The sequence below is a fragment of the Tursiops truncatus genome, chromosome 21 (genome assembly GCF_011762595.2).
Source record: "Tursiops truncatus isolate mTurTru1 chromosome 21, mTurTru1.mat.Y, whole genome shotgun sequence".
Lineage (NCBI taxonomy): Eukaryota > Metazoa > Chordata > Mammalia > Artiodactyla > Delphinidae > Tursiops > Tursiops truncatus.
Window position 1 is genome coordinate 5,333,843 of NC_047054.1, and position 234,366 is coordinate 5,568,208.

The 234,366-nt window shown below is 39.1% G+C and overlaps 1 protein-coding gene and 3 long non-coding RNA genes across 5 annotated transcripts; 2 read left to right on the forward strand and 2 right to left on the reverse strand.

Annotated features, from left to right (window-relative positions):
- Positions 1-35,452: 35,452 nt before the first annotated feature.
- On the forward strand, positions 35,453-44,316 carry LOC141277475 (uncharacterized). The gene is made up of 3 exons (XR_012328916.1): positions 35,453-35,566; positions 40,118-40,328; positions 41,210-44,316. It is a non-coding gene; the product is annotated as an uncharacterized lncRNA (long non-coding RNA).
- Positions 44,317-46,422: 2,106 nt separating this feature from the next.
- LOC141277496 (uncharacterized) lies at positions 46,423-188,091 on the forward strand. Of its 2 annotated transcripts, XR_012328972.1 has the most exons (6): positions 46,423-52,884; positions 54,493-54,602; positions 68,679-68,733; positions 98,272-98,330; positions 144,187-144,302; positions 187,620-188,091. It is a non-coding gene; the product is annotated as an uncharacterized lncRNA (long non-coding RNA). The 2 variants fall into 2 exon arrangements; XR_012328973.1 differs by lacking the exons at positions 46,423-52,884; positions 54,493-54,602; positions 68,679-68,733 and adding an exon at positions 87,186-87,423.
- Positions 121,316-144,286, reverse strand: LOC141277495 (uncharacterized). The gene is made up of 5 exons (XR_012328971.1): positions 144,194-144,286; positions 125,633-125,760; positions 124,220-124,334; positions 123,393-123,526; positions 121,316-122,360 (listed from the first exon to the last, which is right to left on the reverse strand). It is a non-coding gene; the product is annotated as an uncharacterized lncRNA (long non-coding RNA).
- Positions 188,092-193,836: 5,745 nt separating the features above from the next.
- On the reverse strand, positions 193,837-202,656 carry SPCS3 (signal peptidase complex subunit 3). The gene is made up of 5 exons (XM_073798628.1): positions 202,372-202,656; positions 200,876-200,951; positions 198,840-198,914; positions 195,607-195,722; positions 193,837-194,657 (listed from the first exon to the last, which is right to left on the reverse strand). The coding sequence occupies exons 1-5, from the start codon at positions 202,512-202,514 to the stop codon at positions 194,525-194,527; spliced, it is 543 nt and encodes a 180-aa protein (XP_073654729.1). The 5' UTR covers positions 202,515-202,656; the 3' UTR covers positions 193,837-194,524.
- Between the last annotated feature and the right edge of the window lie 31,710 nt (positions 202,657-234,366).

The following is a 234,366-nucleotide window of genomic DNA, read 5'->3' on the forward strand; positions in this document are numbered from 1 at the left end:
GGCAAAACTAGCTAATAAAAAAACAGAAAATTTTGGTAGACAATAACTTCTACAGAATCAAAAATGGTAATTAATATTTCCTTTAAAACAGTCACAAAGGCAGATGACTTAATATATATCTTCTAACAAACTTCAAAGAAACAAATAATCCTTATTTTAAACAACTTTTTTTTTCTCCAGAAAAAAAAAATTAAAGATAGAAAACCTGTAGAGTACTTATTTATTTGTCTTTTAATTCAATACCCGGTAAGAGTAGTACAAAATAAGAAATTACATGCCTCCAAATTAAAATGTTATTATTTTTTATGATTAAAAATTATATATTATTTAACATTATATGAATCTCTTAATTAAAAAGCTAAATTAATTCAACTGTGTATTAGAAATATAATCCATCATGATCAAATAGGATTTATTTTAGAGTTAAAAACGATTCAATATAAGAAAATAAATCGTCATAGGGCTTAAAGAAAAATCATTGATCATTTCAATAGATGCAGAAAATGCCTTTGAAGTAAAATCTTTTGTAAAGCTAGAAAAAACAAGCATGTCTTTACACAGACTATGTAATAAAACACTCACCACCGTTATACTCAGTGACAAACATGAGATATATTCCTTTTTAGTTCTGGGCCAGAGTAACTGGCCTAGAATGTTTTGATCCATAGTCAGGTGCATTATTCATTGCACCACTGTCCTCTCAAGAGAAATATGCCCAATAGCGAGTGTATAAAATATAAAATGTGCCTAGGGAGCAAATCTATTACGAGCAGAGTACTGGAGATTCTGGCTAATGTAATAAGACAAGAGAAAGAAGTAAGAAGCACGTGTATCAACAAAAAGAAAAAAACAGTCATTATCTGTTAAGTAATCATTCTGTGAGAATAAGCAGAGAAGCTATAGAACTGATGAGTGTTTAGAAATTTGAAAAACACATGATCAAAATAGAAGTCCCTCCTTCTGAGTCTTTTGATTATTCCTCCTTTCCTCCCAGATTTGGTAATGTTGGAGCGTGTCCAAATTAATTCTTGTTTCTTTCTTCTTTAAACATTCTGGAAATCTCATACAGCCTCTTGGTTCAAGATACTATCTTTGTGTTGATGGTTTCCAAATTGAATCTCCATCCCCATACTTATCTCCCAAAGAGCAGATTTGTATTTCCAACTACCAACTCTACATTTCCACTTGATGTTTGGGAGTTATCCCAAACTCAGGATGTCCAAAACTTAACTCTGAGATTTCTGCCCTAAACCTGCTGTGCAAGCAACTCTTCCCATCTTGGTTAACGGTGATTGCATCTTCGAAGTTGCTCAGGTAAAAATCTTTGGAACTCTCATAGTCTCCTTTTCCTCTCACAGTCCATATCCAATCCATCTATATAACCTATTATCTCATCTTTCAAGGTCTCTTTAAAATATATTCAGAATCTGATCACTTTGAGCCACCTCCACTGCTCTGGCCCTGACCCAGGTAACACCACATGTCCCTGGAATTAATAACATAGCCTCCAAACAGGTTTTCCTTTTATCCATTCACAGTGCCTTCTTCTCATTGCAGCAGTGATCACTTATCCTTACAAATTAACTCCCCCTTTACCAGCATGGCTCCCAAGGCCTTGATGAAGGGAAAATCCATGCCCTCTTAAAGGGACATATTTCAAGATCAGATAGTTGTTCATACATACTAAACTCACTTTAACATTCATATAACCCAAAGTTTAGAAAAGCGTTTAGAAATTTGTTTAGAGTCCCAAAGTATTAGGACTCTTTCCTTACACTGACTAGGTAACTCCGGTATCTCTACTTTACTTACAGTGGGCTGACATTGAATTGAGACTTCCGTCAGCCAGCTGAGTAAACAATTGGAAAGAGATACAGCTGCCCAGCACACAGAATCCAGAATCTCCAAAGACTTCACCCATATTAATAAATTTCCTGATTCTCCTTCCTTGGATAAATATCCTACGAATCCATAAGCACATAAAGGCTCCAGATTTTTGTTGATATAAATGAACAAAGTCCTGCAATTATTATTTTCATACAGCTTAACTTCCTAGGGTGTGTTGAGATCTGGCTTCAGTCATAAGTCTGGAAACAATGAAGGCCTTGTAGAGGTGGGGCACACGAGGAGAACTGGCTTGATATCACAAGGTACTTGAAAAGGGTATGATGTCTGCAGGAGAGGGAGGGAATAGACTCATCAAAAGAGAAATAAGAGGTCCTCCAGGTGACAATGGAAATTCAGGTGGGACTGAGGGGTTGGGATGCTCTGATTATTCCAAATCTTACCTTAAGTTCCAAAACAATCCTTTGGCTCCTACTGTTTCCCCCCAGAATGCCCTGGCATTCACTGTAAGAGATCTGCCATGGCTGTGAGTCCAACTGACACTGTAATTTGATGACCAGCAAGATGAAAATGTGCATTGTTATTTGGAATTTTATCAGCCTTTCAGTAGCGTTTGTAAGGAAATTTATTGGCTTGGTCTTAGACATTCCCTGGGGATTGGTCTGCTTCTTGAGTTGAGAATTTGGGGATTTGCGCTGTCTACTCTTGCTCTTTGATCTGGCCTGTGCTATCGGAAGCAGTTACTCTACCTCAAGTTGAAATGCTTTACGTCTTTCATATTCTTCTATGATGGTAGCAGTAGCTTCCTTGGAACGCTTACTTGAAACAAGCACCTCACTCCGGGTGATAATGTAATTGGTGGTTTTATCTCAGCATGCCATGTGCTACAACATTCCCTTCCGTGACTAACAACGAGATTTTTGTGGTCCTTCAACCTCAACTGAGCTTCTCCATCTCCCCAAAACACCCTAATCCCCCCATCTCCTCCACTCTTCCTCTGTGGGATGTTTCTTTAGCCCCGCTTCTGGTACTAGTTTATATATTAGGCAGAGTTCTTGTTACAAGCAAGAGAAAAAGAATCTGGCTCATTTACATGAAATATTCATTACTGGTGTCATATCAGATACCTGTGGAAACTGAAAAATCAACCTTAGAAAATTGACATGAACTAAGGAAGGACTCAAAGCCAAGATCACACCACATGAATAGTTTGGCGAGAATGGTAATCTTGGGCACTAGATGGAATATCTCTAGATTTGCTCTTATTGTTCATTTAATGTCATTATCCCCTCGTTTTGGTCACCAAAAAAGAAGGGAAAAGTTGCTCTCTCTGCTCAGTTTCTGAAGAGTATTGATGGACCCTGCTTCCAGCATGATTCATACATCCTCCAAATACCTACTGGGGGAGTGAGTGACAGTTATGACCATTATGTGGTCATTCAGTACTATACTGTGCCCATGTGTCTCTGGAATAAAACTTATTCACAGGTAAGTACTCTCAGTTTATCTACCTCCTCTTTGAGACAGTTTTGCTTTTACCTCCTAGTTTCCTGGAGATTTGCTGTGATAGGCTAACAGCTGAAGCAGAGAATTGAAGGGAGCCAAGAGAGTAAATTGGTTTATTAAAGATTTAAAGAACTGATACGGGACAGGGAGAGAGGAAGAAGCGAGGAGAGTCAGAACGGGCTGCTGACATTGTTTTCTTTGGGAAGAGAGAGACAGAGACAGAGACAGAGAAAGAGTTTGGATAATTGGATATTGGATATTGGGGGAAAGAAAAAGAGGGAGACAGAGTTACCATAACAAGAAAACTTTTGATGAAAGGAATCTTAGGTTGTTTAGGATGTAATTCCTCCTGTTCAAGAGACTGAGTAAAGGCAAAGTTATTTTTTCTGTTTTTCTATTTTTAGAGTTGTAGCTATGTACCTTTTTGATGAGATACCAATAGGCACAGTTTTATTAAGATAAATATTTAAATAATCCTCTTTGTCCTATTTTATGCATTTTGAGTTGATTCCTACTTGATCTGAAATTCGATTCTTTTTATAGAAGGCATGTGTTCTTGTAGTCTATTGACAGTTCCGTGTACTTTTCTCATGGATGTCTCTTTTTCAGAGGGCTGCCATTACCCTGGACTTTCAGGGCGCTGTTCAATTTCTACTGCAATATACTACTTCTTAATGCCGTGCTGTTTTGTTTCACTTTGCTCAATCTCAAATGGACAGAAGTCTATCCACCCTCTAGACAAAGACGAAACATACTACAACTGCTGTCTGATTTGATGACATTATAAACTAAGAGAGGTCTTGAAAAATTACAATCTTGCTCTGCAATGTTTCCACCAACCCCATCCAGAGAGTGTTCCTTACATGGACTATAGACCTTGCATGCAGTAAACTACAGTCAATTACTATTTTATTCCTCTGTGTTTTGACCATTGCTTTTGCCAAATGTTTCTGGGAAGAGAAGCATGGAGGCAGAAGAGGTATCATCTGAATAATGGAAAGTATTTGAAGTTTTTTAGTTGGTATAGACCTCAAAGTGCAGGCAGTGGTAGATCCATGAACGGTCTTTCTATGGTTTTTTTCCCAATCCAAAGAGTTCACTGTATTTCAAGTGAAAAGCACTGTGGGCTTCCAATCTTACTGATCAATCCAGTTCTTGTGAGTTTATGGTTAATTGAAAAATGGTCATGATTCTAACAGTAGTTCGATTGTGTTTCTTCATTTTTGATGTTCTGAATTCTCTGTGTCATCATATGCAATTTAGTGGTTCTTTACAAGAGACAGCACTGGATCCTCTGGGACAGATATGCTTTAAAATGGACTCCTTGATGATTTATTTACACATCTCCCTTTCCCCAGAAGAGAAAATGCCCCTGGCAGGGACCTTGTCCAATTTTCCCCTGTGTTTCCAGCACCTGTAATGGTACATGGCACACAGAACATGGCTGATAAATGTTTTAGTGTACGCCTAAAGTATCCACCAGCAAATTTCTGAACAGACTTTTTCTTCTCCTTTTCCTCCTTTCCCAGTGACTCGCCCCACTGCTGCCTCACTTTGGTTCTTATCTCTCAAAGGGCACAGCTCTGATAGGGTACCAAACGCCTTCCTCATTGCCAGATCCAGGACTCTCTTCTCAGTCCTCACACACACGAGGTTGTTGTGATGACCGAATTTGATGATGACCATTTTCTCCTCCTTCCAATGACCTTCCTTTGGTTTCCGACACCGCTTTCCCCTGGTTGACGCTTTACCTTCTCCTTCTTCCCCAAAGCTATCCCCTCTGCTCAATCGCTTAAACTTAGGGTTTCTCAGGATTTCATGCTTGGTCCTCTGACCCTTCTGCTTGCCTTCTTTCTGTCCAATACTCTTTCCCCAAGTGTTTTCATCACTTCAGCTCTTCTCTAAGAGGGATCCCAGTGGACCCTAATGATCCTTCAAATCCTGATGGGGAGCTCTGCATCTGTCCCTCACCCCATACCTGTATTTCTCACTTTTTTAAAACCCTGGATGCTTCATTGGAACTGCACCCTCAATATGTCCCAAACAAAATGTATAACTCTTCCTGCCATCCCCTCAATTTTCCAGAGCTCCCTTTCCTTAGATGTTTAATGACCAGTTAGTTAATGGCATTTCTAAATCCCCATAGGTTTCTGAACTAAAAATTGAGATTATCCTTAGTCCTCCTTTCCCCTTCTACTCCCATTCCCACATTCACTTTCTTACTGAACCTGGTCAAATATACCAAAATTTTCTCAGATGTGCTCCCTGCTTTCCATCCCAACAACTGCAGTTTGCATTCAAACGCACATCTTTTCTATTTCTGTATAATCCATCGCTCTCTCAATCATGTCCACTTTCTATGCCTTCCAAACCATCATTCTGATCACAATGTACGTTTTCCTACAGCAAATAGTCCCAAACCTCTAGCACGGCATCTAGAGCTCCTTATAATGCCTTCTAGTGTATCTTTCCAACCAACTGGCTCCTTCTACCCTGTTGGTTTCCAGCCTCATCCTTGTCTGATCATTCTGTGGTCTTCACATCCCTGGGGCTTGGGCAATCCTGTTTTCTCCACCTAAAATGCCTTGTCCTTCCTCCTCTCTCCCCTCTACCCACTGGCATACCCAATCTGAAATTATTCTATAACCTCGGCCCTGGACTATACTCATAATTCATGACTCACCACATCTCACTATCTTTTTTTAAAAGTTGTTGACTAAGATTTCAACATGAGTCTGCATTTCCAGCACTGTATTGCAACATGTGTCATCCTGTGGCTCTCCCTGAAATTCTGTGGGTACATGAGAAAGTGAAGGAAACATTCTCAAGATTCCAACACAGTTGAATTTTTAGAACAATATTTGCCACAGCTCTCTACACCTTAATTTGCTGGCTGGACGTCCTTTCAAGAAATGGGTAGAGAAGAAAACACTGTTTTTTTTTTTTAAAGAGCATCTTCTTAGCAGGGGCTTTACATCCGCACAGGTTGTCAGAGACATCTTTGGTCCAGGACAAGCCACAAACCACAGATCCAAAGGATAAAATCATTTCCTGGCCCAAGCCTCACCCTGAGAAGAAACAAAAAAATTTCTTTTTAACTTCCCTCTCTTCCCAGTGGGTGGAGTGTGCTGGGAGGGTTCCTGGAGTAAAGCACCCCCTACCAGATCCTAAACCTTCTCCTTCACTCTCTTCTGACCCCTCTCCCGCTTCACAGCGTCCACAGCAGTTTGACAAGGTCACATATTCGTCCGTTTTAAAGAGCACAGATTATTCTGCCACAGATTGAGGGAACTACAGGATATCAATCAAGTCCAAAATCAGTAAATAACTATAACCCCCTTTGTGTCAGTGAACGGTTATTTTGTTGTTTGTTTTCTGGGGTTTTTTTGAATTTTATTTTATTTTTTTATACAGCAGGTTATTATTAGTTGTCCATTTTATACATATTAGTGTCTACCTGTCAAAGCAAATCTCCCAATTCATCACACCACCACCCCCGCCGCTTTCCCCCCTTGGTGTCCATACGTTTGTTCTCTACATCTGTGTCTCTATTTCTGCCCTGCAAACCGGTTCATCTTTCCAATTTCTTTCCTTTTATTTATTTTTCTTCTCTGATTGCCATGGCTAGGACTTCCAAAACTACGTTGAATAACAGTGGCAAGAGTGGACAACCTTGTCTTGTTCCTGATCTTAGAGGAAATGGTTTCAGTTTTTCACCATTGAGAACAATGTTGTCTGTGGGTTTGTCATATATGGCCTTTATTATGTTGAGATAAGTTCCCTTTATGCCTACTTTCTGGAGAGTTTTTATCATAAATGGGTGTTGAATTTTGTCAAAAGCTTTTTCTGCATCTATTGAGATGGTCATATGGTTTTCCTCCTTCAATTTTTTAATATGGTGTATCACATTGATTGATTTGCATATATTGAAGAATCCTTGCATTCCTGGGATAAACCCCACTTGATCATGGTGTATGATCCTTTTAATGTGTTGTTGGATTCTGTTTGCTAGTATTTTGTCGAGGATTTTTGCATCTATATTCACCAGTGATATTGGTCTGTAATTTTCTTTTTTTGTAGTATCTGTGTCTGGTTTTGGTATCAGGGTGATGGTGGCCTCATAGAATGAGTTTGTGAGTGTTCCTTTCTCTGCAATTTTTTTTTTTTTTTTTTTTTTTTTTTTTGCGGTACACAGGCCTCTCACTGTTGTGGCCTCTCCCGCTGCGGAACACAGGCTCCGGACGCACAGGCTCAGCGGCCATGGCCCACGGGCCCAGCTGCTCCACAGCATGTGGGATCCTCCCAGACTGGGGCACGAACCCATGTCCCCTGCATAGGCAGGCAGACTCTCAACCACTGCGCCACCAGGGAAGCCCTCTCTGCAATTTTTTGGAAGAGTTTGAGAAGGATGGGTGTTAGCTCTTCTCTAAATGTGTGATAGAATTCACCTGTGAAGCCATCTGGTCCTGGACTTTTGTTTGTTGGAAGATTTTTAACCACAGTTTCAATTTCATTACTTGTGATTGGTCTGTTCATATTCTCTATTTCTTCCTGGTTCAGTCTTGGAAGATTATACCTTTCAAAGAATTTGTCCATTTCTTCCAGGTTGTCCATTTTATTGGCATAGAGTTGCTTGTAGTAGCCTCTTAGGATGCTTTATATTTCTGCAGTGTCTGTTGTAATCTCTCCTTTTTCATTTCTAATTTTATTGATTTGAGTCCTATCCCTCTTTTTCTTGATGAGTCTGGTTAATCAATTTTGTTTATCTTCTCAAAAAAAAAACAGCTTTTAGTTTTATTGATCTTTGCTATTGTTTTCTTTGTTTATATTTCATTTATTTCTGCTCTGATCTTTATGATTTCTTTCCTTCTACTAACTTTGGGTTTTGTTTGTTCTTCTTTCTCTAGCTCCTTTAGGTGTAAGGTTAGATTCTTTATTTGAGATTTTTCTTGTTTCTTGAGGTAGGCTTGTATAGCTATAAACTTCCCTCTTAGAACTGCTTCTGCTGCATCCCATAGGTTTTGGATCGTTGTGTTTTCATTGTCATTTGTCTCTAGGTATTTTTTGATTTCCTCTTTGATTTCTTCAGTGATCTCTTGGTTATTTAGTACCGTATTGTTTAGCCTCCATGTGTTTGTGTTTTTTACATTTTTTTTCCCTGTAATTGATTTCTAATCTCATAGCGTTGTGGTCAGAAAAGATGTTTCATATGATTTCAGTTTTCTTGAATTTACTGAGGCTTGATTTGTGACCCAAGATGTGATCTATCCTGGAGAATGTTCCATGCACTTGAGAAGAAAGTGTAATCTGCTGTTTTGGGATGGAATGTCCTATAAATATCGTTTAAATCTATCTGGTCTATTGTGTCATTTAAAGCTTGTGTTTCCTTATTAATTTTCTGTGTGGATGATCTGTTCATTGGTGTAAGTGAGGTGTTAACGTCCCCCACTATTACTGTGTTACTGTCGATTTCCTCTTTTATAGCTGTTAGCAGTTGCCTTATGTATTGAGGTGCTCCTATGTTGGGTGCATATGTATTTATAATTGTTATATTTTCTTCTTGGATTGATCTCTTGATCATTATGTCATGTCCTTCCTTGTCTCTTGTAAAATTGTTTATTTTAAAGTCTATTTTATCTGATATGAGCATTGTTACTCCAGATTTCTTTTGATTTCCATTTGCGTGGAATATCTCTATCCATCCCCTCACTTTCAGTCTGTATGTGTGCCTAGGTCTGAAGTGGGTCTCTTGTAGACAGCACATATATATATCTTGTTTTTGTATCCATTCAGTGAGCCTGTGTCTTTTGGTTGGAGCGTTTAATCTCACATTTAAGGTAATTATCGATATATATGTTCCTATTACCATTTTCTTAATTGTTATGGGTTTGTTTTTGTAGGTCCTTGTCTTCTCTTGTGTTTCCCACTTAGAGAAGTTCCTTTAGCATTTACTGTAGAGCTGGTTTGGTGGTGCTGAATTCTCTTAGCTTTTCCTTGTCTGTAAAGCTTTTGATTTCTCCATCGAATCTGAATGAGATCCTTGCCAGGTAGAGTAATCTTGGTTGTAGGTTCTTCCTTTTCATCACTTTAAATATATCGTGTCACTCACTTCTGGCTTTCAGAGTTTCTGCTGAAAAATCAGCTGTTAACCTTATGGGAGTTCCCTTGTATGTTATTTGTTGTTTTTCCCTTGTTGCTTTCAACAATTTTTCTTTGTCTTTAATTTTTGTCAATTTGATTACTATGTGTCTCAGCGTGTTTTACCTTGGGTTTATCCTGCCTGGGACTCTCTGCACTTCCTGGATTTGGGTGGCTATTTCCTTTCCCATGTTAGGGAAGTTTTCGACTATAATCTCTTCAAATATTTTCTCGGGTCCTTTCTCTCTCTCTTCTCCTTCTGGGACCCCTATAATGTGAATGTTGTTGCATTTAATGTTGTCCCAGAGGTCTCTTAGGCTGTCTTCATTTCTTTTTATTCTTTTTTCTTTATTCTGTTCCACGGCAGTGAATTCCACCATTGTGTCTTCCTGGTCACTTATCCATTCTTCTGCCTCAGTTATTCTGCTATCCATTCCTTCTAGTGTATTTTTCATTTCAGTTATTGTATTGTTCATCTCTGTTTGTTTGTTCTTTAATTCTTCTAGGTGTTTGTTCTTTAATTCGTCTAGGTGTTTGTTAAACATTTTTTGCATCTTCTCAATCTTTGCTTCCATTCTTTTTCCGAGGTCCTGGATCATCTTCACTATCATTATTCTGAATTCTTTTTCTGGAAGTTTGCCTATCTCCACTTCATTTAGTTGTTTTTCTGGGGTTTTATCTTGTTCCTTCAACTGGTACATAGCCCTCTGCGTTTTCATCTTGTCCATCTTTCTGTGAATGTGGTTTTGTTCCACAGGTTTCAGGTTTGTAGTTTTTCTTGCTTCTGCTGTCTGCCCTCTGGTGGATCGAAAAACCTTTTTAATGGAGATCACACACTGTCCTTTCCTTAGAATTTTTAGCCTAATAACTCTTACGCAAAGTGAGGGATAAACTGCATTACGAACACTGGAATCTAGGTCTAGATTTGTCTTGATGTGGGATTCAAGGTTTTCATCTGAAGAAAGTGTGTTAATAATATTCCCTGCTTGCCTCTGCATAAAATTGCTTTGAGGAAATATTTAGCTTATATATGAAATATTTTTAAATGTATGTATGGTACTATAATGCACTAATTCAAATATAAGATGAATTATATTTAATATGAAATTAATATATATATATTTGGTATATATATCCGATACACCAAAATCAGATACACACTCATGAGATTTTCAAAAAACTATTCAAAATTCTGCTAATCAATCATAATCCTAAAATCAATCATTGATCCTAAAATTAATCCATAAGGATACATGTGTCATATGAGTATTGAAGATTTTTGAGAAGTAATATATACTTTCAATTTGTAATTTCAAAAAACATTTAAATGTGACTAACCCAGACACAATAGTTTATTAACTTCATGTTGACGTATTTGGCTGGTCTTGGATTCTTCCAGAGGACATGTATTAATACAGAAAGACAGAGGTGGGAGAGGTTGGGCTCTTTGATATGGGTAGAGAATATTACATGGAAGGGAAACTAGGAGAGTATATTTTTATCCAAAGAACATCTACTGTAGACCTAGCCAGTGGTTTTATCCACAGCGGCATAACTTCTAGGTGATCTGAAAGAAAAGGTTCTGGTGCATCCAGACTTTGGCCACATCACTACTATATGATAAGCTGAGACCTTGTCAGAAGTATTGCCTTCCTCCATCAGAGACTGATTGTGTTCACAACTTTTCATATATGCCTAATATCACTCTGGAACTCTGCAATTAGCAGCATCCACACAGCACCAGCATCACTAAACTGAATTCCAAGTGGGTAAGAGCTAATTTAAACAAGTATCTTCCAAGAAATGAAAAGAATCCAACCTTTCAAGTGCTTCATCATATTACATAATATTCACCATAAGTTACATCCTGATTCACTTAATGACTCAGCTACTCTCAGCTTAAGCAATACATTGGGGGTTTTTTGTTTGTTTTTTTGTTTTTGCTCAAAGTTCCAATTGTGGAACTCTTAACCAGTAGGTTTCCCAAAGTGTCTTCTTTGCCCAAAAAAGGGTGCATCTAACATCAAAATGTAGTGTGTATATGATAACTGAGAGTCCACTAGAAAACTCTAACTTCTATCGCTTTAGTATTTAATTTGAGCCCTAAGGCTCCTACAGAGAGTTAAATTAAGGGTCTCATGGTTGAAAATGGGTCACTCCTCTCCTGCAGTTAGTTGATCAACACTTATTTTGGAAGCACTAAGGCAATTTGCAAATCAGAGGGCATCAAATTATTAAGTTGGCTAAAGTTTCAAACCAGCCAATGTTTTCCATACATCTGTTGTTGGAGTCAATGTTCAAAAATCTTTTTTGTGTGTTTCTGCATTGTAGTTATTTACCCACATTACCTTATGTTGAATAAGGAGAGCAAAGAAGACCTGAACTTGATAAAATGTCCCCTGAATGATCAAACCACACTTAATTTAAATATTAATAGTAAGAATTCCTATCCTATAAGGGTAAAGTCTATGCAGGTAATCCTTCTACTACTACCAGATGTATCTGTACATTCATTGGCTGGGAATGAAACCCTAAACAACATCTTTGTTTAGGATTTAATGGAGTTTAAACCACTCCTTCATCTCTCTCTTTGATTTATCAACACAGTTGACTTGTAACTGGAGTTTCATATATTCAAGGACATCTATGGTGCTTTGTTAATCAAAAGCAAACATTTAAATGATCAAGTAACTGCTCTGTCTTTTGGGGATGGTTCTAAAAATTGTGTGGCTCACTTATTTTCCTAAACTTTAAAAATAATTCCAAAGAACTACTGTCCAATATCTTTCTACTTAATATTAACATATTCTAAATTGAGAAGTTCAAAGTGATCTTATAACTTTGAAGTAAGAACTACAAGAGCTCAACAAATCAACAGAACGTTCTTTTTTCTTTCTTTATACTAGCACAAAAGAAAAAGCTTTTCAAGAACTGAAACCAATGCATAATTTTTGTAGAGAAACACTTTTACACAAACCATTGAAAATTAGTGGTTCATGGGTTCATAGTTAATGTTAAGCATCTATCTATCCTTCTTTGGGTACATCTCCAAATTCCAATTCCAGGGCCACACAATCTCAGCCCAATATTTCTACCATAACCCAAAGGATTCACAATCCTTTGCCTTCAGTTGTAACATAATATGAAGAATAAGGCACTTTCATGACTACTGAGTAGTCATTTTCTCCAAACACTTTCTCTTCCCATCAGTCATCTGTTGAACTCCCTCATCTGGCTACCTGAGTGACGAATGACTAACCACGCAAGAAGACTGACTCATCACAGACCTAGTCAACGGCTGATAATAGAATTAGTCGATAAGAAGCTAGAAGGGCAATAGTGTAATCCAAACTCAACAGAGAAACAAGACTCTGGGGTTCCAGTGGGCTTCCTGGATGACCACTGATAAACCACTTAAATTCAAGGGGCCTCATCATAAAATGAGGAGTTAAGCCTAATAAGTAACTCTGTTATCACATGTATTACTCGTGGACATCTTAAATATATCCATATCCAAAAATAAACAAACACATCAATGGAATAAATAGAGGTACATGAACAAACCCAAATAACTGCATGCATTTGTTTTTATAGAACAAGTAGCATCACATAACAATGCTAAAAATGTTGCATTTAATAAATTATGTTTGGGTGATTGATACCCTCTTAAAAACAACTTAATTGCATCCCTAGCTTACTTATTAGGCTAAAATAAATTTCTAGGTGGCCCACAAATGTAAATGTAAAAAACCAAAACTATAAAATTTTAGAAGAAAACATAGAGAATAGATTCATCATATCTGTATGGGGAAACCTTTTCTAAATATGTCACAAAACTTCTATGGAAGGACATACTGATTACTTGACACACTCTAATTTAGAAATTCCAGAATAAAACCAAAGATAAAGTCAGAAGACAAACAGAAAACTGAGATAAATATTTATACTACTTACCACATGGGTTTGATTTCTTTAATATATAAAGATATCTGACAAATCAATACGTAAAAGGTAAGCATATCATTACTAAGTAGTTATATATGAAAATGTAGTACACAAAATGGAGTATTAAAAGGGCTTTTAACATATGAACTATACACAGTCTCGTGCAAATGTTCAGATATCACTTCTGGAGTTAAGAGTTGAAGCAATGTCATTTGATTTTTTTTTTAACAATTTTTCATTGATTGACTCTAGCGTGGAAACCACTGAATTAGACATTGCCTAAGATCCACTAACCTCTGAAGTTATGTCTTTGTCTGTCTGTGATCCAACCTACTTTACTATGCCATCTTCCCGACCTGACCCACAAACATCCAACGCCATAGCAATCCTACAAGAGGCCCTCTTCATTTCTTTAACGGAGGAGCTAGATGTGTTTGGGGGAAAATCAGTCACGTACTGAAACTGGGACTCGTTCAAATTCATGGTTGAGGCCTCAATTACAAGTCCTCAATACTTTAAAAATTTGGGGCATTTCATTGTCACATTCACTTCAGCTTCATCATCCTGAGTAATTTCCACTTCCTCACGCCTCCTACTCAGCTTGTTGCTTGTTCATTTTTACCGGATGACCTCATCTCCTTAACTCACAGAAGAAACAGAAGTCAGCCCTTGATTTCCTGACCACCCACCATCCCATCCCCAAATGCAAACTTCCTAGCATCCCTATCCTTTTTTTCTTCCTCATTTTGGTGTCAAAGGAAGATATGTCTCTTCTGTACAAAGGAAGCACCTTTATCTAAGTTCTGAATCCCAGAGGCTCCTTCTACCTCAGTGCATTCTGCATTATTTTTTCTCTTCTCTCTCTTACATGAGCAACCTTTTCCACTGCCTTCTCTTCTAGCCCCTTGGTTCTCATCCGGGAATAATTTGCCTCCCTCCCCAGGGTATTTGGCAATGTGTGGAGACATTTTTTTTTTTTTTTTTTGCGTTCACGGGACTCCCACTGTTGTGGCCTCTCCCGCTGCGGAGCACAGGCTCCGGACGCGCAGGCTCAGCGGCCATGGCTCACGGGCCCAGCCGCTCCACGGCATGTGGGATCTTCCCGGACCGGGGCACGAACCCGTGTCCCCTGCATTGGCAGGCGGACTCTCAACCACTGCGCCACCAGGAAAGCCCTGGAGACATTTTTGATTGTCACGGGGGGTGCTACTGTACTGGCATCCGGTCGGGATGCTACTGATATCCAGCACACAGGGGCCGTGGATGCTGCTAAACATCCTACAAAGCACAAGACACTCCACCACCGGCAACATGCCCATACAGACTGTATTACCTGGCCCCAAATGTGCCAAGGCTTACAGATCCTGTAGCCTATCAACATGTTTGGTCCTTCCTTCCTTCCTCCCTCCCTCCCTCCCTCTCTTCCTTCCTTCTTCTTTCTCTTTCTCTGACACACACAAACACACACACAACTACATTTTAAACACATTTTTTTCCTAGACCCTTCGTCCCTCTCTAGCTATTCTTATATTTCTCTTCCTTTTTTCTTAGCCAAACTTTTTGGGGAAAAAAGGACTAAAACCCATTGTTCTTGCTTGTATCTAACCATTTAAGGCAATCTGGCTTCACTGAAATCATTCGAGCAAAGCTCACTAATGACTTGATATTGCCAAATCCTAAAACAAGTCTCAGTCTTAGCATAGAAAACTTCTCTGAGGCATTTGGTCTTTGCCTTTTTTCTTTTTTGACAAGTCCCTCTTTAAAATTCTCTTATTCTATGTCTTTGCACCTTACGTTCCTACATCTTGGAATAAAACCTTTTTCATTCTCCTTTCCATGATTCTACACCTTTGTTTGTGGCACAATGATATTCCTTATTCTTTCGTCTCTTCTAGTCTTCTAAGGCTATATTTTCAATTTCAAGCTTATTATATCTACCACCTAAAGGCTGATGGAATGTAAATATATAATTTTAAACAAAACAGTTCTGTGGAACTCAAGGCAAATATAACCAACCATCTGTGAGGGTCTCATCCTGTATATCCCCAAAGCACTTCAAATTTTGTATGTGAAAAATGAACTTACATTTTTACACTTGACAATAATGTACATTTTTCTGTATTTTCTATCTCATTACACACATCATTATCCAATCTCCCAAGCAAAAATCCATGCATGAACCTGGAAGCCTTTCCATTCCCTATCATTCCATACAACCTAATCATTAACAAGGATTAGGAAATCTACACCATCAGTACCTCAAATATGTCCCGTCCAAATGTGTTGCTGCTAGTGCCTTGGTTTAGGTACCCATCACCCCTCATTTGGTTAACTGTAACACCTACTAGTTGATTCCCCCACCTCTAGCCTCTTTACACTGCTTCAAAGGTCAGGTTTTAAAGCTTTGCTCCAACATGATCTCCCCTCCCTAAAAACCTCTCTTAGTTCTTCATCGCATGGATCAGACTCTGAGAAGTTTTACCAAGCACACAAAGCTTTAGTACTCTGACCTTTGCCAAGTTCTTAAGCCTTATATCTTCCACTTTGGTCCTTCCCCTTTGTGTTGCAGTCATACCAACTGCCTTATACCTTCCCAATCTCATCAAATTGTTTCCCATCTCCTTGTCTTTGATTTTTTAAAAAAATATTTTATTTATTTATTTATTTTTGGCTGCACTGGGTCTTCGTTGCTGCGCGCAGGCTTCCTCTAGTTGCAGCAAGCGGGGGCTACTCTTTGTTGCGGTGCGCGGGCTTCTCATTGCAGTGGCTTCTCTTGTTGTGGAGCACGGGCTCATGGCACGTGGGCTCAGTAGTTGTGGCTCGGGGGCTCTAGAGCGCAGGCTTAGTAGTTGTGGCGCACAGGCTTAGTTGCTCCGCGGCATGTGGGATCTTCCTGAACCAGGGCTCAAACCTGTATCCCCTGCATTGGCAGGCAGATTCTTTACCCCTGCGCCACCAGGGAAGCCCACCTTTGACATTTTTATCTTGGTACTATACTTGTATTCTGCTTTCAAGACTTCGGCAGGCATCTCTCTAGAAAACATTCCGCATTCTTTGAGAATTGCTCTCTCTCCTCATTACCTTTCTACTTTGGACTCGCTTTAAATGTTACATCTGTCACCCCTTATTCCAATTTAAAAATACATTCTCGGGGGCTTCCCTGGTGGCGCAGTGGTTGAGAGTCTGCCTGCCGATGCAGGGGACACGGGTTCATGCCCCGATCTGGGACGATCCCACATGCCGCGGAGCGGCTGGGCCCGTGAGCCATGGCCGCTGAGCCTGCGCGTCCGGAGCCTGTGCTCCGCAACGGGAGAGGCCACAACAGTGAGAGGCCCGCGTACCGCAAAAAAAAAAAAAAAAAAATACATTCTTGCTTCTCCTGCTGAAGTATGGCTTGTTGAGGAAGGGTCTGTGCCTTGGGTGGCGGGGGCGGGGGGGCAATGACATAGTACTAGAGCCTGGACAAACACTCAGGACGAGGTGCTCAATGAATGTTTGCTAAAGGAAGAAAAGAGGTAGAGAACAAGGCAAACATAAAGTTTTTACTAATAAGCCAAGAAATACAGTCTAGCAATTTTTAAACTTCAGTATCCATAGCATTTACGAAATGTCTACATACCCTGGCGGTATACTGAGCTCTGTGCAAGGCAAACTAGTTTAACTGGTGAGGTGCGTTTTAGGTAAATATAAAACTAATAACTAATCCTTAATATTACTCAATTTGATGAAATCCTATCATCTCAGTAGCCACATTAGTGAATTACCATAGCCACAAAGTATCCCTTTCTTTAGCATCTCACTGGATATTGACTTGCCCCAGTTAATTTCGGTTCCTTAGAAACAAGAGCCAAGTTTCTTCAAGTGTGTTCTGAGGAACCTAGTTCTATGAAACTTCCTCAAATAAAAGGGTCTCCTGCTCAATCATGTTTGCGCAACGTACATGTCATATCTCTCTTTTGGAGGCGGAGAATGTCCATTAGCAGCTAAAAAGCTCCGAGAAAGTTATAAAGTAAGGAAATCTTGTTTACACTTGTTGAGTGTAATGTTTCCATGAACTCATTTGATCATGGAACTTCTTTCACGCCTTATCTGTAAAATCTCATGAAACTAGTGTTCTGTGAAACAAGTTTTGGAACACTGGTCAGAAGGCTGGTTTGAAAACATCACAACTTCACCTCCTTCCTGCCATCAATTCTGTCCTGCTCCACTGACCCAAGTGAGGCACGGGGCTGGGAGTACTGTCTGGAGGGATGTATATTCATTCCACAATCCTTCTGCTTAAATTTGTTTAATTGAAGTGGAAACAATCTTGCACTTTAAACAAATCTGACTTTTCATAATATATCGTAGAACCAATATGATATGATTATTTTGCTATAAGAATCAGCAGGCAAGGGGACATGCCTTAAAGTTACTTTAAAAGGTCTTCCATCAAGACAATTATCTGAAAGTAAAGTGAATAAAAAGCTGAAGGATCCTATTTCATAAATAGGTAGCATGACATCAAGCTTTTCCATTTCAACAGGCGTCTGTACTGTAGCTACAAAGAATTATGGAGCTGAAAGGAATTTAGAGACCACTTAACTCAGCCAATTCATTTACCAGTGAGGATTTAAGGCCCAGAGAAGATAAGAGACTTAACAAATATTATTCATATACTTAGAGGAGTTGACAACACAGAGCCTGTGATTTTCACTTTAGTGCTTTTCCTACATTCCACTTCCTGCTAATGAATTTAATCAAGGAGTACAGTTCAGGGTTGGAATCAAATAAAACATACATTGATATTAACCTGATACATATTCAGTTTCCTGTCACTTATAAAATGCTGTCATGGGCATCATTCATTATTCCCATCTGCCCTGCAAGGTGACTCAGGCCATCCTTGCTTCCTTCTTACCAAGATGTACAACCTAGCCCTAAGTGAGAAGTTCCCCAAGCCTGTGAGATGATGCCTCATTAAAATGTACCGAAATTTAGTTGTGCTTTCCAGGGACGCACCCAGGAATAATTTATATAAACCAAAGATGGGGTGCATACACTTCAGTGGAAACTGTGGTTCTGAGAAATTCGTGGAAAACCAGAGGTCCTATTAGGCTGTTTTCTGCTGCTGCACGGCGCAGGCAAAATGCCCAACTCTTAATGGCTAAAAATACACATTTTCAGAAATCCAAAGTGTTTAATTTAAATCAAATCTAACAGAAAAGACAAGCAGTCTGGTACATGGGGAGCTCTTCTAAAACCACTCTCTTGAAGACAAAAGAAAATAAGACTGGTATTGAAGTGGGGCCATTCTCCAAACAGCTCCCATCTGCTGGAACGGAGGCCTCACTAAACACAGATGATTAGAGCTTCATGGAAGATTAGAAAACATTCTATTACCAACAGCTCTCCCAGATGCACAGAAACAGGTCAGGGCTATGTAAACACCTTACACCGCTTCATAAACAGATAAAAATATCCAATCAGTTTGGTGTAAACAGATCAACAGCAGGAGAAGCCAGCATCCTTCTCAGATGGGGCTCTGTGGACAAGCAAAGGCTCAACGTTTGCTGATTTGGAAGTGCATTTGACTGTTCTCATTTAAGTGGTTACTTTTCTGAAATCAGGCCATTTGTTGAGAAGCCAGTGGCAGGATCACAAGGAATTCAGGGTGGTGCATAGCAAGTTCCAGATACTACTTGGTAAATTCTAGCTCTGCCCCATCCTACTTCTGAGACAAACAACTATTTTCAGGCTATAATTTAAAATAGGAGCTGAAGAAGGTGGACGTGAAATAACAAATGGCTGAGAGCTCTTGGGCAGACTGTGGGGATCATGAGACAGGAAATCTGGGGTGAAGACAAAGCCTGAGCACGAGTTCATACCACCCATGATTTATGAAGTATCCAGCATATTCGGCAGAGTATTTAATTCTCTCTCACTCTACCACAATATCCTACTCAGCCAACCTCTCCTGTCTGCCTTCACACTTATCAGAAGGAAAAGGGAAGTAGATCATGAACAGAGGGGTTCACCCCCTCAAACCTGTATGGTATTGCAAGGAACAATTGGATTGGACCCCCCTTACTTTTTTGTTTGTTTGACTTAATTTTTTTAATTAAGTTATTTATTTATTTATTTTTGGCTGCGTTGGGTCTTCGTTGCCATGCACGGGCTTTCTCTAGTTGCTGCGAGCAGGGGCTACTCTCCGTTGTGGTGCGCGGGCTTCTCATTACGGTGGCTTCTTGTTGCAGAGCACAGGCTCTAGGTGCATGGGCTTCAGTAGTTGTGGCACGCAGGCTCAGTAGTTGTGGCTCGGGGGCTCTAGAGCACAGGCTCAGTAGTTGTGGCACACGGGCTTAGTTGTTCCGTGGCATGTGGGATCTTCCCTGACCAGGGCTCAAACCCGTGTCCCCTGCATCGGCAGGTGGACTCTTAATCCCTGAGCCGCCAGGGAAGCCCCGACTTAATTTTTTAAATTGAAGTAGAGTTGATGTATAATATTATATAAATTACAGGTGTGCAATATAGTGTTTCCTAATTTTTAAAGGTTATACTCCATTTATAATATTATAAAATATTTACGATACTCTCTGTGTTGTACAATATATCCCTATAGCTTATTTTAAACCTTATAGCGTGTACCTCTTAATCCCCTACCCCTTTATTGCCCCTCCCCCCTTCCCTCTCCCAACTGGTAACCACTAGTTTGTTCTCTACGCTAATTTAAAAAGATACATGCACCCCATTGTTCATAGAAGCATTATTTACAATAGCTAAGATATGGAAGCAACCTACGTGTCCATCAACAGATAAGTGGATAAAGAAGATGTTGTATATATGCAATGGAATATTACTCAGCCATAAAAGAATGAAATTTTGCCATTTGCAGGAACATGGATGGGCTTGGAGGGCATTATGCTAAGTAAATTAAGTCAGACAGAGAAAGACAAATACTGTATGATATCACTTATATGTGGAATCTAAAACATACAACAAACTAGTGAATATAATGAAATAGAAGTGGATTCACCTTACTTTGAAGTGTCTTTGAAGCTCTTTCCATTGACACCCAGTCTTTACTGAGTTCCTTTGAGTGCCTGTCCTTTTACTAAGCAGGTGAATCATAAAATAGAGAAAATATGGTTCCTGCTGTCAAGTAGTGCACTTTATATATTTAAATATATTTTAAAACTGTGTAATATTTTAAAATATCTGCCCATTTAGAATCCCTGCATCCTCTAATGGCAGGTGGTAGCATAAAGGCAGATCACATATATATTAAATATAATACAACACTCACTTTCACCCACAAATATGTGACTCCAGTGGTCACTTTTGACAGTTTTCAAGAACCATGGATCTGATACCTCCAAGCGCTCTCGCCTCACATTCGGCTACAGCTGCGGTGACGAGGTGCATGTGAGCCACCGTCATCTTTGCACAGGTGTGGCCGGGACACGCTGCACCTCAGGCGCGGGCCCCTCCTCTCCAGCCTCCTTCCCAGTATCTTCTCCTACCAGGAGGCATGGGAAGCCTGCATAGACTATTGGCTCAAAAGCCAAAACGCAGAAGAACTGACAACCTGTGAGACAATCCTTGAAAACAGAGAAGAGAAACTCACAGAAAAGTGCTTTTTTTCCCTTTCCTCCATCAGACTGGCAGTTCTGAGATGCATTCCATAAAGGTTCTCAGATCGCCATGGTGAAATCGCGCATCTGTCACATGCAGCGATCACCAACTGGACGACACATCTTGTATTAATATTCCCTGCTTCCTGGCTGCGCTCTACCGGGCTCTCACGTCTGCTTCCTGGGAGCATATTCCACATAGACCCCTGCCAGCAAACTTTATCTCAGGTCAGCTTTGGGGGAGACCCAGGTTAAAACAATTCAAATGGTCCCTTGTTGCTTGAGTTGTTTACTGAAGTTCAGCGAAACTGAAATTTTTTACATTTTCTTCATTGGTCCTTCCCTTAGTCACAGAATTGTAGGAATCTGGCAAAGACCTCACCCAGAGATTAATCACTATCTTTTACAAAAGTTTCTCCTTTACTTGACTCCTCCATGGAGCTAGATCTAAGAAGGAAGGAAGGAAGGAAGGGAGGGAGGGAGGAGAGAGGGAGGAATCAAAACATATTTGTGAACTCCTTGACTGAATCTGAGAATCCATGGCATTTTCGAGAGACCATTTCCCTTGATTAAGTTTTCATGACAATGAAGAATTCCATGCTTTGTTTTCATTTATTCTTTGTTTTCTCTTTTTTAAGCCTCTAACTCTTCTTTCTGGTCAGTTGTGTGGTGGGACGTACAGCAGAGAATTGGGGATGGTACAGAGGGAAGAGTCTGGACACAGAGTCCATTCGAGCGATGACCCAGGCTACCCTGGGAGACGTGGGGACAGAGCCTCTATTAGAGGCACCACTAGAGCTTAAGTAGAGCGTCGTTTTGTGCGTCTTTAGAAAACTCACAAGCGGAACATACTGCATACCCTGCAAATTCAATTTTTCACTTGCTATTCATGAAAACTTTACATACCTACTTGTCCTCTTAAAAAGCAGCATAAATATTACATAGTGTAATGATGCTACATTTTGCTTAGTCACTTTTCCTGCTGAAGGATATTTCAGCCTCTTCAGATACACATCAAACTGACAGTTATTACCGGGAAAGGAACTAGGATTGGCTTGGTAATCAAAGGAGGATTACCCTGCATCTATGAATGTTAATGTCCTCACGTGAAAAGACGCTCGTTATCATAAGGGAAATGCAAATCAAAGCCACGATGAGATAGCACCTCACACCTACCAGAATAGCTATCACCCCAAATAAAACAAATAACAAGTGCTGGTGAAGATGTGGAGAAGAGGGAGTCCTCATGCACTGTTGGTGGGAATGTAAATTGGTGCAGCTACTATGGAAAACACTACAGAGGTTCCTGACAAGGTTAAAAATAGAACTATCACAAGACCCAGCAATTCCACTCTGGGTATTTACTGAAGAAAATAAAAACACTAATTCAAAAATATATATACACCCCTATGTTCACTGCAACATTAGTTACAAAAGCCAAGATATGGAAACAAACTAAATGCCCATCAATGGATGAATGGGTAAAGAAGATGTGTGTGTGTGTGTGTGTGTGTGTGTATTACTAGGAGAGACTGTTCATAACAGAACAGATGTCTCCTGACAAGTAAGTTATTGGTACAAGCGAACTACATTACTGCAATAATGCTAAGATTCAGACTTAAGCTAAAGATAGTAAGAGAGAGTGGGGGAGGGCGGCAGGGAGAGAGAGAGCAAATTGAGTAAGAGAGTGAGATACAGTTTGGTCTGAGTTCACATCCGACCCTACCACACTGACTTACTCTGGGATATATCAAGGCAGCACAGCCCTCAGAAAGCTAAGATACGCCAGCTTGAAAAGGCCAATTTCTGGCATATTCATTTGTCAACATCTTAACAGCAAGCACCTCTATTTTTCCAAAGTCTTGTGCATATCAAAATGTTTTCTATGCAAATTAAAGGTGGTATTTCCTTCATTCCATCACGGCAGATTCATAGAATCATGTAATGTACAAGATTTTGAACCACTTAGAATTTTATCCTGGCATTAACTATGATGCTCTTTTTCATTATTATCGAATTGTGCAGAAAGTAAGTCTAGTAGAATTAAGAGGTCAGGTTTTAGAATTAACAGGCTTTCTAGAGAAAGGGAAAGAAGGAGTTTACAGCTAAATATTCCCATAGGAAATGGAAGCCTTACACATGAAAAAAAAACAAGAGCTTAGAGTTTAGGATGTAAGCGAAAGTAACAGATGCAAATGAAATTTACTGCAAAAATTTGATAAACAGTTTCATAAAAATACGCTTTTCTTAAACTCGCCAAATACAATTATTAAGATCCTTAATATATAGCAATAAATCCTATTTAATTATGTCACTATATATGTGTACGGTTGCAGTAGAAAAGATACGCGGTGTTTTCCATTATATACAAAGTAATACATTCCTTGGGCTGTAAACTGCTCTCAGAATATTTTTCAACTATCTAACGTTGTTTGCATCGTTATCTTAGATTCAGGTTGATGGTTACACACTGCTGTTCTTTCTTAGGAATTCACCCCCATTCAATATTGTTGAGGTTGTATTTTAGGGAAACTCGGAGGCATTTCTTCTGCATACCCTCCTTGCAATCATCCCATTTCTTAACACACGGCAGTGTTTCAGAATAACCTACTGTTCATCGTCTTCTGTAGGTGTCCTGCCACCAAGGATGGCTTCAGTGGTGCTTGCATTGTTCTGTCTTGCAATGCAATACTAGGTGATAATCATTTATGCCAAACCAAATAAAACCACTCCAATAATGTTTTAATTAGGATTTTTGTCAATCAAAACTATGCAGCCACTTAATAGTTTAAACACGTTCACTATTAATAGACCTCCAGTTGTCTGGTAAATGGTTGCCAATAACTCAAGCACTCAGTAAGGCATTTGAAATCCATGATGTGTCTTTCTACTTCCTAATTTATTAAAACTAGATTTTAACAGACTTTGATGATGAATTTGGATCTGGTTCTCTTGTGACAAACCAGTCTTGTGACTGCTTTCTCTAGCTAATAAGTTAGTTTTTAAATTTTTGTCATCTTTTTGGACATAGAATATAAAAGAGTTTATGAAAACCTCTCAAGGAATTTTGATGAAAGTCATAGTGTATAGAATCTTAAGCATTTTTTTTTCAGAAGAAGGTAAACATGCTGTATACTGAATTATGGATAGACTGAAGAATAGACAGTGCTGTTTCTTGTAGCTGTCCTCCTGTATATAAGAGGTTGGAAGTTACTTGTGAAAGTGAAAAAAAAAAAAAAACTAAAAAAACAACAAAGACCCGGTACATTTGAAACTTGGAAGCATCAACAGAGTGTGCTGAACTAATCAGGTCCCAAAGCCAAACACTGTTCTTGTCATTATTCATATGATAACAAGGTTTAGCTTAGGCTATAAAGGTAACCCTCACCGTAATGAGCAAAAATTTCAGAAAAAAAAAGTGTAAAAGTACAAACACGTATTTCCCTGAACCACTGCTACCAGGAGGGATGTTAAACTGTGTGAAATGGAAAGCAGCTAAATATGGTTGGATTCATTATTTACAAATTGCGCTTCAAGCAAAGAGGGAACTCTTCTCATGAGAAAATGTGGGCTATAACCTCCCTCTTTGCTGCAGTGAAGCACACAGTTCAGAGGGAGCTGAGAACGAAACTCACAGAGGCAGAGGCCTTGGAACCCGGCCATTCCCATGATAACAGACCAACTTGGCAACCAGCACTCTCCAGGGCACTTTAAGTGTGGATAAACAGTGAGTAATAAATGTTTAATATTTGAGGCAAACTTTGAGCAATTGCATCATCAGAGACATGGATGGACCTAGAGTCTATTATACAGAGTGAAGAAAGTCAGAAAGAGAAAAACAAGTATCGTATATTAATGCATATATGTGGAATCTAGAAAAATGGTACAGATGAACCTATTTGCAGGGCAGGAATAGAGACACAGATGTAGAGAACGGATGTGTGGACAGAGCAGGGGAAAGGGAGGGTGGGATGAATTGGGAGATTGGGATTGACATATACACACTACCATGTGTAAAATAGATGGCTAGTGGGAACCTGCTGTAGAGCGCAGGGAGCTCAGCTCAGAGCTCTGTGATGGGAGGGGGTGGGAGGGAGGTCCAAGAGGGAGGGGATATATGTATACACACAGCTGATTCACTTCGTTGTACAGCAGAAGCTGACAAAACATCTTAAAGCAATTATACTCCAATAAAAAACAAAGATGGAGAATCTGAAAGTAGTTTTAAGGGCGCTGGATGCTTGGAGTTTGCTACATCGCTTGTGGAGTAGACAAGAATCCGAATGGAAGCAGCAACAGGCCTGGAAGGGGTCATTCTCTCAATGACAACGACAAAGGGTTAGCAGGATTCCCCGTGAAGAGGAAATGGAAATGGAATCTCCTAACAGACATATTTAATGTAGCCATTTGGTTCTCTTTCTAGGGTGCAGAGACACTCTCAGTAAATCTCTTTAAAATATTTTTCTACAGTTCTTTGTGTCAGGAAACCTAGAAATACCTGCCCAGATGGGTCCTAATTCCCAGAAGCCTCACATTAAAAAAAAAAGATTAGGGCTTCCCTGGTGGCGCAGTGGTTGAGAGTCCGCCTGCCGATGCAGGGGACACGGGTTCGTGCCCCGGCCCGGGAGGATCCCACGTGCCGCGGAACGGCTGGGCCCGTGAGCCATGGCTGCTGAGCCTGCGCGTCCCGAGCCTGTGCTCCGCAACGGGAGAGGCCACAACAGTGAGAGGCCCACGTACTGCAAAAAAAAAAAAAAAAAAAAAGAGTAATATAAAAATTCATCATCAGAACAGGAGCTCTCACAGAGAGGAAACTATGAGCTGGTTACAGAAAACAGGGTAAAAAGTGGACTTCGGACTTCTCCTGGGGAGAACACAGACTGCTGTTACTAAAATGAAGACACAAGGTCTTACCAGGCTGATGCGGGACTGAATCAGAAGTCGAGACCTTTGTGAATCTATGAAGCCTATGAAAATGGAGGGGGGCCTGCAATTCCGGCTCTGGTACTTGGAAGACACATCAGGGAGGTCAAGGGGCAGCTTACTGACAGCTAAGAATCTGAATGTCCTTACTGATTAGGCCAGAAACACAAATACAGTCAAAGGGGTCATTTAATTCACAGTCTCAAAAGAGACAGCAAATTATGAGTGGAAGATCAGACACTCTAATCACACAGGCTCTGGCTTTCTTATTTCACAGTTTAGAAACATTGGAAAGAAAACGAACAAATGTCTAAAAGGCTGACTGCATATGCTTACAGATAACAAAATAATTGTAGAAATTCTAATATTGAGTAGAATTCATGTTGTAGCCTGTATTTTCCTGATATGTTATATTCTTCACATCTGCAAAAAGAACATTATAGCTGAAAACAAATTAATGTATGTAAAGGCAAATTAGGGCAGCGTGAGCAAGGTGGAACCAGCCCTGAACTTGAAGTCAGGAGGCCTGAACTTTGGTGTGATTATCTAAAAACTGACTGTCTGACTCTGAGGAAAAGAAGAAAACTAGTATAAATGCCACACTTTGCCAGCCCTGAGCATGTTGCTGTGTATATGCTGTGCCCCGTAGTCATCTTGAAACCTCTGTGAGCGACGTAAGTGATGGCCGTTTCATAGCTGAAAAAAGTTCACACACTATTGTCTACGTTGGAAGAGAATCAATGAAGGGATTTCTCAACGAGTATAAGTCTTTTTTTTTTTTTTTTGGTGAGCAGAAAAGATCTTCATCTGGATCCTATTACATGACGTGATCAGTATTGTCATTTTCAGATAATTTCTGATAACTTGATTCCTATCTTGATCAGATATTCACTAAAAGATTCAAAGTCAAATGCATTTTGTTCTTTAGGTTGAAGCAAAAATTTAAGTTGGGAATCCTAGGCCCCACAGAGAGTGGATTGAAATCCACTGTTTTGGTTGTTTGAATCAGTGATTCTGTGTGTCAGCAGGAAAAAACCTGATAGAATGTTTTAAAATGAGAAAATACATAAATATTGCTTAGGCTATACACAAGGAAAGCTGTTATTAATATTGCAGATCATTTCTTTTCCAGGCATTTAGTAAATGTTCTCAAATAGTTAAGATGCGTATTTTGGACACCTTTGCAAGTGAGAGTAAGTGTTTGCGTTAAGTCAGAGTAGGCTGTCTTCTGACCTGAGAATGAAGGTAAAATCAAATCTCAGTTATCTAAACTGTCCTCAAGATGTGAGGCCTGGGTCACTCTCAGAAAGAGTAATTTCTCAGATGAGATAATTCATTTCTAAGGGCCTTTTATGGGTCATAATTTGTACATGGGTCATGGGTGGCACACTCAAAACAGGGGATTGCAGAGAGTTTAATAAAGAAACAGGGAAGCATCCAAAGCTCTCACCCCGTGGGCTTGAAGGGGCAAAGGAAGGGAGCTGTCAACAGATGCTTGTCAAGGGCTGTGGCTTTAAGGGAAGACATGCAGCTTGGCCAACCGATGGCTTGACTCAGAGGGAGAATCAATGCCGCTACTTTTCTTTTCTTTTATCTTCATATCTCTTGCTGTGCTTCCATTGGCCATGCCAGCTGGAAGACAGAGGGAAAGAATGGTCGATGAGTCCAGAGCAGAGTGGTGAAGGGTGGAAAGCAAACAGGAAACAGGTATCCAAAACAGATGCTTTTCTCATAGAAATTCATGTCATCGTTCTTTTAATCCTTCATTGCATGCACATTTGTGAGCACCAGTTACGTTCAAGATGTAGTACTTCATGGAAAGGTTGATATAGGAAGAGGAAGGAGAAAAACTCATTAAAAATTGTCCATGTTCTCAAGGAGTTTACAGGATATAGTAAGTATACAAATTACACAAGGCAGAGTATGATATGCATAAGAGAAGTACAAGGAGGGGTCATGGAAATTCAAAGTAAAGAAAGAATGATTGAAGCAATCAGGAATGGCTTCGTGGAGGCACTGCATTTGAACTTGGTCTTGTAGAATACGCAAGACATTGTCAGAAACAGGTGATGGAGCTATCCCACAAGGAGGGAAAAACGTGCGGGACAAGGGGATGGGAAGATGTAAGCCATGTCCAGGGAAATCTGACTGGAACACTGTGTGCCTTTGACACGTGGGAGATAAAATTTGATAAAACCAGTACAGCTGCCCCATCCCAAACGTACACGTATGTTCATGTACATGCACACACATCTGTTTATTAAAACAAGGCTGTGCTAGTGCAAAACTTCAGCAAGTCATTTCTGAGTAAAATACAAATGCTGTGAAAGTGAATTATATAATCTGATATTAGTGTATCCTCTGGTGGAAGGCAAAAATCCAATATGCACCCTGGACATTATTTCTTTTATTCTAGCTTTATTCTAACTAGCACTGTTTCCTGTGCATGACTGCTGTTAGGATAAGAGCACCATCTAGTGTGTTCTGGTCTTATGTTAAGTCCAGGACTTCTTATCTGCTTCTAATGTTATTCAAATAATCTCAAAGATACCAAAACAAACAAACAAGCAAACAAATAAAACCTCCCACCCATTTTGGGGAGGCTTTACAACTTCCAACTTAGTAGATGGAAATTTGTTGGCATTTGTAGCATTTCTAAAGAATCCCCCTGAAAGAAAATTGCCCTGTCTCATTGGTAACTGAGATGAGAAAAGTTTAAATAGTATTTCTCATCATTTTCCAGTTCGCCCAATTTGGCAACTAAAATATATATATTTGTAACTATATATAAATATATAAATATATAAATATATAAATATATATATATATATATATATATATATACCAAAGTCAACTCATTTTCAGTGGAGAACAAAGGACAATTTTTTCTAAGTACAATCTTAACATGTAAATTAAACAACTCATTACACATTAAACCAATGATCACCATTAAATTATATTTAATTATATAATTAAATTATATAATGTAAAACAACATTAAAGCTATAAGGACTATTTTAGCCACTGAATATGAAGATAAACTTTGAGCCACACATCTTAAATTAACTCTGAAAAATAATCAGATCATGAAACAGGCAAGCTGACACTCAGGAGACTCTCAATCCTGTTTGCCCTGCTTGTCGCCTGTATTAACAGAAGACAGGAGAATGAGGAGAGGCGCAAACAAGCCACAGACAGCGGAGAAAGCAAAGAAGCGAAAGCAGAGAAAGATGGAAGGCACTTGGGGAGGCAGGAGCGCAAGTCACACATTCTATCTCCCCAGTTCCCATCCTTCAGATGTTTAAGTTTCAACATCAGAGTTAAAATCCCTCAATGATTTTTAACTAAGCCAATAATTTCACTATTAATCAACATTAAAAATATAACAACATAACCAAAAAGAATATGCCTAAGCAGATAGTATTCAGCAGAGACAATGCCCACCCCCAGCTAGGTATTCCGCAATGTACCCAGAACATCGAAAGAGAGAACGCAGCTTGTTCTTTGGTGCCACAGCGATTAAGTCACTCTTCTAACTGTTTAAATTTTTGTCTGTTGATACATCTGGAAAGAGCTGATAAAAGCTCAAATGAAGGCCAAACCAGCCTTTCCTGATGGAATATTTCACATGGAGAATACGCAGATTGAATGTCAACAAAGAGCAAGTACGTTGAGGTTGCATCTCCCATTGCTTTCTAGGTCTATGCTTCCAGGACCACTGCTTTGGATGGGAACTTGGCCTTCAACTAGAGTAGGACGCTACCCACGTGGGCAATGGCTTGGCTTGGTTATGGCCTCACATGGCCATATCCTGTTATCAGCTGAATTAAGTGGGAGAAAATTCCCACTTTCTCAATCAAATATATTTGAAGAATACCAATATGCCCCAAAGTTCACAAAACTAGTATTGAACATATTTTCACTATGGGAGTCCAGCTATCACCCTTCTGTGGACACACCGTCACCTGGGGAGTTATTCAGACCCACCGAATCAGGATCTCCTCAGCAGAGTCAGGGATTTGGTATTTTCAGCAAGTACGCCGGTGATTTTGAGGCGGACTATTGAAAGTATGCTTTTATGAAAGCAATGTGAATCCCATGGGTTCTTTTTTTTCTTCTTGACCAGTAGAAGATTTTTCTCTTTACTTCACAAAATCACTGTGGTTTGCTCTTTGAACAAAAGACCACTTATATTGATAGATTAATATTGCATAATTTTTAGCAACTGTGATTCTTATAGTTTCTGATACATTTACTCTAAGAGTTCAAAGTTTCAAGATCTAGAATCTTCCATTTAAAACTCTAAAAGTATATTCTTTTAACTAAAAATGAAATAAGATTTTAATAAAGATACAAAATATTTTATCCAGGGTCCACTACGGACTCCTCCAAGACAATGCTCTTTCATTTTCCTCCTTACTAGAAACCTTGCTATACTCCAGTCACCAAGAACAACAGGCAGTCACCTGTTCTCAACATCTTATTTTATTCCTTTGTATCTCTGTTTCTGTTTCTACCTCTGACAGAAGTTTCCTTTCTCCTCAAACCCATCTGCCTAGCAAACGTCAACACATCTTTTGAGACACAGATCAAACGTCACCTCTCCTGTGAATCCTTTAATGAGCTCCCACCCCCATCCCTCCACTGCACTCTGTACACATCACAGAACTGCATCTATCTGTTTACATGTCTCCCTCTACCAACCAAGCAGTAAGCCCTTTGAGAGAGGATGATTTCTTATTCATTTTATAGTCCAATGTCCAGCCCAGAGTAGAGAGTGAAAAAGTGTTTCTAGATTAAACCTGTAAGTGATTCTAATCACCTGGTCATTTTGAAGTCCGGAGCAAAGCAAATGTGGTTTTAAGGTAATAGTTTGAAGTGCTATGGTAAAATACTAAATATTTCAGTTGTGAAAACATCAAGGTCCTCTTTTGGCCTCAACATCTTTTTTGTAAACTGATCCTTGTTTCCTCAACGACTCCTAATCAAAAAGATATGTATTTGAGGGAAGTAAAAATATGTGTGTGCAATGGTAGAGGTGTAGAAGCAGCATCTATAAATCTCCTTCCTAATTTTACTAATCTGAGATTCTTTGAGATGCTTTATTTCGTTTTCTTTCACGTATAAATAACAACGTTGTACGGACCTGTTGCTATTTGGGGATGAGAAAATCTGTCACATAAAATTCATCATCTCCCAGTCAGTTATAGGAGCCTTCAGAATTCTTCAGGGTTTCTTAGAACCAGAAATGTGTCAGAAATGAGAAGAGAGGTCTCTCAGGGCAGGTGTAGACCCCTAAGTGACCAGTCCAGCAGAGCACATTCTATATCATATATTCTCAAGATATTTGCCGAAATAAACCTACAAGACTTAACAAAGTGAAGAGGTATTTGTTATAGATTAGTATAAAGGAAAAATATTCTGCAGAATTTTACATTGCAAAGAACCATATCAGTAGAAAATGTAAGAGCTGTTTGTTGTAAGCCATTATTTTTGGTTTGTTTTATTTTAAATATGGAGGAGGAGGGAAAGTGGCAGGAGAGTTAGAGACAGTAATTCAGGATGGAAAAATCAGTGATGTATCTTACTGAGCTCCGAGTTCTCATGTGATGAGTGAAGGACCTTAATCAGGTCATGATTTACTGCTTCACTACTGTTATTTTATTCTGTAGCTAAGATCTTATGGAAAAGCCCTCATGAACTTTTTGGCCAACCCAATATATATGAATTCTTAATCTGTTAGCAATATAGTATAGGTTTCACTACCTGGTAAGTAATTTGACCTCTATGGAGAATTATTTACCTAGGGTAATGTTACAATGATTAATAAAATACTTAGAAGTATTTTTTCCAAGCTTGTTAAATAATCTGTACTGTGAAATAGATACCCTCATCACTAAATGTCTTCCCCAGGTTAGTTCCATTATTCCTTAATTTTTAAAGTAAAAATATAAATATCTGTCAGCAAGTACGAAAAGCAGCAAATCAATCAAATTAGATTAAAGCAAAATAGCCCCAAAGAACTTTATAATCAAAACTGAAAGGGATCCCATTTTTTATCCCAGATAAATTATATGCAGGGACATGAGCTCCAAGAATGCGTTCCTAAGAAAAGACAGAAGAGCTAAACTTTGAAACAGAGCATATAGTACAAAATAACACAAAATTATCAGTGATCTTGTGATATCCAGAGTTGAAAAGAATGCATATCTTTTAATGAACCTGGCCTTCCTATTTATCTGACAGCAAATAGCTCAGATTCAAAATCAGCCTGCAGCTCCTCATTCCAAGGAGTGTCTGACAACTCAAAAGGCTGACGGTTTCCAAGTGCACTGCATTATAATGGTTCTTTTCAGCCTGATTTAGGGCAAATTTTCCCATGTAAATTTAAATTTCTGCTCTTCATCCTGATCTCATTTTCAGAGAGCAATTGTCTTTGAGCAGGAATTAATATATCCATTTTTTAAAAGACATTCACTGTATTATATGCTTGAAAGTTGCTGAGAGTATATCTTAAACGTTCTTACCACAAAAAAAAAAAAACTGTAATTATCTGAGCTGATGGATGTTTTAACTAATCTTATTGTGGTAACCATGCAGCAATAGATAAGTGTATCAAATCATCACACTGTACACCTGAAACTTAGACAATATTATACGTCAATTATCTCTCACTAAAGCTGAGGGGGGAAAGACATTCACACATGGTATAATGTAACCTTCCATAGAAATTAATCATTAGGTTTGCCATATCTCTCTGACAGCGATCTCATGTGGTACAATTTTGAACCAATTTCCAAGAGAACTTGGATTAAAGGAGAATGTGGATCAGAGCCAATGTGCTGAGGTGCTGGAAACACCAGACCATGTAAGTTACTGCAAAGCCCTTGATAAAAACAAAGATTCATCACTTACTAAAATAAAGACCTTTCATTTAGGAAGCTATGCCTTTAATTTAGAGATGAATAGGACATGTTCAGATATGAAGGACATTTCAAGGTAACTGATTTTCTGAAAATAAGCATGAATTTTTAAAAAAATGTATTGAGCAATAACTTTCAATGGGCAATGTACTAGGATTAGGGGTACACCAAAATTAGTAAAACAAAGGTTCTCTCAAATTTTCTTCATCTCAAGCATTTCAAAATACAGCACATTTTATAAATTCAACACATATCTATGACATGTCACTTTAGTGTTTAAAAATGTTTAAATACACTTTACTGAGGTATAAATTCTATACAACAAAATTCACATATTATAACTGTGCAGGCTGATGACTTTTAACAAGTAACCATATAATTACTACTCCGTTCAAGATACAGAAGATTTCCGTCATCAGCAGGGGTTCCCTCATGCCCCTTTGCAATCAGTTTACTCAACCTCCCGTCCCAGGCAACCACTACCCTGATTTGTCTGTATAGATTAGTTTTGCCTATTCTAGAATATTATATAAATGGAATCATAGATTATGTATCCTTTTTTTCTGTCCCTTTTGTTCATCATAATATTTTTGAGAGGCAAGAATGAATATATTTCAGAAGTTTTAAAACATCCAGTATCTACAATGTATTAACCAAAAAGTCCAGTACTTTCTCTAAAAAATCAGAAGATATTCAAAGAAACAAGAAATTTTGATCCATAGTAACTGATAACTGATAGAACCAGGTAACTGATAGAACCAAATTTGAGATGGCTCAGTTGTTGCATTTAAGCAGAAAAAGAGCTTAAGGCAACTTTATATAATTCTCTTAAAAAGGTAAATTTAGTCTTAAGGAGTGAAAGGGTAGGGAATCTCAGCAGAAAAAAATGGAAACTATAAAAAAAGAATCGTTTGGAAATGCTGGGATGGAAAAGGACAAAAACGGAAATTTAAAAATTTACTCATGGGCTTAAAAAACAGTCAGTAAATTTGATAACTTAGAAAATATTTGATTTCAGCAACAGAAAAATAAAACAGTGAAGAAAAATAAACAAAATCCTCAGGTATGTATGGAAAAATATATACTAGTCTAATTTATGTTTAATTGGCGCCCTAGAAGTTGAAGAGAATGAAATTGGGAAGGAAAACTATATTTGAAAAAATAATATACAAGAACTTTTCAAATTTGAGAAAAAAACACCAACTTAAAAATACAAGAGACTCAGTAAATTACAAATAGTATAAATATCAGAGAACCCTACCTAGGCACTTCATAGTCATGTTGCCGAAAGTAAGGAAAAAGAGAAATCTTGAGGGCAGTCACAGAAAAGAGAAACTGTGTACAAGAGAACAGGGATAATAAAGATTGCTGATTTTGCATCAGAAACAATGTGAGCTAGAAGATAATGAAATAGCACACTTAAAGTAGCAAAGACAAAATAAGACTGTCAGTCAAAATTTCATATCTAATGAAAATATTCTTCAAAGTAAGGATGAGATCAAACCACTTTCAGGTAGACAAAAAAAAAAAAAAAGAAGAGATAAAAATAAAATTAAAACAACAAAAACAGAAAACTTTAAGGTTTCCCGTAGAGTTCTTATAACACCTTTTCGATCACTAATATTAATAGAGTACCTAAATAAGAATATGATACTTTAACAGTTTTTAAAAGCCCTTTTCCCTTACATTGTGTTCTTATTAGAGATATTAATTTCTTCCAAGGTTTTGAATACCCAACATAAAAAGTGCTGCAAGGGTTATGAAGAGGAACAGATAAAAACTGTTCTTTTATGGAATTTATAGGCAGATAAAAATTTCCTTAAAGTACCATGATACAATGTAGGAAGCAACAGGGACACTGAGACACCAGATAAAATACTAGAAGTAGATGGAAAGAAGAGGGAATACTTCAGAGTGGGGGTATGCAAGAGAATCTTTAAGAAGCTGACATTTGAGACAGGTTCTGAGCTGGCGGTATTTGTTTATGGATAAATGGGTAGATAATGGCTATGTACACACTAAAGAGAGAAGAATTAACAAAAACAACAAGATTGGAAAACTATGAGTGTCTACAAAAAACAATGAGCACCTCCATTTGTTTGGAGCTTAACAAATGGAAAATTTTAAAGTAGGCAAAAGGTAAGTCTTGGATCATGAATACTAAGAAGGGACTTGTATTTTAGTCTTTGGATAGTAGGACTCATTGAAGATTATTTAGGTGAAAACGTTTTGATATGAATGTATGTAAATGTGTTATGAATGAATACATGCCTTCTAATGATCAGGAATATCACCTAATGTATCATGAAAGTTCAGTACATTTTATGGCTGCTTAATCTTAGAAGAGTCTAAACATAATGTATTTGCGCAGCAAAATGTAATTATCAATTCTGACTTAAAATTTTAGTCAAAGGAAATTTCAGCTCACTGAAACCAAAATTAAAATTCAAAGGGAAAAGCTATAAACAAAATAGGTTTACTCATTTGTAAACTTAACCACTGTTCTGACAGGTGAAAAAAATTAGATAAATTATTATTTCTTTTCCAGGGATCAAACTCAAGAGTTGATGACCATATGTGTGCACAGTGGTTTTCCGTCAAAGGAAAGGCACAGTGGTTAAAAGAGGAAAGCTGGCCTCCAAGCTGGTCTCTGCCTTTAACAAATGTCTCTCAGTATGTATAAAAAAAAGGAGTTGGACTAGATATTTCCTGAGGTTCCTTGCAGCTCTAAAATTCTGTACTCTAGAAAAGTATTTGCTAATGTCTTGGTAAAAGTTTCTAAGTCCTTTTCCTTACTACTCAAAAGTGATAGGGTTTAGGAAGAATCTCTTGCCATCCTAACACGGTTGATATTCTCTTTTTAAAATCCATTTGTATTTAACAAATTTTTATTGAGCACCAATTCTGTGTAAAGCACTACACTGGACACTTGAAATGTACTGTTGAGTAAGACAGACAAGAAGTTTGATAGCCCCTATCAAAATACAAGGGAGTCATTGAAGTAGCTATGGCAAACGTCAGATCATAAACCTCTCCTCTGAAGGACAGGCTGACTGGGAATACAGACAACAGAATCTCCGGGCTTATGGACCCGTTTAGTACTTTCCAGCCTTCTTGGAATGATGCATCTGTGATGGGTCAGCTCTATACAATGCTGCTCTTCCTGGAAATTTAAGAGAATCAACCATAGACTTCAAATACATGCTGTTTCCAAGAATGCTTATCTACTCTACTAGTAGAAAGGAGAAGAAATTAGAAAGGAAGCATTCTAATGACTGAGCTTCTGAATTTTTTAACTTACATTCAGGTTTAAAACAATAGGAGTTTTCATAATTAACTGCCTCTTTACCAGCCACATTCTTCCACTTTTACCCACACCCTCCACTGACAAACAGAACAATAGTGAGCTATTTATATGCCAGAGAAGCAACGTCTAAAAATGTTAAACACAACCAATTCTATATGAAGAAAGGCATTAGTAAACTTACAGGCCATAGAAGAAATAGAAATAAACAAGTAAATCATTTCTTCACAATAAAATATAACCAATACTTAAAAATGAGAATACCCAGTTTCGACAAGGACGCAATAAAAGGGACTCCATTATATATGCTATGGAAATATAATTTGATACAAGACTTTGGAAGGCAATTTCATGATCCTTATCAAGAAACAAAAATATTCATACCTTTGACTCAGTAATTCTGCTGAGATCTGATTTTTTATTGTGTAAAAAATATATATATATAAAACATGAGATCTACCCTCTTAACAAATTATTAGGTGTAGAGTGCAGTATTGCGTAGTACAGCACATCTCTAGAGATTTCTCACCTTGCGTGACTGAAGCTTTACACCCACTGAGCAGCAACACTTTATTTTCCCCTCCCCCAGCCTCTGGCCACCACCATTCTACTTTCTGCTTTGATGAGTATGAAGAAACATCACACAGGTGGAATCACAGAGCATTTGTTCTATGACTGGCTTATTTCACTGAGCACAATGTCTTTGAGGTCCATCCATGTTGTAGCATGTGACAGGATTTGTTTTTTTTTTATGATGGAATAATATTCTATTGTACTTATATAATACATGTTATTTATTCATTTGTCAATGGACATTTAAGTTATATCTATCTCTTGGCTATTGTGAATAATGCTGTAAGGAACATGGAAATGCAAATATCTCTTCAATACCTGGATTGTAATCCTCTGGATAAATACCTAGAAGTGAGATTGCTGGATCATAGGGTAGTTCTATTTTTAATTTTTTGAGGAATTTTCATAATGTTTTCTACAGCAGCTGCACCATTTTACATTCCAACCAAGAGTGTATAGAGGTTCCAATTTCTCCACATCTTTGCCAAAACTTATTTTCTGTTTTTTTAAATTATTCACTTATTTATAATGACCATCCTAATAGGTGTGAGGTGATACCTCATTGTGGTTTTGATTTGCACTTACTTGATGCTTATTGAGGTTGAGATTTTCATTCACCATTTGTATGTCTTCTTTGGAGAAAAGTCTATTCAAGTTATTTATCCATTTTTATTTTTGTTTCTGTTTTTTGTTATTTAGTTGAAGAAGTTCCTTATATATTTTAGATATTAACCCTTTATGAGATATATGGTTCACAAACATTTTCTCCCATTCTATAGGTTGCCTATTCACTCTGCTGCTTGCTTCCCTTACTGGACAGAAGTTTTTTAGTTTGATGCTATCCCACCTGTCTATTTTTGCTTTTGCCACCTGTGCTTTTGGTGTCATATCCAAGATCATTGTCAAGATTAATGTTAAGAAGTTTTTCCCCTATATTTTTTCTAGGAGTTTTACAGTTTCTGTCTTAAACTTAAGTCTTTACTCCATTTTTCTTTATTTTTTTTATATCTCTGGTATAAGGATCGAATTTCATTCTTTTGCATGTGACTATCCAGTTTTCCCAACACCATTTGTTGAAGAGACTATCCTTGCTGTATTGTGTATTCCTGGCAACCCTGTCAATGATCAGTTGACTGTATATATAGGTTTATTGGACTTTCCATTCTATTCCATTGGTCTATACGCCTATCTTTATGCCAGGACCATAATGTTTTGATTACTTTAGCTTTGTAATATGCTTTGAAATCAGAAGCATGAGAATTCCTGCTTTGTTCTTCTTTCTCAAGATTGTTTTGGCTATTCAGGGTCTTCTGTGGTTCCAGATGAATTTTAGGATTATATTTTCTATTTCTGTAAAAAACACCATTGGAGTTTTGATAGGGACTACATTGAATCTATAGATAGCTTTGGGTAGTAGGGACATTTTAACAATATTAAGTCTTCCAATCCATGAACATGGGATGCCTTTCTATTTATTTGTAACTTCTTTCATTGCTTTCTTTAATATCTTATACTTTTCAGTGTATAAATCATTTGCCTCCTTGGTTAAGTTTATTCCTAAGTATTTTATTCTTTTTGATGCTACTGTAAATGGGATTATTTTATTAATTCCCTTTTCAGATTGTTGTTAGTGTATAGAAATGCAACTGATTTTTGTATGATTTTATATCTTGCAACTTAATGAATTTCTAACAATTTTTTGTGGAATCTTTAGGGTTTTCTACATGTAAGATTATGTCATATGCAAACTGACAATTGTACTTCTTCCTTTCCAATTTGGATGTCTTTTATTTCTTTGTCTTGCATGATGCTCTGGCTAGGATTTCTAGTACTATGATGAACAGAAGTGGTGAGAATGAGCATCTTTAGTTCATTCCTGACCTTACCGGAAAAGCTTTCAGTTTTTCACCATTAAGCATGTTAACTGTGGACTTCCCATATATGGTCTTTATTATAAGGAAATGTCATGTTATTTCTAGTTTGTTCAGTGTTTTTAATCACATAGGGTGTTGAATTTTGTAAATGCTTCTTCTACATCTATTGAGATGATCATGTGATTTTTACCCTCTGTGGTAAATATCACATGGATTGATTTTCATATGTTAAACCATCCTTGCATCCCAGGGACAAATCCCACTTGGTCATGGTATCTGACCCTTTTAATGTCCTGTGAATTTGATTAGATTCACTAGTGTGCTGGTGAAGATTTTTGCATCTATATTTATCAGGGATACTGGCCTGTAGTTTTCTTTTCTCGTAATGGCTTTTTCTGGCTTTGGTATCATGATAATTCTTGCCTCATAAAATACATTTGGAAGTGTTCCTCACTCCTCAATTTTTTTGGAAGAGTTTAAGAAGGACTGTCATAAATTCTTTAAAAGCTTGGTGGAATTCACGGTGAAGCCGCTGGTCCTGAGCTTTTCTTTTTTGGGAGGTTTTTGATTACTGATTCAGTCTCCTTACTAGTTATATTTCTGTTCAGATATCCTATTTCTTCATCATTCAGTCTCAGAAAATTATATATTTCCAGGAATTTATTCATTTCTCCTAGATTATTTAATTGGTTGGCATATAATTGTTCATAGTAGTCTCATAATTCTTCGTATTTGTGTGGTAACAGTTGTTATGTCTCCTCTTTCATTTCAAAAAAGTCCTTTTTTTCTTTTCTTGGTTAGTCAATTTTGTTTACCTTTTAAAAGTTTTGACAACCTTAAAAGGTTTGTCAGTTTTATCTTTTTTAAAAAATCAACTTTTAGTTCTATTTATTTTTTTCCCATTTTTTTCTACTCTATATTTCATTTATTTCTGCTCTAATCTTTATCATTTCCTTCCCTTGGCTAAGTTTGGGTTTAGTTTGCTCTTCTTTTTTTAGTTCCTTAATGTGTAGAGTTAGGTTGTTGTTTGAGACACTTCTTCTTTTTTACAATGTAGGTGTATAGTGCTATAAACTTTCGTTTCAGTACTGCTTCTGTTGCATCCCATTTTTGGTATGTTGTGTTTTCGTTTGTTTGTCTCAAGATATATTCTAATTTCCCTTTTCAATTCTTCTTTGAGCCACTGGTTGTTCAAGAGTGTGGTATAATTTCCACATATTTGTGACTTTTCAAGTTTTCCTTTTCTGTTAATTTTTAGATTCATTCCACTGTGGTTAGAGAAGATACTTGATATGATTGCAACCTTAAATTTGTTAGTACTTGTTTTGTGATCTAACATGTGCCCCATCCTGAAGAAAGTTGTAAGTGCACTTGAGAAAAAAATGTGTTATTCTGCTGCTGTTGGGTGGAAATGTTTTATATATGGCTTAAATGATATAGTTCAAAGCTCTATCTTTTTTCTCTATCATTCAGGCAGATTCCCTCGTAACAATGAGCAACGCTGCCTACAAGGTTAGCAGCCTGAGTGAAAGCCCAACCAAGAAGTCCTGGAAAAATCTCTGATTATGCCGGCCCACGTCATATGCCTTTCTCTGAACCAATCACACTTTCCAGGAGAATGAGGTAGTGTTCTGAAGACCATGCCCATGCATCTCACTGCATGGCTGACACTGATTTCAATAAGGTAATGAAATGAATTTCCCATAGGAACTGGGTTTCTGTTCCTATGAAATGGGAAGACCTGTAGGCTGAAAATACAGTCAATTTTCTGTCTATCTTAACCATGAAGAAAAATTTTATGACACAAAACTGTTTAGAGCATCGTTATTTATAATGACTAAAACCTTAAGACACACTAAAATACACATTAATAAGAGAATGGTTAATAAATGATGATATATTCATATGACCATTAAATTTTATATACAGTTTTATTAATGTGGGAAATGTGTTAAATGTCAAATGACAAAATAAGGACATAACTCTACAAGACTCTGTCTAGCAGATCATAGCTATACAAAACATTGTAAAATACATAGGAAGACATCTAAAATGTTACAGTACAAAGAGTAGCTAGCTGTATCTGGATGGTAAAAAAAATTTTTTTCTCTCTTTTTTTGTATTTTCTTGTTTTACTATAATGAATATGGATTTTATATTTAGAAAATAATATTTTACTTAAAAGAGAGACAAAGAAGAATTTCTTATGTTTACTAGCATTTATGTTTGAAGGCAGGTTTTACAATTAGGACACTGGAATCACAGGAGGAATTATAGGGTGTAATAAATGTTTAAAAGCAGGGGCTTAAACAGACAAATTGTGCTTCAGCCTAGTGAATGGAGTTTTCATTTATTTTGAAAATAAAAAGACCGTATTAGCAGGCATTCGGGGACTTGGAGTGGTTCTGCTACATGACACTGAGGTGCCTTTCTTAATTTCTCTATAAGTGGTGCAGGGCATATTGGCACCTCGTTGAAGAAGCTGAGCTGTATTCACTGTGAAACAGCCGATAGTCAAGTTTTAATAGAGGCAGAAAAGGATGCTTTTGTTCATTAACTCCACAGGGCTCACATTTGGCCTGGAACTTCAATAAAACCAAGAAATAAATGAGACTGCGAAATAAAACTGCATGAACACTGGAAAGGTATCTGTTGATTATGTGGTACTAAATAAAGCAGCATTTCTTTTAACTGTACCTGATTCTAAGCAAAGTTAGAATTGATGGTTCTCAGGGTGTGAGAGACTGACAGTAATTCCATGAAACACCTTCCATCTGGAATCTTGCTGCTACTGTTCTTGCCATTTTAATTAAAAAATCTTATATTGATTTGTTTACTTACTATAACTAGCAATTATATCTCAGATTTAATTTTTAACACCTTAATTATGCTACTGTGAACATACTGCCTCCCACTTTCCCTTTGTTCTTCACAGGCAAGCTAGCACGGCATGCTGCCAGGAACAGGCCATGGGTGTCCTCCCTCAGAACCATCGAAGGAGCAAAGAGGCAAATAGTGATCAAAACATAAACTAACCTGGCGAAGGAGCAGAATTCACAATGATAAAATCCTAACGTAGGATGTTCATTAGAGTTACAACTTCATTTACGTTAGTGTTTTCTAATCATCTTCCGTGTTCATGCTCGCTGGTACAGCTCTGTCCAAAGAACTGGATATGGTCCCTGCTCTGGAGGAGCTTACAGCGTTCTTGCAGAAACGAACATACAAGCCACTGTGATGAGGTTAAAAATGGGGAGGACCATAAGAGGGAAATCTGCTAATAGAGCAGAAAGGAAAGGAATGTTAGCTCATATCTGGAGGGTGAACAGCACAGAGAATTTCAGGCTAGGGCTGCAGGATTTTTTTTTTTTTTTTGCAAAGAAGTCATAGGCTTATGAAAGTGCACTCAGGAACAGTGGAGTTCAGTGTGACTGCAGCCTAAAGTGTGTGCTGAGAAAAGTAAGTTGTAAGCACATTACTGAGAGCCTGGATGCTGTGCTAGGGACTGGACATTATCCTGTGGACCACGGGGAGCCACTGCAGCATTAAAGCAGCAGAGGGTGGCATGAATAGGTCTGGGCTTCAGCAAAAGAAAGCTTGTGAGTGTATGAATGATGGATTTAAAGGGTGAAAAACTATAAACAAGGAGGCCAGTCAGATGCAATAATCCACATGAGAAAAGAAAAGGAAATAAACAAAGGCAGTGGCAGTGGAAATATGAAAAGGGCACACAATCGAAAGACAGTCCAGAGTTAGAACCCACGCATTAAGAGTAGTGAAATATATATGGCCTGATTTCTCTGTGTCCATCACTGTATTAAGGGTTCCACACACTTTTGTCTCATTAAATCTTCCTAACAGTCCCATGAGGCATGTTCTGTTTCTTATGCCTGTTTTACAGATTCAGGAACTGAAGACTAGAGAAGTTAAGGAGCTTGCTCAAGATCACATAGCTAGGAAACGGGAGAGGTGGGACTGAACCCAGGTCTAACTGATTCTGGAGCATGACAAATCCCTACGATAAATACCCTCCCACCTGCCTAGGTAAGCATGGGAAATGAGGAAGATGCGGAAATGAGAGATGACCATGTCTGTTTATGGCCTACGTGACTTGAAAAATGTGAATTCCATTGACTGGGGTAAAGAACATATGAGGGAAAGCAGGTTTCTGGAAAAAAATTATGTAAATAAATAAACATACATATGTACACACACACACACACACACACACACACATATAGTGTTGAACACATTTACCTTGAATATTGAAAATACATGGAAGTTTAACTTAAGGCTAATGTGCTCTGAGTCACTCTCACGGAGATTGTTGGAGAAACCACGGCAAAGAGTGTGTTGCCACGGCAGAGCACACGGTTAGAAGACACCAGAGCTCGGGGCAGATGTCTGTGGCATTACTTCCTTTAAGGAAGGCACAAAGCGCGAGGACTCTGAGAAGGAGGAAGGGAAGGAGCTTTCGGAGATGTGGCCAAAGACGCTGGAGAATTCAGGGTTAAGAAAGCCAAGGCAGAAGAAGGTTCTGAACAAGAGATACTGAAAAATAAAACACACCATTTCCAGAAGCATAGTCTCAACTATCAAAGAGAGATCACGCTGCAAGAGAACTGAGGAAGGTCTGTTGGGTCCAGCATTCGGGGGATCACTGTTGACACTGAAGGAGGATGGTTCAGGGGGAAAAGGCATCTGACACCAGATCACTATGATGCGCAGCGGGAAGGGTCTGCGAGGAAGAGGGTGGCCTCTTCTGGCAGAATGGATTCCTTCCTGGTGAATGTGGCCACCTCTTCCTCAAATCCCATAGCGGAGGGATTAGAGCGTCACAAAGCAACAGGTACGCTTTTACAAGAACACCCAACATGTTCCAAGGGTAAGACGCGGGCTTTTTTCTCCTTTAGCCTCTGCTCTAAGCCTAAGAGAGACCCTCAATCTTTTTGTTCCAAGAGAAAGCGTCCTCCTCAGTCCTGACGTTTTCTGCCTCTGGAGGACGCTCAATCACTGTAACCCGCTCCTAGCTGGTTTCTGCCCCTTTACTAACTCTGACCACCTCAGTGAGGTACTTACGCAGTCAGTAATTTGGGAAGGTAAACCGGACACGCTCAGCTCTCTTCCATTTATCTCTTTGGGAACCAGCCTCAGGGCAGAAAGAACACAATCACAGCTGCTTTTTTTCCAGGCAGGTCTCCTATCTTTCTGGGGGCCCTGCAGTTTCGAGGGATAGCCTGAAAGACACCAACATTTGGTGTATTGGCCGCAAACATTGCGAAATGAGGTGAAAGCGCAAAGCTGAGTAGAAAAAGAAAATAAATGCATAGAAAGACTTTTAATTGGGGCTAAAACATGTGGTTTGGAGCCTTCACCATAAGTTTTACAGCAAATACTTTGCTTGTAGCGACTTATATCGGACCAAGTTTCAGCTGCTGTGTGGCGTGGGCCGGCACCTGTAAGACTTAGGGCACATGGTATTTCAATCTGGATCTATGGACGCAGATTACGGCCTGCTTCTCTCCAGGATGGCATCTTTCCATGGAGGTAAGTCTAGAAGGGCCCTGACAAAGATGCTTGAGGTAGTGAAAGCCCTCGGCAGGCACAGGCAGCTCAGGGCTAGAGCTGTTGCTTCTTGACCTAGAAGTACACTCTCATGTGATATGCCGACAGCGAAAACCCTAACAGAGGCCTGTGGCTGCAGAGGTCTTAGGGCTCAAGGGCAGCTGAGGCAAGAGTTAAGTTTAGAGAGAACTGGAGTTTTTCTATACATCTGTAGACCTGATACAGCTGCTTTCGAGCTACAGGGCAGCTGAGTCTCGTGTGCTGGGGAGTCTTTCTGAGGTTCTATCTTTAAATTGTTGTCACCAGGCTCTGATAAGCAGCAAGGGACCAAGGATCAACTGCCCCCAATCATGTTCTCTATTCACAGCCGAGGAAAGGACTGTGGATTTATGAGGCTTGTCCACAGGTTCAAATGGAAACGACTCAAAGAAATACAGGACAGCTTTCAAAGCGATATAGTTATTGTAGCGGGGGCTTTCACTGGCTTCACAGTGTTACGAGGGAATCTGCCTGAGAAGCTTAAGGAATTCACAAGCAGAGGAAGGACAGTGTCTTGAGGAGCACAAGACAGAGGTCTTGAGTCTCATCGGAGCCGAAGGGGCACAGGCTTCAGAAGCATCCACAGTAGTTTCATTTTAGAAAAATGTTGCAAATGCTTTTCTGGTTGAAATAAATATGGGCACAAGAAGAAAAACATCACTAAAAAGCAAACTTCTTAGGCTTAGGCCATTCCAGAACAAAAGGCAGAGGCATTAGCCACATGGCACAGGATTAAAAATGTCTTTCTGCAAGATATATGGCAGCTATATGAGCAGACAGAGCTCACTGTCTATACAGACCAAAGTGCCAAGAACACGGAGCTCAACGAGGAAATGGAGGTTAAGAAGCTACGCACGGGCAGATTTCTCCTCCAGAAATGGTAGGTACGGTGTATAAACCGCTTTGCTGGAGACTGACCCCTGTTAAATTTAAATTAACAAGTCAGAGTTTCTAGTGAACACCTATCAACCAACCACTGGCGTCTTGGTGAGGATAAAAATTGAGAGTTTTTTTCCATCACCTTTTTTGCGGGGAGCCAGTCTTCCAGCCTCCTCGTAATTTAACCCTGTGTAACACTCTCTGCTGAGGGTATTACTGGACTTAGTGACTCATTTCTGAGAAACACAATAAGACAGAAGACACAGCGTATGACTCAGAAGTTAGACCATAAACAAAAGTGCTATGTCACTGTCTCGCTTTCTCTCTCGCTCAGATCACTGGCTCCAAGGGAAGCCGACTGCCATGTTCTGAGGGCACTCAAGCAGCCTACGGAGAGGCTCAAGTTGTAAGAAATTGGGGTGTCTGGCCAGCGGCTGGTGAGAAGTGGTAGGTTGCCTATTACCATGTGAGTGAGTCTGGAAATGAGTCTTCAGTGTTTGGAAGTGATGACTACAGCCCTGGCGACAGCTGGACTCACCCTCATGGGAGACTCTGGGCCAAAACCAACCAGAAAACTTCCCCCTGGATTCCCAAACCACGGAAACTGTGAGATAATACATGCTTGTTGTTTTAAGTTGCTAAGTTTGGGGGTGATTTGTCACACAGCAATAGATAAATTAATACTCCGCCTTACGTTTAGAAATAACTGAGTTTTAACCACAGTTTTGGCTAACGTGTAATGAGTTCAAAGGAATTTTACCTGAGAAAACTGTTCTAAGGCCTGAGGATTGTCTGTCTTTCTTAAAGTTGGTTTATACAGAGGCAGTGTGGTTATAATCTCATGTCCTGTTACTCTTCGGACACTAGAAAGACAGATGTATCTGCTACCTTGTGTTAAATTAGTAAAATGTATGAAGTCCTGAAGAAATAACCCCACTCTCACATATTCAGATACATTGAGAAAAACCTCTAATACAGATTGGGCAGAAGAAAAAATTGGGAATTACTTTAATTTCTAACTTTTAACTCGTATTGTCAAGAAAATTAAACTTTAAACATTAACTTCTGAATCAATAGGTGTGGCCTTGAGCTCCCCCTGAGAATTTGAGTGCAGACGAGGACTTCTACTGAAGTTTTCTGCCATTTTATTATTGCAGCACTTATATATTTTATTATGTCTCTTAATATTGTTATTAAATCTCATTGCAGAACCAGGGCTAGGTTACCTCAGAAAGCATGGTTGGACATAATTTGGGATGGGAAACAGAATAGCGAGTACATGTTCCACTTTTTTTTTTTTTTTTTTTTTTTTTTTTGCGTTACGCAGGCCTCTCACTGCTGTGGCCTCTCCCGTTGCGGAGCACAGGCTCCGGACGCGCAGGCTCAGCGGCCATGGCTCACGGGCCCAGCCGCTCCACGGCATGTGGGATCTTCCCGGACCGGGGCACGAACCCGTGTCCCCCGCATCGGCAGACGGACTCTCAACCACTGAGCCACCAGGGAAGCCCCATCAGTTTTTTTTTAAGCAACAGTTTGATGTTCCATATATTTTACTCTTCATCTTATTCCTCAATTTGTTTTGAATCTGACAAGGAAGAAGAGGGTTATATCCCCACCAGGGAAACCAACACTTCTGTCAAAATTCTAGTAAGGGAAATGATTTGGTCTTAAATGTTCAAAGGTAATGATACAAAATGTCCTTTTGATTGTATGTTTTTATCACAGTCAACCTAAATATGATTCAGGTGTCCACAGGATGCCCCTTTGGAATATATATTTTCTTTGTTTATGTAACAACCAATAACATAGGAAATGGTATAATTAATAGTCATATTTATCCTGTGCTCAAAACTGGAGTTTTGGAGCCAGGCACACATGACTTCTAATCCCAGGTCTGGCAAATCACATAACCTCATTGAGGCCATTTTTAAAATTTGTGTCTTCACTTTCATCTGTACAATAAAGAGTAGCACTTACTCTGGAGGGTTAATGCAATGATTAAATGAGATAATATATGCAAAGTCAAGCACAAACACAACACTGATATACAGTGGGCACCCCACATATGGGAGCTGTGGTTATTAGATCATAAATTCTATTTTGTTTTATTCTATAATAATTCACGAAGTACAAAATCTCAAACCAGAGGATTTTTCCATCATAAGGAAATTTTCTGAAACTGTAATCTCCTTAAGATAGTCTTATCATCACAAACAATTTTTCTGTTAAGCTTGCAATTAGTAAATATGTTACTTTAAGCAAATGTTAGGTTATCATCTCTCCTTCTGAACTAAATTCATAATGTGCCATTTTAAGGTAATTCAAGCGTTCTGTCAGCTTTCACCACTTAATTTGTATGACTCTAGGGGCAAACTGAGGTCAAGGAATAAAGGTCCCTATGGATATGGCTGTAAAAAATCTTTTAATACTTTTAGTATTAGATTTGCTTGTAGAATGTCCATGGTACAATTTAATAAATTCTGGTTTTGCTGCCTTAGTAAAAAGTTTCTAATATCATTCCATAAGGAATTTTTTGGATAAATTCCTTTCTTGGTTAAATGATCCCATTAGCTGCACAGTCCACCGTTGCGAGACTCTGTTGTGAAAATGAGACTTTAATAACTTTAAGTGTCTAAAATTGATCTCTTTCCCAGCATATGGATTTACTGCTGCCAAGCTATAAAAGAAGACTTACCTCATATCTTGTGCACAGGGGGAATCTTTTAGGCTCAACTTTGCAAATTGGCTCAGAAATGCTCTGAAGATACTTTCCCTGAGCGCCTGTGTGTGCACTGGCTGATTTTATAGACTTAAATTTTCCCACATTTCCTAGCTTCCAGCTTACTCTCTCTCCCCTCAGATCCCCATCTCCCTTTGTTCTGTGCCCCCAATCCTCCAGCAACTCAAGCCACCCCCCAACTTTTACCTAGTTCCCCAGGACCACACTCAACGTAGGGGAAGAACGGCTTGTAGAAACCATACAAGCAGTTACTTAATGAAACAAGATTGTATTTCTAGCAATATAAGTTCAATATAATGCCACAAAAATGATAATAGTATTTAAACACAGACTCCATTTTATTGGAGTGGCTTACCTGTGCTTATATATATATATATATATATATTTTTTTAATTTCAAAAACCATTGTTACCTGGAATAAAACAATAGTTAAATGTATAGTTTTAGGAGATGAACATTCCCCTCTTAAAGAAGGAAAATCAGACAAAAGATTTCCTCATTAAACATTAAAGAGACTATAGAAAAGGAAACACACCTGAATACTATAGTCTTAACACGTCTTAAACTCTTTTGGTTACTATAACACAGAACAGATTTTATACTTCCCTAGCAAAATAAACAAAATCTTTTCAAACATTGAGAACAACTCATTGCCAGAGATAAGCTTATTCATTGATGGGAACTGGCTATATAATTATATCTACTTCTAAGTTCTTTTCAAAATTTTTTAAAAATATACCTGGTGATTCCAAGTACATCAGAAGGTGGTTTAGAGTGAGTCCTGGGTCCATCCTTGCCTTTCTGCTTAATAACTGTATGATCACAGACAACTTTTCAGTTTCCTCATTACTGAAAGAGAATTAAAAATAGTTTCTACCTCTAGCCTCATCAGGTTGCTGTGAAAATTAAATGAGAAAATGGGTAATGTAATTAGTACAGTACCTGGAATATAGTAAATGCTCAAGAAACGTTAGCTCTTATCATCAGAGAAAGAGAATGTATACTTATTTGTAAGAGTTTATCTAATTTACTCATGTATTGGCTATATTGAAACAGAATTTTTTTCTCATTTTAATTTCCTTTGAACACAGTTGTTCTACAAGCTCAAACACGTACACGGAATTCTTCCTGACATTTCATTACTTTTACATTCCTTAGGCTAACAGCAGGCTTTTAATCTCAGACAGATTTTCACGCCTTGATCATCTTAAAATATTTGCTGAAACTAGTATTCAAAGAAAGTAATGTAGTGACACTAACATGCTTTAGATAGAGGTTTTCATTCCACACAGTATGGAGAAAAAAATTTGATTGGACCATTTTCAACCTAAGGCAAATTTGGAACTATATCCATTTATTTTGGACCTCCCTTAATAGCTTCCTTGATAACAAATTTGTGCTTAACTTTTAAAGTTAATCAGAGCAATAGCATTTTCCTAGTAGTACTTAATTTTTTTTCTACTTTCTTTTTTTTTTTCTGTTCAAGATCTTGGGTCTCACGGGAAAACAAAAACCAAACCAAACCAAAACAAACAAACAAAAATCCAAACAAACAAAAACTTCTTCCATTTCAACCAAGTACTCTTTATTCCCTGTGGACTAGACATCTCATTTTAACTTCCATATTTTTGTTCTCTGTTATCTTCATACTAGAACCATTTAATGTCATAAAAGATGTCCTTTATATGTACTTTCCTTTCAATTGTTAAACAAACCCACCATTCTTGTCACTGTTCTCAGAAGATTCATGCACAAGTCTGTTCTTTCACTTCCGGGGAAACATGAATCATACCATGAAGTACTGTCACTGATATTTTAATCTTGACTATTGGAGAAGTTGATCTTTTCCTCTTAGATTCTCTCCTCCATGGGTTCTTCTTCAATCTTCTAGTTAAATCCCCAATTAATCTGCAGTGGAAAATCATTGCTATTGCTTTATATCTCTAGAGTACGTTATTTAAATCTCTAGTTATGCTCCTAACGCATATGACTTGGTATTATAGTTGGCTTGATTCAAGTTCACCTGCCCATCAGATTATAGTCCCCGTCAGTGTAGGGGCATTGCTAGAATCATTACATTTCTTACAGCCCTTGCACATAATTTGAATATAATAGGCACTTATCAAATGTTAATTGAATTGAATATCATCTCTGAAATGAATATTACTGATTCAGCCACTTATATTTCTTGGTCACATACTACATGCCAACCACTCTGCAGTCTAATTGTGGCCCTATATAGCTAGTGCTCTAACAGTAGTACATTATGTTGCTCTTTCTTGAATCTCATCCTCATTTCACCGAAAAGTATTGTTATCCTTTCTTCTCAAAAAAGGAAAAAGGTGACTGAGAGAGGCTGTGCAAGGCATAGTGGCAAAGTTGAATAATGAACGAACTTGATTTTTATACACACCTCTATTCAAGTGTTCTAGATGACAAATTTGGCAACCTGAACACTTTGTATACATTTGTACTAGTTGTAACATTTTGAAGCCAAAGGGTATCAGGTTATTGGTCACCCAATTTTACCTTTGAGTTTTTCAGGTGTAATATTATTAGAATTTATTTCTTAACGATTTTTGAATAATGTGACTAAGCAAGGAGAGTTTGAGATAAATTTCTTTCACCTTGTATATTGTTTATCCTACTTAAAATAAAAGCATATTAGAAACTTGACCAACTATTGCAAAATCTGGATGCAGGTGAGGAAACTTCCCTTCAAAATGGCAGAAACCAATGTCATAACACAATGGGTGGACATAGCTCCCATAGATAAGCCCCTACTATACAAAATGCTGTGTACTAATTTATCTACAGCTGAAATGTTGGTTTTCCCTCATGAAAATACTGCTTCCAAATTCCACTCTTTCTGAAAAACAATTAACCTGTCAAGTTTAAAGTTTTTCGTTCATAATTTGGACTGTATCCTGCCATTGATATTTATTTTAATCTCCTATTGATTTCTGTGGGAATTCTTCTTGTAGAATTAAGGCAGGATATAGCCTCAAAGGAATTTCTGCAAAGAAGGTTCCCACTTTCATCTCTTTGTGTTGGATTTTTATTAAGTTTAGGTCATGACGTTGCATATTTAAAAATAGGCCTACAGGCTAAAGCTATGATAAAGTCTTCTATTTTTGTATTCAGGCTGAAAGGTCAATGAGAAGTCTCACAGGGAAGAACAGTGTTATAAATTATTTTTAACATGTTTTGGTCCAGTTTCTAAAAAAATCAAAAGGCATTTATATTATTTTAAAATGTCTTTTTCACTTTATATATCCCCAAATGTCTATCTCCCATGAGATTTCTTTTTAAAATACCCATTCAAACCATGTTTAAAACATTTTAAAACACTAGATATAATATTAGACAGTCATTTAACATTATAGTAATGATGATATAGAATTATGGATCTTGGAAATTCTTTGGAATGAGGTTAAGTTTGAAAAAAGGCAAAGTAGAAAATTATATATATAAATATTTATAGGAATGTAAAAATGCACATAAATAAAGATGGGTAGATCACGGAAATTTTAAATTTGTGTTATAATTAGTGGATGTTATAAAATTTCCTAATGTTTTGTATTTCAGGTAGTAACGTTAAAATTCAAATGCAAACAAATAACATAACTTACCTTTTAAATTCATCAGATTCATATGAACTTAAAGTCATGACAAAAACTGAAGTGAATAAGAGCAAGGTTATTAAGAATATGCTGGTATTTCAGTTTTTAAACTAGTGGTCCTTGGATCACTTCTAGAGCACCTAGGGGCACATACTGTCATCTGGTAATCTTTTTTTTTTAATTTTCTGGTGTCATGAAAATCTCTTAGAAGTTATGGAATAACAATAAAATTTGACCAAGGCAATTTCTGATGCTGCTCTGCCCACCTGATAGATAGGGTTATTGTCTGGACCAAATGAGAGAATGTTTATGTAAGTACTTTTAAAAGTACCTGTGAAAGGCAGCATAATAATTTTCATTGTTACTCTGAATACCTTCCAGATTAGATCTCTAATTTGATCTTAGTTACTTAATAAAGAAATGTCATTAAATGAAAAAAATTTTGAAGTTTTATTGTAATGTGGACTCACATTGTTCTCTGTCCCTCAGGAAGACACTGATGCTAAAATGAACTATTATTTTAAAGACACTCGTCTTGGGAAACTCTCCTGCTGAGGAGGAAATGTCCTGGTTCCATTATGAAAACTGCAAATTAACCTCATCACTGTATTTAACTACAGTAGTTCCCCTTTATCCGTGGGGGACACCGTCCAAGACCCCTCAGCAGATGCCTAAAACGGCAGGAGTACCAAACACTATATATGACTCTTCCTATACACACGTAGCTATGATAAAGTTTACTTTATAAGTTAGGCATAGTAAGAGGTTAACAACAATAATAGTAAAATTGAACAATTATAATAATATACTATAATAAAATGTTGTGCATATGGTCTCTCTCTAAAAATATCTTATTGTGTGAACTGAACGCCTCTTCCATCTGAAGTATGCACTTACCACACACACACATTTGAAGTCTGAGGCTTGACAGCAAAACTAGCACGAGTTTCTCTTACCTTCTTCACACTTTCACGGATGGAAGGTTCGTTCTTATCGTAGGTCTCAGCAACCTCAGCATAGGATTTCTTTCCTTCCTTATTAAGTGGAGAACTTTCACCTTTTACTTAAAGGAAGGACTGTCAGGCTTCTCTCAGGCATCTCCGAATTGCCAGCATCACCCCTCTTATTCTGGAAGTCACTGCTCAGGAAGGTAAGGGTCCCTGGAACGCAGGTACCGCGATATTGAGATCGTGGCTCTGATAACCCAAGGGCCAATGAGTGACTAGGGGCGGGGTTCGCTGGGCAAAGGAGTGGTTCCCGCGTGGCCCCGGCAGCTGACCTCGCGAGACTTCATCCCGGTACTCAGAATGGCGCGCGACTTAAAACTTCCCGGCGCGGAAACACCGGGAAGCGAACACTGCGGATACGGAAGGACTGCTGTACCTGAATTGGTGGTAAGAGTGTGAATGAAGTAGAGCTGAGTCGCTCACATCCTTTCTCCATACAGAATTCAGTTTGGGGGGTGTGGTCAGCCGACTGCCTTTGAGCCAAGGTAACACTCTTTCCGGAAGGCTTGTGGACGGTGGGTGCCCAGCAAGGCCGGGGCACAAAGGCCTGTCCCCTTCCGCCCAGCTCGGAGCCTCTACCGCGCAGACCTCGCGCTGGAGCGCCCCGCGGCCTGGCAGACATTGTGTGCGATCTGCCTCTTTTGCATCGAGGCCTGAGCGCTCCAATTGCGCAATCCCGCTTCCTCCTTTTCTCCTTCACAAAAATCCTCTGCAGTCCTGTCTCCACGCCAATGTCTGCTTCCCAGAGAACGCAGCTGACTCCCAGAGTAGCTCAAGAAAGCCAGCAGCAAAGACATGGTCCCAGGACTGGCTCACGGGGCACCATTTGGGACTGAGGACACCAGCCCGAGCGCTCCGTGACCCAGGAGGAGCCCCAGCTGCTGGAAAGTTGCTGGTGGCGACTTGGGAGCCTCTTCTTGCAAAGGAAATGTCATGACTGATGGAAGCAGTGCACAGGACAGTGGATTTAGTGGTTGTCATTAAGTCATGGCACTGTCCTTCCTGATGAAAAGCTAATAGTATTGAACAAATAATTGAAAATCAAATGTGAAGGCCAGAGGGCCTCCTTGGTAGCCTAAAAGAGGCCAGTTTCCTCTCTCGGGAGAAGAGAGAAAAGCTTAAGACAAAACTAAGGATTTAGACCGTAGTCACTGATCTTCAAAGACAGCTGAAGGTTCAGCTGAAGCAGGTCTGTTACACCAAGCTCAGGGCCCTGAGATCAGGGTATCTCGGTAGATGCCTCTTGAGATTTTGATTCCCCGGATTTTTTTTGTTATTATTATTCCTACACCTTATTTGTCAGAGCACTTTTAGGTTCACAGCAAAATTGAGTAGAAAGTACAGAGAGTTTCCACATATGCTCAGCTCCCTGCTCGGGCACCCAGACTCTTTTGAATGCTCTGAGCCTGCACAGGTGAACCCCTCCTGTGAAGAACGGGCCCTGCTCCCATGGAGGGGGACAGTGCAGCGCTCTCCACCACAAGCCCACAGGGGTTCTCTCAGGATATGCCCCTACCCCTCCTGTGGCTGCCAGGCCTATACGCGTGGTTAAGTCACAGCATCACCCAGACGGGGACTTATCAGACCTGCTAGAGGAATAAAGGGCCAAGGCCACAGAGGAACCGCAGGAATTAGTCAGCATGACCAGCAGACATGTAGGATGGCAGGAGACAGGGAGTCCTTGTGGGATTGCAGTGGGAGGTTTCCTGATCAAGGGGACTGGGAAATAAGATATGACCAGGGAGAGTTTATTGACCTGGAGCGTTCTCTTGTAATATGGGACTTAACACCCTGCCAAGAACCGCAGGGGAGGATGCAGAGATGGCCCCTAGCAGCCTGGAGAAAGCAGTGATCCATGTTGAACAGAACTGAAATTCCTGAATTGCTACGGCAGATTGTAGAGAACTGATTAAAAGGCTCAGAGAAGTGGGCCTGCTAGAGTGGTAATATTTTTGTGAGGCCAGAAAATCATTCAGGTTTTTTTTCCTTCCACAGGAAGGCTCAGGGGATACTGGGCACTCAGAGGCTCACAAATTAACCGGTTAAGAGGACATCAGCTTCACTAAGAGTCAGTGGTGACTGTCGTGTGCAGAGCAGGACTGAGGGTAAGAGAAGCTTTCATAGAACCTTCCTCTCTGATAGCAAGAGAGGTGCTGGGCCTGAAGCAAAGAAGCTAGTTACTGGCTTTTAAACACCAGAATCTGGGGGGGTGGGCAGGGTTCACAGTGATCATAATGACCGTCAAGGTCAGAGAACAGCCAATGCGATGTCACCCATGGAGAGGTATAGAAACAGCACATTCCAGACCTAAGATTACTGCTCTGGCCCACACCTGGGGGAATGAGCATTCTGCAATTAACATCTGAAGCCACAACGAAGCACCAGCTCAGGAGCAATACTCTGAGGATGGGATCCCATCTCCCAGCATACATGCTACATACCGAATTAGAAACCCCTATATGATGCTTTGGTCCCCAGTAGGAAGAGTACGTTGGTTTGTGTGCAGGAGTAACGAGCAGCAAGTGACCCAACCTTACACCTCTGGGATCTATCGGGTTCCAGGTCCGTGTCCTCAAAGGAGGAAAATAACTATAACGGTTAACACTTAAGAAGCCCTGTTACTATGTGCCAGACACTTACAAGTGGTCTGCATGTGTTAATGCATTTAATCCCATCAAAATATTGCCAGGTATTTACTATCATTAACCTCTGGTTAATGTGAAACCAAAGAACAAAAAGGAAACTTGCCCAAGTTCACATATTTACGAAGTGTAAAACTCAGCCACCACGAATACCAAAATTTGTGATACAGTAAGTCAGACCTGATGTTGAGCCTCCAAGGTCTAACAGTCACACGAGAGCGTACAGTCACGGCTTCACGGCCTGCCAGGGCTCAGAGGCAAGTCAAGGTCTATTTACTTATAGAGAAGCCGTGGTTTTTCTCCCAAGTCATCAGAGCCCCTGCTCTTTCTCTCACCACAGGGTCTATTCAGCATCCACAGGATCCACTGGGCCGTAAAGACCAAATATTGCACCAGTGGGAGAGCATTCCTGTTCTCTGGGTCAAACGGGCTATTGTTCAGGGCCCCTGCATATGGGTCAGTACAACTCACAGATATTTAATGTATAACATATATTTTTTTAAACCAAAGGATTGCACATTGTTTTTTTTTTCCATTTTGGAAGAGCAGATACTTTAGACCATAGGACACTCCTAAATCTTAGGGAAGTGGAAGCTCTCTGTACTTCTGTGGCATTTATTTTCCAGGCTGTGGCACTCGTGTGCATCATCTTACCAAAGTAATAGGGACCCTGCTCTGTTTTCTAGCTGCATTTATGTCAGTAGGGTGATGTCCAGAGCATTGATGAGGTAACTACTCGTCCCTGCAGAATGACTTGGGACACAGAACTAGAAAGTTGATATAAACCTGTGGCAAGACAGCGAAGATGATGCCTGTCTCTGTCACATGAAAACGAATTTCTGCTATTTACTGCTTTTGGAGATAGAGAAGAAAGCATTTGTCAAATCAGTGGGTGGTTAGGAAGGGCTGTATTGATCTGTTCCAATGAAGAGACCACATCCTGTACAAATTTGCAAGATCAAGTCCCCACTTGATTAAACGTTGGATAATCTATTGTCATTCTCTGTTATCAATCCGTCTTTTTCACTAGCCAAACTGGACAGCTAACTACGGAAGTGATGTAATCTTCACTCCTACATCTCTCAAGCCTTTAATGACATTGCAAATTTTTGTAATTCCAACAGGGCTGTGGTATTGCCTTTGACATATTTCTGTTGTGGGCAGGAAAAACTCCAGAAGCTTCCACTTAGCGATTCCTACCAATGATATTAATAATAACAAAATCTTGTATCGCTTTTACTTCTGTCCAGACACTATTTTGAGAACTTTATTTACATCTGTTAATTCATCTAACTTCCTAACAATCTAAGAAATACATGGTATTATCATCCAACTTTATAGCAGGAATTATCACAGTTCAAGGAACCAGTGTGGTTTCCATCTGTTGCTGGAAATATCTACAGCTGATTCTGTTTTTTGTTATTCATGGCAGTTATGTACTATAAAGTTGCCCCAACACTGGATTCGTGAATACTGAGCCATTGCTCCTAGGGGAAATATATATATTTAAAGTTGTGTGTGTGTATTTTAAATCCTAAAAACAGTTTATCCTGGTCAGTGCTCTGTTCTTGATTTTACAGAAGTGAAAACAGTCTTCAAAAGTGTTATGTGACTTGCCTGAGGCTGCTCACCAGCAGGCTGCAGAGTTGGGTTTCAAACCCCATTCAGCCAGCCCCAGAACCGGAGCTTCTTGCAGAGCTCTGCCCGCTGCTGTTTCCGTCCTCTGGGCATCTCTATATGAGAATTGAAATAAGAAAATAGAGCATCTCCTTGATGGACCTCAGCAGGGAATATGTATAATTGTGTAACTAATGATGCCTGCTGTTCTTAATGTCCATGAATGATGGCACAAGCTCTGCCAGTATTGGTGCTGAGGTTACAAATAAATTTTATTGAGTAGCAATTCTCAAATAAGCATCTGTGGGTAATGAGGATCCACTGTATCTTAATTTTGCATTTGGTAGTTGGGAAAATCACCATGGTCGTGTCCTCTGGTCAAAATTCTCTTATCTCCTGACCCTAACGGGCTCTGCTCTCGCTAGACTGTACTCATATTCACTGGCCTCAGGAATCAGGTAAGAGCAGTTGTTGGATGGTACCACTGTCAAATGAGTAGGTGTGAAGGATCCAATGCTCTACCTACTAGGTCTTCTGAGACAGCATTCACTGGAGAAACTTACACAGATAAAAGCAGTAGTGAGCGTGTGATCTTCTGTGGCCCTTAGAATTCTGGAACAGCACAGGTGGATGTTATGGGTCCCAACATCTGACTGATGCTGGGAGAGGTACCCCAAATTTGGGGCTTTGGGACTTTTAAGCTCTAGGATTAGAGAGGTATCAGCCTTTCCCCTGGCATGATCAGAGGCTGGTGTTCAAGCCTTATAGTTATGATAATAAAACAAGGCAGATCCATGGTGTCCAGGTTTCTCCCCTTGGATCCTGGTGTGATCAGGGGTCTGGGGTCTAGAACCTGTAGCCTGAGTCCACTCCGCCATCACTCTACCAGCCTGGGTTGCTGTAAACATGTTGCTAGAGCAGTTTTCAGGGAGATCTGCAGGAGGCTTTGCCTGAAGGGAATCAGGTAGATGGGCTAATACCTACATTTGATCGTGAAGATCTGGGTATCTCCCTTTCCCTTCTTATGGTTATTCTCTTTAAAAAAAAAATTTTTTTTTGAAACATAGTTGATTTACAATATTAGTTTCAGGTATACACAGTAAAATTTGATGTTTTTATAGATTATACTCCATTTAAAGTTATTATAAAATGTTGGATATATTTCTTGCGCTGCACATTACATTCTTGTAACTTATTTTGTACCTAGTGGTTTGTACCTCTTCACATCCTTTCCCTGTCTTGCTCCTTCCCCAAGCCATCTCCCCATTAGTTTGTTTTCTCTATGAGTCTGTTTCTGTTTTGTTATATTCATTTGTTCATTTGTTTGTTTGTTTGTTTTTGCGGTACGCGGACCTCTCACTGTTGTGGCCTCTCCCGTTGCCGAGCACAGGCTCCGGACACGCAGGCTCAGCGGCCATGGCTCACGGGCCCAGCCGCTCCGCGGCATGTGGGATCTTCCCAGATCGGGGCATGAACCCGTGTCCCCTGCATTAGCAGGCAGACTCTCAACCACTGCGCCACCAGGGAAGCCCCATTTGTTTGTTTTTATGGTTATTCTTATTTTATGGTAGAGTCCTTCAAGGAATGCTAACAGGGAGACTCAAAGAATATTACTGGTTTGCTATTGCACAGATTTCCTTATGTATTCCTGACGTCTCCTTCAGTCAAAGGGCTCTGAGATTGTGAATCAGGCGAAGGATTGCCATTATCCCTGTGTCCAAGACAGACCTTTGTTTACCTGAACTGTCCTTGCTCAGATGTACAAATCAAGTAGGACTCGAATGGGCTCGCCATCAGTTTTTATCCTAGGGATCCCAAGTTATCTAGCCACCATCACTGATCTTGCAGACCAGATCGAGCCACTCTGATCACCATGCAGTGCCTGATGCCTATGATAGTAACCACATGTCTCTTGCTCTTGGTGATTAAGCATGACCCTGTGACTCTGTCACCCCAGGAACTTCCCCTATCCATTGAAATCAGGGAGTCATTTCCATTTCAGCATCTTTCTCCAGCAGCTCTATAGCCTACAGACAGCCAGGAAAGATGTCTGACCTGCTGGCATTGCTTTCAGAAGGCTCTGATGAACGCTCTGTCTTCAGGGCCCTCCCTGGCTCAAAGTGAGCAGGAGAGAAGCCAGCCACACCTGTTCAATTTACCCCAACATCCCAATATCTTTGGATTTCTTTACTCACTTATCCCAAAAGTTTTCTGCCCTCTCAGTTTGAGTTAGCAAGAGCCACCCAAGACCTTATTTTAGTCACTCAGTGAAACAGTTAGCATTATTTCCAGCTGTTGAAGTTCCACTGAATCCAGAATTCTGGCACTCATATAAAGAAATTCAGCCCAATCGAAAATTAGGTTTCCTCTCCTTGCTCAAGCAAGCACAGACATATCCCCCAGAATATGAGATTCTCAAGTAATGAGATTCTGAGTCTTTACACAAGGCAGGAAGTTAGATTCTGGTTCCTTTACCCCTCTAAGTCATACTAGATTATCCAGTTCCAATGCCGGGAGTTCCATTATTACCAGCCATGGCCCTAACTGTCTCACAAGATTCTGCTAAGGTTGTAAAGTCAACTGGTGTGGAAATCCACAACCTGAAGAAATATACAACACATTTGCTCTTCAGCTATTTCAGTTCTGCTCATGAAAAGATGAGAGATTCATTTAGCAATCCTAGGAAGCCCCTGAGATTTCATCTATCCTTGGAGTCAAGAATTTTAAAAACTGGCTAATCATTTTCTTTCTTTAATCTTCAGTCTTTTCATTGTCCATAGAATCAGCTATCCAACCCGTAGATCCAGCCCATAGCATCCAACCGTAGCATCAGTGCTACTTCTCAGCAGCAGCAAGCCAGCCCCTCACATCCTTGCCTTTGATGGACACGCAGACGGTATCTGGCTTAGCTGTCTACCACTGCGTGCCGTGAACAAACACATTTCCATACCTTAATACCTTCTAGGTGCCACACTGCCTCCAACCTCAGATGACCAAATAAGCCATTGCAGATGCCTTCCAGTTCCCTGGGGTTTCTGACTGCCACTCTTCCTAATAGCAATTTCTAAGTCCATGAAAATATTTGTATTTGGAAAAAAAAAGAAACCCCTCCAACACTAATGCAGCTACTCTAGAATCTCACATAAAAGGAAATCCATAAAGAATACAGGCTTCAGAATCATTTGATCTCCCAAAGCAGAAATGTGTGCCAGGGCTCGGATTGTTTGTTCCTTCTCTCTGCTTTGCAGAGTGCTGGGTTCCTCCTAAAGCTATTTCACATCAAGGATCTGGGAAGTATCAGTGCAGGTTCTATGGGGAAAAGAGTGACTTTCCTTGTCTCTGTGTGATGAATAAGAAGAACTTAAGCAGAAGCCTCTAGCAGACTTTCCTCATGTCGTTTTGCCACGTGAATGAGTTAAATCCTTTAATGTACATTCATAATTGTGGATTCCGCTTATAAATAATCTTTTCTATTTGAAACAGCACACTGGAGTAGGAATTTCTCTCTGGATTCTTTATTTTGCTACAACTGTGTGGTAAGTTCTGTTAAAGCAGGGACTTCGTAATTTTTTCACTGTGACATTCCTAGTGTTCAGTAGGTGCTCAATAAATACCTGTGGAATGCATGACAAGGCCTGCTCTCTGAGAAATCTTCCCTGTACCACCCAGAAATGCCTGGGGAGGGACCATCCTAGCCGATACCTGCTACGCTCTGGATTTTAGAGTATAAAATATCTCTTTCCCTTGGTGTAATTTTTGTGAGGTTTATTTTCCTTTGCCTCTTGTGATCTGAGCGGTCCCTTAGTGGCCAAGGTTTGGATGTGGATAAAAAGGAAGGAGAAAGTGAAGCCTATTTGTAGCCTAGACTCCCTTACTGTGTAGTCTATACAAATGAAGTCATCGTGGCTCTTGTGTTTCCGGCAAACGAGAGGGTGATCTTATACAAGAGTCACATTAAGACAGGGCTCCAGGGGCTTCCCTGGTGGCGCAGTGGTTGAGAATCCACCTGCCGATGCAGGGGACACGGGTTCGAGCCCTGGTCCAGGAAGATAGCACATGCCGCAGGGCAACTAAGTCTGTGTGCCACAACTACTGAGCCTGCGCTCTAGAGCCCGCGAGCCACGACTACTGAAACCCGTGCACCTAGAGCCCGTGCTCCACAACAAGAGAAGCCACTGCAATGAGAAGCCGCGACTAGAGAAAGCCTGTGTGCAGCAACGAAGACCTAACGCAGCCAAAAATAAATAAATAAAATAAATAATTTCTTTTTTTAATCTTAAAAAAAAAGACAGTGCTCCAAGAATCCTCAGATCTCCCGTTCTCTGCCGTGGTTAGCCAAGCTTCCTCCTCAAAAGGCCCTGTATGCACAATTGTGGCAACGTAGGAAATATAGTACTTTGTATAAGCTAGGATTTTGTGCCAAAGCAGAACCCCACTGAGTCAGGATGAATCCCCAGCAAAAGTGGCTGCCATGAGAACCCTGGAATCTGAACGATTCAAAACCTTGCCTTGCCCCCTTGAGAAAAAGATGAGAGTAGAAAGAAGGACAGGGTTTCCTTCTTCCAGAAGTCAGTACAGCACACTCACAAGAGCCCAGTGTTCAAACACTCAGGATCTGAGGCCAAAGACTTAAAACAATTTAAAGTATAATTTTTTGGAATGTCTCTTCTCCATATCTTCTTTGTGCCCCCGAACAACAGGGGGAAGCTCATAGAGAATTCAGGGCTCAGGATTCCAGCCATACATCCTTTTCCTTTCTCCTGGGGGTCACATCTCATAGGAGAGAGAAATTCTCATTAGAATGTTTGTAAAAACATATTGTCATATATTTGGAAAGAGAATGACATAGCTTAAGATAGCTTTTGAATGACATATAATCTCTCTTCCTGGCCCTGAGAGGACATTCTTCAAATCACTTAAAAAAACTTGTTATGTATGATCTTAGAGCTCTTTAGTAGAGGGGAGTTAGAGGTTCTGCTAGAAACAGATGCTGAGTTAAGGATTAAAGGGCAACTTTTGGGAGGCGATCTCAGGAAGGAAACGGGATGACGTGAACAAAGGGTGTGTCAAGGAGCAGATTACTGTTTTAGGACTTCCGGCAGGTGCTGTAGAAATCACTTTCCTGCTTCTCCCTCAGAGGGAAGGAAGCTGGGTTATTTATCCCCCGATTGCCAAGCATCATCTCTGGAGGCTGCTCCAGGGGCATCAACTCCTGCGGCATGCCAGCAAAAGCCCCTGGGCAGAGGGTTCCAGGAGACTCTAGGCTCAGTCCACAGGGGAAGGTGGGTGCCCAGGATGTATGTGGAAAGAGCACCAAGAACTCCTACACATAAAGCACCTCTGGGTAACGTTATCTTAGATGAACACTCCTAACCAGAGCACCCTCCTAAAATCTAAGTCCTTTTCGATAGCTTTGTGAGGCCATGAACTAGCAATGGTAATTTTCAGTCTTCATCAGTAGAATGATTTCTTTACGTACAGTCTGGCAGGGTACGATCTCTCCTCATCCTTTATGAAACGGTAACAAGGGTCCTCTTTGACATGAACCTGTATTATTTTGTATAATTTATGGTGCTATGCAACATTTCTGTCCCCTCTCCTGAAAGAGGAGTATTAGGTACTATCGTTTTGAAGGTTTACTATGTCCTAGGTATTGTTTTAAGTTGCACCCATGGTTTAAATCACTAAACCCTCACATAAACCTGGGAAGGAGGTGCTAATGTTGTGCCCAATTTACAGATGAGGAAAACAAGGAACTGACGGGCTAGTTCAGGTCCCCCAGGTCAGAGAGCAGGAAAGGACAAGACGCACCAGCAGGCTGGCTTCCGAGCCTGCATGTGATGACAGTGACTGTCGTCTGTGGCCGATATGCCCAGGAAGCATAGCACAACCGATCTTGCATTCTGTTCTTCATATCGAATGTTCCAGTTTGATTTTTAGACTTTTGTGAGCTCCGTGTTGCAATTCAGTCTCTGCCGGAGAGAGGGGATCTTCCTCTAGGACTGATAAGTCAGCCCTCTCACCTAGCGTGCTTGTGCAGCTCGGTGCACCGTTAGAGACCTCCCACTTGGTCCTTATTGTCTTTAGCTGGTTTTGGTCGTTTTTTGTTTTAAACCTGTTACATATTAGATCTTACTGTTTCGTGATAATACAAAATTAACAAAAGGATTAGAGAGTCCTCTGTCACTGGATTAGGTGCTCTTAGAACGCCTATGGCTGCTATCTTTGTCCATTTCATTTAGCTGATAAGAAGGGCAGAATATTTACCAAATTGCTATTTAGTCCTTATGGATAAATCTCTGGGATTAGAAATGGATTAAGAGATTTATGGGAAATGATAAACATTCCAAATCCCCACACTCAAAGGAAGATAATTGATACTAGAGGTAATAACATGATATAAAAAGTTTTTGAGCTATTGCACATAAAAAACAGTATCACTGATAAAATTCATCAGGAATCAGACGCTCATTATATTTCATAAAATGTATTAATTTTTGCCTTGATTACATTTTTACACTGTGTTGAAAAACAGAGTTGGGTGTTGGGTGTTTGAGAAATCAAGTTTAATTTGTAAAATTAAAAGTGAGCCTGTCTACTACTCTGTTTCTGTATTCTGATAACAGAATGTGTAAACACTTTGGAAGGCTCCAGGGATTTTCAAATTTCAAACCTTTTTGCTGGGATGCCTTGAAGCATTTTAAAATAACAAATACTATCAGGATCCTTTTGGTTCCAAACGTTTTTGATTTATTCCCACGTTTAGACCAGAGAAACTTATTAAAACCTGGCACTTTACTTTTGACTTTTTAAACAAAGAGTTTAAACTTTCCATGGTTATGGAAAAGAGCGGCAGTATGGATGGCATTTTACCTTTTGTGACCATTTTCTAAGTATAACTAGAATCAAAGTTCTTTCATTATTAAAGAGGATAATGTGTCAAAAAACAGTTGCTGTTTATCTTGGGGAAAAATCAAGTAAAAAAAATTCTTAAAATATGGCAGCAGCTGTGTTTTCATAATGAACAGTCCAATTTCTAGTCAATTTCATTCAGAAAATTTCCAAGAAAGTTTCTGGCACTTCATTTCACTTCGATGAAATAAGTAAAAGAAAACTAGGTTTGCGCACTGAGGTGATTGATTCTCCAAGTTGCAGCCTTCTGGCAGCTCAATGTATATACCATGTTTGTTTCTGACACAACTGTCTTCAGAGTAATTCACCTCTTTTAAATTACCAGGAACTCTCCTGGCAGCTCTTCCAGCTTTTCACAGCTATGTAATCTGTACAGTTTACCATATCATAATTGTCCATTGTTCTGCTTCTAGTCAATATTTTTGCTGTTCCGTTTTTTATTTTGCCACTCACTTGAACAATCTGTAACATGTAAAATGACAAACCCATTTAAAATAGTCATGCTGTTAGTTGTTTCTATAAGGCAGGCAAAGTCTAGAAGAAGAGTTTGGGCAATCAGGAATCACCCTCCAAACCCTGAGAAGTTCAGCAAGCCGAGGAGTAGTTATCAATCCATCTGGAAACAGATCACAAGGATCCCCACCTACTAGTACATGACAGCCGCGAACCAATGCTCAGGCAACGGGGAAACCCTCAGGGGTCATCCTCCTTACAAACCCGTGAAATCTGATGACACAATAGATTCTATAACCCTGACAGGTCAGAAACTTGAGAAGTCAGTAAAAGGAAGGCAAACAGGAACAGGGATCCCTTCCCGCTCTGCTTTGATCATCCCACAACCATTTGGTCTAATTTCCATGTGTTGTTTAGCTTCTTCCTATACCCAGAGGACAAGAACACATTTTGCAGTATTAGATCTTGTTCATGGCAAATATCAAAACCTCAGTAATGGATTTAGAATTTAATGACATATGGAGAGAAGGCTAACTTTCTCCTCAGATAATTCTTCTCAATGAAAATAAATTGGCTCATCTATCTACCTGTCTGCACTGTTTAGCACTTTATTGTTCTATGATTATTAAGATTTGTTTCCAACCAGCCAACCAACATTTTTCTTAGTTAGTTTTAGATTTTCTTGGGGTGGGAGATAGATTGTTTGTTTCTTTTTGGTTTTATTATTTTGTAAGACGGAGTATCTTTCCAAAGTCAAAGTAAAAAATAAAGATGTTCAGACAACATTAGCTCCCAAGCCTGCCTCCTTCTGTGCCCTTCCTTCCCAGGTAGGTGGGTATTTTCAGGTGCTTTGGGGTTAACCTTCCACTGTTGCTTTCTGAAAATACAAGCAAGTGTGCACACACGCAAGCATACACAAATATGTGTGTACACACACACACGAATTGATAGTATCATAAACACTCTTCTGAACCCTCCTTTTTTTCATCTAAAAACACATCCCGGGATGACACATCGAAATGCATGAGGATAGTCTTCATTTTATTTTACCATTTATGCAGCCATTCCGGTAATGGTGGATATTGGGGGTGTTTCTTGTATTTTGCTGTTACAAATAGCGCTGCCATACCCTGTGCCTGCATCATGTTTTCGTTAATTTTCTGCTAATTCTAACGAACTGATTTTAAAGGAAAACCCACAATTCACACATAATCCATGTGATCTGCAATTTATCCATCAGGTGATCTACACAAACCTAGCGGAATCATTTCAGAATTCAAAGCAGACATTTCATGCCAAGCTTCAGAAACTTATTCCAAGTGAGAAAAAAATACCAAAAAGTGAACCAAGTACAGAAAAGTAACCAAATTCTGCATGATTTTCCTTATGAGGAAATAAAACCTATGAAAGATGTGTCATCCCTAGCAGGCTGAACCATCTGGTGACCTAATAAGCATTAAATAATAATTCCGACAACATATATGTTAGACAGCTGTATTATATTATGATCCTTTGTCATCCACCTGCCAGCAACAATTGGGAAGTCCAACTGGTTTCTCTGAATTAATAAAAACTCGACTGAGAGAATGTGTTTAGGGAAAGTTCTGGTGGTTTTTAGGACATTTCTGGTAGATCCATTTCATCATCATATTTCATTTTTACTCACTACCACATAAAATAGTATTTCAAATAAAATAATGTGAACCCAAACGCTGATGATGGTTCCATGTTTGCTGCTAAGAATAAAACTTCTGCTTTAATTTCAGGCCTTTTATGTATTAAAGGGACTGGGATTTTAAAATGTTAAACTACATCCAATAACTTGCTTTTAAAAGCAGTAGGAAACCCTATAAGTTGTTCTTTCCACTCCATTTCCCTCTTCCCTTGATTTTTAATGTTGCGTGCTCGTCATTCAAGACAATTCTCTTGTTAAAATAGCCATAGGCTAGGCAAACTGAGGAGCTATGAGAAAAGGCAAGGGAATTAAATTCAGTTGACAGGTGAGCCAAACTGCCCTGTAATTTCTGTGACTTAGTGCCATGGAAAAGTTAGGAGTGTGAAGTCACAAGGTGGTGATTCCCATCGCCATTTAAGTGACCTTTAGCAAGTTACTCAGCATCTTGGTACCTCCGTTTCCTCATCTGTAAAATGAAAATGACAGTAGTGCCTGTCTCATCTGCATCTTGTGGCAATTAATTGAGCTAATATTTAAGGCCTTTGCTCTTGGGACATAGTAAGTGCTCCATACAATTTAGCTATCTTGAGGTCTAAATTATTACATTTAGACCCATATAGGGCTCAACTGTAAACTTTATAGCTTCCCAACTGTCAGCATGGCAGAGTGGAAACAATCTTCCATATTAAGGTAGGCGCCTGGAGGTCTAAAGACAAAGCCAGAAACTTCCCCAGGAAATAGTAGCAGGACACAACAATGCGTGAAAAAAAAAAATGTGCTCTAGACTCTCCTAAATTCTCCAGCAAACAAGATGGCCAAAGTTATTAAATAGTGTTTTGACTGACAGAGAATTCAAATGAAACCGCCATAATAAATTAATTTTAAAACTTCCAGATTAAATATCCTCTAGTAATGTCTTTTCTGTTATCTCCCTCCACACTCCCTTCTATAAACCTAATTTAAGTTTTCCTATTATATATTTCAGCATCAATGCATTTATGAAGTTCATGCCGTTGATGCTTTGGTGGTGGTACTCTTATTCTTATTTCTTCCTCTTTTCTGCGTTGAATGAGCCATGAGGGCAAGAATATTTATTCTGTTCTCCACTGTTTTCTTCGTTCCTATTACCAAGGGCAGCTTGTGAAAAAATAACTTGATATTAACCAGTTGAATTTTGAAAAATGTTTGAGAAAGAAGGTTTTGGAGTTATCAAATAATTAATATTCAAACACTTTTCTTTGCCAATTTTTAGACTCTAGGATCAATTTTATTTTGTGGTCGATCAGGGTTTGTGATGATACAATTACATCATCAGAATAATAAGCAACATTATGAATTACCTGTTCTCTGTGGCAAGAACATACATAAAGAAAATCCAAGCAAGGTTACTAATGCCATAATTTCATAAAATGGAGGAATCAGAAAATGCTCTCTTTTTTTCTTTTACAACAAATATGTTGTCAGATCGTTAAGGGAATTCCTCTTGCCAACCACAGTTTTTGTAGTGATATTAAAAGACAGAATTCAAGTTGAGCTCATGGGTTGATACATTATGTAGACTTCAGAGTAAAGGAGGAAATTACAGAAAGGTCAAATTAAGCTGGAAACATTCTTCTGCAGATAAATAGAGTTGCATAGAATTCTATAATATCAGCCAATTATGACACAAAACTGTAATTGGAAACAGTGTTGAATAATGTGAATATTCCTGAACCAGGCCTGCTTTTAATGAAAAATAGGCTGAGAAAACCAGGCCTACAAAGAATTTATGTAGTTCGGTATTAAATGTGACTTTCCCTATCTTAGAAATGCAGCTGAAGAAAACATGTATCAAGTTCACACATAATCTTAAAAAAGTTTAAACATATATGTAGGATTTTCTTAAAAAGAGCCAAAAATTATATATAATCTATGCTCCATCTTTCTGTGGGTACCATTACCTTCTCATTTCTATATAAGAAACAGATCTGGAGGGAGGAAAAGAATTATCGGGTGAGTGGTGGAAATGCTGTGTGTTTGCCTCCCTTCCCCATCTAAGGGGGGCTTTAGTGGAAACATTCATAGATGGTGGATTTGCTACCACAGAGGAGAGTGACATGTCACCTCCCTGTGTGGACACTGGCTGAACCTAGCTAGCATGGCTTGTGCTCTACGGAAGCAAAGAGTGCTTGGAGTTATTTTTGTATTTGTCTTTGTTTGTTTGTTAATAGTTTTATTCACATACCATAAAATTCACCTGTTTAAGCTGTCCAGTTCAATGGTTTTTAGTATATTTACTGAGTTGTGCAACCATCACCACAATCAAGTTTACAACACTCGATCACCTCCAAAGAAACCTCGTACCCTTCATCTGTCATATCCCCAAGTCTCCCACATCCCCAGCCCTAAGAAACCACTAATCTACTTTCTGTCTTTATATATTTGCCTATTTTGACTTCATGTAAATGACATCTTATTTGTTTTTATGTGGCTGGTTTCTTTCACGTAGATTTTCAGGGTTGATCCATGTTGTAGCATGTCTCAGCATTTCACTTCTTTTTATGGCTGAATAATATTCCATTGTAGGGATATAACACAGTTTGTTTATCCACTCATCTGTTGATGGGCACTTGGGTTGTTTCCATCTTTTGGATATTGTGAATAATGCTACAATGAACATTTATATATTGTACAAATATCTGATATCTGTTTCCAATTATTCTGAGTCCACAGCTAGGAGTGGAATTACTGGGTCATGTGGTAGCTCTGTTGAACTTTTTAAGGAACCGCCAAAGCATTTTCCAAAGAGGCTGGGCCATTTTGCACTCCCAGCAGCCATGGGAGGGTACTGACTTCTCCACCCCCTCACCAACACGTGTAACTATCTCACTTTTTTATTATAGCCATCCCAGTGGGTGTGAAGCGGCATCCGTGGTTTTGGTTGGCATTTCTCTGAAGGTAATGATATTGAGTATCTTTTCCTGTGTAATTATTCATGTATATATATGGAATATATATATTCTTTGAAGAAATGTCTATTCAGTTCCTTTGAAAGCTCTATTCAGATTTTTAATTGGGTTGTCTTTTCATTATTGAGTTGTATGTGTTCTTTATACATTCTAGATACAAGTCCTTTATCAGATATATGACTTGTAAATATTTTCTCCTAATCTGTGTCTTGTCTTCTCACTCCCTTCATAGTGTCCTTTGAAGCACAAATGTTTTTAATATTGATGAAATCCAGTTGATCTAATTTTCATTTGCTGCTTGTGTTTTTTGGTTCATATCCAAGAATCCATTGTCAAATCAAATGTAACAAAGATTTACTCCTGTGTTTCTTCTAAGAGCTTTTGAATTTAACCATTGCAATTAGGTCTTTGATCCATTTTGAGTTAATTTTGTGTATGGTTTGAGTCAAGGATCCAAATTTATTCTTTTGTATGTGGCCTATCTAGTTTTTCCATCACATTATGATTCTTGAACGAACCTGAACTATATATTCCTTAGAATTTGGGAAGGGAGATTTTTCCAGTTGTCATTAGGAAAAGTCTGAAGGAAACTGTATCAAAACTGTGAAGTGTCTGAGATTCTATTCAACTTGCAAGGTAGCAACTTTGCAAACACAAGTTCACAGATCTGGCAGAAGACAGGAAACTCCTGGGTCAGAGGCAAGAAACCTTACTGCTCGTGGAAGAGGAGTTAGAATGACCTGCATGTGTGCACCTGTTCTCCGTGCCTCCAGGTCCCACAGGGACAATTATCAGCCAAGGAGCCCTGAGCTTAGGAAACCCCACCTTTCATCATGAGCTGCAAACTCACCTGCCTACCCGCCGCCCTGCATCGGGGACATTCTCTGAACTAAACCTGTCAGAAGGCAACTCTACCTTCTGCTCTCGAGGGAGACACCTTCTCTACCTTCCAGGGCTGTGTACATTATTGGAAAGAGGCTCTGGGACGAAGGCCATCAGTGCCTCTCCTCTCAGGATAGGCAGAAATACAAGCGGCCCATGGAGGATTGCCTCCCAGCAGCTAAATGGAGCTGTTCCTATGGAGAGGTGCCCAGAACTAGGAAGTCAAAAGGGTTTAATATTCATTGTCAGGATCAAGATAAAGCAGGCACTGAAGATGCGTGAAATGATGCAGCTTCTCTAAGTGGTTGGAGCTGTGGACTTTTCCAACTCCTACACTGAAAATTCAGAGCAGCCCGAGGAAACCCTGTGCCTCAGCTTCCAGAGGAGATAAGGAAAAATAGTAAATTAGAGTGTGGTTTTGTCTTCAAGTTAGTGTAAAAGGGTCCCTTTCTACCAAATAGTTTTCCCCAACCAATTTCAATTCTACAATTTGAGGGATCAACAAGCAACTGTCTTAGTCAAGTTTTTTGGATGCCAGGTGTGTCTCAACATCTGAGAGAGAGAAGGAAGTTTTCTTTAAGGAAAGATAATATTGAGGTTCAGAGGACAGCCACGAGGCAGAATGAGGGCCCTGGGCACTGCAGGACCAAGAGAAGAGAGTAAAGTGGGAGGGAACCCCTGAAAACTAGGCGAAATGTTTCTAATTTTGCCGCATCTTGATTTTTCTTTTCTTTTTTCTTTTCTTTTCTTTTGCCCCAAAGAGAAATGGAGGAATCCATCCCCAGGTGAGAGCAGTTAGTCTGTTTTATTTTTTGATCTTTGCTCTCCTGAAGGCAGCAAGGAAGTCAAAAGTGGGGTCCATGTATTTTTCGTGGTGCCAGCCTTCTTATCTACACCTGTAAGGAGGCAGCTTGGTGATGCTAAGCCATTTCTCCACGCGCGTGATGGAAAACTTTTATCACTGGGATTTCTAGAAAGCTCCCTGGAATTAATAGTGTGCTACAGCCAAACTCTGAGGCTAATTTATAGCACACACTAGCGCACACACACACACACACACACACACACACACACACACGTACTCTGGGGGACTTTGTGACCCACCACTAGCCCTCAATAAAAAGTGCTATTTCTTCTCCATCAGAAGAAACCCCTATTCTTGGTGACAGGACAGCTTTTACTTTTCACAGCTCATGTCATTCTTGTTGCTATACTAAGCCGAGGACAGTCCTGCTTTCTGTCTCTCTTTTCCCTGTGTCCTGCATGCAGGAAAACCGCTGCGGAGTTGTCAGTGTGGCCTCAGGCCTCAAACTTGGACAGACACCAGGAAAAAGGAGAAGCAGGATACAGGACAGAGTTCCTCAAATATTTCCTTCTGAACAATAAAGATATAAAGAATATAAATATACATAAAGAAATAAATAGCTAATAAGAACCTGCTGTATAAAAAATAGATAAATAAAATTCAAAAGTAAAACAAATGATGGAAAATTATAAATGTTTATAGACAGGGAAAGGAAAAATCTATATATATATATACATAAATAAGGGAGATAAAGAAAAACGTATGGTGTTTCAATGACGGAAGGAGAAAATGGGTTAGTGGCAAAAAAAAGAATTTGCTAGTGATTGATCTAGGTATTTATAATATTTAGCATTTAATATTTCTATGTAGAATTCATGGTAGATGCTATTTGGGAATTCAATTAAAAAGGTAACTTGATGCATGCACTCCAGGAATTCCTAATCTAGTTGAGGCAAGTATTAGATAGAAGCAATTCCTAGAAGTAAACTCAAATCACAGAATCGAACACATAAACACTGTTGAAAACAAAACAGGGTCAGAAATCTTTAACCAAGGAAAACTTTTTGGAAAAGGTAGACTTCACATAGCTCCAGAAGAGAAGGCAGAAATGTATTGGACACAGTTTCAACACATTGAAACAGTTTCAAAACATTTCAGTTTCAACACAGTGGTAGGACGTTTTTGAGTGCAGAAAAGCTCTGAAGGAAGCAAGCTTCCCTGTCTTTCTTCATCTCCTTCTTTCCTGCAGACATTCCCTAACCCGTGTGTACCTGCACCACAGAACCTGGCCATTCAGGGATCATGAGGAAGGTACTGTCATTTTCGTCTTTCCTCCTCTGCGAAAATGACTGTATTCACAGAATTTTAGATGATCATTGCTTAATGTGTTCCGTCTCTCAAGTTCCACGTTTGCTCTTATCTGGTCTCCTGAAGACAATGCCTTAGTTCTTTAAGTGGAATCTAACGGATGGACTGCAGACCCTGGGTCAGGCTGATAGGAAGCAGGCTGTCAGGATGGATCCCATTTCACATTTTTGCCTGTGTGGGATCAACCCGCAGAGCTTATGATTGTGAAGGGTTCAGGCAATTAAAATAGCAGGTTTTTATTGAAAATCGAAGCCAACAGTTAAGTAACCATTAAAGTGAATATTAACATATCATCTTTTTAAAAATGGAGAAAATAAAGTAAAAAAATTTAGATTATATCAACTCCCAACATGTTTTTAAAAAATCTTGTTGGACATTATGCTTTAAACTGTAATAGGCATGAATATTAGATGATTACAGCCTTCTGTTATCACTCTTACGCTAACAAAAGAATATTTTAACTTCCCTCATGATGAGAATAGAGGGTTTAGACAACCCCAGCTTCTAGCTCAATAATATACCTTTCGAATTATGTTAATAGTCAATTCTCATATATTTAATCCTGCAGAAAGCCAAGTCTTCTGACTATTAAAATTCAGCTTTTCCTGTTGTCAGTCTTCATGTCAACTGAGTTTACTTTTGGACTTTTATCCTCAAAAGTTTCTTTAGGGAAATTGTTTTGCTAGCCTCATATACTGTGATTGAAACTATAGCAATATGTTGTATAGATGTAGTTCATCATCATATAAAGAGACATTATTTAAGCTCAAGCACTAGAGAGAGAAGAGTTCCAAAGTCATATCGTTTAATACTGTCAGATAAGAGTTGGGCAGATGTGTGGTGGAAAATACTGTAGAGTTGGTCAGATATTTACCTGCTGTCCTGATGTAACCTCACAGGTTAAACTTACCCCACTGGTGAAATGGTGTGTATCACAATGATTTATGGATAAAATTCCTGAGTGTTAGCTATCCCCTATAATTTGGAATCATGTTTCCACACAGTGTAGACTTAAAAAAAATTTTTTTACTTATGTTTTGATGGAGTAATACCTAGATGAGATTTATTTTTAAATCTCACTATATTGTATAATCAATATTAAACTAGAATTCAATTTATTTTTTGTTAAAGATGTTTACGTCTATGTTTATGAAGAATATTGGTCTTTTTCTGCCAATGTTTTAATCAGGGATTGATATCAGGGTTATTCTGGCTTCGTGAAATGAATTGGTAAATGTTCTTTTCTTCCATTTTCTCCAAGATCTTGTGTAGGATGCGTATTGTTTTCTCCTACCATGTTTGGTAGAATTCACCAGTGAAGCATCATGGCCTAAAGTTTCATTGTGGAAATGTTTCTATTTATGAATTCAGTTTCTTTAATAGATTTAGGACTCTTCTGATTTTCCATTTCTCCCTGTCACAGTTTTGGTAATTTTTGGTAATTTTGGTAGTTTTTGTTTTGGTAATTTTTGTTTTTTGAAGCATTTGTCCATTTCTTTGAAGTTGTTAAATTTGTAGGCATAAAGTTGTTAGAAAGTTGTTTATCCTTCTGTAGAATTGGTATTATCTATTGCTACATAAACAAAAACTTAGAAGTTTAAAACAAACGTTTAAAATCTCTCATGGGACCTTGGATTCTGGGTGAGGCATCCAACCAGTGGAATTAGCTGGGTGGTTCTGTCTCAGCCTCTTTCATGAATTTGCAGTCAAGATATCAGCTAAGTCCACGGTCATCTGAAGGGTTGACTGGGAATGGAAGATCTGCTTTCAAGTTTCAGGGTGGCTCATGCACAAGCCTGACAAATTGATTGTGGTTGTTGGCAGGAGCTCCTTGTCACGTGAACCTTGCCACCAGGCTTCTTATTTGTGGCCCATGGCACCTGGCTGCTTCCAGAATGATCTAATGTCAAGAAAGGCAGAAGTCACCATGTCTTCAAGGCCTAACCTTGGGAGTCACACTTGGTCATTTTCACAGTATCCTTTTGGTCCTGCTTGTTATGTCTATTAAGGTTGAAGGGAAATTCCCCAAGTTATGAATACCAGGCGGTAGGAATAAGGGGGGGGCCGTCTTGAGGCTGGCTGACACAGGATCTGTCATTCCTGTTATTTGTCATTTGTGCCTTATGTTTTTTCCTTGAGTGGTCTAGCTAAAGGTACTTTTAATTTTATTGATATTTTCAAAGAGCCATCTTTTTGGCTTTATTAAGTTTCTCTATTATTTGTGTTCTATTTCACTGATTTCTGTTCTGTATTATTTTCTTCCATCTACTTCCTCTGTGTTCAGTTTTATCTCCTTCATCTCACTTCTTAAGGTGGAAGATTTCATCGTTGATTTTAGGACTTCCTTCTTTTCAAATATACACATTAAAACTCTAAATTTTCTTTTAAGCACATTTTAGCTGTAGTTCCAAAATTTTATCATGCTGTGTTTATTTTCATTCACTTCAAAATATTTTCTGTTTTCCCTTGTGATTACTTATTTGAGTCATTGGCTATTTAAAAATGTGTTGCTTAATTTTCAAGTATTTTGGAATTTTACTAATATCTTTCTGCTATTGTTTTTAATTTCATCATGGTCAGAGAACATACTGTGCAATATTTAAACTTTTGAACTTTATGGAGACTTGCTTTACAAAGAATTTACCATGCATATCTGAAAAGAATGTGTTCTGCTGTTGAATGAATTTTCTAGAAATATCAGTGACATCAAGTAGAAGATTTAAACAGTGCTATTTAAATAGCACTGTTTAAATCTTCTATAGTCTTACTGATTTTTTTTTTTGTCTACTTGTTCTATCATTTACTGAAAGAGGATTGTTGAAATCTCTAGTTATGATTGTCAATTTTCTATTTTATTCAGTTTATGTATTTTGAAACTCTTTTATTAGGTGCATACCCATTTAGGATTGTTACTTTGTACCCTCGATCATTATGAGATGTCCTCTTTGTGTCCAGGAATATTCCTTGTCCTGAAGTCTCTTTTTTCTGATACTAATATAGCCATTCCTTCTTTGTGAATTGTATTTGACTACTATATCTTTTTCGACCTTTTTTATTGTAACCTATCTGTTTATATTTAAGTAGAATTCTTATGGACAGAAAATAATTGATTTTTTTTCCCATCTGACAACTTCTGCATTTTATTTCGATCAGCTTCCATGTCTTTATTAAAGAGAGGTAGAGAGGGGCCAGACCTGACAAACGAGGGGCAAATTACTGTCCAGGAAGATGGATCAGGCTCAAAGGATTTCAGGGCAGGCTGATGGTCTGAGAGGAGTCAGGGAGGTCAGGACCTTGCAACAGCTCAGGAGTGATTTCAGTGTGTGATTTCAGACACGGGGCCACCAGCAGTGCTGCAGGGTATGCGGGGAAGTGTGGAGCTGGCCAGGGGCCTCAAAGCAACTGCTGCCTCATCTCCCTAGCCAGAAAGCCACATGTTCGGTAAAAGGTCAGAGAGAAGATATTTTAGATTTTATGGGCTGCGTTTGTCCAGGGAAGCTAGTTTGCTAAGCCCTGCCCTGGGTTGTTCCCGGGCCCTGGTCTGGTTGTGGCCTTCCATGTCCACTTCATTGCTTCTCCATCATAAAGAGGCTCGTGCGAGTTGTCCTTCCCGTCTGTACCCTGCATCTGTGCAGCATCCTCAGCTCTTCTTGCCTTGTTGTCCTCACCAGCCTCTTCCTCCCTGTCACTGGGGTGTGGACTGGCGGGCCCTGCAGGTCGCCTTCACTGCGGGCTTCCCAAAGGAACAGCATTGTCATCTGTTTCCACCAGGCTCTCAAGCCAGACTGCTTGTTGCTGTCCCTCCTATGGCTGTTCTCTCTCATCCAGATACATTCAATCAGGATTAAACTGCAGCATCTCAGTGCCTTGAGGGAAGCGTGAAGCAAAAAAGGTGAATATGACTCCTGGATGCTCTGGAGAAAAAGCCTGAGGCATCTCCATGTTTGCTTTAATTGTAATATTTGGATCATTTAAATTGGATCGATTATCAATATGGTTGGACCTAAATTGGCCATCTTGCTATTTATTTTCTATTTGTCACATTTTTTGTTTGTTTCTTTTTTCTCCTACCTTATTATATATATATTTTTTTGATTCAGTATTTTTGGATATTATACTTTTTCTCCACTGTTGAATTACTGGCTATTCTAAGACTTTTTAGTGGCTGCTCCAGAATTTGCAAGAAGCATCTTTAATTATAACTGCCTACATTCAAATGATATCACACCATTTTATGTGATGAAAGGAACTTTGCAGCAGTAGATTTCCCATCCTCATGATCTATCCTTTGTGCCAGTGTTGTCATGCTTTTGTTATTATGAGTTATAACATTCAACATACTTTTCAAAAATTAAGCAGTCGGTGATCTTTTAGAGACATTGACATATTTACCCACGTATTTGCTTTTAGTGGTGGTCTCTCAGCTTTCATTTTGTTTAAAGAATTATTTATTTGTTCTTAATTTCTAAAAGACACCTATCAGATATAGAACTCTAGATTGGCTCTTTTCATTTCAGAATGTAGAATGGTTGCTTCATTGGATCCCGGCTTCCACTGTTGCTCTTAAAAGTCTGTGGCCATTTTTATCTGTACTCTCCTATAGGTAACATGTTTATCTTTTTTTCTCACTTCTTTAATGTTTTCTCTCCTCCCTAGTTTTCAGTTTTGTGATTATGGTGTTGTTTTATCTATTTATCATATTTGAGATTATTTCGATTTTTGCATGCGTAAACTTTTGGTCATTATGTCTTCAATTTTTTTTTCATTTCCCCTCTTCTTCTGGACCTCTATGTTATGTAGCACTTTATATTTTGTTGCAGGTAACTGAGACTCAGTTAACTGTTTTTCCGTCTATTTCTCTCTATGCTTCATTTTGGAATTTTTTCTCTTGCCGCGTCTTCAGTTTCACTAGTCCTTCCCCTCCCCCCATGTCCAATCTTTTTTTTTTGAATCTTATTTTATTTATTTTCTTATATAGCAGGTTCTTATTAGCCATCAATTTTATACACATCAGTGTATACATGTCAATCCCAATCACCCAATTCATCACATCACCATCCCCACCTCCCCAGGGCTCCAATCTTTTATTAAGCCCATCCATTTAAAATTTCCCGTCAAATATTGTATTTTTCTTCTCTAGAATTTCCATTTATTTTTAAAAAATATATCTTCCACTTCTCTTATTATTTGGATCATGTTGTTCTCTGAATCCTTGAGCACGTGTGTAATAAGCGCTTTCAAGTCCTTGTCTTCTACTTCTGTTATCACTGTCATCTCTGGACCTGTTTCTATTGATTGATTTTCTGAGATTATGATTCATATTTCTCTTCTTCTTCCCATTTTTAATTGCAAAACTTTTCTTCTTGGAAATTTTTGATTTGGTGGTAGATAGTGTTAATGAAATGACATTGATGTTCTGAATGTGGTTTTTGCTTGTTTGTTTGTTTTTTGTTTTGTTTTCCTTTAAAGAGTGTTGAGTTTTGTTTTCCTGGAAGGTAAGTGCTTTTCAGCAGAAAGAAGGAGGAATCGTAGCGCTCAACTCATTTGTTCCTCTTTCATCAGGGATCACAGTGCTGTGCTGCCCATTGCCCAGTGTCTAAAAACAGGGGTTTTTTTTTCTATATTTTTTTCTATTTCCCTAGTAGCTTATTGTGAGAGGGCAAGTACCTAAATCTTATACCAGTTACTCCACCATGATGGAAGAAAAAGTCTTAAATACATTGATTGAGTTATGGTCTGGCTAAATAAAACCAATCTGGTATTCTGGCTTACCTACCACTGTATACTCTGAAATTTGAAGGTACTGTCTCATGACAGTATCTTTTCATCTGTGTAACCATGAAAAGTAAAAGTTCCACTGGTGTTTGGTTGGGAGTTTTTATTTAGTCAGCTCTTTGGCAGCTGAGGCATAATGGTTAAGGACATTTCTTCAGAGTCAGAGCACTCTTGGGAATACACTGCAAAGTTACGTGATAAAGGGCATGGATATGGCAAGTGTGAAGAATGAGGACCATTGTGGCTATCAATCTGCCATAGCAGAGGTCAAACCGTTGAAGACAGAAGAGGGCAAATTCTGAACTGGCTAAAACTGAATAAAATTCTGCCAACAAGAGAAAGGAAACACAAGTGGGAAATTTAATTCAGTTATAGGAAAATGAAGAAAATTAATTTCTTGGACATCTGTAAAGAGCATGGGCTATAAGATCAGACTGCATGGTTTCAAATTCAAGACCAGCCACTTACGGCTTATATAACATGGAGACCTTAAAATATTTAATCTTTTAAGCTACAGTCTTATTATCTACAAAGGATAATATGGTAGTTATCTGAATAGACAGTGGTGAGAATTAACTGTGATAATGTTTATAAAGTTTATTTCCATGTATGTGACATTGTAGGCCAGGATTCAGCAAACTTTTTACATAAAGGAGCAGAGAGTAAATAATTTAGACTTTGACAGCCATAAGGTCTCTGTTGCAACTATTTAATTCTATTGTTGTAGTGTGAAAGCAGCCATAGATAAAACATAAGTGAGTGGGCATGGCTGTTTTCCAATAAAACTTTATTTACAAAAATAGGCAGTGGTCATATGTGGCCTATGGTCCATAATTTGCCAACCACTGCAAACCGTAATTAGTGGATCTCTCATCTGTAGCTCCATTTTAAATTACTGGAGTTCAGGAACCATGTCCTTATTTTGTATTTTTATATCTCCTAGCCAGTGCCTGACATAAAGTAGGTGCTTTCTCAATGATTTTTAAAATGTAATTATTTATTGAACTCCTGCCAAGCACCAAAGCACCAGTAAAATGCCTGCTCCTATTCTGAGCTTTTCTGTCCAAGGAAGCAAGGTGGAAATTCTACCTGAAGAGTTAGAAAGGACTGAGCCCACTCTAATATAAACAATCCTGCAAATAAGCTTTATTTTCTTCCAGCATTTAGATCACTTATGTTTCCTTTGCACCTTGCAGAAGTAGTTAACCTATTCCCAGTGCTACCAGGCCATGTTTTAAAGCCTCATTATCTGGCCCCATTCTCTAGACAGGACATTACAAGTTTCCTTGTATGACCATTTCACTTTGAACCTAATGGAAGGGTGGGTTCAGTTTCTGATCCTCTAAGTGTTTGAGCCAGGACACTTTGTGTAACTCTACTATGTTCACGATGAGGAAAGCAATGTATAATGTCTGATGAAGAGGATATCCTGTCCCTGCCCTTCACACGCCAATCACGCAAATCTGCTTACCTCAATAAATATGCCCTGATGGGATTTTTGACCCTGAGGTTCATCCTTTATCACAGGATTCTATTAACTTCTTCACCACGATATTTTAGAGAACATAGTAGAAAGTCATTTTCATCTTTAACTCTCTTTACAGATAAAATAAAACAATTACAGCATTATAAAATGGTAATTTTTACTCACATTGAGACAGAGGGAGTCATTGCAAAACATCAAATTAATTCCATTGCTATCCTTGCCAATAAAGCAAGGCTATTTAAACTCATAAATTTTTCTGTGCATGTTCCTTTGGGAAAAAAAAAAAAAAGTAAATGGCTACATCACAAACACTGAACGCCCTACTCCGGTGTCTCTGAGGGCGTTTGCCTGTGCATGAAAGAGACAGAAACTATAATATAAACACATTTAAAAACCACTGCATCTTCACTAGGGCAGGGTTGGCACCGCTTAACTGGCTTCAGTCATGTGGTAAAAATGACTACTTAGCCTTGTTTAAAATCAGAGCTTCCTATGTTGGCTGCCCATGCTGATTCCTCCTAGAGAAGCAAAAACAATGCCCTGATAGCTGAGACATTAGGGATGGGTGTTGATGAAAAGATTTCCTTGTATTATTTTCATTAGGTTTCCTGCTTGCCTCATCAATGCTTGATAGACTTGGGTGCCAAAAAGTGGAGATTACTTCTATGGAGCATCTTGTGTAATTATTTCCTCTAAAATTTGATGGTCTTCACCTTAATGATATAACAGAGCATGGTCTTTACTGCAGTTAGAAACAGATGGGGCGGGATGTGCGTAATCACAAAATGCCCTAGGGAAGCTAGTTTGAGGCACTCTCAGATAAGCTCATGTCCATCTGTGGTCATTGTCTTCCAAGTTCAAGCATGATGCCACCCACCTCTGTGTTGATATTCTTGCTATCAGTGTTCCGGAAGATAGTAATCTTTGTTCCTGTATGTAAATAGGATGTATTTCTACTTTATGTTAGCTGCCCCTGTCTTCACGTTCTTTGAGCTTCTCCCTTGGCCTCATCCTAATACCTGAGCAGCCCCATTTACTCCATTCTGGGGTGTCTCAGCTACAGCATTTTTGACATTTTGAGCTGGATAGATCTTTGCTGGGGGTAGTGGTGGTTGTCCTGTACGTTGTAGGATGTTTGGCAGCAGTGCTGACCTCCACCTACTAAATGCCAATAGCTCATCCTCACCCTCCTGTGCTGTGACAACCAGACGTGTCTCCAGATATTACCAAAGTTCCCCTGAGGATGCCGGGCTCAAAAGTAACCCTGGTTGAGAACTTATCGCTATATACTAAGTTGATTTTTCTACCAGTGGTTTCCATAACCACATAAATTCTGACATAGTTTATCATTTATCATGTCCCTAAATAAGCATTTCTCTCAATACATCATTTTAAAGCTAAGGAATGGAGATCCAAGGCTATGAATTCAATTAGCCAAGATGACGTAGCTCACTGATGACAAAGCCAGGGCTTGACCTCATTCCATCAAAATGCTGCTTCTCACGTGCCCCCCACCCCCGCCCGCTCCTGTGTACTCCATCACAGAAGGTAGTCAGTACAGAGGTGTGACATCTTCTGCTCTGTGCTATACCCAAAACCATCATTAAGTAGCCAAGTAAATTGGTTATGCATTCATTCATGCATTCAACAAATATTGGAATGGCTCCTTTGTACCAGATGCTATAGTAGGCGCAGGAGATATAGTAATGAGCAAATGGGACTAAGTCTCTGCCATCCTTGAGGACATATAAAACAGGTCAGGTGGGCTTCCCTGCTGGCGCAGGGGTTGAGTCCGCCTGCCGATGCAGGGGACACGGGTTCGTGCCCCGGTCCGGGAAGATCCCACATGCCGCAGAGTGGCTGCGCCCATGAGCCATGGCCGCTGAGCCTGCATGTCCAGAGCCTGTGCTCCGCAACGGGAGAGGCCACAACAGTGAGAGGCCTGCGTACCACAAAAAAAAACAAACAAAAAAACAGGTCAGGTGGTGATCAGTGCTGTAGAGAAATTTAAATCTATAGAGATTGAGAATCCTGTAAGGGTTGTGATTCTTTGCAATCCATCTGGATACCTGAGAGAAGAACATTCCAGGCACCGGGAAAGCAAGTGCAAAGGCCCTGAGATGCAAGTGTGCTTGGTATGTTGGAGACCATTACAGCTGGAACACAGTGACCCAGGAAGGGAGTGGTAGGAGATGGGATTGGAGAGGGGACAGAGGCAGATCACATAGACCACAGAGACAGATGGTGCTGTTGATTTACTCCGAGATGGAAAGGTAGATTGTCAGGTTCAGATCCCAGCTCTGCTACTTACAGTTGTATAACCTTGGGAAGTCACTCAATTTTTCTGTTCTTAAGTTTCCTCCTCTGTAATTGAGGAGACTTCATGATACTACTTGAAAAGGCTGTATGAAGTTTTTAAAAGTTCCCTTATTCAGAGTACTTAGAATAGTGCCTGTAAGTACTGGAAAAAGTTAACAGTTTTATTAGCGACTTTTAAAATGATCATTCTGGCTGCTGAGTGTGGAATAGATCAAGGAGTGGAAGAGAGTGTGCTGTGGACACAAGGAATAGTTAGGCATTTATTACAGTAATGCAGAGTATTACAAAGGAGGTGTAGAGAGATGGCCTGGGTGTTCTGGATAAAATCACTGATCGTTCAAGATGTAAAGTTTAAGAGCAAGTGAGAGATCAAGCACGGCACAGCTTCTTCAGCTCAGTCAACTAGAAGCATGGAGTTGCCTGAGATAGGAAAGACCGGGGAAGGAACTAGTCTAGGGTGGAGAGTTAGAAGCACACTGTAGAGCATATTTAGTATGAAATGTTATTTGGTATCCAAATATGCTGAACAGTCAATTGGGTTCATGAATCTGAAGGTCAGGAGGGAAAACTTAGCTAGACGTACACATTTGGAAGTTGTCAGACCACACAAGCTCTTTGAAGCCATGAGGCTAGAGGCAAATACCTTTAAGGAGAGTGTGAACAGAGAAGGAGGCCACAGAATGAGCTTGGGAGGCTTAGTCATTTATAGAAGAATAGTGTGAGCAGGGTAAAAGGCTGTAAAAGTACAAGTGGCTACTCTGGAATCCAGTAGGAGAAAGTGTTCCAAGGCAATGGACGGGTCTCCAGTTCCAGTAATGTCGGACCAAATATATAAACAAAAGATCAAAACTATTTTCCTAAACGTGTCAGAGAGCTAAAACGAAAGTGGTCGTGGTTTAATCTGCACAGACGCTTGAAGTCTCATTGTATTCTAATTCCGAATTTTTTAATTCTTTTTTCATCAACTCCAAATGGTGAACCCAAGATCTGAGACCTGTTTTATCATGGGCATTTGCTGATTCTGGAGAAGGTGGCTGAGAGGTTAGGAAGCTGAATAGAACTTTCAGAAGCTCCACAGACCTTCCATGAGACACACACTAGAGTTCATGGTCCTCCAAATGGGAGTGGGGTGTGGGAACCCTATGCGCTTAGCTTTGTACACCATTGAGCTGTGTTCTAAGAGTTATGATGAATCCCTCCAGAGAATCTTCTCAAGTTCTATGACTACTCTCAATTTATTGCTGTAATTTTTAAGAACATATTTGGCACACAATAAAAAATGCCCTGGCACACAAAAAGAAACCTTTTTTTAAAAAGCAGAATTAAATGTCAGTAGAAACAGATCCACGGGGAATTAAAAATTATTTAGCTCCTTGTGTTTCAGTAAACAAAAGACAGGGTGAAGAAATTGGACAGATAAGTGTAAAATATAAAAGAAGATAAAGCAGAGTTGAAAAAAAAAGACCAATAATAGCAAAACTAAGAAACTAATAGGCAGATTTAAGAGCAGATTAGTGAGAGCTAGAATTAGTGAAGAATATACATAAAGAAATACAAAAAGATACAAAAGGTTAGGAATATGGAAGGGAAGGTGACAGACATAGGGAATGCAGAGAGTAGGTCTAACAAAAAGGTATGGTAATTCCAGTAGAAAAGAGAGAATAGGACAGAAGAAAATTTGAAAATAGAACGGCTAAGATTTCCGAAACTGTTGAAACATAAAAATCAATTGAAGCAGGATACACATGTAGGATAAGTAGTTTTACATGTACACAAAAGAATAGTATACTAACAATTTTGAAAACCAAATATAAAGATAAAATATTAAAGCACATAGAGAAAAAATGGCAAATTACCTTCAAAAGAGCAAGGGATGAACCACCTGCTGACTTGTTAGAAGACATGATGGAAACCAAAGGAAAAAGTAGTGCTGAAATTCCAGTATGCCAACTTATAATTTTGTCAGTGGGGATAGCCTTCAAGAAAGAGGATGAGGGCTCCCCTGGTGGCACAGTGGTTGAGGGTCCGTCTGCCGACGCAGGGGACACGGGTTCGTGCCCCGGTCCAGGAAGATCCCACATGCCGCGGAGCGGCTGGGCCCGTGAGCCATGGCCGCTGAGCCTGCGCGTCGGGAGCCTGTGCTCCGCAACGGGAGAGGCCACAACAGTGAGAGGCCTGCGTACCACAAAAAAAAAAAAAAAAAAAAAGAAGAGGATGAAATAAAGGTACACTCAGATAAATAAAAACAGAGAATTTATCACCAGCAGAAGCACGCTAAAGAAATGCTAAAGTGAGTTGATCAGAATATAAAGTTCACGGTTGCAAATAAGGAAATGCAAGAAGGAATACAGAGTAATGCAAAAGAGTATTATGTGGTAAATCCAACTGAATATTGATTGTATGAAACAATAATCATAATATGCCATGGGGTTTTAAATGTATTTCACTAAAATATATTAAAAACTAAAACTGTACAATTTGGAAGGAGTTAAATGAAATCAAAGACACCTCACAGGTACTGACCTTGTCCACAGAGGGGATAGAAATACAAATCAGATTTGACTTTGATTGGTCAAGAATGCATCCTGTTGTCTCTTAGGTGACCTTAGAAAATAAGCAAATATTATATAACCATAGTGTGTTTTCCTGATGAACACATTAAAAACAAAGCTATTCCCCTCACTGCTTCAGTCCTCTACCCCCTACCAATCTTCACCCAACTTCTCCACTAACTAAAGTGTTTCCAAAAAGGTGTTGTGACGAATGGTTCGAAATGAGGGGCCTGGTTTGAGTCAATAAAGATGGAGAAATGACCAGGAGACATAACAACCTAGAGGTCACTGACAAGAGTTATTTTAACGGCATAGGAGGGTGAAATTTTAATTGGAATGAGTTTAAGAAAGAAAGGGAGGAGGGAAAAAGGAGACAACAAATACAGACAACTTTGGGGGAAAATTCTTCAGTAAAAGGGAACAGAACACAAAAAGACAGAGTTGAAGACAAGATCAATGCCGAGTTATTTTTTCAGGACAGTATAGGATGTTTGTGTGCCGATGGAAATGATCCAGCAGAGAGAAAACCTAATCCTGTAGAGAGAGTGGGAGAAAATTTCTGGAGCAGTAACTTTGTGAACAAAGTGATGGAATGCAGTGCACAAGGAAGGGGTTGACTTAGGAGGAGACAACTCATCCATCAAATCAGGAGCAAAGGCGGACGGCTACAGAGCCACTTAGCTTGGTGGTTATGGGTGGGACCATGGAGGTTCCTTCCTGATTGTTTTTATGTTTGCAGTAAAATAGAAAGAATAAAATAGAATTGCCAGGCAGCACTAAAAGATCACCAACATAAGGTGAGACTAGCCAGCCATGCTCCATGTCTTTCTTCAACAGCCTCGATGGAAGTTTAAAAGAGAGGGAGAATTAAGCAGGTTGGTAGCTATTTCAGATGGAGGGGAGGGAAGGGGATGGTTATTTCACTTAATATAAACTGGGGAAAGACAGAAATCAGAAGATCTGAGTGGTGAAGGAGGTTGAAAAGCTGTTAGAATCAGTAGATTATCAATCCTGATGGAATTAAAGAATCACTAGGGTTCAGGTCCTTGAAGTAGGGACCTGGAAACATATGAAGTGGTGCTGGGAGAGTGGGATCCTTGATATGAGATGACAGTGGGGATGAAGCTAACCAGAATGTCAGAGCTCAGGGGTGGTCAAAGGAATCAGAATGTGATCAGATCAATCAAATAATCTTAGAATTAATCAACTAATATTCATTTAACAAGTTTCCAAATCATTCTAAATTTCAAACCTGATCATGCTGTTATTGGAAGTCCTTTAGACTACTCTGCCCAAGCTCTGAGCTAGTTTTCAGGATAAAATTCAACCTCAGGAGGTTGGCATGAGAGTTCCTTTGTCATCTGATTTCTCCTTCTCTAACAGCAGCAATAACTTCCTTCCCCCCAGCACTCTTCCTAGGCTATTAACTCCTATCAAAGAACATCTTAGATGCTACACTTTTTGAGAAAAAGCCCTACAACCACACCCCATCAAACTGAGCTTAGACATAAGATCTGAGTTTAAACATTACATTGCATTTTCACAATTAACGGCTTCCCACAAATCGGAAGCTCTTTGAGGACATGGACTTCTTAGTCTGTAACCCTCCTCTCCCACCACTACTTCCATATATTTGTGGATTAATTACTAAGTGAATGAGTAAATAAACGAATCAACAAATGTGCATCTACTTGAGGCAGAGACCAAGTTAAGGATTTAGCCTTGAGACTGCAGTTAGAAATAGAGATACAGTTCTTCCTGGTGAGAAGGAGTCTCTGGGGGAAAAAAAAGAAAACAAAAAACAACAGTTGTAGGAAGAATCTAACTTATCAATGCATCCCAATTCTTAAGAACATAGTAAGTAATACGTTAGTAAGCGGTAGCTCAGTGGAAGCAGCTGGACATTTATGAGTTAATCCCAAAAAGTGAGATACAATTCAAGTTAAAAAAGAAACTAGTAATGGTATCAGGATAGATTCTGTAGAAAAGCCAGTTGTCTCTGGTAGTTTTGCCTGTAAATTGACCATTCGACACCTCTGTTAATTTTTTCCCCAATCTCAAAGTGGTTATAGTACAGTCTCAGTTGTTTATATAAATGAATGAAGTCATTAATCTTTGGCAAGAAAGTAGAAACAATGACGCTAACTCTACTTTTATTTAAATTCTGTTAAACATATTTGGTTTCTATGTTCAACTGTTTATTGGTATCTAGGTAGTTAGTTAATTAGCTACTTGTTTAATGAAGCCATTTATTACTGCTCAGATAGCCATAATCAAGGGCATGACACAAATAAAGTATGAAAAAGATTAAAAGAAATTCATCAGCCAGATATGAGCTCCTGTACAATGGAGAGATTTATTATTTCAGGTCTGGTATTGAGATTAGCCTGACTGACTTTCTGGCTTTGAATCAACAATCTATTATCTCATTTTGAGATAAAATCTGGTGAGCAACAGTCATATCAGTTGTTTTGCAGACATAATCAAGAAAAGGTATATTCATTTACCTACCATAGCACCTGGCAAAACAAATTACTGCAGCAAGATGCAACATACTATATATAGTTTTTACTCATTAAACTTCATTCTATGCTAATTTTCTGTGCTGTTCCAGGTTTTAAGAAGACTGGAGTTTTAGATTATTTTGTTATTTAGACAGAAAGTGGTTTCTTTTCTTTTTTCTTAGATTTATTTATGATCTTTTTTGGTTTTCTTTTGGCTGTGTCAGGACATAGTTGAGGCACGCGGGATCTTTCGTTTCCACGCTCAGGCTCTTTGCTGTGGTGTGCAGGCTTCTCTCTAGTTGCGGCGTGCAGGTTTTCTCTTCTCCAGTTGTGGTGCGCAGGCTCCAGGGCGCCTGGGCTCTGTAGTTTGCAGCACACGAGCTCTCTAGTTGAGGCACATGAGCTCAGTAGTTGTGGCACGCAGGCTTAGTTGTCCCACAGCATGTGGGATCTTAGTTCCCTGACCAGGGTTTGAACCCACATCCCCTGCGTTAGAAGGTGGATTCTTTACCACTGGACCACCAGGGAAGTCCCAGAAAGTGGTTTCTTTTACATTATGACTTACCCCAACAAACCATAGTGTTTTGGAAAACACTTACCTATGAATTGCTGGAGAAAAAGAATTACTCTCTTTTCTTTGTTTTTTCAATGTAATTTTTAAAAGGAGAAATACAGATAATAATAATTAAAATATTGCACAGCTTTATAAGACCAAACATATGGCCAAAATATGTACATTTAAATAATGTACGCATTAGCGAATGATTGTAAAGTTAATGCAAAGTTATTTCTACTTCTTTGGCTCGCCAGTTGCCTACACGATGAAGTCTGCATCCTATGACCGTGGCACGTCTGCCTGAGTTTCTTCGCACGAACACTTCTCCATATGTTCAGCCCCCGTGGCACGCACAACACTCTCCACCCTCCACATCATGTCGTGTTCCTTCTGTGATGGAACCGGCTCCGTTGCTCCCACTCAACATCTGAGGTAATTTCATTAAGAAGATGTTTATCCTAAGGAGGAAAAGAGCATGGAGGTTCAAGGAATTAGGAAATAGAAAAGCATGTGGTGGAAGGATTAGTATGCACTTAAGTTGGAAACCAAAAAGGAAAACTCCAAGGAATTTAATTTGATTTTAGCACATTTTATTTCATGTGGTTTTAACTAATCAGAAGAATTTGGTACCTAGAAATATAGTATTATATAAACCAAATTATATAGTGTAAGCTAAGGCTCTATACACTCCAAGTGATTTTTTTCACATATAAAACTTTAGTCTCTTTGCACATTGGAAATATAGGTGGATCATTAAATGTTCACACCATAATATCACTAAAGAAGTTGGTTAAGTGAGGTATAAATAATGTCACTCAAAGGAGGTGATTGAGTTTTCTCCATAGTAATTTTCAGTAAACTGTTAGACTGGGGTATTAGAAGCCTAAATGATTGAGCTGACAGTTTTCAATCTCAGACTTTTATCTTCAGATAATGACTTTAGAAATGAAGAATACACACAAATTCTGTCAGGAAAATGATGCGGCAGATTGAGACCTTCACATGGCATATTTTTATAACCATAGTCATACACTGAACTTAGTTGCTATAAAAAGCACAATAGCTCAACATTTTATATCTTTCTAGCCCATTAAAACCATTTTCAAAATTCAAGTAACTGAATTTCATTCAAAATATGTGGTATATAACTACACCTTCTCATTGTTCTATTAGGATATCTTTTTGTATGACAAGTTAGCAGTTGAGAATGGGCAAGTCTATTTTTGTCCTTCAAAACTCTTCAACAAAATTGGAAACTCGGAAATATTATTAACATTTTTATTTGATTTAATTTAAGATAATTTCTTTCACAGTCACTTAAGCTCTCATTTACACTTACAAGCTGAGAAAGCTGCCCCAAAATAAATCCTGCAAAGCTCTGATACAGAAGTATTTCAGTTCAGTTCAACTAGGATTTCCTGATTGCAGTGATGGACACTTGGGGAGATTACAAGAGGGTTATGAGCATGGCTGCTACCCTCAAAGGTTAATCTAATTGGAAAGACATAGCATACATGCATGATTCTGTTTCATACATGTTTACATGTTGAGTACCATATGTGGTGCTGTAATGTAAATTAATGTAATGGTGTGCTTGAATAAAGGTTCGATGGACAGGAATTTATTTAAATCTGGGGGAAATCTTTATAGAAAAAGAAGAGTTATGAGTATTGAAAGTATAAGGCATAAAATAAGATGATCTACTGTTCAAAATCGTAAGAAATTAGATATTAAAGCCAAAACAAGGAAAACCAAGGAAATGGCAGGATGGCTCAAAAATTCAAGAACATGTGCCGCTAAAATAAATTCGTACATATTCAACAGGTAAGAGTAAAATTATGGGCACAGCAAAATCATGTGTTACTGATCTTAAGATGGGCAAGTCTGCAAAAAATATTTGGAGGAAAAAAGATTATTGTAGGAAAGAAAACTTAGAGGGATGCATTATTTTAACTATTTAACCCACTCTCATAAAACACACTCAAAGTATGAGGCTTCTCTAAAAGAATCACACTGTTTTGACTGAGTAAGAATATTCTATTTCAGCAACATAGTTGAAATAGTTGTGATGAAATTCTGTCCTATGAATGGTCTCTTTCAGGAAAAAAAGTAAAAGAAAGCTCAGAGATTCTCATCACTTCCAAAATTGAAAAGGTGTCATGTAAGGGAGAGGAATATATGGCCAAATGCAAATTTATTACATTAGATAATTCAGATTTCCAGTTTGGACTCAAGAGTATAAAAATAATAATAGTAATAATAATAATAATATGAACCCCACACTCTTCTTATATATATACATGTACATAAGTATATGTTAGATTCTAGTATTTATTCTACTACATATCTGTAATATCTATTATATTCTAATATTCATATAATGTATATATTACAGGACTTGCCTCAAGAAGTAATTTTAAGGATTAAATGGCTTATATATATTTAATCCTTAATATTATTATGTTAATGTTGTATATTAGTATATTAATTTGTTTAGATTAATTCATTCATACTATATATAATATATAATAGTATGTATAATATTTTATACATATATATTTAATCCTTAAAACAAGTCTCTGAGGTCAGTGCTATGATTGTCCCATTTGCAGAGAAGAAAAGAGGCCCACAAATGATAACAAGGTGCCTAGACCACACAGCTGGTAGATATCAGAGCTGGGATTTTAATACAGTCGACCCTCCATATCCATGGGTTCTGCATCTATGGAGGATTCAACCATCTCAGATGGAAAATATTTTTTTTTAATATTCCAGAAAGTTCCAAAAAGCAAAACTTGAATTTCCCAAGAGCAGGCAACTATTTACATAATATTTACATAGTAGTAACAACTATTTACGTAGCATTTACATTGCATTAGGTATTTAAAGTAATCTAGAGAAGATACAAAGTACAGGAGAGGAGGTATGTAGGTTACACGCAAATACCGTGCCATTTTATGTAAAGGACCTGAGCATCCTCAAATTTTGGTATCGGGGTTGGGAGGTCCTGGAACCAAACCCCTGCAGATTCTGAAGGACCACTGTATAGGCAGTCTGGCTTTAGAGGATGTGCTTTTAACAAGTATATTCTCTCTCTCTCTCCATAGCAAATTGTCTCTGAAACAAATTATTATTTTCACTAGCATGGCCTCACCCATTTTCCTGCTGGTCCCTATAACTGAAAAGTGTGTCTCCCACTGGCCTTTTATCACTCGTCAGTACCTAACCATTTTTCAGATATCAGGTCAAGCATTCCCTGAACTTCTAGTCTAAATCTGTTTCCCCTGTTATTGCTCATATAGCTGTATATGAGCTCATACAGACGAATTATTTTCCTCAAAACATTTATATAATTTCATAGTAAGTAATATGATAATTTGCTTAAAATCTGTCTCCACCACAAGACTGCATGATCCTGTAGTATAGCACCTACCACTATAACTGGTACATAGTAGGCATTCAGAAATATCTGTGGAATAAATGAATAGAGAAAGGAAGGGAGGCAGGAGGGGAGGAAGAGTCACCCATTCTTTAAAAGTTGAATAACTTCTGCAGGAAACCCTCTACAGCTTCCCCAGATGGAAGTGGTCAGTTCTTCCCCAGTGAGCTCACCTCCCTTGTACCTCCATGTGTGTTCTTTTTCAGGTCTGCTTTGTATTATCTTTAATTCATCCATACCCACCTTCCTCACTATAATGTAAACCTCTGGAAATCATGAGTGGTGACCTATTTTCCTTTCCATTTTCTGCAGTGTTCACTCAGTATTACATTGAATAGCAAAGTGACTGAGCTTTCTTACGGGACTGAATTAGATAGGATGATGATAGCTTTCATGCATAATTTGTCCTTTTCTGGGCCCCACATTTGGAAGGAAACATGCTGGAAGGCCTAGAAAGAATTTGTGTGCTTTGTTACAGTTAATTCAGAAATATGAAGCTCCATATGTACCTTGCCTGCACATGCTGTTCTCCCCTTGCAAAAGTCCCATTTAGCAGGGAAAATCTCTAAGGAAAAAACATTCAAATATGCCAACTAAATACACCGTCTTCTGTCTTTAAAATATAAACCACATGCTTTTTATGTTTTAACAGACTCTGGACTCCATCAGCAACTTTGAGTACAGTGAACTTAGAGTACCCCCAGGTTTGGAATTTCAAACAAACACTTTGTTTGGTCATATACATGTATTGACCCACACTAGGGATTCTTTACCAGGAGTGGTGATGTGTTTTCACGATTAGTCCACACTTTCTCACCTCATTCCTTTGTGGGCCAAAGCATCTGGGACATAGATAACCACTAAGCTGGGTCTGCAGCCTGGGGCCAAAGAACAAATCACCATCCAATGTCCTCTGTGGAGGCAGAAACCAAACCAACCAACTGCGTCTCATTAGCACCATGTCCTTAACAACTGGGCCAACCCACCCACGCTGAATTCATTCAGCTGTACACAGGAAATACCATATTAGAAAATCGGCTCACCAAAATCCCAAAGAGGGACTGAAAATTTGGAATATTTTTGGCAGACTGTAATTTAAAACCAGAATTTGGAATTACGGAATTAAGATAGCAAATGCTACCCTATACATGGTCAGAAGTAGTGTTTTCAAAAGATAAATTTTTTATCTTACTGCTATCTAATTTCACAAAGGTCAGAAATTAGAGACTTGGTCATTGAATGCTTGCTGTCCAAAGAGCCAAGGGCAAAAGGGTGGTTCGTCAACAGCCTGTGCTATATCCTTAGTTGTTTCAGATCCTTCTGGCAATGGTGGGTTGCCCTTCAAAGACTATGACTGAGAAAATTTCATCCTGTTCTTTCTATTAGGACCTGTGATCCCTTACTTCTATCTCCATTCCAAGGTCTAACAGACAGAAGTCTACTGGACAAGGGGATAGTTAATCTCAAAACAATGTCATCTACCCTCCCATTCAAATGTAACTCCCCTTCCACCCTGAAGTCCCCATAAATTCCCACAAGAGCCCCTGCCTTAACTAAAGTCTGTTACAGCTTTGCCTGCTCTCTGTGAAGGCTAAGAGGTTTGACTTTCAAATGCTAAAAAATAGAACATTCCAATCCTGCTTCTACTCCAAAAAGAAATAAATGTCCAGCTCCCTGGCATCTTAAAAAAAATAGATCTAAAGATCCTGCAATTGTCCTAATGGGTATTATGTGTGCATCAATTGATGGATTATACAAACTAGCACTGGTGTTTTAGAAAGAGATACCAGCCCATCCAATCACTTCAATTTACACATTAAGAAATCAAGTTTCCACAGCTAGCTACGGAACATGGGTCAGAGTCCACTCATGAGAGATGCTCACCCCATACTCTGTCCTCAGCCTTATACTATGACATTCTTTAATAGACTCAGAAGGAAGTTAACAGTAGGTTTAATCTGCTAGCAGGTAATGAACGCCTCACTGCTCTCCATTAGAAAAAGGTCTCAGGACAATCTTGAGAACGAAAAACGTAGCTGGAGGAATCAGGCTCCCTGACTTCAGACTATACTACAAAGCTACAATAATCAAGACAGTATGGTACTGGCACAAAAACAGAAAGATAGATCAATGGAACAGGATAGAAAGCCCAGAGATAAACCCACACACATATGGTCACCTTATCTTTGATAAAGGAGGCAGGAATGTGCAGTGGAGAAAGGACAGCCTCTTCAATAAGTGGTGCTGGGAAAACTGGACAGGTACATGTAAAAGTATGAGATTAGATCACTCCCTAACACCATACACAAAAATAAGCTCAAAATGGATTAAAGACCTAAATGTAAAGCCAGAAACTATCAAACTCTTAGAGGAAAACATAGGCAGAACACTCTATGACATAAATCACAGCAAGATCCTTTTTGACCCACCTCCTAGAGAAATGGAAATAAAAACTAAACAAATGGGACCTAATGAAACTTCAAAGCTTTTGTACAGCAAAGGAAACCATAAACAAGATGAAAAGACAACCCTCAGAATGGGAGAAAATATTTGCAAATGAAGCAACTGACAAAGGATTAATCTCCAAAATTTATAAGCAGCTCATGCAGCTCAATAACAAAAAAACAAACAACCCAATCCAAAAATGGGCAGAAGACCTAAACAGACATTTCTCCAAAGAAGATATACAGACTGCCAACAAACACATGAAAAAATGCTCAATATCGTTAATCATTAGAGAAATGCAAATCAAAACTACAATGAGATATCATCTCACACCGGTCAGAATGGCCATCATCAAAAAATCTAGAAACAATAAATGCTGGAGAGGGTGTGGAGAGAAGGGAACACTCTTGCACTGCTGGTGGGAACGTGAATTGGTACAGCCACTATGGAGAACAGTATGGAGGTTCCTTAAAAAACTACAAATAGAACTACCATATGACCCAGCAATCCCACTACTGGGCATATACCCTGAGAAAACCATAATTCAAAAAGAGTCATGTACCAAAATGTTCATTGCAGCTCTATTTACAATAGCCTGGAGATGGAAACAACCTAAGTGTCCATCATCGGCTGAGTGGATAAAGAAGATGTGGCACATATATACAATGGAATATTACTCAGCCATAAAAAGAAACGAAATTGAGCTATTTGTAATGAGGTGGATGGACCTAGAGTCTGTCATACAGAGTGAAGGAAGTCCGAACGAGAAAGACAAATACCGTATGCTAACACATATATATGGAATTTAAGAAAAAAAAATGTCATGAAGAACCTAGGGGTAAGACAGGAATAAAGACACAGACCTACTAGAAAATGGACTTGAGGGTATGAGGAGGGGGAAGGGTAAGCTGTGACAAAGCGAGAGAGTGGCATGGACGTATATTCACTACCAAACGTAAAATAGATAGCTAGTGCGAAGCAGCCGCATAGCAGCGGGAGATCAGCTCGGTGCTTTGTGACCACCTAGAGGGGTGGGATAGGGAGGGTGGGAGGGAGGGAGACGCAAGGTATCTAGTTGGGAGGGAGGGAGACGCAAGAGGGAAAGATATGGGAACATATGTATATGTATAACTGATTCACTTTGTTATAAAGCAGAAACTAACACACCATTGTAAAGCAATTATACTCCAATAAAGATGTAAAAAATAAAAAAATAAAAAAAAATTTAAAAAAATAAAATAAAAGTTCTCAGGAAAACGGAAAGAGAAAAGAAAGGCCAAGTGACACATGCATAGTATGAAGGTAATTTGTAGCAGAGCTTCAGCTAAAATCTGAGCCTATTAATTCTTGCTGCCTTTATAGAGTGCTGAGTTAAAGAGCCCCTACTGACAGATTTAGAGATAGACATTTGGATCTCCACTGGAAATTGTGATCAAACTTCTAAAGCCCAGAATAGACTAAAGCCCAGAATAGACAGCCAGTCAGGTAAGCAGCAGATCTTACACAATGAGGTTTTTAAAAGATGGCACATGTCTGCTTAGCGTGACACATGCTATGCCAAGTCCTTTCATTCCAGATCTTGGAATCTAGAGCCTGACGCCCTGCAGAATGATTGTTCTCATTTGATGCATGATAGATTACTCCCTACCTCACGTTCATCTACAGATGGCAATGAAAGTGCTTATTCCTGCTTTGCACCTTGAATTGTGAGTCCTCTCCAGCAATCTAATAAAATTGTAGTATGAAGAAATTGCATAATGTTATAATAAATGAGAAGTAGCACTACCTGGGGTCTCACCTCTTTCCAACCAAATATGAGAACCTTGCTTTTCAACATGAATAATATCCTAAAGCCCAAACTGCATTGAGTTGTTTCATTTTCTGGTCCTCAGTGTACTGATAAAGATTACTGACTATACTATGGTGTGATTTATCTATATTTGATGCCATGGACAAGCTTTTCTCTAGGAAATAATTGTGCATGATGGCCATATCATTCATATTGCAAGTGCTTAATTTATGATAAATATTCTATGAGCAATTCCAGATAATATTGGCTAGAAAACAAAGTAAAATATTAAAAAGGTACTTTGTACTTCCTACTTTGGCAAACAGTGAAAAACATTTTAAACTTTTAAAGTACTACAAAGATTTCACTGTAAAGAGTTTAAGATGAATGCTTAAAATTCTTTCAGTTTAGGAACCGAAATATATAATAATGAAAATTAAAATGTTATGTAAGAATATATCATGGTACAAATATAGCTGTTTAAATAGTGTACTTTTTAAAAAATTAATGTGTAGTTTATTTACAACATTGTATTCGTTTTAGGTATACAACATAGTGATTCAATATGTTGTAGATTATATGCTGTTTAAAATTATTATAAAATATTGGCTATTTTCCCTATGCTGTATAATATATTCTTGGATCTTACTTCTTTTATACATAAAATGTACATATTTTGTACCTCTTAATCCTCTCCCCCTGTCTTGCCCCTCCCCCCTTCCCTCTCCCCACTGGTAACCACTAGTTTGTTCTCTGTAGAACTTTTTTTTTTAACATCTTTATTGGAGTATAATTGCTTTACAATGGTGTGTTAGTTTCTGCTTTATAACGAAGTGAATCAGCTATACGTATACATATATCCCCATATCTCCTCCCTCTTGCCTCTCCCTCCCACCCTCCCTATCCCATCCCTCTAGGTGGTCACAAAGCACCGAGCTGATCTCCCTGTGCTATGCAGCTGCTTCCCACTAGCTAGCTATTTTACATTTGGTAATGTATATAAGTGTATATAAATAAATATATATATATATATATATATGTTGCTCATGTAACACAACCAAATGTCTTGTTATTATTTATAATCAAACTAGCCAGTGAATTTGCTTGTGATCCCATATATTTTTCTCTAGGTCATAGTATACATAGTAAGCTATCATCACTTGAAAATGTTGAATTACTTTTTTCATTATATTACTCTTTCTGTGGTTGGCTCTATCTTTGCTCGTCTACACAATTTCTCTCCTCCTGTTTTACATTCCTTTCTCAAAATATAACCCTATTTATAACAATAAACATAATTTCTTCTATTTGACAAATTTCACCATAGCCAAATCAGGCAAAAATACTTCTATATATATAAATATGCCAATAACTGATGTCTGTCTGTGATCCATTCTGGGAAAAAAAGACACAGTGTTTACAGGAAACTGTTAGGTATTATCATTTGGCATAAAAGTCGCCCAACTGAGAACATGCTTATCTGTTATCATTGTTTCTTAAGCCTATTAATTCAGTTAATGACAAGAAAATATCCTACTTATAAAACATCCAGCATATGAACATGCCTTTTCTTTTGAGTCTTGAGAAAGACGAAAGTAATCAAACTGCTTTGAATTTCAAAAAAGAAAACCATGTTCGTGAATTCAGATAGTAAAAGTAATTAGTCACAAATTTTAACTCTGCAGTAGGGCATGAAGATGAGACTTGAAATGGACTTTGTAAAACACTCCATGGACACATTGCTGAGAATTTTTCAAGCTTTGCTGGTCACGTTGCCATTTAAAATAAATCTGCCCTTAACGTTGACTCAGAGATCTTTAAAAAAAAAAAAAAGACAACTCTTCATAACCCCCAATCATCCTTACTTTTAAAACAAAATTATTTGCTATTATAATTTCTTCTTAGGCAATGTGAATAGAGATAACACTGGAAATCTTTTTCCAAAGAAATGAGATTTCCTCTTATTGTGAAGATGAAAACACTCCCTCTTAGTCACAGTGAGTGGGGGGAAAAATCAGTCATTTGATTGTTTCTTGGTTTTAGGTGTGCCTTCTAAATTGGATGGCATTCTCAGACACTTGGGATACGTGACAATGACTTCCCTAAACAGTTCCTAAGTACTAAAATAATATAGATTTCAGAATCTGTATTTGCTCCAACTTAGTGAAAAGTTGGATGATGAAGAGAAAACAACATATAAAATGGCTCCTGGTGGCTCAAAACAAAAATCAGCTAATAAAAGCAATCCCAAAGAACCAAACTGAAGTTTAGTGTTCTCAGCTAGGTGACATTGTCATTAAACTGGGATTTTGGTTTTAAAATAAGACAGAAGAAAAATACATAAAAAATGAAATAAGACAGAAGGTATCTTTGCAGTAGAAGGGAACTTGTTTCTGTAACACAAATAAGCGTTCTGATGACAATGGAGAAATATGTCAGTTTTAAAGAAGAAATGGTATAAATGTCATTTCCTGAGTATAAGACTTTAATTTTTTGAGACTTGTTTTATGGTGTTTTACTTATCCTGGAAAATGTTTCACATGCTCTTGAGGAGAATGTGTATTTTGCTGTTTTGGGGTGTAGTGTTCTACATATAGATGTATATTAAGTCTGAGCACTTCTCTGCATGCGAGATTTTAATAAAGTTTTTCTTAAAAAGAGGAAAAAAAAAAGAAGTAATACTGGCTTTCCAACACTTGGGAAAATCTCTAATCTCACTAATGATCAAAATGGAAATTCAAACAACTAGATACCGATTCCTTGCTTTAAAATTAGCGAAGATTTTTATTCCCATGTTTGACAAAATACCCAATGTGGTTAAGGGTGCAGCAAAAGTCATATACTCCCTCCCTGCCGGTGGGAGTAGTTTGGTACAACTCTCAAAAAACAATTTAGCATCCCATAGTTTTACTTCTGGTTCAAAAATATATTAGAGTGTTATTGATAAAAGCAAAAATTGGAAATAATTAAAATGTAACTATTAACAGTGATATTTATGAGGAGCTCATAGAAACATGGGGAAAAAGCAGGAGAGATTAGCTATTATTTGAATAATTATACAGAGTTTGCCCCAGGAATGTGGCAATGCTTCAACGTCGGAAATCCTCTCAGTATAGCTCACCGTATTGGAGAATAATCACATTACTATGATAGAATATTTCAAAATGTTTAAATATTCATTATGGTAAACTTGCCTTGTGACTTAAGTACCTTCAAAAAATGGATTGTCTAATCATTTCCCTCTCTTTGGGGCCCAAACTCCATGCTTAGCAGGGCAATTGAGGAGATAAATTAGGGTCAGGGTCCCACGAGGGCTTCTGTGTACCTACTCATTCTTTCTCACAAAAAGGCTCAGCAAACAGCAAAGTCATACAATAAACCTTGAGGCTGTGGTACATAAAAAACATTTGAGAAATCTCTATGGGCACTTGTAATTTTTAAAAAGCTCTTTAACAAATTAGGAAAAGTATTTGCTTGTATCGATACTTCTGAATTCATGGTGGATACTGTACATTGACTCAGTACCCATTTAAGTACTGTCTGGTAGAATTCCTGAGCTACCGAGGTCAGACAGCTAAAAACTACATTGTCTGTGCTTTTATTACAGCTAGAATTCTGCGTGGGACCTGGCTTCTGCCAAACAGACCTATTACAGGAGACCTAGAGGTAAATGGTAGACACTGGCTTGTGGTGGTGGAGGTGTGATTCTTCTGGGCAAGCTGAGGCAGGTGTCAGAGCATCTGGTCCCAAAAGACCTGGGTGCTGAGTGGCAGGCCACCACCATGGTACTGCTCCAGGACAGCACTGCCGCAGTGTGGCTGGACATTTCTCATGCAGATCTATTCCCAGTTATACAGGATCCAAGCTCAGGTATCTGACTTTCTTGCTGATAATATGTTCTACTAAACCCTTTTCTGCTTAAATTAGCTAGAAGAGAATCTATGGTCCCGCACAGCAAACCACAAATGATACAGCCATAAACCCAAAACTTCAACAGATATCATAAGTAATGGAGGAATGTTAGAAATAGCGTGTACACACTGCTAGATTTAAAATGGATAACCAACAAGGACCTACTGTATAGCACAGGGAACTCTGCTCAATATTCTGTAACAAGCTAACTGGGAAAAAAACTTGAAAAAGAATAGATACGTGTATGTGTATTGAATATAACTGAATCACTTCGTTGTACACCGGAAACTAATACAACATTGTTAATCAACTATGCTCAAATATAAAATAAAAATTTATAAAGCAAACAAACAAATGTAGTGCTGAATGGAAGAAGTAAAAAATTTTAAAGAGTAATTTAAATGTGGAGAATGTGACTTCATAAGGATAGAAAGGAAGGGAGAGAGACAGGCTTTTCAGTCACTTTGCTGGTGATGTTTCAGATCCTCTCGGCCTCACCTGCTGCGGCTTTGGCCACTTTGCTCTGCCCCTGCTGCTGCTGCAGAGGCCGGTTATGTGGGATGGGCCAGCCTCCCACCGGTACAGCCTGCCGGCACGTGCCGGCACGTCCGCTGTACACATCAGCTCCCAGCCAGGACCTGCCCCACTGACACAAAGCTGTACAAGATGTTGCAACACCGAGTGAGAGCTGCTCACCAGTTGCTTTGACCAGTAGGAAGCGTGAGCCAGTGGATCAGTTCTTGCCTCTCTTCCCCACAGGGACTGTTCTGAGAAACAGTCACTTATTCAGCTTCTTGGAAGAAAGGTTCTACAAAACCAAATAACCAGATTTCCTTGCTGCCCCACCTGTTCTTCCTCCTTGCTGCCTCAGTCTCCTTTATCCTCACTTCTGTCCCCGGGGATTGCATCTCTTAATAACTCGTTAGCACAGATGCCTTTTCCTCGGGCTCTGTTTTCTAGAGAGCCTGCCTCAGATGGGCAGACAAGCAAAGGAAACTTGTATGACTCGATGCTCATGCATACGCTGACCACAGAAACTTAACTTATGATTAACTTAACCTTTCCATCTGAGGTTCAAGAAGGAAGGAGGGGATGGTGAAAAGAGGTGGACAGAGAAAGCAGTAAGGAATGAAATAGGAAACAGTTACAAACTATCGGCAAAACAAAGGCTTGATCTTTAAAAAGACCAATAAGATAAATCTTTAGCAAGACAGATAAACAACAAAGGAAAGATTTAATTTATAATGGAATAAATAATAATATATCAAACAAATGTTTAATTATAAAGAGTTGTGTGTAACTATACATAAATAAATTTGAAAGTCCAAATAAAGTGAATGTATAATTTATAGAAACAGAGAATGCAGAGGAAAAGAGAGTTTCCTATCTCAATATATAAAGCTAGTATAACTTTGGTAACCAACCGTGTTACAGACAGTACACACAAACAAAAAATATATAACATAATTTATCTTACAGGTATGAGATGAAAATCCTAAATAGATTCTTAATTATGCAATTCCAATAATATTTCTAAGTGAAATCTGTCCATCTTTTAAAAATGTATTAATTTTTAAAATCTGAAGCATAGTTGATTCACAATGTGTTGTGTTGGTTTCAGGTGTACAGCAGATGATTGATAAAATTATGATGTGTTTTACATACATATATATTTTTTTTCAGATTCTTTTCCCTTATAGGTTATTACAAAATATTAAGTATAGTTCCTTGTGCTGTAACAGTAGGTTTTTGGTTATATATTTTATATATAGTAGTGTGTATATGTTAATCCCAAACTCTTAATTTATCCCTCTACCTCCTTTTCCCTTTGGTAACCATAAGTTTGCTTTTTATATCGTGGGTCTGTTTCTGCTTTGGATATAAATTCATTTGTATCTTTTTTTTATATTCCACATATAAGTGATATCATATGAAATTTGTCTTTGTCTGGCTTACTTCACTTAGTGTGATAATCTCTAGGTCCATCGAAATATACCCATCTCAAGTTTATTGCTGGAAAACAAATAGGATTTAGTAGTAGAAATTTTATCATCGTGATTCACCACATTGTCTAAGTGAGAACAACTATGTTACCAACTAAATAGTTGAAGTAAAAAAAAGCATATGAATTTTAATTCAACACCCACTTATGATAAAAAATTCTATGAAAATAGAAATAGACGAGAACTTTCTTTACTTGATGTAAACTACCTGCAAAACAAATTATAAGATCTCACCGTATTTAATGGAAACATTTAAATTACTCATAGAATTTCTCAACAGATGAACTTTTAGGTTTAATAGTGTAAGAAAGAATCTGACTCCATGGTTTCAATGTTTGACTGCTGACAGCTTTAAGCCGAACCCCTCCCTCTTCCATCCGTGCCCCATCTGTGCACGCTGGTAAGAAAGCCCTGGTGCTCTCTGCTTTGGTGCCGACAGGAGACTCAACCAAATAAGCCCCTGCCCCTGCACAGACCCGCACAAGCCAGTCTCCCTTCCTGGGTGAAGGTACCTCTGCATCTCAGAGTGGCCACAATAATAAATGGGGTTGACAAGTTCAAGATCATTATGCCAAAATCAAAAATGCAGTAGGTCCTTGTTGATTATCTATTTTATGTATAGTCATGTGTATAGTAGTGTGCTACTGTGTAGCACAGTGAACTCTACTCAGTACCCTGTAATAGCCTATATGGGAAAAGAATCTGAAAAAGAATAGACACCTGGACATGTATAACTAAGTCACTTTGCTGTACACCTGAAACTAACACAATATTGTAAATCAGCTAGACTCTAATATAAAATAAAAATTTTAAAAAGCAAAACCAAAAATGTTCCTTTGCCTCAGCAACTGCAAATAATGAAACAGAGAATATGATATTCACAAGAACAAAACATGGATAAATTAGCTATGAATTAAGTTTAAAAGAATGCATATAATTTTTGAACAAAATATTAACATTCTTTTTAAAAATATGAAAGATCATGGAAAATGGAGACGTGTTTGGTACCATCTTATTACCTTACTTCAGTGGGGTTCTCTCCTACAGAACACTCTCTGAATGATACACGATGAAGTTGTATAATATGTACATCCTGATTGTATTCATAAACGGGACTACACACGTCCATTCTCTAGATCTGAAAATATAGTACAATTCAAACAGAAACCCGTGAAGGATATTGCGGAGGAATATAATTAAATGATCTTAAGTTTAATGTGGGAAAAGAAGAAGACAAATTACTGTCTGTATAAAAAGAGTACATTGTCATTATCGTTAAAACCACATGAGTTCTTCCACTTTCGGTCAAGATGGAGTAACAGTGACCAGATTAAAGTTCCTACCTAACACAACTGAAAAAAGGCAAAGTACCTGAAATAATGGTTTTCAAGACATTGGATATCAGGCAACAAACAAAAATGATTCCTGGGAATAGGGAACAAATTAAGTGAACACTGTGATTTCCCAGGTTTATCACCACGAGAGAGCCTCCCGGACATGGTGCAGTCACTTGCCAAGACCAAAATCTCACCTGGCCTAAGATTTAAAACCATCCACCTGCGCGGGGGTGATAATGAACCAACCCACGCCTGCACATGGAAGTGGCACTGCCCAAAATGCTCCAAAGTGAAAACCCGGGTCTTGCACAAGCGCCGGCCAAGGCCATTGGCTGCTTTGCTCCCTGGTTTCCTCCCATCTACGTCTCAACATTTCCTGCCCAAAATGCAGGAAACCCCATCAGCTTCCTGAATTGAACATACTCCCCCCAAAGCCTGCGAGCTCACCCAGTGTCTATCGTTGTGGACCTCACTGCTTAGAGAAGCGGAGCAGAGCCTGGAAAGAAAGGTTGCAGAGTTATTCTAATGACTTAAAGTGGGAAAGTATTTCATAAAAAAAAACCCCAGGCTGTTGCCTGAGGGAAAGGAGGAGATTTAAGGAGAGAAACAAACACACACACACTGAACAGACTGCATTTTGATGATATATATTTTTTAAGACAACAGTAGAGCTGTTAAGGTACATTTTGAGAAATGCAGACTTACGTTAAGCTTCCTTGGAGAAGGTGTTAATTAAAATATTTAAACACTTTTCACTTTATGGATCAAATGATCCAAAGCACAAAAGAATGGGCGCATCTACCTTCTGTTGATTGAAAAAAGGGAATCTGAGTTAAATTAACCAGACTTCAGTTGGCTTTCTATGGGCTTCAATAGCTGCAAAGAGTGGGAAAATAATCTAGATGAAGAAGAATGATCTGGAATCCACCTTTTCTCTGAGATGACGAACCAGCAAAGCTAGTTATCAGGTGTCCACCAACCAGAGCAGATGCAGCAGATAGTTTCACAAGTCACGAAGAGTGACAAATACCTGCAAAGGAAGAAGGGGTACTGGCATCTTTAGGGTTTGGGGGAAGAAAGATAACTGCACTGTAATATTTCATGATTGAGGGAATTCCTGCGTTAAGAGCTCTAAAGATAGGTACTGCTTCTGTTGCTTTACTAATTTCGAGCTATTTGTTTCTTAAAGGGCTCTGCTCTAGGCTTAAGTGTAGCTTTATATAAGCAGCCTTACGTCATCTGAAGCAGTAGCTATAGACATGAACATTTTTCATTTTTCCATGAAGCCCTTGTAGAAGAGGCAATGGATTCAGTCACTGTAATCAATAAAAATACTTTACCTAAACATTTTTCATAGAACAGATGCTGACATATTATGAAGCTCTCAGCATAGAATAAACAGATAAAGGCTCCTTTCCACTTTTTCAGTGGGAAGGAGAATTAATTTTAGATTTTAGAACCTAAAATCAAATAGCTGGAACAAAATGTTTAACTGATGGAAACCTTAAACTCTTAACTGCTGTACCTCTATGATGTCTTGAGATTGTTCCACTAAAGTTTTTTTTTTTTTTCTTTTCATTTCTTATCGCAGTACTTTAGTCACCACTTGTACATGAGCTAAAACTAGTGAATGCTCTGAACTGGACAGCTTTGACGCCTCTAAGTTGAGTATCAAACAATACAAACATGTTTCAGGTTCTTATACTTCTTAGCTTGGAAGGTAGATTGAAAGGAGATAAATAAACATTCTAGAAAGGGAGGAACTGGCAGGATAGGAAATGAGATTAGACAAGACATAGGACTGAAACAATTGACTATTAATAAGAAAAAAAAATCAAATCCCTACATCACAACATACACAAAATAAATTCCAGGGAGATTAAAGAAAATGGCCAAAGGATATAAACAGGGAAGTAGTAGAAAAGGAAACTCAAATGGCCAATAAACATACAAAAAGATGCTCAAGCTCACTAGTCTTTGGAGAAATTCAAAGTAAGACCCCATTAATACCTTATCTTTCACTCATCAAACTGGTAAAAATTTAAATGCAGCAAATAGCAAATCCCAGCAAAGCAAGGGAAAAAGTAATCACAGGCAGTTGGTGATGGGTGAATTGGTACAACTATTCTGGGAGGTCAATTTGGTTATTCTTAATTGCAATTTTTAAATTTGCATCCATTAAAGTTGAAGATACACACGCCCTAGAATGGAGAAATCATGCTTCTGGTATAAACTCTAAAGAAACTTAGCATATGTGCCCAAGGAAACATGTATAAAGATGCCCAGTGAAGCATAATTTTCATGGGAAAAATTGGGAAAAAATGCTCATCAATGGGAGAATGGATAAACACACATATATTTATATAATGTTACTCTATATAGCTACAAAAATTAATAAACGGATCTTTACAAACCAACATGATTAAATCTCTGTAAAGTACTGATTTAAAAAAAAGATGCAGAATGAAATATAAAGTGTAATACCTTTGATTTAAATGTTTTCAATCTACAAACAATAATTCCTGTTTATGGATATAGATCATTACTAAAATATAAATATGAAGCATATTAATTTTTGAATAGTTATCTCTGGTGAAGGGGAGCTGAAAACGTAATTGGAGAACATACAAAGAAGGTTTCATCTAGTCAGTGAAGCAGTATTTTTGAAAAGATAGACTTAAAACAAATAAGATAAGGGATTAATAATTAAGTATGGATGGTAAATATATGTATGTTTATTATATAATCTAATTTTCTGTGTATTTAAAATGTTTTCATACTAAAAAATATCCCGATGAATTTCTAATAAGCCTATTGTACTTTAATCTTAACGGAAAAAAGCAGGATGTTGAGTGTGGCCCATGATCTCAACAACCTAAACCAGCAATGGTAAACTGACAGCCCTCAGTCTGACAAGGGCCTCGGCCCTGTTTTGCTTGGCTGTGCCTTAATATTGACCCACACAGTGTTTAAAAAAATCTGTGAAGGATATGTCAACATTTAGAAGTTAGGAGATACCACGTAAAAATCCTGACTTCTGCCTTTTTTTGCAGAATCAGGAGGTCAGGCAATGTGAACCATAGTCCAATGGGGCAAGATGGGTGGAGCTGGGGGGCTGCCGGCTCTTTTGGTCCAGAGCAGTCCAGTAACTGCCCGCAGCACTGCCCCCTCCAAAACTGGATCCGAGTCCCACTGGCCACCTACCACCACACTTGCCCTGTTCTCTTATTCCAGGAGAAAAGCCAAATATTTCACCTGGCCCTCTTTGTTTGTTTTCATTACCTTTCTCCTTCTCGTAGGCATCTAAATTTGTAACCCCTATTTAAAAAAAAAAAAAAAATCATTGAACAGGATTGGAGAGAAGTAAAACAAATATTTTTCACTGTTGTCTTTGAGTTACTGGAGAGCCAGTTTTTAAAGCTTAAAAAGGACTGTATAAAACTGTGAAAACAGCCAAACCCAAAGATCCTTCCATATTCCTACTTCAGGTCCCAGCATGACACAAAACTACCCTTCTGGGATTATTTTCTGCTCCAGATTTTCTCCACTTTCCTGTCACAGGAAAACTCCTAACATAGTTCCCAAGCACACTGAGCCTTTTAAGATCCAGAGTTATTTTTTCCCCGCAGGCCATTCCTTTAAAAACAAAAAAATCCTTTCTATTCCCATGTCATCTTTCAAAGCTCTTACCCATAAATTCAAATATAAGTCCTCTGTGATGCTTTTCCTGATTTCCTCTGATAACAGAATTTTTCACCCACCTTTGCTCACATGACCAGGAATTCTATCTCTGGTAGCAAAAATCATTGGGTACATACATCTATTTGTCACTATACAGTGGGAGGACAAATCTTATCCATCTACCCATTGCTTCCTTCCTAGTGTAGAAAGGGCTTGTCTAGAAAATAGGAGATGCTCAAAAATATCAAATAAAACACAGTGTATTAATTATCATTATACAATACGCTATAATTAGAAGATACAGGCCACTAAATTTAATCTATACTTTCCTTCCTGTGATATATCATGAAAGTTGCTGTCTTGATTCCACTATAACATGCATGTGTTTTTTTCTCATATAAACGCAAGAAATGTAAAATATAACATCATAGTGAAGCAAACATATAAAAATTCCTATTTGGGGGGTTTCCAGATAAGTGAAATCTACTTCATTATAATGCATTTTCAATACAGTAAGGATTATTTGTTCTCATTTCTCAAAATTCTTGAGTTTATAAATTTATAAATGTAAGTTGGATGTATTATTGAGTGAGAATTAGATGGCTTCTTTTTTTTTAACATCTTTATTGGAGTATAATTGCTTTACAATGGTGTGTTAGTTTCTGCTTTATAACAAAGTGAATCAGCTATACATATACATATGTTCCCATATCTCTTCCCTCTTGTGTCTCCCTCCCTCCCACCCTCCCTATCCCACCCCTCCAGGCGGTCACAAAGCACTGAGCTGATCTCCCTGTGCTATGCGGCTGCTTCCCACTAGCTATCTACCTTACGTTTGGTAGTGTATGTATGTCCATGCCTCTCTCTCGCTTTGTCACAGCTTACCCTTCCGCCTCCCCATATCCTCAAGTCCATTCTCTAGTAGGTCTGTGTCTTTATTCCTGTCTTACCCCTAGGTTCTTCATGACATTTTCTTTCCTTAAATTCCATATATATGTGTTAGCATACGGTATTTGTCTTTCTCTTTCTGACTTCCTTCACTCTGTATGACAGACTCTAGGTCCATCCACCTCATTACAAATAGCTCAATTTCATTTCTTTTTATGGCTGAGTAATATTCCATTGTATATATGTGCCACATCTTCTTTATCCATTCATCCGATGATGGACACTTAGGTTGTTTCCATCTCCAGGCTATTGTAAATAGAGCTGCAATGAACATTTTGGTACATGACTCTTTTTGAATTATGGTTTTCTCAGGGTATATGCCCAGTAGTGGGATTGCTGGGTCATATGGTAGTTCTATTGTAGTTTTTTAAGGAACGTCCATACTGTTCTCCATAGTGGCTGTACCAATTCACATTCCCACCAGCAGTGCAAGAGTGTTCCCTTTTCTCCACACCCTCTCCAGCATTCATTGTTTGTAGATTTCTTGATGATGGCCATTCTGACCGGTGTGAGATGATATCTCATTGTAGTTTTGATTTGCATTTCTCTAATGATTAATGATGTTGAGCATTCTTTCATGTGTTTGTTGGCAGTCTGTATATCTTCTTTGGAGAAATGTCTATTTAGGTCTTCTGCCCATTTTTGGATTGGGTTGTTTGTTTTTTTGTTATTGAGCTGCATGAGCTGCTTATAAATTTTGAAGATTAATCCTTTGTCAGTTGCTTCATTTGCAAATATTTTCTCCCATTCTGAGGGTTGTCTTTTCGTCTTGTTTATGGTTTCCTTTGCTGTGCAAAAGCTCTTATGTTTCATTAGGTCCCATTTATTTATTTTTGTTTTTATTTCCATTTCTCTAGGAGGTGGGTCAAAAAGGATCTTGCTGTGATTTATGTCATAGAGTGTTCTGCCTATGTTTTCCTCTAAGAGTTTGATAGTTTCTGGCCTTACATTTAGGTCTTTAATCCATTTTGAGCTTATTTTTGTGTATGGTGTTAGGGAGTGATCTAATCTCATACTTTTACATGTACCTGTCCAGTTTTCCCAGCACCACTTATTGAAGAGGCTGTCCTTTCTCCACTGTATATTCTTGCCTCCTTTATCAAAGATAAGGTGACCATGTGTGCGTGGGTTTATCTCTGGGCTTTCTATCCTGTTCCATTGATCTATCTTTCTGTTTTTGTGCCAGTACCATACTGTCTTGATTACTGTAGCTTTGTAGTATAGTCTGAAGTCAGGGAGCCTGATTCCTCCAACTCCATTTTTCTTTCTCAAGATTGCTTTGGCTATTCAGGGTCTTTTGTGTTTCCATACAAATTGTGAAATTTTTTGTTCTAGTTCTGTGAAAAATGCCGGTGGTAGTTTGATAGGGATTGCACTGAAATTGTAGATTGCTTTGGGTAGTAGAGTCATTTTCACAATGTTGATTCTTCCAATCCAAGAACATGATATATCTCTCCATCTATTTGTATCATCTTTAATTTCTTTCATCAGTGTCTTATAATTTTCTGCATACAGGTCTTTTGTCTCCTTAGGTAGGTTTATTCCTAGATATTTTATTCTTTTTGTTGCAGTGGTAAATGGGAGTGTTTTCTTAATTTCACTTTCAGATTTTTCATCATTAATGTATAGGAATGCCAGAGATTTCTTTGCATTAATTTTGTATCCTGCTACTTTAACAAATTCATTGATTAGCTCTAGTAGTTTTCTGGTAGCATCTTTAGGATTCTGTATGTATAGTATCATGTCATCTGCAAACAGTGACAGCTTTACTTCTTCTTTTCTGATTTGGATTCCTTTTATTTCCTTTTCTTCTCTGATTGCTGTGGCTAAAACTTCCAAAACTATGTTGAATAAGAGTGGTGAGAGTGGGCAACCTTCTCTTTTTCCTGATCTTAGTGGAAATGCTTTCAGTTTTTCACCATTGAGGACGATGTTGGCTGTGGGTTTGTCATATATGGCCTTTATTATGTTGAGGAAAGTTCCCTCTATGCCTACTTTCTGCAGGGTTTTTATCATAAATGGGTGCTGAATTTTGTCGAAAGCTTTCTCTGCATGTATTGAGATGATCATATGGTTTTTCTCCTTCAATTTGTTAATATGGTGTATCACATTGATTGATTTGCATATATTGAAGAATCCTTGCATTCCTGGGATAAACCCCACTTGATCATGGTGTATGATCCTTTTAATGTGCTGTTGGATTCTGTTTGCTAGTATTTTGTAGAGAATTTTTGCATCTATGTTCATCAGTGATATTGGCCTGTAGTTTAGATGACTTCTTACCCACCATATTCAGTGAGTTTTAAGAAAACTCCCCCAGCAAAACATACAGCAATACATATTCCCATAACTATAGTTTTTACCAAATCACTTTTGGATTCAACCTAAAGGATTGATTTCTGTGCATATTCCTGCCATGAGGCCATTTCTCCTAACCAGCCTTCATGAAAATTAAAGTGCTGTTTTAGTCACTCCCTAAGCTCAAGTAACCCTTCATGAGTTATCTCTCCATCCGATATCAGCGCCTGATTCTCTGCTGACTTCTCTCTGATAGCTGGGTTGTTTAAATTTTCTCAAGACACGTTTTACAGAAAATTTATCTGTTTAACAGACAGAAAAATAAGGGATAGAAGAACGGAAAAAAGCTAGTAGGAACTACAATTTTGTATTTGGTCTCACAGGAATAAGCATATTTTTCCTTCCTGTCTGTCACAGGCATATAATCTACCTTTACACTTAAATTGTTTAAAACATTTAGAACTTAGTACGTTTAGTAAACCTTCACAACTGCCACTTTAAATTTGACAATAATATAAAAATAAGGAAAAGTAAATAGATAACAGCTGCATTTAATTCCCACCAATTGCCTACCTGCATGAAGACATTGTAGTCACATTTTGCAGCTCTTGGGAATTCATTGTAAGTTAGCCTTAGTAGAACATGACAGCTACCTTGTTAACGAACATTGTTTCCTGAAAGTGGATTCCATAAGTTATAAATATAACAGGCAAGAAGAATGCCATATGTAACCTCAAAAGTCAAAGATTACTGATGTGTGAGCCAGAAGTAATAAAAATAGCCTGTATGTTGCATGAACCAGGGTATGGTTGCTGGCAATCATCTCAGGGTAAATTTCTCTACCGTGATCAGAGTCACAGCATAAAGTAACTGAAAACCTGAAGCATTTGTTAATAAAGAAGAAAAACACACATTTCACCAAATGTGGCAACAGCACTGACGAATGATTTACACTCAAGCATCATATTGTCTGAAATACTATGCTTTGTACCCTTGACAGTGAGGGGAATAAAGCAGTAATCAGGAGATCATACTTGCAAGGTATTGACTTTGAAAGAAAATGTCTGGTACACAGATTATGCTGATTAAGAATTTAAAAACTATACATTAAAAGCATAGTAATTCTTAAAATTCTTAAAAATGGTGTCATTAAGTAACACTTCTTTTTATCTCATCTATCTAAAAGTTACATATATGAAATACCTAGCTGGTATGCTCTGTATATTGGCAGAGTTCTCTGGTCTCTAGTTTAATATACTTGGGCAGAGTCACCTAGTTAACAAACATGTTCACAAGGGACCTGAAGCACAAAAATTATCTAAAAGCCAAGAGAATAATGTTCCTAGAGTATTCAGAAGAGGGTAATGACTTACAGTAAAGATCTGGGACCAGGTTCCCTGGTTTCACGTTCTGGCTCTGCTACTTCTTAGCTGTGCTGTCTTAAGAGAGTTGTGTGTTTTGGCTTTCTCATTTGAAAAATAGTACTAATCTCATAAGGCTATTGAGAAAGAATGCTACAACAACAAAATTAACAAATGTTTAATTGAATGTCTATAAAAATAATATACTCAAATTGTTTATTTTAAAATCTAAATGTTATTAGATTAAAAAAATTTGGAAAAGAAACAATTTGAGGCTTGGATTCTTCCCATTTATAAGTCCTAAGTATATGATAATTTCTATTAAGCAACCATAAATTTTCTCAAAAATATTAACTGGTTATATATTAAATACAGTCTTACCACCAAATAATTTTATAAACAAATTTAAAAACTATTCCCAAAGCAAAATATCATTTTTAATGTGAGATGTGGGAGTATTTTCACATAGCTGATATGATGAGGACTATAGATTCTAAAATTAAGCATGCCTAGAGTTTATAAATATCTTAAATGGCTCAGGAATTGATTTGTTAGAAAACAATAGGGGAATCTAGGTGAGAATGACGATCTTTTGGCTGAAGATGAAGATAGCATACATAATTCTCCATCCATTCACTTAACTGTTCATTTCCAGTATACATGCATAGCAGTGTCTGAATTGTTAACCCCACCCACCAAGGGAACCAACTTTACCAGCTAAAGTGCTTGTGTGAGTTGCTTTTCTGCCTGTAGTCTTACAGACTCTATTCATTTCCAAAGTAACTTAGGTCAGCACCTTTTCCCCACCCCTTCAGTAAGGCTGTTTCATGCTTATAGTCATACGGAGTATAGATTATTTTGTCACATTCTGCATTTCCTCCTGAGATTTTCCAGCTTCCAAAATGATTATGTAAAATTTGCATACATCAAGTTTCATTCTCTGGTAAAGTTCTCTAAATTTTGCCAAATGTGTAGTGTCATGTACTCACAATTAAAGTATATACAGTATATATTGACATTATACACTAATATGTATAAAATGGATAACTAATAAGAGCCTGCTGTATAAAAAAATCAAATAATATTGAAAAATTCAAAAAAATAAAATATTACAGAGCTGTTACCATCCTAAAAACAAAACCCTGTGCTTCACCTATTCAAGCTCACTCACTTCTCCATGAACCTCTGGCAACCACTGATCTTTTTATTTTCTCCATAATAAAAAATTTTTTCTTTTACAGAATGTCATGTAATTAGAATCATACAGTAGGTAAGGTAGACTGGCTTCTTTCAGATAGTAATATGCATTTAAGTTATCCAAGTTTTTTCACGACTTAATAGCTCATTTATTTTTATTGCTGAATAATATTCCATTGTATGGGTGTACCACAATTTGTTTATCCTTTCTCCTTTTAAGAAATATCTCAAAAAAAAAATCTCAGTTTCTAGATTTTGCCAATTATGAATTAAGCTGCTGTAAGCATTTGCATGCAGATTTCTATGAGGATGTAGGTTTTCAAATCAGTTGGACCGATAACAGGAGCATGATTGTTGGACCTTGTAAGACTATGTTTACCTTTGTATGAAACTACCAAACTGTCTTCCGGACTGTGTACTCCTTTGCCTTCCTACCAGCAATGAATAGCTTGCTGCTGCTCTGCAATCTCATTGGCAATTGGTATTGCCAGTCTTTTTGGATTTTAGCCATACTAAACAGATGTGTAGTAGCATCTCATTGTTATTTTAATTTGCAATTCTCTAATGTGAATTGATTTTTAGCATCTTTTCATGTGCTTAATTTTCTTTCATCTATTTTCTTTGGTAAGATGTCTTTTCAGATCATTTGCCCATTTTTTGATTGGGTTGTTTGTTTTTCTATTGTCCAGTTTTAAGAGTTCTTTGTAAATTTTGTATACAAGTTATCAGATATATGTATTGCAAATATTTTCCCCCAGTCTCTGGCTTGTCTTCTCATTCTCTTAACGGCTTCTTTCACAGAGAAGAATGTTTTTCTATTTTAGGGAAGCCCAGTATATTCATTTTTTCTTTTAAGGATCATGCTTCGGGTGTTGTATCTAGAAACCATCACCAGATGCTAGGTCATGTAGAATTTCTCCTCTGTCTTCTTGCATAAGTTTTATTATCTTGTATTTTTTATTTAGGTCTATGATATACTTTCAGTTAACTTTTGTGAAACATGTGTGATCTCTATCTAGGTTCATTTTCTTTTTGAACAAGCAATTTTTTTGTTATAAGTTCTGTCCTTTGTTGAATTGCCTTTTCTCCTTTGCCAAAGATCAGTTGACTGTATTTCATTGATCAACTGTCTATTTTACCAACACTACACTGTCTTGATTGCTGTTGCTTTTACACTGTCTTTTTTTAAATTAATTTTTATTGGCGTATAGTTGATTAACAATGTTGTGTTAGTTTCTGCTGTACAGCAAAGTGAATCAGTTATACATGTATCCACTCTTTCTACGATTCTATTCCCATATAGGTCATTACAGAGTATTGAGTAGAGCTCCCTGTGCTATACTGTAGGTTCTTATTAGTTATCTATTTTACAGTAAGTCTTAAAATTGGGTAATGTGAGTCCTCCAACTTTGCTGTTTTCTTTAGTATTGTGTTGGCCAGTGTAGATCTTCTCACTTTCCGTATAAACATTAGAATAAGTTTGACAACACTTGCAAAATAACTTGCTGAGGTTGTGATTGAAGCATTGTATTGCTTCATCCATTTCATAAGTATTAACATCTTAACAATTTGATTTTCCCAGTCCATAAACTTAGGATACCTTTCTATTTGTTTAGATGTTCTTTGATTTCTTTCATCAGAGTTTTGTAGTTTTCCCCTTGTCAATGTTCTACATATTTTGCTAGATTTATATATAAGTATTTCATTTTGGGGGGGTACTATTGTAAAGTGTATTATTTTTTCATTTCACGTTCCAGTTGTTCACTGCTGGTATATAGGAAAGGAACTGACTTCTCTATATCAACCTTATATCTTGTGGCTTTACTGTACTTATTTATTGGTTTGAGGAGATTTTTTATTTGTCAGTTCTTTGGGATTTTCTACGTAGACAGTAACGCCATCTGCAAACAAAAACAATTTATTCCTTCTTTTCAAAACTGCATATATTTTATTTCCCTTACTTGTATTATTGCAGTAGCCAGGATCTTCAATATGATGTTGAATAGAAGTAGTGAGAAAGGACATAGTTGCCTTATTCCTAGTATTAGGGGAAAGAATCCAGTTTTTCACCATTAAGTAGCTGTAGATTTTTTTGTTGATGTTCTTTATCAAGTTGTTCAAGTTTCCCTATTTTCTTAGTTTGCTGAAAAAATTTATAATGAACGGGTGTTGGATTATTTTCAAATGCTTTTTCTGCTTCAAATATGATCATATGCATTTTCTTCTTTAGCCTGTTGGTGTGGTAAATCACATGATTGGTTGTTGAATGTTGAGCCAGCCTTGCATACCTGGAATAAATCTCACTTCTTTGTGGTGTATTATTATTTTTATGCCTTGTTGATTGATTTGCTAATATCTTGTTTACATTTTTGGGCATAAGAGATATTTGTCTTTAGTTTTACTTTCTTATAATGTCTTTATCTTACTTTGATATTTGGGAAATACTAGCCTCACAGCTATTTAGGACAATTCTATTCTTACTGATGATTTCGCCTGCTTGATCTATCAATTACAGAAAGAGGGTTATTGACGGCTCAAGCTATAGTAGTGAATTTACTCATTCTTCTTTCCATTGTATCAGGTTGTGTTCAATCTACTGATGAGCCTATCAAAGATATTCTTCAATTCTCTTACAGTGTTTTTATTTCTAACATTTCCTTTTGATTCTTTCTTAGTTTCTAATCTTCTTACATTACCAAGCTGTTTTTGCATATTGCATGCCTTTTCCATTACAGCCGCTAACTTATCAACTGTAGTTATATAAAATTTCTTGCCTGGTAATTGGAATACCAGTGTTCTATCTGCATCTGGATCCAATGATTTATTATTTTGCTTCAGTCTATGTTTTTTTTTTATTGCCTTTTATTCTGTCTTATAAATTTTTGTTGAAAACCAGACATTGTATATTGGTTAGTAGTAACTGAGGTAAATAGGCCTTTAGTGTGAGGATTTACATTAACCTGGCTTAGGACTGGGCTTTAGCTGATGATCACCGTGCTTGTAGGTACCCAAGTCTACAGCTAATGTCCTTGTTTTGTTTCCTCTCTTACCTTTGAGCTCCCTTAAGTCGTCCTCCTTGGAGAAAGTCTGTGTCTTCTAACCCTTTCAGCTGTAATTCACTGTTACTTATTATACCGGACCCCAATTAGCATGTCAGTTGTCTGGGAGGAGCATTCTATAATCTTATGAAAATAACTCAGTCTTTTAGTCTGCTGGTATCTCTGCGCTGTGACCTTGGCAGATGTTTTTCCCACCTTCCATAAGACAAGGCAACTTGGGAACAGAGTAGGAGGAATGTCCTTTCTGGCTGTGACATGGTTCAGGTAAAGTCTTTTCCCTGTAGAGTAGACAGTTGTTATGGAGAACATTCTGGGGGTATTTAACATAGGTTACTTTACCCCTCCCCCTGCCAAAACCAGGAAGGGAATGTTTTTGGTTCTTCACCATGAGAACCAGATGAAATTTCTGAAATACACCTAGGAAAGTTCGGAGACCCCTTAAGACTGGAGTTTGTCAGACTCAAGCTAGTGTACTCTTAGCCTCCAGCCGTTCCTCAGAAACACCACTTCGTGTTCTTTCATTTTTGTGGCTCTAGCTGTTTCTGCTTCAGGAAAGTAGATGTTAGCTTGACTCTAGATTCACTTATCTCTCTGGTTTTCAGCATGGTAATCAGTGCCACAACCTCAGTTCTCTAATAGGTCCAAGAAAAGTCATTGATTTTCAGTTTGTTCCATGCATTCTTGTTGTAAGTGTGGAAGCTACAACTTCCAGGCTCTCCTAATGTTGCGACTGAAACTGGAGGTCTGAACTGAATGTTCAAGAGGAAATTTTAAATACTAATTTGACCAACATCTGCTTAATCTGTGCTCTATGAATCACCTAAAAATGCATGCAAGTTTGTATAGCATACATGCTGTGTACTTTTCAAGGGGTCTAAAGCTTTTATTAAATTCTTAAAGAGTTGAATGATATGAAAAACTAAGAACAACACGATAGAGAATAATTCCTTTCATTTCGGTATGTAAAAATACAACTCAGGTCCCCAAGCTAAGGAGTAACAAGAAAAGATAAAATACATTACTTTTTGCTTTCATTTTAATATCTTTTAACAATGAACTTAAATTCCAAATTAAAAGGCAGTATGTGCCATATACATTCAGTTTGTGAGAAGTTACCCCGCTTCAATAGTCCACCAAACAATTTTGACAAAAGATTTGTAATTTCTCTTTACATAAATTCATTCTAAAGCCAGGCAAAATAATATGGTTTTCTAAGACGTAATTGAAGAGCAGACTTACCGAGATGCAGGACTAATATAAGGTTCTAACAAGGCAAAGAAGACGCTCAGTGGTTTTTGGGGGGTTTTTTGTTTGTTTTTTTACTTTTCTAAAAAACAAAGACTTAGCCTCATCTATTCATAGAAGAGAGTAAGCTAACAATTACAAATCTGATGTTGGAGACATCTCTCATGCTGTATGTTACACGAATACTATTAGTAATAAAACAGCAAGATAAAAGGTTACTTTTTAATTTTGTACCACTGTGTAAATCATTGTACTTATTTTCAGGTCTGATTAGATGGCATTGCTGAGAGAATGTAAAAAAAAGAGCTTACATGCGAGCATTAGATTAATATAACTTTTATTAAAAGAACGTTACGGTGGCAATATCAAATCCCCAACTGTTCTCTGTCATCTCTGGGAGATAAAAAGGAAAAGAAGCCCCACCGTTTGCGGGGAGAAGACCCTGTGGCTAGTCCATCACTGTTTTGCTTTTGTTCCGTATTTCACATTACCACTCCACTTCCTAACAGTAGCCTTTGAAAGATGAAAGTGGACTCTCACTGAGAATTTCACACAAATGGATTAATTTGTGTCGCCATTTTTGGCATGTCACCATGGATACGGCCATCTGACGGCCTCAGTGCAGCTGTGAGCTGATTGACGGTCCATTCACAGTTCAAGGCTTTACAAAACCAGTAACAAGAAAGAACGCTCATTAGTGGACAAGGACCCTACTTATGCATGTGGGTGACTAAATGTTATGTCTCAGTAAATCTGACATTCATATCAATATCACCATGGAAGAGTGTATTAAAAACATGCAGACTTAGTGTGTATATATATATATATATATATGTATACTAAATATATACTATATAATACTAAATATGTATATATATATATTTGATACCTCGCTTTCTTTTCTCTTCATTTAAATCTAGCTAAATGACAATGGAATGGAAGCACAAACAGAAGAGTGCTTATGCTGTAAATCCTATATTTTCTAAAAAAAAAAAAATCGAAGGACAAAAAGCCATTTCTTGTTATAAACTTACAGACTGGTATTAGATTAATAAAAGGGAGTAATTTCTGTCACTTACTATGAAATGGGAAATCTGCCTTCTGTACGTGCCATTGTGAAGTAGAATTTGACATTTTACATTGTCACACACCCAGATGTACAAAAATGTAGCTTTATTCCTCTGTAATTAAACTTAGCTCCTGAGACTCCAGGGCTGCTTGGTAGTGAGACACCTTCCTCGTGCACCCAAGGTATACCTCATATTAGTCTGGGGTATCTGCCTGTCAGTTCAGGAAGCGCCCTCCTCACGTCTCTAATTCTCCTCTTCCGGGTGAGATCTGCGTTGCTGACTTGGTTTTTCCATTGCCCTGTTACCAAGGAGGGGAGACTGTCCTGTCTCGCCATGCCCTCGCTGGCCCCTGCAAGACCTGCCCCTCTGGCCTTGAGCACTGACCCCCGTCCTGCTGCCTCTTCTGCTGGTGTCAGCATCCATCCACAGCCTTCCGCCGTCGGGTCCCTGTTCCAATGTGCTCTTCAGCCTCGATGCCAGGCCCTCTCTGTCTGCTCAGCCCCTTCTGTGTACTTCCTGGGGTGTTCGGGAATGCTTACCTGCTTTTCGCATGCTACAGGGAGGTGCCTGAGAAGATGAGGCTGACCTCAGACCTCACTGCACGGACATCCCAGTACCTGAGACACCGAGAAGGAAGTCTTTCAGCTAACGGGACACAGAGAAACTTTGTCTAACTCTGTTGAATCATGACCCACCCTAACCCTTCATATTATGTCTCATCAGAGAAGGGAACTACATGTGAAGCTGATTTTGACACTTTGATGTTCTTTAGCCATGAGTCTCCCTTTATTTCTACCAAAGGGCCAGAAATAACAACTCCTTCAGGACTTTTGGCGCTCAAGATCCCTGCTGTTTTCCTTAGAATCAGAATCAAAAGGCATCGTTTGGCGCGTAACCCATGTATAATATAAGCTAATCCATCAACATGACAGCACAAATGAACCTGAGGTCCTACTGTCCTCTCCAGCACTGATGGTTCAGTAGGATTTACTATTCCACATCCTCTCTTTTTCTGTTAAATTGGGCAGAAACACCAGATCAGAATGAACGTTTTGGCACTGCTTACTTAGAAATATTTCATGTGAATTAAAATTTTAGCACCGAAATGAATCAGCACACTGATCGACTGTGGAACGTGGGAACATTTGCACACATCGTGCAGGTGCATCTTAAATTGAAATGCTCTTTGTTAAAACAGTCTGATGACTCTATCCTAAAGCAGTGGAATCGGGTAAAAATAATGTGCATCCTATATGGGAATAAATCATGTAGATAAAATGTGGAGCTAGATGGGATATACAAGATTTACATAGTATGTCTTTTTTTCTGTCGTTGTTTATAAATTATCCAAGTTCATTACAGAACTTGGTCGTTCAGAAAGACACCAGGGAGGAAGGGGGAAGCAGCTGGGAGATCTAATCCATGTGATGAAAGGCAATTAATGAGGAGAAAAGAACTCGGGAGAGAAAAACTCATACGGCAAGATAAAAAGTATAAGAGAGCAAGTAGTAGGCAGTATAGAGAAAATACAGTACTTAATTTTCAGTTGTCTGGTTTGTATCTGTTGTAAGGGCTGTTTTCTACTTCCTCTTAGATAATAATGATAGTATCAGATCTATTTGCTTTTCTTACACTCGTGTTTGAAATCCAATGGTAAACTTTGAGATGATACTTTGATCAGGAAATAATAGAAGAGTCTCTTTATTCAGTTTTCTGTGAAGCCTCAATCCCAAATCGTTGAAAATGAAATGTGGCCAGGAAAAGGTCAGAAGTTCCAGGCTTTAAAAATATTAAATAACACTAACTAAAGGAAAGAATGAACAACGACCCATTTGGAAAAAGTTATTTCACTTATAACAATTATTGTTATAGATGGAGAGGTAGCTGACACAGGGTGTTTTGGGGGACTGATTTTTCAAATATATGCAATTAGAGAACAGGAATGAATGGGTAAATTGCTCTTAAAAGAGAATTAAGCAGAGTCTTTCATCTTAGAAAATCCAGTTGGAAATCTCAGTGTGTATCTTTTAAAGAGTCTCAGTTCATTTTTTATATATGAAACCTCTTGGGTGTCAAAAGGATTTCAAGCAAAATAAAAATTGAAAAACAAAAAGCTCTGAAGAGAAAGTTACAAATTAAATATAGAGATACATTGATCTGGATTATTATAAGCATGTGGGTAAATAGCTATTAATTTTGCTTCTGGAAATTTCTGAGTGTTTTCACCTTTAGTAAAGGAGCATTTTAGTCATTTTAAAACTTTATATCTATTTCATCTGGATGATGAAAGTCATGACATTTTTGTTTTCTAAGATCTTGAACATGATTTATCAAAATAATACATATTGGTATCTGGCTGTGATATCAGTACTGACTCCCCAATGTCATTAATTCACTAAGAATGAATATAACCATATTATTGTCTGAAATTATAAGTTTAAAGATGACTATAAGGAAAATCTTAGCATTGGTGATGGCAACACATTCAGCAGTTAATAGTAAAGCCTAAATATTTGTGTCAAGTAGACAATAAAATATAAATCAAATTGTACAACTTGATTGTGACCTATACTTATAAAAATCTTTTAAGTTAAAATTTAAAATAGAAATTTAAAAATGCTTTGCAGATATTGAAGCATTATGGGGAAAGAAGCCTGTTTACAAGCCCAGAAATAGCAATGGTGAAGAAGAGTAATTTCAAATGCATGGTTCTGTCATTACTGCCACAGCTGAGGGCCGGCATGGGCAGTGACTGTTTGAATTGTCGGCAGTAACTGTGTCCTTAGTGGGCCCCCCTGCCTTTCACTTTAAAAAATTTCTCAGAAATGCCAAATTTATATTTCAGAATACAATAATACACACATCGTACACTTGAGAGGAGAATTTGACATTGATTTTAAACATAATTATCCATGAATAATTTGAATCCATATAATTAGAATTTATGTTCTATATGTAATTTTATTCTCTGCCCATGGTTTACTCTTAATTAGGTACTTGGCCTGATAACTTTGAATTTCGTGTTTTTTTTTTTTCTCTGCCAACTCCATTTTACTTCCTACTGATATATTTTTTAAAAAAACAAAGAAACCCCAGCAACTATATTTAGTCCAGGCAGAGTAACGTGAACTAAATTTTCTTGAGTAGATACCAGTGCCAAACTCTCTGCTACATGCTTTATGTTCTTTATCTCCTTTAAACCTCATAGCACATCTATACCAGGCACTGTTAGTGTCATTTTACAAATAAGCAACTTGAGGTACAAAGAGGTTAAGCAATTTGCCCAAAGTCTCAAAGCTAATAATTGGCAAAGACATGAATCTAATTTTAATGATACCTAGCACTTGCAGATAAAATTCTTCAAAGTTCTTGAATCCGTGTTGTACACTTTATTTTATTAATATACCAATCACTTTATTGATAAGGAAGTTTCCATAAGTTTGATTTAAGCTAACCTAAATGTGATTAATTTAGGATAAACTAAATATGAAGGTTATGTTTTAATCAATTAAGACCAAAAGGGAGCAAGGGAAAATTTTTTAGAGAGGCTGTCAAGTATCTGGGAGCTGAAATTTAAAGAAATGTAAGTATACAACACTTGGGCTGAGAGTGAATTAAATGTCAGCAAAAGAAACAGCATCTTAAGAGCGCACAGTTCTTTAGTGCTTGTCCTTCATATAAGGCAGCATGGAGTGTGGAATGATTCCATGATCCTATAGTCACCTCTTGTCCCAATTTCTCGTCCTGGTGAAATCTGTATCCTGCTCACATCATGCCTTCTATGCTATCTTTTCCACTGCATTGACCCAAAGAAAGAACACAATTTTTTCTCTTTACTTCCCCAAGCAATCAGTATCGAAGCCCATTGTATGTGATAGAATTCGGCTGAGTATTTGAGAGGATCAGAGAGGTTTAGCAGAATACACAAATAAATAAAATTATAGAATGTGATGCATAATCCGGTTACTATGATAACAGGTCAGACCTAATTACACAATAAAGGGCTCTCTGAGAAGTAACCTTTAAGCTATTACACAGAACATCTAAAGACAGATGTACACATCTAAAAAGATTGAAAATCTATATACCATAATGTTGAGAGTGGTGAAAGATGTTAGTAATGTTTTCTTCTTCACATGTATTGTTAAAATTTTCTATGATAAACATTAAAATGTCTAAGAAAAAAGGCAGTTTTTAAAGTAACTTGAAATCAAGAACCATAAATTAAATAATTGTGACTTTTTCTGGAGGGCCCTTTGTACAACCCATTGGCTTAAACATCAATGTATTCCTCAGTGCCTTTCATATAAAAAATTAATCAGTGAATGAATATAGATACAGATGAAACACACTTTCCCATAGCCCATGTTCACAAAGCATACTCAGAGGACTCTGAGTACTGAAATATCTAAAACCTTTATTCAATTTATGTAATATTGTATTTATATATAAATTTGATGAAAAATACAGAATATTACTACTTATCTGATTTTTTAAAAAATATTACATAGAATTTCATAATTATTTTTAAAATCCTTGGTTTAACTAGGCACTAGAAGAATTAGATTGGTCTCTTTTAACTTATTACTTCACTTTATTTTTATTGATATTTTTAATTTTTTACAAATGTTTTGAATTCATTTCTTTGAAATTTCAGGAAGATATGGACATTGGAACAAACCTTTCACAAATTAGAATAGATTATTTATTTCTAATATCTTTGACCAATGTAAGCCCATTTATGTATTTTTTTCCTTCAAAATATGGAGAGTCAAACATATTACCATGTAAGTAAAAAGATACTTTTTATTAAGTGTTTTATACATACATAAACTGCTCTGTTTTAAGGCTTTTCACTGAGTAACCTTAAAATCAGTTTAACTAACAACAGATATTTTTTATAATTCACTTAAGATAATTAAACATTCTACATCTGAAAAATATACCTCATGAATATTGTCTTTTAATGCCTTTCAGATGGTGTAGTTAAATGATCATTTTAAAAGATGGTGAATTATTTAGAATTTCACATGTTATACTAATATCTCTTCAAATATAATCTCCTGTTAAATAGCCCATGAAGCTTCCAAATAAATTCAATGGGTAAAATCCTAGACACAATAAAGTTCAAATAAATTTCAGCATTAGAGACACATGGACCCATGTAAGTTCTACTTCAAGGGATTGTTCTTTAGAGCAGTAATTGGCAAGTGGTTTAAAGCAATCAATCAGAAGTTTCCATGAGTAAGTAGGAGGCAAAATATTGTGGTCTTGGCTCGAGGATACCCTGGTGGAATGTCCATTCACATCCATCATGAGCAGAGCCCACTTTGTTTTACATGACACTTGTATACTTCATCAAGGGAAGTGCCAATCAACATACAAGAGCTTTTATTTCAACATTTAAAGCGTATAAAGAACAAGTCATGGTAACTCTTCCAAATAATCTTCAGGGCAGGAAAGAGGAGCCAGAATAAGCCACGCAAGCCTGTTGCCCCACCAGTGACATTTATCTTGAGCCTGAGCTACTTCCTGATGTAGATGTTGGAGACACTTCATTTTGTATGTGACTTCAAACCAGCTCCCTAAAATGAGGTGAAAATGAAATGTTCAATCTTGGACCCGAAGAAGGGGTAAGCTATGATGAGTGCTACTGCTAAATGGAGCTCACTAGTGCTTTTGCCAGGATTTTCATTTTCTCCTCTTGTATAAAATGGGCTCATCTTCTGAGAGTCAAATAGAGGAAAAGACTATGTTGCATTTATATCCAAATTCAAATAGCTTCAATTCACATTTGCTGAACAAGGATCATCTATTTCAAGACACAAGAGAACTCTATAATGAGAGACTGCCCGCAGTTTTCCTTTAAGGTCTGGAACAACATGTGTCTAGCAATCCTTGTGCCAAATAGGACAAAGGAAAGATCTGGTGAAATGAGGTCATGAGAACAGAAGAACTTGCTTGTAATTTTATTAAACTTTTGAAGGCCTTAGTTTGACTCTATGATGTAGAATCCAGCCAGCTTGTCTTAGCTGGTTTCCAAGTCAATAGATCCTTGAATGGTCCTGACTTATGGCTTGTACCTCATCTGCCTCAAGCGTCCCAGGAAACCAGGAAATCCAACACAGAGCCCTCTTCAACCACAAAGCTTCGTATAGGGTGTGCCCATGACAATCATAGCATACTGATAGCATCTGATCATAGCATACTGACCATCTGATCAGTAAATCTGAGCCCAAGATGACCTCATTCTATTTTTTATTTCCTCAAAGATTTGATGGAAGAAAGAATGGAAATATGAAAAATACCTCGAGAGGTTTTATTCATTTTAATCATCAAAATAGATAATGGAGAAAAAAAGGAAAAATCATAAATATATCTGAATCTCATTTTTTTTTTCCAAAAAGGAAAGGCTTATCAGAGTTGATTTACGGATTGTCAAGATTTAAAGAAGTTACATTCTGGGAGAATTCACAATTTCTCTTCCCATAATACATCATAGAAAACTACCTGTAAAGGATACTGAAGGAAGAAAAAGATTTTACAATATTGTAAACCTGAGAGAAGGTTTACATACAGAAAGTAGGTGCTTTCAAAAGGGAGTCAATGGGGCTTACCTGGCGGCGCAGTGGTTGAGAGTCCGCCTGCCGATGCAGGGGACACGGGTTTGTGCCCCGGTCCGGGAAGCTCCCACGTACCGCGGAGCGGCTGCGCCCGTGAGCCATGGCCGCTGAGCCTGCACGTCCGGAGCCTGTGCTCCGCAACGGGAGAGGCCACAACAGTGAGAGGCCAGCGTACCGCAAAAAAAAAAAAAAAAAAAAAAGGAGTCAATGCACATATTTTAGTCGAGGTGTGGGATAGACAAGATAAGGACAGGAGTGGTAATACAGTACAGAGAGTTTAAGGAAAACGTAGAATGAGAGGATCCTCATTAAGTAACGTAATAGGAAGCAATAGTAGTGTTTTGAGGAATTTGAACAATCAATATATTCTCTTAAGAACACCTGAGGCAAGGAACTAGGCCCATGTTTATTGATCACTTTATACCAGTTGTTCTGCTAGCCACATCCATCCCCATGAGGTATGGATTAATTATAAATCCACCCTGGAAGGTGTGGACTTAATTCTCTCAAACTCACCATGACATACGAATTTGCATTTTAAATGACTGATATTCAGAGTCAATATCTTGCCAAAGCCCACATTGTTTTTAAAAACATGTTGACAAAAAGGGCAGTAGTGGCCAGTTATGGAAGCATGGATCAAGAGAAGTAGAAGCAACAGAATTTGAATGAAATTTAGGAGCTTGTTTTCATCTCAGATCACACTGTACTGCTTTCTTTCTCTGGAATATACGGTGTTCGGCACCAGTGTCCCTGGGGAAGGGGTTCTTCCGTGAGCTCTCACACACTCTCCCTGAGCTTATCCCAATCACTACACTCACCAGTCCATGTCTTGATGTCTCTTAATACGTCCGTTGACCCCTCTTGGCAATGAACTTCTTAAGAGCAAGAATGGTGTCTTTTTCACAGAGTTAACCATGGAGGCTCATTCAGTGCCTGGGACACAGGACAAGTGTTACACATATTATGGTTGAGAAGGATGTGGTAATAAAGATAAAAGGAAAGAAACTTACTCAAATGGTATTACCAAGGTGTAAAGGCAGACCCTGTTTAGAAGAAGAGTAAAGATATATCCCTGCATGGTTTCTAGGTAACAGGATGGCTGTACCCTTTGAAGGGGGCTGGGAGGGCCTGAAGGACCCATCAACAGCTCAGGAGAGCCATGCTTAGCAGAGTGCTTGGTGGCAGAATGAGATAAAGGAAGCTCTTTGAAAGACTGACTGATTGTGCCTTATAGTGAAGAGAGTTTCCATTACACTTGAAATGATTCAAGCTTCTTACCTTCCCTACCTGGCCCTGCATTAGCTGGTGCCTGTCTCTTTCTCCAGCCTCATCCCCTATTTCTATTCTTCTCATTACCTTTATTCCAAATCCAGGTCTTCTGTCTATTTCTGGAACATGCCAGGTGTATTCCTACCTGGGGTCTTTACAGGGCTGGTTCCATCTAAACATTCAAGTTACCACTTCTTCCAGGAGGGTTTCAATAATAACAGTGTATGAAATCCCTTCCTCCACCCCCAAGCATTGTCATGCTCTTTCAATGCTTATCGATCTCCGAATTTATATTATTTATTCATTTCATGATTTACTTGCTTTTCTTTCATCTCAGCACTGGAATTTTGAGCTACATGAAAGCAGGTGCTTGGGCGTTTCACTTTTAAATCCCCAATGCCTGGTGCCTATAAGTGCTTAATAAATGTTTGTAAATAAGTGAATGAATTGATCACCCACCCTGCCATCTTGCTGGGTAGCATTATCAGTGAGAATGGATAGAAATGAAAATAATAGCTAATAATAATTAACTTATTATTACTATATTCTGGGCACTAAGTGCTTTATGTGGATTAAAATATTTAATCTTCAGAGAAACCTAACATGATCCCAGTTTTGCACATGAAAAACTAAGACCCTGAGGGTTTATAATGTTTAGTATAGAACATAGCACAACGTAGGTACAAGAGAATGTTAAGTTACACGAAATGACAGCATCTGGTTTTCTAACTTATCACCTGGCATATGAAATTGTTTCCAAAATTCATGGCGTACACATCTTTGACCCTCCCACCGTGGGGAAAAGTTATACTTTACTTTCAGGATTTTGCAGCCACTGTGTAGTTTATCTAAGGTGCCACCTGCCACGGTAGATGTGCCAATCCCTTTGTTCCCACAGAGCCCTCTACCTAATTGTATTAAAGCTCATAGCACATTTACATTGCACATGTGTGTTTACTTGCCTGTCTTTCTGATGAGATGGAATTCTTCGAGGGCAAGGATACTGTCTTCTTATGCCGCTATCATCCGTGCCTGTCATAGCACCGAATAGATTCTCAGAAACCATTTACTGAATACCATTGTTCATAAACTGAAAAAAAATTTCAATTGCTTATTCTTCCAAACATAAGAATCCAAATTTTCACTAGTGAAATGTATTTTTTTAACATCTTTATTAGAGTATAATTGCTTTACAGTGGTGTGTTAGTTTCTGCTTTATAACAAAGTGAATCAGTTATACCTATACATATATCCCCATATCTCTTCCCTCTTGCATCTCCCTCCCTCCCACCCTCCCTATCCCACCCCTCTAGGTGGTCACAAAGCACCGAGCTGATCTCCCACTGCTATGCAGCTGCTTCTCACTAGCTATCTATTTTACATTTGGTAGTGTATATATGTCCATGCCACTCTCTCACTTTGTCCCAGCTTACCCTTCCCTCTCCCTGTATCCTCAACTCCATTCTCTAGAAGGTCTGCATCTTTATTCCCGTCTTGCCCCTAGGTTTTTCTGACCATTTTTTTTCTTTTTTACATTCCATATATATGTGTTGGCATATGATATTTGTTTTTCTCTTTCTGACTTACTTCACTCTGTATGACAGACTCTAGGTCCATCCACCTCACTACAAATAACTCAGTTACATTTCCTTTTATGGCTGAGTAATATTCCATTGTATATACGTGCCACATCTTCTTTATCCATTCATCTGTTGATGGATACTTAGGTTGCTTCCATGTCCTGGCTATTGTAAATAGAGCTGCAATGAACATTTTGGTACATGACTCTTTTTGAATGATGGTTTTCTCAGGGTATATGCCCAGTAGTGGGATTGCTGGGTCATATGGTAGTTCTATTTGTAGTTTTTTAAGGAACCTCCATACTGTTCTCCATAGTGGCTGTATCAATTTACATTCCCAACAACAATGCAAGAGGGTTCCCTTTTCTCCACACCTTCCCAGCATTTATTGTTTGTAGATTTCTTGACGATGGCCATTCTGACCGGTGTGAGATGATATCTCATTGTAGTTTTGATTTGCATTTCTCTAATGATTAATGATGTTGAGCATTCTTTCATGTGTTTGATGGCAATCTATATATCTTCTTTGGAGAAATGTCTATTTAGGTCTTCTGCCCATTTTTGGATTGGGTTATTTGTTTTTTTGATATTGAGCTGCATGAGTTGCTTGTATGTTTTGGAGATTAATCCTTTGGCAGTTGCTTCATTTGCAAATATCTTCTCCCATTCTGAGGGTTGTCTTTTCGTCTTGTTTATGGTTTCCTTTGCTGTGCAAAAGCTTTGAAGTTTCATTAGGTCCCATTTGTTTATTTTTGTTTTTATTTCCATTTCTCTAGGAGGTGGGTCAAAAAGGATCTTGCTGTGATTTATGTCATAGAGTGTTCTACCTATGTTTTCCTCTAAGAGTTTGATGGTGTCTGGCCTTACATTTAGGTCTTTAATCCACTTTGAGTTTATTTTTGTGCATGCTGTTAGGGAGTGTTCTAATTTCATTCTTTTACCTGTAGCTGTCTAGTTTTCCCATCAGCACTTATTGAAGAGGCTGTCTTTTCTCCACTGTATATTCTTGCCTCCTTTATCAAAGATAAGGTGACCATATGTGCGTGGGTTTATCTCTGGGCTTTCTATCCTGTTCCATTGATCTATATTTCTGTTTTTGTGCCAGTACCATACTGTCTTGATTACTGTAGCTTTGTAGTATAGTCTGAAGTCAGAGAGCCTGATTCCTCCAGCTCCATTTTTCTTTCTCAAGATTGCTTTGGCTATTCAGGGTCTTTTGTGTTTCCACACAAATTGTGAAATTTTTTGTTCTAGTTCTGTGCAAAATGCCAGTGGTAGTTTGATAGGGATTGCATTGAATGTGTAGATTGCTTTGGGTAGTAGAGTCATTTTCACAATGTTGATTCTTCCAATCCAAGAACATGATATATCTCTCCATCTATTTGTATCATCTTTAATTTCTTTCATCAATGTCTTATAATTTTCTGCATACAGGTCTTTTGTCTCCTTAGGTAGGTTTATTCCTAGATATTTTATTCTTTTTGTTGCAATGGTAAATGAGAGTGTTTTCTTAATTTCACTTTCAAATTTTTCATCATTAATGTATAGGAATGCAAGAGATTTCTGTGCATTAATTTTGTATCCTGCTACTTTACCAAATTCATTGATTAGCTCTAGTAGTTTTCTGGTAGCATCTTTAGGATTCTCTATGTAGAGTATCATGTCATCTGCTTTACTGCTTTAGTGACAGCTTTACTTTTTCTTTTCTGATTTGGATTCCTTTTATTTCTTTTTCTTCTCTAATTGCTGTGGCTAAAACTTCCAAAACCATGTTGAATAATAGTGGTGAGAGTGGGCAACCTTGTCTTGTTCCTGATCTTAGTGGAAATGGTTTCAGTTTTTCACCATTGAGGAGATGTTGGCTGTGGGTTTGTCGTATATGGCCCTTATTATGTTGAGGAAAGTTCCCTCTGTGCCTACTTTCTGTAGGGTTTTTATCATAAATGGGTGTTGAATTTTGTCAAAAGCTTTCTCTGCATCTATTGAGATGATCATACAGTTTTTCTCCTTCAGTTTGTTAATATTGTGTATCAGGTTGATTGATTGGCATATACTGAAGAATCCTTGCATTCCTGGGATAAACCCCTCTTGATCATAGTGTATGATCCTTTTAATGTGCGGTTGGATTCTGTTTGCTAGTATTTTGTTGAGGATTTTTGCATCTATGTACATCAGTGATATTGGCCTGTAGTTTTCTTTCTTTGTGACATCTTTGTCTGGTTTTGGTTTCACAGTGATGGTGGCCTCGTAGAATGAGTTTGGGAGTGTTCCTCCCTCTGCTATCTTTTGGAAGAGTTTGAGAAGGATAGGTGTTAGCTCTTCTCTAAATGTTTGATAGAATTCGCCTGTGAAGCCATCTGGTCCTGGACTTTTGTTTGTTGGAAGATTTTTAATCACAGTTTCAGTTTCAGTGCTTGTGATTTGTCTGTTCATACTTAGAAATGTTGTGCATTTCTAAGAATTTGTCCATTTCTTCCAGGTTGTCCATTTTATTGGCATATAGTTGCTTGTAGTAATCTCTCATGATCCTTTGTATTTCTGCAGTGTCAGTTGTTACTTCTTCTTTTTCATTTCTAATTCTATTGATTTGAGACTTCTCCCTTTTTTTCTTGGTGAGTCTGGCTAGTGGTTTATCAATTTTATTTATCTTCTCAAAGAACCAGCTTTCAGTTTTATTGATCTTTGTTATCATTTCCTTCATTTCTATTTCATTTATTTCTGATCTGATCTTTATGATTTCTTTCCTTCTGCTAACTTTGGGGGTTTTTTGTTCTTCTTTATCTAATTGCTTTAGGTATAAGTTTAGGTTGTTTACTTGAGATGTTTTTTGTCTTAAGGTAGGGTTGTATTGCTATAAATTTCCCTCTTAGGACTGCTTTTGCTGCATCCCATAGGTTTTTGGTTGTTGTGTTTTCATTGTCATTTGTTTCTAGGTATTTTTTGATTTCCTCTTTTATTTCTTCAGTGATCTCTTGGTTATTAAGTAGTGTGTTGTTTAGCCTCCATGTGTTTGTATTTCTTACAGATTTTTTCCTGTAATTGATATCTAGTCTCATAGCATTGTGGTCGGAAAAGATACTTGATATGATTTCAATTTTGTTAAATTTACCAAGGCTTGATTTGTGACCCAAGGTACGGTCTATCCTGGAGAATGTTCCATGAGCACTTGAGAAGAAAGTCTATTCTATTGTTTTTTGATGGAATGTCCTATAAATATCAATTAAATCCATCTTGTTTAATGTATCATTTAAAGCTTGTGTTTCCTTATTTATTTTCATTTTGGATCATCTGTCCATTGGTGAAAGTGGGGTGTTAAAGTCCCCTACTATGATTGTATTACTGTTGATTTCCCCTTTTATGGCTGTTAGTATTTGCCTTATGTATTGAGGTCCTCCTATGTTGGGTGCATAAATATTTACAATTGTTATATCTTCTTCTTGGATTGATCCCTTGATCATTACATAGTGTCCTTCTTTGTCTCTTGTAATAGCTTTGTTTTAAAGTCTATTTTGTCTGATATGAGAATTGCTACTGCAGCTTTCTTTTGATTTCCATTTGCATGGAATATCTTTTTCCATCCCCTCTCTTTCAGTCTGTATGTGTCCCTAGGTCTGAAGTGGGTCTCTTGTAGACAGCATATATACAGGTCTTGTTTTTGTATCCATTCAGCCTGTCTGTGTCTTTTGGTTGGAGCATTTAATCCATTTACATTTAAGGTAATTATCGATATGTATGTTCCTATTACCATTTTCTTAATTGTTTTGGGTTTGTTATTGTAGGTCTTTTCCTTCTCTTGTGTTTCCTGCCTAGAGAAGTTCCTTTAGCATTTGTTGTAAAGCTGGTTTGGTGGTGGTGAACTCTCTTAGCTTTTGCTTGTCTGTAAAGCTTTTAATTTCTCTGTCAAATCTGAATGAGATCCTTGCTGGGTAGAGTAATCTTGGTTGTAGGTTTTTCTCCTTCATCACTTTAAATATGTCCTGCCACTCCCTTCTGGCTTGCAGAGTTTCTGCTGAAAGATCAGCTGTTAACCTTATGGGGATTCCCTTATGTGTTATTTCTTGTTTTTCCTTTGCTGTTTTTAATATTTGTTGTTTGTATTTAATTTTCGATAGTTTGATTAATATGTGTCTTGGCATATTTCTCCTTGGATTTATCCTGTATGGGACTCTCTGTGCTTCCTGGACTTGATTAACTATTTCCTTTCCCATATTAGGGAAGTTTTCAACTATAGTCTCTTCAAATATTTTCTCAGTCCCTTTCTTTTTCTCTTCTTCTGGGACCCCTATGATTCGAATGTTGGTGCATTTACTGTTGTCCCAGAGATCTCTGAGACTGTCCTCAATTCTTTTCATTGTTTTTTCTTTATTCTGCTCTGCAGTAATTATTTCCACTATTTTATCTTCCAGGTCACTTATCTGTTCTTCTGCCTCAGTTATTCTGCTATTGATCCTGTCTAGAGAATTTTTAATTTCATTTATTGTGTTGTTCATCACTGTTTGTTTGCTCTTTAGTTCTTCTAGGTCCTTGTTAAACCTTTCTTGTATTTTCTCCATTCTGTTTCCAAGTTTTTGAATCATCTTTACTATGATTATTCTGAATTCTTTTTCAGGTAGACTGCCTATTTCCTCTTCATTTGTTAGGTCTGGTGGGTTTTTGCCTTGCTCCTTCATCTGCTGTGTGTTTCTCTGTCTTCTCATTTTGCTTTACCTACTGTGTTTGGGATCTTCTTTTCGCAGGCTGCTGGTTCATAGTTTCCGTTGTTTTTGGTGTCTGTCCCCAGTGGCTAATTTTGGTTCAGTGGGTTGTGTAGGCTTCCTGGTGGAGGGGACTAGTGCCTGTGCAGGAATGTCTCCGCTTTTTCCTCCGCACCCGTTACTGCACTCTCCTCCACAGCTCCGAAGCTCCCCCCTTCTGCCACCTGCAGTCTCCACCTGCGAAGGGGCTTCTAGTGTGTGGAAACCTTTCCTCCTTCACAGCTCCCTCCCACTGGTACAGGTCTCCTCCCTATTCTTTTGTCTCTGTTTTTCCTTTTTTCTTTTGCCCTACCCAGGTACATGGGGGAGTTTCTTGCCTTTTGGGAGGTCTGAGGTCTTCTGCCAGCGTCCAGTAGGTGTTCTGTAAGAGTTGTTCCACGTGTAGATGTATTTCTGATCTATTTGTGGGGAGGAAGGTGATCTCCACTTCTTACCCTTCCGCCATCTTGAAGCCCCTCTCTCGTAAAATATATTTTTAAGTAATCTCAAAATGACTAGTTTGATAAAAAATAGTATTTTTTAAATTATGGAATAATTAGGTTAATTCAGTCACAGAGTACATATTTTAATCATGTCAGAGACGGGCATCTTGCAAAATATATATTGGTCTTAGAAACATGTATGAATGTGACTTTTTTGGCCACATTATTAAAAGTATAACTGTGAGGTTTCAGATTCCCTTCATATATAAGTAGTAGTTCATCAGGTCACTCCCCTAACACACAGTTCATTCGAGATAAGAAAACATCTAGCAGTTCAGCATTGGGATTTGGTGAAGCAGATCATCTAAAACAGTGGATGTTTTTCTAAGGCTTACCTGATTAATCCAGACCTCTGGAGTCTACTCTACTGAGCTAGAAATCTTAGAAGGAGAGGTGTTCTCATAATACTTTTCAACACAATTTGTTTTTGGCTTTAGCCAAAAATAATGTAAAAGAGACCTGTCAACACATTAAGGTCCAAGCTTAAAATTTTTTTTTTAAAAAAGACTTGGAGGTTAGAAAAGAAAAAAGTCTTTGAAATTAAAAAAAAGTTCCATTCTGGGTTGCAGTTCAAACAACAATAATAAAGCCACAACACAAGGGTAAATGCATTGGACAGTCATCCTTTATTTTAACAGATTATGATGTGGTCCCCTTTCAGGTAGGAACAGAGTCCATGCAGTCCTTCTCTGCCTCTGGTAAGTTCATCTCAATGAAAAGGATGAGGAGATGATGAAAAGATAAGAGTTCTAAGGAGGGCAGAGCCTATAATAAGAAACACAATAACAGGAAAAAGGTGGGGGACACACAGCATTAAAAGGGGCCTTAAGTGTGAACTTGGGGGGAAGAAAAGTGAAAACAAAGGAACGGCTGAAGCCAAGAAAGAGAGCAATTGATTCTTCTGCCCTGGGGATGAAAGCCTTGCCTGCATATTTGGAGAATGTTGACTTTCCCGTCAGGCAACTTTAATTGAACCCATGTTCTAAGAGTGACCAAAACAAGGTAAGGTACCAACTGGACTTGAACGAAGACTTTAATGTGCACACCTACAGATAATTTAACATTTCCAAAAGCATTTAAAATGGTTTTAGCAACATAGGAGCGATTTTGCTTTTAGTGTCCTGTGAAGCAAAAGCACAATTTAATTATCTTAATTTGATCTATTAAGTACTTGTTTGAAGGGGACTAGAATTCCAGGAATCTTATAAGACCAAGCTGCAGCAGCATTATTTAGGGACATAATTCCATACAAACTGGAGCATAAATAAAACCACAATACATAGAACTTGTGTGAAAAGAGGAAAAAAACCTACCAATCTAGGGTCAGCCTCTTAAAAGAGGCATTTAGTAAGGTTACAGTATGAGCCCGCAGATGCTATAGTGTCAAAAACTTTGTGGAGAAAATCTTTTCCATTTCCCTTTATTTATTTATTAATTTTTTTTTGGCGGTACGCGAGCCTTTCACTGTTGTGGCCTCTCCCGTTGCGGAGCACAGGCTCCGGACGCGCAGGCTCAGCGGCCATGGCTCACGGGCCCAGCCGCTCCGTGGCGTGTGGGATCCTCCTGGACCGGGGCACGAACCCGCGCTCCCTGCATCGGCAGGCGGACTCTCAACCACTGCGCCACCAGGGAAGCCCTCCCTTTATTTTTAAAACTAAATTGGTATCACCTGCCATGATCATCCACCTATTCTCTGGGCTAGTTCTGTCTTTTGGTTCCCTAAGTTAAAGTCAATCCTCAAAGAACAAATTTCTATCACCACAGAAAATATTCAGAAGACTCTTAAAGTGACTTTTTAAATGGAGCCCCAAATCACATGAGCAGAGCGAAATGCATAATATTTCAAGGCATGAAGGAAGAGTGGAGTAATTTGAATGTTGCTAGTGGTGGTGTTTTTCATCTTTCTTAATGCCCCATATTCACGTGATAATTGTAAGGTTGTGTTTACCCCTGATTTCTAAATCAACCACTCCTTTTCCATAGTTCCTAAAAGTATTTCAAGCGAAACGAAATACAGTTATAAAATGTGCATCTGTACGACCCACTGGCCCATTTGTGAAATGTGGTGCTCATTACTGATAGTGGAATTAGTGGGGAATGGGGAACCTATTTAGAAATGTTAGGAATTATCTCAGGAGGAGTGAGAACCTTAGTTGGACTGAAGCTGCCTGGAGAAATATGAAAAGAAAGACTCATAGGCTAGACTGCTATTTGTGCATCTTAATGCATGGTGGCCACAGCACAGCTGGGTGGAGATGGCATTCTCTTCCTGCAGAGCGAGAGAGGGCAGGTCGTAGGGAACAACGCCAAGATGCTCTACCAGCAGCCCGTGTCTCTTCTCTGGGAGCAGCAGAGGAGGTTAAAAAGCCTGTTTACGGTTCAACGATTTCTTCCTATGCAGCCTACACCATACACAAAGTTATGAATCCCACAGAAAGGCTGATTATAGTTCTCTTTTCCATGCTCTCCGGAATCCTAGGAGAGTTGGAAACAAGAATGGAAGACAGAGGACTATTACACTCAAGAGAGTAAGGACTTTCAGTGGAATGGTGCTGCCCGGGGCTCCGTTCAAAATGTAAACCATCATAACCACCCGGGATTTGGGGGCTGCCTGGGAGCCCAGGCTGCCATCACCCATGCCAGACCCGTGGACACTTGATACGTCTCTGGGGTGAGCTGAATCTGGGCCACACATGGGAACAAGCCAGATGATACTGGCAGTCTGCCCAAGCCACACCGGGATGGAAGGCATCCACCATTTCCTGATTCCAACAACAGGTTGGGGATTCCCAGATAAAGAAGTATGTCGTTACAAGCTTGTGGTGTAGACAAAGGTTTAGGCCGACATGACTAATCCATGGCGATTTTTGGACTTTCCCTCTGCTGGATCTGAAGCACCTCTGAGAAGCCTTCCCTGATGGCCACGGCTGGGAATCGGCCCAGATGACAGGGGTGCTTCCTTCTCTGAATTTCTGGATTCACGGTTCTCCACTTGGGATACCCTGGCAACCAAAAATCCAGCAAGGACCCTGAACCAAGGGGTTGGTGCAGGGTGAAGACAAGATATTAAACAAACGATATCCAGATAAGTCCTTTCATGACAATTGTGATAAAGGCTATGAAGAAGTACAGGACACTGAGAAAGCATAGCTCATATATTCTATATCACCGATTCATCACTTAGCATTCAACACTTCCTTGCTTTCTATGGGTAATGAATTCCCCTGTTTCTGATAGGTGTCTAACCTTTCTGGGTAGACTGTAAACTCATGATCTCAGGGACTTGACCTGAGAGAGCATTACCTTGCAGAGATCCTTGTCATAGCCTCTCAAAAACACGTGATGGTTTACTTTTGCTGAACTGAATCGTGTTAAAGAACACAGTTCTGAAACAAAGACAAGGGGGGATGATTAGAGCCGAGCTCATTGTAGCTGCTGCCTGCATTGGGTGGGGCTGTTAAGGAAGGGAAATTGCTCTAGCAGTTGAAGTGTCTACACCCCTCTCAGTTACTACCTGAAATGCGTGGGAAAGGAAAATAAAAAGAATTGACTTTAAAATCCTCCACTTCCTATACCTTTAAAGGAGGGGACCTATAGCCCTTTGTGCAGCAGATATCGATCATGAGCCTTCAAAGGTGCTCAGGTAGCAGTAGAACCGAGGAGGGGGTGGAAAGTGATTGATTTCTTGGAAAATAAGTGAGGAGAATTAAGTTGGGGTGAAGGAATGCTGGGGATATAGAGCAAGGAGGCCGAGCACCCCCAGCTCTTTGTGCTAAACATCAGATGATCAGTGATACATGGAAAGAGAATGAAGGAAGACAGGATGTGCTTAAGTCTCTAGGATAAGGTGATGGATTTGACCATGAAGCCTCCTGGCTCCTCTCACATCGCGTCACATCACACGGGGCCACACCTGCTTCAACTGGAAAGTGCCAGCTCCCTCTCCTTCCTTCCCCAAACTCTGCACTGACTTTCCCAGGTTCACACCAAGCACACTGGCAAAGCCTGGAGCCACCTCCCAGCTGCTGGAAAGAATGCTTCTCTCCTACAGCATAGAGGAGGCTCCACGCCGGCACCACTGTCAGTGGATAGGCACACTTCACGCAGAGCAGCCACACCTACGCTGTGCTTCGCTCTTTCACCGAGAAACACGGCAACAGCCACAAGAATTTTCCATCATTTTGGCTACAGAGCTCTCCAGAAATAGAGTATCTATTAGCTTGGCTTTCAGAATGTAATATTAGAAAGATCAAGTCTTTTTAAAACCACAAAGAGCATATAAAGTTGCAGAGTTCGGGATTGTTAGGGCAGAACTCCAGGCTCCCCACCGGGTCCAGCCCTGCAGTGACGGTTGTTCCTCTTTCCAGCTTGGATCATAACTACTAAGACCTGTGCTGCACACATAATGTTTATCGTTTTTCTCCCCAACTGTTATTCATGATTGGAACAGCCCTTTAAGGCAGGTGTGGGAAATGAAATATTATTGAAATATAAGGTGATGATCACCATTACATTTCAGCTAAATTTTCTAATTAGGATGTAAATCATTTAAATTTCATATAATTTCAGAGACTACCTTTTTATCTTAATAGAAAAACACCTTATACATTATTGGGTGGATTCAAATAGAAAGAACCAGAGGAAATTATCTTTGACCAGCAGCGAAGATAAGTGATTGTATATCTTAGCTGTCAAATGTAACTGTTCTTCATAAATCCTGAATGGCGACTGCTTTCTTCTCCCCCTCCTTTTCTGGCCTTCTATTTATTTTTATTTATTTATTTATTTTTATGCCCAGGTGGGAAATTAGAATATATTTCAGTTCTGGCTTAACTTGTTCAGGTATCAAACAGGATGTACAAGTCCTCTTCAAAGGGGCACCATTACTTGTTAAATAAAATGGCAACACATGGTTAAGAATTCCTTTAATAGCCCTGCAAAATAAAGTAGATCACTGACCATCAATGCCCTCTGCAGCAAGATAAAAATGAACCCGTGACAGTCGACATCTTCTCTTCACAGATTTATAGCTCATGTAACTATGATGCTGTGTCACCCTTGTTCTGCTTACAAAGCTCCAGACTTGTCTCTGTCTAAATCTCCCAAACCTTGACTGACTCAAGCACTTTGTAATGGAGCTACAGTCCGTGATGCACTAAGTTAGTAGGCAAAGAAAGGATCTAAATACTGTTTTATATATAATGGCTGGTTGAGGACGACAGTCCATAAACCTTTCTCCTTCAACGAAGCAGGAGATTCTGAACAACCAAAACCATGGTTTGGCTGCCTTTCCCTTGTTTCAGCCTCTTTTGTCTCTTGGTTTCTCTTACTTGTGGAAGCGAAGGGCTAAATCCCTAAAGCGGAGCCTGTTAGGGATATTTCCAGTCTGACTCAAACAGGAAATACCACAAAGATCGTGAGGGAGCTGGTTCCCGAGAGATTTCTAGCCCAGGTTACATACTCCAGAAGTTGAAATGTGTTAGGTAGTATTCAGAAGGAAAATAGCACTAAATTATGGGGGGGGGAGGTTACCCAAGTAAATCCCTTCCGATAATCTCTTACTGGTAGTTGGATTTCAGTTAAAAACTATTTGCTGTAAATCTGTATCTATCATCCTTTCGTATGATCTTTCTTTAACTATACTCTTGTCTTGGTTAGGAGTCAGTTCTTATTGGATGACCTGAAAGTGATTACCATCATACCAATGCAGTATTAGTCATTAACTTGCCTAAATTGCTAATAGTGTGATTGGTAATCTATACTGAAACATGCTTCTCTTTGGTCGCACTTCAAGCCAGCACAATGCCAATGCAATTATTAGCAAACAATTGACTTGAATGGCCCTTGAAGAATCTGGAAGTATGAAAAAGGAAAAGTTGTCATCGCTTTCTTAAAACTAGAAATTAAGCATGTTTTTTAGACGCTAGAAGCTTTGAGTACACCCTAATTTCCTCACAATCAAATGTAATTTTTAAAATTCTATTCATGGCAAGAGATACTCATTTTATATGGTGCCCCCTAGATTTCTAAATATCCTGAATAAAATAAATTACCCAGTCTGCAGTTTAAAATACATGAAAATAATATGACATAAAATTAATAATAAATATACATGGGAACCTAAAGGAAGTAAGCTTTTGGTATTTTAGAACATGGGAAAACAAGTGTTTATCCAGGTATACACTTCAGTAGTGTTCTCACCAAATTACTCTTGTTCACAGATTGTGTATCTTGGCTAAACAACTTTTGAGAAAAGGAAACTCCCCTTTACCTCTGCATCCAATTTTCCAGTTATAATGCGTAATTCAAAGTACACTAAGGCCGACCTCACCCAGTGCCAAAAAGTTAAAATTATGCTCTTAAGGTTACAGCGGAAACATTTGAAGTTGCTTAGTAGATGATTCCCTTGTTTCCCTTTTTCTCTCAGCAGGAATGAGTACTGCCTTTTGCAAGCTGTTCTCTGAGTTTTTATTAAATATCCACAAAAGTGCAACAGTATGATCACTGCCGTCAGCTAGAATAACAACAGCCCAGGAGCTAGACCTTGGTTTCTATACTAGGTCTTCAAGTCATCCTGATGCAGAGCAGACTGCATGGAAATCAGGATACCCATCTCACTGGAAATTAACGTGCTTTACCTCTCCGAGTCTGCCCCCAATCACACGCACTCTGCTTGGTTTTCACAGGGTTATGTGTGTGGAAGGAATTCTAAATCCATCTGCAGTGAGAAGTTTCTCATACTGATTAACTTAGCAATCGTCAAACATCCTCGTTTTACGGGTTGTAACAGTGACCTAGGCAGTGTTCAACCCTCAGGCAGCCTTACCATGCGGGGATAAAGTGAGCCTCAGGGGAGAAGATGTAACTTTAAGAGTAACTGGGTAATTCCAATAAAAGAAACAAGTTCTCCAGTTCTGGGTCTAGGGACAGGGAGGGGTAAATGGGAGCAGTGAATGGAGCATTCCATGGAAAATTAGCAGAATAAGAGAAGGTCTAGGTTAAGAGAGAGCATAGAACGGAAAGTGGTTTGACGGACGCTAGAGGGTCATGTGCTGTGTGTGGTGTGCATGTTGGGAGGTGGAGGGGAGGCAGGAGGAGAGGGGATGATGGAAACACTGGGGTGGAATCAGGGAGCCACAGCACTGAGAGCCTTGCGAGTTACATGGGGAGGGTCCTAACTGTCTTCAGGGAAGTGAGGTCATTGAAAGTATTTGAGGAGGAAAGGATGGCCACATCTGCATTTAGAACGATAATTCTAGCGGCCATATAAGGAATGATTTGTCTTGGCTGGGACACCATTAGAAAACCCCTAGAAGAGAGAGAAGGGCTCAGCTAGAGAAAGGTAGTGATGGAGGAAGATATCAAGAATGAGCCAATTTAAGATAAAGATGCTCGGAATTGACAGCATTTCAGATTATCTGGACATCGGGGTAATAGAGAAGGAAGATTCAAGGATGGAGCTCCATAACGTTTCCTGGGCTACAATGCGGACGGTGGTGCCGTCCAGTGAGATAGTAAATATTGGAGAAAGAGCAAATTTCTGCAGCAGGAAGTTGATCAAGAGATCAAAAAAGCACTACAAAGTGAGACTTATTAGAAGCACCTTTAGAAAATATAGATAGGATTTAGAGAAATTGCCAAGTCTTTACTATTGTTAGAGCAGAACACATTAATAGTTAATTATCATAGTAACTATAGCCAATTTCATAAGGACAAATTTCCTCACAATAAATATTGTTTCCCTCATCCTCACTTTTTGCTTGTTTCTCATAGTCTCAGTACTAATCATTGGTCATAATGATCTTTCCATCATTCCATCAGACCTTCAGATACTCAAATCTCCAACACAATACCTGTTCAGATATGAAAAAAAAAATCATACATTTTGGCATCTAAAGTACTTTTAAAGGATTAAAGTCATGTAATTATGGATGGTCTCATCAACAGATTCCTTGCCTTATGTCCTAATATCCTATAGAATGTCTTGTTTTGATAGTTAACACTGGGCTGCTGGTTATAGAGACAGAGAGTCTATTGAATGAGGTTTCAGAAAGAAACCAAGTCCTGTGAACTTCAGCCGTTACTGGCATCATGTATAAGCACAGTGCTAGGTTCTGGGGGAAAATGAGGTGTGAGAAGTGCTCCCTAAATCGTCAGAGTCCACCATCTTTCTCTGGATCAGGAGATTAGATAGATAGATACATAGATAGATAGATACATACATACATAATGCAAGTTGGAAGTTGTTTGATTGCCTAAAGTTACATAGTGATATAGAACACACATCATGGAATTAGAGGGGAATGAACTGTCTCTTCATTGGAGAATTTTTTCACTCTGCCACCCACACTAAGAAATTTAAAAATATATATAAAGAATGCATTCAACTTAAATGCTATACATATACAGAATGTTTGGTGTGTAACAAAGAGATGTTTCCAGAGAGTAAGATAAAAAAGAGAAGAGACAGGATTTCTATACCCATCACAAATTCAGTTCAGCTGATAATAACAGATACAAACAACAGCTCGTGATCTCGCGTAAACGTAGTCCAGATGTAGGAGGGCGTGTATACTTAGGCGTAAGTCCCAGCTAAAATTTCAAATCTTCAGTGAATCTTTCCTTCACTTACCCCAATATCGTGGCTCCTTGTCGGTGGCATACAGCCTTATTGCTAGTTGTGATTACTGTGCTTATTTTTCTGTTTTGTTAGTTTCCATCTGACTCTGTTGCTAGAACATAAGATCCATAAGAACAGGAACCAGGTCTGTCGTGTTTCCCCTAGATCCCTGAAGCCCAGCACAGAGTATAGCACTTGGTAACATACATATTTGTTGAAAAAATATTAATCTCATAGGATTTTGACATTAAAATAAAGATTTGACATTCTTTCACATGGAATCATGATTATTCCATATTAATCACTATGCTTTCAACTTCTTATAGATTAATTTGACATGCTCACTAGTAAGGCAGTTCCATCGTCAATGAAACAATAAATCTATAGTTCCTAAGGTTTTTCTTCAACCTTCCTGAACTCTAGGATTTTCAATGGCATAAACTACATTTTATTTGTCTTTATCCTTTCAAAGCTTGTTGCAGCATCTAACACGTAATAGGTATGCAAGAAATATTTATTTTAAAAAGGAGAAAAAAGAAATACAGCTAAGGAGGCTTTTAGTTGTTCTTCATTTAATAGAGGCATAGTATTAAAGCACTTTTTATTTCAGTGCCCTATTGATTATTTAAAAATTCATCATTAAAAATAATATTTAATAATGATTAGTCATTATTAAATATTTATTACTTATACATTTATTATATTATTTATTTATTATTAGATATTTAATAATGATTGGTCATTATACCTAAGCTTTTGGTTTTGGTGGGTTTTTAACTCCCAATATTGGAAAAATGTGTATGTTCAGGGATTGAGATACGTCTCACAATCAAATAAAAGGGTACTTCATGGAAAAGAGTGTTCAACTTTCCTTGATTTTATTCTGAAAGAAGTGACACTTCTTTGTATTTAAATGCCTTTCACATTATTCCCAGGACCAATTTTAGCTCTTTTACAATGTTTATCCTCAATCATTTATCACCTTTTGTCACTAAGCTATTTAAAATCATGTTAGATGCTAAGAGGTAATCTGGAGCTCTTATGCCAAAGGCTACAATGTCTCATACATCTTGAAAGTGAGATATCAGATAAGAATATCAGTCTTAAGTATTATCAGCCCTGGTAAACTGGTGCCTCAGTGTCTGCACCTTATGTCAACTCAGGCTGAACATACTGGACTTAACGTATGTAGTGAGAAGGAATTATGGGGAAACACAGCTATTTCCTTAACCTGAACCCTTAGAACACCAACATACAGGAACAATTATGAAACAATTATCCTAGATATATCTATGGCATAATAAATGACAATAAACCCACTTTTATGATGCTTTAAATGAAAGATCTCAAATTTACAAAATCTACATTAAGAGCCAGTTTACGAAGGATAGCATGGAAAGGAAGATAAGGATAAAAGGATAAGGATAGAAGGATAAAATGGAAAGTTGCATAGATTTCATATTTTAATGAACTTATGTGGGTGAAGAGCTTTGTAAATTTGTAAATCAAAATATATTTTATATTTGTTTTTAGTATTCTTCCTTGAGTTTGAAAGATAAATTTAAGTATGTACATCTTTATATATCTGCAGGAGAAAGTTTATAGTATACTATAATCTCAAGTAGTTTCCTAGAAGCTAACTAACTAAAGACATGATGTATTCTAACTATAATGAATAGCAGTTCATTACAATTTTTCCTTTGGAAAATATATGTAAATCAACTAATATATTAATGATTGGTTATTTTTACCTAAGAATATGTTTCAGTGGCAACTGTATTTGTATCAGTCTAGTGTATGGTAGCTTACACTGAAACAAATTAAATTAATTTAATTGGCATGGGTTAAACTAGGATAAGTATGTGCTGGTGAAGTGAATGTTTGTCCCCTGGGTAAAGGAGACTTTTTCTTCCTAAATAATGATCTGGGCTCAGTGTTAACAAATAAGAGTAAGTCATAGCATAGCATGCTAACCCACAAGAGGTATGTCACAGAATACTAGATCATTTGACAAAGAGCAAACAGAAGCCTGGAAATCAAACTATTTCCCCAAAGCCAGACCTAGTGGAAGCAAACTGCCGGAGCTGCTTGCCTCTGTGTTTTTTTCTTAGTGGTACCCCAGAGAAGAGGGAGGTCCTTCTGAGGGCCGCTGGGGAGGGGAAGGCTGGTGGGTTTTATCTAGTGCTTTCTGCTAGGGTAGTGCATGTCAATTTTAGGGTCACACGGGGGATCTTGTCATTGTACAGATTCAAATTCAGTGGGTCTTAGGTGAGGCCCTAGATTCTGCATTTTGAGAAATCTTCCAAATGATGCAGATGCCCTTGGTCTGTGGAACACACTTTAACGGCTACCTTCCAGGTGAAAGGAAGAGGAAATTCTCTTTCCTTTTTACAAGTTTCCTTCAATTTCCCAGCTCGCTTACCGCAGAGCAGCAGGTCAGTAAAGCCACAACTTCACAATAGCCTAAACACAGAAAAACCTTTGAAAGGAAGAATTAGATTGACTTCGGAGGGATCGCTAAAAGGAGAATGAATATTTATTTTTTAAAAAAAACAAAGCAGACTCATTCAGATTAACATAAAAGGATAGCCAACCTTTCCAGTGAAATTGCCTGCCTAGAAATATAGCCATCACATCTTTGAGGACAAATAAGACCGCACCTCAGGTTTAGACTCAATCTTCTTCAGTTTCTGCAGAGTCCTTTTGGGAGAAATATTATGAAGAAACTTGGAGTCTGAACCCTCCTCCTCCACCCGCTTCCCTAAGTGTCTAATATTTGCATTATATACAAAAGGAATCTTTCTACTCTGTGATCTGTCAAGATTAAAAATTTTCTCGGGCCAGAAACATGCTAAGATGAAACAAAATTATAACTGAACAAATCCTACTCCAAAGCTGTTTCCCAGTAGGAATTAATATCAGAAACATTTACTTCACATATTTTCCATTGGATGGCCTTTTCAGATTCTTGCTACTTTAAATACAAAAGTAATATTCATTGGGCTACACTATTTTTAAAATGTGTTCTTATAATCAATTGTCAAATCTTCTTCAAGCTTGTATATAGGTGTTGGGCTCCTAGAATCTAAGTGGCTATATAGTAAAGCACTACGGTAGATAATTTAACTTTGGACTTTGATAATTTAACTTTGATATAGTTCCTCAAACAACTTAAAAATATGATGTTCTGTTAACAGTTATATGGACATATTTTTATTTAGGTAACTATAGCAAAAATAACTTGTATTCAGTGTAAGAAGAAATTACAGATTTGAACTGTGCATGAATTTTATTTAAAAATTTCATTTTTGCTCCATTTTTTTTTATCAGGTCTATACTTTTAAGAGGGAGAAAGTCACAGAAATGTGTCTATACATTGAGCTTTTCAATTTACATAAACAGTCTTCAACATTCAGAAGAATAGCAGGCAATTCTAATAGATTTAGCATTTGGTGTCTAGGAAAACAGACACATTTGGTAATCACACCTATATACCCTAATGTCTGAGCAACCATTAGAAGGTGTTTACTTTTTCGGTTACATAATTAGAAATCTATTACATTAGGGAATTTTGGAAATGGGAAATTAAGAATCATTTTCTTTGCAAGTGGTTATAAAAGGCAGAGTTGATTGCTGTTGATTAAAGAATCTGTAATGAAAAGCAGTTTTTCCCTTCTTCCAAAAAGTTGCATTTTTCTCAAAGAGGTACTGCAGGCAACAGAAGCAAAAAATGCCACTTTGGTAGACATTAACTTGAGACAGGAATCTAATATATTTACAGCCAACAGCTTTAAAAGTCATATGCAATCCCACAAGAGCAATACTGATTTCACTAACTTTGACATAAATGTCAAACTTGATAAGCACAAGTTCAAAAGATCTATACAAAAGTATACAAAAGTTATATATCTATACAGTAGTCCTCCCCACTTATCTGCAATTTTGATTTCCAAGGTTTCAGTTACCCGCAGTCAACTCTGGTCCTAAAATATTAAATGGAAAATTCCAGAAGTAAACATTGCATAGGTTTTAAATTGCATGTCTGTTCTGAGTCACATGATAAAATCTCTCTCCATCCAGCTCTGACCTGCCTGGGATCCCCAGCCATCGACCTCGTCGATCCAACCATCCACTTGGTCACAGCTGATGATCCAGCGTCACTGGAAGCAGCTAGTTCTCCTGACGTATCATCAAAGGTCAGTACTAGCCTAATGCTGCATCACAATGCCTGTGTCATTCACCTCACTTCCTCTCCCGTTGTTGCAAGAAGAAGAAGGGTGAGTACAGAACAATAAGATATTTTGTGAGAGAGAGAGGCAGTACTCACAATCATAATTGTCATAATTTGCTATTAGTTATTGTTAGTCTTTCACTGTGCCTAATATATAAATTAAACTTTACTGTAGGTGCGTGTGTATAGAAAAACACATAGTATATACAGGGCTTGGTGCTCTGATTTCAGGCGTCACTGGGAGTCTTGGAATATATCCCCTGTGGATAAGGAGGGACTACTGTACCAAAAAAGTGTACAAAAGACATGTATCTGTACAAAAGATCAGAAAGCCTATACTTTCTGATATGAGATATGCTTAAGAATTTTGAAGTAGAGTAAAAATTCCTGTAACATTTGTTACAAGATGTCCTGTTCAGGCATAACTATTTACAGAGAAAATATAGAGTGAATATGATATATTGTTTCAGCTATCAATCACTACATAACAAACCACCACAAATTAAGTGGCTTAAAGCAGCAGTTGTTTTCTTTGCTTAGAATTATGTGGGTCAGTAATTTGGCCTGGCTCAGCTGGCAGGGTCCCCCCCGCCCAGTTGTATTGAGATACAATTGACATACAGCGTTTTTGCTTGCCCAACTCCTGAACTTCAGATAAAAACCATAGAGCTCTGTGGCATCATCAGCCACCACCACAGCAACAACAAACAGAACTTAAGGGCCTTCCATCATACAAAAATTACCTCTAAGATGAACCACAGACCTAAATGTAAGAGTTTCAACAAATAAAAAAGAAAAAGAAGAAAAAGGCAAAAAAACACATACTGGGAAAAATATTTGAAAAATACATATTTGATAAAGGACATATCAGAATATATAAAGAGCCCTAAAAGCTCAATAATAAGAAAACAAATTAAAAATGAGAAAAAGATTTGAACAGACCCTTAAAAAAAAAAGAGAGAGAGAGAAAGCTATCGGATTTGTGGTTACCAGAGATGGAGGGTGGAGGGAGGGCAACTGGACGAAGCCCATCGAAAGGCACTGCAAGCTCCAAGTTATACGATAAATAAATACTAGGGAGTCATGTGCAGCATCATCAGTGTAATTAACACACTGTCTGTGATGTAGGAAAGTTGTTATAAGATAAACAAATACTAGGGAGTAACTTGCAGCATGATCCGTGTAATTAACACGCTGTCTGTTATGCTTGAAAGTTGTTAAGAGAGGAAATCCTAAGAGTTCTCATCACAAAGAAACTTTTCTACTTCTTTAATTAATACATGAGCTGATGGATGATCACTAAACTTACTGTGATAATCGTTTCAGGATGTTTGCAAGTCAAATCCTTACGCCAGACACCTTAAGCTTATACAGTGCTGTACGTCAGGTATATCTCAATACAACTGGAAGAGAAAAACTATAAAATTTCTAAAATAAAATGTAGGAGACAATCTCCATGTCCTTTGGTTGAGCAAAGAATTCTTAGACATCATGCCAAAAGCACAATCCATTTGTTTAAAAACTTGACAAATTGGAATTCATCAGCAATCTTAAAAGACACTTAAAATAGTGTCAAAAGACACTATCAAGAAAGGCAAGTCTCAGACTAGGAGAAAATATTTGCAAATTATACATCTGGTAAAGGACTAACATGTGAAATATAAAAAATACAACTCAATAATAATGACAAAAGCAATTAAATACGGGCAAAAGATTTGAATAGATATTTCATCGAACAACATACACAAGTGGCCAAAAAGCACATGAAAAAATGCTCAGCATCATTAATCTTTAGGGAAATGCAAATTAAAGCAACAATGAGATACCATTGCATATCCTCCAGGACGGAAAAAAGGATGGGCAGTAACAAGCCTTGGCAAGGATGTAGAGAACCTGGACCTTCATTCATTGCCGGTAGGGATGTAAAAAGGTGCAGCCACTTTGGAAAAGAGTTTGGCAGTTGCCCCAAATGTTAAACCTATGCCCCAGGACTCGAAACTCCACCCCTGTCTATTCAGGAAAATGCTAACATATGTCCACGTAGACACTCACACGTGAATGTCGATTGGAGCATTATTCATAATAGCCAAAAAAATAAACTGGAAATGCTCCAAAATTACAATCACCTGATGAATGGATGAACAAAACGTGATATATCTATACAACGGAAAACCAGCAACTGAAAGAAACAAACTACTGGTACACGGTACAAAATAGAAGAACCTCAAAACCGTTATACTAAGTGAAAAAAGTGAGACACAGAAGACTACATATTTTATGATACCGTTTAATGTAGAGTCTAAAAAAGACAAATTTACAGAGACAGGAAGCAGATCAGTACTTTCTGGGGCTGGGTGGGGGGTGAGGATTTCAAGACCAGATCTGTAAGGAGTTGTATTTAATGGGCACCAGGAAACTTTCTGTGAGGAGGAAAATTTAAGTGTCTTGTGGTGACACCTGCACAGCTCTATAATTCAGTTAATTTATAGTAAATAAAAGACACGTCAGTAAAGCTATCTAAGAACAGTTAGACATTGAATGTACCAAATTGCATCTTCAGTGCTTCCTGGACTTTAGGACATCTCTTTACACTTAAACACACACACGCACTCACACACACACACACAGGAGCGTGCATATACAAACACATTCAGCTACTGTTCTACCCAGCCTACCTCTCAGATCTTTTATATCTCATCTCATTCTTGTTATTCCATCTATTTATCTTACGTAGCAGATTCTTCCCTAACTTTTTTCGTAATCTCATTGCCTGTGAAGCAAGAGCCTTCTCCTTCATAGTACCTAAAACTTCCTTTACGAGATTCTTTTCAAACAAACTATTTTTTGTTTAAGTAATACATTTGACATCAAACTTTAAGCCGATAAAAATGTTCTGCATTAATTTTATGGAATTAAATGGGTTGTTTTATTTCACATAGCTTGTTCATGGATATACGTGACATTTTTCAATTAAAATGAAAACTATTCCCCAAGTGCTCCTTGGCAGTATTAAACGGAAGTATAATTTAAAAGCAGAAAGTTCAAATAATGATTAAATACCGTCTCAAGAATTTGTTATACACTGGCCTGCTTGGACTTAATAATTTTTAAATCACTCATCTTCATGTTCTCACGTTGATCTTAGCCAAACTTTTTGTTAAGAGATTGTCATTTGTGATTATAATATGGTACTCATTGTTCAGAAATAATTTTCCACCAGCTCACTATCTGTAGAAGTTGTTTTTATTCACACAGCGTAATCTCATAAACATAGAGACCAACCTGGTTTTCGCAAATGTGGGAAAACCAAAACAGAAAGTTCTAGTTTTTAGAGTAAAAATCAGCAATAGAGAAATTTTTAAAGTATCATTTAATTAATTGTTACTACGTTGAAAAAATGTTGAATAGGAACAACGTGTGTGGTTGTATATCTTCACAAGTTTGTCAGTCAAACAGAAGGAATCACTGTTCTCTGCATTTTATACTCTTTTATTTTTCATTTAACACTACTTAAAAAATATTACTCAATTAAGCAATAACAAATTACACAGTTTCCCACTCTGTCCTGTCTTATTACCTAACATCCAAACCAAAAGCAATGGAAACCAGTCATTGATTCTGGGCACCTTGTTGTTTCCATTTTATCATGAAAACTGAAGAGACCTTAACTGATGCTTGGAAAACTAGCTCTCATCACAGAAACTCAGGCTGAGTCAAGGAAACCTTTGAAGACACAGCCCACTTTCCTGCACTTCCTGAGAGCTACTTGAACAGGTTTCCACACTTGCCAAAAAGTCAGATTTATCTCAGGAAGTAAGCTTAAAATGTTCAATCATTAAGATTTATTAAAGTATAATGTTAATACATCAAACTGATAGGATCACTTCATGTTTCCCAATGTGTATAAAATGCACTGTTCCTTAATTACTATCATTTTCACACGTAGAAAAAGAACACATGGAACATGACTATGCTTTGAGGTAAAAGCAGTTTACCACTAAGAAGACCATATTTTCTCTGCAATGAATAAGAAGCTGAGTGCCCCTAGAACCTTTTCAAACAATCCCAATTTGGGACTTAACGTGTGTACTCCTGGACTCTGGGCACATTGATTCTGTGTTTCCTTGGTTAGGAAGTCACTTCCCTCAAGCTGCTGTGTTTCATTTTGTTTTATGTCCTCCACATGCTGGAGGAGTGCTTTCAGACAGTTTTATAATGAGTGTAATAAAGGTGGTCTAGTTGATATCCAAATTTCCTTATCCCTTGCAAATAGGCTATTCAGTTTTGAGACACTCAAGTCTAAAAGTCAAACTTACCAAAATTTCTATCTCCTTTTCTTTTTGTCTAAGAGTATATACCTATATAGTCTCATTATCTTTCTTTCACCTGCTTAAATATTTTCTTGATTTCCTATCTTTCCAATCACTGATATTTGCTATTTCAAATTAAAAGCAGGAAATTGTTTTTCACTGCTAAAAAATATTAACCGCAAATAAACCACTCCTTTGAAACATTTGTCAACCTCAGGGTTGAAATGTCATCTGGCTGAAAGAAAATGTGAAGTACCAGGATTTCTCTGGTCAGCCTCCCATAACATTACCTTGAGTCTTAATTGTACCTGCGCAGACCCTTCTGCAGATGACAACTCAGTGCATAAGACTATCCAACTGGGTATCTTTATATCCCTGTGAGGAAAAATACAGCCATGTTTTCATACCACTCTGTGATGCTTGTGCTCACACACAGGTACCCTTTCATTTGTGATGCTGGAGTTTGTATTCCTAAAAATCAAGCTGGTAGGCAGGTGCTGCACAGAGAAACACAGAGAGAACCACCTTCACTCGTGGGACCCATACAAGGATGGGGTGTGAAAAGAAACTGACAGACTGTAAGGAAAACGAGCCCCATAAGCAGATGAACAGAGAAGCAGAGGGCTTTGTGGATTTGCCAGTGCTTTTGACTAGCAGAGTCCAAATGGACATATTTCACTTTGGCTGAAAATAAGCGAACCAGGGAAAAGAGTTCATGAGAAATGTGCTTCTTGGTCTATAGTCGTATTTTTTTAAATAGTGAATCAAGAAAGCAGTGGCAGCAGCATAGCTTTGAGCATCACAAAGTTCCCTTACAGAGAGGGACAATGAAATAGACAAAAAACAGATCTCAGGGGACAATATTTTCAACAAAAGCAGGTGACAAGATACCACCCAAAACCCCAGAAGCTGAGTAGGTAGGACAAGACTCAGTCCTGTGTGGAGATATAGGTATGGATATATATAGATAGATAGATATGTGATCATATATTGGGACCGGCAGCTGTGCAGAGGTAGAAATAAGAGGAGTTTTGATGATCCTACGAGCCAGACTTAGAAATTGCTTACAAATATTCATCTCTAAAAGAGGAGGACCACATCTTAGTAAAAACATATCAGCAAGCAGATTCGGGGGACAAATGGTGAAAAGAGCAGAAGTTTGCAGACTTCGGAATTGTGGAGAGTGCCGAGAGACCACAGGCACAGGCTGAAGGGCTGCCGAGAGATCGGAGGATTCTGGGTCAGCCTAAGTTCCCAGTAATTAGGAGCTCACAAGGAAAAAACCGCCCTTTGAGTAGGACAGAGCCCACTCTGAGGAAATGCTGCTGGAAGCAGAATCCCAGTGGAGCAGGCAGGAACACAGTTGATGCAGTAGAGAGGGAGCCCTCACGTCAGTGAGCAGGGGCCCGCGGAAGCTGATCTCGGAGAGTATTTTTTAGTGGCAACTTCAAAGATGAACACTATTTTTCACACTTCACAGGACCCACAGGTGGGGGGACACCCAAACACTGAAGGTAGAAAACCATCCTGCTCCATCCAGACCCATCACACATGAGCCACAGGAAAGGGCCCTGATTGATGGCTCGTCAAAGAAAGTGTAAGAAAAAACTGCTCGAAAAATGTAGCAACAAAGGAGCACACCGAAAACAATATGTAACAGTATTTCAAAATTAGCTCAGAGGAATTAAGAAAATGGCAGAAGCCGTGAATAAGCAGCAGAAATCACAAAAAGAAAACTGAAAATGGATGACTAGAGAACAGGAGGATGTACAGCAGAGAGAGATCAGGAAAGGAAAAAATTCAAACTAGAAGAAACACACAAAGAAAGACTACAGAGAACATGGTGAGAAAAAAAGTTAAGAAAGGGGAAATTTTTTAAAAATCAAAATATATGGAAAGGTATAGAAATGGGTTTGTTGGAAAAGGTAAATATGGAAAAGAGGCCATGAAGATGCAGCATGTGTAACAATGGAAACTGGAGAATAAAACCAAAACAATGGGATAAGCCCGGAAAGAGACACTCTGTACCCAGGAGGGCCACTCAGGATAGTCAGCACCAAGACATATCCACGTAAATCAGCTGACCTTTTAGAGAAAGAAAACAACTCTATGGACAACCAAACAAAAGAACCATAAAACTTGCAAAAGAAAGAAAATCAGAATAGCCTCAGACTGTTTCACATCCATACCTTGTGCCAAATGACAATAAAGAAACGTTTTTAAATTCTCAAGGAAAGAAAAGTGAGCCTAGGATTTTACATATAGCTAATTGACCCTCGAACGTAAATGCCAGAGGGGAATAGTTACAAACATGCAAGAACTCGGGGGTATTATTCTATATGGTCTTCCTGAGAAATCGATAGAAAAGCCTCAAACTTGAAATAACTAACTATAAAAGATTCATCCTAAAGAACAGGGTCCTATTGCAGAGAGGTCCGTGGATTTGGTGGTAGGAAGGGTGAGGGAGTAGCTGCATGACGGTTTCTGTTTTCTAAGCGTTTTTCTTTCTAAAGCTTTCTGTTTTCTAACACCGTTCTGATTTCAAGGGAGTATAAAAGGAGGTCATTAGATGAAAATATGAGTTGGAGAGGGTTTCAAGAGATGGAAGAGGAAGGACATGACAAGTCATCACTGATAGTGGGAAAGGGAGTTTAAGAGAGAAACAAAGCGGCAAATAATGTTTTGCCGTAGTGTCGGGGGCTCTTCCAAAGTTCGTGTGTATGAAGGTTTCCACAGAATCACACGCTGGGCACTGTCGATCAGGAGTGACTGTGGATACCACCAGTGACTCACAAACGCCACAGGAGCGGGAAGGGGGTTGGCACAGGAAAGCAAGTGGGGTGCTGTTGGGAGAGGTCCTGGACTCCTTTGGAGAGGTATGGGGGAGGCGTCTAGAAATGGCACAGGTGGGAATTGAGCTGGAGGGCTAGGTCGCTAGTTTACCATGGGAACCCTGTCATATTCCACAGGCTGAAGTGGACTCGAGTGGGATGACGCAGGGCTAATCATCCTCTCTGGAAGGGGACGACGTGAAGGGTGCGAAGCTGATTTGTATTAGGCCCATTTTACAGTTAAGCAAATGAGTCAGGGACCTCCCTGGCGGTCCAGCGGTTAAGACTTCACCTGCCAGTGCAGGGATTGCGGGTCCGATCCCTGGTCCGGGAGCTAAGATCCCATATGCCTTGCGACCAAAAAACCAAAACACAAAACAGAAGCAATACTGTAACAAATTCAATAAAGACTTTAAAAAATACATTTAAAAAAAAAGAACGAAAAGAAAATGAGTCAGCAGAAGGTGATGAGTCATGAGGCCAGGACTGGAATATGGAGGGTCTGCCTTCCAGTGTTAGGCTTGGTTGGATGTGACTGTGACATATTGCCTCACTTTTAGTAGATAGTTATTTTTAATGGTTTGTTATTTTCATTTTGCTGTTACTTCTGAACATAAATACTGAATGTTTACCATCTTACCAACAAAGATCCCATCTATGGTCCTGATATCTCATTCTCCAACCTAAATTAAATCGAATTTGAGAAATTCTGTGTCTCTTATGAGATTACAGAGTTACCTTATTCAGCTTCACTGACCTAAAAACAAAGGCCTTACAAAGAAAAGTATATTTTTTAATTACTAATTTTTCCAAATCTGAATTCTATTTATTTTTTACTTTTGCTGCATTGGGTCTTCGTTGCTGCGCGTGGGCTTTCTCTAGTTGCGGCGAGCAGGGACTGCTCTTTGTTGTGGTGTGCGGGCTTCTCACTGCGGTGGCTTCTCTTGTTGTGGAGCATGGGCTCTAGGCGCGCGGGCTTCAGTAGTTGTGGCACACGGGCTCAGTAGTTGTGACACACGGGCTTAATTGCTCCGTGGCATGTGGGATCTTCCCGGACCAGGGCTCGAACCCATGTCCCCTGCATTGGCAGGCGGATTCTTAACCACTGTGCCCCCAGGGAAGTCCCCAAATCTGAATTCTAAAAGCCTTTCTTAACTTAGACCATTCTACCTCCTGGTTCTAACTTTCAATTAAATCGTTCCAATTTCTGTACTATGACAACCTGTTAAACTGCCATCCTTGAAAACGTTGACATACTCCAGGAGAATGACAAGCTCATTTTCATCAGTACTTAAGTATTTAATATACTACCCAAAAGCCTGGAAGGATTGCTCCAGGAAGATATTATAACTTGAAACCCAGAATTTGCTTTGAATATTATTTATCTGCTGGGAAGGAATTTTCAATAAACCCTAAGGATACTTAAATCAACAAATACTTATCAGCTGTGGTAACTGTAGTGACCTGGTCCTGCTTCTGTCACTGGTGTTAACAGAGCAGCGCTGCTACTCACTGTCTTTCTCCAAAATCTTACTCTATAGCAAAAAAAAAAAGCACAGGATCCCTTGGAAAGACCTGTTAAAATCCCCTCACAAGTGGCTGTGAGCACAGGTGTTCATTAAATTTGGTTGTCAGTTTGCTTGTCATTTATCCACGGAGCTTATTTTCACTTTCTTAGTTTTTCAGGCTCGCAGAAAAATGGCTAATGACTATTCATGTGGTCCCAGGGGAAATTTCTTCTGGAGGAAATGGACGGCAACTTCTAATGTCATAACTCAACAGCGTGACCTTCACCAGGAGGTGGAAAACACCAGTAGGGCTTCAAATCTTGAAGAATCAGTTCCTGAAGCCCAGAATCAGTTCTTAAAATCCAAAATGGGTGAACTTTTAAATTTTACATCTTTAGTTTTGAGTTGAAATTTCACTCTAAGCCAGTCACTTCAAAGTTTTTGGAAAATCACTTTGCCTACTTTAAAGAATTATTTTGAAGAAAAGAAAGTTTAAGGTCTTGTAGGGTCAATCCTTTATAGCATGTTTACAGGCTCCTACGAAAATACCTTTAACTACATCCTCTTCAGGGTTGCCAATAATCACAGTACTTTTAAATTGCAAGGAAATCCTTATAAACATTTACATATCCCAGAAAAGATCTAGTTTAATTTCTATCCAAATAGATTTTTATCCAAATATCCAATCAAGTAAATTATTTGCTATCTAGTACATAAACCCTCCACATATTTGATTTAATGTTTTTTTAAATAAAAAACAAGTAAAACTGTATGTGTATACAAGCCAGTCTTTACCAAACTCTTTCAATTGCTAAGCCAATAGAGGTAATGTCAAAATGAGGCAAAGCTTAGTTAAACATGTTATGTCTTTGTTTATTCTTAGATATTATGGTGTATTCCTCTGATAAACAGTACTAGGAAAAAGGGACTTCACGTCTGAAAAATATTAATTAATCAAAACTAATTGGTTGCCTAAAGTTAGGTTCAAAACTAACTAACACTAAATAGCATATAAAATAATATAAGGGCTATTTCAGGACAAACAAGCAAACAACCTATAATATGGAATGCAGCTAAAGAAGCCTTAGGTAAATTTAATTTTTTTCTTTTTTGCCAACAGTATTATGGTCACAATGGTGACCCTCATGAACTGAGAAGAGCTGATATATTATACCATAAATGGGAAATTTACCCAGATAAATAGATTCTTTGGTAGCACTTAACACTTTCACAGACAGCAAACAAACATTTTTGAACTTCAAGAGCTGATTGGGAGTTTCAAGAGCTGAAGCCCTTTTGTGTTGCTTTATGAATGTTTTCTTTTTTTAATATATAAATTTATTGATTGATTTTTGGTTGCATTGGGTCTTTGTTGCTGCGCACCTGGGCTTTCTCTAGTTGCAGCGAACGGGGGCTGCTCTTCATTGCGGTGCGCGGGCTTCTCATTGCGGTGGCTTCTCTTGTTGAGGAGCATGGGCTGTAGGCGCACAGGCTTCAGAAGTTGCGGCTCGCGGGCTCAGTAGTTGTGGCACGTGGGCTCAGTAGTTGTGGCTCGCGGGCTCTAGAGTGCAGGCTCAGCAGTTGTGGCGCACGGGCTTAGTTGCTCCGCGGCATGTGGGATCTTCCCAGACCAGGGCTCGAACCCGTATCCCCTGTATTGGCAGGCGGATTCTTAACCACTGTGCCCCCAGGGAAGCCCCATGAATGTTGTATTCTGTGGCCTTTCAGGCACTAACATGACATGGTAGGCTCACAAGTATTAGAGCTGGCTCTTTGGGGGCAATGCCTGGCAATTTTTAATTTCTAAATCTTAAAACTGTCAAAGGCTTCAAGGATTAATTGTATACCAGTTCTCTAAAAGTCACAATTTCATTCAATTCTAATAATAGGCCCTCAGAGAGCAAACATAGTGTTTGTTAGTGTTATGTGTTCCCTTATTTCATCCCGTTGTTTAGAAAGCTAAGAATGCATATTTTCATAGACAAAACTTCGTCTGGATCACCCTAATGTTATAACCCAGGCACCAATGTAAAGTTGGAAGTAACCGATTTATGGCAAACACTGTCTTCACAAAAACCAAATGACATAGTTACAATTCCTATAATATTAGCAATTTCAATGAACTAAATCAGTTGCATTATTACTTGAAAGCTTCCTGCAAAAATACCATTTGCATAGAAACTGTATAGAGGAAAAATATTTTTAAGCGATTTTAGAGTATCACAATTTGTGAAACATTAGACTGATTCATTTCTAAATATTATAGCAGAAACAAATATTTTCTTGCAATGTTAGCTCAAAATTTGATGTCTCCCTTTTTCTTCCTTTGAAGTTAAAAAACATTTTGTGTGTTTTTGTATATTTGTTTCTTTGTTTTGGTTTTTGCACAGATTGGGCTAGATATATTGTAGCCGAAAATGAGACTTTGGTTGCTTTACGTGTGTGTGTGTGTGTGTTATGTGTGTAAATATACACAGACAAAAAGCAAGGAATCAAATGGGCAATAAATAAATAAAAGAAATAATATAAAATAATATAAATAAACCTTTAGGTTAATGATATTTGGTTTTAGTTTTCACTCTGACAAAACAATTTAATCTACTGAGGCTTTGGTCTGAAATTATGACCATTTAATTATGGTCATAGATTTAATTATGACCATTTATTTCAAAAGATTGGTGCAAGATGTAAAAAGCATGTATCATCCTCTTACTTTCTAAAGTTGTTAGTTAACAGGATAATGATGGTAAGTGGTCAACAGGTGTCAATGTGAAGGTTGAATGGTGTCCTGCAGAGGTTAGCAAACTTTTTCTGTATAAGGACACACCATAAATATTTTAATTTTGCAGACCATATGGTCTCTGTCACAACTGCTCAACTTTGCCATCTTCACCCAAAAGCAGCCAGAGACAGCACATCACCAGTGAGCACACATGTTGCTCATGGCCACTGAGATTTGAATTTCAAACACTCTTCTCATATGATGACATATCATTCTTTTAATTTTTTTCCTACTATTAGAAAATATAAAAACTATTCTTAGGTAACAAAAATGAGCTGCAGGCCTAGGGAGTGCAAAGAACATTAAGTAAACCAAACCGCGACTCTAAGCTGGAGCTCTCCTGAGCTCTCCACTCTGCCGCCCAGTGAGGTCACCTCCGTGGGCCTCAGCCCCCTCGTCTACAGAATGGGAGAGTTGAGAAGTCCCTTTCAGTTTAATATCTAGGGATTTTAGTGAGATCATCATCCCCTAGTTGATATTTAATAACTGTTATTGAGAAGATATGGAATGGTGTTTTGTAGTTTGCAAACTGCCTGTGTGTCTTATCTTATTTCCTCCTCAAAATTTTCTGTGAGATGGTATAATTTTACCAACTTTTTCAAAAAGGAAATTGAGTGTTTAAGAAATAATCCTAAGGCCACACACAGTGAGCAGTAACAAACTCTCATCTTTTTTTTTTTTTTTTTTAAATGAAAGCTTCTTTATTTATTTATTTTTGGCTGTGTTGGGTCTTCGTTTCTGTGTGAGGGCTCTCTCCAGTTGCGGCGAGTGGGGACCACTCTTCATCGCGGTGCGCGGGCCTCTCACTATCACGGCCTCTCTTGTTGTGGAGCACAGGCTTCAGACGCGCAGGCTCAGTAGTTGTGGCTCACGGGCCCAGTTGCTCCGCTGCATGTGGGATCCTCCCAGACCAGGGCTCAAACCCATGTCCCCTGCATTGGCAGGCAGATTCTCAACCACTGCGCCACCAGGGAAGCCCCCAAACTCTCATCTTGAACCCAGATTATCAGACCACGTCAAGTTCTCAGGACATTTCTGGCACAGCAAATATATATATCCCACTAGATCACTGGTTTAACAAGGGTAAAATTCAGAGCAGCCAGGTGGTTGAGCTGCATAGCACAAGGTATAAGGAAAGGACACACTTCTCCAGGCACCCCATTCTCCCTGAATCCTCATGTTTTCAATATTTTGATCACCTTGAGAAACTAACTGCAGAGCATTCAATCGAAATTACTACTCTTGTCTTATCTTCCCCAAGATACACTCTATAGTTCTGGGAAGACAATGATGTCGAAAGAGAGAGAGAAGAAATTAACTGGAATATGTAATAGCACATCTGTGTCTCTTCTACATTTCTTGTAAAACTGAGACACTGGTAGCTGACACTTACATTTCAAGGTAATAAGCATTACATTTATTTTTATACCCTCGTAAATTCAATGCCTATTTTCAATTTGCCTATCAACATAATGGACTATGTTCTTTATGTAAAGATGGTGTCATCACTAAACAGAAATATCAAATCTCTAAGAATGTTATACTGGGTTGACTAAAGAAAATCTTTATTTTAGGCCTTTTCTTCATCCTTGACCAATTCCTTGACCTTCAAAAAGTTACAAATACTCTGTGGGCCTTGGTTTAACCACCATCTCCTATGAATAAAAGAAGTTTATAAAGTGTTTATAATTATTTGAGGTGAGAATGTAGAATAAATTGAAGGAAAATAAGCCAATAACATCTTAATTCTCTGATCTGAAGTACAGATAATTTAATTTTTGTGAATTATGTACATTCATTCAGAAGTCCTTTTGAATACCTATTGTATGCCAAGTACTGTACTAGGCCTTGAGGGTATAATAATGAGCAAAACACAACTTCTCTCCTTGGGAAGCTTACATTTTGTTCAGGGAGACAGATAAACAAAAGAATATATGATTTCCAGGTGCTAAAAAGGGCTATGGAGAAGAACAAAAGAGGGAGAGAACTGATGGAACGAGTGTTGCTCATAGAGGTCAGGCAGAGAGAACAGCACATAAAAAGGCCCTGAGGTATCCTCAGCTTAGCAGGAGTAAAGAGAGCAAAGAGGCAAGTGATGGGAAATGAGGTCAGACAGGGTTTCCTCTGCTTGAGATGGAGACCCTGGAAGTCTTTTTTGCAGAGTAGTGTCATGATCTGACTTAGGCTTTAAAAGGATCCTTCTGGCTCTGCGTGAAGTATATACCATAAAGGGGCCAGGTCAGATTCAAGGATAACAAGAAACAATTGCAGAAGTCCAAGTGAGAATTTATGATGAGTTGAGAAAAGATCGTAGTAGAGGAAACTGTCAGTGTTGGTCAGATGGTTTGAGTCATAGGTGAAAGGAAGAGCTGTCAGAAGTTACTGACAGTTTGCCTGCAGGAGTGAGGAGAGTCAACAATAACTGAGAATGTTGGCCTGAGAAGCTGGAAGATGAATGTACCGCTCAAAAAGATGGGACGGTGTGAGTACATCCAAGTGGCGGGGAGTGTGCAAATCAAGAGTTAGATTTCGGACAGGTTGAATCTGGGAAGCCTGGTTAGCATCCAGATGGAGATGCTAATTAGGCATTTGGATATATGAGGTCCGAGTTTGGCAGAAGTCCTTAGGATATTAGTCCAACTGGGAAGTAGAGTTAGCTAGAGAAAAAATTTGAATTCACCCCTGTGGAGTCCGCAAAAAGGAGGCTGAAAAGAAACAATGAAGCATACAGGAGGAGGAGTGAGAGAAAGCAGCATTCTGGAAGCTGGGTGAAGGAAATGTTTTAAGAGCTGTGTTGAATACAGCTTACGGGTTGAGTAAGAAGAGAACTATAAACATGACACCGGGTTGGCAAAAGTTTCTGACAACCTTCAAACGAGCTCTTTCAATCCAGTAAAGGACAAGAACTTGATTGGAGTTGGTTCGAGAGAGAAGAAAAGTAAAAGATGTGGGAACCATAAGTATAGTTGTCACTTTTGAGAGTTGCTGCACAGAGAATTAAGGTCACAGGTGGAAGGAATTGTGGTATCAAGGGAAGGTTCTTTTAAGATGGAAGATATTAAATATGGTTGTACAGAAAAAATACTGAAGCAGGAGCAAGGTGGAGAGATTAGAAGAGAGTGATCCTGAAGCAGATTATAGTGGCTGCGTACAGTGCACAAGAAGGGTTGCCTTAGCCGAGAGGACAGATTGTACAGTAACGGTAATAAGAAGGAAGATTACATGGTACAGATAGAGGTAGTTTGGTAGATGTGGTGCTGAGAACACGTGGAACATCTCTTCTGACTGCTTCGGTTTCCTCAGGGAAATACCTAGCAAGATCATTAATTGAGAACAATTGAGAAGGAGGTTTGGGAGTCTAGGGGAAAGTTGTAGAACAATGGCCTAACAAAATAAGAGAACAAAGGAATTAGAGAGATGTAATGTATTTCCTGGAAACGCTAAGAGTCCACTTGAGATTAGTGGTCATTATTATGTTTTTCTTTAAGTTGTCACAATTGTGTGCTTTTCTCCAACCTTGGTCTGTTTCCTAGATAAGAACATTCAGAGTAAGATTTAAGGAAAGATTGAGAGTTTTCTGGGAGAGCACTAGGGTCAATCAGAGTTCCCTGTGAGGTCAATGAGTTCTTGGTGTCTCAGACATTTGGGGAAAATGAATGGGAAACATAAGAGGTAGTTTTCAGAGAATGAGATCCTTGAAGTTAAGATTATGAAGAACGACAGAGATGTTGGTAATAACAAATTCTAGAGTATGACCATGAAATTGGGTATTGAGCAAGGATGGATAAATAGATTTTTGGAGATCAAGGACATGAGAGTCCATTTCTCTTCTGTGATACGTAGGGCAGGGCTGAGGCTGGCAGAGAGGAATCTGAGAGTAAGCGCAAGAAGAATCTGTGGAATCCTTTGGCTGCCCTGCTCATTGTATGAGGACCTACAGAGAATGTTGTTATGGGGCTGGCACAGCTCCATGGGTTTCCTCTTCTGCCATGTCAGTGGCATATCCACACACATGGAATCCTGTGGATACCTCCTGGCAGCTATGACAGTAGAAGTAAGTCTCTATTTAAAAAAGAAAAGAAAAGAAAGATATATTATACCCCAGTTATTGACAATTCTGTACTCTGAAGATGGCCCAGAAAAATTATCCACTTGGACTCATTTAGTGGTCTTTCTCAGAGAAAGAACCATGGCATGCAGCTATGATCATTAAGGACACACAACAATGTCGGAAGGTCAACATCCTCTTTTACTTCCTGATAAGTTGCTTTCTTTGTCCTCTTTAGAAAATAAAGTGGTTTGGAGTATTGCTTCAGTTCTGTAGGCCCTCATTTCCACAACTCCAAACAGACCTAGGGTGAAGTGTGGAAGAAAAATGGGAAATGGACTGCTTAGAAATATTATACTCTATGCATTAAGGAAAAGGGGTAAAAAAATGTTTCTCCTGTGCAACCTAGATCACAGGATAGGTAAGCTGGTTAAAAGTTAAAACTGAGATCATTTTGAATGTCTTCAATATCCTCTTGTTTTTACTAACATTATACCAGGAGTTATTTTGTCAAGGCAAAATAACTTGTAAGAATATAACTGTAATTATAGTATGCCATTATTTGGACATATTGCAATGGCATAACCAATTATCCTGTCATTGAATGTTTAAGTTATAATTTCATAATTATAAATGATACTAAAGAGAGAAATAATTTTACATATGTCTGTGTCTGCATCTCTCATAACATGCTTTGGATATATTCTGGAAGTGAAGTGTATTAACCATTTTAATAAATGTGATATATAGTATAGATAAGATATAGATCTTGATACAGATATAGAGAGAGATTGCCAATAAGATTGTAGCATTAACAAAATCTCATCGGCAATATATAGGAATAGCTCCTCACTATTTTGATATGCTTTTATTGGAACTAAATATTAAATTTAAAAGATTTCTCATGGTTTTAAGGGTAAAGAATTTTTTTAAAAAGATGTGTTGAGTGACAGAGGATGCCAATTAGAAAGTGATAAACTTATGGGAGAAAGAAAATTACTAAAGTACATTTGGGTAAAGCTGAAAGAAGGGAGACACAAACAAAAAGCTGCCATGGAATTAATATATAGCAGTGATGAGAAACTGCATCCATTCAGAGAGCTGACGATGACTCATTGTTCAAAGCAGAGCACCTGTCAAGGTCTGACCTTGCTTATATTTTCATTGATCTGAAGTCAGAAGAAGCATGGAGGGACACTGTCACACCAGAATTAATCCCCACCAACAGGGAGAAATATATTGGCAATGGGAAAATTATCATGGGAAAAAAATAGGTGAGTGGTGTTAGAGGAATGGAGAAAGCTTCCTTTGTGTAATTCTTTGAGACAGACCTCAGATACAAAGGAGAGAATTTGATTCTTTGTTCTGGATCTTTCTTAAGAAAGATGGATTAAGAGGGTTTGAAAGCTCTAAAAATGTAATTATCTAGGCAATAACTAATTATTCTGATGAGGTAGAAAAGTGACAGGTAAATGAAAAAATACTTGAGTTTCACAGGCTGTTCTCAGTAAATTCAGGTCATAAGAGATGTGTACAACAGCAGGATGATTAAGCACATAGCCGAGGACAAATGTAAGATTCTGGCTCAGCCAAGTTAAGGTGAAATCCTCAAAACAGCTAAGGACTTACACTATTAAATGCTAAGGAAAAAACATAGAAGAAAAGATAGACCCTACTTGAAATGATTGTTTGAATGTTAATAAATAATAGAAAGAAAGAAAAACACCTCCTAGATTTTTATTTTATTTGGTGTCCTCTCACTTGTATAATAACATTCAGACTACAAAGAACAAAAAATTTAGTGAAAATAATCAAGTTATTATTGATCGATAATTTAGTCAAGCAATGCATATTAAAGCCATTAGGTTGAGAGATATTGGGGAATAGGATATTTGTAAAGTGCTAAGTATCAGCCCAAAATTATTTACTAGCTGGAAAGGGAAAAATAATCTTTATATCGGAGAGATCTAGTAGTGACATCTTAATAAAGGGGCCAATCTTTGCATTGTGGAACGTTCTGATGTTGTGTCTAATTATATGATTCAATATATGTCAAAAATACTTAACCTGAATATTAATAAGCTTTTCATACTAATTTCCAATTAACAGAAAATGCTAGAGTTCAAAGAATCAATTATATATATTCCAAATTTATGATATTTTACCAAAAAAAAAAAATCCTGATATCCTCCCCATTAATGTTATAAAGAAATTTAAAAGTGTGGGGGAAATGTTCTAGATCAAAAGAGATATAAACAAAAGTAATACATAAACTTCATTTGGATAATAGTTGAATTCAATCATAAGGAACTAGAAAAAGAAAAGGAAATTAAACACAAAATTCGCAACAGGAAGAAAATATAAAGATTAGACCCAAAATAAAAACTAGAAAACAATAGAAAAAAAATCAATGAAACTGAAAGTTGCTTTTATAAAAAGATAAACAAAATTGACAAATCTTTAGCTAGGCTCACCAAGAAAAAAGGAGAGAAAGACTTGGAAGTTTTAGCCACAGCAATCAGAGAAGGAAAAGAAACAAAAGGAATCCAAATGAGAAAAGAAGAAGTAAAGCTGCCACTGTTTGCAGATGACATGATACTATACATAGAGAATCCTAAAGATGCTACCAGAAAACTACTAGAGCTAACCAATGAATTTGTTAAAGTAGCAGGATACAAAATTAATGCAAAGAAATCTCTGGCATTCCTATACACTAATGATGAAAAATCTGAAAGTGAAATTAAGGAAACACTCCTATTTACCATTGCAACAAAAAGAATAAAATATCTAGGAATAAACCTACCTAAGGAGACAAAAGACCTGTATGCAGAAAATTATAAGACACTGATGAAAGAAATTAAAGATGATACAAATACATGGAGGGATATACCATGTTCTTGGATTGGAAGAATCAACATTGTGAAAATGACTCTACTACCCAAAGCAATCTACAGATTGAATGAAATCACTGTCAAACTACCACTGGCATTTTTCACAGAACTAGAACAAAAAATTTCACAATGTGTATGGAAACACAAAAGACCCCGAATAGCCAAAGCAATCTTGAGAAAGAAAAATGGAGCTGGAGGAATCAGGCTCCCTGACTTCAGACTATACTACAAAGCTACAGTAATCAAGACAGTATGGTACTGGCACAAAAACAGAAAGATAGATCAATGGAACAGGATAGAAAGCCCAGAGATAAACCCATGCACATATGGTCACCTTATCTTTGATAAAGGAGGCAAGAATATACAGTGGAGAAAGGACAGCCTCTTCAATAAGTGGTGCTGGGAAAACTGGACAGCTACAGGTAAAAGAATGAAATTAGAACACTCCCTAACACCATACACAAAAATAAACTCAAAGTGGATTAAAGACCTAAATGTAAGGCCAGACACCATCAAACTCTTAGAGGAAAACATAGGCAGAACACTCTATGACATAAATCACAGCAAGATCCTTTTTGACCCACCTCCTAGAGAAATGGAAATAAAAACAAAAATAAACAAATGGGACCTAATGAAACTTCAAAGCTTTTGCACAGCAAAGGAAACCATAAACAAGACAAAAAGACAACCCTCAGAATGGGAGAAGATATTTGCAAATGAAGCAACTGACAAAGGATTAATCTCCAAAATTTACAAGCAACTCAATATCCAAAAAACAAACAACCCAGTCCAGAAATGGGCAGAAGACCTAAATAGACATTTCTCCAAAGAACATATACAGCTTGCCAACAGACACATGAAAGGATGCTCAACATCATTAATCATTAGAGAAATGCAAATCAAAACTACAATGAGATATCATCTCACACCAGTCAGAATGGCCATCATCAAAAACTCTACAAACAATAAATGCTGGAGAGAGTGTGGAGAAAAGGGAACCCTCTTGCACTGTTGGTGGGAATGTAAATTGATACAGCCACTATGGAGAGCAGTGTGGAGGTTCCTTAAAAAACTAAAAGTAGAACTACCATACAACCCAGCAATCCCACTACTGGGCATATACTCTGAGAAAACCATCATTCAAAAAGAGTCATGTGCCACAATGTTCATTGCAGCTCTGTTTACAATAGCCAGGACATGGAAGCAACCTAAGTGTCCATCAACAGCTGAGTGGATAAAGAAGATGTGGCACATATATACAATGGAATATTACTCAGCCATAAAAAGGAACGAAATTGAGTTATTTTTAGTGAGGTGGATAGACCTAGAGACTGTCATACAGAGTGAAGTAAGTCCGAAAGAGAAAAACAAATACCGTATGCTAACACATATATATGGAATCTAAAAAAAACCAAAAAACAAAAGGTCGTAAAGAACCTAGGGGCAAAATGGGGATAAAGACTCAGACCTACTAGAGAATGGACTTGAGGACATGGGGAGGGGGAAGGGTAAGCTGGGATGAAGTGAGAGAGTGGCATGGGCATATATACACTACCAAATGTAAAATAGATAGCTAGTGGGAAGTAGCAGCATAGCACAGGGAGATCAGCTCAGTGCTTTGTGACCGCCTGGAGCAGTGTGATGGGGAGGGTGCGAGGGAGGCTCAAGAGGGAGGGTATATGGGGATGTATGTACAGGTATAGCTGGTTCACTTTGTTGTGGAGCAGAAGCTGATACACCATTGTGGGGCAGTTGTAGTCCAATGGGGATGTTTAGGAAAAAAAAAAAAAAAACGGACCAACTCAGTGAAACCTTGTGAATACAATGTTAAAAAGTATAACTATGAATAATAAAATTTAAATTTAGTATGAAAAGATAAGAATGGCAAATTATATTGAAGCTATGTGGAATTATGTTTATCGACAAAGGAAGAGAAAATAAAAATGTAAATATTGCTTGAAAAGAAAAGAGAAGACAGAAATAAATAAAATTATAAATGAAAGAGAAGACATTTCAACTGATATCAATCACAGAAATATAGAGGATCATAAGACCATACAATGAACAATTATATGCCAACAAATTGTATAACCTAGAATAAATGGATAAATTCCAAGAAACGTACAACCTACCATACTGAATCATGAAGAAACAGAATGTCTGAACAGACCAAAATGAGAAAGGACATTGACTCAGTAATCAAAACACCTCCCAAGGGGCTTCCCTGGTGGCGCAGTGGTTGAGAGTCCGCCTGCCGATGCAGGGGACACGGGTTCGTGCCCCGGTCCGGGAAGATCCCACATGCCACGGAGCGGCTGGGCCCGTGAGCCATGGCCACTGAGCCTGCGCGTCTGGAGCCTGTGCTCCACTATGGGAGAGGCCACAGCGGTGAGAGGCCCGCGTACGGCAAAGAAAAAAAAAAAAACACCTCCCAACAAAAAGCCTAGGACCAGTCGGTTTGATAGATGACTTCTACCAAGCATTTTAATGATGAATGTCCATCCTTAAACTCTTCCAAAAAATTCCACACTCATTTTACAAGGCAACCATTACCCTGATACCAAAGCCAGATGAAGACACCACAAGAATTGAAAACTAAAGGCCAATACCCCTAGTGAATATAGATGCAAAAATCTTCAACAAAATACTAGCAGACTGAATTCAACAGCACATTAAAAGGATCATACATGATGATCAACTGGGATTTATCCCTGGGATGCAAGGATAGTTTAACATATGCAAATCAATAAATATGAAATACCACATTAACAAAATTAAGTATAAAAATCATATGATCATCCCAATAGATATAGAAAGAGTATTTGACAAATTCAACATACTTTCATGATTTTTGAAACAAAGCTCTCAAGAAATTAGGTATAGAGAGAATGTACCTCAACATAATTAAGGCCATATATGACAAACCCACAGCTGACATCATACTCAACAGCAAAGCTGAAAGCGTTTCCTCTAAGGTCAGTAAGTAACAAGACAAAGATGCTCACTCTTTTCAGGTCTATTCAACATAGTACTGGAAGTGTTAGCCAGAGCAATTAGGCAAGAGAAAGAAATAAAAATCAGGTCAAATTGGAAAGGAAGAAGTAAAATTGTCTCTGTTTGCAGATGACATGATCTTGTACATAGAAAACAAAAAATACTCTACCAAAAAAGCTGTTAGAACTAAGAAATGAATTCAGTAAAGTTGCAGGATACAAAATCAACATACAAAAATCGGTTGCATTTCTATACACTAACATCAAACTATCAGAAAGAAAAGCTAAAAAAAATTCTATTAAAATCGCATCAGAAAGAATAAAATACTTAGGAATATATTTAACCAAGAAGGTAAAAGATCTGTACACTCAAAACTATGAAACACTGAAGATAGAAATTAAAAACACAAATAAATGGAAAGTTATCCCATGCTCATGGAATGGAAGAATTAATATTGTTAAAATGCCTATAATACCCAAAGTGGTCTATAGATTAATGCAATCGTCATCAAAATTCCAATGGCATTTTCACAGAAATATTAAAAAATTCTAAAATTCATATGGAACCAAAAAAGATTCCAAATATTCAAAGCCATCTTGAATAAGAACAAAGCTATAGGCAAAACACTTCATGATTTCAAATTATATTACAAATCTATACTGATAAAAACAGTATGGTTCTGACATTAAAACAGACATGTAGACCAATGGGATAGATCAGAGAGCCTAGAAATAAATCCAGACATATATGGTCAACTGATCTTTGACAAGGGTGCTAAGAACACACAGTGGGGGAAAGATAGTCTCTTTAATAAACAGTGTTGAGAAACTGGATGTCCACATGCAGAAAAATGAGATTAGACCCTTATCTCACACCATATACAAAAATGAACTCAAAATGGATTGAAGACTTAAATGTAAGACCTGCAACAGTAAAACTACTAGAAGAAAACATAGGAGAAAATCTTGACATTGTTGTGCACGATTATTTTTTGGACATGACATCAAAAGTAAAAACAGACAAGTGGGATTACATCAAACTAAAAAGCTTCTACACAGAAAAGGAAACAATCAACAAATTCACTGGACGCAAGATTTACATGGTCAAGAATCTTGTCTCATAACAGCTATATCCCACGAAAACCCTTTAATTTTAAAACTTTTATTTATTAATCGATATACCTTCCCTCCAGTTCATTTTTCTGAAACATAACTTTCACCTGTTGACTACTTTCCTTTTCCTCTCTCAGACAGAAGTTGCAAACTTACCCACATCCTCCAAAAGCTCAGTGTTCTCCCTTATGCTCTGCCATTTTCAGCACACTGGATCAATAACACTTCGTTGAAGCACTCCTAGATTTCTTTTGGGCTCTGACTCCGTTTATCATTTTCCTTTCCTACAATCCTTCTTGGTGATTTTCACATCCATGTGAATGAACCACACAAACCTTGATGTCATACTTTCTTGTCCTCCTCTACATGAGTTGCCATCACTTCTATAACCCTCACATGTCACATGGTATATCATGTCATCTTCTTCAGTGTCTCCATCTACAATGGCATATTCTGAAATTAAGCTCTTTTAAAATAACTTCCTTTCCTAATTCTTAGACCCCCCTTGCTCCCTCTAAAGATGCCCTTAAAGCTCCCACAACCATAAGTTCTTCAATGCTTTCCTGTTGTCTCAAGAGATCGACCTCTAGTCATCACTCCATTCTTTTGCAGCCTAGAAGCCATAACCCATTATTTCAAATACACACATAAATAATTCTTGAATGAGCCATAATCTTTCAATATGATCAAATCAACATTTCACCATATTGTTTATCTGAAATAACTTTTTTCTTTATATGGCAAATACCACTTGCCTTTGAAGTTTAATCAACTCATGAAAAGTATTATTTGACTGTAGGTATACGATCTTTTAAAAGTTTAGTTCTAACTAAATTTTGACTAGTGAGTCTACGATGTCAGAAGAAAAGTCTAAAATAAACTGTTGCCTTGTATTTGTCTTTCTATTTAACTTTTGTGAATTTTTAGGGGTAATGTATCTGACTGTAAATATAATCTAGCATTCTCTGTTCTTTTATATGAAGAAAAAGTTGATCAGCATAATCACAGAACTGAAATCAGAAATTTTTTTTAAGGCATGATAAGAAACTTACCCCCAGGGTTGGGTGAATTAATCTGGGATATTAAAACAACCCTAAGCAGACTCCATCTTAAAGCAAAAGCATCAGCTTTTATCAGTGTTTATTGGGCATGTCCTTGGGTGAAGTGGCAATCAGATCTTAATCTTGGCACATTTGTAGGTTATATCTTAACGTTATTCATATAAATTTATGGCATCAATGGTTTTCATTTACTAGTGAGAGAAAATGTGTATGAATATAACATATTTCAGAGGAGATGGGTCACACTAGAAACTAAAATAAAGGATTGAAGTTTCCCCTTTCAGTTGGTGGTGCTGTAAATTAGATTATTCACATGGAGTATTAGGTCACATGAGCAAACCTAATTTAAAGATTACAGAAAACTAATATGGCTCTATTTTTGGTAGGTGCACAAAAACACTGAAACAAATTCTGCTAAAAGGATTTGATAAATTAATTAAAGCTGATTTGAGGATTACAAAACCTCAAGACTGCTGAATTTCACAAACAGCTTTAAACAAAATATAACCTAACCTTTAAAGTCTTAGTAATAACAGTGTTCAGCACAGTTTTGGCCAAAATATTACTCTTTCTTATTCAGTTAAATAATCAAAATTAAGGAGTGACTCCCGGTAAGCCGTGCACTGCTGTTATGTATGCTTAATGTAATCTGCGTTTGCTCTTTGGATTTTATATGTTATAGCATCCAAAGGGGACGATATAGCTTATTTTTGCTCTAAGAAAATCATGTGAAATTAGATCTCTAGAATCATGACTAATCAATTCACCATCACAGGGGCATATAAACAGCAGAAGTAATATCGCATGTGGGCATCTTTCATGGTGACTAAGTGGACATAGCCAAGTTAATTAACCTGTCTGTGTCTCATATGTAAAACATACGCACTCTTTTTTATATTCTTTCCCATTATGGTTTATCAACTGCTTTTAATATGACAGCCACCAGCTATTTCTAAATTCTAAACTGGTTAAGTCTTCCTTAAGTTTTATTCAAGTCCCATACCCATAAGACTTTGTAAACTGTACCTGCAAACTGGTCTTGCTGGAAAAGTAAGGGGATATGATTACTAAGGGGATTACTAAGAAATTACCTCATATGATATCTAGATTTGGGTCACAGCTATAGCACTGACGAGAAGAAAGATACTCAGAAGTCTGTCTAGCAGAAGGAAAATTGTAAAGGTGTGGCAGAGCCCTATTCGGATGGCTGCAATAGAGTTTTCGTTGTCTCTACTCTGGACAAGAAGTATAAAAATATATGACAAGAGTTTATTCACAGCACTCCAGACGAGATCGGGCGCGTTCAGGGTGGTATGGCCATAGACTTCACAACACCACAATATTTAGTCTATAAAATTAATTCAGTTAAAGAATAATGGACTTCATAAAGAAACCCAAACCAACTACTTAGGACAATTCAGTCAAAGTTGCTAAACCAGTTTTTCCACCTTGTCGGCCACAATCATGCACGTAAACGCGCAGTGTACGCATGTGTTGACGTTACACACGTTTACGATTTGAAGCACATAAATTTAGGCTTTTAATTAGATCGATTTCAGTGAGAAATTTCACATGTAGAAATTTTTTTAAACCATTCTATGATATACCAAGATTTCTGAAATACAGTGTTCTAAAAATCAAAACATGGTCTTTAAAAACAGTAGCACTACACTGACTGCCAAAATGTTCATGTTATGATACACACCCTTAGGGAAATAGTTGGGCCAGCCTTACACCGTTGTACTAATCCATCGAATCCACTCATAATTGTTAAATAAACAACTTAGCTTTACATTAGACATGGGAAGTGGGGGAAGTAACAGATACTTGGAAAGACTGGGAAATTATTTTACAGAATTATTACAAGAAAGAGTCTGAGCTAAGGATGAAATAGAGTACACAGGACCCATGTGAATTAGAAAAATTGTGTAACTGCATGAAATGGTTAGTTTACTTACAACCTTTTATATTTATATCTTTTTCCCCTGCATACTACTTAGCTCACTAACTTGCACTTAAAATACTTAAAATACCCTCAGAAATATCTGAGGAAGATGTTATATCAAGAAGTGCATTCTTGTGTACTTAGAGCAAGTCCACTGTAAGAACTACATGGAATTTATTTTCATCTACTTCCCTATGGGAAAGGATAAAACTCCAAACAGCCATAAACATGGAAGTTCATCCTCAGGATACCATCCGAATTTGGGGATTACAATAGAAAGAAGCCATGCGTTAGGAGATAATACTCAGGCGGCAAAATAAACATGGCACGCTTTCATTATAGCCACGGGATCACAGGGGATGCAACCTACATGTCAGCTGACGCCTTTGTTTTCCTGCAGGGGAAGGTTGATTTCTGGAGTACAACCACTACCCTCAACATTTAGAATTAAATGGGTCCCCTATACATGAGTTGCAGGTCATTCAAATTATCTTTCATTATCAATGACAAATTATCACATTAGCCGGGAAGTCACCTGATATCATTTCCATGTTTAAAGTACTCAGGGTACTCACACCCAGCAGTGTCAGGCACAGCACAGATGTTCAGTCATTGTCTTTTACAGGTGGCTAATTGGTTACTGAGGATGTAGAGGCAATATCCAAAAAAGTTCTGTTCTTTGTATGCCAGTCTCAAAAATAGCAACTGATTAGAAAGCTGAATCTGTCATAGAGACGGGATTCATATTTAGGACAGGATATCTTGTTTCTATATAATATCATGTGTGTAGCTACTTATTATATCTACTCCCCTTATCAAAGTAAATTTAAGCAGTATGCTTACCTTATGGTTGTTATTGTATGTTACCAACTCTTCTCAATACAGAATTTCATAAAATCTGTGCAAAAAAGATTCGCGTAACCAGTACTCTTTCCTGGACCCTGTGTCTCCCAGTCTATGACCTCCTAAGGACTGAAGAAAGACATTACCCTCTCTTCCAACTGAGCCCACACTAACCCTTCACAATAATGCTCCAGATATACCAGCTCCAAAACCCCGTCTTAAAGGCTCTAAACCCGCTTCAAGGATTCGTTTGGACCCCGCAAGGGTCAATAAGCCATTGGTATCTACACTCCTAGGTCCTGGGGGTGGTCAAGGGCCATCTGTTTGTTGGATGTGTAACGTTTGGTTGGAGCTTGGAAATGCATCTGGGCTGAAGTATCCATACTGAGGCCTCTCAGGTGGGGGACAGAGCTGAAGATGAGAAAAGAAATGCCCAGTCACTAGCCAGAGGCCAGCTCGAACTCCTGCCAACGATCTCCATGCAAGAACTTGCAATGGTCCAAGACATTTAAATTCAAACTTGCATGTCCCAGTTATAATAAAGGTAAATTTGTTGAGACAGGAGAATAGAACATATTTGATGTAACATGCTATTAGCTTAATTTACAATTTCTAGATATTAAGCCAAATATTATGTGGGCCTACCTCTGTACTTTTGCCCCAGACCCTGCCAATGTTAGAGTCAGGCCTGCAAGCAGTAATATGCCTACAGCTAAAACCAGAGTCGTTTCTCTCTTCTTAAAAGAATCAAGTTGCTTAGTAAGACTGTGAGAGAGTAGTGATGCATTAATAGGAAAATGGCGGGTAGATCTGTATCCTACTTGACGGTAGATTTAGCCAATGTAGAAGGGCAGCCTTGCTCATATGTCTTTGTAAGCACTAGGAAATGACTAACATGAGAAGATAATTTTTCAAAACTCTACTTTTTAGCATGACAGCTATCATATTTATTAGAAAATAAACGTCTTCAATGCTATGCTTCTTCCTGACAAGATCCACATGCAGAAAGGTTAGCCACAGAAAGAAGAAATCTACTTGTCAAGGTCCAGGTTCTCAGAAGGAAAGCCTGCTTTCATTTTGTAGCACAAGGAAATTTTCTCTTTATCATCCGTAGAAGTGCTTGTTAGCGAGGTTGCACTTGCAGAGATTCCTGGTGGAAAACCCTGGTAAACAGAGACTGCGGCTGCGTTTCCACACCAATAAGGAAAAGCCACTTGCCAGTGTAAACTGGGGCTACATTGTTTTAAAGCAGGGGCAGCCTCTCTTATCAGAAACGGACAAGGGAAAAAGGAAAATGGGAAATCTCAAAAGCCCACCTCTGCTGAGCAAAGCAAATGCCGTATCAGTTCGGTTCGTGCTGTAAGGATGGACATTCTGACTTATAATAAATCTGAGGGGTACTTTTGCTCTTTAAAAAAAAAAGGAAAAGGAACTGTGGGACCTGGTAGGAAAGGAAACTGCCAGTGAGTCCAATCTACACAGAAATCAATTTCACACGGCCATAATTCAAGGAAATGGGGCGGTAGGTAATGACGTGGACATTCATTTTGCTTTATAAATTTGAACTTTCTTCTTGGCTACTGTAATATTTTTTGGAAACAGCTGGGATTTTTTTTCCCCTCTCATCTCCCTCGACAAGCACTTTTGCTAAACATGGGAACCTATGAAACCTAGATTCACACTGTGACTCATTACTATTGTTTCCTTTAACTTTCCTCACCATCTCGTCCTGCATCGTTTCCCTTTTCTCAAGAATAAAAAGCAGTAATGAGAAAAATCACTGCTTTAAAACGTACACTAAACACATAGTGAGAAATAGACTAAGGTAAATTCTCTAATTTTGCTTTGACTTTTCCATTAGCACATATTTTGAAATTCATACATAACTGATGTTCAAGTACAGAATTACATTATTCACACAATAAAATGATTAATACACTTTATTTTTTTCCCCCTCTCCTAGGGCTTGGGAAAGGGACTATAGATTTTTCTCTTATTTCTACTCTTACTGAATGTATATGCTTGCGTCTTTTTGTATATCTGCTGTGAAGAAAACTGTTGAATATTTTTAAAATCACAATAGCAGTGATAGCATTGGTACATTAAAAAATGTCCAGAACTTGAAGAGACGGGTAGCCCCTATAACTTGTTTATTTGACTCCCAAATTGTGACAGCTTTGACTTAAAAATCAATAAACCAACAATGATGCTTGGGTTAACTTTTAAAATATAGACACCTATACCTTACTGGCACCTCGTAAGAGAGGAAAAAATGTGTCACTTTAAGTCATATGATGGAAAAGCGGGAACCAAAGTGTCACGCTAGGTGTCAGATCAAAGCCTCTCTGACAGAAGGATGAGGCCCACGAGGGCACGTAGATACACAAGGTCATGGTGAGGAGGTAGACCCGGGACCCCCCGCCAGCTCCTTCCCGGGGGCCACGCTCAGCACCTAGGCCTCTCAGCAGCAGGCCTCCGGGGCTTCGACCTGTGTCTGTGAGCATCTGCGCTTTATCTCCTTTTATTTTGTGCACAGTTAGCAAGGTGGATCCTGAAGTAATTGCTTCGTAACTTTATGCTTTGTTGGCTTAGGAAAAGTTTCACAGGGACACTCTGCTTTCGGAGAGCGGAGGAATCCCGTAATCCCAAAATGACGTGATGGGTGGCCCGAAATGGGATGATAGTAAAGAGTCCACTTCTGACTAAAAATCTATCTATACTCTTTCAAGCGCTATTATAAGTGATTGACAGGTGGCGGAGGGAAGTAAAAAAACTGTTGAATTTAGAAGAGACCCCAGTTCTGATTGCCATTCTTGTTTTGAGCAAATGTCCTACCTTCTAAGTCACCAGAAATATACACTGTATTTGCAAAACACTTGTAAAAAGCATATGAATATATAAAATTTTGTTTTCAATTCTTTAAAAAATGATCATTGTAGTATTTCAAATGAAAAATAACTTTCGTATTTACATACAATACACAAAAACCCATATTTCATGGCATGGACTCATTTGAACAAAACTTTCATATCACTAGCATTTGTAATGTAAATTCAAAAGTCAAGAGATCTCTACATTATTGTATTTTAAAAATAGTCCTGAAAAATAATAAACTATAGGGACCTAAAGTCTCCCACAACTTGATTGAATACCTGACATCTCTTTAAAAGTAGTGATGTGGGAACCTGGGAAGGAGGGGGTTTACTTACCTCTATTGTACGTCTCTGGCATTGAATATTCAAGTTCATGCAGAAAGCAGTGTGCTTACTTCACTGGGCATTGATACCGTGATAGCAGTTGTGACTTTTCATGGGAATATTGCTGCAGAGCAACTGCCTGAAAAGCTCATCAATCAGTGTTTCTCAAACGCTAGCAGCTCATTGGTACAGTGTCCTCCCAGGGAGCATGCATCTCCCCCTCCCCTGCTTCATCCTGCAAGTTGCATCTTGTCCTGGACCGACATTATCATTTCCACAATCTTTTCTTGCTTCTTCCTTTGTTATGATCTGTTCACTTTCCCACCTGGCCTACAGGTTAGAGAACTGAGTACTTGGTCACTTCTAAAGTGGACAAAGTGTGGGACTTCCCTGGTGGCGCAGTGGTTAAGAATCCGCCTGCCAATCCAGGGGACATGGGTTCAAGCCCTGGTCCTGGAAGATCCCACATGCCGCGGAGCAAATAAGCCCATGCACCACAACTACTGAGCCTGCGCTCTAGAGCCCACGAGCCACAACTACTGAGCCCACGTGCCACTACTACTGAAGCCCCTGCTCCTAGAGCCCCTGCTCTGCAACAAGAGAAGCCACCACAGTGAGAAGCCTGCACACCACAACGAAGAGTAGCTTGCTGCAAGTAGAGGAAGCCCGCGTGCAACAGCGAAGACCCAACGCAGCCAAAAATTAAATAAATAAATAAAGTGAACGAAGTGTGAATCAAGGAGAGACAAGAGTGTTGTTCTCGTAACTACTGATGCATGCATCAGTAACGAAACATTTAGGGTATCATTGGGGTCCATGAGGAAACCGCCTGATATAAAAAAGTCTTTAGAAATCTATTCTGCATACTACTGTTATGTTGTAAAACTTTGCATATCAGGTTTTCAAAGTTTAATGATCGCCTATTTTCCTACTCAGATTACTAAGCCGTATAATGTTTTTTCCATAAAGCCATTCAATTGTTGTTCGGTATCCAACTCAGTTCTTCTTTCCTGAACTTTATTAGTTTGGCATTTCTTTCTCACTGACTGTTTCTGTGTTCCTGATGAATAGCTGCTGTTTGATACACATACTTTAAAACTGGCTTTTTGTATTCAAAAGCTGCGTAAATGATAACAGAAGCCAAAAATTTCTAAATAAGTAAAATGGAGAGAAATTGGGTGTTTTTTGTTTTTCTGATTGCAATGACCTGTAGACCAGGATCTATGTCAGGGGCAAAAGCAGGGTAAGCTGAGATCCCCTGGGAAGCATTCGACCTCAAGAGTCCATCAGGAAGAGCCACCAGCTAGGAAGATAAATGCCTATATTGAAGTATAGCATCCAGTCCAACTGTTTCAACAAGCTAATTGAAAGTACAGGAGTCAAAAACAGCCTTGCAGAGAGATGACCCATTCTCCCATAATAAATTCAGCATCTGCTGACAAAGAAAGACTGGTAATGTTGCTCCCTTTAATGAATATACTCTGAGGGTCAACAGCTAATCCCTATTAAAAGGAGAAAGTATCAATAGATTGAAAACACAAAGACAGTTTGAGAAACATCTAAGGATACACAGACTCTTGCTTGCAGTATATATTTTTTTAAAGAGTCACTTCCTCACTTTTAGAAACTAACGAAAACTTACCTTGTATAAGTTAAGCTTGTTTTTATAAAATGTGCCCCAGCTAACAAGCCCGAAGATGGCACCAATGTCTGGATATAATGATTATTTGTTATTGCAACAGGAATGATTAAAAAGCACATTATTTCACACATCTGCACAAATATACACCATAAACCGCATGACATCTTTTTATTCAAAACTATAGAGTGAAATCACAACCTTACATCGGCATCAACGAGGGATTTGTCCTTTCTCATGAAACCACAAATTATTTTACCACAAATGCAAATTTAAATTCCCTGCATGTCTTCTCTGTTTTCTCATTTATCTCCCAGTTACACATTTTGGAAACTGAGATGGAGATTCTTTTTTTAATTAAATGAGAAAATAAAAATTCATCATTGCCTGAGTACAGTGAATCCTCGAGTCCCCGATAGGCTAATGGGGAGAATGATTATCGTTACAGTTCAACAAACATATCACTTTGACATAATAACTAAAGGTGATTTCTCTTCAGCTGGTCCGAGGCAGGTGAGAATAAACATGGACTAACTGAAGAGAATGAGTGACATCTGCTGGATGATAAGAGAAATGAAAAGAAAAAAATTCAAGTATGTAAATGCTCACATTTCACCATCCTAGAACCCACTGATGTCTGAAATCTGTAACAAGAGAACAAAGTTGGTATAAATCCTTGGGAACAAAAGGGTAACGGGGTGTGATGGGAGGAGTACAACGTGTAGGTTGTAGTATTGTGGGTCCAATCAAGGGAGCTTCAGCCCCCGAGCAGCCATGCGACCTCTATAAATACCGTATTTCTGTTGCCTGTGATTTTCTACATCTTATTGTTGATTTCTGTAATCTGTGGCTTTCCACAGGCTTGACTCTGGCTGGGTCTGTGCAAGCAATCACATGAGCTTTGCAAATCTAGGACCAAGAAATTCACCCAAACCAATCATTAGAAGGATCAAAACAAAACTCAGCCCCCAAATGGGCAGACACACGGCATCAGACATTGCTCATTCATCCCTTAAGTTGCGCTTTCTTTTTTCAATTTTAAAAGCTATTTCTTAATGAGGTAACAGGATAACTCTTTATTGAGAGCCTATCCTGTTATTTCATTTAGGCTGTCCTGCACCTCCATGATGTAGGTATTCTTAACTCCTTTTATAGAGAAGCTGAGTGTCAGAGGTTACACAGGCTGGAAGGGAAGGATCTGCCACTCACTCTTCAGTTCTACCTGACCCCAGGTCTGCACTTTTCACTCTACAAGCTGATTCTGGGGACGTGGTATTTTCGTATCTTCCAGTGCCAATGCCATTTCATGCCACTTTTTAACTGTACAGCCTTTATTAAAGACAACAGATAATTGTCCATACACACTGACCGAAGACCTTGATTCTTTACTCATAACTTGGTCCTGCTTTGGACATTGTCTGTAAGCAATTGCTTTGCAAAGACCCTCAGGCCAGTTAGGTCGCACTCAGCATCTTTCTTTCTCAAGAGCATTTTTAAATATGGTCTGGATCCTCAGTTTCTTTATTTTTACAGTGATGGACATGGATTAGGTAATTCCTAAGAGCTCTTCCAGCTGTGTATACACAGAAAATAAACCCAGACCGAGTTGCTGGTTTCCTTCTTGTTCTCTAATCACCCACTCTCAGAGTCAGTACATATACATTGTACTCCTCATTCCGTCGTTGAAAGAAGTGCTTTTTACCTTTTAGAATTTTTATTTTTGTTTACAGTATCTCATGACAACTCAAGTGAAACTATGTACTCAAAGGTAGTCTATTTTTACTCACAAACAAGGCCGCTCAAGATATTTTCTTGCCCGACTAAAAAATTGAAAAAGTATAGCCCCTACTCTTTCAGTCTTCTTAAAATGAAAACTTTATTTCGTCCAAAAAGGAAAATAGCTGTGATCAAAATTCACGACACATGTACAAATGACCCCAAAACTACATTTTTTAATAAAAAGATCCTTTCTATGAATTACAGGAAAAACATCAGATAATAGCATACCAGCTCCTTAAGTAGTTGACAGGGTTTTCTAATTTCCTGAGGTTACAATTGTTATTATTTTACTTCCAAAATGAATAAAAGTGATCTTAATATTGTTTTAAATACTAATGTAGAAGGGGAAAGTAACAATATAAATGTCTTCTACAATTAGTCAAATTCTTGCGTTAAGATACAGCAGGTCGAATCTTGAACTCAATAGCACCATCTAGTGAAGATAAACCAGAAATGCTTGTTTTCTTTGGCTGTTGGTCCCAGTGCCCAGCAACAGCTAATCCAGCCTCGCCTTCAGGGTGGTGGGAGACTCCCTGCAATAGGTACTTCTTAGCAACAAAAATGTCATTTGCTTTAGAATAACTTAAAGTTCCATTTATGAAATATACCAAACAATTTACCTTACTATTTTAAAAATGTAAGTATCTAATTATGAGCTTATTCTTAACAACCTATCTCACATCATAAAAGATGCAGATAAATGATCTTAAAAGGAGTTGAGTGCTATGTGTGTGTGTGCGTGTGTGTGTGTGTGTGTTTAAATTACTCATTCACTCATTTATTAACAGACATACTTAATTTGTAGTTTCTTTTATTTTCTACTTCTGCAATCTTGCATAACTCCCGTGCTGTTTACACTTCTGTGACAGACGTTAAACTGAACCCCATGTTACACCAACTTCCTCTTTCTTGCTCTTGTTACTACTGTTGCTTCCTGAATTATCCAGGCTACCTGGTTGACGATGCAGCCACTTTGCACTGTTACCTGTGTATTGATTACAAGTAATTCTCCTACTCAGAGATCGTCTGAAAGACTGCCATTGCATGATTCACTATGTTCCTTTTTCCCCCTCTTATTTTCCAGCTCAGATATCCTAGAAGCCTGTGCTGCCACTGAGACTCTAGCAGCCTAGGTCACAGAATCTGATTACAAAACCTAGAGCCCCTGCCACCTCCTTGGACCCTGCTGGATCACGAGCAAAAAATAAATATGCATTGTTATTAAGCCACTGAAATTCTGGGATTGCCTGTGCTTGCAGCATAACCCAGCCAATCTTGAGGGAAACAAATGATTAGCTCAATGTGAAACAGATAAGGCAGCTCATAAATCCACTCACCTGGATGAACAGAGACATCTTTACAGGCTGAAAGCAAGTACAGAAGGTCTTGCCCATCTCTCTGTGTTGTGTAATTCCCACTTTCCCTGGGACACCGTAGATGTCATATCCTGGGACACTGTAGACGTCATATCCTGGGACACTGTAGACGTCGTATCCTGGGACACTGTAGACGTCATATGTGACATGAGACTTGCTGGCACATCCACGGAACAAAGGCCTCCCGAGTCGATGCATATTTCCCTCTCTGACCTCAGATTCCTCCCTCGCTTCATCACATTTCTGCTTGATAATTGAGACAAATAATCTCTGTCAAAAGAGGAAACTTCCTCTTAGCTTATGTGTCTAATGGCAGAGACTCTCAAAAGAGCCAGGCTGCTGTTTCAACTTTCAGGTCAGTGGAGCCATTTCTGTTTCTCCTGGAAAGCAAGGTCTTTAGAGTAGCATAGCCCAAGTCACGAGAACAGAGGTGACAAGGACAAAAAGTGCCGGTTGGTCATAAGGTGTTAAAAAATGCCACCTGTGATTTGGCCAGTGGGGCGATCTTCACGGTTGAGCCCACGGAGAACTGCCATCCCTGCTAACACGGCCACTCTGTCCTGAAGTCAGTGAACAAGAACCAGAGGAGGTAAAGACAGAAGCTAACATCTACAGGACAAGTCACCTTCTCCACTTGGTTATTAAGAGCTGCCTCTTCAGGGAGAGCCCTCTGGTGAGAATTTCCGTGAGTCACTAATGTTCTCACATCCTGGGCCCGTTCCTAGATATCCTGTCCTGTACTCTTCCCCAAGCTTACTTGTCTCCAAGGTTACTTCTTCCAAGCGCTGACCAATCACCCAAACTACAAGCAATTCCCAAGAACTGGTGTCGCTCCACACTTCTTGCAATCTCTCTTTCCAGGAAAAGTGAATCCTAAGACATACTACTTAGACACCCGGTCACAGAGATTCCCTTCTCCAGTATCCTGAAGGTCACTATAGTTCTACAGTTCATCACCCCTGCCTAATGCAGAATGTCACGGGGGGCCATCTATAAGCCAAACTCAGTTTTTCTCTTCTTCAGATAATTCCATGTCAGGTCGTAGATGTGGATTGAGAAAGGGACAGGTGCCAATGAGTTTACCAGTGCATTCAGGGCTTGTCTGATCCCATATAATCCCTTCAATTAAATGTTGGAGAGTTGTAACGACTTGAGGCTTAGAGGATCAGACAGAACTTATTTTTGACGTGCCTCTCAAGTTGCACGATTACTGGCATCTCAGAGCCCGAGAGTGAACCAAGAATTATTCTCAAAGCAATATTTACCTTCTGAAGAGAGCATGGCTTTGTTCCAAAACCCTAAGGGTATTCGCTCTGATTCACCCATCAGAGCTCATCACAGACTCCACACAGCAGCCCAGTCAGGTGCAGACTCTGGAAGCACCACTGGATCCACCGGGACATTGTCAGAATTGCTTGCATAGCAAACGTGTTGAACAGAAGGATCTTCTTTTATTCTGGGCCCCATTCAGGCTCTCAGCCTTTGAGTTACCAGGTTATTCAACATTGGGGTTGGAGCAGACACCACAATGGGTTCATGCTGCCTCCTAAGCCCAAGATGACAACATATGAAATGTTTAAAAATAAAAGATGGACCTTAATAAATGAACAAGGACCAAGAGACTTAAAAAGGGGTCGTGGAGTTTATGTTTGTGTATGGTGCTAGGAAGTGTTCTAATTTCATTCTTTTACATGTAGCTGTCCAGTTTTCCCAGCACCACTTACTGAAGAGGATGTCTTTTCTCCATTGTATATCCTTGCCTCCTTTGTCATAGATTAGTTGACCATAGGTGCATGGGTTTATCTCTGGGCTTTCTATCCTGTTCCATTGATCTATATTTCTGTTTTTGTGCCAGTACCACACTGTCTTGATTACTGTAGCTTTGTAGTATAGCCTGAAGTCAGGGAGCCTGATTCCTCCAACTCTGTTTTCCTTTCTTAAGATTGCTTTGCCTATTCGGGGTCTTTTGTGTTTCCATATGAATTGTAAGATTTTTTGTTCTAATTCTGTGAAGAATGTCATTGTAGGTAGGTAGTTTGATAGGGATTGCACTGAATCTGCAGATTGCTTTTGGTGGTATAGTCATTTTCACAATATTGATTCTTCCAGTCCAAGAATATGGTACTTAAATGTAAGACCAGACACTATAAAACTTTTAGAGGAAAACATAGGAAAAACACTCTTTGACATAAACCACAGCAAGATCTTTTTTGACCCACCTCCTACAGTAACAGAAATAAAAACAAAAATAAACAAATGGGACTTAGTTAAACTTAAAAGCTTTTGCACAGCAAAGGAAACCATAAACAAGACGAAAAGACAACCCTCAGAATGGGAGAAAATATGTGCAAATGAAACAACAGACAAAGGATTAATCTCCAAAATATACAAACAGCTCATGGAGCTCAATATCAAAAAAACAAACAATCCAGTTAAAAAATGTGCGGAAGACCTAAATAGACATTTTACCAAGGAAGACATACAGATGGCCGAGAGGTACATGAAACAATGCTCAACATCACTAATAGAGAAATGCAAACCAAAACTACAATGAGGTATCACCTCATGCCGGTCAGAATGACCATTATCAGAAAAGCTAGAAACAATAAATGCTGGAAAGGGTTTGGTGAAAAGGGAACCTTCCTACACTGTTGGTGGGAATGTAAACTGATACAACCACTATGGAAAACACTATGGAGTTTCCTTAAAAAAGTACAAATAGAACTACAATATGACCCAGCAATCCCACTACTGGGCATATATCCTGAGAAAACCATAATTAATTCAAAAAGGAACATGTGCCACAATGTTCATTGCAGCTCTATTTACAATAGCCAGGACATGGAATCAACCTAAGTGTCCATCGACAGATGAATGGATAAAGAAGATGTGGCACATATATACTATGGAATATTACTCAGCCATAAAAAGAAACGAAATTGAGTTATTTGTAGTGAGGTGGATGGACCTAGAGACTGTCATACAGAGTGAAGTAAGTCAGAAAGAGAAAAACAAATACCATATGCTAACACATATATATGGAATCTAAAAAAAAAAAATGGTACTGATTAACCTAGTTGCAGGGCAGGAGTAAAGAGCTAGGCGTAGAGAATGGACTTGAGGACATGGGGTGGGTGGGTGAAGCTGGGGCGAAGTGAGAGTAGCATCGGCATACATACACTACCGAATGTAAACTAGATAGCTAGTGGGAAGCAACAGCATAGCTCAGGGAGATCAGCTCAGTGCTCTGCGATGACCTAGAGGGGTGGGATAGGGAGGGTGAGAGGGAGGGAGGCTCAAGAGGGAGGGGATATGGGGACATGTGTGTGCATATGGCTGATTCTCTTTGTTGTGCAACAGAAACCAACACAGTACTGTGAAGCAATTCTACTCCAATAAAGATCTATATAAAAAAGGGGGGGGGGGTCATGGAAATTATAAAAGAACAAAGTAGAACTTTAAGAAATAAAAAAATAATCATTCTATAAATGGGTTAAATATCAGATTAGACACATCTTAAAAAAGAATTAGTGGCCTGGAAAATAGATCTGAAGAAAATATACAGAGGGAACAAAGAGAACAAAATTTGAAAGAAAAGTTAAAGAGCCTTGAAAGACAGAGTGAAAAGAAATCAATCCACAGACACAGAAAATACAACTTATATCAAACAGGAAAGAAAAGAATTTATCAGCAGCCAACAGAGAAAATACAGAATAAGATAAAATGATCAGACTGATACATATTCTCAGAAGCTAAAAGATGAGGCAGAAGATAGAGGAATAATATGCCTTCGTCCATTCAGCCATCTACAACAAACTATCACAGACTGGGTAGCTAATAAAGAACAAATTTTTACTTCTCTGAGTTCTGGAGGCTGGAAATCTGAGATCCGGGTGCCGGCGTGGTCAGGTAGGGCCGTCTTCCAGGTAGCAGACCTCTTCTTGTGTCCATACCCCTGCACAGGTGTCAGGGAGCTTTCACTGGGGCCTCGTTTATACGGGCATGGATCTCGTTCGCAGGACTCTGCTCTCAGGACCTGATCTCAGGACCAAAGGCCCTACCTCGTAAGGTAACCCCATCACACTGGGCACTCAGGTTTCATCATATGAATTGGGGGCTGGGTGCAGCAGTGCTGAAACATTCAGCCTATAGCAAATATCTTCAAAGAGTTGAGAGAAAATAACGGTCCATCCGGAATTAATCACTCAGCAAAACGTTTCAACAACATGGACAAAGCAACATATTTTTTGATAAACAAAACCTAAGAGCATTACCACCATAATTGTTTCATCAAAGGAACATCTAAGAGATGGACTTCAGAAAGATGGGCAAAGCAGGAAGCAGTGGCAAGTCAGGAAAATGGTACATATATGAGTAAACCTAAACATAGACATTTATAATGATGATGAGGGGTGATGTCAGATTTGTCCTATTTAATTTGAAAAAAGCTAAAATAATGGACCACAGTAGCATGTAGGTCACGAGCAGGTGAATATGGCCCAAGTGTGCCGCCTGGAACTCAAAATACAGCCCAGCCGTAGTAGACAAAGACAAAAAATCCCAGCTCTCGTGAAACTTGCATTCTTAAGAATTAATTTAAGAATCATTAACTTAAAAATGTGTTACACATGTATGGCAATATTTCAAGGTTTACATAAATTTTTAAGAATATCAGTGAATTAAAAATGAAATAAAAACAAACAAGGTTCAATTCAAAATAAAACAAGAAATGAGCATAGAAACAGAAGATTGTATATTAAGTACAAAAAGGAGAGAATAATTCCAAATAAATTGATATTCATGATAACCACCAATTAAAACAGAGATTATCAGATTGGCTTTTTTTTTTTAACATCTTTATTGGAGTATAGTTGCTTTACAATGGTGTGTTAGTTTCTGCTGTATAACAAAGTGAATCAGCTATACATATACATATATCCCCATATCCCCTCCCTCTTGTGTCTCCCTCCCACCCTCCCTATCCCACCCCTCTAGGTGGTCACAAAGCACCGAGCTGATCTCCCTGTGCTATGCAGCTGCTTCCCACTAGCTATCTGTTTTACATTTAGTAGTGTATATATGTCCATGCCACTCTCTCACTTCGTCCCAGCTTACCCTTCCCCCTCCCCATATCCTCAAGTCCATTCTCTATGTCTGCATCTTTATTCCTGTCCTGCCCCTAGGTTCTTCAGAAACATTTTTTTTTTAGATTCCATATATGTGTGTTAGCATACGGTATTTGTTTTTCTTTCTGACTTACTTCACTCTATATGACAGACTCTAGGTCCATCCACCTCACTACAAATAACTCAATTTCGTTTCTTTTTTGTTTGTTTTTATTTTTTTTTACATCTTTATTGGAGTATAATTGCTTTACAGTGGTGTGTTAGTTTCTGCTTTATAACGAAGTGAATCAGTTATATATATACATATGTCTCCATATATCTTCTGTCTTGCGTCTCCCTCCCTCCCACCCTCCCTATCCCACCCCTCTAGGTGGTCACAAAGCACTGAGCTGATCTCCCTGTGCTATGCGGCTGCTTCCCACTAGCTATCTACTTTACGTTTGGTAGTGTATATATGTCCATGCCACTCTCTCGCTTTGTCACAGCTTACCCTGCCCCCTCCCCATATCCTCAAGTCCATTCTCTAGTAGGTCTGTGTCTTTATTCCTGTCTTACCCCTAGGTTCTTCATGACATTTTTTTTTTCTTAAATTCCACATATATGTGTTAGCATATGGTATTTGTCTTTCTCTTTCTGACTTACTTCACTCTGTATGACAGACTCTAGGTCTATCCACCTCATTACAAATAACTCAATTTCGTTTCTTTTTATGGCTGAGTAATATTCCATTGTATATATGTGCCACATCTTCTTTATCCATTCATCTGTCGATGGACACTTAGGTTGCTTCCATGTCCTGGCTATTGTAAATAGAGCTGCAGTGAACATTGTGGTACATGACTCTTTCTGAATGATGGTTTTCTCAGGGTATATGCCCAGTAGTGGGATTGCTGGGTCGTATGGTAGTTCTATTTTTAGCTTTTTTTTTTTTTTAATGTTTAATTTGTTGAAGACTTCCATTCTTTTTTTTTTTTAACATCTTTATTGGGGTATAATTGCTTTACAATGGTGTGTTAGTTTCTGCTTTATAACAAAGTGAATCAGTCATACATAAACATATGTTCCCATATGTCTTCCCTCTTGCGTCTCCCTCCCTCCCACCCTCCCTATCCCACCCCTCCAGGCTGTCACAAAGCACCAAGCCAATATCCCTGTGCCATGCGGCTGCTTCCCACTAGCTATCTACCTTACTACGTTTGTTAGCGTGTATATGCCCATGACTCTCTCTCGCCCTGTCACAGCTCACCCTTCCCCCTCCCCATAACCTCAAGTCCGTTCTCTAGGAGGTCTGCGTCTTTATTCCTGCCTTACCCCTAGGTTCTTCATGACATTTTTTTTTCTTAAATTCCATATATATGTGTTAGCATACGGTATTTGTCATTTTCTTTTTGACTTACTTCACTCTGTATGACAGACTCTAGGTCTATCCACCTCATTACAAATAGCTCAATTTCGTTTCTTTTTATGGCTGAGTAATATTCCATTGTATATATGTGCCACATCTTCTTTATCCATTCATCCGATGATGGGCACTTAGGTTGTTTCCATCTCCGGGCTATTGTAAATAGAGCTGCAATGAACATTTTGGTACATGACTCTTTTTGAATTTTGGTTTTCTCAGGGTATATGCCCAGTAGTGGGATTGCTGGGTCATATGGTAGTTCTATTTGTAGTTTTTTAAGGAACCTCCATACTGTTCTTCATAGTGGCTGAACCAATTTACATTCCCACCAACAGTGCAAGAGGGTTCCCTTTTCTCCACACCCTCTCCGGCATTTACTGTTTGTAGATTTTCTGATGATGGCCATTCTGACTGGTGTGGTGATACCTCATTGCAGTTTTGATTTGCATTTCTCTAATGATTCGTGATGTGGAGCATCAGATTGGATTTTAAAATCCAGCTTTATGCTATTTAAAAGAGACATCCTTAAACACAAGGACATAATAAGGATGAAAGCAAAATGACTGGAAACTGTCTACTGTGGAGCCACACCATCTACTGTTGCCAGACAATTTGTAGTTCAGATTGCCCAGAAAATACCATTTTTTCATCCTGTTAGTGGGTTTGTTTTTCATCTGGTTTTCAATAACTTTTAAAAATTTACTTGTCTTGTTTCAGCAGGAGTGGATTTATTGGCAGTATGCACACATTTGCGATAAGACTGATTTATTTCCCTTAGTCCCACTCTTAAGAGTTATTTTTTTCCACGCCACTGGTTTCGAGCCTCGTCTGTTCATGAGATTAGATATTGCTTTCTCTTACCTTAACCCTCTCACAGCTTTTGGCAAGTTCTGTGTGACGCAAGACTAAAGGAACCCACAAGTGCACTTTCCTGTGGGTCATTTTTCTTTATGCGTTTCCGTGTTGTAAATCGTACCCATCAGGCCGCAACACGAGGCAGCATGGAATGCGGGAGACCTAGTACTTGTTTTTCTCGGCTCTATCACCAGGGGGCACCAAAGCCCCAGTAATCAGCAAAAGAGGCTCATTTGAGAAAAACCAGGCACCAAGGTGTTGACCTTGCATAGAGCACAGTGCCCAGCTGAAAGCTGTGAAATTACTGGACATGAAAACTTCTTACTGTAAAACATTAACTTTAAAACCAAGAAATTGGGAAAATTGTACTGATGAAAATTACTTCCCTCTCTAGTGATTTCATAGGTTACACTGAACTTAAAATATTTCACGTAGAAGATGAATAAATATATAGGAAATTATATGAATGAGTTATATTAAGTTCTTATATGAAAATATATGAATATATATAGAAAATTATTCTCTTATGCCATCTCACTAAATAATTAAAACAGTGATGCACTGGATATATATTTGCTTCTTTCCCCTATTAATCTTCGTAAAGCTTGTTGGGCCTGAGTGTCTTCTATTAACAAGCTCTTTATTGTGTGATTTCTAGCCAGGGGTACCTGACTCCTGTAGTTCACCAGAAAATGAGAGGCAACCATCACATAGATAAAGCTGAGTAAGAGGATGGATGACACGTAGTAGATGTGCAGTAGCTAGTGTTCTCTGTCCTGGTGATGGACATTGTAATGGACTTTGGAGCCAGCTAGACCTGTGTTCAGAACCCCTCCTAGTCTGACCTTGAGCTAAGTTTCCTGAACCTGTTTCTCCACATCTGTATCCCACATCAGTCCTGTTCCTTGGATGAGCCAAGAATCCTTGTCTCGGAGTCTGGCCCTTGCTACTCCCGGGGTCAGGATTTCTCCTCTATCTGACACCCTGAAGTCCATTCTCTCATCTCCTTCAGGTATCAGCTTGCACCCAAACACGCCTTATCCCCCTTCCCCGATTCTTCTTCTCCATAGTACTTATTATGACACAAAATACATCTTACTTCATGTGTTTGCTAGAGACTCTCCCCACTAGACGGTGAGCTCCATGAGAGCGGACATTGTTCTTTCTGCTTTGATCGCTGCTCCGTCTCTAGCGACTAGAGCAGTGCCTGTGGCCAACAGGAGCACAGTAAATGTCTGCTGAGTGATGAATGACTCCCAGGAATGTTACGGCTGCTGATGATGTTTATAGATCACCTAGCATATAATAGGTAAATTGTAGCTGTTATTATGAAATTCTGTTATATTGTAGACTCAATTTCTTGATTCCTATTACAATTTGAACTTTTTTTAAACAAGGAGTCTTGAAATTGATTAACTAGGTCATGACCATCTTTTTGTTTTCTTTTAATGACATGGAAGGGTAAGTGAGCATATGCCTAGAGCCCAAAGTATTACTTTGTGAAACTTCACTTGCAATTTTATGTGTGGCAGGAGTGTGTCATAAAAGCACAGGTACCGATATAGACCCACTGCCTTTCATAGGTTGCCCTGGAGACCTTTTCTCACGGAATGTGCCTTCCTGGAAGGGGACTGACCAACAGGAGGCCTTGGATTTGGAAGATCGGTCCTTCTGGCCTCCTGGAGTCATCCCAGCCAGATAATACAGCTCACATTTTATCCTGGAAGCCCTTCAGCATCACCAGATTTAGCACTTGATGCAGCTCCAAGACTATGTCACAGAAACAGACAGGTAAGATCACCTGTTGGATAAAACCATCTGTTTTTCCAGAAATTACGTGCATGACTTTACGTTTTCCCTTGGAGTCCGAGCATCTCTCTGGTTGACGGGTCCTACCAGGGTCGGCCGCTGCACTGCAGCCAGCTGCGCTGAGCCTGGACACGGTTCCGCAGATGCAGTGGGGTTCCCGGCCCACTGCACCGCCAGGAGGAGAATCTTGGCTGCGTGATTCAACGTGACGTGTGCCGTGTGCCCCCCACACCCCTCCCCCGCCTCCCACCCACTTTAGTGTGTTTATTCTGTTATGAGTAATCACTGCGATTACAACATTTTACCTCCTGACTCTATAACCGGAAAAATTTTAAAGGCAGGGCTGAGGACTCCTGCCTTTACTCTAAAAACAAAACAAAAACAAACTTCGCAAGAACACTTAAAGTGTTTGAGATGCTGTCTGTATGACCACATCACTCCACCCCCGGGTGTAAGCAAGCGCGGTGTCTGGCCGTTACAGATGCTGCATAATGCACACAGATCAGTGAAGTAAAACTGGTGAAATCTGAATAAGGTCCACGGACTGTGCCAGTTCCCAGGCTCTGATACGGACCTATAGTTATGTAAGATGTCACCACAAGGGGGAGCTGAGATTAAGGGTACAGAGGACTTGTCTGTGCTATTTTTGAAACTTCCAGTGAACCGTAATAACTTTTTGAAGGATTAATAAAGGCCTTTAAACAATATATTTAGCCTCCTTCCTAACCAACACCCTTTGCAAAACTGGAATGACTATTAGGTTACTTACCAGAAATGTATTTCTAATTAGCAGGGATGGGCAGGCAAAGGACAACTTTTAGAACCTGTGAGCAGTCTACATAATGAGAGGAGTAGCTCATTACCAGAAGGGTGATCAGGGATTGTTAAGTAGACCAATGACCAATGGAGAGAAATAAGAATATACAACGCACTGATTTTAAATAAAAATAAATACTTCGAACTTGGTAGAAAAGATGCTGAGTAAATACATGTTTGATTTCTTGATTGCTACAGTATAATCAAGTGTAAAGAGCTGGCGGTCAGTGAACTGTCAATCTTTAAGTTGAAAGTGACAAATAATGGGAGATGGACCTGATTCAGGTTCCGCATCTCTTTGGGGGTGCTTCCTCTCCTGATGAGGCCTCTGACATGTTACCCTGACCTCTGTAACCTCCTGGATACCGACCCACGGTGATGCTGTTCCACTAGAGGACTCTGCAGTTTTCTTAGCTCTCCCCAAACCAATGACAATGCTGAATCCTTCCTGCGCCCTGTGCGCCCAGAAGGAAGCAGTGGTCAAGAAGCCCCCGACCTTGGACTTTCTGAGAGCAGAACCTTGCCCACCAAGCCCGCATGTTCTGAGAAGTAATGGCATCCACCCCACCTCCGCAGGACTCTCTTCTGTCTCTGTCTCTAAGAAACCCAAGCCTCCTTCCTCTTCTGAGAAACCCTTCTGCAGAGATGGACGTTCTCCCCGTTGCAAGGGCCAGAATAAATCCACCTCCCCTTCGTCGTCGGTGCGTTTTGTCTCACACACCAACTTCCAGTCAGCTTTACTCCTTGTTTTTTCCCTGGCCTTTTTTATTCCAGATGGTTAAAATGAGGGTAAAGTTATCTATACTTTTCACAATCATTAATCAACTAATCTTCATGATCAAGCTAAGTGATTTTTTCCATTCTTAGGTGAAAAACATTGGCGCAAGACTCAGTGTTTTGCATCAAATGAAATAACTACCTAAGTTGTCCTACCATTATAGGTAAAGGAAAAAAACCCTGCATCTTTGCTAAGAGACTTTAAAGTCTGTGAACCGTTCGGCCCTGTTCCCTCAACTCCCCTACATGCCCTACATTTCGCAGAAGTAATAAAAACCTGCCATGTGCCGAGAATCCCAGGAGGTCCTGTTCCCACACGTATTTACTTCTCCCAGCACTTCTGGAAGAAAGTTATGATCACCCCATGTTTCTAGCGAAACAGCACAGCCTGTACCGAGGGGCATTCAGCTCCGGTGCAGACGCCAGGGTCTGAATATGGGTTTTACCACTACCTACCTTTCAACACCCAGATCCCTAATCCCAAGCATACTCACCAGATGTACCAGTGGGATATGCATCAACACACATATTCCAACAAGGAAATACCTCTCTGCCCCTCTCCAGTGGGAAGGAAAGGCCTAGCTGAAAGCTACTTGAGGTCAGCTAGACTGAGGCTCACCTACTGACAGGGCCACTTTCCTTCTACAGGGATAACGCACTCATCAGGCAACAGGCTACAGGAGCCAGAATCCTCGCTTTAACACATCAAGCCGAGAGAAAATGTCTAAGGACTGAAGTTCTGACACAGCATTGCCCAGGTTCAGAGAGAACAAAACCAAAACCCAGCTCACCTCTTGTGTCGTCCCAGATAAAATACACGGAGGTTAAATATAACTAAGTTGCCCTCTAAATTCAACTTTGTTCTTTTGAGGGAGTATTTCCATCGTTTCAGTTGTCTGAGTTCACTGGGAAACATTCTTTTGAGAAACAGAAAGAAAAAGCAGGGTTCCCACAACTCAGTGGGCTCACAGGGTCGTCCCAGGGGTCAGGAGTGCGAGGGCAGCGACCCAAAACCGCCGACATGCCCGGGAGGCTGGGAGGCCGGGAGGCCAGGCCCGCCACACTTTCAAATGGAGCCAGCTGTCTATTCTGACCCGGTTCTTCATGAGCTGCACAGGCATCTTGAGAGTTTTTAAACTCAGGTCTGTGTGGTGACTTTCTAGTGTTACTTTATCCATCTTCTCAACCAGTCACTACCCCTTGGCTCTCACCAGAAGCCTGCCACTGGGAGAACCTGGGTCTTGGCAACCAGAGCGGCACTAGCCCGGCCCAGGTTGTCCCAAGGCGTGAAAAGAAGGAAGAAGAATCAGATCTAACGTCACCAGGAGCTCAAGAATGACAAAGGCGGCCCTTAAGAGAGCATTCACTGCAAGGCAGTCCCCACTAGCCTCATTACAGAGACAATGACTTCGTTCACCATCAGCATTTATTGGGCGCCTGTTATGTGCAAAGCACTCTGCTAGGCGCTGGGCAAGATACAAAGATAAACCCACAAGACTGCCCTCGGAGAGCTTACAGTCTAGTATAGGAGTGCAGTCTCTGGAGAAGATCTTTTAGGTGTGATTGACCTCCCCTGACCCACCCCACCAAAAAAAAAAAGAGGGGGTGGGGGGGGGAGAAAACCACCTCAAGGTTACTAGACTTGGTTTCAGCCATTTTCTCTTAGTGCAGCAGCTTCACATAAAAGCAAGCATCAATCGGAAAGTCTTGTAAAATGCATACTTTTACTCATAAACAAAATTCACTTTCATTAGAAAAATGCTGAATATTTATTGCAATTAAGAAAATCCTCAAACATATCTTCAGTATTTTCATGGATTTTTTTCTTATGAATCTGTATTTGTAGTTTCCCAAATTGCATCAAAACATGCAACCACTTTTTGAAACAGATCTCTTTAAACCACTGGCAGTCACATAGAAGGTACACAGACTGCCTGCTAAAAGCAAGGGAAGCATCTGAAATGGACACGTTTACTACCAAAATTCACAGCTTATGGTTTTTCCCCCCCATAAACTCATTTCAGGTCAAGTCAAAGCATTATAAAATAACACCTCCGCTAACCTATACCCCCAAAGACCCAAAGCTTTAGCTCATTAAGCTTTAGATAGAACAGTGAACAAACGTTCCTTGCGGCCTTCAAGCCTCTCTCTTAGTTGCCAGACCCCCCCAAAGAGCTGTAAAACACTTCCAAAATCAGCAGCTCAAAATAACCCCCTTTTCCTATTACACCATAAGGAATTTCTGAAGTTTTCTGTTATCTTCCTTTAAGCATAAAGGAACCAAATGTAATCAACTGGGGGAATAGAATCACTGATACAGCTGCTTGTCTAGGTTAAACTGCTAGAGAAAAGGAGCATGTAAGCACAACATCTTAAAATTAACTCATTTCTAAACATAATTACTTTAGATGAGTGTCTTGCAATTATTCTCTTCCTAGGATCATCCCTGGGCTCCGATGTTTCTAATTAAAAGTGTAAAGCCGGGGGCTTCCCTGGTGGCGCAGTGGTTGAGAGTCTGCCTGCCGATGCAGGGGACACGCGTTCATGCCCCGGTCCGGGAAGATCCCACGTGCCGCGGAGCGGCTGGGCCCGTGAGCCATGGCCGCTGAGCCTGCGTGTCTGGAGCCTGTGCTCCGCAACGGGAGAGGCCACAGCAGTGAGAGGCCCACGTACCGCAAAAACAAAAACAAAAAAAGTGTGAAGCCTTGGGTCTTTATGGAGACTTTCTAAGACTTCTTGAAGACACTGACGCTGAGGTTGATGATATGGTTATCAACTGAATACAGGTCCATCTTCTTCGTGCAGAATTACAGTGAACTTACAAATCTGTGCATACCCAAAAGTGAGTTCCTGAGAGGGAGGTTTCTTATTCCCGTGTTGGCGCATTCTTGTCCTGAGCAGCTTCCCTTAGCTAATGAGTAAAAGCAAACGCATCCATTGTGCTAGGGGGCCTTTCTACTCCCCTTTCTCACTGAACTCCAAAAAGTGGGTGGGCTTGGACTGAACAGGAACTGGAGTAAATTCCCACATTCATCTCCAGCAAACACAGATCCACGCATGCAGAGGCCCACGAACACCTCAACCAGCCCCGGGTCTGGCTAAGGCTGCAGGCTTCTTACGTGTACCCGCCTCAAGGAGAACACACCCAACTTTTAAGCTTTGATGCCGACAGATTTTAAGTTTGTACAAACTATGTAAGAAGTTAAATCTTCTAGGTGTAAAATCTAACAGAAATAAAGTCAGATCAATATGAATTATGTGTTGACTTGTCTTTCAATCATCTGGCTGCCGTCACATTACTGAGGTGCTTTTCTGTTCAATCTCTCTGCCAAACGGATCCAACAAATTTTACAGACGTGTGTGGTATAGAAGAACTACTATTTAAGCTAACTAGTCCAACTCTGTCATTTTACAGATAAAGAAACGGAGACCCTGAAAAGTTTAATGAAAAAGCTGGGAGCCAAACCCAGTCTAGCATTCATGATACTGTACTTCTGACCTTCAACTGACCTTCACACAATACACACCCTTACAGGTAAGAGCTGTTCCAACCAATGCAATTAAACGGAGATGTATTTCATATGAAATAAGTATAACAAATGTTAAGCCACTAATGTAAACTATTCTTAGAAGATATTAGCCCTTTTTGGTTACTGCTGATGACACACCTACGTGTTTGGTCTTGCTCTTAGGGGGACTGATTTGTAGTTGCTTCCCTTGAGGACGCTTATTTGCCCACTGTAGAAAAGAATCATGTTAAATATGATCATATAATCAATCTCTAAATAACTTTTACATACATTTGGATTCTTATACTTTTAACATGAGTATAATTAACTTCTGCAGAGAATGAGTGAGATATTAACCTCTATATAAATTGTTGGCAACTTGAAAATTAGTCATTTCCACACAGGATAGGAAATCTCTTCTAGGTAATAGAAAGGGCATCCAGGGTAATAAAAAATATAATAAAAATTATATAAGTGAATTTTGACTAGTCTGTAATCGGAGGTATAAAAAAAGAATATGCTTAAAGAATCAGATCTGAGTTCAAGGGTTAACCCCCTTCCTTGCTAGCTATGTAATAACCTTGAAGCAATTCCACAAACTTCTGGGTCTGTTTCTTTATCTGCAAAGAGCTAACATTTGCACTACTTACCTCATTAGATTACTGAGGATCACATACAGTAAAATATATGAGCGCCTGTGAATGGAAATGCACACCAACACATATCGATTATTATTACCCCCAATAATTATTCAAATGTGGACCTAGAAAAATAATTAAATAATTACCACTCCGTGGCACTAGGCATGCTCACTAGATAAACCATGCAAACATTTTCAACGTTCAATGGCAATGTTAAAAAAAAAAAAAAAAAGAATCACACAAAGATATAATACCAAGGAACTTTTTTAGAGAAAGCACTGAAAGACACACATTTGGTTAAGAGACTTTAAAATAATTTTAGAATGATTTACAGCATATAAAGAGGTATTTAGTCTTTAGTGGAGGAAGTTGCTAGTCACCTGTCAGAAAAACAAGCATTGTGGGCATTCCTAAGACAAACGGAATAAAATTCATCACTTTTCGCTATTTTGTAAACCAGGCTTCTCACCAACAATTGTATTAATTTTTCCAGTATTCAGACATACCCTAAAAGAGGTAATAGAGAATGTCTGCTTCTAAATCACATCCAATGTGAACTTGCATAAATGCAAGGCATAAATAGAGTTCTTATAACTCCACAGGCACCTGAAAGTTTTAACTACCCTTCATGCTCACTTCATATTCCATAAAGAATAATGGAAATACAGGGAATACTTCAAATATAAATATTTCACAAATCCTTCTCATGTGGCTGTCTTATTCTTATAATACTCCACTCTGATGGCCTTTGTTTGTTTTTGTTTGGAAAATTAAGTGGTACATTAACCTTTCCCTTCAAATATGCCTTTTGATGTTCATTCTTACACCAAAAAAAAAAAAAGTTAACAACCCAAAACAAATAAAGATGCAAGGGAAGAGATAAACAAGATACAATTCATTAGGTACAAAAATATGCTGTTTCAAATTCAGAATAATTTAATAACTCTTCGTTATTTCATATGTATCTGGAAATGGGACAGATACATGTCCTGATCCTGTCACAAGAGGTAGAATTCCAGCATTTGGTACAACGTTCCAAGATAGGGTTAAAGTGACATTCCTGTTTCCCCTATAAAAAGATATAATAAACAGATGTCAGCAGAAACATTTGTAGTTCAATAAAAACGTTTTAATTCAAGCACTGAGGTATCAAATACTTTATTTTTAACCAGCTATTCCTAATTGGAATTCTAATCTACACACAAGTTCTTCTCAAGTCATTTGAGATCCGAGATGATGCTGGGAAACAGCAGCATTCTCACTGCAGGTCCCCCATAATGACCCTCCTCAAGTCACTTAAGTCACAGTTATTCGAGCCATCAACCAAAACGCTTAAATGAGTAAAACACAGAAAACAGAGAGATTTGAGCTAGAAATCAGGAGACGATGATTTGAAACCTAATTCTATCATTATCCAGATGGGCAAACCTGAATCAATCAAACTCTCTCAGGGCTGGAAACTTTTCATCTACAAAACCAGGTTTGGTTAAAATAGCTCTCCCCTAAAATCCTTTCCAAAGTTGACCCACAGAGCTTAAGAGCTAAAACTGACCCAAAAGATCAATCGTTCTAATTCCTTCATTTTGTATAAAAGGAAGCTGAGGTTCAGAGAGATTAAGTGAACCGAAACTAGAAACTTCAGTATCAACTCCTAGACCAACACGCGGCTTCCTCGTTCAGGTTCCCAGGCAGGCTCCTCTGACACCCCCAAAGGAGCCCTTTGACGACAGTCCCACTCCCGGGCCAGCAGCCCAGGCTCCCTGTACCCTTAAGGGCAGAAGCCCCAGGCCCTCCTCGTCTCACCATTACAGTTCCCATAATGCGAGAGAACTGGGCACTTTTTTAGACCTGGGTTTGCACGGTACTATTTCTACCCCATCTTCCAGTTCACATCTGTATAAATACTTTTCTTTCTCAACTTTTCTTTTTAGCTGTTTTTCTTTAAAATAAAAACACATCACGTCTTTCTCTCCCCTTCATGTAACATCACACGTAAAAAATGACAAAGAATTGCTCACTTGAGACCATTTCCATCGTCAAAGAAAAAATACTTTGTTTTCATATCTTTCAGCAGCAGCTTTGGATTATCACCTCTCAGAACAATCTTGTCCCACAGAACAACCTGGTTCAGAGCCTACATTAAAATAAAAATTAATTAGATAATTCAACAGATATAGCATCTCTGTCACTTCAGAAGTATGTTAAGCGAAGAGTTTAATTTATATGAATGAATCCAACTTTGAGGGAACTGCTAAAATCTTAAAGCAGACAAAATGGTAACAAGTGGATAGACACAGGAGTGAAACTTCTGGACAAAAGAAAGATACTTCCCTAAAGGAAATCACCCCTTTCGCCAAGGCAACTGTATTATTTAGAGCCCTCAAAGTTTAATGCAAGGTTTTAGACTTACGTGCTCTCCAGAGTGAGGCCCTAGGAGAAACAGAAGGCACTAGAATCCCTAGAAGGGAAGCATTCTTTTAAATCACTTTTCCCTGTAAAATTTCTGAGACCCTCCAACCCTGTGGACACTACATGGTGCCAGGGAAACAGAGAGAACTAATCCCTGTAGATCACACTGCTAATACAGGTCACTGCTGCTAGATTATCTCATGAAAATTTATGTATCTCCAAGGTTTTTAAATTATCAAGGCATCACTAAAGAAATGAAGACTTTTTAGGTTTTTTTTTTTCCTTTAAGGAAACATAGGCACATTATTGTTTTACTGGCAAAATCCTAGAAGTCAGACAATTCTTTTAAGCCACTGCTTTGACATATCATAAGCAAGTTTCGTTTGGAAAATTAGAGTTACGAAATGGAGAAAAAGCACATTTGTAACCACTTCTAAATGCCAAGAAATGTGTTCTTATGAAGCTACCATCCATTAGCTTGTGAGGCCAACTGCTCAGCATTAACTAAAAAGAAATGTGGAGCAGTTAAGTTCTAAAAAGGGGTTCAAATCTTCACCTTAAACCCTCCAACATTAAACAGAAACATCAAGACTGAAGAACACAGAATCAAAGATATGCCGAAGTAAAATGACTTTTTATGTGTATTTATTCATTCACCAAAGCAGTGATCTGTCAAATTCCCAACTGTATTAACTTACTGGCCACGCTGGAGTAAATCAGGGTGATGATCTGACTCAGGTGTATCCGTCACCAAGAAGGTGACGTATTTATTTGGATCATTTGCTGAAACTTGTAGAATACTTGTGCTTACGGCTGTCACTCTTATCTAAAGAGCAGCTTTTTCTGTTTAACGCTTTGTTGATTCTCAAGGGCAGGGATCAAAACTTATTCAACCCAATATTCTTACTGCCCAACAAAGTATCCTCCATAAGAGATGTGCTCAAAATAAATATACAAAGAATTGAAGTGCTAATGATTCCAGTTAACTAATCAAACCAATCAACAAATAAAGTTGATTCATTTGTCATCCCTTGAAAATGAATATACAGTTCAAATACAATACAGAAGTAGACTCATCTCTTCACTACGAATTACCTCAGGCTATGCTGATAACAAAACATAAGGGTAACTCAGGTAAAAACAACATAGAAGCACATTTTGATTCCACAGATTTCACCTTTCGGAGTTAATGCACATACCAGAATCATTCACCTTACACTTTTAGGACCTAAGAAGATTTCTGTTTTATCAATATGCTACATAAGTATTTTAACCCTTACTCTTATCTTCAACAAAAGCTCTAAATCAGACTGGACTAATAAATTTCAGTCACAAACTAATAGTTTTAATAATGTTATAATAGGTTTTAATCTAACAGTTTAATAGCTTTTAATTATAAAACTTCTAATCAACTCTAATTTAAGATTAAAAAGACTACTTTAAGTGCTCAAACTGATGAGTCCTGTACAACTCAAAACAAAGTAATGTATTTCTCAATATAAATTAATTGTAGATATATGGCTTAATAAAAGACTATCAGAACAGCTCACATCACGTATTAAAAGAGGAAAAATATAAATATTTAGATGGATTTTAAAATAATCTAAGAGACGATTCACAAATTAGTTATCTTTACAGTTTTTGATTACATATCTGGGTAACAGAGTTGTAAGCACAAGTTACAAATTTCACTGATTCAAGTATCTTGCCGTCTATCTCTAATGGTAGCTGTGGAGAGAGTATCTTAGCTTAAAGAGGACTTAGCTGAGGAGTAATTCGACCGCCTCATTTCCTCATAACCCATAGTTCAGCAACATCCTGTTGGAGCTTATCACTGCAAACAGTCTCCGAAGATTTTTGATAATGAATTATTTTGAACCCAAACTACGCATCTTTATTTACAAATTACGTACATGATACACATTACTATTATCGTTAGATATATTATTATTGATAGTGAGTGTAAATGTGCATTTCAAATAGGCTTCTTGACTACTGCTAAATTGTTCTCGGCCAACTATTTATTAGATCTCTTTGATTTTTTTTTTTAATCCTTTAACGTGGCTGTCAGCTCGGCCATTTTCCTGTCGCTCACACGTGTCTGGACCGTTAGCATTCTCTTCAATCTCTAATTTCTTTGAAAGAATTTTTTAACCATTTTTCCATTTGTGAGGATTAGTTTATTTAAAACTAGATGATATAATCTACTCAATTGGGTACACATTGCACAACTTTGCAAAATGCTGAAAGTGAACGGATACATGTATGCAGCAGGCTGACCACTTGCCCTACAGAATTCCCCCTCTTCCTCCAGAGAAGGTGCGTGTTTTAGGAGGCGTGTGACTTAAGGACCCAGTAGAGTATCAGTGTCAGTCCACAGAGTATCAGTAAAATTTCACATCTTTTCCCTCTTACTTTAAATTGAGAAATACATAAATGGACTTTTGGCTTCCGGCGTGGCACACGAGGAGCTTGCAACTTGCCACTGCATCCTAACGCCAAGTAAAACGCTGAACAAACTGAAAATCTGGCAACTCTTCTTAGATCCATAAGAAAAGAAATAGTAGCTCTTAATTGTTTTCCTTATATATCTAGGCATTACCTTGCTTGCACCCCACTCTCGGGAACCACAATGCAGGGGGGCTGTAGAAGCAGACAGAAAAACAAGAAAGACAGAAGCTACCAAAGGAGATGAAGTTTTCTTAGTAGAGTCACCTTTCCATGGGCTTGTGATATTTACTAAATTACTCAGGTCAGATATTTCGAATATATAAAATTTATATTCTTTTCTAAAGAATGAGGTTTTAAATATCTATGAAAATACTTCTATACATATACTTACATTATTTTTTGTTGAATATTCGGCTGATAAATAAAGAAACAACTGCTTAACATTCCAATCAAATATATTTTCTAGATGTATATAAATTAAGGGATATATAAATCATAAAGCAGCATACAACTTTAAAACAGATTTTAGTTATTCTTAAATTAATTATTCATAGCAATACTGATACTAAAATTAAAAAAAAAAAAAAAGGAGAGGTGGCCCAGAAACATACTGGGCCTCTAATTTAATAAAAATATATAGAAGATGATATACTGTAAAATCCAGCTCATTCCAAAGTCAAAAAATATCAGTGAGATTATCAGTATCCTGCCCTGCTCCTCTAAGCATTACTACCTGAGATACTTCAATTAATACAAACTTAACCGAGAAATACAAAATTTCGTTTTCTGTAAAATCAACCCACTAAGTCTAAAAGAAAGAGGACTTAGTATTTCAAGCACATATGATTCCACTGGAGTTCTGAGTATAACCAATCACCACAATATAACTTAATGTTAAGCAAAAGTGAACTAGGCTCAAGTAATTAAACCAAGTACGGTAAATTGTACATATTATTTTTGGACATATGCCAGTAGAGATCAAAATGTCTCAACCCATGAAGTGCTTTAGTAAGAGTACACAGCTGAATACCAATCTGGTTTCATTAGTTTGCACCCGAGTAAAAAAAACTCACCAGGATTAATTACAAGACTGGTGTGTCACTGAGAAATGAACTGAGTTAATGTTTGGATTTCATTAAGCATCATATGTAAATGGTTAAGTCATTTTATTATATCCGTTTATATACTAACAGCTACATGTTCATGACATTCCACTCTTAGATATGTGTATCCACTAAGAATCACTATTTTGGAATTCAGAAGCCTTAAATATCTCTCTATAAAAACAGGTACAATTTCAAGTTTTAGCAGCCATATTAAGAAAATCTAAACTACAAATGATGAAATTAAATTTCACTATAATTGCCCACATACACAAAGTTCCTACTTTCACACTAGCTCCAAACTCTCTCTCACTAGCTTAGATTTTTTTTTTTTTAAGAGATGAAGACTTAAAAGCAAAAGTTTAACACAGGACTTTTCTGATGGTGTACTCTATTTCCTAAAAAAGTGCCTACAGAACTAATTCCTAGTCTACTTCTAAACCTAGTAATTTATTTCTAAAAAACTCAAGTTAAAAATAATTCCAGGCTAGTAGAGACTTGTCAGGTAAACTCCACAGGTAGATAATCTGCTTCCACTGTTCAGATAGTTGCTTTACACAAGTTCAAACAGTTCAATCTCCATAACCAACTTTAATCCTGGGGTCTTAAAAAGGCAGATGAGATCCCAGAAGTGGCAGGTAACAATGCTGCCAAGATAGTAATCTAAGACCCTAAGAGAAGATTAAACTGGCCCAGTGACCAGAGATGTCAAAAGGTGGAAGTTCAAAATAAAGAGAAAATATTTAAATCACGTCCATTTTAAATAACTCTTTTAATTGTTACGATTTCTCTGACTCTTATTATAAAAGTACTTATAAAAAGAACGATAATGCTAATATGGTTTACCAATAATCATTTGACAATGACCTTCTGAATCACAGCAGATGCAATTCACTTTTTCAACATATGTTTCTCTCTGCTATCACAAAACATGGACATATTCTTGGGGATTGTACATGAAACGTTACATCTAAGTAGGCTGAGTAGTGGTTACATTCTTCCGTCTTTAATTTAAATGATCTAATTTTATCTTCTTTCCTAAATACAGATTCAAACTCTCTTATAGCTTTAGATCTATTTAATGTTTCTGTGAAGAATTTAAAGTGTGTTCACACAATAATAACTCATCAATCTATAAATACAAGTTTTCTCAAGGTTGAACGAGGAGGTATTAACACGACTATACTGATGAAAACATAGGCATAGAAATTTCCAAGGTCTGACTGATTCAATGGATAAACATACTTACTGTCCCCCAAATCACTAAATATGTATATCATTGTAATACTAGAGAAAGAGCGATGAAATATTTGCTAAAAAGGATATCAGCAGTTATATCAAATGTAATGAATCCCAGATCACTTCTTTCTCTAGGTCCAGTGAAGTCTTCTACATTTTTTCTAGAAATAAAGATAATAGTTTCACCATCCTTCATACATAACAGCATACAAAACTCACAAAATTCCTTACATACGTGAAAGACAGGGTCTAGCTGTATCCCACAAAGAAAAAAGTAAAAATCAGAGAAACTGGTAAGTGTGACAATAGAAACATTCTAATCCACTATAGAAGTAGGTCTTCAGCTATTTTCATTTACCTTCAAAGAACCCCTAACAAAACCCAGGGGGAGAAAAAAAGTGCTCATAGAATGTGGAAATACTCGATGTCAAGTGATTTGGTAGACTGGGTAGAAGAAAATTACATCTGACTGCAAGGTGGTATGGAAACCAAGATTAAATGAACAACTACTATTCACTGAGCACGTACTACATATGCGTCCGGGTCAGGGCCACTATGTGTTTTTGACAATTATCTCAATCCTCACAACAGGCCTACGAGCTGGGTATTACTTCCACTTCAGACAAAAGGAAATGAAGACCCAGGAAGGTAGGAAGCTTGCTCAAGGTTCACAGTAGCTAACAGCTGTTCAGTGTGTACCATGAGCCACCCTCTTCTAAGCCCTCCCAGAGCAGACAGCGCTCGTGATGTCCAGCCAGAGTCTACCGGAATCTAAAAAAGAGTACCTAACAAACATCAATGCAGGGAGGAAAAAAAAAAATAAGTGGGGAATAGCCATTAGATGACTGGCTTGTTGGCGTTTGTGACTTAGAAATAAAACTAAGGTTGAAGACGAGGGAGCTTTCGTTGGAAGATGGCACAGATAAGAAGGACACGAGAACCAGGGGGGAAAAAAAAGCTACGAATCGAAGAAAGTGCCAGAGAATAAAAATCAGCATAAAAAATGGGCATTAACGAAAGGACAATGTCATTTCAAAATTCTACTTCGGGCATTTTCGCAGATTTATTCAAGCGGCTAGCCCTTCACAAAATTAAAAGCACGCCGCCTGGGAGCGCTGGGAGGCCGACTCCTCCCCGGGCATCCAAACCTCTCTTGCCACCTTCGCAGGCGCCGCGGGTACCTTCGGCGGCGGGACGAGGGGGACGGACCCCGCGGAGGGGCTGTCGGGGGGCGAGTCGGGCCGGGAGCGCCCGGGACCCCGAGCCCCGCGCCGGCGGGGGTGCGGCCGGGCGGGCCGCTGGGCTGGTGTGGTGCTCCCTTATTGGCCGGGCGCGGGCGAGGGAAGTGAGGCACAGGAAGGAAGCGGAGGCAGCGACCCGAGCAACGCTCGAAACGAACATTTAAGAGCAAGCCCGGGAAGGTGCGGCGGAGGGTGGGAGTCGAGGGAGAGCCCCCAGTGGATCCGCCCGGGGGCGAAGGCCGCTCGGGGAGGCGGGGAGGGGAGGGGGTTCGCGCGGCAGCCCGGCCTCGGCGCCCCCCGCCCCGCCCCGGCCCCGCCGCCCGACCCCGGCCGTACTCACAGCATGATCCTCGAGACGTGCAGCCGCACCGGGACGCTCCGGTCTTTGAAGGCGGTGGTGATGAAGCAGCCGAAGGTGAGCGCCGCCATCACGCTCAGCGAGAAGGCGAACAGCGAGTTCGCCCGCGACAGCACCGTGTTCATCGCGGCCGACGCCCCGAAACCCGCTCCCCACGCACACCCGGCACCCCGTTCCCGCCGCGGTCCACCTCTCTGCGAGCCGCGCCGCCTGCGCCGAGCGTTCCGGGGTGGGGGGGAGTGGGGCGCGCTGCCGCGGCCCCGCCTCCTTTCCGGTCCCCGGACGAGAGCGAGCGCGCGCGCTCCCGCCGCCTGGACACACCCACCAGCGGGCGGGACGCGCCGAACCGGAGAGCCGGAGCCGCGCGGGGGCCCGCCCCTCCTCGCGCGGCCTGGCGCCGCCACCAATCAGCGACCAGCAAGGGAGGGGCGGGGCTTCGCCGCGGAAGGCCCGCCTCCTGGGCGCTGGCTTCCCGTCGTTCGGCCCGCGGCTCGCCCACCATCCTTTCCCCGCCCTTATGGCAGGTGCTCTGGCGCTGCGGCTTTCTGGGTGCTTAGGTTCCGTCGATTTGCACTTTAAACCGGCAGCGGGGCCAGGTAGTTTGGTTTGTGTCCTGACGTGTCGCGTTTGGAAACAGAGCTTTAGAAAGCGCCGAGTCTTCCCCTTTGTCAAACCTGGTCAAAGTTAGAACTTCGGCTTTTTCGGAGGGCGTGGGAGCCTTTACTTTACTTTCCACGCCCAACCTTAGACCAGTTCCTATTAATGCTTTGCCTTACAGCGGCCGCTAACGCTGTGTTAGCCGATAAGGATGCTGCTACCCAGTTTAAATAGTCCATTTAACAAGGTGTATTGGGGAGCTGAAAGGATGACCTCACTAGGTCCTTAGGATCAAAGGCGGCGGTGGCTGTGGAATCGCTATGTCTCACGAAGTATAATTTAAGTTTTATTTACATAAAATATTTAATATGTATCATATATAAAGAAGATATGTACTATAAAATACATAAACTTACAATTTAACATTAGGAAGCCCTCAATACATAATGGCCCTTAGGGGCCGTAGGGTTCATACAGTGCCAATCCCTGAGCTTAAATATACCGTCTGCCAACACCTTTGTTCCTTTTGCAACGAGGCTTTTTCGTACTTATAAAAATGGGATTCAGAGGGCCCAGTAATCCGCTGAAATTATTTTTTTTTTAAATTCTCTGTCCGTAAGCCAGAAGAGTTTACGAACACCTGAGATACCTGCAAACCAGAAAGTGATGGTATGATCCTGATGCTGACTTACGTTGTCTATCGTTGAGCCCTTGCTTCTTTGCATTATTCATTAATCACTCAGTTTTCATACAACCATGCAGTTAGAATTATTACTAAGTGCCTACTGTTCTAGGTAGAGTTCTAGGCTTTGAGAGTACAGGACTAATAAGGCAAAGTCCCTGCTAAACTGGAGCAAAGCCAAGTAATGAAAAATGGATAAACTATAAACTAAGGAGAGATCCTTAGTTGAGTTAAAACCCTAAATTTTTATCTTCCAGGCAGCCAGAGGTTATTCAATAAAGCAACGATTTATTGAATACTTAGCACAGTGCATAAACAAAACAATTAGGTATTCTTATTATAGGATGACTTAGAGAAGGGATGCTTGTTGTTACAGGTGTTGATGTCCAAAGAGAGTATTCTAAAAGATACGGGACTGCAAGTATGGGTTTATGTAAGAGATACCCAGCAGAGTGGTCCAGCTGAACAATGTATGTATAAAGCATTAGGTGGAAAAGAGTCTGGAAAGGTATATTAAGGGCCTTTTGTAGAAAACCTGGCCAAGGAGTTAGGATCTTATATCACAAGAAGTTACATGTTAAACAAGAGTGGCATCACTGAACAGACAGCCATTTATAAGTTACATGTAGAGAGTAAGTGTCTGATGTTGACCACAAAGGGACAAAAAAAAGAACGATAGGGACATTTCAGAGTCAAAAATCTATGATTTAGCAATTGCTTAGATAGGGGTGTATGCAAAATATGGTGGAAAGGAGATTGTGAAAGCACAAGTGAAATTAATATTATTATTATGACATCATGGCTTGAACTTGAGTGACTGGAAGTTCCAAAAACACATGCAAGTCCACAATAGGAGCAGAATAGGGATGGGGTGGGGAATTCTCTTATTCTGTTGTAATTCTCCCATTGTTTCTTTGGATTGTCTAGATACTTAATCATACCATGTACATTAGAGAACACTTTACCTTTTCCTTTCCAGTTTTTAAATTTCTAATTGCATTCTCTTGTCCATCACAGTAGCTAATATTTCTAACAAAATCCTCAATAATGGAGATAATTGGCATCCTTTCATTTCTCCAGCAAGTAAGATAGTGGCTTTGTGATGTAAGTGGTGTGTGTGTGTGTGTGTGTGTGTGTATCATATTGATATCTAGGAAATATCCATTAATTCCTTTTTTATTGAGAAGTGTTCTTTAACATGAATGAGTGTTGAATTATTTTCACATGTGTTTTCTGTATCTTTGGATGTGATCGCATAATTTTTCTCCCTAACTCTATGCCATAGACTGAATGTTTGTGACCCCACCCCACAAATTCATATGTTGAAATCCTAACTCCCAGTGTGATGGTATTAAGAGATGGGACTTCCAGTAGGTGATCAGGTCATGAGGGTGGAGCCCTCATGAATAGGATGAGTGCCCTTCTAAAAGAGACCCCAGAGAGGTCCCTTACCCCTTCCTTCATGTGGGGACTCAATGAGAAGACTGCCAGTCTATGAACCAGGAAGCCGGCTCTCACCAGACACTGAATCCACCGGCACCACGATCTTGGACTTCTGACCCTCCAGAACTGTGAGAAATGAACTTCTGTTATTTATAAGCCACCCAGTCTATGGTAATTTGTTATAGCAGCCAGAACAAACTAAGACACAAGGATTATATGAACAGATTTCCTAATATTGAACCATTGCACATTCCTGGAATAAACTCCACTTGGTCATGATGAATTAATTTTTTTTTTTTTTTGCGGTACGGGGGCCTCTCACTGTTGTGGTCTCTCCCGTTGCGGAGCACAGGCTCCGGACGCGCAGGCTCAACGGCCATGGCTCACGGGCCCAGCCGCTCCGCGGCATGTGGGATCTTCCCGGACCGTGGCACGAACCCGTGTCCCCTGCATCGGCAGGTGGACTCTCAACCACTGCACCACCGGGGAAGCCCATGATGAATTAATTTTTAATATGATCTTGGGCTTTCTTTTCTAATTGTTCTTTTAAGTTTTTGCCATAAATATCCATAAGTGAAATTGATCCATGTTTTTCTTTTTTGGTCATAATATTATACTCAGAATATGAATTTGTAAGTTTTCCTTGTTTTTCTATGCACTAGGATATTTAAGTGGCACTTGGATTTATCTGTTCTTTAAAAATTGGGTAGAAATTACCTTGAGATGCTACTCTTCTTTTTTTTTTTGCGGTACGCAGGCTCTCACTGTTGCGGCCTCTCCCATCGCGGAGCACAGGCTCCGGACGCGCAGGCTCAGCGGCCATGGCTCACGGGCCCAGCCGCTCCGCGGCATGTGGGATCTTCCCGGACCGGGGCACGAACCCGCGTCCCCTGCATCGGCAGGCGGACTCTCAACCACTGCGCCACCAGGGAAGCCCTACTCTTCTTTTTTGATGGTTATTGATTGTTCATTGTAATTACCTATATGTGTGCTTTCTCCTTTTTTAATTATTTTAATTAGTATTTTTTCTTTGTTGAATTTTTTCAAAGAACTATCTTTTACATTTCCTAATTAAGTCTACAGTTCTTTGTTTTCTTATTCATTAACTTTTGTTTTTAACATTATCCACTATTTCCATTCCACTTTTCCTTGGTTTTCTAGCTTTAAGGATTAGACATTTAATTGACATATTTTCATTTTTATTGTTACGATAACCACTTCAGCTGTATCCTAAAATTTTTGATCAGTTGTGTTTAAATTTTGTATTTCTCTTCTGAGGGGTAGCTTAATTGTGTGTGTGTGTGCGCGCGTGTGTGTGCATGCGCACACGAGCTACATTTCCAGGAGGAGGGACCTTTTTCCTTTTGATGGTTTTAAATTGATGTCTGATTTTATTTCATGTAGACAGAGAATGTTGTTTCTACTCTTTGGATTACTGAGGTTTTCTTTGTGGCCTAAAATGTCACTTTTGTGAATATTCGGTGTGCACTGGAAAAGGGTATGTATTTTCTGCTAATGGTACACAGAGCTTGATACAGATCTATGAGATCTATCTTATTGATTATGTTATCTGTGTCTTTTATTTCCTTATTAACGTTTTGTTATCTTGGATTGAGAGAGATGTGTTAAAGTCTCCAAATTATTGTGTTTTTGTCTGTTTTTCCTCTCATCTTTATACTTTCTGCTTTATACAATTTGTTAAGTAATAGTATGTCTTCACTATGAATGGTGTCTTTAGCATCATAAAGTATTCTTCTTTTCCTCTTAATGCTTTTCGATCGGAGTTCTAGCTTGTCAAATGCCAAGATTGCATGGGAGGAAATTGACGCTGTTATTTATCTAAAATAATACTGTAGACCTCAGTTAAGGTTTAGCACTTTTTGACTAAATGTCTTCTCCTCTTCGATAATTTCTACTGAGAACCTGATGGCAGTTATGAGAGGAGCAGCTGGAGTGCTTTGTCAGCACTTGAATAAATAGGGAGTGGTCGACTGGGGAAGACATGCTTAGTTACATTTTCCAAGAGTAGGAAGAACCACAGGGTAAAGGTAAAGTCTCCATCTTCTTATTTGCAAATAATTATTCTTCTGTAACACTGAGCCAAGAAGAAGGAAGAGGAGTGACTTAGGGAATACTTTAAATAAAGCTGTGTGCACATGGACAGTTAGGCTGTGGAAGAAGCAGATAAGCCTAAAGAGACAGCATTGTAATCACATATGCTATTGTTCGGGATGTGCAAAGTGCCCCAGAAGCGCCAGGCTACCCAAGGAAGTTGCTGCGGTGGAGTGTGTTATAGGTCTGACCCACTGAGGACTCCCGTTAGAACTATTTTTCATAAAGGGACTATAAATTATACTGTCCATCATGGAGAGTCATACATTTTTCTATCCCTTTCAATGTCCAGGACAGAACCTTGTACCTAGTAGATGCTCAGAAAATTCTAGTTGAATTGAGGTGCCCTGAATCCATAAACTATATTTTTGAAGAATTTTCACAGAAAAGATATACATGTCATACGCAAATAACAAGTATTTAAAGTATAAATTGGTAAAATGGTATCAAGTGAAAGCTAACTTGGATATGAAGGCTGAGGACAAATTGTAGAAGGCTTGAATGCCAGGGTGATAAGTTTGAACATCACCCAGGAGACAGTTGGAACCTTTGGGAATTTTAGTTCATTTGAATATAAAGGCCATGGGGTCTCTAGGTAGATAAGTAATTTCTTAGGGAAGAATGAGACTGCCAGCATGTAGACCAGGTGAGAGATTATCGCAGTAGTTCAGACATGAGATGATGAGCGTGTGAATCAAGGCGATGGCAGTGAAATGGAGGGAAGGAGCAGATGCATCTGTGAATTTCCCTCCAATTTCATCCATAGCCTCTAGGTTTTTACTACATTGAGAGTATTTCCAAGGACTCTGGGAAGTATCCATATCAAGTCATTCAGCCCAAATTCCAGTCCTGGCACCAATTCACTGGCATTTCATGGATGCAGTTTCATGGAGGACTGTTTCACGGGTGAAGTCAGGAGATGTGAGACTCGTGGGTCAGAGACTAAGGACTTTGTTACTGGTGGCACAGCAAGCAACCCGAGCATCACGTTTGAATTGGTTCTTCTTGGCCTCCGAGTCCCTCGGGGGTGACACAGAGGGCCCGGATGTCAGCTGTGCCCACATCATCTGCATTTTTGCTGAGGAATGTTAAGCTTGAGGAATGTACCCTTTTATTGCAAGCAGTAAGCAGGGAGACATCACCTCCTCCCTCAAGGTTGCCCGCTGCAAATACAACTCGAGAGATGGCCTGAGTAAAGAGAAGTCAGGGCTTTGCATGGTTGGCGTACCCAGCAAAACATGCGTGAACGCAGAGGTTCAAAGACTTCTCTCCCAGTGCGTGGATCCACAAGTTGTATGTGTTTCAAATTGCGATAAATGACAAACAGCCTTCAAAAGGTGGTGCCCATTTACCCTCCCAGGCACGGTTAACAACCATGGAGCTTTTGTTTTTTATGCTGAGCTGATTGCCAGTTTGCATTTCTGAATGTAAGGTTACAGATGAAATATGTTTATCGCTCATTAGTATTCTCTGTGAATTGCCTCTCCAAAATTGTCAGCCCCCTTTCTGCTGTGAAATGCTGTCTCTGCCACTTCCTTGATTTTTCTTGCCTGATTTTCAAGACCTCAGAGCTCTAAGTCCAGCCCACGTTGCCAAATTTGTCTCTGCAACACTCACGTTCTCCCCTAGCCCCCAGTGCCTTGATCTGTCAGACTCCTTGTGCCTTAACTCTCGTTCCCTTCACTTAGAACGCTCGCCCCTTCTATTCTCCCCCTCCACTTTCTTCCCATCTTTTAGGTTCCAACTCAGGCTTCCCTGCCTCTTTCAAATATTCCTTGACAAGTTCTACTTACCTGGATTTCACTGCTTTGAACTTTTTCAGAAACTTCTTTACATTAACCAGAATTTATAACTTAATTTTATGTTATAATAAATTTTTATGGTTATATCGTCTATGTCACCCTTACCTCCTAGGTTTGATTGCATGGATCTATGGCTTCTTTTATATCCTATCTAGAGCCTCTTGGAGTACATATTATCATACGTGTATTTAACCAAACAGATAGCTTCAAAACTATTTTTTTCAAGATATTTGTTTAGTTAATGACTATTAAATAGACCATGCCAGTCTTATAATTCTAGTTCTATTCCTATGCATTTCTTTAAAGAGAGAAAACCAGAAAAACAAAAAGCTTAAGCAGAAGGAAAACCACTTACTGGGAATTTGAGGGGACAAAGAACTATGTAATTTAAACAAAACAAAACAAAACTTGTTGCTTTCAGGTCATTTTGTGTCTGTTAAAGTTTTTCCAAGCATGACTCCTATGGCACTAAGGAAATTTAAGAATATGTTTCAATTTTTGTTAGAGTATGTACCTTTATTTTCCTTGTTACTTACATGAAAATTACCCGTTCAGCCCAGGGCCCTTGGAATGAAGCAAAGAAGCAAATGTTTCCACTCAGGAGGCTGTGGGGCTTTTATAAGGTTCATCATCAGCCTCTAGAACATTCCTCCAAGCAGCCACTCATCCATACTTTTGTCCTTCCATTGTTGTCACTCTTTGCATCTTGGCTTTGCACTCTGGGTCTTCGTTCCTGTCTCGGGCCCTCCTTTCTCAGGCTGGCTTTTTGAACCTAGCCTTTCGGTCCACTGTCTTTGGCCCACCTGTGTGCGCTGTTAGCCTGCCTGAGAGGTTAGCGCGTGGGTTCACAGCTGCCTGCCCCTCGTGCACAGGCCAGCATGGTTTATGACGCCTCCTCGGTCGGGGCATGGTGGCTAATTGGAAATTATCCCAGAGACCCTTGGTTTCCGTGGAGCTAAATGTCACCCTCCCAAGGAAAATGAAAAGCAAGAAGTCCTTCCGTATTCTCTAGACAATCAAAGACATCCGGAAGTTATTGGGATTCTTTGGATAGAATAGGCAATTACTATCCACCTTCTCTGCTCGTAGCATCTAGACAACCGTCCTTGCAGGAAAGTGAGAAGCTGCTAGTGAAGCTGAGGCGTTCTCTTAGTTGGAGAGCCTGGGCAGCTCTTCTCTCTTCCTGCCCCTCAGACTCACCCAGAAACCCACCGTTCCAACTGTATCTCTAACATGCTAGACATCTGGCTACTGGAAAATCCAGCTTCTAATCTGTATCACTGCAATCACTGCGCACACATCCCAAGGAAGCTCGTCCCAGCTGAGGAAAAGGGGCCTGAGAAAGGGCTGTCAGCCTCAGGCCAGCTTTGGGGCATCAGGTCCTAGTATGGACTTGGCCCAGGACCCTGCTATAATGAGTGCCGACCACCAAAGCTCTAAAGTAAGATCCAGACATTCAGACCATGCCTGGTGAGGTTTATTACTTCTTGCTCCTTTGCGTTCCCTTTAGTATAGAAAAGTTTTTAGATACCCACTGGCAAACAAAGCCCGCTGCATCTGGGATGGATATAAACGGGAAAATAGTTATGGGAACTGTGTCGAAGGGTTAACCCATTAGGCCTGAGACTGCTGTGCTTAGAAGTGCCTGCTTGCAGGGTTGGCCGTTGGCTGGCATCTGGGGACTCGGCTGGTAAACGGTTCCCTGAACTGGTATAAAACTTCCCCTAAATGATAAAAGCGGCTTACTGTCCCTAGACTGTGGGTAGAACCAATGTGGTTCGTGCCACACCTGCTCTCCTTCTGAGAGTCTGGAGTATTGGTACGTGCTAGGCAGAGGGTGACTTCATGACGATTCCCGTGTAGAAACCCTGGGCACTGAGTCGAACGCCTCCCTGGTGGACAGCACTGCACATGTGGTCACGGTCCCCAGCTGGAGGAATTGAGCACATCCTGTGTGACTCCACGGGGCGGGGGGGTCCTGGACGTCTGGGCCTGGTTCCCGCAGACGGCTTCCCATGCACAGTTGCCCTCGGCTGATTGTGTTTTGTAATCCTTTCAGTGTCGTAAACCTTGGCTGTGAGCATGACTGTATAGTGAGTCCTGTGTGTCCTTCTAGAGAGCCACCAAAACTGAGGGGACCCCGACACAAGGACTATCTCCCATGTCATGAATCTTCACATTTAGAAAGTCCTAAAGGATTTCTACCAAGACATATGGAAACAGCCCCAGTCTGTTTTGTAAGGGGAGCTGCTGTCCTTGTCCGTGTTTTACCCTAAGTCCTGCACGTGCACTCGGTCTTGTGTTCCGGCCCGTGCTGCCCACACGCTCTGACCTACCGCACCGGGCACTTACCCCGCCTGGCCTTCAGGTTCCCTGCCTTTGCCACTCTGCTCCCAGTGCCCGCTTGGGCCCTGCTTGTCGTGCCAACTCACGCGAGCACATCTGCCGGCGTGCTTGACCTTGAATTACCTGCTCAGTCCTGGTTTTCACAGTCTTTTGCCTCCTCTCGTGTCCATGGCATTGGATGGAGACGCTTTCGCTGCTGCTTCTTAATCACTGAGCGATGCAGCGGCCTCATCAGCTCATCTGATCGCCCTGCAAGAGGAGTGAATTAGGCAGAATCCATAATTCCAGCCAAGTTCATCATTCTTTGTGTGAACGCAAAGCACCTTCATGCTCCTTATTTATGTGTGTAAAGCTGAAAAGAATTTAGAATCAACATATATATATGTAACAGAGAAGGTTAGAAAACTCAGGGTAATACCTAAAACTGCTATTTTTTTCTGAGATTTTTTTTTTTTTTAGCTACTGAGAATACCTTAAAAAGTTAAAAATCCATGTAGAACTCTATTATTCTGTCTTAGTAACTTACAGAAAAGGAATAAGGAAATATTTGAATTCTTTACATCCTTACTTTGCAAGGTCCATTCTGAGAAAAAAAAAACTGTTTCAAGAGAACTTATTAGATTTCAGCTTCTGGGTGCTGGAGTATGTTCAGATTTTTTGCACTATTACATTTCTATGAATCCTTCTGTTGGAAGGAAGTAAAAAGTACCATTCAAGGGATGTGAACACACTACTAAAACTGGAATTCGTGAAGCACAAATTCCGCTTCTGTGGTTTAATCGTGAGTCATATTGCGTGAATCAGTTCATACGTGGATGGTATTGTGGGAGCAGGTGGGGAAGCAAAGAACTCGTGACCTGGAATAAGATCCGTTAACAGACACTGAGAAAAGGTCGTGCCACGTGCACTGACGCAACCATGTCAGCAGGCAAGACCCAGCGCCCCAGAGACAGCTGTGGTTCGGGTGACGATCTGCGTACGGGATTTGGGTTGTACGTGAACCCTTTGCGTGTCTTTCTGCCCTTAGGCTGCTGATTTGTATAAGACACGTTTCACTATAAGTTATCATATTTAGCAGCTGGTAGTTTTTGTGACAACCTTCCTGGGAAAGATCCCAAGTGATTCCTGACACCAAGTGATTCTTGACACCAAGATCTCTGGAAAAAAGTGGTGAAAGGTGTCTTCCTTCTTTTCTCAAACAAATATAAAGAAAAAGCAAAACGTCAGTCAATCTGCAAACTACATTTCTTCACTTTCTATCTTCGTTGAGGCTTTGAATGTAGATATGGGTACAGAGAGGGACCCACATGACACTTGTACTTCTCTTTGGTTCAGAGGCTTACAGTGAACTTATAATTCTTCTACCGAGCCTAGAATTAGTGTTTTTAAGGTAAGAATTATTTCTTATGTGTGTAACACCTTTGAAAATTTACTTAAAGGTTTAGGGAGAGAGTTGCTGGAATAAAACATGTAGATGATGGATATCTGAGAATATATCTTGATCATTTACATTAATTCTTAATGAAATAATTCCTGGTAAATCTTTTTTCTAAAGTTGGGTTTTCTAGCCACATAGCCTTGATGTATTACATGTACTCATTGGGCTTGATTTTCTGATTATAAGAGAAGCTTTGCAAAGCTGTACCCGCATTTGCCCAGAACTGTTCTGGTTTAACCTTGTTGTACTTGAAAATTTGTGATAGTATTTCATTTTCAAAAATGTCTTGGTTCATAATAAGTTCTAAGATTATGCTACAAATACAGCCGATGGTAAAGAATTTGGACTTTATTCTAAGTACAGTGGGATGCAGTCTTTTCGCTCATTTTGTGTTAGTACAGCTATAAGGATCTTACAGTTGTCTCACACTTTATCTTCTGCCTACTCCCTTGTTTGTTCTTCTGCGTCAAGCTAGAAAAATTTTCCTGAATCGCTCCCAAGGTCATCTAGCCGCAAAAAACAGATAAAAGCCCATTTCTGCCTTTCCTGGGCCACTTGACATTTCTACAAGATTACTTCTCTCTGCCTGGATTTCTAATCCTGCAGTTCAATTACTGTGTAAGCAGTCTTGCTATGTTGTTATAAACCATATCTCTATGTTTTAAATATTCTTGCTTATGGTACTTCTTTTCACATATTTTCTAACTTATTTTGACTGATCTTATAGCCGTCCAGTCTGCTGAAAATTATTCTGCTGTCCGCTTTCTGACCGTGGGCAGGTTATTGTACCTTTCCTTTGTAAAATGGAGCTATTAACACTACTATCTCATAGGGGTTATATTAGTCTAGGGCTGCCATAACAAAATACTACAGACTAGGTGGCTTCAACAACAGAAATTTATTTTCTCACAGTTTTGGAGGCTTTAAGTCCAAGATCAGCATATGGTCAGTCAGGGTTTGTTTCTGGGGAGGCCTCTCTTCCTGGCTTGTAGACAGCCACCTTCTTGCTGTGTCCTCACATGGCCTTTTCCCTATGTGCCTGCAGAGAGAGAGCTCTCATGTCCCTTGCTCTTCTTAGAAGGACACCAGTCCTACTGGAGTAAGGCCCTACCTTTATGACCTCACGTAACCTTTATTACTTCCTTATAAGCCATATCTCCAAATACAGTTAGTTGCATTCGGGGTTAGAGCTTCAACATATGATTTGGGGAGGAGACCCAATTCAGTTCATAACAGGAGTATCATGAGCAATAAATGAGATATTACATGAAAAGATACTTGGAGTAGAGTTTCATATTTTGATAATTTTAGGATATACTGAAATACATAAGATATTTCTATATATTCTAAATTGATATAATAGTGCTCAATAAATGTTATCTGCTACTTTTATGTTTATTATTTGTTTTTGTTCTTGTCTGTCCCTAAGACTTAGCTTTTTTATTTCATTCCTGCCCTCCTCTCTAAGTCAATCTATAGATCCAGGCTCTCAGCCATTGGGTTGATCATGTACCAAACAGACTTTAATGAGTCGTTCTTCACCAAAATCAGTGATTCTCATATGTAAAATTTGAAACTGCTGTTCACACTATCTACAGGAAAACAAAAACTTGGAATATGAGGTAGTTGCTTCAATTGACCAGGGTGGACTGGGGCAGTATTATATACAAAATTAATTGGGAAGAAAACGGTATCTTTGACACAAGTCATACTAAGTATTATCTGAGAGAATAATTCAATACAAACAATGATAACACTCATGATTCTTGTCATGATCTGTTGACTCAGAAAAGGAAAAGGGTTTAATTTTTAGTGACTTAAGTACAGCTGATGCAATTATGATACATGCAATCTTGCTATTTTATTATCAACTGTATTCATCTCATTCATCACCTCTGGGTTTTAAATGGTAACTGCACTCATAATGTAGTTAAATGCTGTATTAATTCTCCATCAGATATATTACAGATCCACTCCAAGTGCTAGACCAGATGTTCTTATGCCTTACAATGTGAAGCATCAGAGCCAAGGTAGTCAGGAACAGTGGTTCCCAAATGTTGCCTCATCAATTGGCTGCAAAAGAATTATCCGAGATATTTGTTTAGATAAAGCTTTCTGGACCCACTGATTCAAAGCTCTGAGGATGTGTCCTGCAGACTTCTCTCCCAGTCAGACTCATTGCAAGGGCCCTAGCTTTCTAAGCCCTGAAGCTCATGAACGCCACCAGCATGTGTGGTCAGGTGGCACCCCACCGTATTTACTCCTGAGATTCTTAAAACCTAAGAGTTTCGTGGAGAATGATTTGAATGCTGCCCGTATTTGTGGTTATAGATGGTAAGAAGGAGGGAACAGAAGGGGTCTATGAAAGTCATAGTATAGCAACGGAGAGCAAGGAAGCCGATCAGGGAGATCACTGAAGCTTTATTCCCACTGGTTTTCTCAGGCTAAATTGACATTTTTATATGAAGTATATATTCGACCCACACAATGCTTTTGTTTAGTCAATGCATTATGAGAATTAATAAGGTAATCTATTTCAAAGTTATTTGAAATGATAGCATTATATATATATAAAATCTCTAAATCCAATATTTATATATATATATATGTTAGTAGTGTTTTTATTCTTAAATATAATAGTATATTAGACTGTTTAAAACAAAATATAATTCTTTGGTTAAGCCAACCACGGTAAAGAGGAGGAGTCTTTTATGCGTCATGAAACACTGGCTTAATGTTCCCATTGTGGTTTTTTTTAATATCTGATTGTTGTTATGCCAGGGAGATTTTGTCTCTTTAGAAGACTTGCTTTAATGAAAACGTGTTCATTATCTGTTTTATTGCTGCCTAAAACAACAATGTTTGGTGACAAAGAAGAGAGTCTGTTAAAAAATAAAAAAAGTTGAACAATAGCAGGCAGATTCGCTGTTACTATTAAAAGGATTCAAACAGAGCCTCCTACCAGAAACTGTAATAAATAGTTTCCAAAAATCTGCTTTGGAAGGTGCTAGCAAACAACCGATGCCAGTCCGCCTACTTCTGAAAATTCCTCTGCAGAGCGATGAACTCTAGAAGCAAAGAGAACAGAAAACCCTAGCACCAGCATCCTGAGTTTGCCTACTGAGGGTGGTGCCCACGCACGTCCTCACTGCCCCCGATTCACCTAGGAGTAAATTATTTGAAGACCCTGTGGAATTATAAAAGAAGCATTTCATTAGACCCTCAGTCCAATGTTTAGATCTGAGACACTATAAGTAAATCTCTCAAGCGGCAGCCCTCTCCAGTGAACTCAAATAATCAATTATAGTTCCACCGAGAGAAAGGCTTCTTCTGACTTTGCCAAAAAGCAGGCTAACAGCTGATCCATTCCTGAAGATATTCTGCAGATTCTCAAATAATCCCTATTCATAAGGAACATTCTAAGTCAAGCATCCGCAATTCTTTGGTAATTTTTTTGATGACTCCTAGATGAATCGGAGGCAATGAGGACTGACACCCATGTTTGCAGACACGGGTGTCTGACTGTGGGGGTGAGCGAAGCAGCCTGTAGAATCACAGCAGAGGCAGTGTAGTTTGGGTGGTCATTGGTGGCAGCAGTTCCTTCTAGATCATGGTAGAAGGTCTGAGGTCAGATAAGGCAGCTGCTCCCAGGACCCTTCTGTGCTGTTTAATTTCTACTTTCTTTTAGTCCAGTCATTACATAAAGGCTGACCTTGTGCAATGCTGTTTTGCAGTGATTTGATATGATTTCAAATCTGCTTGTTAATGACCAAATGAAGTTGTTTTTACGAGTGAAGTGGTTTTCAAGAATGAAGTTAGTGTTTTGCTGTAAAAGTGAGATCGCCTGTCAGGACGTCATCATCCACATCTGTGGTTGCCAGTGACCACTCAGTAGCTCAGCAGCTGAGGGACAGTGCTGTGGACTTGTGGGTGGGCCTCGAGATTGTTATATTGAGTGAAGTAAGTCAGGGGAAGACAAATAGCATATGACATCGCTTATATGTGGACTCTAAAAAAATGGTACAAAGGAACTTATTTACAAAACGGAAGTAGAGTCACAGATGTAGAAAACAAACGTATGGTTATGGGGGGGAGGGGTAAATTGAGAGTTTGGGATTGACATATACACGCTACTATATATAAAATAGATAACTAATAAGAACGTACTGTATAGCACAGGGAACTGTACTCAATACTCTGTAATGACCTATATGGAGAAAGAATCTAAGAAAGAGTGGATATATATGTATGTATAACTGATTCACTTTGCTGTACAGCAGGAAGTAACACAACATTGTAAATCAACTATATTCCAAAAAAATTTAATTAAAAATTAAGGATGGGTGAAGAAGCAGCTGTGACAAGGGGACATCTAGGTTATAAATACTCAGGAGTGAGTGAGGGCTGCCCGACAGTGTTCAGTCTGGGCAAGGCTGCCATTCGCTCATCTAAACAGCTCTCCAAAGACCTTGGGGCATTAGCTCCTGCCAAGGTGAAGGCAACTCTTCTACCAGGAGTGGCCCCGGGAGGGGAGGTCTTCTTGCCCGCTAACACCACTATGGTCATTCGGAGCTACAAGCTCTAGCAACAGGGGACTTTTCACTTCTGTGCTGGCTGCTGGCCATCAGCTCTGGTTGGTCAACCTGTCTCCCCTGAGAGCCACTTCATAGACAGGTACAAGTCCCCTTGTCTGGAACAATAGCAGAATTTATCTACCGTTGGTTGGGGGTATGTTATTTCTTTACTGGTTTGTGAAGAGACATTATCCTGTATGCTATTGGCTTGTGAAATTATTATAATCCCCGCAGTGAACCTGTGTTAAATAAATGCTTGGCAAAGACAACCTCCGTCTCCGAATGAGCATAATTTGCCACGAAACTAAACAAATACCTATTTCAAAATGACATTTAGTGGCATTTGACTTATCATTACAAGCCTGTCTTCTGGAATTTCAAGCCATTATGGACTTCCGAGCCTATGCTGTTACCTCATAATGAACCACGTTTTCTTACTGTTTTGTCATTCAGTTTACAGTATTTATGCTCAGCTTAGTTACAAAGTGCCAGGTAGCAACCAATTGCCAATAATTTATTAGGCAAACACCACATAATATATAGTACTAGAATATGGAAATCATAGTCATCTGTGGCCATGTTTTCAAATTTATACTGATTACATATTTCTTTGGGGACAGTTTTCTAAAATGAAGCCCAACTATTACCTCACAAGATGTTTAGCACTGGAGTCTTTTCTCAGGACTTCCTTTTACGCAGTTGTATCCAAGCTTCACAAAGCACTGTCGAATTCTGGTGCCCTGAATCTTCTGCCGCTGCACATTCAAAATTGTGTCGTGCCGTCACTTTGATGTTATTCTTTGATGCCCGCCTTTCTTGCACTATCCAGTTAACCACCAGGTTCTGTCAAAATGTATCTTACGTTTATCCACTTTCCTCAGTTTTTACTTCATTACCCTAGTTCCAGCCACCGCCTCACCTGGGCTGCTGTAACAGCTTCCTCACGCACCCTCTGGTTCTATTGCTACTCTCTCGAATTCAGCACACACCAGCTAAAACCACCCTTCCTTGCTTTTAGTAAAGCCTTTCAATCACCTTCCATTTAATTTGGAATTAAATCCCATGGACTTGTTGCCACGTTGCAGTTTGCTCCTTCAAGAGGAAGTCTCCAAGACAGAGCCCAGCACGCAGGCGGGTTTGTAGAGAGCATCATGGGCAATTCCCCAGAGGACTGACAGCCAAGGGCGGTCAGCAGGCGGCACCGCCAGCAGCTGGGAGAAGAAATGCTTCCGTCCTGAAGGGGAATCTGGGTGACACATGACATCGGCCGCTCTCCGTGGCCCTATAACAGCGGTCACGCCCCCTGCGTCAGCACCATCTCATGCCCGGCTTCAGGCACAGCGGCCCTCCGTCAGGTCCTGGGAAACCCGAATCCTGGACTGCCCCAGGCCACTGAGCCTCCTCTTCGGTGCCTGGCCCCATCTCACGTGGCCGGCACTCTCATTTTTCTGGGCTCTGCTTAATCTTCTCTGAAAGGCGTCCCCTGGCTTCCCTGGCTGTAGGTCACCGCCGTTACTCTTCGTCACAGCACTGCCCCTTGTTTCCTACATTGCACCCATTGGCCTATGTATCTTTTAAGTCATTAGTATTCAGGTTCTCCACAAGAATATAAGCTCCATGACAAAAGGGAAAACTGTTTTGCTCACACTTGTTTCCCCGAAATCTAACACGGTGTTGGCACATAGTAGGCATTCGATACGTTTTACTGAATGGATGGATATAAATCCTCAGCCCATGTTTTCTGCTGTGGAAGCTTCGCGATTGCCTAGCTGAGACGATCAGTCAGACGGGCTCCATCGTGCTGCAGTAACATGTTAATCTCGGTGACCCAAAGCCCAGAGGGCCTCCTGCACCCTCTCTGTGTCCTGCTGGGGACACATGCTGTACTCACTCAGGTTCCCAGGCCAAGTGAGGCCTGGTCTCCTGGCTTCGTATTTGCTGAGGCGAGAAGGAGGGCAAATGGCCGACTGGGCACCTCGTCCTGGAAGTGACACGTATCCACTCCCACGTCGCCTGTCAGAGCGAGTCATGTGGTCCTGCCCCGGTCCAGAGGCCGCGTGGATTCCAAATCAGCCCTTGTCTTGCAGACATTGGCCAGAGGCCTCTGTCTGTGGAATCTCATCTGTTCATAGCAGTTAACACAGTTTTGACTTCAATGATGAAACCGTATTTTTATTTCTGGTCAGGTCTTAATATGTATGGCAAGTCTGGGCACATCACATGACAGTATTCACGAGAAGCCATTGTGAGGCACAAGCATTACCCAGCACCGACACCAAAACCCCCATGGAAATAAAGAACTTAAGAAAACCCATTAGTATTTGAGAATCACTCCGACCGAGGAAAAATAAAACCTGCTTTAGCAATCCATTTACAAAGTTACTCCAAGAATTCCTAATTTTATCTCAAATCTGTAACAAATATTTTTATTGTTTGGATTGCCAGAAAATATAATTTGTGGCATTATTTCTTTAGATGCGTTGAGTTTAAGGAATTTGTGGCAAGTATCTTTTCCAAGTTATCAACCAACTGTGTATGTGTGTGTGTGTGTGTGTGTGAGAAAACGTGTGTGTTCACATGTGTACTGAGAGTTGTATGTATTTCAGGGACATTGTAGCGGTGATTAGCACTAATAATGTATCAAAGCAACTTTAAAGTGATTATTGAACATATAATAATTATTACAGTAACTTACTAGAAAGGCACAATATTGTTGCCATTAATTATAAGCACTAAGCAAATTAATGATTGAGCTTTCCCAACTAATGAGTTATTCAGGTACAAGATTGAGAAAGAAGAAAGAAATGGGTTAAAAGCAGAGCTTGAGATATAGGTGTGTGGTTACTGGAAAGCATACCTGGCTGAAGAAAATTTCAATGATAATTGCCTTACAAGGTCACCTCACACAATTATACAAGGCGTAAAACATAAATCTGATTAGGAAACTTTGCCAGGAGTTTATTGATGAAACAAAGCTACACTCCACTAAGGCTTGAATGCATTTTGACCTGGCCGGACATAATTGATAAAGTGGATTATCGTGAGATAAAACTGGAAGCAAAAAGCCTCAAGACTCCATGTATTAAAAAGTTTCTAAAAGGGGATATTGTAGGCTATTTATTCCAATTAAACTGCTGTTGAATAAAGCTGCCCCCTGTTGACTGTGACCTAATGATGGTAATTCTGTGCTAGTGATTTATGATGATGTATTTTTATATCTACATGCAGAAGTGAAAGAGAAAAATGGATCAGCAATTGATAATTATATTTATGACTCATAACTGACCAACAAGTATCATTTTTACCAGTCACAGTCGTCCCAAGAATTCAAAGGCTACTTTTTATCTTCCCAACTTCCTTCAAATAATATTTATTGGTTTTTTTTGTCCTTGGGAAACCTATGGATCAGGGTGTAATTTCTCTTTAATGTTCAAGCCCAGGAACCTGTTTTGTTTTAAGAGAAGAATGCAGGCTCCATACGGACAGAGACTGTCTTGTTTACCACCATCTGCCCAGTTAACGTGTAGAGGCCCTCAGTGAATATATTTTTATTGAACAATGAATATCACAGAGATTTGATGGTGTTAGACCAGGATCTTTCTATAATCATAAAAGGGTAATTTTATCAAAGACTTTTCTTCTCTCTGCCTTGTTTGTTTGTTTACTTTTAGTGCTACTCAACCTAGCAACAGAGACTCAAGTGCAAGGCATCACTTTCCTAGTTTTTATGAATATTGCGATTGTTTGTTAAACTCCAAGATTCAACGCCTGTTCCTCTATTACGTGTATTGAAAAAAAAATGCTTCAGTTATTTTGAACGGCCTTTATTTCAAAGGACTTAGGCGTAACCATTTTACTAAATATTATTGATTTATTGAGTGAGTGACATAGACCTTTACCTTCATTCCCTCGTTCTTCTGCCTGCGGATTACGCTTAAAAAGTCAAAATAACTTTGAGTGTAATTCCTCTCCTATTCTTCCAATCCTTTGAGAGATTCTAAACATGCTTAAAGTTTAACAGGGACTCTTTGGAGGGGAATACTTCTGAACTCCTTATGCCTTTTCCTAGGTATAGACACTCAGGTGATCTCTCTCCCCTCTTTCCCTCCCCTGCACTGAGAGACTATTCCGATTGCTAAGTGTAGGGAGAAAAATCTGGGCATGCTCCCCAGCATTCCATGTTCTACCTCTTGGGAGCTAGCTTCTTACCAGGAGGAGGCATCTCTGCTGCCCCGTCAGGGGCACACTGTTCCCTGCCTTGCAGAGCGGTCTAATTCCATCCAGGATTGCCAGCAGTTGGGTGGATAAATGTTCCTAATTCCTAGAGCAAATGGATGGTATCTTTCAACCTAGCCTCCCTTGGTAATAAAGGTGATACATTGCCCCCCATCTTCCTAACTATTTGTCTTGTTCCTTGGGGAGGGATAAAAGGTGTTATTTACTGGACGCCCTCAAGCCTTCGTCATTTTGTTACATTGGCCGGGATCCCTGAGAAATAAGTGATAAGGAACAAAACCCAACACGGAGTTGTCAGAGCCTGGGCTTGGGGCTTGGACTTCCTGTGGGGCAGGGCGTGTTGGCCTGATGTCAGGGACAGCTCACCCTGTAGACACAGTATGCATGGCGCCTAAAGCCACGATACTTTCAGGGGCCCCTGAAAGTGTTTTCATTTCTCTTAAAATCTGAAGAAAGAAAGAGATATAATCCAGTTTGGATTTGTCTTTATACCAATGCAGTCATAAAGCATAATTTTTGATAAATTTGTAATAATGTTTTTAAATTTCAGAGCAGTGGTCCCTGAAGGCATAGTGCCTAGGGTCCACAAAAGACTTAAAGCAGCCATGCTGGGTGGCCTGCAGGAGCTTTTCTTAGACTGGTCAGCCGCCCACAGTGGTGCACTCAGCTTCTCACTGCTCCGACCTAAGTTACTCTGGCCGTGTGGATGTGGCCCCCGCTGGGGGTGTGCAGCTGTGACCTCTCTATTCTGCCCACGGGTGAGGGGCTTCTCCTAATAAAGGTAGAACTGCAAGTAGGGGAGGCTCTGAGCAAACAGTGCCCGGTCAGCGTCTTTCTGAAACAAAGGCACAAGGACATCAGCACAGGTGCAGTCTCGGGGTACAGGTCACTACAGCTTGCCCCCGAGGTACACCCGGCAAACATTTGCAGAGTGTGCGACCTCAGCGATGATAGTGCGACATGAGCCGGAATGAGCATTCATTATAGAGAAACAGGTCTTTCTGGAAAGAGACCTTTTAGGTACTAGAAGACAGAAGGTATCTGCTGCTTTCAGAAGGTAGGACAGCTGATTGCTGTGCTCCCGCAAAACACTAGAAACGTTTTAGAATTAAAATTGAGATGCCCCCGGGCTTCCCTGGTGGCACAGTGGTTGAGAGTCCGCCTGCCGATGCAGGGGACACGGGTTCGTGCCCCGATCCGGGAAGATCCCACGTGCCGCGGAGCGGCTGGGCCCGTGAGCCATGGCCACTGAGCCTGCGCGTCCGGAGCCTGTGCTCCGCAACGGGAGAGGCCACAACAGTGAGAGGCCCGCGTACCACAAAAAAAAAAAAAAAAAAAAATTAAAGACCCCATTCCTGCTGAGATGTTGTTTGGCATCTGTCTCTATAAGCTTAGTAAAATACTTGAAACATGTTAGATTTCTGGAAACTTCACTATCCCCAATATTTATGGGTCTCTTTCTGTTGTTCTTTGTGCTGGTTCTGATTCATATCGATACACCTTTTTGTGTGTTTCCTTATTTTTCAGTGAGTGCTAGATATGTTTTTAAAAAGATGTATAGAAATAATTTAAGGCCTGTGATACTGTCTTCTTCCAGAGAGCATGCTTTTTGTTGTTTCTTTCTGACAGGTGCCTATGAGTACTAGCAATCTTGAGTCACCTTAATCCAATCTGCAGGGTAGAAATTTTCTAGACCATGTAGGTTGTAGTCCTTGAAAGCAGCTGGCTTACTTCTGGTTCATTCTTCTATACTTTACGGCTTTTGGATATCAGCTCTAAGTGTGAGCCCTGTACCATGGTCCTCGATTTGGGCAGCCCTTGTACTTCAACTTTTGTTTGTCCTTTCCTCCAGAGACTGTTAGGAGGATTGGTTAACCTCTCTGCCATCTCTTCCTGTTCCTAGGGCAAATGTGGCCCCAAACCCCTTGCTCTCCTCTCTGGATTTTCCTCTTGTCCTAAATTCTTGGTCCAATTACTTCTCACTTTCTTCAGAGTTTGTTGATATTACTAGGAACAGGGTCTTAATATTTCATCCAGAAATGTTTGTTGTCTCCACTGGGAGGTCTGCTCTGAATTAACTAGCCTGCAATTACCAGAAGCCAGCATTTATTTATTTTGTCAATTTTTATTTTATTGCATATAATTCACTTAGAGTAAAATGCACAGATCTGAAATATACACTTGAGAAGATTTTTTTAAAATATCTATTCCATGTTACCAGCACCCAAATAAAGATAGATAATACTCTCATCTTCCTGGAAAGATACCTCATTCCCTTTCCAGTCAATCCTCAACTCCAACCCCAGAAATCATGCTTTTAATCCATATCACCATATATTTAAATTGTAGATCTTGAACTTCATATAAAAGAAATCATATAATTTGTACTCTTTTGCTCAACGTAAGTTTTTGAGACTCTTCTACGTTTTGCACACATCAGTAGCTTAATCGGTTTCTTGTTCAACTGTATTATATTTTATACATGTACCACAATTTGGTTATCCATTTCCTATTGATGGACATTTGGACTATTTCCAGTTTTGATTCATATGAATGTATCCATTAGGAACATTTTTTTAGGATTCATCTTTTCTCATGGAAAATGAAAGGGCATTCATATTTATATTTAGGGCATCTCTGGTACTGGAGATTCTTACACCAAGTTACACACCAAGCTAATCTTCCAACCTCATCTTCATCCGTTGTTTCAGTTGCCATAGTTTTTGTTATTTTTAAATTTATTTATTCAACAGATTCTTGTAAAGCACTTAGTATGTGTTAGACATTGTTCCAAATACTGTTAAATAGTAACTTATTTAATAGTCCTGACAACCAGTTGATGTCGTTATTATTACTATTCGCATTCTATGAATGAAAACACAGAGGCACAGAAAGCTTAACTGACTTACTGGCAGTCCCAGAAATGGCAATTCAGAGGGTCAGGATTCAACGGCCCCCAGAGGCGTTGCTGCCTCTCCGGAAGTGTTCATATATGAGCAGGCAATACCTACAACATACCCTCAGATAACCCAAGAATAACTAGGCCCGTTAAATATGCTGCAGATGTTCTTTATGAGAAACCATTGTCCAAAAGAAAGTGGGTCAATATTAAATGTGCTTGTTTGAACAGCCAGATTGTGAAACGGAAGGGACTTATTCCAACTCAGAGAGAGAGGAAAGATACACTTTAAAAACCTATTTGACCCCAATTAGCTCCTCACTGATGTTCCCTCACTTACTCAGACACTGATCTTTCGCTTTCTCCACATATGAGTTGCCAAATCCCCGTGACAAATACGTGAAGGGGTGAAGGGCACCCCGGTCTTGCCAGGACCCTCAGTCGTCTGGTGGAGTCTGCCTTCCCCACCCATCCACAAGAGTAATCTTATCTTGGTTTCGTGGACCTCAGCGTCATACATATTCATCTTTGTTTGTTTCTGCAAAATATTTCAAAAGCCCACTCCTGCCTTTGGTGATATTACAGACTAAGGCCAGTTTGGGGAGCTCCCCAAGGAAGCTGGACCAGGCCAAACTCAGAGGCAGTTACCTTGAAAAAAATCAAGCCACAATGTGACTGTAAGGAAAAACTGAGGGTTGAGAGTGTTTCCTGCATCAAGTGAGAAAGAGAGGCGAGAATATAACACACTGAACCAACGTTGAGGTTGGTGGTCAAACGGAGGCTTCTCTTGACTTTTTGCCCCTTTTACATTCTGGGCCATCAGATAAAAGAGCACAAAAAGTTCCACAATCTCAAGAAAATCTACTGTAAAAAACTGGATATTTTATTTGTTCCGCGTCCAGGCTGAGTCAGCTGATGTTGATTTAACAGTGTGAGAGCAAGGACCTTGTCTGCCTGCTGTGCGTCGTTTCCCAGCTCACAGGACCTGCCCCAGCAGATTGTGGTGAACCGGGAGCCCTATCTCGACCTGCTCAGCAGAGGCGTAGGTTGTGGTTACTTAGTAGTCAGAAACTGCAATTTATTACTGGAGGGTGAGCTTGGTTATGATTTTAGAAACAGTGATAAAATCAGGGGCTCTCAAATTCAGGGGTTGCCTTTATTTAAAAGGAAATTGAACAAAATTCAGGCCAAATTCTCATACACTCTTACAAGTCTGTGATAGCACTATCATCCCATTTCATAGGTAAGAAAATAGACCAGAGGTTTAAGGAACTTGCCCAGGTTCACAGAGTTCACAGCTAGAGCTGGGTCTCTGAAAGACCTCAGCCTAGCACTTTGTGCTGCCTTACCCAGTTTATCCTGGGACATGTGTGATGCCAGCTGACAGATGCTCCTCAGGGTAAATGCCCAGGCTTTCAGATGGCCATACAGCTTCCACTGTCTGCATTCCCCTACTTGTACAACTTTAATTCACGGGCTGGTTTAGGGTTTCTGTAATACATAACAAAATATATTGCGCTGTTACCATTGCCTTATTACCATTGCAATGATCACATCTTCAGATAAGGTTTTGCAGTTCCAGAACCTTGGTTTCTTTCTTTCTTTCTATTTATTTATTCATTTATCTTTGGCTGCATTGTGTCTTTGTTGCTGAGCACAGGCCCCCTCCAGCTGTGGCGAGCGGGGGCTACTGTTCGTCGCGGAGCACAGGCTTCTCACTGTGGTGGCCTCTCCTGCTCCGGAGCACGGGCTCTAGGCACGCGGGCTTCCGTAGTTGTGGCACGCAAGCTTCAGTAGTTGTGGCACACAGGCTCTAGAGCGCAGGCTCAGTAGTTGTGGCACACGGGCGTAGTTGCTCCACAGCTTGTGGGATCTTCCCGGACCAGGGCTCGAACCGGTGTCCCCTGCATTGGCAGGCAGATTCTTAACCTGTACCACCAGGAAGGCCCCAGAACCTTAGTTTCTTAAACGAGGAACCATGGATTCTAATCTGAGATCAGGTTTATTTCTAAGACCTGGAGTGTCTGCTCTCTTCCCTGTATCCAAGACTGTTGAGCATCTTTGTCCTGGGCCTGGGAAAGTGAATAAAATATTCCAAAATATTTGTTATGAACAAATTTCTTAGGAAGTTATAGCTATCCTTCATATCTTGAAGCAAAATATATCATTTAAGAAGATGTGTATATATATATATATATATATACACACACACACACACACACACAGACACACACACACACACACACACACACACAAAGGAATATTACTCAGCCATAAAAAGGAAATAATGCCATTTACAGCTACACGTATGGACCTAGAGATTATCATACTAAGCAAAGTAAGTCAGAAAGAGAAAGACAAATACCATATGATATCACTTATACATGGAACCTAAAATATGACACAAATGAACTTATTTGTGCAACAAAAACAGACTGACAGATATAGAGAACAGACTTGTGTTTGCCAAGGGGGAGGGAGCGTCGGGGAGGGATGGATGGGGAGTTTGGGGTTAGCAGATGCAAACCAGTATCTATAAGGATAGATAAGGAACAAGGTCCCATTGTACAGCACAGGGAACTATATTCAATATTCTGTAATGAACCATAATGGAAAAGCATATGAAAAAAGAGTATATATATCTCTGAATCACTTTGCTGTACACCAGAAAGTAACACAACACTGTAAATCGACTATACTTCAATAAAAAAATTAAATATATCATTTATTTTATATAGAACATTGGTTATGAATCCCAGTTCCAGAAATGGGCCTATTTTCTTTTTTTTTTTCATCTTTATTGGAGTATAATTGCTTTACAATGGTGTGTTAGTTTCTGCTTTATAACAAAGTGAATCACTTATACATATACATATGTTCCCATATCTCTTCCCTCTTGCATCTCCCTCCCACCCTCCCTATCCCACCCCTCTAGGTGGTCACAAAGCACCGAGCTGATCTCCCTGTGCTCTGAGGCTGCTTCCCACTAGCTATCTACTTTACGTTTGGTAGTGTATATATGCCACTCTCTCGCTTTGTCACAGCTTACCCTTCCCCCTCCCCATATCCTCAAGTCCATTCTCTAGTAGGTCTGTGTCTTTATTCCTGTCTTACCCCTAGGTTCTTCATGACATTTTTTTTCTTAAATTCCATATATATGTGTTAGCATACGGTATTTGTCTTTCTCTTTCTGACTTACTTCACTCTGTATGACAGACTCTAGGTCCATCCACCTCATTACAAATAGCTCAATTTTGTTTCTTTTTATGGCTGAGTAATATTCCATTGTATATACGTGTCATATCTTCTTTATCCATTCATCTGTCAATGGACACTTAGGTTGCTTCCATGTCCTGGCTATTGTAAATAGAGCTGCAGTGAACATTTTGGTACATGACTCTTTTTGAATTATGGTTTTCTCAGGGTATATGCCCAGTAGTGGGATTGCTGGGTCATATGGTAGTTCTATTTGTATTTTTTTAAGGAACCTCCATACTGTTCTTCATAGTGGCTGTACCAATTCACATTCCCACCAGCAGTGCAAGAGTGTTCCCTTTTCTATTGGGCCTATTTTCTAACACCAGAGGGAGTTCAATAGATTTCTTTTATGTGAGTACATGTCTGTAGTTGGCAGAGAGTAAAGTACTGTTGGAATTTGGACATTAGACAAACACACAGCAAAATTGTAGTGTTTATTATGCAATGGATTCTAATTTAAATAACAAAATAATAGGAATCATTATAATAAAACTAATAGTTGCTGAGCTCCTATCATGCACCGTGAATGCTGTGCATTACTGCATTTAAACCTGACAACATGTGAGGTAGATTCTTTCATAATTAGGCTTACAATTGGAGATTAAAAAAACAGATTTAAAAGGAGAGCACACAGGCAGTACACGTGCTGTCAAAGACACTGAAATCTTAGCATCCTAGACAGGGGCACTTGTAGATCCCAGTTTTCTTAGCTAGTTGGCAACATCCCAGGGCAGTTGACATGTTTTAGCTCTTTGAAGAAATGATAACTATTAATTGTAAAAGTATACCTATAAAAGTATACCTATAAAAAAGTATACCTAGGGGCTTCCCTGGTGGCGCAGTGGTTGAGAGTCTGCCTGCCAATGCAGGGGACACGGGTTCGTGCCCCGGTCCGGGAAGATCCCACATGCCGCGGAGCGGCTGGGCCCGTGAGCCATGGCCGCTGAGCCTGCGCGTCCAGAGCCGGTGCTCCGCAACGGGAGGGGCCACAGCAGTGAGAGGCCCGCGTACGGCAAAAAAAAAAAAAAAAAAAAGTATACCTATAAAAAGGCAGATGAGATCGCCACGTTGTACTTGAAAGATCATTGTAACATCATTTCACTGTTCACACGGCCTCATGCTTTGGATCTTCAAAACGATGCCATAAAGTGAAAGTCTTCCCTTTAAATCGTCTTGAAAATAGGTGGTTTGTTAAAATGAGAAGGTTACAACAAATTCTTAATCATCGACGATTTGGGCGGGGCCTGTCAGCTTCAGCCCAACCATATACTTGAGTATTCAGTTAAATACTATTTATAACCCAAATATGGCACAAACGTGCACTGTAGCTCAGGCCGAGATAGGGTGGGAAGACAGTGAGTACCCCAGACAATACGAATGTTGCAGCTCTAACCTGTGAGTGATAACATGAGAAGAGCTGCGGTGACAGAAGCTCAGGCATGAGTCCCAGCACTTCCACTTGAAGAGGCAGAATCTCAGCAGATTGCTTGGTCACTAAGTCTCTGCTTCCTCACCTTGTACGGAAGGGATGAATGATGCCTATGGTGTATTTTCTTTATAAGGACTCAAGAAAATATAAATATATCAGGACTTTTCCTGTAAATGTGAGAGAAATCCCAATCCACATGGGTTTAATTAACAACCAAAAGGAATGTATTATTTCATTTTACTGTCAAATCTGTATTACCATCAGATCCGGCTGCTTCAGGTGCAGCTAGATCCAGGTATTCAGATAAACGTGCCATGACACTACCTCCCCATATCCTGACTCTGCTTTCCTTCCCATAGCTCCTAGCATCTCTAGGGTTAGATCTTGCTGTCTTAACTTTCCCTGCTGAATAAAAGCATCTTTCCCCAAACTCTAGCAGCAGTTCCAGAAATATCTTCATTGGCCTAACTTGGTCAACTGTCCTTTTCTGGAGCCAGGAGGTCAGGAACATGGACTGAGGTTGGGTGAGATATGATCCTCTAAACAAAAGATGGGTTTGCAGAAAACCAACCAACAAACAAAAACCTCCATTACAACAGATGAAATATCTAGAACAATGAGTGCTTGGCATGTAGTAGGTGTTAATAAGTATATATTAATTTAAAATTAGAATATAGTTTTTAAACCCTCAACTATGTAGAGCTGCCAGCTCTCAGCCAGGTTTTTCTGGACCCCATATATGACTAGAATCTTTTTAACCTAAAGGAACCTCTACTCAGGGCTGACCACATAGGTCGATTTAACGTGACTCAGTTTTTAGGATAGAGGCTGTTCTGAGTTTTGGAGAAAGCCTGCGATTTTTCCCCAGAGAGCCTGGGTGAAATCCAAGTCAATCACAACTTTGTGGATAGTATTTTATTCTTCTTATGGATTCTTCTAATGCTAGCAGGAATTACTCTTTTGTTCCATTATACTGGAAGTATGGCTAGAGGCCAGAAGCAAGAACTTACCCCCCAAAAGTACAGTCAAACAGAATAGAACACCTCTCATCCCAACTTCCCCCAACTAACAACATAAATAATTAATATGATGATTATAATCTTTATGAGCATTTATCCTTCATCAATAATCAGAGATATCTAATAGGAACCCAGGGCATCAGTATCTATAGTTCTGCTGTGAGTACGTTATTTTTTTAGGACAGAGGCATTACATCACAGTGCCTAAGTCCACGCCAGGAGTTTTGACAACGTGCTTTGTGAAGTATCTATTTCCATGATTACAGCTTTTGGGTAAGTGTAGATAAACTAATTAAACAGAACCTACAGAATGGAGATAAGGCTAAATTCAGTTATTAATTCCCTTTAAGGATTTCAACTTCAAGTGTAAACATTTCTGTTTTTCTTCAGATTCCTATGTATACAAACATGTAAAGCTCCCGTGTATTTTAACCATCTCAGACCTTTATTTTTTTCCTCGTGAGATTTCATAAAATTAAAAAACAAGAGCTATGTTTTTAATGGTGTCTTAAGCACAGCAGTGACCTATTATCCCACCAATAGCAACTTGCATAATTTTTTCTCTTTCATTTTATCAGCCCGGCCACCATTGAATTTCAGATTTATGAGCAGATGACTTTTCTCAGTTTGTATTCACCGTGCACAGACCCTCCTCAAAATCCCTGTTCCGGAGCAGGGAAGATGACTGCCATTGTACTGAACATTAGCAACTTTGCTATTTGAAATGTAGCCCTGTCATTTTATTTTTTGGAAATTAGCAATAAAAAGTCACTTAGAGCCTTTAGATTTCTACCAGAGAATATGGGATCACATTTTTCTTTAAAGGAAATGGTTATTTCAATGGGGTCACTCTATTTCCTCTACATAAACATCTTAAAAAAAAATCTTTATGCTAAGATCTATCAACTGGAAAGCACTAGAAACAGGCAATTTTTGTGATGTCCCCTTGACATTTTTAGTATAACAGCTTGGGTCAAAACTGCAGTTAGGTCAAAACAATTTAGCGCCATAATCTCTGGAAATGAAATTCTCTCTTCTATGAGAATTGGAAGACTAATCTGGCCACATTTGAAAGTCATTATGATATTCAGCATCTGAATGACATGAAATTAAGTCTCTGAAGCGCGTGCGCACGCCCACACACACAGACACAATGCCAATTCACATAGTACCTGGGATGCTAAAGGAAGCTGATCAAGAACCTGGAAAGGCGAAAGATTAGGGGACGCAGGGGGCGCCTTACAGAGGAACTGTCCTCTGACAGCTGTACTGCGGGGAGGAGCAGAGACAATACCCAGAAAGGTGACAAAAGGAGGAACCCCAGGGGCCCTTTTTCTCTGGACGTTGCTCTGAGGATCACCCCTGATCACCGGAGTCCTAATTCCCATTCCATTATCCTGTTGAGATACTGAGTTGAAGGTCACCAGCGAACGCCTCCTGTCCTTTCCATGATCCTCATTCTTTTTGTTTTTACTCAGTGATTTGACCCTCTTTTGAACATTCAGCGTTGTTTTCAATGAACTAACTCTCGACTGCCCTGTTCTTTGGCCCTTCTATCGGCTTCCTCTCTGCTGTTTTAATGGGAGCTGCTCACCGACTCTTAACCTTGAATAATCGAGAAGTATTAGCCCAGTCACCAAACATTCCCCTTTTCCTTGGTTCCCAGGTGTCAAGCACACACAAGATTCCATCTCATGTAATCATCAGAGCATGAATAGCTGCCCCACTCATTTAGGTGCTAATTTAGGTACCTGATTAAATGCAGTCTTAGACCGACCTCTCCACTGTGTGTGTAAGTCTCTGTGACTCTGTCTCACTCTGTATGTACAAATCGTACTTGCTCGTTCAGACGGTAAGTGCTTAAAAATAGAAAATATGGGCAGTAACTTGAGCACGTATTTTAGAGTCATAACTGTGTTCAAATACTCTTATAGGTCACTAACTCCCTGAATTACACTTTCTTCATCTTTAAAATGTAAATGACAATAATACCCCTCCAGGATAGAATAAGATAGTAAATGAGAAGATTTATGTAAAACATGTGGCTTATAGTGAACTCTCAATAAATGATTTCTGAGTTTCCCTGGTGGCGCAGTGGTTGAGAATCCACCTGCCAATGTAGGGGACACCGGTTAAGCCCTGGTCCTGGAAGATCCCACATGCCGCAGAGCAACGGAGCCCGTCCACCGCAACTACTGGGCCTGAGCTCTAGAGCCCGCGAGCCACAACTGCTGAGCCCACACACTGCAACTACTGAAGCCGGCGCGCCTAGAGCCCATGCTCTGCAACAAGAGAAGCCACCGTAATGAGAAGCCTGCACACTGCAACGAAGAGTAGCCCCCGCTCGCTGCAACGAGAGAAAGCCCACGTGCAGCAACAAAGACCCAATGCAGCCAAAAATAAATAAATTTATATAAAAAAATGATTCCTTCCTGTGTTTTTATCTCCTCTCACATCGCCCATTCTAGTAACAAAACTGTTGAGCTCAACTTTGGTTTGACTGATCAAAACTAACAAGATCAGTTGGGATATACTGGCTAATCACCAAATCACTCTACCACATCCTCTCAACATGGTAAATGATAAAAGTATTTATCTCAATAAATCCCTTAAATTACTAATCAATATTTTATTTTTTAAGAAAACACAAATGCCAGGAAAATAGGTGCACAATATTTTTCATGTGTCTTTTAAATATTAATAAAATATGATGTTGCGTGGAAGGGTCTATAATGTGAAAAATACAGCATCTAGTTTATATTTGATGAGTTCACTTACTATGAGTTATTTTATTTAGCCTTAATTTTTATTTAGTGATACTAGAGCTAGAGATGGTAAAAGTTGCCAAGGGAGAGTTTGTGCTAACGAAAGAAATAGAGGTGGGAAATCAAGGAACTCATTAACATAAAGCGTGACATCTTGACCTAAAATCCTAAATACTGGAGAGCAGTATTTTTCTACTAGTAAAAGTATAAGGAGTTAAACTTACTGCTCCAATGATAGCAGCCTTATTGAAATAAAAGTGTTCCTCAACCCAAAAGAATCCAGTCCCCTGATGAGCTGATGTGGAGATAATTATAATAGCTCTTACTGGTAGAGAGGAAAGAGTGAAACCTTAGAAGACACTGAGGCATGACTTAGGTGGGTTTTATTTCTGATTCTAAAGCACTGAACTGGATGTGGGTGCAGTGACTCAGAGTATTGTGATGGTCCAGCTGTCCACGGGGCATGCCTCTCTGGTGCGTACTCATGCATCGCCACGCCTGGGGAAAGACTAACTGGAGGGTCATCTCCTCCAGTCACTTAACTAACACAATCTCACATTTAGTTACTTCGTCTTCTATACTCTGCAGTGCATTTTGTGTGTGTGTGTGTGTGTGTGTGTGTGGTACGCGGGCCTCCCACTGTTGTGGCCCCTCTGGCCGTGGAGCACAGGCTCCGGACGCACAGGCTCAGCGGCCATGGCTCACGGGCCCAGCCGCTCCACGGCATGCGGGATCCTCCCGGACCGGGGCACGAACCCGTGTCCCCTGCATCGGCAGGCGGACTCCCAACCACTGCGCCACCACGGAAGCCCTGCAGTTCATTTTCATTGCTTCCCAAAGCACATGTGAAATGGCACACTGGAGCCAGTGGATAGCTGCTTAGTCTAGTTCTCTGCCTGAGAGAACAAGACCAAGGGGCATTTCCAGAAAGAGGGCAGTGACTGCTTTCTAATATTTTATTTTATCTAATTTATTTTTCTGGGAACCACGCAGTCACTGGGGAAAGAAGAAGCCTGCTTTATCTGACACGTTTACTTTACAGCAATACCTCCTTTGTCTTAGGGATGTTTCATATAAATCAGTGCAAGAAACACGGCATGAAAAGCATGCAGCACTGACCACTATGACCAATCACTGATATGCTCCTTTATTCCCAGAAAAGCCACTTCTGTTTTCTTATGTTTTTGTTATTATTTGTGATTCCGGAACTTCTCGGAAGAATCGGGAAGCAGTACGACAATTAACAGGCCCCAAGCCTGGTCATGTAAATGTATAAACAAGCCCCCTGTATAATATGTCATTTTGTATCTTGGCGTATTCTTGTTGGCTTAAATGCCAAAATACTGTCTGTCACTCTACATTATTGTTCTTAAATAA

Coding starts and splice junctions, on each gene's coding strand:
- SPCS3 (XM_073798628.1), bottom strand. CDS start 202,514: ATGAACACGGTGCTGTCGCGGGCGAACTCGCTGTTCGCCTTCTCGCTG. Junction 195,723..198,839: donor AATATTCAACAAAAAATAAT/GTAAGTATATGT, acceptor ATTTTAATGTAG/GCTCTGAACCAGGTTGTTCT. Junction 194,658..195,606: donor GACGATGGAAATGGTCTCAA/GTGAGCAATTCT, acceptor ATCTTTTTATAG/GGGAAACAGGAATGTCACTT.